The sequence below is a fragment of the Dendrobates tinctorius genome, unplaced genomic scaffold (assembly GCF_039654945.1).
Source record: "Dendrobates tinctorius isolate UK_male_01 unplaced genomic scaffold, ASM3965494v1 ptg000075l, whole genome shotgun sequence".
NCBI classification, from domain to species: Eukaryota; Metazoa; Chordata; class Amphibia; order Anura; family Dendrobatidae; genus Dendrobates; species Dendrobates tinctorius.
Genome location: NW_027361743.1, coordinates 15,002,167 through 15,290,524, shown reverse-complemented (window position 1 = coordinate 15,290,524; position 288,358 = coordinate 15,002,167). Strand labels below are relative to the sequence as shown.

General features: G+C 45.2%; 1 protein-coding gene and 1 long non-coding RNA gene across 3 annotated transcripts in view; one reads left to right on the top strand and one right to left on the bottom strand.

Annotated features, from left to right (window-relative positions):
• Positions 1-56,723: 56,723 nt before the first annotated feature.
• LOC141096608 (uncharacterized) lies at positions 56,724-254,237 on the top strand. Its single transcript, XR_012233720.1, has 4 exons — positions 56,724-57,108; positions 63,040-63,171; positions 174,382-174,491; positions 253,675-254,237. It is a non-coding gene; the product is annotated as an uncharacterized lncRNA (long non-coding RNA).
• Positions 254,238-275,392: 21,155 nt separating this feature from the next.
• Positions 275,393-288,358, bottom strand: part of GUCY1A2 (guanylate cyclase 1 soluble subunit alpha 2) — a 311,943-nt gene continuing 298,977 nt past the window's right edge. For both annotated transcript variants that reach the window (XM_073583022.1, XM_073583023.1), the window contains one exon: positions 275,393-281,929. In XM_073583022.1, coding sequence (XP_073439123.1) covers positions 281,722-281,929 — 208 coding nt within the window. In that variant the 3' untranslated portion in view covers positions 275,393-281,721. The remainder of the gene's footprint in view (positions 281,930-288,358) is intronic.

The following is a 288,358-nucleotide window of genomic DNA, read 5'->3' as shown; positions in this document are numbered from 1 at the left end:
ACTAGACCCCCCCAAGGAACTTATCTAGATATGTGGTGAGAACTTAGAACCCACAAAGGCTTCACAGTAGTTTATAACGTACAGTCGTACAATTAAAAAATCATATTTTTTCCACAAACATGATCTTTTAGTCCCCAATTTTTTTATTTTCCCAAGAGTAACAGGAAAAAGTGGACCCCAAAAGTTGTCTAATTTGTCCTGAGTATGCTGATACCCCATATGTGGGAGAAAACTACTGTATGGGCGCACGTCGGGGCTCGGAAGGGAAGTAGTGATGTTTTGGAATGCAGACTATGATGGAATAGTCTGCGGGTGTCATGTCGCGTTTGGAGAGCCTCTGATGTGCCTAAACTGTTGAAACCCCCCACAAGTGACCCCATTTTGGAAACTAGACCCTCCAAGGAACTTATCTAGATGTGTGGTGAGCACTTTGAACCCCCGAGTGCTTCACAGAAGCTTATAACGCCAGGGCGTGAAAATAAAAAGAATCATTTTTTTTCCACAAAAATTATATTTTTGCCCCCAATTTTTTATTTTCACAGAACGGGGGCACCACCGAAATATCTAAAGGGATCCAACCCTGGCCTATATAGCAATGTATCAATATAAAAGAAGAAAAAAGAAATAGGCCACAGACAGGGGATCACCCAAGGCAGGAAATAGCATAAAATTATACAAACTTTATTTGACATAGAAATGTAGCTGAAATTGGTAACTAGGGGTCACCATGAGCAGGGCACACACATAATATAGATAGTAAAAAGAAAATGTCAAATGAATCTGTGTTATCTAAGAGCAGCTTATCCATATGCATTACCTAAGTGTCAGGAATAGTAGAAACTGAAAGAAAAAGAGCGCAATAGGGTCTTACCCGAGAAACTGAGAATGTAAAGTAATTCGTTATACTCACCTTATGTAGGAGAGTATCAGACATAAAGGAACAAAGGTCAGCTTGCTGCACATCCAAATGACCACGCCGTGGCCATAAATCATCAGATTCAAAGAAAAGAACTTTTATGGATTAAGTGTGCGCTGCCAGACCATCACTCCTCACAAGTGGTGTGCTTTATACATTTATTCCCAACGCGTTTCAAAGTTAACAACTTCTTCCTCAGGGGATGACATATATAGCTATACATGTCATCCCCTGAGGAAGAAGTTGTTAACTTTGGAACGCGTTGGGAATAAATGTATAAAGCACACCACTTGTGAGGAGTGATGGTCTGGCAGCGCACACTTAATCCATAAAAGTTCTTTTCTTTGAATCAAGTGTCAGGAATGACAGGCCTAAATGGCCAGCCACCAGAATATAATAGACCAAGTCCAACAGCGGACATGAAACACTAGAAGCCCACAATGTGACTAATGGGTACATAAGGATAAATAATAAGGGCTAAAATAGCCACCTGCAAAAAAACAACACCACAGATTTGCAGTGGCCAGTGGAGTTATATGTGAACGAAGCCAATCGCCAGTTATCTAACTCTGATTGTTACCAGGTTCTCCCCTCAGATCCATCGTGTGCTTTTAAAGTGAAATTGGATAGTCTATTGGATTCGGCATTCACATGTAACATCATTAATAAATGCAAAAAAGAATTTATGACAAGCCACCATCCCAGAACAACGACCTTCTACATGCTCCCAAAGGTCCACAAACTGTACGGGCACCTCCAGGTAGGCCCATTGTGTCTGGGATTGGTGGCTTGTTGGAACATCCCTGTATTTATGTAGACTTTTTTCTACAGCCATTGGTTTCTTCCCTCAGGTCATATGTAAGGGATTCCACCTTCCTGATTCAACAGTTACCTGATCTTAACGTTCCTCCTGGCACCTGGCTCGTGACTCTAGATGTAGAGTCGCTCTACACGTGTATATGGCATGATCTGGGGATACAGGCTGTTTCCTTTTTTTTTGGACCAGAATACATTGGGTGATCGAAAACATGACTCATTTCTGCTGGATCTGTTATACTTCATATTGGACAAAAACCATATCATCTTCGATCGGGTCCACTACAGGCAAGTTACATGGGCACCGCTTACGCAAATTTTTTTTTGGGGTGGTGGGAGCTCACCAGGGTGTCCTGTCTAGAGTCATTTTCCATGCATGTCAGCAAATGGTACCGTTACATTGATGACATTTTGTTTCTCTGGACAGGCACCCTGGATGAGTGCCACCAATTTGTTGAGACATTAAACAACAATTCTCTAAATATTCGGCTTACCTCATATTTCTCACAAACGGAGGTCGAGTTTTTGGATTTGAAGCTCCGCCCCAATGGCACGTGCATTTTCTCTACCCTGTATCGCAAGCCCACGGCCACTAACAGCCTGTTACATTTTTCCAGCTTCCATCCCCAGCATCTCAGGAATGGCATTCCCAAGGGACAATTTTATCACGTGAAAAGAAACTGCAGCACGCAAGAGGACTTTTTGGCACATGCACAGGATTTGACTACCCGATTCAGGAACAGGGGTACCCTAAAAAGGTAATTTCACGAGCTTTCATGGCAGCAAGGGACGCTGATAGGGACAGTTTGCTTGAGTCACGGGTCAAGAGACCCCTGATCCACTTGGGGTCATCACCATGTATAACAATCAGTGGCAAGGCATCAGAGGGATTTTGTCCAGTCACTGGGGGATTCTCCTGAGCGAGCCCAGACTTAAACCCCACATTTCAGCACAACCTAGCCTGGTGGCAAGAAGGGCTAGAAATCTAAAAGATTGCTTGAGCCACAGCCATTTTAAAAGACCAGTCACCAGGCTGAACAGGGGCACACGACTGGTTGGCACCTTTCCTTGTGGAAATTGTAATATATGCCCATTTACGATTGGTACCAGTGTTTTCACTTTACCCTTTTTCCCATTTCAGATTACTACACGGAGTTATTTCAATTGTAAATCCCGCTATGTGGTGTACGCCTTGGTATGCCGTGTCAAAAAACATATGTTGGACAAACAACGCAGGAGCTAAGGAGGAGGATCCAACACCATTTTTCAAGTGTAACAACAGCAAAGAAGGATATGGACAAAGGCAAAACACCCACATCTGTGGCTTTACATTATCTGACTACGCACAATTTCCAATGGCGTGGCACTAAGATTATGGGACTTGAGTCTATCCAACCCGGACATCAGGTGCGGAGATATTACCTTGGAACTCCTCAGACGGGAATCCAAATGGATTTTTAATCTTAATAGCTTGGTCCCCTCTGGTCTGAATGAAGACCTACTTTTTACCGGGTTTTACAAACAGACATAATCCCACTCCTTGGGTTTTGGTTTCTGGTTAGAGATATTTTTCTTTGTCTTTTTTTTCTCCCCAGATACTGGTTACATATGTGTAGTGCATTTATTCGCTGGCTATTTTGGCCTTTGTGTTTTGGTGTTCATATAAACAGCATATCAACTCACATCTATGTATATGTATTTGTTTGTTGTTATTTCTGGCCTTCGTTCCAGGTGTCCATGTAAACAGCATACCAATTTCCTCTTTTCATAATTACTGTCCCTATTGCTCCATTCGGGGTTTCTTCATTTTCAATTTTTCTTTTTTTATTTTATTTTTTCATCTTATATGTGTTTCCTTCCCCCATTATTATCCTCATTATTCTGCTCCCTTCAAAATATAATTTTGGTATGGGGCTTTTTGAGTGTGGGGCGTTTCTATATACCCAGTATATTGCTTTTCATCACCCTTTTATGGACCTATAGCAGATCAGGGCTGCTCTTGTGGGGTATTTGCTATGCCTATTGATATACCTTCTTCTTTTTTATCAGTGTAATAAACACATTGATTGCCACAGGGCATTATCAAATCAGTCTTCTCCGTTTCTGCACCCATATGATAATCCGGGAAGGGGGTCTCTTCCACCATTGGTAATATTACTGCCAATTGGTCACCAAGGTGTGGATTTCTGAACAATTTTGTTTATGTTCTGTTCTATCTTTATCCTATGTGGGCTCTACATGTATTTATGTGTCCTGGCGCCATGGATTTTTTCATCCTTTCTCAGTACATCCCTCCATCCTCTGGGTTGCCTGTCCCTTTGAGTGCAGCTTTGATTGCAGCTATTATATGCTGTGAACTATCACTGTAAGGTATTCATATGACATGCGTCATCATTACAACAACATGTGTGATCTAGTTATGACTATCATGTGCTGGTGTTGGTCACCTAAATTCATTTCTATCCCTAAAACGCCTGGTGGTATGCGTCGCTATCACAATTAGAACCTACATGCGCCATTCCGACTTGTGCTTGTACCATACGCGAACAGACATGGTTAGAACTGTTTGTACGTTTGTTGCTATAACAACCATATGCATGATCTGATTTGAGCCGTTATAAGATGCAGTTGCATAGGTACTGTGTTTTGTGTCATTGGTTATGATCGGAATTATGTGTGTTATGCGTCATCTTAACTATATGCACTTTTTGACCTGAGCCGTCATTACACACAGTTGCACAGTTATTGCATTTGCATTATGCGCTATCAGCTAGGATTACTATGCTGAGTTCTTAGGCCTTCCAATCCATCCCCGATTGGGACCTGAGCTACAAGAGCATCGTTTAGCAGATATACTGTGCTTTCATTGATCTGCACACAGTTTTGGATATATGTCAACCGGTGCTGGCCTTTATGGACATGCGCACAGCACAATATATACATATTTCTTTATATTTTGTTATTTGATGTGGATAGAGTAATTTTACTTGTATACCCAGCTTTTAGGATTCCCCTCTTTGTATCTAGATTGACAGGAGAGTGGGGCTACTACGATACTGCTCGTGTTTACATCACGCTGTGCTACCTGTTTTGGCCTCTGGGGGCATGTGTGCGGTGGAATTACTACAATGGCACTGCTGCACATTATGCGCTTAATTCTCGGCGCTTGTGTATGGGGGGGCCTGTTCTGACTAAATACTAATCTATCCTAAGGTGTGTGTATAGGCGCCACTGTAGCACATATATTGGTTGTGGTCATAACCATTCATTTTTATCTCTAGTTCCTTTGCTCCCCATTCTGGCTCTGGTCGGTGGATGAGCAGAGGTTTCTGTAACCTTAGTAATGATCTGGTTTATTCTATGACATGCCTTTTACTCTCTTATTTGGTGGCACGTGCATCGGGGTACCAGCTACTACATTAAGGCCATGGGCACACGACGCATTTTTCCTGCGGATCCGCAGTGGATTTTATCGCGCAGAAGCGCTGCGGATCAGTACAATGTAAATCAATTAAAAAAAAAAAAATGCTGTGTAGACGCTGCGTTTTTTTCCGTGCGGTTTTTGTGCGGTACAAAAAAGGCAGTATGTCACTTCTTTTGTGCGGTTTTCCACCTGCTCCATTCTCCAAATCCGCAGGGGGAAAACCGCACAAAAACAGGAAGAAATCCTGCAGATTTCTACAAATCTGCGCGGAAAAATCCGCAGGAGGAAAATCCACGTGTGCACTTAGCCTAACGCAGCCTGTGTGTATTATGACGTGCCTTTTTCTGCTCTGCTTCTATTGCTTCTTGCCCGCCCACGCAGTGATGAGTTTCCTGCCTCTCAGACTCCAGCGCCGACACAGTGAGTTACCACAGCAACAGTGCTGTACACAATATGACGTACTTCTTGCAAGGTGACTGCCGGCGCCAGCGCATTGCTTATGGCTACTAGAGCCACTCACTTGGTGATGGATTTCTGGCTCTATAGATGCCGGCGCCTGCGCATTTGGCTGCAGCATGTTTGTGTTGGCTGCTGTATGTATGTCTGTGTTTGGACATCGCACGGCGTCGCTATGGGACACAAGTCGCCGCAATGAATCACAGGCTCTACATAATTACCTCAGGTGTACATGTTCCCCGCCTTCCCATGGTAATCAGCAGCGCTGCTGCATTACTTTACTAATTAAACAACCTATATATTGACATAGTTGACTGGCAGTAAGCACCCCTGACGAAGCCACTTAGGGTGGCGACACACGTCGGGTCTCTTTTCTACCTGGCTTTACTCCACATGGGGTCAGCACACAGTTAATGCAAATCTATGGTTTTATATTTTTGCAGGTGGCTATTTTAGCCCTTATTATTTATCCTTATGTACCCATTACCATTCGGTCACATTGTGGGCTTCTAGTGTTTCATGTCCGCTCTTGGACTTGATCTATTATTTTCTGGTGGCTGGCCATTTAGGCCTGTCATTCCTGACACTTAGGTAATGCATATGGATAAGCTGCTCTTAGATAACACAGATTCATTTGACATTTTCTTTTTACTATCTATATTATGTGTGTGCCCTGCTCATGGTGACCCCTAGTTACCAATTTCAGCTACGTGCTATTAGGCTTTGAACTATTTCTTGCAGGTATATTTGTGTGTGGGTCATTTTTATATTCTCTACACAGGTCATGCATTGACTATTTAAATGGTCCACACCTATCACATCTTGATATACTGTTTATATGGTTCTAGGGCTATCACACATATTGGTACTTTGTGGAGTATTTTTGCTGCAGGTGGTTGGCTCTATTATGAGTGATTTGTTTGTATGTCACCTGTGACTATTTTTAATGTTTTAAATGTTTTTTGCTTGTTTTTTCTATGTCAAATAAAGATTGTATAATTTTATGCTAATTCCTGCCTTGGGTGATCCCCTGTCTGTGGCCTATTTCCTTTTTCTTCCTTTATATTGATCAATTTTTTATTTTCCTAAGGGTAACAGGAGAAATTGGACCACAAAAGTTGTTTTGTAATTTGTCCTGAGTAGGCTGATACCCCATATGTGGGGGTAAACCACTGTTTGGGCGCATGGCAGAACTCAGAAGGGAAGGAGCACCATTTGACTTTTTCAACGCAGAATTGGCTGGAATTGAGATCAGACGCCATGTTGCGTTTGGAGAGCCCAAACATTGGAAACCCCCCAATTCTAACTCCAACCCTAACCCCAACACACCCCTAACCCTAATCTCAGCCCTAACCCTAGCCCTAACCCTAGCCCTAACCCTAACCCTAGCCCTACCCCTAGCCCTAACCCTAACCCTAACCCTAATGGGAAAATAGAAATAAATACATTTTTTTAATTTTATTATTTTTCTCTAACTAAGGGGGTGGTAAAGGGGTTTTGATTTACTATTTTTGGCGGGTTTTTATGCTTGGCAGCTGTCGCACACTAAAAGACGCTTTTTATTGTAAAAATAGTTTTGCATCACCACATTTTGAGAGCTATAATTTTTCCATATTTTGACCCACAGAGTCATGTGAGGTCTTATTTTTTGCGGGACGAGTTGACATTTTTATTGGTACCATTTTCGGGCATGTGACATTTTTTGATCGCTTTTTATTCTGATTTTTGGGACACAGAATGAACAAAAAACATCATTTCAAGAATTTCTTTTGGGGGATGCGTTTACACCGTTCCACGTGCGGTAAAATTGATAAAGCAGTTTTATTCTTCAGGTCAGTATGATTACAGCGATACCTCATTTTATGTCTTTTTTTATGTTTTGGCGCTTTTATGCACTGAAAACAATTTTAGATAAAAAATAATTATTTTTGCATCGCTTTGTTCTGCGAGCTATAATTTTTTTATTTTTTCGTTGATGACACTGTGTGGCAGCTCGTTATTTGTGGAACAAGATGACCTTTTCAGTGGTACCATGGTTATTTATATCCGTCTTTTTGATCACGTGTTATTACACTTTTTGTTCTGCGGTATGATAATAAAGCATTATTTTTTGCTTTGTTTTTTATTTTTTTTAAGGGGTTCGCTAAAGGGGTAACTAATAGGACAGTTTTATAGGGTGGGTCGTTATGGACAAGGCGTTACTAAATATGTGTACTTTTATTGTTTTGTTTTTTTTATTTCCAAAAAATTAATTTATTAGGGAATATATTTTTTATTAATTTATTTAACGATTTTCTATAAATTATTTTTACACTTTTTTTAACTTTATTATACTGTCCCAGGGGGAACATCGCTGACATGTGACAGATCGCTGATCTGTCACATCACAGATCGCTGTGACAGATCAGCGATCTGTCACAGGCACTGCTGGAGGCTTCCTCATGCCGGCGCTTTTGCAGGCATGAGGAAGCCGGCTCCCTTCTGGCCCCCGAAGGTCCCCGCCGCCATATTGAATCCGGGGACATGCAAGGAAGGAGGCCCCCAGAGCAGCGCTGCACATCGAGCTGCTCCGGAGGGCTCAGGGAAGCACGGAGGAAGCCCCCTCCCTGCCAATGCTTCCCTAAACCCCCAGTACACTGCGATCGTGTTTGATCGCAGTGTGCCAGGGGTTAACGTGTCGGGGGCGGTCCGTGACCTGACATAGTGTCAGGTGTCAGCTGTGATAATCAGCTGACACGCTGATTATCTAGCGCTGATCGCGCTAGACGTACTATCCCGTCCATGGGCATAGGGGCCTGGGTCCCATGGACGGGATAGTACGTCTCATGTCAGAAAGGGGTTAAAAAATTACATAGGGTTCCCCTATTTCTTGATAACCAGCCCAGATAAAGCAGATAGCTGTGGGCTCAGGTTATCAGGCTGGGAAGGTAGACCACAGCCACCCCCGAATTGACAATTTCACTAGATGTACTAATTCTGTGGACCTCTTCCAGATTGCCCTAGTACGGTAGCAATTGGGTAATAGTTTGTGGGGTTGATGTCAGCTTTGTAATGTCAGCTGGCACCCCTATTACTAACCCAGTAATAAAAAAAAATAAAATGCACATAGGAAAAAATTGTTTATTTTAATATAATACCCCCCACACCTTGTTCACCAATTTATTAAAAAGTACAGTAAAAAAACAAACAAACCATGAAGAATAGATCCAATGTAATACAGCGAATCAGAAGTAGTCCAATAATGGGAACCTGAAAGACATATAAAGACAGTTAAATAAAGAAAAACAAGAGAAACTCCCTCATTCACAATTTATTAAAATTGCCCCAGCTTCAAAATAATCCAATGTGAGTTCCCACAACATCCAGAGATTCAGAACGACCCTTCATAGGTTACTCCCAGTCATGTCTCATGAGTGATGACGTCATCAACTCAGTTCATCATCGCACGTGAGACACCACCTGGAGTAACCTATGAAGCGTCATTCTCAGAATCGCTGGATCTCTGCAACATGATTATGTGGTGCGAATAAGTCTACAAACGGCCCCCACCTCCACTATCTTTGTACTCTAATGAAGCGGTTTGACGGACTGAGCTCATAGGAAATTGTCATTTATTTCCTAGAAAACAATGCTGTGGTATTGCAGTGTATAGAATAAGTGATCACAAGTTCAAGTCCCCAATGAGAACTAAAAAATAAAACATTAATGTTTTTAAAAATATTTGTGAAAATTGTTAAACAAAATTTAAATCACCCGACTTTTCCCAGTTCCAAAATATAAAAAAGAATAAACATATTTCACTGAGTCTGTAAAAGTCCAATCTACGGAAATATAAAATGAATTAGATTGTATAATAATTATAAACACTTTGAAGAGAAAAATCATAATGACACTTTGGCATCTGTATTTTCGTCACTGCACCTCCCTAAAAAGATGCATTAAGAAGCTATGGAAATATTGTATCGTCCTCAAAATGGTATCAACAGAAAATGAAAAAAGTTACAGGTATGCGAAAAAGGTAACATGTATTAGTTTTTAGAAAAATCTGAATGTAAGAAATATAGACAAAACTCTACAAGTAAGATATTGCCATAATCATACTGACCTACAGAATCATGTCCCCAGGACTTTTTTTTTTACAAAATGTTTCATCCTAATTATTGTTACCAACAGCTTCCACTCTCTTATTACCATATAATGAATCTTTGATATAACTTATTCTGCCATCCTGATAGGGGCATTAGCTAATTAGTGATGGCTCAATACCAAAGTCTGAATTTACTCCCGCATGATTTGTGAGACTATTTCATCGTATTATGATCACACTCTGTGAAGACTGTTGCTACTGATTACTTTCTGCCAGCTCTCTCCACCTTCTTGCGCTTCTCCAGCAAACTGGGTGCAGTATCTTGATCATTGCTGTGTGCTGTGTGTTGCCTCTAGACCAGGGTTGTCCAACTTTTTGGCGTCTCTGGCCTACATTGGAAGAAGAGTTGTCTTGGGTCGCACATGAAAAACATAAGAACTAACAAAACTGTTGAGCGGGGAAAAAAAATTATGTGTATCATTTTTAGTGATAGGCAAAAAACCCCTCTTATAATAATCCTAATTACGCAGCAGCCAGTTTGGAGAGTCTTTTAGAATTTTCATGCAGGTCCCAAGAGTGTAATCACTAATATAAAAAAAGTACCTTTCTAGGTAATAAAACAGTACACGGAGGCTCGAGTATGCATTATATAGGATGCACTGAGGCTGGTGTGTACATCACATACAAGACAGACTACTGTGTACATCATATAGGGGACACTGAGACTGCTGTATATACATCACATAAGATACACTGAGACTGATGTGTATATGCATCACATAGAATACAGTATGACAACTGCTTATACATCACACAGGAAACACAGAGCCTGCTATATATACATCACATAGAGGACACTGAGACTGCTGTTTATACATCACAAAGGAGACCTTGAGCCTCTGCTGTATGCATCACATAGCAAACGCTGTGACTGCTATATACAGTGGGGAAAAAAAGTATTTAGTCAGTCAGCAATAGTGCAAGTTCCACCACTTAAAAAGATGAGAGGCGTCTGTAATTTACATCATAGGTAGACCTCAACTATGGGAGACAAACTGAGAAAAAAAAAATCCAGAAAATCACATTGTCTGTTTTTTTTTCATTTTATTTGCATATTATGGTGGAAAATAAGTATTTGGTCAGAAACAAAATTTCATCTCAATACTTTGTGATATATCCTTTGTTGGCAATGACAGAGGTCAAACGTTTTCTGTAAGTCTTCACAAGGTTGCCACACACTGTTGTTGGTATGTTGGCCCATTCCTCCATGCAGATCTCCTCTAGAGCAGTGATGTTTTTGGCTTTTCGTTTGGCAACACAGACTTTCAACTCCCTCCAAAGGTTTTCTATAGGGTTGAGATCTGGAGACTGGCTAGGCCACTCCAGGACCTTGAAATGCTTCTTACGAAGCCACTCCTTCGTTGCCCTGGCGGTGTGCTTTGGATCATTGTCATGTTGAAAGACCCAGCCACGTTTCATCTTCAATGCCCTTGCTGATGGAAGGAGGTTTGCACTCAAAATCTCACGATACATGGCCCCATTCATTCTTTCATGTACCCGGATCAGTCGTCCTGGCCCCTTTGCAGAGAAACAGCCCCAAAGCATGATGTTTCCACCACCATGCTTTACAGTAGGTATGGTGTTTGATGGATGCAACTCAGTATTCTTTTTCCTCCAAACACGACAAGTTGTGTTTCTACCAAACAGTTCCAGTTTGGTTTCATCAGACCATAGGACATTCTCCCAAAACTCCTCTGGATCATCCAAATGCTCTCTAGCAAACTTCAGACGGGCCCGGACATGTACAGGCTTAAGCAGTGGGACACGTCTGGCACTGCAGGATCTGAGTCCATGGTGGCGTAGTGTGTTACTTATGGTAGGCCTTGTTACATTGGTCCCAGCTCTCTGCAGTTCATTCACTAGGTCCCCCCGCATGGTTCTGGGATTTTTGCTCACCGTTCTTGTGATCATTCTGACCCCACGGGGTGGGATTTTGCGTGGAGCACCAGATCGAGGGAGATTATCAGTGGTCTTGTATGTCTTCCATTTTCTAATTATTGCTCCCACAGTTGATTTCTTCACTCCAAGCTGGTTGGCTATTGCAGATTCAGTCTTCCCAGCCTGGTGCAGGGCTACAATTTTGTTTCTGGTGTCCTTTGACAGCTCTTTGGTCTTCACCATAGTGGAGTTCGGAGTCAGACTGTTTGAGGGTGTGCACAGGTGTCTTTTTATACTGATAACAAGTTTAAACAGGTGCCATTACTACAGGTAATGAGTGGAGGAAAGAGGAGACTCTTAAAGAAGAAGTTACAGGTCTGTGAGAGCCAGAAATCTTGATTGCTTGTTTCTGACCAAATACTAATTTTCCACCATAATATGCAAATAAAATGAAAACAAAACAGACAATGTGATTTTCTGGATTTTTTTTTCTCAGTTTGTCTCTCATAGTTGAGGTCTACCTATGATGTAAATTACAGACGCCTCTCATCTTTTTAAGTGGTGGAACTTGCACTATTGCTGACTGACTAAATACTTTTTTCCCCACTGTATATATCACATAGGAGACACTGATACTGCTGTTTATATATCACATAGGAGACACTGACGATGCTGTAAATACAACACGTAAGGCACACTGACACTGCAGTATACATCACAAAGGAGACACTGAGACTCTGCTGTATACATCACGTAAAATACACTGAGGCTCTGCTGCTTATATATCACATAGGAGACACTGAGACTGCTGTATACATCACATAGGATACACTGAGAGTGCTGTATATACATAATTTAAGATACACTACGACTGTTGTATCTAAACTCATCTAAACCCTGGTGATGAGAGAAAATTACACACTATAGCCGCAGAGCTATAATAGTGTGATCGGGACAAGAGGACAAAGCTTGCTAACTCCACCCACAAAGAATTGCTTGTGTTGGCACTGGTTAGCATTAAAGTTAATCCAACTGTATTAGTGCACGCTCACAGTTCATCTCTGCACAAAAATAATGGGGTCAGCAGCAGGAAAAACTGGGCCAGCAGTCCACTATACAGTTAGCCACTGTAGCCCACTGAGAATATGTGTTGGACCACATTCATAGTTATCTTGTGCCACATGTGGGCCACAGGTTAGACACCTCTTCTGAAGAGCATGGACACACTTACTCCTGGTTTCATAAAAGACCAGTGTGCATCCAAATTAATATTCCCTAGTCAATCTCCAGCCAACCCAGGATACTGAATAGCCCTTTTCCCCAATTAGTCACTGACTGAGCAGTAAGGTTCTACACATTCCGACTTTGCTTTTTTTCTATGTCCTGTGGCAGTTGTGTGACCTGACTATTCTTGCTGATCCCTTGCAACATTCCCTTTCATCTAATTTAATACATCATTTTTAAACGTGAACTGGGGAAGATATTTCATGGTTAGATCAGAATGGTAGAAATTCCTGGATAAAAATACAGGGGCAGATTTATTAAGCAGAATGTGGCAGAATTCTGGCTCAATCTTTGCCAAACCTGTTTTGCGCACATATTCATTACATGATTTAGGCTGGTTTCACACTTGTGTTTTTTTGCGCTGTATTTTAGCTCTAAAAAACGCATGCGCTTTTTTTCCTATATTTTGCATGGGATGCACTTATGTGCGCACACACATGCGTTTGTATGCGTTTTTACGCGCATGCGTTTTTTTGTGGTGTGCGCTCGGGCACACAAAATGCATCCTGTTACATTTTTTGGGCGTCCGACTTGCCTCAAAAAAGCGCATGCGCGCGCAATGCGTTTTTTTACAGCAAGACACCAATTATAAGTCTATGGGTGCGCATATGTGCGAATTGGCATGCTCATGTATGCGTTTTTTTGCGCATGCATTTTTTTGTTGACCATTGGTTAGACAATGGAAATTAGGGGTTTGGGTTAGAGTTAGGGTTAGTTAAGGGGGTTTAGGGATAGGGTTTGGGTTAGGGTTAGTAGGGTTTGGTTAAGGGTTAGGGTTAGTATGGTTTGGTTAAGGGTTAGGGTCAGGGTCAGGGTTAGGGTTAGTATGGTTTGGTTAAGGGTTAGGGTTAGGGTATGGTTTGGTTAAGGGTTAGGGTTAGGGTTAGTAAAGTCATGGTTTGGGTTAGTGTGAGGGGCCAACTAATGTTGGAAAAAAATGCAAATGCGGTAAAAACGCACTAAAAACGCATACAAGCGCATAAAAACGCTGCGTTTTTTTCATGCATGCGCATAAAAATGCTTGAAAAAAACGCAGCATTTGTATGCGTTTTTTCCATGCGTTTTTTTGTGGGAAAAACGCGCTGCAAAAAAAAGCAAGTGTGAAAGTAGCCTTAGACACTTTCTCCATCTTCCTGTACAGAAGACTATGATCTAGTGGAAGCGGGCTGTGGTATATTGGAGAAGGGGGAGAAGCCTAAACTGTGCTGCAATGCACGCACATTTGGTGCAAATTTGGAAAGCAAATCATATAGTGAGAAATTTTAAGTCTTTGAAGGTTAAATTGCACTAACTAAAAGTTAGTAATTGTCATTAAATCAGTGTCTTAGCACATGGGTGTCGTAAAGAGATAAAGTTGTGGGTAGGTTGCAGAATGGCAGATAAAAAATTTCATTGTTCTATTTTCTTCAGAAAATTCATAAAACACCAACAAAAAAATATCCAGGTACAGTATATTCAATGACTCTTATGTTATAAATAACATATGTAACTATATATTCTATTTATTAAAGATGAACAAATCATTTTGAGGTTATTCAAATTTGCTCTGCATTTTGCAAAAATATTGGATTCACCAGAATCTGAATTATTGGGAAATTCACTTTGAACAAATCCAGTAAAATGGTCATTTTTCTTTATTATAGTGGGCTGGGAAGTTGTAAAAAATTATTCTATTGTCACCTCTTCATGGCCTCCACCATTCTGTCAAACACTGATCCTCTGATCGGCTCTTCTTAAATCTTTGGACTTCTATCTTTGTTCTTCTGTCTTTCTTGTGGGCAGATCTTCCCTTGTTTTGGCCCCGTCTGTCAATGATGTGTATCATGCTGCACAATATTACCAGGGACCTAGTGAATTGAAGATGCAGCCAAAATAAGAAAGAGGATAGAAGAGCCAGTTGGTGGGCTGAAAATCTCGGCTTATACACGAGTCTCTACGGTAAATGTGAAAAAAGTGCTTTTTCAGAGACATGGGACATCCAAGACACTGGTTTGAATTTAGGAGTTCCTCAAAACCTTCAACATATTCTGGAGATTTTTGTTTTCCTAAGAAGTTTTCACAGATCCACTTGAAGGTTTTCCAAGATCTCTCAATTCCTTATCATTTCCTTCAAACACATCATCTCTCATAAGCTTTCTGATCTGAGGACCAACAAATACCCCTTCCTTCAGTTTTGCTGTGAAATGCTGGAGAATTTCCGTGAAATGTGCTGGAACCCTTGTGCATTTGTCTTTGCCATGGCTTTTACAAAGTTTTTAATCAAACCCAACTTTATATGTAGTGGAGGAAGGAAGGTTTTTGTTGGAGCAACTAGAGGATTATGCTGAACATTGTCTCTACCTGGAGCATAGATGTTTCTCTGTCCCCAATCATGACAAACATAATGCTCTACTGTATTTCTACTGTCCCATAAACACAGGAAGCAACAATATTTTGTGAAACCTCCTTGCATTCCCATTAGCAGACCAATCACTTTAAAATCTCCACAGATATTCCATTGATGATGTTTATATTGTATAGCATCCAAAACAACTGACAGATCTTCATAACTTTCCTTTAGATGACATGAGTGAGCAATAGGGATTGATTGTCTCATATTTCCATTCTGAAGCAACACTGCTTTCAAATTTCTCTGGGATGAGTCAATAAACAATCGCCAATCTGCAACAAAATACTCTTGATTCAGTACTTCAAAGAGGCCATTCACATTGTTACAGTACACCATTGGTCCATCAGCTGTGAAAAATTGTGTTAAAGTGTTACTTCTGTTTCAGTAATAACACACTTTGACATCATCATGAAGAAGATTCTTCTGTTTCAAGCTAGATGTAAGAAGTTCAGCTTTATCTTTTGACAATGAAAGGTCTCTGATGAGACCATTTAATTCATGTTGAGTAAAGCTTTCTGGCTGCTCCGTCAGGTACATACTCATCTTGACTTGAGGTCTCCATGTCTTTGCCAGTAGCTTTGCTCCATAGTCTTCATATTCTACTTCATTTTCATCCAATCCAGACTGGCAAGGTACCATCATGTGGAACTGGCTGAATCGCAGATTCACGTTCTGGGTAATTAATCTTATGTTTGTTCTTTTTAGAAAAGCCCTTCAGTTTGACAAAACAAAAGTAGCAGTCATCACTGTGATTTTTGGGTTCTCTCCAAATTATAGGAGCAGCAAATGGCATAGCCACTTTCCTCATATTCAACCAGTCACGAAGACCATTTGAACAACTTGATCATATCACATGAGGGGCCCAGCTTTTGTCCTGATCACTAAGTGGACATTTAAAGTCCAGCTGGTACATCTTTTCAATATCATGAGTGATTGAACGTACTTGGCCTTTTGGTGTAAAAGAACCAAAAACATAACAGAATCTGTTCGGATGATTGATACACTGTCGGGGCATTTTTCTCCTTTAAATTAGATTAAACAGTAGAGTAAGTTCAGTTCAATGGTGGTGACAAACTTAAAAAAAAATGTGATGAGCCGACCGACTATATGTGGATATTTCCCCAGAGATGACAGAGGCAGCTTGTATTTAGAGCTGATGCTACTGGAGGTAATCTGGTAGATAACTATATACAGTTGTGAGGTAAACGGGTCAGCCTATTCCTTACAGATGAACATTTGCAAACAGGCAATTTCTCAATGTGATAATGGCTGCTTTCAGGTTCTCGCTCTGTGGAGACCCTCACTCAGTTACACCTCAGTGACTGAGCTGCTTTCTTCTTTCTGAGGCGACTTGCCCTCCCAGAAATGCAGTGAAAATCCTCTCAGAATGGCGGCTGTCCACTGCCTTCCCTTCTATCTCCCTGTGTTAGGGCTCAGATCCCTGTAGAGGCCTGTCTCCTGTCAGTCTCACATATCCTTGCTGCCATCACCATCCTTTTCTGACTGACTCAAATCTTAGCGCCTCATAACAGTTAGCTCCTCCCCATAACATGTGACTTTCCGAGAAGCAGTCATTGGGTGACTACACTGTCAATACTCCTTCCCATAAAACTCACTACAACCTTTCCTGATGTTTTCCCTGTAAGAAAATTCACAATTAAGTAAGACAAGCAAAGAAATGGGAATAACATAGGAAAAGCCACATACATTGAAAATGTAGAAATAACGTAATAACAAAAATACTTCTATCTCAGAAACGTTATGTGATAGAGCAAAACGAAGCATATTTTTTGGAATCAGCACCTCAAAGTCCATACAACAGACATATTACCTTAGCTGCTGATTTTTTTGTGTGTTGACCAGTGAATTAGCAAAATGTGATAAATAGGATTAAACTTTAGTCTGCTTTCACCACGGTACTAATACAATTGTCATGATTTTGGTAAATCTCGGTAAAAATATGCATTTCATATGTGATTGTAGCAAAGAAACTCAACACGGCCACAATATGGGAATCTTCATAGCACCTATTCAAATTGGTGGAGAAAGCTGATCAGGCACGACCACCTCTCTGTTCTTGACAGTGTGTGTCCTAGTGTTGACACTTGCATCTATCAGACATTTATAGCATATCCTACCTAGGATGGAAAATGGATTAATATTCTATTGATGAATTTTGCAATTGGGTAATTTTATGGGTCAATTGTATTTAAATTACACATGAAAGGATTGTTTCACAAGTAATTTGACAATTATATTTCCTTTTGCTTCAATGCTTCCCACACTACCATGTGGGTGTGACGCGAGTCATTGTTGAGATTAAACCCTTAAGTAATGGTTGATTTTTCATTTTTGCGCTTTTGTTCTTTCCTCCCCCTTATTCCAGAGCCATAGTTTTTTTTATATTTATTTCTATCCACAAAGCCATATGAGGGCTTGTTTTTTGCGGGATGAGTAGTACTTTTGAATGACACCATCCATTTTATCATATGATGTTCAGGAAAGTGGGAAAAAAATTCAAACTGTAACAAAAAAGCATAAAAAGCACAATTCTGCAATTTTTTTAAACGTATTTTATTGACGGCGTTCATTTTTACTGGAAATTTGACGTGGCAATATGATTCTTCAAGTTTGTCCAATTACGGCAATGCCAAACATGTTTTTTTATAAGTGGTGAAAAAAAAGAAATTTCTAAAGAAAAACGTTTTTGCCTGTGATACCGTTTTCCAAGAGCCGTAATGTTTTACATTTTGATATGGGGCTGTGTGAGCGCTTATTTTTTGCACCCCAAGATGATGTTTTTATTCATCTAATCTTGGGTTGGATGTGATGTTTTGATTGCCCTGTATTACATATTATTGCAATGATGTGGTGGCAAAAAAAAATGCAATTCTGGCGTTTTGATTTTTTTTTTAGCTGCGATTGGATTAATTTATTTTGTATTTTGATAGATTGGACATTTATGTATGCATCGATACCAAATATGTGTATTTTTTTTTGTTTTTTTATTCCCTCATTTTTAATGGGGAAAAGCTGGTGATTTGAACTTTTATATATATTTTTTCATATTTTTTTAAATATTTTTTTTCATTTTTCACTGTATTTGTTAGTCCACTTAAGGATCATCTAATCGCTTTTGTTAAACACAGCAGTGGTATAGTACTGCTATATATAGTGAAAACTACGATCTCCTATGAATGCCAGCTACAGGCTGGCTTTCACAGGAGAATTGTCATGTCGAGCATGGAGGTCTTTAGCAGACCCCAGGCTGTCATGGCAACTCATCGGCGTTAACAGCGCGTCCCCCTACAAATGCGCTGTTAAGGCCGCTGTCACCCATTGACGGACATATTATGTCATATGTCTTCGAGGGCTTTATGCCCCAAGTACCTGTTGAGACCTCTTGAGGTCAGTGGTGCCCAGCAAAAGCCCAAAGATTTGACCTGAGAAGAAGGAAGGGGTGCAGAATCAGCAGAACAAGTAAGTGGAGGGTCGAGGAGAGGTGGGTATTAGAATTTATGGCTTAACCACTTTCTGGCCTTCATAATGCGGCAAAATAGTAACCGGCTGGCCTCATTTTTCTGGATTTGAGAAGATCGAAATCTGAAAAGTTCAGATTTGTTAGGGAAATTAATTGCGAATTTGACTTGCTTAGTATTGAGTCTCCCATTTTTAATAATAAGTACATTTTTCTCATCGGTTATAATATTAATAGAGTTGATCGAAACGGGTCGAACAATTTCAAAAGTCGCCGACTTTTGGCAAAGTCGGGTTTCATGAAACGAAACCCGACCCTAGGATGAGGTCAGCCACGAGGTCGGCGACTTACGCGCCAAAGTCGCGTTTCAAAAGTTTGTTTAGCGCTCTTTTTCAGCCAATCAGGATCCACGGACACTGTGGGCAACGTGAAGACATAGGCAGGGGTCGCCACCATCTTTCAGAAGGGCATGCAAGTGATTGGCTTGCTTTGGTGGGTGTCACAGGGGTTATAAAAGGGCGTGCACGCCGACCGCCATCTTACTTCTGCCAATCTTAGCATAGGGAGAGGTTGCTGATTCTGTAGGGAGAGCGTTAGGCAGGGAAGAAGACAAAAAAACTGCTTCTGCTGCTAGTGATTTTGCCTGTGCAACACACCAGTCACTGTGTGTGCAGTGCAAGGGGAGGCTATATTGTGGTGGATCAGCGGTGTTGGTTGTTAGGCTGCCTTCTAAGGCTTCCTGACAGCTGCATTGCTGTTTCCCCACTGCTCTGCAAACTGCTTTTTTAAAAGCAATCCCAATTTTTTTTTGTCCTGCTAAGGTACTGAGCATGCATTTATTCACACCATACAGCGGTGTACGCTCCTCACACAGTACCGTGTAACGGCTGTTATCCAGCCACAGTGAAGCTATCTGTGCATCACTGTGGAAGGATAAGTGGAGGACTTGTTCCGTTCTTACAGACCTACACTCTAGGGAGATTCCTATTCTGCCCAATTCTACAATTCACTTTTTTCACACCTGTGCCATCGAGCCTGTGACATAGCGCTCTGATATTCAGTGGGCCTCACACAATCCAAAAGTGTCCAGTGTCCACAAGTGTCTGCAGAAATTCAAAATCTCCCTTATCCTGTAGTCACTTTTTTCACACCTGTTGCATAGAGCCTGTGACATAGCGCTCTGATATTCATTGGGCCTCACACAATCCAAAAGTGTCCAGTGTCCACAAGTGTCTGCAGAAATTCAAAATCTCCCTTATCCTGTAGTCACTTTTTTCACACCTGTGCCATCGAGCCTGTGACATAGCGCTGTGATATTCAGTGAGACTCACACAATCCAAGTGTCCAGTGTCCACAAGTGTCTGCAGAAATTTAAAATCTCCCTTATCCTGTAGTCACTTTTTTCATACCTGTGCCATCGAGCCTGTGACATAGCGCTGTGATATTCAGTGGGCTTCACACAATCCAAGTGTCCAGTGTCCACAAGTGTCTGCAGAAATTGAAAATCTCCCAAAAATTCAAAATCTCCCTTATCCTGTAGTCACTTTTTTCACACCTGTGCCATTGAGCCTGTGACATAGCACTGTGATATTCAGTGGGCCTCACACAATCCAAGTGTCCAGTGTCCACAAGTGTCTGCAGAAATTCAAAATCTCCCTTATCCTGTAGTCACTTTTTTCACACCTGTGCCATCGAGCCTGTGACGTAGCGCTGTGATATTCAGTGGGACTCACACAATCCAAGTGTCCAGTGTCCACAAGTGTCTGCAGAAATTCAAAATCTCCCTTATCCTGTAGTCACTTTTTTCACACCTGTGCCATCGAGCCTGTGACATAGCGCTGTGATATTCAGTGGGCCTCACACAATCCAAGTGTCCAGTGTCCACAAGAGTCTGCAGAAATTCAAAATCTCCCTTATCCTGTAGTCACTTTTTTCACACCTGTGCCATCGAGCCTGTGACATAGCACTGTGATATTCAGTGGGCCTCACACAATCCAAGTGTCCAGTGTCCACAAGTGTCTGCAGAAATTCAAAATCTCCCTTATCCTGTAGTCACTTTTTTCACACCTGTGCCATCGAGCCTGTGACATAGCACTGTGATATTCAGTGGGCCTCACACAATCCAAGTGTCCAGTGTCCACAAGTGTCTGCAGAAATTCAAAATCTCCCTTATCCTGTAGTCACTTTTTTCACACCTGTGCCATCGAGCCTGTGACATAGCACTGTGATATTGAGTGGGCCTCACACAATCCAAGTGTCCAGTGTCCACAAGTGTCTGCAGAAATTCAAAATCTCCCAGAAATTCACAATCTCCCTTATCCTGTAGTCACTTTTTTCACACCTGTGTCATCAAGCCTGTGACATAGCGCTGTGATATTCAGTGGGCCTCACACAATCCAAGTGTCCAGTGTCCACAAGTGTCTGCAGAAATTCAAAATCTCCCAGAAATTCAAAATCTCCCTTATCCTGTAGTCACTTTTTTCACACCTGTGCCATCGAGCCTGTGACATAGTGCTGTGATATTCAGTGGGCCTCACACAATCCAAGTGTCCAGTGTCCACAAGTGTCTGCAGAAATTCAAAATCTCCCTTATCCTGTAGTCACTTTTTTCACACCTGTGCCATCGAGCCTGACATAGCACTGTGATATTCAGTGGGCCTCACACAATCCAAGTGTCCAGTGTCCACAAGTGTCTGCAGAAATTCAAAATCTCCCAGAAATTCAAAATCTCCCTTATCCTGTAGTCACTTTTTTCACACCTGTGCCATCGAGCCTGTGACATAGTGCTGTGATATTCAGTGGGCCTCACACAATCCAAGTGTCCAGTGTCCACAAGTGTCTGCAGAAATTCAAAATCTCCCTTATCCTGTAGTCACTTTTTTCACACCTGTGCCATCGAGCCTGTGACATAGCACTGTGATATTCAGTGGGCCTCACACAATCCAAGTGTCCAGTGTCCACAAGTGTCTGCAGAAATTCAAAATCTCCCAGAAATTCAAAATCTCCCTTATCCTGTAGTCACTTTTTCACACCTGTGCCATCGAGCCTGTGACATAGCGCTGTGATATTCAGTGGGCCTCACACAATCCAAGTGTCCAGTGTCCACAAGTGTCTGCAGAAATTCAAAATCTCCCAGAAATTCAAAATCTCCCTTATCCTGTAGTCACTTTTTTCACACCTGTGCCATCGAGCCTGTGACATAGCACTGTGATATTCAGTGGGCCTCACACAATCCAAGTGTCCAGTGTCCACCAGTGTCTGTAGAAATTCAAAATCTCCCAGAAAATCAAAATCTCCCTTATCCTGTAGTCACTTTTTTCACACCTGTGCCATCGAGCCTGTGACATAGCGCTGTGATATTCAGTGGGCCTCACACAATCCAAGTGTCCAGTGTCCACAAGAGTCTGCAGAAATTCAAAATCTCCCTTATCCTGTAGTCACTTTTTTCACACCTGTGCCATCGAGCCTGTGACATAGCACTGTGATATTCAGTGGGCCTCACACAATCCAAGTGTCCAGTTTCCACAAGTGTCTGCAGAAATTCAAAATCTCCCTTATCCTGTAGTCACTTTTTTCACACCTGTGCCATCGAGCCTGTGACATAGCACTGTGATATTCAGTGGGCCTCACACAATCCAAGTGTCCAGTGTCCACAAGTGTCTGCAGAAATTCAAAATCTCCCAGAAATTCAAAATCTCCCTTATCCTGTAGTCACTTTTTCACACCTGTGCCATCGAGCCTGTGACATAGCGCTGTGATATTCAGTGGGCCTCACACAATCCAAGTGTCCAGTGTCCACAAGTGTCTGCAGAAATTCAAAATCTCCCAGAAATTCAAAATCTCCCTTATCCTGTAGTCACTTTTTTCACACCTGTGCCATCGAGCCTGTGACATAGCACTGTGATATTCAGTGGGCCTCACACAATCCAAGTGTCCAGTGTCCACAAGTGTCTGTAGAAATTCAAAATCTCCCAGAAACTCAAAATCTCCCTTATCCTGTAGTCACTTTTTTCACACCTGTGCCATCGAGCCTGTGACATAGCGCTGTGATATTCAGTGGGCCTCACACAATCCAAGTGTCCAGTGTCCACAAGAGTCTGCAGAAATTCAAAATCTCCCTTATCCTGTAGTCACTTTTTTCACACCTGTGCCATCGAGCCTGTGACATAGCGCTGTGATATTCAGTGGGCCTCACACAATCCAAGTGTCCAGTCTCCACAAGAGTCTGCAGAAATTCAAAATCTCCCTTATCCTGTAGTCACTTTTTTCACACCTGTGCCATCGAGCCTGTGACATAGCACTGTGATATTCAGTGGGCCTCACACAATCCAAGTGTCCAGTGTCCACAAGTGTCTGCAGAAATTCAAAATCTCCCAAAAATTCAAAATCTCCCTTATCCTGTAGTCACTTTTTTCACACCTGTGCCATCGAGCCTGTGACATAGTGCTGTGATATTCAGTGGGCCTCACACAATCCAAGTGTCCAGTGTCCACAAGTGTCTGTAGAATTTCAAAATCTCCCTTATCCTGTAGTCACTTTTTTCACACCTGTGCCATCGAGCCTGTGACATAGCACTGTGATATTCAGTGGGCCTCACACAATCCAAGTGTCCAGTGTCCACAAGTGTCTGCAGAAATTCAAAATCTCCCTTATCCTGTAGTCACTTTTTTCAGACCTGTGCCATCGAGCCTGTGACATAGCACTGTGATATTCAGTAGGCCTCACACAATCCAAGTGTCCAGTGTCCACAAGTGTCTGCAGAAATTCAAAATCTCCCAGAAATTCAAAATCTCCCTTATCCTGTAGTCACTTTTTTCACACCTGTGCCATCGAGCCTGTGACATAGTGCTGTGATATTCAGTGGGCCTCACACAATCCAAGTGTCCAGTGTCCACAAGTGTCTGCAGAAATTCAAAATCTCCCTTATCCTGTAGTCACTTTTTTCACACCTGTGCCATCGAGCCTGTGACATAGCACTGTGATATTCAGTGGGCCTCACACAATCCAAGTGTCCAGTGTCCACAAGTGTCTGCAGAAATTCAAAATCTCCCTTATCCTGTAGTCACTTTTTTCACACCTGTGCCATCGAGCCTGTGACATAGCACTGTGATATTCAGTGGGCCTCACACAATCCAAGTGTCCAGTGTCCACAAGTGTCTGCAGAAATTCAAAATCTCCCAGAAATTCAAAATCTCCCTTATCCTGTAGTCACTTTTTTCACACCTGTGCCATCGAGCCTGTGACATAGCGCTGTGATATTCAGTGGGCCTCACACAATCCAAGTGTCCAGTGTCCACAAGTGTCTGTAGAAATTCAAAATCTCCCTTATCCTGTAGGTACTTTTTTCACACCTGTGCCATCGAGCCTGTGACATAGCACTGTGATATTCAGTGGGCCTCACACAATCCAAGTGTCCAGTGTCCACAAGTGTCTGCAGAAATTCAAAATCTCCCTTATCCTGTAGTCACTTTTTTCACACCTGTGCCATCGAGCCTGTGACATAGCACTGTGATATTCAGTGGGCCTCACACAATCCAAGTGTCCAGTGTCCACAAGTGTCTGCAGAAATTCAAAATCTCCCAGAAATTCACAATCTCCCTTATCCTGTAGTCACTTTTTTCACACCTGTGCCATCGAGCCTGTGACATAGCGCTGTGATATTCAGTGGGCCTCACACAATCCAAGTATCCAGTGTCCACAAGTGTCTGCAGAAATTCAAAATCTCCCAGAAATTCAAAATCTCCCTTATCCTGTAGTCACTTTTTTCACACCTGTGCCATCGAGCCTGTGACATAGTGCTGTGATATTCAGTGGGCCTCACACAATCCAAGTGTCCAGTGTCCACAAGTGTCTGCAGAAATTCAAAATCTCCCTTATCCTGTAGTCACTTTTTTCACACCTGTGCCATCGAGCCTGTGACATAGCACTGTGATATTCAGTGGGCCTCACACAATCCAAGTGTCCAGTGTCCACAAGTGTCTGCAGAAATTCAAAATCTCCCTTATCCTGTAGTCACTTTTTTCACACCTGTGCCATCGAGCCTGTGACATAGCACTGTGATATTCAGTAGGCCTCACACAATCCAAGTGTCCAGTGTCCACAAGTGTCTGCAGAAATTCAAAATCTCCCAGAAATGCAAAATCTCCCTTATCCTGTAGTCACTTTTTTCACACCTGTGCCATCGAGCCTGTGACATAGTGCTGTGATATTCAGTGGGCCTCACACAATCCAAGTGTCCAGTGTCCACAAGTGTCTGCAGAAATTCAAAATCTCCCTTATCCTGTAGTCACTTTTTTCACACCTGTGCCATCGAGCCTGTGACATAGCACTGTGATATTCAGTGGGCCTCACACAATCCAAGTGTCCAGTGTCCACAAGTGTCTGCAGAAATTCAAAATCTCCCTTATCCTGTAGTCACTTTTTTCACACCTGTGCCATCGAGCCTGTGACATAGCACTGTGATATTCAGTGGGCCTCACACAATCCAAGTGTCCAGTGTCCACAAGTGTCTGCAGAAATTCAAAATCTCCTAGAAATTCAAAATCTCCCTTATCCTGTAGTCACTTTTTTCACACCTGTGCCATCGAGCCTGTGACATAGCGCTGTGATATTCAGTGGGCCTCACACAATCCAAGTGTCCAGTGTCCACAAGTGTCTGCAGAAAATCTAAATCTCCCCTGTCCTATAGACACCTTGTAACTTGTTTTACATTACTATATAGTTTGTAGGATTTTTTCTACATTTCTACCAAAAATGAGGAAGGCTGGTGGAAGAGGCCGTGGAATTGGGCGGGGGTTGGCAGCTGGTAATGATGATGTTGGTGGTGGATCTGATGGTAGTGGCAAAAGCAAAATAGGACCGAATGCAGGAGGTGTTGAGCCTGCGTCATCGTCTGGCTCCATAAGGCTTCGAAGGCTTAGTTTTCTAGGAGTTGGCAAACCGCTTTTAACGCCAGAGCATCAGGAAAAAGTTTTGTCTTACATTGCTGACTCAGCCTCCAGCTCTATCGCCTCCTCTTCTGAAGTTGTAAAAAGTAAAAGCACTGAGTCTTCATTGGAGGCTCATGTTCATGAACCACACCTTTCCTTGTGTCCTTCACCACAACCAAGATTGAAGGATGACGCAGGTCATACTACTGATTACTCCATGGAGCTGTTTTCACATACCATGCCTGGATTATCAAGTGAAATGGTGAATTACCCAGGCCAAGATGAATCTGACATGGAGTGCACTGATGCACAGCCGCTGATAGATGATTCTGCTGGTACATTCACTCAGAGCACTACATTGTCCTCGCAGTGTAAAGAGCCAGATTCTGACCCTGATGAGACTCAGGTGCCCCTTCCCGCACACTATACCACCATACACGGTGACACAGAGGAAGGTGCACATGACATTGAAGAGGAGGTGATGGATGACCCAGTTGTTGACCCAGATTGGCATCCATTGGGGAAGAGGGTGCTGCTTCCAATAGCTTAGATGAGGAGCATCCACAGCAGACATCAACATCGCAACAGCTGTTATCTGGCAGGCCCGGAGCACTCCAAAGACAGGTTCCAAAAATCAAAAGAGTTGCTGGACAGCTTGTCCAGAGGGTCAAAACATCACAGCGTGCTAGGCCGCAAAATGTCTGCCAAAGTAGGAAGAGTGCAGTGTGGCACTTTCTTGAACAAAATCCTCATGATCAGGCCAAGGTTATCTGTAAGAAGTGCGCAAAGACCTTTAGCCGAGGGAAAAATCTGAAAAATTTGAATACCAGTTGCATGCTTAGACATTTAACCAGCATGCACTTGCAAGCGTGGACACAACACCAAACCTCAAGTGCCACATGTGCAACTGATCACAAAGAAGGTAGTCAGCAACGCTACATTGTTTCCCCCACTGTAAGCCCACCGGTTAGCACAGCAGCAAATGTTGAGGTGTCGTTGCAAGGCCACAGCAGTCAGGGAATCCCACTGTTATATCAACGAAATACTGAATCTAGGCCATCAGAAAGAACACCAACTCCATCACCATCATCAACCCTCTCTCAGTCCGCCCTGTCCACCGCTACTTCTACCATATGCAGTCTCAAGTCCAGCTCACCCTCCCAGACACTATGAGTAGGTCAAGAAAGTACTCAGTCTCTCATCCGCGTACACTGGGTTTGAACGCCCACATTGCCAAACTAATCTCGTTTGAGATGATGCCCTATCGGTTGGTGGAAAGCGCAGCTTTCCGCGAACTCATGGCCTATGCAGTACCACGCTATGACCTACCCAGTCGCCACTTCTTCTCTCGCAAAGCCATCCCAGCCCTCCACCATCATGTGAAAGACCGCATTGTCCATGCACTCAAGCAGTCAGTGAGTGGAAAGGTGCACCTCACAACTGATGCATGGTCCAGTCGGCATGGCCAGGGCCGTTACGTGTCCATCACTGCGCACTGGGTTAATGTGGTGGATGCAGGGTCCACAGGGGACAGCGGTGGTGGGACAGTGCTGCCTAGCCCACGGTATAGGAAACAGTTGGCTGTAGGCGTTCCACCCTACTCCTCCTCCTCCTCCAGAAGCGAAAGCTCGTCCACAGAGCGCAGTCGTACGAGCACTCCATCTGCAGCTGCCACTGTTGCACACGAGGTGTCCCCCTATCGAGCAGCTAGTGGAAAGCATCAGCAGGCTGTGTTGCAGATGATGTGTTTGGGCGACAGGCACACCGCCGATGTGCTGGCCGAGTACTTGAAGCGACAAACTGAGTCATGGCTGGGCAGTGTACATCTTGAGGCAGGCAAGGTAGTTAGTGATAACGGCCGTAATTTTGTGGCAGCCATAGCCCTTTCAAAACTCAGCCACATACCTTGCTTGGCTCACACCTTGAACCTGGTGGTGCAGTGCTTCCTCAAAAATTATCCGGAGTTAACAGCCCTGCTCCATAAGGTGCGAAGACTGTGCGCGCACATCCGCCGGTCGCCTGTACACTCCGTTCGTATGCAGAAGCTGCAGCGATTGCTCCATCTTCCCAACCACTGCCTCATTATCGACATTGCAACAAGGTGGAACTCCACCCTGCACATGGTGGAGCGGCTGTGCGAGCAGAGGCAGGCCATAATGCATTTGTGGGAGGATACACGGCCAGGCACTTTGAGAGCAGACATGGAGTTGACAGGTGTGCAGTGGTCGAAGCTGAAATACCTCTGTAAAGTCCTTCAGTGTTTTGAGGAATGCACACGGCTGGTAAGCGCAGACGACGCCATCCTAAGCATGAGCATCACACTTATGCGTCTGCTCATGCAAACTTTGACGCACCTTAAGGAGCAGGCGTCTGCAGCCAATGTTGACGAGGAGGAAGAGGTGGAGGGAATCCTTGATGACATTCAGCCATTGTCTGCTCAGGGACCTCTCCTGGACGAGTTGGAGGAAGAAGAGGAGGAGGAGGATGATGATGGGGATGATTACTTAGGGGAGGAGGATGCATCTCGTGGGGCAAGTGAAAATGTTGGCGTGGCAAGGTCTGGTACAGGGTTTGTGCGTGACTGGAGGGATGTGGATTTGCCAGAAAGTGCTCCTCCAACCAGCACTCGCAGTGCATCATTGACACCGGGAACATTGGCCCACATGTCAGATTATGCCTTGCGGATCCTAAAAAGGGACCCCCGCATTGCCAAAATGATGAACGATGACGACTACTGGTTGGCCAGCAACCTGGATCCACGCTATAAAGGCAAATTACAAAACATCATGCCACAGGAGAACCTTGACCTAATATTGGCTAATAAACAAGCAACTCTGGTAAATCGGTTGCTTGAGGCATTCCCAGCACACAGCAGCGGTGATGGTTCTCACACGAGCCGTACAGGCCGGGGCAGCTTGGCAGAGGTGTTCATGGTGCACACAGCAGAAGTGGCGTTGGAGACAGGGGTTTCATGACAATGTTGTGGACTGATTTTTCAAGTACCGCTCACACAACTGGTAATACAGCATCGATGAAAAGTGACAGGAGACAGCAGTTGTCAACTATGGTTACAAACTACTTTTCCTCCCATATCGATGTTCTCCCACACAGGTCATTCCCCTTTGACTATTGGGCTGCTAAACTGGACACCTGGCCTGAATTGGCACAATATGCCTTACAGGAGCTCGCTTGCCCAGCTGCAAGTGTGCTATCGGAAAGAGTCTTCAGTGCAGCTGGATCAATCCTGACAGAAAAAAGGACCCGTCTGTCAACCCAAAATGTGGATGATCTAACCTTCATTAAAATGAACCATGCATGGGTTTCCAAGGATTTTGGCCCACCTTCCCCTTATGACACATAGGGTGACAGAAAAATGGCTTGCTTTGGTCCACCTCTTCCTGGGACTTGACCTATTTCGCCTTTTGCATCAGCTGAATGTCCAACATCAGCATATGCCACTTTCTAAAACTCCCTAACTGTGCTGCCTCCCCCCCCATGGCCGGGGTCACCACCTAGCGCACGACACCGTGCGAGTGCCGTTGCCCTGGACAGGTGGGTAGGCCGACTCTTGTGCGCGGGCACTGGCGCAGGGTCCCTCATAGTGCAATCAAGTGTCTCTGACGGTGGTGGTGCACACCCGCCGTCAGACACACCGCCGTACTATGAGGGGCCCAGTGCCAGTACCGACGCCCACGAGTGGGCCCCCCTTGCTTGGGCGGGGCCCCAGCATTTGCAATCTTTACCGCTCCCTGCTCCTCCGCTGTGTAGTCTGGGTCGTCAAATCCATACTGTGCCTGACACCGTCTGAGCCTGCCTCCTGATGTATAGACATATCTTTTGAATGTGTACGCTATCCATACATGTTATCCGGGGATACGGTACCCTTTCTCACCTTTGTGCAATCACTTGCAATCCATACTGGGCCTAACACTGTCTGAGCCTGCCTCCTGATGTATAGACATATCTTTTGAATGTGTACGCTATCCATACATGTTATCCGGGGATACGGTACCCTTTCTCACCTTTGTGCAATCACTTGCAAGCCATACTGGGCCTTACACCGTCTGAGCCTGCCTCCTGATGTATAGACATATCTTTTGAATGTGTACGCTATCCATACATGTTATCCGGGGATACGGTACCCTTTCTCACCTTTGTGCAATCACGTGTTACCCATACTGGGGGTGAGAACGGCTGGCGAGCTGTTAAGCAAGCTACAGCACCTGTGGTTTGCACACGTAAGTTTTTCATTTTTTTCAGGAATGACGGTTAGGCCTAATTCCGGAACTGCGGTTGAACTGCACTTACTGGGAAATCATCGTTTGCGAGTAATAATTGTAATCAGTGATCCCCATCACTAACGTTGTTCAGCGGGTTATCTGCACCTGTAAGCGACAAACACTGGCCTTTTCAGTGTAGCACACATGCAGCCACGGACATGTAAGGGCATGACACACCAGTTATTGGCCAATCTCATGTGCTAGAGCCTCACGTGTCCCTCTAGTAAGCCGGACTCGGACCGCGGGGCATGACGGAGTCTCGTTCGTTATAGGAATTAAGCTTGCAATGTGTGCATCTGTTCTGTAGCTGGCATGGTTGAGGTTGCCCGTGTTGAGTCAAATTACGCCGTAGGCTCCACTCCTGGTGGTGCCCTTCTGGACATTCCTTTAAGGTTCAGCTTTGCAACCATACTGCCCACGTAAAACAAACACTTTGCCTTCATGAACGCTGTTTGGAGGGTCATGACTCGTGGGAATAACGCCGCCCAATCAGTTAACCTGCTAGAGAGATCCTTCGTTGCTCCCAAGCATGACATCACACTCCCAAGGAGGAAGGTAATGCCACTGTGGCGACCGTACTCCTGGGGGCGACACAAGTGCACTGATGCCCAGCCACTGCTCGATGAATCTGCTGGTACATTGACCCAGACCACTACATTCCCCTCGCACGCTATCCGGCCTGAATCTGACCCTGATGAAACTCAGGTTACCCTTCCCATATCCAGTTCCATCTTACACGGTGACAAAGAGGAAGCTGCAGATGAAAGTGCAGGTTCGGCCCACCCGCCATCAGACACACCACCGTACTATCAGGGGCCCTGTGCCAGTGCCGTCGCCAACGAGTGGGCCCCCCCTGCTTGCTCAGGATCACAGCACTTGCAAGGTTGAAATACTGTGCAGTGAGATGGAAGATGGGGACGACGAGGAGTCCAGACTAGTACAGGGATTCCCTAGCGAGGAGACTTATTTGATTGTTTTCAATGTTGGGACAGCAATTTTTGGGGAGCACTATACTCTGGAGAATGATGGATGGGGCCCACCATACACTGGAACATTCCAAAGGTGGACATCAGACACTGGAGCAGCATATACAGGGCCCATTATACACTAGAGCATTAGAAATGGGGCCTATTATGTTTGGAGCATTATTTGGGCCCATAAGACAGTGGAGCTTCATCCATTGGGACCAACATATACTGTAGCATTATGTGGAGCTCATCATATACTGTTTCAAACATTATATGGGACCAATGATTCTGTATGGAGAAATAGATGGGCCTCGTCATGAGATGTAAAAAGTGAAGTATTTTTCATTGTACTATACCGCTATTTCTCTGCTGTATCGGAGCATGATGAGTTGTGGTATTATGTGTTAAAGGGGCGCTCTTTCGCCCAGGGCACATGAAAACCTGGAGCCAGCCCTACCCCCCCACAACTTTAGCCAAATAACCCCCATTTTTCAGTGCGTAACTTGTATTATGAAGTTAATTAAGGTTGACCAGCTTAAGTAAGAAGAATTGATGCTTTTGGCATTCAAATGAGCACTGTAGGTGTGTTTCCTGTCCTCCTCTCACTGTCGACTTTTATTCCCCATTGACTTACATTGGGTTTCGTGTTTCGGGACGACCCCGACTTTTCCCTATAATCGGCCGATCTTGCTCGACCCGACTTTTGGAAAAGTCGGGTTTCACGAAACGAAACTCGACCATAAAAAAACAAAAGTCGCTCAACTCTAAATATTAATATTATAAAGCAGTGATGTAATGATTCCCTAATGAAATTAAATACAGCGCATTTCTAAAGAAAAACTCATGATACTTGGTTTTCTATGGGAATGACAACTAAATATAGGTTGTCTTGGAAATCAACATACCGGTATCCATGGTGAAAATGTAAAAATATCAACACTGCCGCAGTAATCCGAAAAATCAGCAGTCTCATGGATCATCAAAGCTCTTATTCAACTGCTTCTCTGCTACCGCGCAAAAAAAAAAAAATCAGGAATATCTATTTTTACACCTTATTAACTTACGTTTTGCCCACTACATGAGTGAATGATCTTATAAAAATGAATTAATTTTTGTAAAACATAAAAGGAAATAAGGATCTTAACTGGCTCTTGATACTACATATTGTGTTCACAATAAAGTTATTCATATTAATATATCATTAAAGAAATAAAATAAAAGAAATATCTATTCTATTAAAAAAAATTACGTTTTTTTGTAGTTTTTGAAGTTTTTTAACCTTATATGTATTATGCAAAAGTTTTATGCAGGTGTGGAAAAATGAAAAAATGGTGCAAAGTAAGAATAATGTAATAATTTTTGCACATTTGCACAAGGAAAAACTAGGAGCAATGGGATGAAACTGAATGGGAGGAGACACAGATTAGATATTAGAAAAACTTTTTGACAGTTAGAGTGATCAATGAGTGGAACAGGCTGCCACGAGAAGTGGTGAGTTCTCCTTCAATGGAAGTCTTCAAACAGAGGCTGGACAGATATCTGTCTGGGATGATTTAGCGAATTCTGCTTTGAGCAGGGGGTTGGACCAGATGGCCCAGGAGGTCCCTTCCAACTCTACGATTCTATGATTCTATGATTCTATAAAGTGACATTTACACTGCAAAATAATTGTGAAAGAGCGTTGTTAAAAGTGCTTGTTTCACGATTATATTGCCATGTAAAGATGCTGCCGATCACCCGATGAACGAACAAAACGCTCATTGAGTTGATCATTTGAGCAGTACCAAAGATCATCATTCTCGTTGGTGCATCAGTCTCAATGGGCTTGGCCTCGCTCAATTTACTTACATCAAATTGTGGCCGGAAGTACGGAAACCACATACTCGCAGTCACGTGACCGCCGTTCCTGACGCTGACACTTGAGAATCCTCACAGCAAGCAGTGCATCATGTGAGGATTCACAAGTCTGCAGTATCATAGAGTGAATACATATAACACCAGACAATCCCTTTACCACTGCAGCCGATACTGGTAAACTGATTATCATTCTATCTAAACAGGCTGTCAATCACCCGATGCACAAGCAAAACATTTATTTGTTGGGTGAAATTAACTTTAAGCATACTGAAAGGGAGTCTGTAGCCCCTACTAAAATAATACCATGCGCATATAGTTTAGCGTAATAGTTGCTGAAAAAGCGACATTGAAAACATGTCTGTGCATCCTTGGCAAGGCCTAAGTCATGGTGCACCCTTGGGGAGCCTAAGCCATGGTGCATCCTTGGGGTGGCCTAAGATTCGGTGCACCTTCGGGGTAGCCTAAGACTTGGTGCACCCTTGGGGTGGCCTAAGACTCGGTGCACCCTCGATGTGGCCTAAGCCATGGTGCCCCATTATCACCTAACATTTGAAAATTAAAGAGAACCTACCACCAGTTTCTCCCCATATATAGTACGGCCAGCACATATAAGCCTCTGTTACAGCATTCTGATATACTGTATGTATGTACCCAATCCCATATGCTCCTCCAGTGTCAGGGCACAAGTGCAGAAATACATAGTTATTTTAGACAACACTTACTTTTTCTAAAGCACATCTGTCAATTATAACAAGGGAATGGCTTTAATATGCAAATTGGAGGGTGTAACGGTGCATCAAGTCATAGACCGCACAGAAGTGCCACCAATGAAATATTAAGTTAACTTAAAACTGTATTTGCCTAGGCTATGTCACCTATATAAATGTGTATGCAGATTTATTGGCATTTTGGGGGAGAAAGACTCCTATTACAGTATATATCATCGTTCTCAGCATCACATTGTTCTGTGTACACATGTACTGCTGTGAACAATGCTTTTCTATGTGTGTAACAAGGTGGCATGGGGTGGTAGTCATGACCGAGTCTCTTAAAGCAACAGTCCAGAAGCACCCCGGCCCCTTGCACATAGACAGGTGCAGCCCCAATCCTATAGCAGTTACCTTCTTTCCACGCTCACTGCAGCCACTGAGGGTGAGGATTCAGGAAGAACACGACAGTCACAGTTCTGCTCCAACAGGGAAAACTTTACTGTACATGAAATAATGCTTCCTGCTCTGTCCCTGCAGCTACTTGAAGCCAGTCAGTATCAGTGGCTCCCTCCAGAACTGGAGAGCCACAACAGTCTTTCTGATGATGGTCCCACGGTCCCGGGGTCTGTCTACACTGCCTGGCAGACTAGGGCAGAGGTCTGCAGCAGCTTTGTCCCATCATCTGGGGCAACATCTGCTCCTGGCTGTAGGAGTGACCTGCCACGGGCACGCCTGCCCTGGCACTGACTAGGAAACAGGAACTTCTGGTTCCTTTGAGGCTGCTGACCAAGCCTCCTCTGGATAACCACTTCTGTCCCTAATCTACACATAGGCACAGATAACATATTGCAGTGCACTATACAGACATGGAATTAAGGGAACTTCACACAGTAAACAGTAGTACCATAATAGACATATAGACATATTAATACATAACCAACTATTGGAGCGCCACAGAGGGACACATGTCTGACGTATAAGGAAGGAGGGAGCAACCAAGTGTCTCCACCACCTCCTTACATCCCTCCATCCTAAAATATGGTCGTCCTGTAACAAAGAGGTAAGATAATCCATAAAACATAAGAATACAACACAGTCCATAAAAACATTCTTGGTTTCTTAAAGGGGTCCGGCTGACATTGGTCCCTTTGCTCCGGGGGCCTATAAAACAGATACCCTGGCCCGATGGCAACTTAACACAGTTCTCATAGTCCTGACCCGGCTCATACCTCGGGTCCTCCTGATCATCTTCCCTCCCTCTCTCCTGTACACTGGATTTTGGCCATTGCAGCTGAAAGGAGGACATCAGTAAACTGCGTGCCGAATTTTGGCACATGTTTCACCGCTTTGATATCTCTTTAACAGTAAGAACATGGAAGAGGCCAGGAGCCATTTGGTGAGCTGCATTTCTTGCTACATTTTCACAGACTTACCAGTGAAAAAGCCAGACTTCAAATGCCAGAAATGCAAGCTTGTTTCCCTGTTGGAGGAAAAGTTGCAAAATTTAGAAGACAGGTTAGCTACATTGAAAATCATTAAATAGAATGAAGAGAGCGACCAGTCTTAAATAATAGCGATCTAAAAGTTTCATTCAGGCCCCATGGTCAAAATTCATATGCGAATAGGTGCATTTAAATGTATGTTAAGTTCATTTTCTGCATTCCCAATCGATATTCACCGGAGGGGGAGACATTTATCATTAAGTCAACCCATTCGTACAAATAATCTTTTATCACAGTATTTGCAAAGCATTAGACAGGAGTCAGAGAGCAGAAGGTACCGAATGAGTAGCTAGCTAAAGGGATGAACATCTTATTAGCAACTTTTTATATAGAAAAAAGAATGGACAGAAGGTATTTATGATCTTCGCGGTCTTTTCAGTCCATAATATGGTATAGTGTCAAGAAGAAGATCTGAATAGTCAGAAACCACACATTTCCGTATCTGTTGCCATAATTGTAAACAGTTCAAATATCATATTTTACTATACACAAGTTTATATTTATTTAAGTATTGACGGGTAGTACAGAAAGAAATCAGATATTGCCTTCCTCTATAGGACATATAGTCCTCATTAAGATCCATTATACTCTATAAATCTTATATAATGTTATGAGAAGGCTGTAAATGTAAACCCTTCATTACGGTAAGTCCTACGGGGCTACGTGAATTCAACCAAAAAATCCACTTTGCTTCTTCCTGTAGTAACAATTTGTCCAAGTCTCACTTCCTTTGTCCCAGCTTCACATGTCTTATTCCCCATATTTTTAGATCAAGAGGTCTTCCGTATGGTAGGTTCGCATATGGATAGAGACAGTGGAGTGTCCAATTTTGTATTTATAGAGCTTATGTGCTTTACCTACTTCTCCTTAGCTCTTGTATAGTATTGCCCACATACAGTTTTTTTACATGGGTACGTAATAATATACACCACCCCTTAGGTCTTACAATTTATGCTATCTCGGATTAAGCACTTTCTGCCATCATGTTTTTTAATGAATTCCTTCAATTTTGGTAAGTAACTACAAAAGCTGCATGCTCCACATGGGTAAGACCTCCACCTGTAAATTATCCAGCCAGATAACGTGTCTCTTATTTTTCTTATCACTAAAATGACTATGGATAAGATGGTTTCTTAAGTTCTTCCACCTCCTGTATGTAAGGGCCCCGACACACATAGCGATGCACCAGCGACCCCGACAACAATATGACCTTGTCAGGATCGCTGGTGTGTCGCTACATGGTCGCTGGTGAGCTGTCAAACAGGCATACTCACCAGCGATCAGGACAGCAACACGCGGGTAACAAGCGACACACGCTGCTTAGTTACCCGCAGTGTAAGTTAAGATACCAGCGCGCTGGTGCAGGGAGCTGGTAACCAAGGTAAACATCGGGTTTCTAAGCACCGCGCCACGCTTAGAAACCCGATGTTTATATCGGTTACCAGCTCCATGCACCAGCGCACTGGTATCTAACATACACATCGGGTATCTAAGCGCCGCGCGGCGCTTAGACACCCGATGTTTACCTTGGTTACCAGCTCCAGCTCGCTGATCGCTGGTCTCCCGCGATGCGTACTGGCCAGCGGGAGACCAGTGATCAAAAAAATGTCCGGGCCATTCAAGGACGATCAGCGATACCCGGCAGGGGGCCGGTCGCTGATCAGTGTCACACACAGCGATCTCGCTGGTGAGATCGCTGTTGCGTCACAAAACTTGTGACTCAGCAGCGATTTCACTAGTGAGATCGCTGTGTGTGACGGGGGCTTAACACTAGGGTGATGGGTGATTACCCATCGCACTTCCAATGTCAACATCAGCCTTTGGAATCAGCAAGTATCTCTTTATTTTCTTTTTCTTTATGGTCTTGTCCTCTGATTTAGCTTGCCTAAGGACTCATTTTCAGTTTTCTTTGGCCTTACTAAAGGCCCTCCATAGCACTTTTTTTGAGTATCCCCTTGACTTGAAGCATCCAAACAATATATTGCATTCCTGTCCGAAGCACTTCCTGGCTAGCTAAATTTCTGGTGGATGTATACTTAGGAGATCCAGTTCTTTATCTTAGGGGCTTACCTTGCTGGGTAAGGCCTCTTTCACACTTCAGTCTTTTGACATCAGTCAAAATCTTCCCTTTGTTGAAAAAAACGGATCCATTTTTTTTTGTGGAATCCGTTTTTTTCTCATAGACTTGCATTAGCGGTGTATTGCAACGGATGGTCATCTGTTGCATCCGTTATTTGACGGATCCGTCGGAATTTTAGCGTCCGCCGTCTGGAGTAGACAGACTTTCTAACGTATTTGTCACGCTCGCGCCTTGACTGAATGGCGCGAGCTGGGGGGGTTGTGGCCCCACTGTGCCACAAACCAGACTACCCTGGAAGGGGCGTGACTATGACAGCTACTTTGGTCTTCACTGGAGCCTCTGATGGTGAGGTCAGGCTTGTGCGGCAGGTTGCTGTCGGGTATCACTCCAGGGTGGTGTCTGGCTGTGGCTGATGATCCCACTCGGGGACAAGTCACTTGGACAGGTGTGACTAACAGGCAGGCTGAGACACTGGGCAAGCAGGCGTGGCTTAGAGACACAGGGCAAGCGGGTACGGCTTGGAGACACAGGGCAGGCGGGCACGGCTTGGAGACACAGGACAGGCGGGCACGGCTTGAAGACACAGGACAGGCGGGCATGGCTTGGAGACACAGGACAGGCGGGCATGGCTTGGAGACACAGGACAGGCGGGCATGGCTTGGAGACACAGGACAGGCGGGCACGGCTTGAGACACAGGACAGGCGGGCACGGCTTGAGACACAGGATAGGTGAGCATGGCTTGAGACACAGGACAGGCGGGCACGGCTTGAGACACAGGGCAGGCAGGCATGGCTTGAGACACAGGACAGGTGGGCACGGAATGAGAAGGGACAGGTAGGGACCTGTTCACACAGCAGGTGTAGGCAGGAGGGAGTGGTGTATGTTTGTGTGAACAGGAGTGTGGAGTAGGCGGAGCCGCAGGAGTGCGGAGTAGGCCGGGCTGCAAGGGAGCCGTGCAGGCAGAGTGGCTAGGGAGCCGTGCAGGCAGAGCGGCCAGGGAGCCATGCAGGCAGAGCGGCTAGAGAGCCTGCAGGCAGAGCGGCTAGGGAGCCATGCAGGCAGAGCGGCTAGGGAGCCATGCAGGCAGAGCGGCTAGGGAGCCGTGCAGGCAGAGCGGCTAGGGAGCCGTGCAGGCAGAGCGGCTAGGGAGCCGAGCAGGCAGAGCGGCTGGGGAGCTAAGCAGGCAGAGCGGCTGGGGAGCTAAGCAGGCAGAGCTGCAAGGGTGCAGATGCACAGACAGAGCTGAAAGGGTGCAGATGCACAGACTGAGCTGCAAGGGTGCAGATGCACAGACAGAGCTGCAAGGATGCAGATGCACAGACAGAGCTGCAAGGGTGCAGATGCACAGACAGAGCTGCAAGGGTGCAGATGAACAGACAGAGCTACAAGGGTGCAGATGCACAGACAGAGCTGAACGGGTGCAGATCCACAGACAGAGAGGACACAAGGAAAGACAGCAGGGAAGGAAGCCACAGACAAGGAGAAAGGGAGACTAAGGTAGGACAGAGTACAGACAAGGTACTGGAACCAAGACTCAAGGGCCAGGATATTCAGCCTCCTGGCAGGCAGACAAGGTACAAAGCAAGACAAGAAGTATTCCTCCAGAGAAGGAGGAAATACACAGGACAGGGCCTGGTTTCCTCAGCAGCAAGATACTAACTGAGATTAGACAGAGACACAGGGACAAAGACACAAGGACCAGGATATTCTGCCTCCTGGCAGGCGGACAGAGAAGTACTAGGCAAGGTACCAAGACACAGGAATATGCAATAAGAGCCTTCAGAGAAGGCAAGACATAGGACAGAGCCTGGCTAGCTCAGCAGCAAGGAGCTAACGGAGTTTAGACATTGCACAGGCCCAGGTTAGTGGGAGTGGTGAAACTAAATAGTCAAAGGCTCTAGGTGATTGGTCAGGGACAGATTAGACAGGTGCACCCTGACTGCATAAGAACCAGAGAGTTCTGGCGCCGCCCCCCTATACACACATAGCCAGACATGCAGGAGAGCAGAGGCACAGAGCACAGAGCACAGGACTGGCAACAGACAGAATTCACAGCATGACCTGGAGCAGTGAGTATCTTGATGTGCAGGGGATTGGAGGCCATGCAGTGACGCCAGCAGGGTTGTTAGTTTTTTTCTGCGTTGATTCCACTTTTTTACACTGAGCATGCCCGGAAGAATTACCATTCATTTAATTTAACCCCAAAAGCCATTCTGGAACCGAATTCTCTCTTTCTCTCTAGCTCTAGTGACCCGGATGTCGTCATGATGACATCGGGTCACCATGGCAACGATTGGGGCCACGAAAACTATGTAAAATTGAAAAAGTTACACATTTTTGTACATGGATTACAACAATTTGTATTATTTTTTGAAGTAAAAAAATTGTCCAAAATACCTCGATAACAACCCTCACATTGAGTTCACCTGAAAGTGATGATAATGCTATGATTTTACCATGACTTACACAAAGCCCTGTGCAGGGCCAATTTTAGGCAAAGTGGGGCCCTGGGCAAAAGTTTATAATGGGGCCCCAAATGCTGACATATTGCACATCACACAGAAACATTTCGCTTGTAGTTAAATGTGCTGAGTTCAGGACGCTAAACGAGTGTGATCAACAATATTGAAGTCATTCCACGCTTGTTTCCTGGCCTCTTTCCACCAGCTGAGGAAGAATGAATGGGAATAGAACAATCACTATTAGATCAATCTGTTACCCTACAGTATCATGTTATCAGCAGCATATCTGCAGTTTTCACCGGCGATGTGCTGCTGAGAACAATGTTTTTTGCTTCGGTATAAACAAGCCAATCTCTCGATGAATAGGCAGCATTTTGTTTGTTTGGTATAATACACCCCAGTCCTCCATATAGTATAATGTGCACCACAGTCCTCCATATTGTATAATGCACACCCCATAGTCTTCCATATAATATAATGTTCCCCATAGTCCTCCATATAGTATAATGTGCCCCATAGTCCACCATATAATATAATGTGCCCCATAGTCCTCCATATAGTATAATACACTCCCCATAGCCCTCCATATAGTATAATACACTCCCCATAGTGCTCCATATAGTATAATGCACTCCTCATAGTCCTCCATATAGTATAATGCACTCCTCATAGTCCTCCATATAGTATAATACACTCCCCATAGTCCTCCATATAGTATAATGCACTCCCCATAGTCCTCCATATTGTATAATACACTCCCCATAGTTCTTCATATAGTATAATACACTCTCCATAGTCCTCCATATAGTATAATGCAGTCCTCATAGTCCTCCACATAGTATAATACACTCCTCATAGTACTCCATATATTAAAATACACTTCTCAATCCACCATTTAGTATAATACACTCCTAATAGTCCGCCATATAGTATATTGCACCCCCTATAGTCCTACATGTAGTACAATTCACTTCCCATAGTATAATGCACCCTATAGTTCTTCATATAGTATAATGTATTCATAGTCCTCAATATATTATAATGCAGGTCCCATGTAGTACATACAGCATAATATAATGAACTCTGATAGAGTATAATGCAGCCATCCCATAGAGTATAATGCAGCCACACCACAGAATATAATGCAGCCACCCCGCAGAATATAATGTAGTCCCCTCGTAGATCATTGTTGTGAGTTCATTTTCCCCTTCACCATTGAGGTCTGATGAACTCCCTCTTCTGGTGAAGGAAGGTAGTGAGGCTGATTACAAAGCACCTGAGCAGAATGATGATGACTGGGTGACTGGAATTGCTGACTGGATATAAGGCAGCCGACGCCCTTCTGCCTTGCGGGTGATTTCTCTGAGGGATTCTTGGAGACCAGTCTGATTCCTGCTCCTCAAAAGCTAAGTTTTTCTGCTCTGCTTTTTGCATTTGTGTTTTGGTTTTGTTTTGCCTTGTTTTTCTGGATTTCTGCCTTTCCCTGCTGGGTGAGCTGAATTCCTTTTTGCTCTGTCTTCAGAAAATACCTGAGCACTGATATAGTCTTTTTGAAGCCTAGCTTCTTCAGGGCTTTTTTCCCTATCAGTCTGTTGGCTCTTGTTTTGAGAGGGTTTTGGCGGATTGCAGACAGCAGCTTTTCTTTCCTGTCCTATTTAGTCAGCTTGGGCCCCATCATTTGCTCAGCCTATCTTTCTATCTGTGTGAGTGTTTTTTCATCTTGCTTCACCGTCATTATATGTTGGGGGCTGCCTATTGCTTTGGGGTCTGCTCTGGGGCAGTTTAGATTTCCCTTTCTGTCTTTATGCTATGTAGTTCTCCGGCTGTGATCGAGGGGTCTAGGGCACCGTAGGAACCCCCCATGGCTACTGCTAGTTGTTGTTGTTAGGTTCAGGGGTCTGCAATCCGATAGCTGCCAACTTCTCTGGTTTTCTGGACTTAGCTAATATTTCTGTTTTTGCCTCCTACGGTGACTCATTCATAACAGATCATAATGCAGTCACCCAATATAGCATAATGCAGCCACCCCACATAATATAACATAGCCCCCTCATAGAGTATAATGTAGCCCCCATAGAATATAATGTAGCCCCCTCATAAAGTATAATGCAGCCCCCTCGTAGGGTATAATGCAGACCCCATAGAATATAATGTAGCCCCGTCATAGAGTACAATGCAGCCCCTACTATAGAATATAATGCAGCCCCACCATAGAATATAATGCAGCCCCTCTCATATAGTATAGTGCAGCCCCCATGGAATATAATGTAGCCCCCTCATAGAGTATAATGCAGGACCCCCATAGAATATAATGCAGCCCCATCATAGAATATTATGAATCCCTCATCATAAAGTATAATGCAGGCCCTCATAGAATATAATGTAGCCCTCTCACAGAGTATAATGCAGCCCTCTCCATAGAATACAATGCAGCCCCCTCATAGAATATCATGCAGCCCCCCTCATATAGCATAATGCAGCCACCCATACAATATAATGTAGCACCTCATATAGTATAATGCAGCCACGTTCCATAGAATATAATGTAGTCCCCTCATAGGGTATATTGAAGCTCCACCATAGAATATAATGTAGCCCCCCTCATAGGGTATAATGCAGCCCCTCATAGAATATAATGCAGCCCCCGTAGAATATAATGCAGCTCCCCTTATATTGTATATTGCCGCCCATCTCATATAGTATAATGCGGCCCCCATAGATTGTAATGTAGCCCCCTCATATCTAATACTAGCTGAAGAGCCCGGCGCTGCCCGGGCATAGTAACTAACTGTGGTTAGTTATAGCAAATTATAATTATCCTCCATCCCATAGTCCCGTGCCCAAATACCCATCACACATCCTCCATCCCATAGTCGAGTGCCCATATACCAATCATACATATCCTTCATCCCATAGTCGAGTGCTCATATACCCATCACACATCCTCCATCCCATAGTCCCATGCCCATATACCCATCACACATCCTCCATCCCATAGTCCCATGCCCATATACCCATCATACATATTCGCCATCCCATAGTCGAATGCCCATATACCCATCATACATATCTGCCATCCCATAGTGCCATGCCCATATACCCATCATACATATCCTCCATCCCATAGTCCAGTGCCCATATACCCATCACACATCCTCCAACCAATAGTCCCGTGCCCATATACCCGTCATACATATCGTCCATCCCATAGTCCCGTGCCCATATACCTGTCGTACATATCCTCCATCCCATAGTCCAGTGCCCATATACCCATCACACATCCTCCATCCCATAGTCAACCATTATGACATCATAATGAGCGGCGGGGCTTGCAACCTATGATGACATCAGCGTCGCCATGGCAACCATTGTGACATCATAATGAGGGGCGGGGCTTGATACGCACCCACTGTTTCCCCAGTATGTAGATAGGGGCATTATGACATCATAATGAGGGGCGGGGCTTGACGCACACACACTTTTTCCCCAGTATGTAGATAGGGGCAAAATTGTTTGGTGAATTGGAACACGCAGGGTTAAAATTTCACCTCACAACATAGCTTAGGACGCTCTCTGGTTCCAGACGTGTGATTCTGCCAAATTTTGTGGCTGTAGCTGTGACGGTGCGGATGCCAATCCCGGAAATACACACATACATACATACATACATACTGTGAGAATCATGTGGGAATAGTGGATGAGGGCAGGTATATCTCGCCCAGATACCTTTCCTATGTGGCCTAGTCTGGTCAGTATCTCACCTAGTGACTAATGAATAATGGGAGGCGGATATAAAAGGATGCCAGGTGGTTGTGTGAGTGTCTCAGCCTGGGAACACAGAGAGCCTGTCTGTGTGAGAGACACACACGTGAGTGAAAGCACTGCCCACTGCAACTGTGGTTTGGCTGGACGGGAGAAGCCCGCCAGTTGGTAGTTAGGTTGTACTTTGTTTAGTTAGTGCGGGACAGGCAAGGATTTGTTTTTTGTTTTTTTCTTTATGCATTGCTTTCACCTTTAATAAACCTGACCAAGTGTCAGATATACCCGGACCCCGGCTGTGCGCCTGAGTTTCATGCTGAACGCACGTGACCTTTGACCCCAGCAAAGGCGATCCCGGAGTGTTTTACGTTGGAAGCATGAGCCTGGAGGACGTGGTGAAAGCACTGGTACAGTCCACCGCTGTCCAGCAAGAAGCTAATCGGGTGATGATGGCCCAGCTGAAGGAGTTGGTGGACATGACAGCTACCGATCGTTCGCTTCTCCAGCAGGTGGCGCAGCGCCTGGCAAGCTTACCTGAGGTTAACTTGGAAGCAGAGTCAAGAGTGTTTCACGTGAGTCGGTACTGGCAGAAGATGACGACCGAAGATGACGTCGAGGCATACCTGACCACGTTTGAATGGACGGCGGTGCGAGAAAAATGGCCGAAGGCACGATGGGCCGGCTTGATTGCCCCGTTTCTTTCCGGGGAGGCCCAAAAGGCTTATTATGACTTAGAGCCTGAAGCTGCGCAGGACTTTGACAAACTGAAAGCTGAGATCTTGGCCCGGCTGGGAGTGATGACCGCTGTCCGTGCACAGAGAGTGCATCAATGGACTTATCAGCCAGATAAACCACCGCGGTCACAGATGTTCGACCTGATCCACGTGATGAAGAAGTGGCTACAACCCGAGGTGTTGACAGCGCCAGAGATAATCCGGAGAGTCGTCATGGACAAGTACCTGAGAGCTCTACCGCCAGCCCTGAGGAAGTGGGTAAGCCATGGAAATCCTACGACGGCAGATCAACTGGTGGATCTGGTTGAACGTTACTCCGTGGCGGAAGGACTCCGAGACGACGCTACCCCACTCGTTCTTCATCGTCTCCACGTGGAAACGGTAAGACTGTTCCAGGGAGTAGGGGAGAAGGAAAAATCCCTAAGACAGTGGGGGAGGAAAACGGGACTGCCTGCACTGCGAGGCTGAGAGTAACGAACTATGGTCTAAGCAAGGGGCCCGTTAGGTGTTTCCGCTGCCAAGAGATGGGACACATTGTTGCGAACTGTCCGCTCACTACTGAACCCATGCAGTGCGACGTCACAGACTCTAAAAACCGCATGTCTATGGTTGCACGGGTAGTGAGTGTGAATGCTGGTCAAAAGGATATGGAAAAACACTTGTGTGATTTAACTGTTGATGGAAAAAATGTGGTGGCACTGTTAGACTCGGGAAGTGTGGTGACTCTGGTGAAGGCCAGTCTGGTGTCAGCCCCGACTGGACCATCAGACAAATTTTCTGTAACGTGTGTGCATGGAGACACCTGTTCATACCTCACCATGGTCATATGCATTACGACTTCCTATGGGTCTGTGCAACATAAAGTGGGACTCGTCCCGGCGTTATTGCATGATGTTATCCTGGGCCGGGATTTTCCCCACTTCTGGCAATTGTGGGAGAATCAGTTGATACCCCAGGGTAATAGTGTACATGATTCTTCTCCCAGGGCGCGTGTGGGTCCCGAACCCCTGGAAGAGGTCTCCCCGGAAGACTCGGGGGAAGAGTCTGCTGGAAATGACCTGCAGTTCCCGTTTTCAGTCATGGCGGGTGATACGGAGGAGACCGGGGAAGAGGAGGAGGCCGTCAGCCGTCCACCTCCCCGTTTGCCGGATTTAGAAGTTCAGAAAGATGACTTCCAAAGCGAGCAAATAAAGGATCCTACCCTTTCTCAGGCTAGGACAAATGTAAAAGTGATAAATGGGGTACCCGTAGAACCTGGCTCTAGGCTGGCATATCCTTACATGGTTCTGGAGAATGATTTACTCTATCAGATAGAGAAAAAGGGGGAAGACACGGTGCAACTATTAGTCGTGCCAAAGCCCTAACGGCGGTAGTTGCTGTACCTGGCCCACGGACATGTGATGGGAGGTCACCAGAGACCAGAAAACCACCGAAAGGATATTACACTGTTTTGTTTGGCCAGGCATGCATCACGATATTCGTCTATATTGTGAGTCTTGTCCTGACTGCCAAGCCTCTGCACCTAAGCCCCGGTTCTGTAGCCCTTTGGTACCCCTACCTATTATTGAAGTCCCGTTTGAGAGGATTGGGATGGATTTAGTTGGGCCCCTTCCATGGTCTGCACGTGGACACCAACATATCCTGGTCATCTTGGATTATGCCACTCGTTACCCGGAGGCCATCCCTTTGCGTAACACGGCCACCAAGACGATTGCCAAGGAACTGGTGCATGTGCTTAGTCGGGTCGGTATACCAAAACAGATACTCACCGACCAGGGGACCCCCTTTATGTCCAGGGTAGTGAAGGAGCTCTGCCGATTGTTACAAATCGAACCGTTACGCACATCCGTGTATCACCCTCAAACAGACGGGTTGGTCGAACGGTTCAATAAAACTCTGAAGCAGATGCTGAGAAAGGTGATAGACAAGGACGGGAAGAACTGGGACTATTTACTTCCGTATTTGCTTTTTGCCATCAGGGAAGTACCCCAGTCTTCCACGGGATTCTCGCCTTTCGAGTTATTGTACGCCCGACGTCCTCGCGGACTGTTAGACGTTGCAAAAGAAACCTGGGAGGGTCAGGTCACTCCGTTTAAAACGGTGATAGATCACGTCACACAGATGCAGGGCCGTATTGCGGCTGTTATGCCTATCGTCAAAGAACACATGATGCAGGCTCAAGGAGCCCAAAAAAGAATCTATGATAGGGGTGCCAAGATCCGTACGTTTGCACTCGGAGATAGGGTGTTGATCCTGGTCCCCACGGTGGACAGTAAGTTCCTGGCAAAGTGGCAGGGCCCCTTTGAGATTAAGGAAAGAGTTGGTGAAGTAAACTACAAAGTATACCAGGCAGGTAAACGGAAACCTGAACAGATTTATCATGTAAATCTGATAAAACCCTGGAAAGATCGGTCTGCCTTGTCAGCGGAGCTGGCCCGTCCAGTCTTCTCGCATACCGTACCGGAGGTACGGGTTGCAGAGACTCTTTCGGAACGGCAAAAGACTGAGGTCAGGCAGTTTCTACTTCACAACCAAAAGTTTTTCTCAGAAAAACCCGGGCAGACTACGCTAATGAAACATGACATCATAACGGAACCTGGTGTCACAGTTCACGAGAAACCCTACAGAATTCCGGAAGCGCGCCGTGAAGCCGTTTCCCGAGAAGTGAAGGCAATGTTAGAGTTAGGAGTCATTGAGGAATCGCACAGTGCTTGGTCCAGCCCGATTGTGTTAATTCCTAAACTGGACGGCACCATCCGGTTCTGCAATGACTTCAGGAAACTGAATGCGGTCTCAAAATTTGTTGCCTACCCTATGCCCCGGGTCGACGAGTTAATAGATCGGTTAGGAAAAGCCCGGTATATTACGACCCTAGATCTAACAAAGGGGTATTGGCAGATCCCTCTGGCGGAGGCTGCCAGAGAAAAGACGGCATTTGCTACGCCGGAAGGTTTATTCCAGTATGTGTATATGCTGTTTGGACTGCACGGGGCACCGGCGACCTTCCAGAGACTGATGGATCGAGTCCTGAGGCCACGTAGGCAGTACGCTTCGGCCTATTTAGATGACATTGTCATTTACAGCTTGGACTGGGAGACTCATCTCCAGAAAGTACAAGCTGTGATTGACGACCTGTGGGAGGCAGGTCTAACCGCGAACCCCAAGAAATGTCATATCGGGCTAGAAGAAGCCCGGTATTTGGGGTATGTAATTGGGAAGGGTATTGTTAAACCCCAGCTCGATAAGATTCAGGCGGTTCAGGACTGGCCACAACCTGTCAACAAGAAGCAGGTGCAAGCCTTCCTGGGGATCGCCGGCTATTATCGCCGGTTCATACCCAATTTTGCAGCCATCGCTAACCTGATGGATCTTACCAAAGGGAAAGACTCCGTCATGATTAAATGGAATTTAGTGGCTGAAGAAGTCTTCCATAGCCTAAAACGGGCACTTTGCTCTCAACCCGTACTGGTGACTCCGGACTTGCGCAATGAGTTTGTGGTACAAACTCATGCCTCTGATACCGGTATCGGGGCTGTACTGTCACAAGCGAGGGACGGAGTGGAACACCCAGTCCTCTATCTCAGCAGGAAGCTGAATAAACATGAGCAAAAGTATGCGGTAGTGGAAAAAGAGTGCCTAGCCATTAAGTGGGCTCTAGAGGCCCTCAAATATTACCTGGTGGGCCGAAAGTTCAGGCTGATCACGGACCATGCCCCTCTCAAGTGGATGCACTTGAACAAGGAACAGAATAGCCAGGTGACCCGGTGGTTCCTTGCCCTGCAGGCCTACACTTTTACGGTGGAGCACCGCCCAGGGGTACAGATGGGGAATGCAGATGCCCTGTCCCGAGTGCACTGTTTGGCGGGTGTCATTGCTCGATCGGAGTGGTCTGAGCAGAGGGGGGGGATATGTGAGAATCATGTGGGAATAGTGGATGAGGGCAGGTATATCTCGCCCAGATACCTTTCCTATGTGGCCTAGTCTGGTCAGTATCTCACCTGGTGACTAATGAATAATGGGAGGCGGATATAAAAGGATGCCAGGTGGTTGTGTGAGTGTCTCAGCCTGGGAACACAGAGAGCCTGTCTGTGTGAGAGACACACACGTGAGTGAAAGCAGTGCCCACTGCAACTGTGGTTTGGCTGGACGGGAGAAGCCCGCCAGTTGGTAGTTAGGTTGTACTTTGTTTAGTTAGTGCCGGACAGGCAAGGATTTGTTTTATGTTTTTTTCTTTATGCATTGCTTTCACCTTTAATAAACCTGACCCAGTGTCAGTTATACCCGGACCCCGGCTGTGCGCCTGAGTTTCATGCTGAACGCACGTGACCTTTGACCCCAGCAAAGGCGATCCCGGAGTGTTTTATCACAATACATACACACTTTGAGCTTTATATATTAGATATAAAGCTCAAGTGTGTGTATGTGTGTATGTCCGGGATTGGCATCCGTACCATCGCAGCTACAGCTACAGCCACAAAATTTGGCACAGTCACACGTCTGGACCCCGAGAGTGTCCTAAACTATGTTGTGAGGCGAAATTTTAACCCCGCTCGTTCCAATTCACCAAACAATTTTGCCCCTATCTACATAATGGGGAAAAAGTGTGTGTGTATCAAGCCCCGCCTCTCATTATGATGTCATAATGGTTTACTATGGGATGGAGGATGTGTGATGGGTATATGGGCACGGGACTATGGGATGGAGGATGTGTGATGGGTATATGGGCACTGGACTATGGGATGGAGGATATGTATGACGGGTATATGTGCACGGGACTATGGGATGGCGGATATGTATGATGGGTATATGGGCATGGGACTATGGGATGGAGGATATGTATGATGGGTATATGGGCATGGGACTATGAGATGAAGGATGTGTGATGGGTATATGGGCACTCGACTATAGGATTGCGAATATGTATGATGGGTATATGGGCATGGGACTATGGGATGGAGGATGTGTGATGGATATATGGGCATGGGACTATGGGATGGAGGATGTGTGATGGGTATATGGGCACTCGACTATGGGATGGAGGATATGTATGATGGGTATATGGGCACAGGCCTATGGGATCGTGGATATGTATGATGGGTATATGGGCATGGGACTATGGGATGGAGGATAATTATAATTTTCTATAACTAACCACTGTTAGTTACTATGCCCGGGTAGCGCCGGGCTCTTCAGCTAGTAGTATAATAAAGCCTCCTCAGAGTATGATGCAGCCCCCTCATAGAATATAATCCAGCTCACCCCCATAGAATATAACGTAGCCCCCACCTTCCCCCATAGAATATAATCCAGCCCCACAGATCAGTGCTCAATCACTGATATATTTTAAAAAACACACAATTCTCACCTCTCCTCATTCCCCACGCTGCTCCAGGCTCTGCTCCGGTCTCAGCAGCTGCACTACCTGGGACACAGCGGGTGCTCGATGAAGTGATGTCATCGTGCACCTGCAGTGTCAAAGGCAGAGGGGAATGATGGGAGAGGGAGCATCATCTGACCCGCTCTCCTCCATCATAGCTTTCAATTGTATCGGCATCTATAATGCAGACACAGTTGATTGCGGCGGGGTTCAGCGCTAGCGCCGGGTGGACCCCCCTGACACACGGGCCTCATAGAGGACGTGGGGTGTGCCACTAATAGTGGCACACCACTGGCTGGGGGCTCCTGGGGGATCGGGGGCCCTAGGCAGCTGTCTAGACTGCATGTTGCTAACACTGGCCCTTGCCCTGTGTTGCTGTAAAGCTTTGGTTTTAGTATTACTTTTGAATAGCATGGTTGGCAAAAAGTTAAACACATACTTGCCAACAGTCACAATTTTGCAAGGACACCGTGGGACAGGCTGAAAAGGGGACAGGGCTTACGCAAGCCTTACATCAGAATGGAAGTTTTAGGGGTGTTCTAAAGAGTTTTGAAGGTGATGGTGAGTGTTTCTGCTAGTGAATATAACCATAAGGCATTTAAAGCACACTGCCACCATTGATTAGACATGGCACCACAGAAGGCGTAGGACACGCAAGCGCACTACTGCTTTTCGGCTTTGCCAGCAGTTGGTCAAAGCATACTGCGCATGCGCAAGATACCATTTCAAATCTGTACACGATCTCCGATATTCATGGTAAAGATTGCATACAGCAAGCTGAGGAGGGGTGGAGTAAGGGAACAGAGCCAACACCCATAGGACCGGACCGAACAGATTACCATACAGCGCGGGACAAATAAAAAAGGTTTTTATGGGTGATACATGGGGAGTCAGGGGGTTTCAGAAGTAGTTGTGGAATGCACAGCTGATACCGAATTATGTTTTTAGCTGGTAGGCAAAAAAAAGTGGTGACAAGTTCCCTTTAAAAAGGGAACTTGTCAGCTGTTTTGGCCGCTATAAGATGCAGCCACTGCCTTTCAGGGTTTATATACAGCATTCTATAATGCTGTAGATAAGCCCCTGAACCAACCTGCAAGTGAAGAAAAATGTTTTATTATACTCACCCGAGGGGGCGGTCCGGTGCGGTCCTGTCCAATGGGTGTTGTAGGTCTGGGTCCGGCGCCTCCCATCTTCTTGCAATGCTGCCCTCCTGCTTGGTTCATGGCTACCTGGCATCATGCTCCGGCACAGGCTTACTTATCTGCCCTGTTGAGAGCAGATCAAAATACTGCAGTGCACAGGGGCTGGACCTCTCTAGCCTTTCCCAGTGCCTGCTCACTGCAGTACTTTGCTCCTCAACAGGGCAGATAAGTACGCTTGCGCAGGAGCAAGATTCCGGGGATCCATGAAGCAAGCAGGAGGGCGGCATGGCAAGAAGATGGGAGGTGCCGGACCCAGACCTGCGACAACCATCGGACCGGACCGTCCCCTAGGTGAGCACAATAAAACTTATTTTTGTTATCTTTCAGGTCAGATCTGGGGCTTATCTAAGCTCTGAAAGGCAGTGGCCGCATCTTATAGTGGCCAAAACAGGTGACAGGTTCCCTTTTACACAGTCCCTTAGTATATAGTGTACTCACTTTTTATGTATAGCACAGTCCCTTAGTATATAGTGTACTAGCTTATTATGTATAGCGCCATCCCAAAAGTATATAGTGTATAACACCGTCCCTTAGTACATACCAGCCACTCTAGTTTTGTATAGTGCCGTCCCTTATTATATAGCTTCCTCTGCTGTTATGTACAGTGCTGTCTCTTACATAGTGTATTCTTGTTATTTTTGTTATTCACCGTGCCCTCTTTTATTACATAGTCCGCTCTCTTGTTAGATATAAAATGAGTGCTGATGGAGGAGCCGGTGACCATTATCTCCTCTATTAGAAAAGAAGCTTTCCCATGCTCCATCAGCATGGAGGGCTCTATATAATCCAATATGTAAGGGACAGTATTATACATAGCAAGAGAGGGCACTGTATAAGGGATGGCAACATACATAATAAAGGAGAGATGTATGTGTGTGCTGCTATATTTAAAAATAAATATAGATATATATATACAGTATATATATATATATATATATATATATTATATATATATATATATAGTGGTGTAGTGACCACTGTGTCCACTAGGGGGCGCTGTATGGATGTCCCAGGAGAGTGGATGAATGGCAAGATACTGAATGACCATTATGTATCTCAAGGTGGGTGGCCTTGAGATGGAGATTTATGTGTGTGTTAATCAGCAGTGATACTGCTGAGGTGCTTGTTCAATGTGTCAGGTACTAGCTTCCTACAAACCCACCCAGGGGGTGTGTTTAATAACGCTATTGTAAAGGGTATATGTGTGTGTGTGAAGGACCTGTGATGAGGTCATTGTCATGTGACACGGTGGGCGTGGCTATGGACCATATAATGTGGCCAGGGTAGGTCACATGAGGTGAATGCTGGGACCTGGTTGGTCCAGTGTGGAAGGTCCAGCTGAGATGGAGCTTCCTGGCTAACAGCCTGTAAAGTGGCTGTGGTGAATGGCTGCATGTGTCTGAGAGCTCCCAGGGGAGGGAATGAACGTCTGCAGTAAGCTGAAGCAGCCATGAGGAAACCCGAACGTGGGTGAGATAGCCGAGGCTAGAAAGCCTGTGTATGCATAACCTGTATGACTACAGAGTAATAGAGCTGAACTCTGTCACGGACGCTATGCCGTTAAGTGAACTTTATGTTGCTTGCTTTGGTTTATGCTGCTGAATAAACCACATGGAGTTATGGTTTTGTGGAAAACCCGTGCCGGATCTGATTTTTTTGTGGCTGCAAGCGAGTATCCCCTGTCATGGTCACGTGTCTCTGGACGCAGATGATACCGCAAGGCGAACCCATAACACACGTGACCCTGGATACACCGCCTCCAGTGGGGCGTATTTAAATAATAAAAACGTGCAGGTGGATACGCCGCCTCCACCTGGCGAATTTAGGTATTACACGTTATACATACAATAATCAAATAATAAAGGGGGAACCTGGGAAACTTTAACAATGGTGGGCCCTGCAATAGGGAAAAGGGAATTGGAGACCTCCTGAGCCCCCCTGAGCCAGTGTCCCTGCACTCCTAACGTTCCCTATGCCGGTTTCGCACCGGGCGCCGCACGCGTACCTCAACGCCCTAGCTCGCCCTGACCCTAAACCCACACTAGGGAATGGGTCGGTGCGGAGACTAATCCCACCACTGCACTAATAACACACATGAGGAAAGAGACAATACAGGGGAAACACCACTTAGCTTTGCTCTGTTGCGTGCGCTCCTAGCAACAGAGCCCTCCACCTGAGTGCATCTTCTCCTCCACCTGGATCCATCACCGTAACAGGATCCTTCACCTTAGTGCAGCCTTGGAGCAGGGTCCACCACCAGTTGCAGCTGCTTAGAACCAGAGTCCCAAGGATGAGTTCAGCTGCTGACACGAAGTCGAGCATGCTTGAGTCCAGCTCAGCGGCCAAGTCCCACATGGTGAGTGCCACTCTCCATAGTCGCCACTCCACCAGCCCATGCAGACACTTCCACTGACACCATCACTGCGACTCCACCACGCCATGCCAGCCCTTCGTCCAGACACCATAGCTGAAACACATCCCCCCTGGCTAAGCTGCGCAGGACTCCTCTCCAGCTCCATCCTTCATCCAGGCTGAGTGAACACAAACTCACAATATCACAGGCAGTGATTGCACACCTCTAGCACACCTTTATAGGGTGTAACACCTGATACATGATTAAGTGCACAAAACCTAAAGTGCAATATCAAAACCACCACCGGGGACAGTCAAGACACCTTGGAACTTTCCAAAGTAAAAAAAGTTCACCCAGTGATTTAAAACTGTCAGATCACTTCAGATCATGACATCCCCTACCCGAATAACAGCGCTACCTCACAATATATATATATGTAGCTTTGTCGCCATAAAAGGAGGGGGGCCCAGACACATTTCTTGCACAGTGGCCCCAAGCTCTCAGTGTCCGCCCCAGCTTCCATGAATGCTATTGTTTCATTAAATGTGAGTATATGTGTTTGTACTGTATTACTAAACTCATCTACTGCTGCTTTCTAAAGGATCCAGCACCGCTCTGCTCGTCTTCTCAGTGACGTCACCGCAGAATAGACTAGCTGGATCACTCTATGCATGTGCCGGAAGTCTCTTCTACAATTTAAGTCTATGGGGACTTGTTCTGAAACTCCATAGACTATAGACTTACACTGTAAAAGCCATTTCTATGTCAATCAGAGCACAGTGTGATCCTCCGAAGAGTCTGCAGAGGGTGACATCCCTGAGAGGAGAAGCAGAACGGCGATGGATCCTGTAGAGAGTGGCACTAGGTAAGTATATTAACTCACTCACCCTACACACCATACACATATACCCACATTTAATGAAAAAAAATATTTGTAGGAGGACTTCTTCAAGAAGGTGATCCAAAAATAAGACAGGACAGTTATATACAATACTTACCATGAGTCAAAACCCATTTTATGATGGCAAATACTAAAACCAACAATTGCCAATAAACATTTCAAAATATTCTAAACATTTTTAAAAGCAGTTGGCATCAGTCAACCCAAAATTAAAATTCCAAACTTACAGCAAAAGGGCATAAATAATATCAATGTAGAGGACAAACGTGCTCGTAATGGAGGTGTTTAATTATATTGATAAAAGTTTTAACAATCAGGTTTAATTACATTGTGAATGTAATGAGTTCTCTTTTTCATTTGGAGCCTGGAAAGCTTTGTTCCAGCTGTCAGCTTTTAATCATTTCTTGCTTTCTTCTCCACTTGAAATGTTTATCGTTTCCAAATTCTGATTTATTAATGCTGGCAAGATAATGTACTGGATTCAGTCAACACAAGTGGTGTACTCCAAAATATTATCTGCTCAATGAATATATATAAGGGATCTAGAATGCAAATGTATTGCAACAAACACAGCAGATTAACCAACAGAGACATGTCATTAATGGGCAATCACCACAAACTCTTCTGCAAGTCACTGTATACAGGAGGTAATGTAATTGGAAATATATACTTTACGATATTTCATGATTGCATCAATGGTACGGGACAATTATTTCAATTAGTTTACAAGTTTCAAGGAAGGCAAACCCTATAGTGAGACCGTTTGCTGTAAATAGGTGAAAATAGGGGGACCTACGAATTTCCCCCTAATTTCATTTAAATGGAAGGCACGGCACTGTTTAAGAATTGTGCCTCTGACTGAGGTGCCCCTCCCTAACGGTTGTCATGGCCATGAGAGTTGCCCACTCCCCCCACACTCATTAATATGTAAAAGGGGACGTTTCTATGGCTATTTGGGCCAATTATAATTAATTATTCCTCCCCCCTCCCCTTGTTCGGCGGGGGTATATAAAGCGATATCATACCCTTCTACCCCTCTTCACCCCTCTGTGAACGGGTCCCAGAGGTGCTTGTCGGTAGCACTGTCTGGAGGGAAGATGACAGACCCTCTGTTGGAGGCCCTGCGCCATAGGATAGAAAGGGAAGGTGAGCAATGGCTATCTGCTCTCGTCGCAGGACTCAGCGCTCACCCCCCCGGTATGTTGCATGAGCCTCTTGTGAATTCCCCGTTGGTCACTTACCTCAGCAGCCCACCCGCGGTTGCACCCCCGGCCCCGATGTTAAATATTCATTATTCAGCAGCGTCGGGTGCAGGGCAAAGGGGCCGGCGGTCTGCGCGGCGTTCCCGCCCTCCAATTCGTCTCAGAGAGAGCTCTCCTGTCGTGAGAGGACGGCGCCATAGCAGAAGAAAAGTCCCGCCCACGAAACTCCTGCTCTCTCATCAAGCATCTTTATTGAAGGGCAATACAAGGGAGCAAAAACATATATAAAAAATGAAGTACACATACAAGTGTCAGAGATAGCCAGGAACAAAATGAAAATCCTGTGTGACAGTATCAAAGGCAGCAGCGGGTAAATGTGATAAATAGTCACTTCATTGTGATAAAGGCATGATACAAAAATGATATGTATAAGAGATGGAAAAAGATCTCTCCAAAACACTCAAACAGCGTCACTTGAAGGAGTATAATACTCCTATATAGTAAGAGAAGGTATTTAACGGGGCAGTGTCTCTGCTTAAGCCACACCCCCTGAGGAAGCGGTATTACCGCGAAATGCGCATTGGGGTCGTTCCTGCACGGCAGTACACTCTCTGGCAGACATGATGGGTATGATTTGATTCCTATTACTTATATATTGGGCAAGTGTGCAATACTTTGATGGACGGTCCTCCTTCTCTTACTATATAGGAGTATTATACTCCCTCAAGTGACGTTGTTTGAGTGTTTTGGAGAGATCTTTTTCCATATCATTTTTGTATCATGCCTTTATCACAATGAAGTGACTATTTATCACATTTACCCGCTGCTGCCTTTGATACTGTCGCACAGGATTTTCATTTTGTTCCTGGCTATCTCTGACACTTGTATGTGTACTTCATTTTTTATATATGTTTTTGCTCCCTTGTATTGCCCTTCAATAAAGATGTCTATTCGCATGTAGCTTTGGACTCAGTTTCCTTTCCTTTTTTCCAGTTCTGCTTTGAGTCGCCCTACTTTTTACCCACTTGGGGTCTATGTGTGCACTGGCACAATATGAATGAATATGTCTTCAGAGGGTATTTGTTTTGTCTCTCATCAAGCAGCAGAACCTGCCACACAAGCCAGCGGCGGGAACCCGGCATCTGAGGCGCCACTATCACATCCTCCCCTCCCCTGTCAGCCGTCGCAGGTACATAGGAGCCCGATTATCACAGCAGGCAATACAGTTGCACAAGCAAGGGGCATAGACTGCAGTTCTGGGCCGGCGGTGGCTGATATGGGAGGGAGGAATAGTACACACTCATCAGGCTCCACTGAGGAGCCAATTGCACCATTAAGTGTCAAACAAATGAACACTTCGCCGGACATTTCACAACACAATATAACTCCTGCACAAGGTTTTATATATGCAGCAGGAGTCGTTCCTAATTATACTGCCCCTACACAAGCTTTTCAGCCCTTGGGGGATGTAACTCTATCTGCCCCCCCTCTATTTGACAGCTTGTCTCAGGCTCAATCATTACTTCATGCTGTTGCTAATTCTGCAGGTTCTTAACTGCCTCCTGCTGGTACTTCCATGGTTCCTGCTTCTGTTTCACATTCGCACAGAGGAAGGAGTGACAGGCGTAGGCGCCATAGGTCACGCTCCACTTCTTCTTCATCTGCGCACTCACGTCATAGCCACCGCACATCGTCCTGGCATAAGAGGCGTCATGCACACTCACGTAGGAGATCTAGGTCCCACAGATGTGATAAGTATCGGCCCTAGAGGAGCCGCTCGCCATCATCATCTTCTGAGGTGTCCAGCGGGTCTGTGAGCCCCGATCGAGAGTCCTTGTCCCATCAAAGCAGAAGGGAATCGAGAGCATCGTCAAGGGCTTACAGCCTGGTTGAGCCGGACGCACTTCTGGGGGCTTCAAGCCAGGGCCTCAATTCCTCCTCTGTATAACCTGGAGCCGGAGTTCCTCCACTTATGGGAGTCCCTCCTCCAGCTGCTGCGTTCGGTGAGTGTTTGCCATTAAGTGGTCAGTGTAATGATGTTTCTGCTTTATTGTCTTCCCTCAAAACAATTTTGGAAAAGGTACCTATGGCTGGTGTTTCTGCGAAGGACTCCAAACAGATGGACCCTTTCGCTAGCGCTTACAAAGATGACTTTTATTGTGGGGTTAGCGCCCATGGGTTGCATTTAGATGATGATACAAAAATCAAGATTTGGAAAAACGAATTTGTCGATATTTGGTCTTTAATTTCTGTTGATCAATATACTGTTGATAAAGAAAGGCATCCGTGAGAGAAGATATTTGACAGGATTAAACAAAAAGTGGCTAGAATGATAAACAATTGGTTACAAGCGTTTGCGGTCCTGGGTTGTGTTATGGATCAGAAACATCCTGATCGTTGTTCTGAATTGTTTATATACCAGGACATGATCTATAATTCTTATAAGGTACATGGGGGTACTGCTTGGTGGAGATACGACGAAGAGTTTAGGAGGTGTTTGGCTCTCCAGCCTGAAATAGGCTGGGGAGTAAAAGCAACGGACGTGTGGCTGCGCCTCTTGTTATCTCAGAAACAGTTTCCCTTTTCAGCACCGACTACTGGATACACAGCAACAGGTGTAGCAACCGGTGGCAGGCTGGGGCGGAGGGTAGCGTGCTGTGGAATTTAGGAGATGTGGCTGGTAGGCGGCGGAGGTGTGCTGTACTCACAGGAATGGGGGGGTGACCCGCTTCTTGACGTCGACAGGCAAAAGACAGAGGCAGGAAATGTATTCAACAGGGTTTGCTTTTATTGGCCGCCCTTACGACGACCAGCACCATATATGACAGATGGTTTACACTGTTTTACCACTGCAGACAGGCCCGGGCACCTTCACTTGTTCACTTTCTCCATCAGGCGTACTTCGTGGCTCTATCCACCGTGGCTGCCCTAGGCCAATCCACCACGGCGTTTCATCTTACAAAGTCCACCGTACACCAGGCCCTCACAGGCCGTCTCTTCCTGGGACCAATGTGCTGTAGGGTCACCCCCCCCGTGACCGTTTTCTACCGTCAGAAAGTCTCTGAGGGGTCTCTTCTGTGTGACAGACCCTGCTTCTTTGTGAGCTCCCCTGGCTGACTGAAGCTTCTAGAAGCTTACCTCAGTATTTATTCAGCCAGCCCAGGTAGCCCCGCCCACTGTCACCTGACAGTCACTTTTGCCCAATCAGAGTCACCTTGACCTCTGGCAGTTATGTAACCCTCATCTGACAGTTACCTAACCATTGCCGTCGGTGCTCTCTAGTGACCTCTGATGGCGGACTGCCGAATGACACCTACTGTCAATCACTCTGTCTCCTTTTACAGACAGAACCGTACCAGCTCAACCTCCCCACATTCTCCCTTCCTTTGACCATTGTCATCCTCGACAATTACGTCATGGGGATGAAAGTGGTGTCAATACCTGATATTGACATTGTCGTCACCTGAGTCACACATACCTTTGGTCACACAGACCTCCCTGCATCACACAAACTTTCCTGGTCACACAGACCTCCCTGCGTCACACAGACTACCAGTCACACAGACCTCTGTGTCACATAAACTTTTGGTCTCACAGACCTCCCTGTGTTAGTACCCAGTCTTCTGTTGTCTACTGGTCCTGTCGTCCTTTCAGCTTAACAACGTCGGGGTCAACCTATTCCACGTACCCGGGACCTGCTGAATACACATTTTTTTCTTTAAATAAATAACAATAACATTTCAACACTTCAAAGGCACCACACACTTCTCCACATTTGTTGCAAAACATTTTTTTTTAACACAAAAACACTTATTGAAGGACGACTGGAGTGCTCTCCCTTCCTTTAAGTAAACCACTTAAAACATTTTTTTTTTCAGGGCATCCCTGCTTCACCAGAGAATATACTCTCATGGGGACGCGGAACAGTCACCTACTAGTGCAACAGTACACTGCAGTCCCTGCAGTCCAAAACAGCTGTACTCCGGGCCACCTCCTGGCGGCCGACGTCTCGCCAAAACAGAGGAGGACTCCACAGCCGTGGAGTCTTCTGGGATGCCAAGATTACCTCTGGGTCCCGAGTGTCCCTGGTGCCCGAGACCCAGGAGTCCTCGTCCTTTTACGGAGGCTTGTACCCCTCAGGGTAAGCGATGACGGCTACCATGTAATAACCGCGGGGGCAATACTCCTTATAATAGGAGACTAGATCTCCTGGTTGAGGGAGCTGGCCATGCCTAATGGAGGCCACATTGACGTATACCTTGTAGCCGGTGTTGTCCATTATGAATCTGTAGCCTCTGCTAGTGTCCATATAGACTACCCGCCCGTATGATCGGGGAGCGGATATGCCAGTCTCTCCTTTTTCGTGCAGGAGCCCCCAGATCTCCCACTCTCTGGCTTTCTTCTCCTCAATGACCCCCGCTATCCAGGCGGAGGGTCCAGTATAGACCGCAGAGTCCGGTGGGCGGGTCGCGGTCAAGAGCGGGGACGAGGCAGAAGCAGCCGCAGGCTTTGATGTGATATGGGCCGCAGCCGGCTTTGTCAGCGACGTCGGCTAGGCCGCAGCTGGAACCAAGGCCTCCATGGGCTCCGTCACAACAACCACGGGTGGAGCCACAGATGAAACAGCGGCCGCACTTTCTGGTAAGGTGGACACTACAGCCGAAGATCCGGTTTTAGTAGGGGCCGGGAGCGTGGCCGATTCAGCAGCCGTCAGCTTGGCAGGGGACACACCGTCATCTGGAACAGCCGGCATCACAGTGCAAGGCGTCAGGCTGGGAGGCCGAGGGCCAGTGTCGGGACCCCGCGGTCTGTCCGATGCTGGGAGCGTAGAAATCAGGTTGGGCTGGAGTACTGCTGGCGGGACCATGGGCACGCTTACCTTCACAGCCGCCGCTGCTCCCTGCAGACTTTCCCATCGCTCCATCCTTAACCATTGGTCTTCAACCCCGCTGTCCTGCAGGGCCAGCCTCCAGGCCCGACAGCTCCGCAGGGAAGCTCCCTGGGCAGGTTTTCACATCTTGGCGCCACCACCAATCCTGGCATCCAATGCCCCGACAGCCACAAGGTCTCATGCCACCCGAGGTCCAGTAGCTGAATGGCGCCAGACAGCCACAGCAGGTCTCTCCACCCAGGCCACTCCCGTTCTTTAGGGGTGCGGCGGTAGACCTCTCCACCCATTTTCCAGGGTCCAACATGAGGGTGCAGCTCTCTTCCAACAAACACCACTCCTTCCAGGGGCGGATGCAATAAAGCCCCAAGTCATCCAGAATAAACAGCAGTGTCTGTGCCTTTTGCTTTGGGCACCAAATTACCACAGTCATTCTTAGCAGCCAGCAATCCACAGTCCAATCTTTTTCAAATTATAATGCACAGGGAACAAAAGCAAAGCAATTCTTCACCCCACACAGCTTGGGGCCTTTGCTCCTTGGTGGCAGGCCTGCCGCTGAAGATGTTGTATTGGCGGCGATGGATCCTGCCGACTACACCAAATGTAGCAACTGGTGGCAGGCTGGGGCGGAGGGTAGCGTGCTGTGGTATTTAGGAGATGTGGCTGGTAGGCGGCGGAGGTGTGCTGTACTCACAGGAATGGAGGCTGACCCGCTTCTTGACGTTGACAGGCAAGAGACAGAGGCAGGAAATGTATTCAACAGGGTTTGCTTTTATTGGCCGCCCTTACGACGACCAACACCATATATGACAGATGGTTAACACTGTTTTACCACTGCAGACAGGCCCGGGCACCTTCACTTGTTCACTTTCTCCATCAGGCGTACTTCGTGGCTCTATCCACCGTGGCTGCCCTAGGCCAATCCACCACGGTGTTTCACCTTACAAAGTCTACCGTACACCTTGCCCTCACAGGCAGTCTCTTCCTGTGACCAATGTGCTGTAGGGTCACCACCCGTGTCCGTTTTCTACCGTCAGAAAGTCTCTGAGGGGTCTCCTCTGTGTGACAGACCCTGCTTCATTGTGAACTACCCTGGCTGGCTGAAGCTTCTAGAAGCTTACCTCAGTATTTATTCAGCCAGTCCAGGTAGCCCCGCCCACTGTCACCTGACAGTCACTTTCGCCCAATCAGATTCACCTTGACCTCTGGCAGTTATGTAACCCTCATCTGACAGTTACATAACCATTGCCGTCGGTGCTCTCCAGTGACCTCTGATGGCGGACTGCCAAATGACACCTACTGTCAATCACTCTGTCTCCTTTTACAGATAGAACCGTACCAAGCTCAACCTCCTCACACAGGCACCAACCCAGTGGTCGTGCGTAGACCCAGAGCCTGTTGGCTGTTTAATGAGGGGCAGTGTAGATTTTATGGCTTGTGCAAATTCAAGCACAAGTGCTCTGCGTGTGGTGGGGCCCACCCCGCCGCAAGGTGCCCTCGCCCAACGGAAAAGTTACCATCTAAACCGCAACAATCCGATCGCAAGGACCCCGGTGAGTGTAATCGCGATGGATCCGTGGTTAAATTGGTACCATAAAAAAGATGCAGCTGGGCAAATACGTTTTGATTTCATGTATGGTTTTTTCACACCTTTCAAGCTGCAGCGTTCGATAACCTTTTCCAAAAATCTGAAATCTGCGGTTGAGCACCCCGAAATCCTCAGAGAAAAGATTGCAAAAGAAGTAGCTTTAGGTAGGATGGCTGGCCCCTTTTATTACACCCCCTTTTCCAAATTTCAGAGTCTCTCCACTGGGGGTAGTACCCAAAAAAGAACTGGTGCGTTTCGGCTGATTCACCACCTTTCCTATCCTAGAGGGAGTTCAGTTAATGATGGTATCTTGCTCGAGGATGCTTCGGTAACGTATGCATCATTTGACAGAGCGATCGCCGTGGTTCGGGAGGCGGGCCCCGGGGCCTGGTTAGCGAAGGCGGACATTGACTCTGCTTTTCGTTTACCAGTGCATCCTGATTGCTTTCATTTGTTAGGATGTCAGGTGAATGGTGAATTTTTCTTCGATATGTGTCTCCCCATGGGCTGTTCCATATCTTGCTACTATTTTGAGCTTTTTAGTTCCTTTCTGGATTGGGTGGTGAGGTATGACACAGAGTGCAGCGCCGTTACACACTACCTAGATGATTTTTTATTCGTAAGTCCCGAAAATTCTGATTTATGCCAGCGATTAATCGATAAATTTAAAACGATAGCCTTCAATTTCGGCATACCTTTGTCAGTGGGTAGAACGGTCAGCCCAGTTCAGAAACTGTCATTTCTGGGCATTGAAATTGATATGATTTTAATGGTTTTTCACCTACCGGCTGAAAAAATTCATAAAACTTTAAGTTTAATAGAAGGTGTGAGTTCAGTGCAAAAAATAACTTTGGTCAAGATGCAATCTTTATTAGGCTTATTAGTTTTTGCCAGCAGAGTCATGCCTGTCGGTAGAGTTTTCTCTCGAAGATTGTCGTTGTCAACTAAAGGGGTTTCTCTTCCTCATCATAGGCTGCGCATTACAAAGTCCATGCGCGCAGACCTGGAGGTGTGGAAATAATTTTTGCTAACATATAATTGTCACATATGTTTCATGCTTGTTGAAATTTCAAGTCAGGACTTACAGTTATTCACATATGTTGAGGAAATTGCCGGTTTCTTAGCATTTTTTTGGTGATCAATGGTGCAGAGATACGTGGCCAGCATCCTGGCCTTCACAAGGTATCTGTCAAGACCCCGTTTTCTGCTAACTCTTTCCCATCGTTACAGCTATGGAGCTTTGGTGAAGCGGCTTGGCCGATAGGAAAATCATCTTTTCAACTAAGCACCCCAAAACCGCATGTTGTATAAATTTCATGTCATCCACGTCTTTGAGTTTTGTGTCTTCTTCGCCGTTTGGCCTTGATATGTCTTAAATGCAATATTTGGCCTCGAGCGCAACATGTCATGGAATCAGATAACAATTCGACTAACGTTTTACCACATTTTGATTGGCAGGTTTTCAGGAACAGATTCCCCAATGCACAACTGGCGGGTTTGTCTTGCCCTCTTTCCCTTTGGGACGCGGTGGCGAACAGCTGATGCCCCCGGTCCGTGCTTCGGTCGTTCCTTCGACTTGGCAGTCCTATGGTAAGGCCTGGGTTGAGTGGTGCCTATTGATGGGTGGTCGGCCGGTACACATTTCTGACCAACACAGACTGGAGGTTACTATTGAATTTATTAGTCAGCTACGTATGAAGGGCATATCAGGTACTTCAGCACAACAACGTTTGTCTGGCCTAGCTTTTTATTTTTAGCTGTTGGGTTGGGTTGATGTGACAAAAAGCTTTATTATTAGACAGGCAATGAAGGGGTGGAAGCGGATTCATCCCAGTCATTAATGTAGGCGCCCAGTGTTCTTGGCTCTCCTTAGTCGTATTGTGGTTAATTCTGGTTCTATATGTAATTCTCAATTTGAATCGGCATTGTTGTCTGCTGCATTTGGTTTAGCCTTTTTTGGTGCGCTACGTATTAGCGAGCTTATCCCCCAATCAAAGAATAGTTTAAATGGAGGATTGTTATTTGAAGACATAGAGTTAGTAAAGGAGGCAATACACCTTCGCCTTTGTAAAACTAAAACAGATCCCACAGGGAGAGCTACATGGTTGCTGATATACCCGTCCGGGGGGCAAGTTTGTTCTGTTCAGCTAGTGAAGGCTTTCTTGGAAATTAGACGCAGCAAAAAAAATTTGTCGCATTTAGATGGTTCCCAATTAACAAGATATCAATTTCAAACATTGTTTAGTAAGTGTTTGTCGGCAGCAGGGGTAGAGGCCCGGATATATGGGACTCACTCTTTTCGGATTGGAGTGGTTGAAGTGGCAACCGAAGCAGCGAAAGCAGGCTTGTCGGATTCCGTTGTGCAAAGGATCGGCAGATGGCGCTCGGCGTGTTTTTCCAGGTATATTCGGCCAGAATCCTTAATTTAAACCCTTTTTTCCTTTGACCACAGGTACCGGTGATCCAACAGTGTGGCTGTTGTGTCACTATTACATATTTTGTGCAGGTCAGAGGGCAGAGTGTCGACCAGGAGGGAGGAACCTGGGTTTCCGGGGCCTGAATTTTTCCTGGAAGGGGATTAGAGGTTTGCAGTGGCTGCAAGTTTTTCCTGAAGTGGTGGACATTGCAAAAGAAGCCAAAGGACCGGCGGTTCTTGTACTATATGCTGGCGCCAATGACCTGTGCTCCTACAAGGTGGCAGAGTTAATAACAATGATGAGGTCAGATATTGCTCGTTTTCATGGCTTCTTTCAGGAGCTCATATTTGTTTGGTCAGAAATAGTTCCCAGGGCAGTCTGGCAAGGAGCCAGAGATGGCATGGCCGTAGAGCGCCCCAGGAGAACAATCAATGCCCAGATTTCAAAATGTGTTAGAGAGAGGCATGGTGTTGTGGTGAGACACAAACAACTTGAAGGTGACAACAGGTCTTTTCTGAGATCGGATGGTGTGCACCTAACTGATATAGGGCTAGACATATTCCTGTCAGGGCTTCACGATGGCATCGAACAGGCCTTATTGTTGATGGGTGGGGTCGGAGTCATGTGTGAGTGCACATGATCCTTCGTGGCGGGAATGAGAGAAAGGACACACGGGGGCTCGTCAGCTGACTTGCCTGTGAATAGACAGCAGGGCATTTGGCGACGAGCATGATTAATTAATTCATGTGCCTTTCTAAGTGGTTTTAAAACAAATTAACTGTTAAAGGAATTGCTTAAATAAAGCTGTGACCGACCTTCACCCATCAATTAAGTATACTGGTTTTATTGGTATATTTATGGGTTATGTGTGGGGGGGATCATGGTGGGTTTTTGTTGGGTCTCTGCAGTCTGGAAGGCACGGCACTGTTTAAGAGTTGTGCCTCTGACTGAGGTGCCCCTCCCTAACGGTTGTTATGGCCATGAGAGTTACCCACTCCCCCCACACTCATTAATATGTAAAAGGGGGCGTTTCTATGGATACAGTTGTGGCCAAAAGTATTGACACCCCCTGCAATTCTGTCAGATAATACTCAATTTCTTCCTGAAAATGATTGCAAACACAAGTTCTTTGGTATTATTGTCTTTATTTAATTTGTCTTAAATGAAAAAACACAAAAGAGAATGAAGCAAAAAGCAAAACATTGATCATTTCACACAAAACTCCAAAAATGGGCCAGACAAAAGTATTGGCACCCTCAGCCTAATACTTGGTTGCACAACCTTTAGCCAAAATAACTGCGACCAACCGCTTCCGGTAACCATCAATGAGTTTCTTACAATGCTCTGCTGGAATTTTAGACCATTCTTCTTTGGCAAACTGCTCCAGGTCCCTGATATTAAAAGGGTGCCTTCTCCAAACTGCCATTTTTAGATCTCTCCACAGGTGTTCTATGGGATTCTGGTCTGGACTCATTGCTGGCCACCTTAGAATTCTCCAGTGCTTTCTCTCAAACCATTTTCTAGTGCTTTTTGAAGTGTGTTTTGGGTCATTGTCCTGCTGGAAGACCCATGACCTCTGAGGGAGACCCAGCTTTCTCACACTGGACCCTACATTACGCTGCAAAATTTGTTGGTAGTCTTCAGACTTCATTATGCCATGCACACGGTCAAGCAGTCCAGTGCTAGAGGCAGCAAAGCAACCCCAAAACATCAGGGAACCTCCGCCATGTTTGACTGTAGGGACCGTGTTCTTTTCTTTAAATGCCTCTTTTTTTCTCCTGTAAACTCTATGTTGATGCCTTTGCCCAAAAAGCTCTACTTTTGTCTCATCTGACCAGAGAACATTCTTTCAAAACGTTTTAGGCTTTTTCAGGTAAGTTTTGGCAAACTCCAGCCTGGCTTTTTTATGTCTCGGGGTAAGAAGTGGGGTCTTCCTGGGTCTCCTACCATACAGTCCCTTTTCATTCAGACACCAACGGATAGTACGGGTTGACACTGTTGTACCCTCGGACTGCAGGGCAGCTTGAACTTGTTTGGATGTTAGTCGAGGTTCTTTATCCAACATCCGCACAATCTTGTGTTGAAATCTCTTGTCAATTTTTCTTTTCCGTCCACATCTAGGGAGGTTAGCCACAGTGCCATGGGCTTAAAACTTCTTGATGACACTGCGCACAGTAGACACAGGAACATTCAGGTCTTTGGACATGGACTTGTAGCCTTGAGATTACTCATGCTTCCTCACAATTTGGTTTCTCAAGTCCTCAGACAGTTCTTTGGTCTTCTTTCTTTTCTCCATGCTCAATGTGGTACACACAAGGACACAGGACAGAGGTTGAGTCAACTTTAATCCATGTCAACTGGCTGCAAGTGTGATTTAGTTATTGCCAACACCTGTTAGGTGCCACAGGTAAATTACAGGTGCTGTTAATTACACAAATTAGAGAAGCATCACATGATTTTTTGAACAGTGCCAATACTTTTGTCCACCCTCTTTTTTATGTTTGGTGTGGAATTATATCCAATTTGGCTTTAGGACAATTCTTTTTGTGCTTTTTCATTTAAGTAAAATTAAATGAAGATAATTTTACCAAAGAATTTGTGTTTGAAATCATTTTCAGGAAGAAAATGAGTATTATCTGACAGAATTGCAGGTGTGTCAATACTTTTGGCCACAACTGTATTTAGGCCAATTATAATTAATGAATTTTTCCTCCCCCCTCCCCTTGTTCGGTGGGGGTATATAAAATGATATCATACCCTCCTACCCCTCTTCCCCCCTCTGTGAACAGGTCCCGGAGGTGCTTGTCCCACACACCCTATTAATGCTTGTATTAAAATTTTTTTTGTTCATTCTAAATGCAAGTCACAGCGGGAATGAGAGAAAGGACACACGGGTGCGGCTCATCGGCTGACTTGCCTGTGAATAGACAGCAGGGCATTTGGCGACGAGCATGATTAATTAATTCATGTGCCTTTCTAAGCGATTTTAAAATAAGTTAACTGTTAAAGGAATTGCTTAAATAAAGCTGTGACCGACCTTCACTCATCAATTGAGTGTACTGGTTTTATTGGTATGTTTATGGGTTATGTGTGTGGGGGGGATCATGGTGGGTTTTTGTTGGGTCTCCTGTTATGAATGGGTCACCGAGGAGGAAAAAATAAACAACAAGCTAAGCCTCAGAAAACCAGAGAAGTTGGTAACTATGCAGATTGCAGATCCCTGAACTTAACCGCACAACTAGCAGCAGTCGTGGAGCGTTCCTACGATGGTCCTAGATGCCTCGTCACAACCGGAGAGCTACATAAGCCTAAAGCAGAAAAAGAGGAAAACTAACTGCCCCAGAGCAGACCCCAAAGGAAAGACAGCCCCCCACATGTATTGACGGTGAAACAAGATGAAATTACAAACAAAGGCAGGAAAATAGGCTGAGCAAACGATGGGGCCCGGCTAACTAAAAAGGACAGGAAAGGAAAGACACTGTCTGCAATCTGCCAAAAAAACCTACAAAAATATTGTCTAACACTTCTGATAGCAAAATTAACCCTGAAGTCACTAGACTTCTAAACCTATATCAGCACTCTGAAATATTCTGAGACAGAGCAAAAAAGAGGCCAATCTAATAAGGAACAAAAAGCAGATTGGCAAATACTGATTAATAGGAGTGGAAATTCAGCATAGCCCCAGCAGGGGCAAGCTGATTACACAAAAAACTGAATTGACCAACAAGCGCAAGTGTGAACATTAGCAAAAAAACAAACTTAACTTGAGACCAGGGCTGTGGAGTCGGAGTCGGAGTCGTGGAGTCGGAGTCGGAGTCGGAGCTCATTTTGGTGGAGTCGGAGTCGGAGTTGGAGTCGGTATAAAATGGACCGACTCCGACTCCTAAAATATATAATAAATTGGGCACAGTAGTTCAATGCAGGATGTGCTGAATATTTTTTCATAGGAGTTTGGGAAAGTTATGAAATGTCCTATAAATGGCTGTTCTATTCCTGATCTAAGGCTACATTCACACACAGCGTTTTTCCTGTGTTTTTTGAGGATACGTTTTTCAGCTGCAAAAGTTGATCATCTTTTTAAAAAACTGCATCACCTGAAAGGTTTTTGAGCTCATAGATAATGTTTTCAATAGCAAAAACAGATTAGAAATCTGCTCTATCTATCCATTTATCCATATCTGTCTATCCATATCGTATCTGTACCAAAAAGAATGAAAACCGGGTAGTACACCAATATATATTCTGTTCTATCTAAATATCTTGATTATTGGATCATAAAAATGATTAAATGTCTGAGGTTCACATTGTACTACAATAAATTTTTCACTTAAATATAAGCAATATGTGTGGGAGTCGGAGTCGGAGTCGTGGAGTCGGAGTCAGAGTTGGAGTCGGAGTCGGTGTAAGGGAAATTGAGGAGTCGGAGTCGCAGGTTTGGCTTACCGACTCCACAGCCCTGCTTGAGACGACTGGAAGAGAGCTCAAGTCCAGGACCTGAGAAGCAGACTGAATCACCAGCACCCGGATAGGGCGTCGGCTGTCTTATATCCAGTCTGATACTCCAGAGATCCAATCGTTATCTTCCTCATCAGGTGGCAGATCACTACCACTTAAACCAACAGCACTACCTCCTATCACCACCAGAGGGAGAACGGAAGGGGAACTCCCAACTGGTGGAGCAGAAAATGAGTTCATGACAGTCTCCGCAGTCTAATAGCAGTGCACTTTTATTTCCCCCTTTGCCACATCTAACTTGCTTTTTCCAAAGGAATAGTTCAAGTTCCGCCAGTCAGCCAAAAACACAGGACTGATGCACACGAGAGACCGTGGATGCTGCGCTGTGCAGCAGCATGCATGTCACAGACAGTATATAAATTCCAGCCCAAGGCAGGGAGGGACGTAAAATACTAGTTGGCAATAGTGTTATCACATGTAAAGGACAAATCATGGAGGAGATTCAGTGGCAACAGTAGAATAAAAAGAACTAAGTGGATTTGTGGTTATCATCAAGTTTACCCTGAGATCTTTGCCATTGAACTGGAAAATAATATTCCACTTGATATGTCATTATTATTTTTAAACCAAGTAACGTTTATTGAAGAGATCTAAAGTATCAGATACATTATGGATAATACAGCAAATTATCAAGTTTTGATGTCCAATAAATCATTATTACCATGAACAAATGTAAAAATATTTAGTACATACAGTAGCAGTCACAGTATTCACAAAAATACAGAGAACAGGACTAGAGTACCAGAAGACATCTCAGTGGGTTCCGCTCACAATCAGAAAATCACAGAAAATAAACTAAGTTACACAATACTCATGCTGCTTATTTCTGTTTAGTGAAACAAGTTGATAAAGTTGATGTTGAAGACCACATAGAATAACCACCACAGACGCCCTCCTCCCTCTCCCACCCTACATCCCCTGGGTAGGCAGTCAATCCACCATATTTTTTGAACTGTAAGACGCATTTTTTTCCCAAAAATTTTTTGGGAAAACAGGGGGTGCGTCTTATAGTTGGAATATACTGGACTTACAAATAGCAAGGTGGCAGCAGGAGTTGGGCAATTCTTCCTGTGGTCTGACGCTGCAGGGCGATAAACTCACTCCCATCCTGGTGTAACAGGTTCAGCAGCTTTGGCGGTGTTCGGTGGGGCGGGGGCTCCGGCGACATTTTGTGAAAGCCCAGAGCCCCCCACTCATCCGTTACCTCGATGCTGTGGCCTCCAGGAATATGGTCACCGGAGGCGGCACATGCACAGATTGAGATGTCAGCAATGACATCTCGTCTCCCGAGATCTTGTCTCGTTGCCGAAATCTCAAGCTGTGCTGCCTCTGGTGGCCATTTTCCAGGAGGCCACAGCATCGAGGAAATGGATGTGTGGGGGGCACCGGGCTTTCACAAAATATCGCCAGCACCAGCCTTGGGATGGGATTTCCCAGAGACCACTGCATCGCAGTAATGAATGTGCCGGGGCTCCGGGCTTTCACAAAATGTCGGCGGAGCCCCTGCCCACCGAGCACCGCCGAACCTGCAGCACCAGTCGGGGTTTTATCATCACCGGGCCACCAAACACCCCTCTGTGACTCCGCTCCACCAGCGCTGCTGTAGGGTAAGGAGAATTCAGGACTATAAGATGGACCCCCATTTGACGCATTAATTTTTTTCCCCATTTTCCTTCTGAAAATTTGGGGTGCGTCTTATGGTCTTGTGCATCTTAAAGTCTGTGCTCTGCACTGAGCAATTACTCCGGGGTAAATCTCTAAAATACGTGATTCAGATGGAACTCCCAGCGGAAGATTCCTTATGATGAGGCAGATGGAAGCACTGTGGAGGCCGTCTGGCCTATGATCCGGCAGTGTCCGTCTTTTTAGACATGGATAAAAGTGTGATTGACCACAGTTTTGTGCATTTCTGAAAAGAAGAACACTGCTGAACAGAGACTAGATGGAGTCCAGAGAAACTCTGCTACCTCTTTCTAGTGAATTGATCCCTCAGGGATTTCATTTAAATCACATCATTTGTAGATTTAGATGGAAACTCTGATATAAGTGCTCAGCTTTAAGTGCCAGATAAATGTGATCAAAAATGTTATGTAAAATGTTCCCAACAAAAGCTTCAACTCAATCCACAAAAAAGCACCCACTCAGGTCCGTCATCTGTTAATGGAAATATAGCGGGCTTTCATGTTACTGGTGCTACACTGGCTCTTGTAAAACGAAATGGCCTTTGTCCAACAAAAGAAATTCAGCATATTCCTCCCAAATTCAAATGCTCTCCTCCATTGTGAACTCCAGTGTGCCTAAACCAAATTTAGCATCCACATGTTTGCTATTTCTGCAATGATGACAGACCATCTAATTTACAGGTTTGTGCTTCAGAAGCACAAGCTGGACACTACAACATACTGGTCGCTACAAAGTACTGGTCACAACAACGTACTGGGCACTAGAACAGCAGCTTGTAATTTTCACTCAACAACATACAGTACTGCTTGTTTCTAGAAAACACCCATGGAGTCAAATCGTTACTACACCTATAAATTCCCAAAGGTGTATAATTTACAAAATGGGGTCACTTGAAGGGGGGTTCTGCTCTTCTAGCACTTAGAGGCTTTGTATATGGAGTTCGCAAACCATTCTAAGAAATTCTGCACTCCAGGAGGCAAATAGAGCTCCGTCCCTCCCGAGTCTCACCATATGGGGTATTTCTAAATTCAGCAGAAATTGTGGGACAAATTTTGGTACCAATTTTACCAATTTCCCAGTGTGAAAATGTAAAATCTGGGGCTTAAACAAAATTTTGGTGGTAAAAAATGTAATTCATTTTTTCTTCACTGCCCAATAGTATAAAATTCTGTAACACACTTGTGGCATCAAGATAAATACTGCACCCCTTGATGAAGTCACTGAGAGGTGTAGTTTGTAAAATGGGATATCTTATGGGGGGGTTCGGGGATTCAACTGTTCTGGCACCTCAGGGGCTCTGCCAATGTTACACGGCATCCTCAAACTAGTCCTGCAAAATCTGAACTCCAATATGACGCCTCTTGCCTTCACACTGTGCCTCAAAAGTAGTTTTCGATGAGTAGTATCAGCATACTCAGGATAAATTGCAAAACAATTTTTCTCCTGCTATCCTTGTGAAAATGAAAAAAAAATTGAGGCTAAAACAACATTTTTATGGGAAAATATTTATTTTTCAGTTTCACAGATGTTGTAAACGTTGTAAAATGTTATGCGGCACTTGTGGGTTCAAGGTGCTCTCCACACATCTAGAAAAATTTCTTGAGGGGTCTAGTTTCCAAACTGGGGTTATTTGTACTGGTTTTCCACTGTTTAAGCATATCAGGGGCTCTCAACCCGCAGACGACGTCATCAAAATGAGTTAATAAACGTCACTCCTTCCTTTCTAAGCCCTGCTGTGCGCCCAAACAGTAGTTTTACCTCATATAAGGGATGTCTGCGCACTCAGGAGAAATTGCACAACATGCTTTGGGGTTCATTTTCTCCTCCTTGTGAAAACAGAAAAATTGCGACTAAAAGAACATTTTTGTGGGAAAAATGTGATTTTTTTTTTTTAATTTCATGGCTCTACGTTATAAACTTCTGTGAAGCTCCTGGGGGTTAAAGGTGCTCAGCACACATCTAGATAAGTTTTCTGAGGGGTCTAGTTTCCAAAATGGTGTCACTTGTGGGAGGTTTCCACTATATAGGCACATCAAGTGCTCTCCGAATGTGGCATGGCATCCACTAATTATTCCAATGAATTTTGCTTTGAAAAAGTCAAATGGCTCTCTTTCCCTTCCAAGCCCTGCTGTGCACCCAAACAGCAACTTTACTTCACATATTAGTTATCGGCGTATTCAGGAGAAATTACACAACAAATTTTATGGTGCAATTTCTCCTGTTATGCTTCTGAAAATGCTAAATTTGGGGCTAAAATAACATTTTTGTGGTAAAAATTTGATTTTTTTTATTTTCATGGCTCAACGGTATAAACTTCTGTGAAGCACTGGGGTTCACAGTGCTCACCACACATCTAGTTTCCAAAATGGGGTCACTTATGGTGGGGTTCCACTGTTTAGGCACATCAAGAGCTCTCCAAATGTAACATGGCATCCGCTAATTATTACAGCAAATTTTACATTCAAAAACTGAAATGACGCTCCTACTCTTCTGAGCCCTGCCGTGCGCTCAAACAGTGGTTTTCCCTCACATATATAGGCATGCCTGGGAGAAATTGCACAACAAATTTTGGGGTCAATTTTTTCTGTTACCCTTGCAAAAATATAAAAATGTGGATATACAATAAAATTTTTGTGAAAAAATATTAAATGTTTATTTTTTCCTTCCACATTCCAAAAATTCCTGGGAAGCACCTGAAGGGGTGCAGTTTTTAGGATGGAGTCACTTTGGGATATTTTCTGTCACATAGACCCCTCAAAGTAACTTCACATTTAATATAGTCTCTAAAAATATGGTTTTGTACATTTGGTTGGAAAAATGAGAAATCACTGGGCAACTTTTAACCCTTATAGCTTCTTAACAAAAAAATTGTTTGAAAATTGTTTTGATGTAAAGTAGACATGTGGGAAATATTATTTATTAACTATTTTGTGTACAACTAAGGGGCGTGGCCTGAGCGGCATGTGAGGAAGACGTGTGCCCGCTGAGCTCCCGCATATACCTGATTAATTCAGCCGTTCCGTCCCCACAGCACGGCTAGTATAACCCCTGGAGGCTGCATCGGAGTCGGTAGACACCGCGGGGCACCGGAGATCGCTGCTTCACCCCGGGATATCGGGAAAGAGGTCAGAGAAGGGTGGCAGGAGAGGACGGAGCGGGGAGGCAAGATGGCGCCGCCGCCACAGCGCGCGCCTTAGAGGAGGCTGCAGAAGACAGCGCGGCTAGGAACAGGGCAGTGGCGGCCAGGCTGCAGCGCTTTGCCCGCACGGCCGAGGCAGAACAGGAGTCTCTCCAGGACTCTGATATGGACCAGGAGACTGTGGCAGAGGACATGAGCCCGGGAATGGGGGAGGAGGAGGAGGCTGCCCATGCCAGAGTGCAGGGGGGAAGGGAGCTGAGCCTAGCTGGAGTGATCTGGTGGAAAGAAATAAACAGCACCTCACAGCCTTGCAATTACAAGTTCCAGACGAGCCCACCAACAAAGATGTAACGCTGGCAGTGGTGCACTGTGGGACTGCAATCTCACATGTCCTGACGCAACTGGGCTTTCTGCAGGAGTCCATGCAGACTGTGCGACATGAACTGCACAGTGTTAGAGACAGAACAAGCCAGCTGGAAAAACGTATGGGTGCTGTGGAGAATTCGGCCTCTGACTCAGGACAGCATTGTACAGAGCTCAAGAAGGATATGGCAGCTGTCTGGGCTAAAACTGACAACCTTGAAAATAGATCCAGACGGAATAATGTTCGTATTGTGGGCATGCCAGAGCGCTGTGAGGGAAAGAATCCTACTGCCTTTATTGAAACATGGCTTAAAGAAACAGTAGGTGTGGACAATCTAACACACCTATATGCAGTGGAAAGAGCACATAGAGTCCCGACTCGGCCCCCCCTCCCTGGTCATCCACCAAGACCTGTGCTGGCTAAAATCCTCCATTACAGGGATAGAGACGTTATCCTTAGATACTCGAGAGAACACCCTGACCTTACAATAGAAGGATCCAGAGTCTCCTTTTACCCGGACTTTTCGCCGGAGGTGCAGAAGATGAGAGCGAAGTTCACAGACATCAAGAAGCGTCTGAGAGCCTGTGGCGTCAAGTACTCCATGTTTTTCCCGGCTAAATTGCGTGTTGAGGCCTGGAATAAAATCCACTTTTTTCTGGACCCCAGGGAAGCCGTGGACTGGTTGGACCTTAACGAGCGACAGTTGAGGAAGGAGAGGAAGGAGCAGGAATGTGGCTGATGGTTTCTTGACCTGCTCAGTTGTTAAGGAGTCTTGCGGTTGAAGTCTGCGGTCCTGATGCAATGGACTGCCTAAGAAGTTATATTTTTATTTATTCTTATATTACTCTGTTATATGCTGTTTTTTTTAAGAATTTGTGGTCCTTATGGGGCCTTAGTCTGAGTACGGATAAGGGAAAATGCAAAGTGCTGTGGGGTTATCTCCTGTCAAATGCGGGTAGTGAAAAGGAACTGAAGCGCCTGCTGAATGGGGTGGAAGGGTTCGACAGTACCCTTACTTGTTGCACCCTTGGTTCAGCCCAAGGAACTGTTGGAGGGTGTTCTTTGGGGGGAGGGGGGAGGGATTGGGTTCAAAATGTCCTTTGGCATACTTGTACATTTCAGTATTGGCTATGGTACGGCCGGGGGGGAGATGGTAGGCAATATGCTATGGTACAATAATGACTGATTTTAAGATACTTAGTTGGAATATCAGGGGGTTGAAGTCGCCGGTAAAACGACAGGCCATATTCTCCTTCATAACGGACCAGAAGCCAGCGGTTGTTTGTTTGCAGGAGACGCATCTCACACAGGAGACGCTGGGAATCCTGGATAAGAGATGGGTACAGGCGGGCTTTCACTCTACTCATTCCCAATACTCTAGGGGGGTTAGTATATTGATTCACTCCAGGACTCAATTTAAGTGCCACCGGGTGGTGGTGGACACAGAGGGGCAATTTGTCCTTTTATCTTGTACAATCTTTTCCACCCCACTGGTGTTGATATCTATATATATACCTCCGCCTTATAGCAGTAGAGTTATCTATAAAGTTCTTGCCATTCTGGGAGATTTTCCGGGGGTTCCGCATATGGTGGTGGGAGATTTTAATAATATTCTGGATTCACATTGGGACAGGGGTAGCCACGAACCTCTGAGGCTGGGAGGTAATCTTACGCCATTTGGGGTGCTCGTGCGGGAGATAGCTTTGACCGACTTGTGGAGATGCCGTAACCCTGGTGTCCGTCAATTCTCGTGCTTCTCTTCTACTCACTCCTCCCTGTCTCGCATCGATCTGGCCCTGGGTGATGATCTTATGCTGGGAAAAACTTTAGAGGTTAATATTTGGCGCGAACGGTATCTGATCATTCGCCTGTTTCAGTCATGCTTGGGGGGTGGGAACAGGAGGAATGATAGACCTCTCTGGCGCCTCAACCCGTTTTGGCTGCAGCTAATCGATAAGAATAACGGCTTTATCCCTGAGTTGCAGGAATATCTTAGTTTTAATAGAGGCTCGGCTTCTAGTGGGATCGTCTGGGAGGCCTTAAAGGCGTACTTAAGGGGAATGTACATACGAGAGATTTCTAAAATAAAGACCGCCTCCAGGGCAAAATCACAACTTGTATTCAGGGAACTGGAGGATGCGGAAAGGGCCCTTGCAACACAGAGCACACCTGACACTCGGAAGCGATTGGGGGAGGCGCAGTCAAAGGTGACCAAACAGACATTAGAGGCGGCGGCGCAAAAACGGCTGTTTCAATCGGAAAGTGTGGGGCATTTGCTTTCTGTCGTGACATCGGCACAGAGAGGGTCTGCGACTATAGCGGGTCTTCAGGATGTGAATGGGAGACTACTCACTGACGCACCGGGGATTTTAAAAATTCTAGAGACTTTTTATGCTGACTTATATTCCTCACATGCTAGGGCCCTGACAGAGGATGTTGTTGCCTTTTTGGAGGCTGCCAATCTCCCAAGGTTGACTCCTGAGGACAGACACTTTCTAGATAGACCTCTAAGTCTGGACGAGTTGGAGGAGGCTCTGGGAACCATGTCCAATGGTAAGGCACCTGGGGTAGATGGGTTGCCAGCTGAGGTATACAAACGGTATAGAACGGTGTTGCTCCCTGCTCTATTGACAGTGTTTAATGATAGTTTGGAACGGGGTGCTCTCCCACCGTCTATGCGAGAAGCTGTCATTGCCATGCTGTTGAAAAAGGATAAGGACTCAACTCTTCCCGCGTCGTATAGGCCCATCTCCCTGTTGACGCTAGACATTAAACTTTTAGCGAAGGTCCTGGCCATTCGTCTCTCAAAGGTAGTAGCTGTGTTAATACACCCCGATCAGACTATGTTTATGCCCAACAAATCGACGGCTATGAATATTAGGAGATTATATCTGAATATGCAGGTGAGGGCTGATAATGCCGGGAAGAGGGTGGTTCTGTCCCTAGACGCCGCTAAGGCATTTGATAGTGTGGAGTGGGACTATTTATGGGCGACGCTTCACTGTATGGGCTTTGGCCCGGGCTTTATTGGCTGGGTCAAGCTCCTGTACTCGGAGCCGAGTGCTCGGTTGAGGGCTAATGGTCAGTTGTCTAATCCTTTTTCACTTCATAGAGGAACAAGGCAGGGATGCCCTTTATCCCCGCTGCTGTTTGCTCTCGCGGTGGAGCCATTGGCCTCCAGGGTAAGATTGGATGCTGGCATAGAGGGATTCCGGTATGGGGAGCATGAGGAGAAGGTAGCACTATATGCGGATGACCTGTTGTTATTTTTAGCGGACGCGGACAGATCATTACAAAACACGATGACACTTCTTGGGGCATTTGGGGAGGTCTCGGGTCAGGTTATTAACTGGGAGAAGTCTGCGCTCCTCCCACTGGACTCAAGCTCCTGCAGTGTGGTAGGTGTGCCGGTTGCAACGTCCCTTCAATATTTGGGCATAAGAATATCCAATAAGCTGACAGACTATGAGAGCCTAAATCTTGTTCCGCTGTTGGACAGGATCAAACAGAAGGTTAAGGCCTGGGCAAAGTTACACCTCTCTGTTGTGGGAAGAGTGAATCTGTTGAAGATGGTAGTTATGCCGCAACTCTTATATGTCCTTCATAACTCCCCTGTCTGGCTTCCCCAGAACAGGTTTCATAAAATTAATATGATTTTTAGAGAGCTCATCTGGCTGAAACAAGGCGCGAGAATTAAACTTGAACACTTGCAAAAACCTAAAGATGAGGGGGGGCTTGCGTTGCCCAACCCATGGCTTTATTTTCTGTCTTCCCAATGCCAGCATGTAGCAGGAGGAATGGAGGGCGAGTTGGTGGATTTGGTGGGAGGTCAGAAGATCCTTCAAATCTTAGTGGGACGGGGATCACTGGTGTCGAGCCTGGAGTCGGGTAGATTTCGATCCCTTGCATTCAAGTTCCCTATGGTGCTTCTAATGGTTAGGGTATGGGATAAGCTGAGGCAGCTGAGAGGAATACGCGGTCTTACAAAGTACTCCCCCATATGGGACAATCAGCATTTGCCATGTATGAAAACGCTCAGAGGCTTTGCTCACTGGAGGCGGATTGGCATATGGTGGGTGTCGCAGCTGGTGGAGGGAGGGGTTTTTAAAACTTTCGAGCAATTGGGACGGGAATTTCCCCTCCAACGCTCTATGTTTTATCAATATTTGCAGCTGCGTCACGCGTATATGGTGCAGAGCAAAAAGTTGACCTAACCATACACCACGACGTCCTTATCCATAGGCTTGGTATGCAGGGGTCCACCAGGGGACTGATTTCAATGGTGTATGGTAGCTTACTTGGACAGGTCCTGTCAAGGCATCCTATTGGTGCACTGACAAAGTGGGAACAACAGCTGGGTACGATATCAGCGGAACAGTGGGACTCGATTCTACAGATGATTCCCAGATTATCTCTTAGTGAGCCTGGCCGCCTGTCTCAGCTATATATCCTCTATAGGACATACAGGTCTCCCGAATGGTTATTCAGTAGAGGGTTGCGATTGGATTCGAGATGCCCCAGGTGCACGATGGGCAATGCGGACATTTTACATATGATGTGGACATGCTCTTGCCTGCAAATATTCTGGATCGTGGTCCTTGGCCTTATACACTTGGTCATGGGACAGGATATTCCCAGGGACCCCACGATTTGTGTTTTGGGTTATGTTGATGAGGTGGGAGGGGATCAATACCTTAAAATTGCTGTGGCCAGAATGCTATTTGTGGCCCGAAAGCTGATAGCTTATCACTGGATTTCTGCCAAAATCCCCTCAAGAAAAGAATACATTAATAGGTTGAACCAAATATTATGTAGGGAAAAGTTTGTGTACCTTAGGAGGGGTGTGCCGCATATTTTCCGGAAAATATGGGAGGGATGGTTGAAGGTTCCCAGCCTGGCTGCCTCGAATCTCCTGGATTAATGGGTGGGCCCTGGAGGTGGTCTCCTGTCGGTTGTTACTCGCCATTTCTCGTATGATATGGTTGTGTGATGGAATTGGGTTTATTCGCTATGTACCAGTCCATATGCCATCGGACAAAGGGAGGGGGGTGTTATGGGGGAAGGGAATGTTTGACAACATGTTGTAAGTTGTACATGCCTGTCATTTCTAAAACTTTTAATAAAAACTATCTGATTAAAAAAAAAAAAACTATTTTGTGTGACATAACTTTCTGATTTAAGGACATAAAAATTAAACATTTGAAAAGTCATTTCACGTACATTTTGCCACTATCATGAAGTACAATATGTCACGAAAAAAAATCTCAGAATTAGTGGGATCCATTGAAGCATTCCAGAGTTATTACCAGATAAAGTAATACTTGTCAAAATTGTAAAATTTGGACTGGTCATGATCATGAAGGTGAAAACAGGCTTGGGGGTAAAGAGGTTAAAATCTGACCTTTACAGTATAATCTACTATATAATCGTCCAATTCTGTCTGTCTCTCTGTTTGTAACGGAAATCCCATGTCGCTGATTGGTCGCAGCCGGCCGGGCGCGACCAATCAGCGACAGGCGCAGTCCGGCTGCGAATTGATGCGGAATTCAAACGACGTACGCCACCGCTACCGTCGGGAGATCTGCAGCGCTAGCCAGTCATCCTCCGGCTGCAAAAGTATCCCAACCGGCGCTAGTGATCTCGCTCAGTGTGACATGCAGCAGCGACCAGGCCCCCGCTGTGAGATCGCCGATCGTGGTGGATCGTCCTGGACCATCTTTTGAACGTCGGTCTCTCACTGGCCAGCATGCATCGCTGTGTTTGACTGGGACAACGATGAATGACCTTAATACTACAGGTCTGAGAGACAGGGCCCCATCAACAATCGTATCATTCCGTATTGTTGCTGCGTCGCTGGTAAGATCTGACTGTTTGACTTCTCACAAGTGACCACGTAGCGACGCACCAGCGATCCCTACTAGGTCGTATCGTTGTCGGCATCTTCATAAATAAACTACATACTTATTCTAGAATACCCGATGAGTTAGAATCAGGCCACCATCTAGTAATACATAATGATCTGGATAAGATGTCAGATGGGCAAACACTTGGCAAATGAGGTTTTATGTTGATAAACGTAATACACCTAGGGTGGAGTAATCCTAATGCTGCATATACATTAAATGGGAGTATACTCGGGACTACAGAACAGGAGAAGGAATTGGGTATTCTGGTTACAAGTAAGCTGAGCAGCAGTACTCAATGTCAAGCAGCAGCTGCAAAAGCAAGCAAAATTTTAGGGTGTATAAAAGATAACCTCCCGACGTATTGTTACCCTTCTATAAATCACTGGTGAGGCTAAATGTACAATATGGGATCCAGTTTTGGGCTCCACATTTTAAAAAGAATTGTGGAAAGTTAGAGTCAGTTCAATGGCAGGCAACTAGATTATTACAAGAGATGGAAGGCCTCTCATATGATGAGAAGTTGGAAAAGTTCAACTTGTTTAGCTTAGAAGAAAGACACCTCAAAGGAGATCTAATTATATGTATAAATACGTGAGGATAATACAAAGGACTGGCACATAGTTTATTCCTTTCAAAGACGTTACAAAGGACCAAACACTATTTTAGTATTGGAAAAAAGGGCTGTTGTGGGTTATAAATAATCTAGCGATAAGAATGTATAACTGGTGGATAAAAGATGGCCTTGATGGACCTGCGTCTTTTTTCAAGCTATGCACACATATGTAAAATCCAGCTTCCAGCTTGGTATAAAAAGTTTTCTGGCTTGACAAATGTTTCATGACCGCTAACGCGCTTCGAACACCACGATGTGACGGAGCTATTGGCCATACAAACATACATGTGATATGTAAAGCTCCCAATCAATAAATTCTTATGAGCAGTTCACACCAATAGTTAAAAACACATGTTTAAAAGGAAAAGCAGACGGTGAGCATTTTCTTATATCAAAGAGATATAAAATCATCCCTTTGTTATATCTGGAAGATACAAATCATTAGCGCAATTATCAATGTATCACTAAATAGAATAATCAGTATTATAATGCCACCTGATAATAAATGACAGGTAAAGCGGTATTAAACTACACAAAAAGAAAGCAGGGAAAAGGAAAAAAAAATCACTTTGGGAAAAAAGCAGGAGAGAAATTAAGAAATAATAAAAAAAAAAGAAGGAACAAGACGGGATATGGGGAGGCGGGTATAAAAATTCTTCTTGGAAAATATACAGGTAAAATAAAGGAGAGCAAAAAAATGCAGAACAAATTTAAAAAAAATGCAAACAATAAAAAAAAAAAAATTCTCCCTCCCTCAGCTTTCTCTATGTGTACTGGAGTGGAGCAGAGCTAGTTGGGGACTACATCTAACTAGTCAGTTCTCTCACTATAATCCCCCCGTGAAATTTCTAAATGTTTACTGAAAAAATACACGGCTGTGATCCTGCAACCGAGATCCGATTCGTGCACCCGTGGTTCAGGCAGGAAGACTCTAATGACAGGTCCCTTTAAGAAGAATCTTCCCAGAACTAAAATTCCTTGTTGCCTGTCATCAGGCTGCTAGCACAGCAGACATTATATTATATTACATAAAGAATGTTATAATAATGACATTTCCTGCATCCCATAATTGGCTTAAATTGCGCTTCAGATTAATATGACACAGAACTATGTAAATTGTAATGATTTCAATTAAAACGGATGTCGGACGTGTAATGAGTCTATGAACTTTGCTTGTGTCATTATAAACTCGGGGAGCTTTATAATTCCAGTTAATTAATCTGTGGGTCTGTAATCTATGCAACAACACATGTGCAATGCAGCTGATCATTTCGGGGGGGGGGCGTGAAGAAGTGATGTCACAGTATAGATGTAAGTAGCTCTATAGAACTACAAGCCTCATCTGTGCATGGTGTTTATTAATTATATATTTCATAAATACAGACCGTCCCAAACCAAATCTACACCTGTGCCAAAAAGAATCGCTCCTTAATAATATGTCTGGATGAATGCCAAGATGGTTTTTGGTCACATTTTTCCATAATGCCTCAAACTGTTCTGTACTGGGTGCAGCAGTTAACTTATGATAGTCCCAGTTTTCTCTGCTGCAGATCTAGCTGAGTTCAGTTGTAGATCTATGTATAACCCCGCCCACACCACAGCTGCTAATCAGTGCTGTTGGTTGGCTGGACTAGGAGGCACCTGCCAAGTTGTCCTGTAGTGATGACCTCCTGTTGATAAAACACTGATTGTATTGAAATAGTCCAGAAAGTGACACATCCCTCGCTGCTCCTACATTATGGTGCTCTCAAATTACATGGTGACAGATTCCCTTTAAGGACAAGTATATGTCCAAAATATGTTGGATAGAATGCAGAGATTCTTTTGAATTTCAACATTTCCTAAATGCTGCTGAACTGAAACAGTGAAGACATTTTTACCTGTATCAGCTGGACTGTTTGCCTTTGTTTCTACTGTTTGCGCAAGTACGCGGCTTCCATGGATCCAAACTAAAGGCCCTGTTACATTTAGCGATACACCAGCAATCCCGACCATGATACAACACAGTCAGGATCGCTAATGCATCGCTAAATGGTCGCTAGTGAGCTGCCAAACAAGCAGATCTCACTGGCGATGCAGCAGCGGTCGGCGGTCGATACTTACCTGTCAGACGCGGCGATGATGACTTCTTCCGCCCGTGTCCATGGCTCGTTCGTCGGCGCCAGCAGGAAGCCGACGACGAGAAAACGGCCCAGGGCGTTCTCGCGCGATCACCGATAACCAGCTGGGAAGCCGGTCGGAGGTAAGTATCACATGTAGCGATATCGCTAGTGATATCGCTGCGGCGTCACAAAATCGGTGATGCTTTAGCGATATCGCTATGTGTAAAAGGCCCTTAAGCTTCTGCAATGGGTGATCTGGTTTTCCTTTGAACATTTCTTCAATGAAGCAAATTAACACCTATCTAAATGGCATAAGTACAGTGATAAAGATCTAAATCAACGGCCTCCCTTTAATTTACACTGTCTGTAGTGAACTAAGGGGAAGATCCAAATATATGAACTCATACAGCTGCCACTCAATGAATGCTGCAAACTACTCTATGTACTGAGCACCTCCTAGTGAAGACTTTGGAAAAGGCGTATTTTGTATTAAAATGAATAAATGTAAGTGTTACATAAATAAGAGCAGGCAGAATAAGTGCAACATGACATACAGATACATGTTGAGAATTCAGTCACTATCACTTTGTGATCATATCCAGTAGAAGAAGAGTGATTACAATTGAGTTAATCTCCTAAAATTTGAAATGGGATGATTCTCTTAGTTCACGGAAAAAGCAATTGATATTTGATTTGATGTAAATTATATCGTCCAGGAAATGATGAAAAAAAAAAAATACTCTCCTCTCCTTGGTCTTTCCCATGTTTCTTTTGGAGTAATGGCTTCTTCCTGGCAGAGTGGCCTTTCAGCTCATGCTGATACCGTACTCGTTTCACTGTGGATATTGACACAATCTTACCGGCTTCCACCATGATCTTCACAAGGTCTTTTGCTTTTTTCCTTGGGTTAATATGCACATGTCGGACCAAAGCTCGTTCATATCTGGGACACAGAACCCATCTCCTTCCTGAGCGGTATGATGGCTGGAGATTCCCATCTTGTTTGTACTTGCATATAATTGTTTGTACAGATGAACGAGGCACCTTCAGGTATCTTGAAATTGTACCCAAAGATGAGCCAGACTTGTGCAAGTCCACAATTCTCTTCCTGATATCTTGGCTGATTTCTTGAGACATTCCCATGATGCTACACAAAGAAGCAGGGTGTTTCAGGTGTGCATTAAAATACATCCACAGTTGTGTCTCGAATATCCTCAGATGTCAGAAACTTCCAAACACATGACATCATCATATGGGCAGTCCAGAATTGTTTAAAGGCATAGTAATCTTAGTGTATGTAGACTTTTAACAAAAATGCCTTAAAACATTCTCTCTCTCATTGTTCTGGCATTTGATGGGGCCACAGATGAGGCATCTTCTCTAACAGTCCCCACAGGTTTTAATAGGGACCTGTGGAAGACGTTAGAGATTTTGAAGGAGGTGGGCAACTGTAATCTGTATGCCACCGGGTTGATCACCTCTACAATCTTGTATGGGCCAATAAATTTGGGGCCCAACTTCATAGAGGGTATATTAAGTTTGATGTTACGGGTGGACAACCAGACTTTTTCCCCCACTGTCAATGCAGGAACCACCCCCCTCCTCCTGTCTGCAAAATGTTTGAACTTCTTCTGGGCTTTGGAGATGCTCCCCTGCACCTCCTTCCAGAGGGTTTTTAATTGTTGTACCATCCCCTCGGCACCAGGGCAATCCGAATGCATACGGAAAAATTCCCCAATCTGCGGCACAAACCCATAATTGACCTGAAAGGGAGACTTTCCGGTAGACTGATTAATCCGACAGTTGAATGCAAATTATGCCATGGGTAATACCTCACACCAGTCTTCCTGTCTTGGGGAGGCCAGGCATCTCAGAATCTGCTCCAATGACTGGTTGGTGCATTCAGTTTGTCCGTTGGATTCCGGGTTAAAGGCAGAGGAGAATGACAACGTGACACCCAACTTCATACAAAACGCTCTCCAAAACCTGGCCACAAATTGCACACCCCTGTCCGACACCACATTCACAGGCACTCCATGCAGTCGAACAATGTGCTGTATAAACAAGCGGGCCAAGGTTTCAGCAGATGGTAATGCAAGTAATGGTACAAAGTGGGCTTGCGTAGAAAATCTATCAACCACTACCCATACCACTGAGTTGCCCTTGGAAGGTGGAAGATTAGTGATAAAGTCCATGGACAGGTGTGTCCACGGTTTTTCCGGAATTGGCAAAGGCACCAATTCCCCCGAAGGCCGGACCTGAGAGCTTTTAGAGCACCCGCACACCCCACAAGTATTCAAAAACCTTTTTATATCAGTACCCATAGAGGGCCACCAAAAACCCCTAGCTACTGCCCCCCGGGTAGCTGCAATACCAGGGTGTGCACTTAACACAGAATCATGAAATTCTTGAAGGAGTGTGGGATGGAATTGTTCGGGTACAAACAATTTACCTGGGGGTTTATTCCTGGGAGCTTGTGCTTGTGCTTCCAGAATCTCTCTCTGTAACTCAGAGGAGATTTCAGCTACAACCACTCCCGGTTGAAGAATGGAGGAAGGAGGTTCTGGAGGGGACACAGAATCAAAACTTCGGGATAAGGCATCAGTCTTTACATTTTTAGACCCTCGTCGGAACGTGATGGTAAGATGAAATCGAGAAAAAAAAAGTGCCCACCGAGCCTGTCTGGGGGTCAATCTCTTAGCAGACTCAATATAGGCCAGGTTATTATGATCAGTAATGACCGTAATGGGATGAGCGGCCCCCTCCAAAAAATGCCTCCATTCTTCGAAGGCCAATTTAACTGCTAACAATTCCCTGTTACCGACATCATAGTTTCTCTCGGCCGAAGAGAACTTCTTAGAGAAAAATGCACAGGGTTTGAGGTTAGTCAGGGTAGAGGGGCCTTGCTACAATACTGCCCCCACCCCCACCTCCGAAGCGTCGACCTCGATGATAAAAGGTCTTGACGAATCGGGTTGTACCAACCCAGGGGCTGTAGTAAAATACTTCTTTAATGCCAGGAAGGAATTTTTTGCGGCCACGGACCAATTTTTTACATCTGCCCCTTTAAGAGTGAGGTCCGTCAAGGGTTTCATCACCTGCAGGAACCCTTTAATGAACTTCCTATAATAATTAGCGAAGCCCAGAAATCGCTGCAACCCCTTCAGGTCATGAGGCTGCACCCAATCTGTAATGGCCTGAACCTTCCCTGGATCCATGCGGAATCCCTCCCCGGATACAATTACACCCAGAAAAGATAGTTCTTGCATAAAAAATGAGCACTTCTCCAGCTTAGCATACAAATGGTTCTCCCGGAGTCTCATAAGAACCGTACGCAGATGGTGCAAGTGTGACTGACTGTCCTCAGAGTAAATCAAGATGTCATCCAGGTAAATGACTACGTAACGTCCAATTAAGTCAGAAAAAACCACATTAATAAAGTTCTGAAAAGCTGCAGGAGCGTTAGTGAGGCCGAAGGGCATAACCAGGTTTTCAAACAGCCCCTCAGTTGTCAGGAACGCTGTTTTCCATTCGTCCCCCTCCCGGATCCTTGTAAGGTTATAAGCCCCTCGTAGATTGAGCTTAGAAAACCATTTGGCCCCCGTGAGTTGATTGCATAGATCAGGAATTAACGGGAGAGGGTACGTGTTCTTAACAGTAATTTTGTTCAGTTCTCGAAAGTCGAGTCATGGTCGCAACCCACCATCATTTTTCTTTACAAAGAAAAACCCCGCTGCCACGGGTGAGACCAAGGGCCGAATATGCCCCTTGCAAAGGCTTTCTTTAATGTACTCTTTCATAGCTTGGCGCTCAGGCCTGGACAAATTAAACAAACGAGCCTTGGGTAATTTGGCTCCAGGTACTAAATCGATAGCACAATCATAGCCTCGCTTTCGGAAAATACATCTTTAAAGTCTCTCAGGTACTCCGGAATACCCTCCAGACCGACAGATGACACATATACAGATTTTATCGGATTGACAAAAGGAACCGGGTTACAACACAGATCAATATCATTACATCCCCATCGGGTGATCTCCCCCTTCACCCAATCAATAAGAGGATTGTGGCATTGCAACCAGGGCATTCCCAATACCAGTCCTGCAGGCAGATTATTCATAATGAAACAACGTAAATTTTCCACATGAGTGGAACCCACTTTCATAGAAAAAACTTCAGACATAAAACAAATTCAAATCCACAGCCACAATTTTAACAGGGTCTTTTAACCTGACTGTCCCTATCTTATTAAGAATCACAACTTGGGCATCAATCAGATTAATGGAGGAACCACAGTCGACAAAGGCGGTGGTCATAACAGGATCGCCAGCAAGTTCCAATTCAACCTGGAGCACCATTTTTATACGTGCGAAAAAATGTACCTGGGAGTCTGGACAACCTCCTCGATTGTTGCCCAGACTCAGTCGTTTCTCTGATGGTTTCTGTGAAGAAGGGCAGGAGTGGCAATTCCTTTTCCAATGTCCAGAGGCTCCACAGTAAAAGCATAGTAGGTTGTCTCTACGGTGCCTTCTCGCTTTCTCCTTAACCGAGACTGACCCAACCTCCATGGGCTCAGATACAGGTGCAGTGTCACACTATTTGGGGTACAAGGGAGACTCTTGTTGCATCATTCCTCTAGCACGGAGTCTTCGGTCCATACAGACCGCCTGCATCATGGCGTCCTCCAGGGTATCAGGAGGCGGATGAAATGCCAGAGCGTCCTGCAGACGGTCAGACAGGCCCCTGCGAAACAACCCTCTCAGGGCGGAGTCATTCCAGTATACTTCGGACGTCCAACATCTAAACTCTGAGCAGAACCATTCAGCAGAGTGCCTCCCCTGTGTCACACTCATCACCATATCCTCTGCCAGACGCACTCTAATCAGGCTCATCATAAATGTGCCCCAGAGCCTCAAACAACAAATTCACAGACATATGTTCAGGAGCAGAGGAAGAGCGAGAGAAAGCCCATGCCTGTGGAGGCCCTCGAAGTAGGGAAATGACGACCCCCACCCTCTGGAACTCATCTCCGGAGGAGCGGGGCCTTAGAGAAAAAAAAAGATTGCATCCTTCTCTTAAAGACCTGAACTCCTTTTTATCCCCAGAGAAAGGGTCTGGCAATTTGACCGGAGATTCGGGGGATGCTAATGACACATCTCTACCCCCAGAACTAGAAGCCCCTGCATCGACAGCCCCCTGCACAGTAACCACCAACTGTTGCTGGGTATGGGCCATCGTGCGCTGTTCCATATTGAGTTTATGGAACATTTGGGTCAGGTGCTTGACCTGATCAGCCAAAGCTTGTATGGGATCCATCCATGAGGATAACACACTTTTTTTTCCTTCAGAGAAAAAAAAAAAAGAACTGAAACGGTCAGCTATAATGTCAGAACGCTGCACTACACTCGCTCACTAAGCCAGTGCGCATGTCCTGAGTACAAAAAAACATGCTCAAAGATTCCTGTGGAGCAGGGCAGCGGCGGTGACAATGCATGCTTCAAACTATCAAGACCTGAAGCATGTGACTGCTGGGGGCATGGCCTAAGCTCCACAGAGTTAGGAGCTGCAGGGAAACTCCTAGAAAGGTAACTACGGGACAAGTTACCAAGGGGCATAGACGGGGCGGAAACCAGATCAAGCCGGGGTCAATGCACGAGATAGCAGGACAGTACCAAAGGGTTAGACAGAGCGGATAGTCAGGACATAGCAATAGATCAGAAAACCAGAACGGGCAATAGACGGTACAATAGGGGCAAAAGGTAGCGGAGTAACAATAGCCAAGCCAGGAGGTCAGAACCAGAGAAGACAATAGTACCTAAAACGTGAAACGGAGTTCAGAGTGAGGGGACAGGCCGGGTCATACACGGAATCAAACAAGCAATGCAGTACACGCACACCAGGGGGGTCGGTCAGACACACAACCAGAATAACAGTATAGCTGACAGAGAATGCTAGTCTGGAGTGAGTATAAATACCCCTCCCAGATCCAATGAGAGGCCGGCAAAAGTTAACCATGTGAGAACAGGACATTAACCATGTCCTAACCATGACACCTAATTGACCTAAAACCGGAAAAGCTTATTCTGATTTCATGTCAGATAATGAGAAAAACATGCATGTGTCTCTGTAAGAACACTGACAGCATTTCTTCTCAGTGCTATGGTGCCATGTAATCTACTGAGATGAGATGTACTCTGCAAATGAAATTGTCACATTGTTTGCATACTGAAGAGTATGCAGTTAGCAAATTCCCCAGAAATTCGCAGAGGAATTTGAGAACTCATGAGCAGCAGGAGCAATACTAGGCGACCTCACAGAGTTACTGGCTGAAGATTGGGCCACTAAGACCGACGAAGGAATCTTACCAAACTGTTTCCCAGTATATGTAAATTTAAAGCCTGGACTGGTGCTTTAAAAAGTTATAGGTTTTTTTGTAGATTAGTGGTCTACAGTAGTTAGTGTACTCCATCTTTTCATCCGTAGCTGCATTGCTATATGAGATTGCCTAAGCCTCCAATCCACAAGTGTGTTTGTGGACAGAGGAGAGAGAAAAGACAGTCAGGCTTTCTAAAGAAACTATTATTTCTTTCCCAGCTTTGGCCCTTCCAAGTCGGAATAACTCCTTATCACTAGAGATGAGCGAACGTGTTCAGAAAACGTTCACCAGTCTCAAATTCAGCATAAACGTAGCACATTCTGATTCGTGTTCTCTTTCATGAGCATTTTTATGTCGGCAAAATTCGGTCACAATTCGGTAAATCATTGCATTTTCACTAATGCTTTTGTTTTGACTTTGGCTAGGATAGTGGATAGTGGTGTTTTTTTTTTTCTTTAATCACTTAATATGTTTACATTCCGGCAGCCAATCAAGGCACATAAACCACAACAAATCAGAAGGCCACATTTCCTCTTAAAAATCGTTAGGTGTTACAGTGTTGTTCAGGCACACTATCTAACAAAATAAATAGTAATTGTTCATATTGTGACAGGTGACTGACAGCTGTGGGTCTAAGGTTGTGAAATAGCAGTTAACAAGAGGGGAAGAGTACACCCAACATGTGTAGGAAAAAGTGAGGTTGTGGTAGAAGGGAGAATAAGCTTGGTGTTTGACATGTATGTGAGTTAGGTGTTAATGTTAATGAAAGCTCAACTGAACAAACACCGTCTCATCCTATCCAAAGACCACTAACAATATCTGTTACTGGACGGGTTACTCAACTCCATTTCTGTTGCAGACACACAGCAGTATGACAGAAAGCACATGCTCCAATGAATGACAAGCTCTGCATCAAGTGTCCTCTCCTCCTCTCCCTCAACCTTAAGATCATACATAGTACAATGCTCAGAGGTGACCCACCAATCACCCTTGTTTCCCCCCGCATCACAAATTTCCAAACGCCCAACGGACTGTGGGGAACCACATATGGGACATTCTACAGAGCTGTTCATACATTCTATTCCATGGGCATCAGAGTCCTGCTGCAAAGATTCATAGAATCCTGAGGAGGAGAGCAACTGCACCGATGCCCCAAATTTTTTCATGTTGGATCCAGGGCCAGACGAAGTAGGGTCCGAGCAGAATCTAGACCCTCGTCACAAGACGTTAACCACCGGGGTGGAGGTGATTCTGATGAGACTCAAATATCAGAGGCACACACGGACTGTACTGTTGTATCAGGACAGGAAAGGGAGGAGGGGACTCTCAGGGTGAGGAGTGTGAGAACAGAGAGAATAATGATGAGGTTCTTGATCCCACTTTGTGTGAACCAAGAGGTACATACCTGAGTAACCAGCGGAGGAAGTGGAGGAGGAAGATGAGGAAGTTACATTGTGGCTTCCCACAGAGATACAAAGTGATGCAACCACAACAAGCACTGCATCCTCAGCCCCAACGCTGGCTGTGGCCAGCATCAGTCGCGAGTGTGCAGTTCGCAGGGGTGGCAAGGGTTGCCTAGCCTGAGCTTTTTTGAAACCAGAAAGGATGACCTAACTCACGTTATCTGCCAAAATGGCACAAAAAATTCAGTAGAAGCAAATATTACAATAATTTGACCACTACTTGCATGAACCGGCACTTGTGCTATCAACATGCCTTAGTGTGGAAATCTCACTGCATTAAAATGCAGACCACCAGCTGTCTCACCAACCACATCTGCTGCTTCTTCCTCCTCCATCAGTATGCCAAGTTTTCTCACACAGGTCTCTGGCCACAGAAACTCTACTTGTTTATCCCCTACAGTTGGGGTAAGTGACAGCCCATCAGCTGTTATGGAAGTGGACATGACTGCTGTTTCTGTGTCACCTAGCACAACACAGCTTTCTCAATCCATCATAACATCTCCGCCTGCACCTCATTCATATTCCAGCAGTTTGTCCTGTTCTCCGTACTCCATCCTCTCTCAGCACAGCAGCCAGCCCTCGGTCCTGCAGTTGTGATCACATAAAAGAATGTTTCCTCCTGCACATGCCAAAGCTAAGAGCTTAAACTCCACCATCTCCAATCTGTTGGCCACGGAAATGCTCCCTTTCCGCTTGGTGGATACAGATGGTTTCAGAAGGTTGATTTCCATTGCAGTCCCTCACTACCAGTTGCCCAGACGCCATTACTTTTCTACGAAAGCTGTGTACCCCACCACCAACACACCATGGATTTTGACCTCATGGAAGCAACTGACACCTGAGCACCTTCTTGCTGCACTATCTTCAACATGATGCACATACTATTAGAGTTATGAATAGCACTGACTACTGGGTTGCCACTCTGTTAGATCCATGGTACTAGAGTAAATTTAGCCAGATGCTTCCCTCCCTGGAAAGGGACGTGTACATGCTGTAGTATCGAAACATGCTTGTAGACAATCTTAAGAGTGGTTTTCCCCAAGACAGCAGTGAGGTAAACAAGGTGCATCGCAGATTTAGACGTCCAATCCAAGGAACATCAAGGTGTCATTGCTAAAACAGTAGCAGCAGCAGTGTAAGTGGCATAAGCAATTTATTTGAGTCATTACACATATTTTTTAGACCAGCCCATGCACCAGCTGAACGGAGTACAAGTCTGACACTTTGTGAACGACTGAATAGGATTGTGCAGGAGTATCTAGAGCTCAATATCAATGCCATCTGGGGGGGTGTTGGACCCTTTTGTATTTTGCTTTAAAAAAATGGAAGAGTGGCCTGTCACCTGTCATGCCTTGGAAGTTTTGTCATGCTTCTCAGAACTTGTCTTCAGCGTTGCTGGTGGTGTCCTGATGGATAAGTGCATCCAGCTGTCTCCTGAAAGTATACACCACTTAACTTTCATCAAAATGAGCAAGTCAAGGATCTCCAATAACTTTTGCACCCCAGTCACAGAATGGGCAGACTAGGTCGATGGTGTCGTTTTTAGACTGGTGAGATCTTTCCCCGGGGTTTGACTTGAACACCAACAACATGACAATAAAATACTGTAGAATAAAATAAGGGAGGGAGGGAGGGTGGGACAACGCAGACTCTGGGTCCCACAATTGCGAGGAGAGAGACAGGAAGAGGAAGAGACAAATTTACTGTATAAAGGGGGCACAAAGGGAGGAGAATACAGGGGAAGTTGGCCGTAAAGACACACAGGAAGGGAGGGTACTAACTATGCAAGGAACATTGGGACACAAAGCTTTAACTCCTTGTAAACGGTGCACACCAGTCAGAGTGCATTCAATAAATGATTGAAGTGCTCTTCAGATTGATGAGACCCACAAAAACCATGTCTTTCCCTGGGATGTCCCATGAATAAAACACAGAACGCATGTTTAACCAAACAATATCACATTTAATGGGTGAAGATCGGTCACAGGGATAGGGGCGTGCACACCACGTAAATATCAAAGATCACGGTAAGGCACCATTGTCCATAAAAACTGGTATGAATCGATATGCCCAGCTGGAATCCCGGCTTAAGTCCGACTTCATACATATCGAACTCCTTATAAAACAACAATTTGACCGCCAAGGAGGAGCAAAGTAATTTATACTGTGCTCCGACCACCACCCATTTGCTACAAGGCCTGCTCAATACCATCCTGAAGACAAGAGAGGAAGTTGTCCAAACCAATTTCCGCTAGATGAACACCATCAGGCAACATCACACCGAATTGTCTCCTTCCAACTGATGATACCTGATAACTACTCCGGCTTTAAAATGAATAAACCGGGACACGCGTGCATTCAGCATGTGTCTCAAACGCTCCACAGCTGCTGCATCCCTCGCACCTTGCCACGCAACGCGAGAAATGACCTCAGACCAGACCAGGGTTAGCTCCGAGAAGAAGCCATAGAATTTATCAATGTCCGAACGCATAATGGTGAGTAGTTTGGCTAAGTGGAAAGAGCAAAGATCATTTCCCCCGGTATGAACAATCAAAATAACGGGAGATGAAGCCGCCTGAGAAATTCATACAACTTCGGGAGAACCTGGGCCCAAGTCAATCCCCTGATTCCTCTCCAGAAAGCATCAATGTTGTGGAGACCAAAGGCCTTTTCCACCAGGCCGTCGCTCCACCCTCTGGGACGTCCAGAAAATGTAGGAATGCCCGAGAATCCACATGACTGGTTTCACACTTCCTGAAAAACAAAACCAAAGTTACTGGCGTAATAAATGCAGTCAAATATACTGAGCAAAACAAGAGGAAGCCATCTACCAATGCGCTGAATATTGGAGTTAGACAAACTGGCCTGGGCCAACTCTGTAGCCGCTCTGATCCTGAAAGAATAGGTGCCAAACTCACTAGAAGGAAGCCCCAGGTGATGTGAAGATTTACCAAACAGGGATTGAAAATGAATTATTGTCAGTGGGGAACCATCCTCATGAGAGAAAAAGGCATTACCAGATAGTCAAAGAGACAAATAATTGTGAACTAAACTCAAGAGACACATAAGACCGGGAAAAGAATCAAGAGACACCCAGGAACCCAACCCTGACAGGTCAGTTTTGGATTTACGAATACGAATCCGAAGACCCCCATCACAATAAGAGACATCGTCATGACAGAGGCCACCTAAAAAACACTTTGATGCAGGAACTAATTCACTGATATGTAAAACACCGAAAAAAGCAATGCCAAAAGCGGAAGACAAAAGAGCAGGCTTGAAAGGAAAGGTACAAATGACAGCGGTGGTGTTAACCAAACGCATAAGCAAATTAATATAAATAGGCCATCTGTTCTCCTTGCGAATGTGCCCCATTTTCCAACCCTTGATACCCTGACGAATAATAAAAAACTTGGTAATATCCGCCAAACCATATAACCGGAAATAAAAAGACAAACCAGATATACGGTTCTGAGCAACAACGCCCAAAACTTCCAGAGATCGAAGGTGAAGTAAATAATCAATGCTTACTTCAAAACGACTGTCCTGGGAAGAACAACTCGGTCTGTCGCCTACTAAAACTGTACCACTCCCTCCACGCCTTACCGTAAGAACGCCATGTAGACGGGGCAACCGAAGATCTCACCAGGTCCATTAAACATCCTCCACCACTTGCCACATAAGGGACGGGCATGGGTGACCCTCATGATCGGCCGTTGGTAGACATTCCCGAAATTTCTGCCAATCAAAACGAGAAAGAGTGTTAGCAATTACAATGTTAGCATCTGGAATGTGTCGAGCTTTAAACCAAATATTGCAAAAACCTGAGCAACTTGATGAGGGGGGAAGAAGAGGATTTAATTTATGCAGTGTACCACACTCATGTTATCCTTCCAAAAATAAATCCTCCTGTTCTTAAGAGAGGGACCCCATAAAGTAATAGCTGTAACAATGGGGAGCAAATCCAGCAAAGTGAGGTTTTTTTTACCCAGTCTGAGGAGATCCAGGACTCCGGCCAACGCTCCGCACACCATGGGTCACCGAAAATATCGCCAAAACCTGAAGACTCAGCAGCATCAGAAAAAAGGGAGAGGTCCTCGCTAGACGCCTCTGGGGAATGAAAACACATGTGACCACTGTAGGACAGGAGAAACTCTTTACAGACCAGCAAATCAGCTTGCAAAGGTGGTTTTATACGAATTTTGTGATGCAGAAGCTTGATACCTCTAGTTTACAGAGACAACCGTCTAGAAAAAAATCTTCCCATGGGCATTACGCGACATACGAAAGTGAGAAGTCCCAGCAATGACTGCATCCGCTGAAGAGTAACTTTACAACTTTACCTACCGAGAAAAAACCCTCAATCAATGACAGAAGCTTTGAAATCTTTTCAGAAGTGAGACGAAAAAACATTGCCGTAGAATCAATTTCTATCCCTAAAAAGGATAGGATGGAAGAAAGACCAAAAGTTTTCTCTTCAGATACAGGAACACTGAAACATACCATAAAAAAACGAAAAGTGTCCAACAAAGACTGGCAAGACCTTTGGACCCACAAGCAAAAACTTGTTGAGGTAATGGGTACCAGCCATAGAACCAGTCTCATATGTGACTACCCAGTCTAGAAATGTGCCAAATAATTCAAAATAATAACAAGAAATAGAGCAACCCATAGGCAAGCATGTGTCAGGATACAAACAGTCTACAAAACAACCCAAAGGTGATGACAGTCTGGATGAACTGGCAAAAGACAAAACGCAGACTCAATATCTGATATCGCCATTAAAGCCCCTGAGCCAGCATCCATGATCAATATAATGGCCCGGTCAAAGGAATCGTATGTCACCTATGCATCGCTGTCGGAAATCCCAACGTTTGCAGACGATCCCTTAGGATGAGAAAGATGTTGAATAAGCCTAAACTTGCCAGGCTCTTTCTTGGGAACAATTTCTAATGGAAAAATGCACAAATTGTAAAATGGTGGGATCGGGAATGGACCTTCCATCCTGCCTAGGGATACCTCTTTCTGAATCTTCTCTAAAAAAAATTAACGGAAAATTCCCATGCACATTTCAAGTTGTGGGGCTGTCTGGTGAAAGAAAAAGGGATGAAAAAAAACTGTAACTGAAACCAAAACGCAACTGAGCTCCTGCCTCCTTATTGGGGTAAAGGACGAGCCACAGCGCCATCGCGGTTACGCTCACTGGGGTCCCTAGGTTCTGGGTGGCTGTTAGGTTTTGTAGGCAATTTTGAGGAGGAGCAAGGGCATTTGATTGTGGCATGGGAACCCCCACAAGCTGAACACTCGTGTTTGTATTTGCATAACCTTAAAAAAAGGCAGTGTCTTTCATTAAGCAGCCAGCAGGAGCCAGGTCTGCGCACGGCCACTGACCCTGCTTCGGAGGTATGGGCAGAGGCCACTATGTGAAAGGGGGTTGAAACTTTTTTAGCCAGCATAAGATGAATCCATGTATCAGTGGCTTTAACTCCCCAACCCAAATGGGGTGGTAGAGCTGAACGCCTCCCAAATTCTTCATCATAGCGCCACCAAACACTACCCCCATGAGCCTTGCATGAATTATATATGGTGTCCATATAAATAAACAACTCAGAGCTACCCTCTGGGTGCTGATGGCCCATAGCACAACCCATAACAAACGACCTGTTACCAATTGTTAATAGTTTTAGCGACAGCGGGGTCTCATTGAAACTTCAATTGAAAGCTGTAAATGCTGGCCAAGGCCCTGATGCTTCATGCATGGCACATGGCTGACTGCTTCTGGGCCATTTTATAAGTTTCTACTGTGGGTCAATTGATCAGTCAACAACCTGTGTTACTTTCCTTACATTTTTCTACCAATAGTACTGTATGAAATTGATATTTGTGCCATCTGAGTGTAGCTAGCAAAAAATAATAGAATTTGGAGGTGCTGCATGAGGTATCAGTGCTTCCAGCAAAAAAAAGCTTACACTGCTCCCTTAACCGCCTGGTCCGCATTGAAACATCAATTCAAAGCTGTAAATGCTGGGCCAGACCCCGATGCTTCATGCATGGCTCATGACTGACTGCTCCTGTGCTATTTGCAAATTTCTACTGTGATTCAGTTGATGTCAATTTTCATGGTGTCTACCCATAATTTTAGCTGTTTAGAAAGTATTTTTGTCACCCCTTCACCCCTTAAGGTGTTGTGTATATGTTTGGTTTGGACTCCCATTGAATTTAATGGGGTTTGAGTATATTTAATGAACTGTTCGGTGAACGTATAAACATTCAGCGAATCAAACTGAACCGAACCTTTAAAGGTTGGCTCATCTCTACTCGTCACTGCATATCACACATACAGTTGTGGCCAAAAGTATTTACACCCCTGAAATTCTGTCAGATAATACTCAGTTTCTTCCTGAAAATGATTGCAAACACAAATTCTTTGGTATTATTATCTTCATTTAATTTGTCTTAAATGAAAAAACACAAAAAGAATTGTCCTAAAGCCAAATTGGATATAATTTCACACCAAACATAAAAAAGAGGGTGGACAAAAGTATTGGCACTGTTCGAAAAATCATGTGATGCATCTAATTTGTGTAATTAACAGCACCTGTAACTTACCTGTGGCACCTAACAGGTGTTGGCAATAACTAAATCACACTTGCAGCCAGTTGACATGGATTAAAGTTGACTCAACCTCTGTCCTGTGTCCTTGTGTGTACCACATTGAGCATGGAGAAAAGAAAGAAGACCAAAGAACTGTCTGAGTACTTGAGAAACCAAATTGTGAGGAAGCATGAGCAATCTCAAGGCTACAAGTCCATCTCCAAAGACCAGAATGTTCCTGTGTCTACCGTGCGCAGTGTCATCAAGAAGTTTAAAGCCCATGGCACTGTGGCTAACCTCCCTAGATGTGGACGGAAAAGAAAAATTGACAAGAGATTTCAACGCAAGATTGTGCGGATGTTGGATAAAGAACCTCGACTAACATCCAAACAAGTTCAAGCTGCCCTGCAGTCCGAGGGTACAAAAGTGTCAACGCATACTACCCGTCGGCGTCTGAATGAAAAGGGACTGTATGGTAGGAGACCCAGGAAGACCCCACTTCTTACCCCGAGACATAAAAAAGCCAGGCTGGAGTTTGACAAAACTTACCTGATAAAGCCTAAAACATTTTGGAAGAATGTTCTCTGGTCAGATGAGGCAAAAGTAGAGCTTTTTGGGCAAAGGCATCAACATAGAGTTTACAGGAGAAACAAAGAGGCATTCAAAGAAAAGAACACGGTCCCTACAGTCAAACATGGCGGAGGTTCCCTGATGTTCTGGGGTTGCTTTGCTGCCTCTGGCACTGAACTGCTTGACCGTGTGGATGGCATTATGAAGTCTGAAGACTACCAACAAATTTTGCAGCATAATGTAGGACCCAGTGTGAGAAAGCAGGGTTTCCCTTAGAGGTCATGGGTCTTCCAGCAGGACAATGACCCAAAACACACTTCAAAAAGCACTAGAAAATGGTTTGAGAGAAAGCTCTGGAGACTTCTAAGGTGGTCAGCAATGAGTCCAGACCTGAATCCCATAGAACACTTGTGGAGAGATCTAAAAATGGCAGTTTGGAGAAGGCACCCTTCAAATATCAGGGACCTGGAGCAGTTTGCCATAGAAGGATGGTCTAAAATTCCAGCAGAGCATTGTAAGAAACTCATTGATGGTTACCGGAAGCGGTTGGTCGCAGTTATTTTGGCTAAAGGTTGTGCAACCAAGTATTAGGCTGAGGGTGCCAATACTTTTGTCTGGCCCATTTTTGGAGTTTTGTGTGAAACGATTAATGTTTTGCTATTTGCTTCATTCTCTTTTGTGTTTTTTCATTTAAGACAAATTAAATGAAGATAATAATACCAAAGAATTTGTGTTTGCAATCATTTTCAGGAAGAAACTGAGTATTATCTGACAGAATAGCAGGGGTGTTAATACTTTTGGCCACAGCTGTAACTTTTCCACCATATCTACTTTACATCAGCACAATCTTTGAAATATTTTTTTTTTGTTAGGAAGTTACAAGGGTTAAATGTTGACCAGCAATTTCTCATTTTGCATCAAAATTAACAAAAAATTATTTTTTAGTGACCACATCACATTTAAAGTGACTTTGAGGGGTCTATATGACAAAACATACCAAAAAGTGACACTATTCTAAAAACTGCACCCCTCATGGAGCTCAAAACCACATTCAAGAAGTTTATTAACCCTTCAGGTGTTTCACAGGAACTAAAGAAATGTGGAAGGAAAAAATGAACATTTAACAATTTTTTCACAAAAATTTTACTTTAGACGCATATTTTTTATTTTAAGAAGGGCAACAGGGGAAAATGGACCCCAAAATGTATTATGCAATTTCTCCGGTGTTTGTCAATAGCCCATATGTGGTAGAAAACTACTGTTTGGGTGCACAGCAGGGCTTGGAAGGTAAGGACCGCTATTTGACTTTTCGAATGCAAAATTTGCTGGAATCATTGGTGGACGCCATGTCGCATTTGGAGAGCCCCTGATGTTCCTAAAGAGAGGAATTCCCCACAGGTAACCCCATTTTGGAAACCACCCTTCAATTACTTATCTAGATGTGTGTTGAGCACCTTGAACCCCCAAGTGCTTCACAGACGTTTATAACGTTGAGTCGTGAAAATAAAAAATCACACTTTTCCTACAAAATTTTTTTTTAGCCCCAATTTTTTTATTTTCACAATGGTAACAGGAGAAAATGTGCCATGCAATTTGTTGTGCAATTTCTGCTGAGTATGTTGATACCCAAATGTGGAAGGCAAGGTGCACCATTTGACTTTTTAAATGCAAAATTTGGTAGAATCATTAGCGGATGCCATGTCGAATTTGGAGAGCTTCTGATGTGCTTAAACAGCAGGAAACCCCAACAACTGATCCTTTTTTGTAAACTAAACCCCTCAAATAAGTTCTTTTAGCCCCATTTTTTTATTTTCACAAGGGTAACAGGAGAAAATGCACCATTCACCATAATGAGACAGTGGAGTTACTCTGGACTCCGTCTGACCTCTATTCAACATTGTCCTTCTTTTCAGAGCACCCAAAACTGTCACAGACCGTGCTTTTATGCACAACTAAAAAGAAGAATGCCGCTACATCTGCCTCATTATATGGAAACTTCCATCGCAAATTTTGTCTAAATCGCGTGTTTAAGAGATTTACACCGAAACCCGATGTAAAAGCTCAGCGTAGAGCGCAGGATAAATGTGCACTGAGCCATACTGCGATCTTTGGGAGGTAGAATGAAAAAATCAACACCAGATGAAGACTTTTATTTTTTTTTCCCCTTTTTTACCCTCCAGGAAAGGACTTCAACTTTCCCTGCCCTGATCTAATACTCTGCAATGTTTTTACATTGCAGGGCATTAGAAGAGTGCATCATAGGCAGGGATGAGGCATTTCAGCTCCTACTCTAATACCACAATCCCTGGTGACACCACAGCCATCTTTGCCTGGTGTCATCATGGACACTTTCTCCACAATGTGATCGCAATTGCCTTATGCCAAAGAGAGCCGACAGGGAGCCCCCTCTTTCTGCAATGCCCTTCGATGTCTCTGACACTCTTGACAAAGGCATCAGAGAGGTAACCTGCTGCAGGGTATCAGCTCTGATATAGAGCTGACACCTGCATTTGATTACGGCAGGGCTCAGCGTAAGCCCGAGCGATCGTCAGGAATTATATGTAGGCATCTACCATAGCATACCAAAACTTATACAAACAGTATGAAAGAAAACAAAAAGGATCACAGTGCATTCATAAGAAATTTCACCAGTGAACACGTAGTGGGGAACAACAGAGCTCTTATTAAAAAGAGTCTAGTGAATAATAGCAGGGTGTGCACCCACAAGGAGAAAGAAAAAAAGGGGGGCCAAAGGATATCGATAAAGAGTACTAAATGGCAGAGAATAGGAGAACACGCAGACACAGTCTACTATGTCTGGATGTCTGACTGCAGTAGGCGGACACTCCTGAAAATGATGCACTTCAGAGGGCAAGTTCGCTCTTTCTGCATCAATACAGTTCATGGCTCTGTCGGCGCCTGGACCCCATTTGTGGAGAATTTCAGACATATGCCTCTGTGTGGACACAAATGTGAAAGCACGCTAATGCTCACAGACCTGTAATTTCCTGGCTCCTTCTTCCCTTTTTTGAAGCTAGGGATACATTTGCCCTTCTCCAATCTTCTGGGACTTCTCCTGGTCTCCAGCAATTTCCAAAAATTCTGGCTAGTGGTTCTGCAATTTCCTCTGCTATCTCTTTCAGTACCCTAGGATGTAATTAATCTGAACCTGGAGATTTAAATTCATTTACATTAGCTAAGTGTTCCTTCACCATCTCTGTTTATGGATAGTGTGGATTCTTTTATTCCTTCAATACATAGTAACATAGTAACATAGTTATTAAGGTTGAAGGGAGACTTTAAGTCCATCTAGTTCAACCCATAACCTATCCTAACTTGCCCTAACATGTTGATCCAGAGGAAGGCAAAAAAAACCCATGTGGCAACAGTAAGCTTCACATTGGGGAAAAAAATTCCTTCCCAACTCCACATACGGCAATCAGACTAGCTCCCTGGATCAACGCAATATTAAGGAGACTAGTGGATATACCCTGTAATATTATACTTTTCAAGAAAGGCATCCAGTCCCTTCTTAAATTTTAGTAGTGAATCACTCATTACAACATCATATGGCAGAGAGTTCCATAGTCTCACTGCTCTTGCAGTAAAGAATCCGCGTCTGTGAGTATGCTTAAACCTTCTTTCCTCCAGACGTAGAGGATGCCCCCTTGTCCCCGTCACAGGTCTAAGAGTAAAAAGATCATTAGAAAGGTCTTTGTATTGTCCCCACATATATTTATACATGGTAATAAGATCACCCCTAAGCCTTCGATTCTCCAAACTAAATAACCCCAAGTGTAATAACCTGTCTTGGTATTGCAGACCCCCTAGTTCCCTAATAACCTTGGTCGCTCTTCTCTGCACCCGCTCCAGTTCAGCTATGTCTTTCTTATACACCGGAGACCAGAACTGTACACAGTATTCTAAGTGTGGTCGCACTAGTGACTTATATAGAGGTAAAATTATGTTCTCCTCATGAGCATCTATGCCTCTTTTAATGCATCCCATTATTTTATTTGCCTTTGCAGCAGCTGCTTGACTCTGGCCACTAAATGTGAGTTTGTCGTCCACCCATACACCCAGGTCTTTTTCAGTGACTGTTTTGCCCAGTGTTTTACAATTAAGCACATAATTATACAACTTGTTCATTCTACCCAAGTGCATGACCTTACATTTATCCCCATTAAAGCTCATTTGCCATTTATCAGCCCAAGCTTCTAGTTTACATAAATCCTCCTGTAATATAAAATTGTCCTCCTCTGTATTAATTACCCTGCAGAGTTTAGTGTCATCTGCAAATATTGAAATTCTACTCTCTATGCCCCCTACAAGGTCAATAATAAATATGTTAAAAAGAAGCGGGCCCAAAACTGACCCCTGTGGTACCCCACTGCTAACCGTGACCCAGTCCGAGTGTGCTCCATTAATAACCACCCTTTGTTTCCTATCCCTGAGCCAGCTCTTAACCCACCTACACATATTTTCCCCTATCCCCATTGTTCTCATTTTATGTATCAACCTTTTGTGTGGCACCGTATCAAAAGCTTTTGAAAAGTCCATGTACACCACGTCCACTGCATTCCCTTGGTCCAGTCCGGAACTTACCTCTTCTTAAAAGCTTATCAGATTAGTCTGACAGGAACGGTCTCTTGTAAACCCATGTTGATATTGGGTCATAAGGTTATTCTTCTCCAGATACTCCAGTATAGTATCTCTTAGAAAACCCTCCAGGATTTTACCCACAGTTGAGGTTAAACGTACTGGCCTATAATTTCCAAGTTCAGTTTTTGTCCCCTTTTTGAATATTGGCACCACATTTGCTATACGCCAGTCCTGTGGTACAGACCCTGTTATTATGGAATCTTTAAAGATTAAAAATAGTGGTCTATCTATGACTGTGCTTAATTCCTGCAGTACTCGGGGGTGTATCCCATCCGGGCCCGGGGATTTGTCAATTTTAGTGATTTGTAGACGCCGCCGTACTTCCTGCTGGGTTAAGCAGGTGACATTTAATGGAGAATTTTTATCCCTGATCATGTTATCCGTCATGGGATTTTCATGTGTAAATACTGTTGAAAAAAAGTCATTTAGCATATTGGCTTTTTCCTCATCCTCATCCACCATTTCACCCAGACTATTTTTAAGGGGACCAACACTATCATTTTTTAGCTTCTTACTATTTATGTAGTTAAAGAATATTTTGGGATTATTTTTACTTTCTCTGGCAATGAGTCTCTCTGTCTCAATCTTTGCTGTCTTGATTTGCTTTTTACAGAATTTATTTAATCTTCTGTATTTATTTAATGCCTCATCACTACCTACTTGCTTTAATTCTCTAAATGCTTTATTTTTATCTCTTATTGCGCCCCTTACAGCTCTATTTAGCCATAGTGGTTTCCTCCTATTTCTCGCATGTTTATTCCCATACGGTATATATTGTGCACAGGTCCTATTCAGGATGCTAATAAGTGTGTCCCATTTTCTTTGTGTATTTTTATGTCTCAGGATATCGTCCCAGTTAATTGCACCAAGATCATCTCTCATCCGTTGGAAATTTGCCTTCCTGAAGTTTAGTGTCCTTGTAACCCCTCTACTACACATCTTATTAAAGGATACATGAAAACTTATTAATTTGTGATCACTATTACCCAAGTGACCCTCAACCCTTACATTTGATATGCGGTCTGGCCTGTTGGTTAATATTAGGTCTAGCAGTGCCCCCCCTCTTGTTGGGTCCTGAACCAGTTGTGAAAGCTAATTGTCTCTCAATGGCACCGTGAAGATCAGTTGATGTTGTATTTGCTTTCTTAGAGAACACAGAAGCAAAATAGGAATTTAAAAGTCCGGCCTTACATCATTTTTGACCATTTCATCCTGTAAAAATCCTATAGCATATTTGACTTTTCTTTTGCTTTTGACAGACCCCAAAATTTTTTATTACTTTTGGTCTCCCTTGCAAGCCTCATTTCATTACTGGCTTTAGCTCTTCTAATGCTTGCACTGCATTGCCTGTGTTCTCACAGGTCTTCCTCCTCTTGTAATCCAAAATTCAAGGATAGCATGATTGCTGCCTCCTAAACTCCCAGCCACCTTTACTTCCTCAACTATTTCCTCTTTGTTGGTAAGAATTTGGTGCAAGATGGCAGTTTGTTCTCTCTTCTATCTTTTGAAAGATAAAGTTGTCAGGGAGAGAATATAAGAATTTCCTGAACCCATTACTTTTGTCTGAGATTCCCAACAAATATCTGGATAGTTAAAATTTCCCATAATCACAATGTAATGCTTTTTTGAGAATAAAGATATCTGACATAAAAAGAGTTCATTCATACCTTCAGTTTCTCCTTGTGGCCAATAGTAAACACCTGCAAGTGTATTTTCTTTTTCTCTACTTGTATTATTATTACCCAAACAGTTTCTTCAGATCTACCATTCTCTTAAGATTGGATCTCAGTGGAGATATACACTTTCCTAACATACAATACAACACTTCCTCCTCTCTTATTAATCCTGTTTCTTATAAATAAGTTGTATCCTTCAAGGTTTGTATTCCAATCATGTGTATCATCACACCAAGTTTTAGTGGTGCCTGTGACATCATATCTCTCTTCTTGTGTTAGCAGCTCCGATGCTCCTTGTTTATTTCCCATGCTCTGTGCATTTGTATAGACACATTTTAGTTTGTAGTCAGTTTGTTTTGCTCCTCTATTTTCATTCAGAGCTTTTTGTCTTTGTTCTTTATTTTCACTACTAACAGCAGGGTTTTCAAAAGAATTCTACATCATGAAGCAACGCAATCCAAATGTTAAACATTTTATTACAAATCTCAGAAAGAAAGTAGAATATTTATTATCATTCTACCTCTGTATAAGCTCTGGATAAAAAACATGTGACCAAGTTCATGCAAAAACTCAGAAACAAGTGGATATAGTCTGTCACTCACATGCCGGCAAGCAGGGGCATCAAAAGTATCTGCCACCAGGGAGGGGAGGTGCTACCCTGGCACTGAGTACTGATTGATCCAGGTGGGAAACCATCAGCCAAGATGAGCAGAGTGTCTAGTGCGAGGGCAGCAGCGCCCCCTAGAATATAAGAAATTATAAAATAAGACTCTGCCTTCTTCACAATGCACAGACTGAAAGACTGATGAAGCACTGTACCACTCACCTGCAGAAGATATGATAACCAGAAAAATACTAAGATCCAATCTCCTCCCCCACCCAATTCTGCACATGAGGACTCTTGCTGAGGATGTAGAAACCAGTGTATTTCAGCCATCGTGGCTCCTACATGCCTCTCTAGAGAAATGTCTGCCATGTTGGCTTGTCATTAGGCTTTTGGCCACTTGCAGTCAGCTTCCACAGATACAACTGGGTCAGGCTGTACAGCTCCTCTAAGGCATAGAACTTGTGCATTGGTAGCCACATGATATGGGGGGTGAACCGGCGGACTTGGATGCACAGGAGGTCAGTCGTCAGATTCTGGGAAGTACCGTAAGTGCAGGACCCCGCGCTGGATGTTCACCATGCACTTCAACATTCGTGGAAGGAAATAAAGCTCATAGGTGAAGTGCTGCAATTTCGAGAGGAGACATTACTATGTCACACTGAGTGACCTGATGAAGACCCCAGATCTAAGAGGGGCACACACTGCGCCTCTGTCATCTCATGTGCACTGCTGTCAGCCACCACCATGACCAACTGAGGGGCACTGACCTAGGAGAAGGACACACCCTGCTCAACCATCATCTCGCGTGCGCTGCCTCTAGCCACCACCATCACCCGCAGAGGGGCCCAGACCTAGGAGAAGGGACACACCCTACTGCATCATCATCTCATGTGTGCTGCTTCCAGCCACTACCGTCACCCACTGAGGGGCCCAGACCTAGGAGAAGGGACGCACCATGCGCCACCATCATGTACGCTGCCGCCTGAGTCTTTCATTCTGAGGTGCAAGATTCCCCTCATCTCATTCCAGGAATTTCCTACTCATCACGGGAACTAGCAAAGTGGTCAGGTAATAACATGTTATATTTGTAATGCAAACCATGCTCTTTTACTAAATAGATAGTAATAGTCAGATAGTAGCCTGCAGCGTAAATAATGGATGTTTTCTTTCATTGTCAGTCGTGGATGCATCTTTACAAGCACAAAAGCACCACAGAAGAGGTCCAGTAGAGACATCTATATCAATAGGACCAAGTTATGATAAGGAAAACTTCCATGCTTTACAGTGCAGGCAGCATTCTGGAAACATTATGCCTGGTATAAACAAGGTTCCCTCTAGAAAAGACAATATAAGTAGTTTTGGTTCCAAATTTTTCGTCCTTGAGACTCCTTTTTGAGTCAGAGTAGTCTACTCTGGAGGACCCTCTCTGGAGGAATAGTACAGAAATGTGCATGTAATGTGTGATAGGACGGGACTCCTGGGCTGAGCCCAGCACTCACCAGACTGCGCCAACCTGTCTTTGGACGTGTTGCAGTGAATCTGTTCCACATGGTTACAGACAGATGTTAGGCTAGTTTCACACTTGCTTTTTTTTGCAGCGCGTTTTTCCCGCAAAAAAACGCTTTGAAAAAACGCATACAAAAGCATACAACTGCTGCATTTTTTTCAAGCATTTTTATGAGCATGCATGAAAAAAACGCAGCGTTTTTATGCATTTGTATGCGTTTTTAGTGCATTTTTACCGCGTTTGCATTTTTTCCAAACATTAGGTGGCCCCTCACACTAACCCAAACCATGACTTTACTAACCCTAACCCTGACCCTAACCCTAACCCTAACCCTGACCCTAACCCTAACCCTTAACCAAACCATACCCTAACCCTAACCCTGACCCTAACCCTAACCCTAACCCTTAACCAAACCATACCCTGATCCTAACCCTAACCTTGACCCTGACCCTAACCCTAACCCTAACCCTGACCCTAACCCTAACCCTTAACCAAACCATACCCTGATCCTAACCCTGACCCTAACCCTAACCCTAACCCTGACCCTAACCCTAACCCTAACCCTAACCCTAACCCTAACCCTGACCCTAACCCTAACCCTAACCCTGACCCTAACCCTAACCCTAACCAAACCATACCCTGATCCTAACCATAACCTTGACCCTGACCCTAACCCTAACCCTAACCCTAACCCTTAACCAAACCATACCCTGATCCTAACCCTAACCCTGACCCTGACCCTAACCCTAACCCTTAACCAAACCATACCCTGATCCTAACCCTAACCCTGACCCTGACCCTAACCCTAACCCTAACCCTAAACCCCCTTAACTAACCCTAACTCTAACCCAAACCCCTAAATTCCATTGTCTAAACTAATGGTAAAAAAAAAACGCATGTGCAAAAAAACGCATACATAAGCATGCCAATGCGCACATATGCTCACCATAGACTTATAATGGGTGTCTTGCTGTAAAAAAACGCATTGCGCGCGCATGCGTTTTTTTGAGGCAAGTCGGACGCCCAAAAAATGCAACAGGTTGCATTTTGTGCGCCCGAGCGCATACCGCAAAAAAACCCATGCGCGGAAAAACGCGTACAAACGCATGTGTATGCGCACATAAGCGCATCCCATGCAAAGTATAGGAAAAAAACCGCATGCGCTATTTAGCGCTAAAATACCGCGAAAAAAAACGCAAATGTGAAACCAGCCTTAGCCTTATGTACAATTGCTCCAGTTCACAGATGGAGAGGCTTCATTCTGCGGAAGGAGAAAAATAAAATATGAAACCAGGATCTTGAGATCTGGTCTCTCATCCTGCACAGTACGCAGGACAGTAGCTTCATCCCCTCCTCCCATTCTATTATTTATCTGAACCTCTTAGGGTATGCTGGAAGTTGTTGTTCTGCATCAGTAGAAATTGTAAGATTAGCTCAATGAGGTTTTCCAAAAATGTCACTATAACTTGCTAATAGATGGGAATCCAACCTATGCCACCTCTTCAACGATTCTTAGAATGGGGCTATGCAAGCCTTAAAGCACCACTCCAGCTTTCTTGTTTTTTTATCAGCACTGGAGTGGTGCTTCTAATCTAAGGTGCCCCACCATAGTCTTAGGCCGGGGTCACACTTGCGAAAAATTCGCATGAGTCTCGCGTCTCAATAACCGGCACTGACATCGGTACTCGAACCGGAGTGTGCGGCTGCATGTATTTCTATGAAACCTTTGTTTGCAATTACAGACGTCAGACTTTTCCTGTAATTCTTGACCAAGTTTGCAGGGATTTTGGCCCACTCCTCCATATAGATCTTCTCCAAATCTTTCAGGTTTTGGGCCTGTTGCTGGACATCATTGTGTTTCAGCTCCCTCCAAAGATTTTCTATTGGGTTCAGGTCTGGAGACTGGCTAGGCCACACCGGGACCTTGAAATGCATCTTATGAAACCACTTCTTAGTTGCCCTGGCTGTGTGTTTTGTGTCATTGTCGTGCTGGAAGATCCAGCCACGACCCATCTTCAAGGATCTTACTGAAGGAAGGAGGTTGTTGGCCAAAATTTCACGATACATGCCCCCATCCATCCTCACTGCAATACGGTAATTCATTCTGTCCCCTTTGCAGAAAAGCACCCCCAAAGTATGATGTTTCCCCTACCATGCTTCACAGTTGGGACAATGTTCTTGGGATTTAACTCATCCTTCTTCCTAAAACACAGCGAATGGAGTTGATACCAAAAAATTATATTTTGGCCTCATCTGACCACATGACCTTCTCTCATGCCTCCTCTGGATCATCCAGATGGTTAATGACGAACTTCAAATGGGCCTGAACATGTGCTGGAGTGAGCAGAGGAACCTTTGCGTATCCAGCAGGATTTTAATCCATGACGGCGTAGTGTGTTACTAACAGTAATGTTTGAGACTGTAGATCCAGCTCTCCTCAGGTCATTGACCAGGTCTTACCCTGTTATTCTGGGCTGATTCCTGGCCTTTCTTAGTATCATCCTTACTCCACGAGGCGATATCTTGCATGAAGTCCCAGACCGAAGAAGATTGATAGTCATCTTGTTTCGTCGATTTTCTAGTAACTCTACCAACAGTTGTTGACTTCTCCCCAAGTTGCTTGCCTATTGTCTTGTAGCCAATCCCAGCTTTGTGCAGGTCTACAATTTTGTCCTTGGTGTCCTTAGAAAGCTCTTTGGTATTGGCTATGGTGAAGAGGTTGGAGTGTGATTGATTGAGTGTGTGTACAGGTGTCTTTTATACAGCTTGGCCCTCATCCTAAATCCCATTCTGGTATAATGACCTGGTCCCCATCCTGAACCTCATTCTGGTATAATGACTCCCATCCTGGACCCTATTGTGGTATAATTACCCCCATCTGGGACCCTATTCTGATATAATGACCCCCATCCTGGATACAATTCTGGTTTAATGACGCCCATCCTTGATCCCTTCCCTGTATGAAGATCCCCATCCTTGGCCCCTTCCTGACATAATGTCCATTCTGTTTTCCAAAATATATGAAAAACAATAAACTCTTCTTATTACCTTCCTCTGCTCCCACGATGTGCGACATCCTCTTCTGTTGCTGGAAGCTAACTTCACTGCCATATGCCACTCATTACCAGCACACCAAAAGTCAGCTGCTGGCCTCTGATTGGTTGGCGTCATTTATGGCAGTACAGGGAGCTGGCGGGTCTATGCATTACAATACTTTTGAGCTGAATGTGCGTCTGAGAATGGACAATGGATGCATAAACAAAAGAAATATGGAGGGATCATATAGAGGGCTCAACACTAGATTACAGTCAAATCCCTGTTGATCTCTCCTTTGATTATCTGGAGATTTTGTTGGGTTTTCCTGACAAAACTTCCTTCCCTTGACTGTCAGGCAGGTTAGAGTTAGAATGGCAATGTTCAGAGCTTGGGTCCAACTCGTTGGCCTATGTCTTTGTGGTAGCTAAAGGAAAGTTTAGTGTTCTGCCCAGCAATGAGTGAGTTAATGGATAAATTAATCTATAATCAAAGAAGGCCTGTGAGCTGTAAGGGTTGCGAGCTGCATTACTGGTACCTTGAGCCAAATCCTCCTTCCTGTAATCCTTGACTTTTAATTTATCTTGCATTCATGTTCATACAGTGGGGGAAATAAGATTTTGATCCCTTGCTGATTTTGTTTGCACCCTGACAAAGACATGAACAGTCTATAATTTTAAGATTAGGTTAATTTTAACATTGAGAGATAGAATATCAAAAATAAAATCCAGAAAATCACATTGCCTAATTTATATAAATTTATTTGCATTTTGCAGTGATAAATAAATATTTGATCCCTCTGGCAAACAAGACTTAATACTTGGTGGCAAAACCCCTATGGGCAAGCACAGCAGTCAGACATTTTTTGTAGTTGATGATGAGGTTTGCACACATGTCAGGAGGAATTTTGGTTCACTCCTCTTTGTAGATCATCTCTAAACCATTAAGATTTTGAGGCCGTCGCTTGGCAACTCAGAGTTTCAAATCCATCCATAAGTTTCTATGGGATTAAGGTCTGGAGACTGGCTAGGCCACTCCATGACCTTAATGTGCTTCTTTTAGAGCCACTCCTTTATTGCCTTGGCTGTATATTTTGGGTCATTGTCTTGCTGGAAGACACAGCCATGACCCATTTTTAATGTCCTGGCGAAGGGGAGGAGGTTGTCTCTCAGGATTTTATGGTACATGGCTCCATCCATTCTCCCATTGATGCAGTGAAGTAGTCCTGTACCCTTAGCAGAGAAACACCTCCAAAACATAATGTTTCCACCTCCATGTTTGACAGTGGGGACGGTGTTCTTTGGGTCATAGGCAGCATTTCTCTTCATCCAAACTCGGCGAGTTGAGTTAATACCAAAGAATTCAATTTTTGTCTCATCTGACCACAGCACCTTCTCCCAATCACTCACAGAATCATCCTGATATTCATTGGCAAGCTTCAGATGGGCCTACACATGTGCTTTCTTGAGCATGGGGACCTTACAGGCACTGCAGGATTTTAAAGCTTTACAGCGTAATGTGTTACCAATGGTTTTCTTGGTGACTGTGGTCCCAGCTGCCTTGAGATCATTAACAAGTTCCCCCATGTAGTTTTAGGCTGATCTCTCACCTTTCTCAAGATTATTATTATTATTATTTATTTATTTATATAGTGCCATTAATTCCATGGTGCTGTACATGAGAAGGGGTTGCATACAAAATTATAGATATCGTTTACAGTGAACAAATTTACAATGACAGACTGGTACAGAGGGGAGAGGACCCTGTCCTTGCGGACTTACATTCTATGGGATAATGGGGAAGAGACAGAAGGTCAGGGGTGCAGCACCTCTGGTGGTGGTGAGGCGGCAGCTCGGGTGGTAGTGAGGCGGCAGAATGGTTATTGCAGGCTGTAAATTTTCCTAAAGAGATGGGTTTTCAGGTTCTGTCTCAAGGATCCGAGGATGGTGGATAATCGGATGTGTTGAGACATGGAATTCCAGAGGATGGGGGATATTCGGGAGAAATCTTGGAGGCGGTTGTGTGAGGAATGAATAAGTGTGGAGGAGAGTAGGAGGTCTTGGGAGGTTCGAAGATTATGTGAGGGAAGATATTGGGAGATTAGCTCAGAGATATGTGGATGGGACAGGTTGTGGATGGCTTTGTAGGTCAGTGTTAGTAGTTTGAACTGGATTTGTTGGTGAATTGGGAGCCAGTTGAGGGATTTGCAGAGGGGAGAAACAGGGGAGTAGCGAGGAGAGAGGTGGATTAGTTAGGCAGCAGAGTTGAGGACAGACTGGAATGGTGCAAGATAGTTGAAGGGGAGGCCACAGAGGAGGGTCTTGCAGTAATCAAGGTGGGAGATGATGAGGGCATGCACAAGAGTTTCAGTAGATTGAGGGCTGAGGAAGGGATGGATTCTGGAAATATTTTTGAGTTGGAGGCGACCGGAAGTGGCAAGAGTTTGGATGTGTGGTTTGAACGACAGGGAAGAGTCGAGAGTTACTCTGAGGCATCAGATTTCAGGTATGTGAGAGAGCGTGATGCCATTTACCATAATAGATATATCGGGTAGGGAAGATACACGAGATGGAAGAAAGATGATGAGTTCGGTTTTGTCTACATTGAGTTTTAGGATGCGAGAGGTGAAGGAGGAGGATATGGCTGGTAGACACTCTGGGATTCGGGACAACAGAGAGGTGACATCTGGGCCAGAGAGGTAGATCTGAGTGTCGTCCGCATACAGGTGGTACTGGAAGTCATGGGACTTTATGAGTTGTCCTAGGCCAAGGGTATAGATGGAAAAAAGTAGGGGCCCCAGGACAGAGCCTTGAGGGACTCCAACAGAGAGAGGGCAGGATGAGGAGGTAGTGTGGGAGTGGGAAACGCTAAATGTGTGGTCGGAAAGGTAAGAGGCAATTCAGGACAGGGCAAGGTCTTTGATGCCAAGGGAAGAAAGAATCTGTAGCAGTAGGCAGTGGTTGACTGTATCGAAGGCAGAGGACAGGTCGAGAAGGAGGAGGATGAAGAACTAGCTTTGGCTGCGAGCAAGTCATTAGTAATTTTGGTCAGGGCACTTTCGGTGGAATAGTGGGGGCAAAAGCCAGATTGGAGGTTGTCAAGGAGAGAGTTAGATGAGAGATGGGAGGAAAGTTGAGCATGGACATGGTGCTCAAGGAGTTTGGAACCAAACGGAAGCAGTGACATGGGATGATAGCTGGGCATAGCAGTTGGGTCAAAGTTTGCATTTTTTGAGGATGGGTGTGATGATAGCATGTTTGAAGGCAGAGGGGAAGGTACCAGAATATAGCGATAGGTTGAAGAGATGAGTTAGGGCTGGATTGAGCGTGTTAGTAAGGTTGGGGAGCAGGTGGGAAGGAATGGGGTCAAGTGCACAGGTGGTGAGGTGTGATTTTGAAAGAAGATGAGTAAGCGCTCCTAAAGTTAAGTTGGAGAGGGAGGTTATTAGGGAAGGGCAGAGGTCTGGTATATGGAGTGGATAGGGTGGTGGAACAGTAAAGGTTTGCCTTGTTTGGTCGATCTTATTTTTGAAGTAGGTGGCAAAGTCCTCGGCAAAGATGAGGGGAGTTGGAGGTGGCAGTGGTGAGTGGAGGAGAGAGTTGAATGTAGTGAACAGTTGTTTTGGGTTGTAGGATAAAGAAGATACAAGGTTTGTGAAATTGGTCTGTTTAGCAGAGGTGAGGGTTAATTTGAAGGCAAGTGTAGCTTGTTTGAAAGCAGTGAAGTCGTCTGGCAGGTGTGTTTTCTTCCAACTCCACTCCGTGACTCTAGATGATTGTCGAAATTTTTTGATGAGATTCTTGTGCCAGGGATGGTTATTGATTTGTCGCACTTTACCAGGATAGCCCACAAGGTGAGATTTTGCATGGTGCCCCAGATCGATGTTGATTGACAGTCATTTTGTATTTCTTCCATTTTCTTACTATTGCACCAACAGTGGTCTCCTTCTCACTCAGCACCTTACATATGGTTTTGAAGCCCATTCCAGCTTTGTGCAGGTCTATGATCTTGTCCCTGACATTCTTAGTAAGCTCTTTGGTCTTGCCCATGTTGTAAGTTTTAAAGTCTGGCTGATTAACTGAGTCTGTGGACAGGAGTCCTTTATAAAGGTGACTATGTAAGAAAGCTGTCTTTAATGCAGGTAATGCGTTGATTAGGAGCGTCTAACTGGCCTGTAGGAGCCAGAACTCTTAATGGTTGGTAGGGGATCAAATACTTATTTCTCACTGCAAAATGCAAATAACTTTATATAATTTATACAATGTGATTTTCTGGATTTTATTTTTGATGTTCTATCTCTCAGTGTTAAAATTAACCTATCGTTAAAATTATAGACTGTTCATGTCTTTGTCAGTGGGTAAACTTTCAAAATCAGCAAGGGATCAAATTCTTATTTCCATAATAGCTCTTTTATTAGAAGATGGAGTAAGTCAAATGATATCTAGTGGTGGTTGTCTAGACATTATATTACACATTTGTTGGTGATTATTATTTCTCCTGAGGAAGTTATGCGGAACGCGCGTTGGCGTGGGGGAGTGGGGACTCTAAGCTACACCAACTAACTATGCATGTAAATGCCTCATATCAGCGTTGTTTCTATAAGTGGGACAGCCTGCTTTACTTATTTATCCCCATATCAACATGGCATTGAATACAAATCTTAACAGTTTAGTGCGACTTATAATTTGCTAACTGGTCTGTTTAATATCATCATTGTCTCCATGTGAAAGCAGGACCTTGCCTTTACGTAGTTGCTATTTTTTTATATGTATACTTTTAATAATAAATATTCTTTGGGCTATAATCACTCGGTATTTGGGCTTTGGTTGTTATTCCTGTGTGTTGAGTTGTTGAGTAATATACATAAGAGAAACATTTGTTGATTTTTTACTGGACCTTTGGGGCTCCATGTTGAAAATTCCTCTGGTGGTCAGTGCAGCCCAAGGGTGCCAGAGGCGTGAACATCAACATTTTTTATTTTTCCTGATTTTTCCTTTTTTTTTTTCTGCCTGAAATAATTTGTAGAATCTGGGAAAAAGTTTACAGCAATCACCTGAGAAGGCATTCCTATAATAGAGTAATTGATAGAAAAGCTGTTACTAATGGGATTAGCTACATAGGTGGGTCAGATAAATAATAAGCCACTTACAATTTGGGACTCTCCATCATGATATCCGACATTTTCCGAGTATTTATAAAAGAGATTTAATGATCCCATTAATCTCTTTTTGCACAGTAGAGGTATCAGCTGTCAGCCGTGAACAGCTGCTATTCGACTGCTACTGTTCAATCATGGTCCTGTATACTGAGCATACTCTTCATAATACAGCACATGGTGGATATGGCAGCAAGACGGACAGAACTGTATTCATGGCTGCTCATAAGTAATTATCGGGACAATGGTTAATAGGGTTACACCCAGCGAATCCATCAAAAGTGACTGCCATAAAGGACAACGCCAAGCAGAGGAAATATATTACAGTAATGCTTTATTAAATTTATTTTATGACATTGAAGTGTGTTTAGGGCCATTTGTCTTACTACAATAGTATTCTAGTATAGTTCTTACCCTGCAGTGATCATCCTGCCATGAGTCTAACAATGGAACTGACAATGATACCAGGCCATGCGGAACAGTCAGTTAGAATTAAAGGCGATCTGTTCCAAATTTTTATTTTGCTGATACAAAAAGTTATAAATGTAATTTTTAAAAAAAAATCTAAAGAAATGTGTTAATTCTTACTGGAATGGTACATTCATTAAAGGAACTGACTTGGACTTGAAGGATAGATTTTTCCGAAACGCGTGTCGGGGCGCATTTGTACTACACCGCTACTGCCAGTTACACCTTCCAGGTATGTTTATTTGATTAGTATGATCTTATCTTTATGGCTAATATGTGGTTGATTGTTATATATTGATACTACTGTGTAACCTGTTGTTGTGATATGGGTTGGGTATAAAATATATTTATATTTATTCAATTTTACCTGGTCAAATCTATTATATTTTACCTGGTGTCTAAAACCATATTTTGATTATATATGTGTGCCACTAATTATATTATTTACAATTTTGCATTTTTAGTATTATTAGGCTATTTAACCATTGAGTGGTGCTATTTGCTATATATCTGTATGGTTTTAGTGGTGGTGTGTGTTTTTAACTATTATTTTTTGTTAAATTTATACACAATCTCTTTTATGTTGCTAATTAATGGTGTATAATTTACTAAAGGCATTTTAACTATATTACGCTATTGTCTGTATATTGACTTTTAAGCCTGCCCTTCAGTTTTGCTTCCTGCATCCTTAGTGGTTTTCTTTCCTTTTTGCTGCCTGGCACTGCAGTGTATCTGCCCTTCACTAATGGAAGATGCAATCATGCATCAAAACTATCATTCAAAGGCTGTGTGCAATATAAAGCCAGTGTGTGAGGGCTGTGTGTGATATATGGCCAGTGTGTGAGGGCTGTGTGTGATATATGGCCAGTGTGTGAGGGCTGTGTGTGATATGCGGCCAGTGTGTGGGGGCTGTGTGTGATATGCGGCCAGTGTGTGACGGCTGTGTGTGATATATGGCCAGTGTGTGAGGGCTGTGTGCGATATATGACCAGTGTGTGAGGGCTGTGTGCGATATATGACCAGTGTTTGAGGGCTGTGTGCGATATATGGCCAGTGTGTGAGGGCTGTGTGTGATATGCGGCCAGTGTGTGGGGGCTGTGTGTGATATGCGGCCAGTGTGTGGGGGCTGTGTGTGATATGTGGTCAGTGTGTGGGGGCTGTGTGTGATATGCGGTCAGTGTGTGAGGGCTGTGTGTGATATATGGCCAGTGTGTGAGGGCTGTGTGTGATATATGAAAGAGAAAGAGAATTGGAGGGATCCAATGGCTGGATATCCTTAAAGACAAAAATGTCCAGGAAGGATGGGAAATCTTGAAAAATGAAATTCTCAAAGCACAGTTGTTAACAATTCCGAAAAGAGGGAAGAATAGGAAGCATTTAAGGAAACCAGGATGGATGAACACAGAACTTAAGCACATGCTAAAAAGGAAGAAAAAAATGTTTATAAAATGGAAAGAGGGAGGCATATCTAAAGAAGAATATAATGCTGTCTGCAGAACCTGCAGGGCACAATTCAGATTATCTAAAGCTGAAAATGAACTGAGGCTTGCAAGAGATGTCAAAAGCAATAATAAAGGATTTTGGGGATATGTCAAAAGTAAAAGAAAAGTCAAAGATGCTATAGGATTTTTACAGGATGAAAATGATGAAATGGTAAGACAGGATGTTGAGAAGGCTGAACTTTTAAATTCCTATTTTGCATCTGTTTTCTCTCAGAAAGGAAATGCAACATCAACTGTTATTCACTGTCCTATTATGGGAATAGAAGAATCCAGGATATCTATAAACAGAAAGATAGTGAGGAAACACTTAGCTAACCTAAATGAATTCAAGTCTCCAGGTCCAGATGAATTACACCCCAGAGTACTGAAGGAGATAGCAGAAGAAATTTTTGAACCCCTCTCCATAATCTTTGAAAATTCTTGGAGAACAAGAGAAGTGCCAGAAGACTGGAGAAGAGCAAATGTTGTTCCTATCTTCAAAAAGGGGAAGAAGGTGGACCCAGGCAACTATAGGCCGGTGAGTCTGACTTCTATACCAGGAAAGATCTTTGAACAAATTATTAAACAACATGTATGTCAATACCTGGATAAGAATGAAGTGATTAAACAGAGTCAGCATGGGTTTCTAACTAATAAGTCATGTCAGACTAACTTAATTTCCTTCTATGACGGTATCACTGATTGGGTGGATCAAGGAAATGCTGTAGATATAGTATATCTTGACTTCAGCAAAGCATTTGACAAAGTCTCTCATACAATCCTTATTGAAAAAATGACTAAGTATGGAATGGACAAGGCAACTGTTAGGTGGATTCATAACTGGCTTAGTGATCGGACCCAAAGAGTGGTCGTAAATGGCTGCACATCCAGTTGGAAGAATGTCTCAAGTGGGGTACCACAGGGCTCTGTCCTGGGCCCTGTATTGTCCAACATCTTTATCAACGATTTAGATGAAGGAATTGAGGGTAAACTGATTAAATTTGCTGATGACACAAAGCTAGGAGGGATAGCTAATACTAGAGAAGAGAGAGAGAGGATTCAAAAAGATTTAAATAAACTGGAGAAGTGGGCAGCAACTAACAGAATGGTTTTTAACAGGGAGAAATGCAAAGTACTACATCTGGGCAATAAAAATGAAAAAAGCATATATAGAATGGGAGGAATAGGGCTAAGTGACAGCACATGTGAAAAAGACTTGGGTATACTAATAGATCACAGACTGAATATGAGTCAACAGTGTGATGCAGCAGCAAAAAAGGCAAATGCAATTCTAGGATGTATTAACAGAAGCATACAGTCTAGATCACGTGAAGTCATTATTTCCCTCTACTCCTCTTTGGTCAGACCTCATCTGGAATATTGTGTCCAGTTTTGGGCACCACATTTTAAAAAAGACATCAACAAACTGGAGCAAGTTCAGAAAAGAGCGACCAGAATGGTGACCGGTCTGCAAACCCTGTCTTATGAGGAAAGGTTGCAGGATTTGGGAATGTTTCGTTTGCAAAAGAGAAGACTGAGAGGAGACTTAATAGCTGTCTACAAATATCTAAAGGGCTGTCACATTGTAGAAGGATCAACTTTATTCTCATTTGCACAAGGAAAGACTAGAAGCAATGGGATGAAACTGAATGGGAAGAGACACAGATTAGATATTAGAAAAAACTTTTTGACAGTTAGAGTGATCAATGAGTGGAACAGGCTGCCACGAGAAGTGGTGAGTTCTCCTTCAATGGAAGTCTTCAAACAGAGGCTAGACAGACATCTGACTGGGATGATTTAGCGAATCCTGCTTTGAGCAGGGGGTTGGACCAGATGGCCCAGGAGGTCCCTTCCAACTCTACGATTCTATGATTCTATGATTCTATGATTCTATGACCAGTGTGTGAGGGCTGTGTGCGATATATGACCAGTGTGTGAGGGCTGTGTGTGATATATGGCCAGTGTGTGAGGGCTGTGTGTGATATATGGCCAGTGTGTGAGGGCTGTGTGTGATATGCGGCCAGTGTGTGAGGGCTGTGTGCGATATATGGCCAGTGTGTGAGGGCTGTGTGTGATATATGACCAGTGTGTGAGGGCTGTGTGCGATATAGAACCAGTGTGTGAGGGCTGTGTGTGATATACGACCAGTGTGTGAGGGCTGTGTGTGATATATGGCCAGTGTGTGAGGGATGTGTGTGATATATGGCCAGTGTGTGAGGGCTGTGTGTGATATATGACCAGTGTATGAGGGCTGTGTGTGATATATGGCCAGTGTGTGAGGGCTGCGTGTGATATATGACCAGTGTGTGAGGGCTGTGTATGATATGCGGCCAGTGTGTGAGTGCTGTGTGCGCTGTATGACCAGTGTTTGAGAACTGTGTACAATATATGACCAGTGTGAGAGGGCTGTGGGTGATCTGCGGCCAGTGAGTCAGGGCTGTGGGTGATATATGGCCAGTGTGTGAGGGCTGTGTGTGATACAAGGCCAGTGTGTGAGGGCTGTGTGTGATATAAGGCCAGTGTGTGAGGGCTGTGTGTGATATATGGCCAGTGTGTGAGGGATGTGTGTGATATATGACCAGTGTGTGAGGGATGTGTGTGATATATGACCAGTGTATGAGGGCTGTGTGTGATATATGGCCAGTGTGTGAGGGATGTGTGTGATATATGGCCAGTGTGTGAGGGCTGTGTGTGATATACGACCAGTGTGTGAGGGCTGTGTGTGATATATGGCCAGTGTGTGAGGGATGTGTGTGATATATGGCCAGTGTGTGAGGGCTGTGTGTGATATATGACCAGTGTATGAGGGCTGTGTGTGATATATGGCCAGTGTGTGAGGGCTGCGTGTGATATATGACCAGTGTGTGAGGGCTGTGTATGATATGCGGCCAGTGTGTGAGGGCTGTGTATGATATGCGGCCAGTGTATGAGGGCTGTGGGTGATATATGGCCAGTGTGTGAGGGCTGTGTGTGATATAAGGCCAGTGTGTGAGGGCTGTGTGTGATATAAGGCCAGTGTGTGAGGGCTGTGGGTGATCTGCGGCCAGTGTGTGAGGGCTGTGTGTGATATATGACCAGTGTGTGAGAACTGTGTGCGATATATGGCCAGTGTGTGAGGGCTGTGTGTGATATATGACCAGTTTGTGAGGGCTGTGTGTGATATGCGGCCAGTGTGTGAGGGCTGTGTGTGATATTCGACCAGTGTGTGAGGACTGTGTGTGATATATGGCCAGTGTTTGAGAACTGTGTACAATATATGACCAGTGTGTGAGGGCTGTGTGTGATATAAGGCCAGTGTGTGAGGGCTGTGTGCGATATATGGCCAGTGTGTGAGGGCTGTGTGTGATATATGACCAGTGTGTGAGGGCTGTGTGCGATATTCGACCAGTGTGTGAGGGCTGTGTGTGATATATGACCAGTGTGTGAGGGCTGTGTGCGATCTGCGACCAGTGAGTCAGGGCTGTGAGTGATATATGGCCAGTGTGTGAGGGCTGTGTGTGATATAAGGCCAGTGTGTGAGGGCTCTGTGTGATATGTGGCCAGTGTGTGAGGGCTGTGTGCGATATATGGCCAGTGTGTGAGGGCTGTGTGTGATATATGGCCAGTGTGTGAGGGCTGTGTGCGATATATGGCCAGTGTGTGAGGGCTGTGTGCGATATATGGCCAGTGTGTGAGGGCTGTGTGCGATATTCGACCAGTGTGTGAGGGCTGTGTGTGATATATGACCAGTGTGTGAGGGCTGTGTGCGATCTGCGGCCAGTGAGTCAGGGCTGTGAGTGATATATGGCCAGTGTGTGAGGGCTCTGTGTGATATGCGGCCAGTGTGTGAGGGCTGTGTGCGATATATGGCCAGTGTGTGAGGGCTGTGTGCGATATATGGCCAGTGTGTGAGGGCTGTGTGTGATATATGACCAGTGTGTGAGGGCTGTGTGCGATATTCGACCAGTGTGTGAGGGCTGTGTGTGATATATGACCAGTGTGTGAGGGCTGTGTGCGATCTGCGACCAGTGAGTCAGGGCTGTGAGTGATATATGGCCAGTGTGTGAGGGCTGTGTGTGATATAAGGCCAGTGTGTGAGGGCTCTGTGTGATATGTGGCCAGTGTGTGAGGGCTGTGTGCGATATATGGCCAGTGTGTGAGGGCTGTGTGCGATATATGGCCAGTGTGTGAGGGCTGTGTGCGATATATGGCCAGTGTGTGAGGGCTGTGTGCGATATATGACCAGTGTGTGAGGGCTGTGTGCGATATTCGACCAGTGTGTGAGGGCTGTGTGTGATATATGACCAGTGTGTGAGGGCTGTGTGCGATCTGCGGCCAGTGAGTCAGGGCTGTGAGTGATATATGGCCAGTGTGTGAGGGCTCTGTGTGATATGCGGCCAGTGTGTGAGGGCTGTGTGCGATATATGGCCAGTGTGTGAGGGCTGTGTGCGATATATGGCCAGTGTGTGAGGGCTGTGTGTGATATATGACCAGTGTGTGAGGGCTGTGTGCGATATTCGACCAGTGTGTGAGGGCTGTGTGTGATATATGACCAGTGTGTGAGGGCTGTGTGCGATCTGCGGCCAGTGAGTCAGGGCTGTGAGTGATATATGGCCAGTGTGTGAGGGCTGTGTGCGATATTCGACCAGTGTGTGAGGGCTGTGTGTGATATATGACCAGTGTTTGAGAACTGTGTACAGTCATGGCCAAAAGTTTTGAGAATGACACAAATATATTTTCACATGATCTGCTGCCCTCTGGTTTTTATGTGTGTTTGTCAGATGTCTTTATCACATACAGAAATATAATTGCAATCATATTATGAGTAACAAAAGGTTATATTGACAGTTAGAATGAGTTAATGCAGCAAGTCAATATTTGCAGTGTTGACCCTTCTTCTTCAGGACCTCAGCAATTCTCCCTGGCATGCTCTCAATCAACTTCTTGATCAAATCCTGACTGATAGCAGTCCATTCTTGCAAAATCAATGCTTTTATTTTGTCTGAATTTGAAGGTTTTTGTTTGTCCACCCGTCTCTTGATGATTGACCACAAGTTCTCAATGGGATTAAGATCTGGGGAGTTTCCAGGCCATGGTCCCAAAATCTCTATGTTTTGTTCCCTGAGCCATTTAGTTATCACCTCTGCTTTATGGCAAGGTGCTCCATCATGTTGAAAAAGGCATTGTTGATCGCCAAACTGCTCTTGGACGGTTGGGAGAAGTTGCTCTCGGAGGACATTCTGGTACCATTCTTTATTCATGGCTGTGTTTTTAGGCAAGACTGAGAGAGAGCCCATTCCCTTGGCTGAGAAGCAACCCCACACATGAATGGATTCAGGATGCTTGACAGGTGGCATGAGACAAGACTGGTGGTAGTGCTCACCTCGTCTTCTCCGAATAAGCCATTTTCCAGATGTCCCAAACAATGGAAAAGGGGATTCATCAGAGAAAATGACTTTACCCCAGTCCTCAGCAGTCCACTCCCTGTACCTCTTGTAGAAAATCAGTCTGTCCATGATGTTTTTTCTGGAGAGAAGTGGCTTCTTTGCTGCCCTCCTTGAGACCAGGCCTTGCTCCAAGTGTCTCCGCCTCACAGTGCGTGCAGATGCACTCACACCTGCCTGCAGATGCACTCACACCTGCCTGCTGCCATTCCTGAGCAAGCTCTGCACTGCTGGTAGCCCGATCCCGCAGCTGAAACACTTTTAAGAGACGGTCCTGGCGCTTGCTGGTCTTTCTTGGGCGCCCTGGAGCCTTTTTGGCAACAAGGGAACCTCTCTCCTTGAAGTTCTTGATGATGCGATAGATTGTTGAATGAGGTGCAATCTTTCTAGCTGCGATACTCTTCCCTGTTAGGCCATTTTTGTGCAGTGCAATGATGACTGCACGTGTTTCTTTAGAGATAACCATGGTTAACAGAAGAGAAACAATGATGCCAAGCACCAGCCTCCTTTTAAAGTGTCCACTGGTGTCATTCTTACTTAATCATGACAGATTGATCTCCAGCCCTGTCCTCATCAACACCCACACCTGTGTTAATGGAGCAATCACTGAAACGATGTTAGCTGGTCCTTTTAAGGCAGGGCTGCAATGATGTTGAAATGTGTTTTGGGGGATAAAGTTCATTTTCTAGGCAAATATTGACTTTGCAAGTAATTGCTGTTAAGTTGATCACTCTTTATAACATTCTGGAGAATATGCAAATTGCCATTAGAAAAAATGAAGCAGTAGACTTTGTAAAAATTAATATTTGTGTCATTCTCAAAACTTTTGGCCATGACTGTACAATATATGACCAGTGTGTGAGGGCTGTGTGTGATCTGCGGCCAGCGAGTCAGGGCTGTGGGTGATATATGGCCAGTGTGTGAGGGCTGTGTGTGATATAAGGCCAGTGTGTGAGGGCTGTGTGTGATATAAGGCCAGTGTGTGAGGGCTGTGTGTGATATATGGACAGTGTGTGAGGGCTGTGTGTGATCTGCGGCCAGTGAGTCAGGGCTGTGGGTGATATATGGCCAGTGTGTGAGGGCTGTGTGTGATATAAGGCCAGTGTGTGAGGGCTGTGTATGATATAAGGCCAGTATGTGAGGGCTGTGTGTGATATATGACCAGTGTGTGAGGGCTGCGTGTGATATGCCGCCAGTGTGTGAGGGCTGTGTGTGATATATGACCAGTGTGTAAGGGCTGCGTGTGATATGCGGCCAGTGTGTGAGGTCTGTGTGTGATATATGACCAGTGTGTGAGGGCTGTGTGCGATATCGACCAGTGTGTGAGGGCTGTGTGTGATATATGGCCAGTGTGTGAGGGCTGTCTGTGATATATGGCCAGTGTGTGAGGGCTGTGTGCGATAATCGACCAGTGTGTGAGGTCTGTGTGTGATATATGGCCTGTGTTCAAGAACTGTGTGCAATATATGACCAGTGTGTGAGGGCTGTGTGTGATATAAGGCCAGTGTGTGAGGGCTGTCTGTGATATATGGACAGTGTGTGAGGGCTGTGTGTCATATACGACCAGTGTGTCAGGGCTGTGGGTGATATATGGCTAGTGTGTGAGGGCTGTGTGTGATATATGACCAGTTTGTGAGGGCTGTGTGTGATATGCGGCCAGTGTGTGAGGGCTGTGTGCGATATTCGACCAGTGTGTGAGGACTGTGTGTGATATATGGCCAGTGTTTGAGAACTGTGTTCAATATATGACCAATGTGTGAGGGCTGTGTGTGATCTGCGGCCAGTGAGTCAGGGCTGTGTGTGATATAAGGCCAGTGTGTGAGGGCTGTGTGTAATATAAGGCCAGTGTGTGAGGGCTGTGTGTGATATAAGGCCAGTGTGTGAGGGCTGTGTGTGATATAAGGCCAGTGTGTGAGGGCTGTGTGTGATATATGACCAGTGTGTGAGGGCTGTGTGTGATATATGGCCAGTGTGTGAGGGCTGTGTGTGATATGCGGCCAGTGTGTGAGGGCTGTGTGTGATATATGGCCAGTGTGTGAGGGCTGTGTGTGATATATGGCCAGTGTGTGAGGGCTGTGTGTGACATATGTCCAGTGTGTGAGGGCTGTGTGCGATATTCGACCAGTGTGTGAGGGCTGTGTGTGATATATAGCCAGTGTGTGAGGGCTGTGTGTGATAAGGGGCCAATGTGTGAGGGCTGTGTGCGATAATCGACCAGTGTGTGAGGTCTGTGTGTGATATATGGCCTGTGTTCGAAAACTGTGTGCAATATATGACCAGTGTGTGAAGGCTGTCTGTGATATATGGACAGTGTGGGAGGGCTGTGTGTCATATACGACCAGTGTGTCAGGGCTGTGGGTGATATATGGCTAGTGTGTGAGGGCTGTGTGTGATATATGGACAGTGTGTGAGGGCTGTGTGCGATATATGACCAGTTTGTGAGGGCTGTGTGTGATATGCGGCCAGTGTGTGAGGGCTGTGTGCGATATTCGACCAGTGTGTGAGGACTGTGTGTGATATATGGCCAGTGTTTGAGAACTGTGTTCAATATATGACCAATGTGTGAGGGCTGTGTGTGATCTGCGGCCAGTGTGTGAGGGCTGTTTGTGATATATGGCCAGTGTGTGAGGGCTGTGTGTGATATAAGGCCAGTGTGTGAGGGCTGTGTGTGATATAAGGCCAGTGTGTGAGGGCTGTGTGTGATATAAGGCCAGTGTGTGAGGGCTGTGTGTGATATATGACCAGTGTGTGAGGGCTGTGTGTGATATGCGGCCAGTGTGTGAGGGCTGTGTGTGATATATGGCCAGTGTGTGAGGGCTGTGTGTGACATATGACCAGTGTGTGAGGGCTGTGTGCGATATTCGACCAGTGTGTGAGGGCTGTGTGCGATAATCGACCAGTGTGTGAGGTCTGTGTGTGATATATGGCCTGTGTTCGAGAACTGTGTGCAATATATGACCAGTGTGTGAGGGCTGTGTGTGATATATGGACAGTGTGCGAGGGCTGTGTGTCATATACGACCAGTTTGTCAGGGCAGGTGGTGATATATAGCCAGTGTGTGAGGGCTGTGTGATATATGGACAGTGTGTGAGGGCTGTTTGCGATATTCGACCAGTGTGTGAGGGCTGTGTGTGATATATGGCCAGTGTGTGAGGGCTGTGTGTGATATATGGACAGTGTGTGAGGGCTGTGTGTGATATACGACGAGTGAGTCAGGGCTGTGGGTGATATATGGCCAGTGTGTGAGGGCTGTGTGTGATATAAGGCCAGTGTATGAGGGCTGTGTGTGATATATGGACAGTGTGTGAGGGCTGTGTGTGATATACGACCAGTGTGTCAGGGCTGTGGGTGATACATGGCCAGTGTGTGAGGGCTGTATGTGATATATGGACAGTGTGTGAGGGCTGTGTGCGATATACGACCAGTATGTGAGGGCTGTGTGCGATATTCGACCAGTGTGTGAGGACTGTGTGTGATATATGGCCAGTGTGTGAGGGCTGTGTGTGATATACGACCAGTATGTGAGGGATGTGTGTGATATATGTGTAGGAGGGTGGACTGACCTATGGACCTGTCTGATGAAGAAGGAAAATGTAAAAGGTGATGTGTACAATGCTTTATTCTGACTTGAATGTATATGTGTGGGACAACAGTTAGAATTAGTAAAAGATGGTGTAGTACCGGGTTTTGGCCACTAGATGGACACATAGAGTAGTGAGAAAAGGACTTAACAGCAGCTTTAGGCTAGGGAAACGCAGAGTCATGGTGGGCGGCGTTACGGGACTGGGAAGGGGATTTCCAGAGTAAGGAAATAAAAGGAAGGAGAGTCCCAGGGGCAGGGCAGACACCCAGGAGGAGACAGAAGGGAGAAGAGCTCAGGAGAAGATGGAGGGAGAGCTCAGGAAAGACAGAGGAGAAAGACGGCTACTCGGAGGTGGGTGGCCCTGAAAGGACGGCTGCATTGCGAAGGACGCTGGAAAAAGGAAGCCTGGGGTACCGGACGGCTGGACACCGAAGAGCTAGTAAGTGTCGCAGTGGGCAGACTCGGTCAGGGGAAATGCTGTTGCCGTGGGCTTAACGGCAGCCACAGTGGAAGAACCCAGGGGTCCTTGCCAAACAGGAGTAGGAGGAGGTGACAGGTACCCGGGCCTAGGAGCAGAAGCGGTCGTGTTTGCTGTGGATGTCAAGAGGACACCCAATAAAGTTGGACCTGATTGAACGTGTTTCTGCATCTGTCGACAGTCAGTTCCACAGCCGAAAGGGACCACCCCCCAGTCAGCACATGTACTACATATGGACAGTGTGTGAGGGCTGTGTGTGATATATGACCAGTGAGTGTAAGGCTGTGGGTTATATATGGCCAGTGTGTGAGGGCTGTGTGTGATACACAACCAGTGTGTGAGGGCTGTGTGTGATACACAACCAGTGTGTGAGGGCTGTGTGTGATATTTGACCAGTGTGTGAGAACTGTGTGTGATATATGGTCAGTGTGTGAGGACTGTGTGTGATATTCGACCAGTGTGTGAGGGCTGTGTGTGATATATGGACAGTGTATGAGGGCTGTGTGTGACATTCGACAAGTGTGTGAGGGCTGTGTGTGATGTATGACCAGTGAGTGAGGGCTGTGGGTGATATATGGCCAGTGTGTGAGGGCTGTGTGTGATACACAACCAGTGTGTGAGTGCTGTGTGCGATATTCGACCAGTGTGTGAGAACTGTGTGTGATATATGGCCAGTGTGTGAGGGCTGTGTGTGATATACGACCAGTGTGTGAGGGCTGTGTGTGATATATGGCCAGTGTGTGAGGGCTGTGTGTGATATACGACCAGTATGTGAGGGATGTGTGTGATATATGTGTAGGAGGGTGGACTGACCTATGGACCTGTCTGATGAAGAAGGAAAATGTAAAAGGTGATGTGTGCAACGCTTTATTCTGACTTGAATGTATAGGTGTGGGACAACAGTTAGAATTAGTAAAAGATGGTGTAGTACCGGGTTTTGGCCACTAGATGGACACATAGAGTAGTGAGAAAAGGACTTAACAGCAGCTTTAGGCTAGGGAAACGCAGAGTCATGGTGGGCGGCGTTACGGGACTGGGAAGGGGATTTCCAGAGTAAGGAAATAAAAGGAAGGAGAGTCCCAGGGGCAGGGCAGACACCCAGGAGGAGACAGAATGGAGAAGAGCTCAGGAGAAGACGGAGGGAGAGCTCAGGAAAGACAGAGGAGAGAGACGGATACTCGGAGGTGGGTGGTCCTGAAAGGACAGCTGCATTGAAAAGGACGCTGGACAAAGGAAGCCTGGGGTACCGGACGGCTGGACACCGAAGGGCTAGTAAGTGTCGCAGTGGGCAGACTCGGTCAGGGGAAACGCTATGGCCGTGGGCCTAACAGCAGCCACAGTGGAAGAACCCAGGGGTCCTTGCCAAACAGGAGTAGGAGGAGGTGACAGGTACCCGGGCCTAGGAGCAGAAGCTGTCGTGTTTGCTGTGGGTATCAAGAGGACACCCAATAAAGTTGGACCTGATTGAACGTGTTTTTGCATCTGTCGACAGTATGTTCCACAGCCGAAAGGGACCACCCCCCCAGTCAGCACACGTACTACAAATGGACAGTGTGTAAGGGCTGTGTGTGATATATGACCAGTGAGTGAGGGCTGTGGGTGATATATGGCCAGTGTGTGAGGGCTGTGTGTGATACACAATCAGTGTGTGAGGGCTGTGTGCGATATTTGACCAGTGTGTGAGAACTGTGTGTGATATATGGTCAGTGTGTGAGTGCTGTGTGTGACATTCGACAAGTGTGTGAGGGCTGTGTGTGATATATGAGCAGTGAGTGAGGGCTGTGGGTGATATATGGCCATTGTGCGAGGGCTGTGTATGATACACAACCAGTGTGTGAGGGCTGTGTGTGATACACAACCAGTGTGTGAGGGCTGTGTGCGATATCCGACCAGTGTGTGAGGGCTGTGGGTGATATATGGCCAGTGTATGAGGGCTGTGTGTGACATTCGACCAGTGTGTGAGGGCTGTGTGCGATATCCCACCAGTGTGTGAGGGCTGTGTGTGATATGCGGCCAGTGTATGAGGGCTGTGTGTGACATTCGACGAGTGTGTGAGGGCTGTGTGTGATATATGGACAGTGTGTGAGGGCTGTGTGTGATATACCACCAGTATGTGAGGGCGGTGTGTGATATTTGGACAGTGTGTGAGAGTTGTGTGTGATATACCACCAGTATAGGAGGGCTGTGTGTGATATACCACCAGTGTGTGAGGGCTGTGTGTGATATACCACCAGTATAGGAGGGCTGTGTGTGATATACCACCAGTGTGTGAGGGCTGTGTGCGATATTTGACCAGTGTGTGAGGGCTGTGTGTGATGTATGGACAGTGTATGAGAGCTGTGTGTGACATTCGACAAGTGTGTGAGAGCTGTGTGTGATATATGGTCAGTGTGTGAGGGCTGTGTGTGATATTCGACCAGTGTGTGAGGGCTGTGTGTGATGTATGGACAGTGTATGAGAGCTGTGTGTGACATTCGACAAGTGTGTGAGAGCTGTGTGTGATATATGGTCAGTGTGTGAGGGCTGTGTGTGATATTCGACCAGTGTGTGAGGGCTGTGTGTGATGTATAGACAGTGTATGAGAGCTGTGTGTGACATTCAACAAGTGTGTGAGAGCTGTGTGTGATATATGGTCAGTGTGTGAGGGCTGTGTGTGACATTCGACAAGTGTGTGAGGGCTGTGTGTGATATATGACCAGTGAGTGAGTGCTGTGTGTGATACACAACCAGTGTGTGAGGGCTGTGTACGATATCCGACCAGTGTGTGAGGGCTGTGGGTGATATATGGCCAGTGTATGAGGGCTGTGTGTGACATTCGACCAGTGTGTGAGGGCTGTGTGCGATATCCGACCGGTGTGTGAGGGCTGTGTGCGATATCCGACCAGTGTATGAGGGCTGTGTGTGACATTCGACGAGTGTGTGAGGGCTGTGTGATATATGGACAGTGTGTGAGGGCTGTGTGTGATATACCACCAGTGTGTGAGTGCTGTGTGTGATATTTGGACAGTGTGTGAGGGCTGTGTGCGATATAATGCCAGTGTGTGAGGGCTGTGTGTGATATACCACCAGTGTGTTAGGGCTGTGTGTGATATGTGGCCAGTGTATGAGGGCTGTGTGTGACATTCGACGAGTGTGTGAGGGCTGTGTGTGATATATGGACAGTGTGTGAGGGCTGTGTGTGATATACCACCAGTATGTGAGGGCGGTGTGTGATATTTGGACAGTGTGTGAGAGTTGTGTGTGATATACCACCAGTGTAGGAGGGCTGTGTGTGATATACCACCAGTGTGTAAGGGCTGTGTGCGATATTTGACCAGTGTGTGAGGGCTGTGTGTGATGTATGGACAGTGTATGAGAGCTGTGTGTGACATTCGACAAGTGTGTGAGAGCTGTGTGTGATATATGGTCAGTGTGTGAGGGCTGTGTGTGATATTCGACCAGTGTGTGAGGGCTGTGTGTGATGTATGGACAGTGTATGAGAGCTGTGTGTGACATTCGACAAGTGTGTGAGGGCTGTGTGTGATATATGACCAGTGAGTGAGGGCTGTGTGTGATACACAACTAGTGTGTGAGAGCTGTGTACGATATCCGACCAGTGTGTGAGGGCTGTGGGTGATATATGGCCAGTGTATGAGGGCTGTGTGTGACATTCGACCAGTGTGTGAGGGCTGTGTGCGATATCCGACCAGTGTATGAGGGCTGTGTGCGATATCCGACCAGTGTGTGAGGGCTGTGTGTGACATTCGACGAGTGTGTGAGGGCTGTGTGTGATATAAGGCCAGTGTGTGAGGGCTGTGTGTGATATACAGCCAGTGTGTGAGAGTTGTGTGCGATATGTGGCCAGTGTGTGAGGGCCGTGAGGTAAATGGCCAATGTGTGAGGGCTGTGTGCGATATAAAGCCAGTGTGTGAGGGCCGTGAGGTACTGTATATGGCCAATGTGTGAGGGCTGTGTGTAATATATGGCCAGTGTGTGTGTAAGACCTCTTTCACACTTCAGTTTTTTGCATCAGTCAAAATCCGCCAAAAGGACGGATGCTGGATCCGTTTTAGAACTGATGACAACGGATGCCACCCATCCGTTTTTTTGACGGATCCGACAAATGAAGAATTTTAAGGAATCGCAGCCTGGAAAAGGAGAGAGAGAGGGAGAGAGAGAGAGAGAGAGAGAGAGAGAGAGAGAGAGGTGGAGCCACTGCAGGAGCAGGACACTGTAAAGATGAGCTCCTGATCAAATCCAAGTTTTATACCTTATAATGAGAAGATTGGAGGACATACCCCAGAAATTCACAGACATGATGACATACTAAGCACACCGGAAAAAGATTTTAAGGATTTTAAGCCAAGACAAGAAAAATCAGGATACAAGATACAAGGATAAAAAGCAGGAACAGCTCAGCCACTGGAAATCAAGAAAGCAGAAAACCACCAATGCTCAGTGCATCCCCAAGGTAAGGGCTTCACGCCAATACACTGCTAAGAGAACAATAGACTGTATATTAAGCATTAGAAAATATTGGAAAATATAAAAGACTTGAAACAATATAGGAATTGCACTGTAAGCATGGAGAGAGACATGGAGCCAGGACCCAGCAGGGGGCCTGACACATTAGTGATAAGCTTCCCTGAGAATGCTAGATCCAAGGCAGCCAGTAAGGCAATAAAACTGGCCAACATCATAAAAACTCCAGAGACAGTACTAATAGACGTTAATGAACAGTGAGAAAAAAACAAATGTGTTATTCTACTCAGGGCACCATGAAGCCTGGGACCAGACTCTCAGAAACCATTACAAGAATGTCAAAACACGGGGCATTAGCAGGGGCAAACAAATTAGAGTACAGGATGAGGAGGACCCCGAGACTTTTAATCTCTCCATAAACATTTATAATAATGGAACTATCATGGTGCAAGGAACAAAACAAAAACTGGAGGAATTTTTACAACAATTCAGTCACATTAGGACCCAGGTACAAACCTTGAGAAGAGGCATAACCATTCCATCTCAGATTACAGCAGACAGGGTCCCAAGCTGTGCACCCACCACATCTACATCACAACCCCCCATGGATATTCTCAGAGACTGCCTGTCCAGATTAGAAAGTGAGTTTACTCAATTCAAAGAGGATTTACAAAGAAGCCAAGGTGAGAAAAATGCAAATGAACAACTGAAGGACGAACTATTGAGGTTGAAAATAGACTTGTGTGAAATGCAAATGTCACTTAAAAAACTGCAGGAAGAAAACTCAACTCTCAAAGAAGAAATATCCCTGCTAAAATCATCAAATCTGCAACAAAACATGGACATAGCACCTCAAAGTATAATGAACACCCCAAAACCCACGCATGCAGCAACTACCCCGATGCCTGACATATCACAGACCGGCGACAGCCCCGACCAGACCGAAACAACCTCAGCAATAAAAATACAGCAGACTCCCATACAGCAAACCAGAGCAACCAACAATCCTACAGAGGAAAACTGTACCCTCATTCCCTGCAACAAAAATACAGCCCCAACACCACAGCAGTCAAAGACAACCATCACCCAAGGACCAAATGATGCACAAACAGCAAATGACCCAAATAGAACACCGATCCCCGATGTCGTCCTAATAATAGACTCTAATGGAAAATACCTGGACACTAAGAGACTGTTCCCAGGGGCACAAGTCACAAAAATCCGCTGTTCAACAAGCCAACAAGCAGAGAAGGTGATCAGTAATCCATACTTCACAGAGCCCACACACCTCATACTACACACCAGCACAAACGATATCCAACAAGAGACAGTCACTCAGGACCTAACAAAACTCGCAATAACAGCCCAGCAAAAATTCCCCAGAACCAAAATAATCCTGTCTGCCCTGCTTCCAAGGAAAGAAATAAACCAAGAGGTAATCCAGCAAATCAACGCAGAGCTGGCTGCCAGTATCGCCTCAACACCAAATATACAGCTGGCAAGCCACCCCAGAATAACGCTCCATCACCTATACGACGACAAACACCTCAATAAACAAGGGGTCAGCAATCTAGCAAAAGAGCTAAAGGACATGGTTCTAAACAGACCTCCGAGACTACAAGCAAGACGCCCACCAAACAGATGGCAAACCACAGCGATCCCTGGAGAGAATCCACAGAGAGGGCAAAGGAGACAACATGCCCCACAATGGCAACGCACAGCGATCCCCAATGAGAGTCCACAGACAGGGCACAGGAGACAACATGCCCCACAATGGCAACACAGAGCAACAGAGAACAGTAACATGGCTGAAATAAGGACATTGCTCAGCACTAGAGTTGAGCGACTTTTGGTTTTTTAGGGTCGCGTTTCGTTTCGTGAAACCCGACTTTTCCAAAAGTCAGGTCGAGCAAGATCGTCCGATTATAGGGAAAAGTCGGGGTCGTCCCGAAACACGAAACCCAATGTAAGTCAATGGGGAATAAAAGTCGGCAGTGAGAGGAGGACAGGAAACACACCAACAGTGCCCATTTGAATGCCAAAAGCATCAATTCTTCTTACTTAAGCTTGTCAACCTTAATTAACTTCATAATACAAGTTACGCACTGAAAAATGGGGGTTATTTGGCTACAGACTGTGGGGAGGGAGGGCTGGCTCCAGGTTTTCATGTGCCCTGGGCGAAAGAGCGCCCCTTTAACACATACCACAACTCATCATGCTCCGATACGGCAGAGAAATAGCGGTATAGTACAATGAAAAATACCTCACTTTTTACATCTCATGACGAGGCCCATCTATTTCTCCATACAGAATCATTGGTCCCATATAATGTTTGAAACAGTATATGATGAGCTCCACATAATGCTACAGTATATGTTGGTCCCCATGGATGAAGCTCCACTGTCTTATGGGCCCAAATAATGCTCCAAACATAATGGGCCCCATTTCTAATGCTCTAGTGTATAATGGGCCCTGTAAATGCTGCTCCAGTGTCTGATGTCCACCTTTGGAATGTTCTAGTGTATGGTGGGCCCCATCTATCATTCTCCAGAGTATAGTGCTCCCCAAAAATTGCTGTCCCAACATTGAAAACAATCAAATAAGTCTCCTCGCTAGGGAATCCCTGTACTTGTCTGGACTCCTCGTCGTCCCCATCTTCCATCTCACTGCACAGTATTTCAACTTTGCAAGTGCTGTGATCCTGAGCAAGCAGGGGGGGCCCACTCGTTGGCGACGGCACTGGCACAGGGCCCCTGATAGTATGGTGGTGTGTCTGATGGCGGGTGGGCCGAACCTGCACTTTCATCTGCAGCTTCCTCTTTGTCACCGTGTAAGATGGAACTGTATATGGGAAGGGTAACCTGAGTTTCATCAGGGTCAGATTCAGGTCGTGTAGCGTGCGAGGGGAATGTAGTGGTCTGGGTCAATGTACCAGCAGATTCATCGAGCAGTGGCTGGGCATCAGTGCACTTGTGTCGCCCCCAGGAGTACGGTCGCCACAGTGGCATTACCTTCTTCCTAGGGAGTGTGATGTCATGCTTGGGAGCAACGAAGGATCTCTCTAGCAGGTTAACTGATTGGGCGGCGTTATTCCCACGAGTCATGACCCTCCAAACAGCGTTCATGAAGGCAAAGTGTTTGTTTTACGTGGGCAGTATGGTTGCAAAGCTGAACCTTAAAGGAATGTCCAGAAGGGCACCACCAGGAGTGGAGCCTACGGTTAAATTCGACTCCACCTGGGAAACCTCAACCATGCCAGCTACAGAACAGATGCACACATTGCAAGCTTAATTCCGTTAACGAACGAGACTCCGTCATGCCCCGCGGTCCGAGTCCGGCTTACTAGAGGGACACGTGAGACTCTGGCACATGAGATTGGCCAATAACTGGTGTGTCATGCCCTTACATGTCCGTGGCTGCATGTGCGCTACACTGAAAAGGCCAGCGTTTGTCGCTTACAGGTGCAGATAACCCGCTGAACAACGTTAGTGATGGGGATCACTGATTACAATTATTACCCGCGAACAATGATTTCCCAGTAAGTGCAGGTCAACCGCAGTTCCGGAATTAGGCCTAACCGTCATTCCTGAAAAAATGAAAAACTTACGTGTGCAAACCACAGGTGCTGTAGCTTGCTTAACAGCTCGCCAGTCGTTCTCACGCCCAGTATGGATTACACGTGATTGCACAAAGGTGAGAAAGGGTACCGTATCCCCGGATAACATGTATGGATAGCGTACACATTCAAAATATATGTCTCAGGAGGCAGGCTCAGACGGTGTTAGGCCCAGTATGGATTGCACGTGATTGCACAAAGGTTAGAAAGGGTACCGTATCCCCAGATAACAAGTATGGATAGCGTACACATTCAAAATATATGTCTCAGGAGGCAGGCTCAGACGGTGTTAGGCCCAGTATGGATTGCACGTGATTGCACAAAGGTTAGAAAGGGTACCGTATCCCCAGATAACAATTATGGATAGCGTACACATTCAAAATATATGTCTCAGGAGGCAGGCTCAGACGGTGTTAGGCCCAGTATGGATTGCACGTGATTGCACAAAGGTTAGAAAGGGTACCGTATCCCCGGATAACATGTATGGATAGCGTACACATTCAAAATATATGTCTCAGGAGGCAGGCTCAGACGGTGTTAGGCCCAGTATGGATTGCACATGATTGCACAAAGGTTAGAAAGGGTACCGTATCCCCGGATAACATGTATGGATAGCGTACACATTCAAAATATATGTCTCAGGAGGCAGGCTCAGACGGTGTTAGGCCCAGTATGGATTGCACGTGATTGCACAAAGGTTAGAAAGGGTACCGTATCCCCAGATAACATGTATGGATAGCGTACACATTCAAAATATATGTCTCAGGAGGCAGGCTCAGACGGTGTTAGGCCCAGTATGGATTGCACGTGATTGCACAAAGGTTAGAAAGGGTACCGTATCCCCAGATAACATGTATGGATAGCGTACACATTCAAAATATATGTCTCAGGAGGCAGGCTCAGACGGTGTTAGGCCCAGTATGGATTGCACGTGATTGCACAAAGGTTAGAAAGGGTACCGTATCCCCGGATAACATGTATGGATAGCGTACACATTCAAAATATATGTCTCAGGAGGCAGGCTCAGACGGTGTTAGGCCCAGTATGGATTGCACGTGATTGCACAAAGGTTAGAAAGGGTACCGTATCCCCGGATAACATGTATGGATAGCGTACACATTCAAAATATATGTCTCAGGAGGCAGGCTCAGACGGTGTTAGGCCCAGTATGGATTGCACGTGATTGCACAAAGGTTAGAAAGGGTACCGTATCCCCAGATAACATGTATGGATAGCGTACACATTCAAAATATATGTCTCAGGAGGCAGGCTCAGACGGTGTTAGGCCCAGTATGGATTGCACGTGATTGCACAAAGGTTAGAAAGGGTACCGTATCCCCGGATAACATGTATGGATAGCGTACACATTCAAAATATATGTCTCAGGAGGCAGGCTCAGACGGTGTTAGGCCCAGTATGGATTGCACGTGATTGCACAAAGGTTAGAAAGGGTACCGTATCCCCAGATAACATGTATGGATAGCGTACACATTCAAAATATATGTCTCAGGAGGCAGGCTCAGACGGTGTTAGGCCCAGTATGGATTGCACGTGATTGCACAAAGGTTAGAAAGGGTACCGTATCCCTGGATAACATGTATGGATAGCGTACACATTCAAAATATATGTCTCAGGAGGCAGGCTCAGACGGTGTTAGGCCCAGTATGGATTGCACAAAGGTTAGAAAGGGTACCGTATCCCCGGATAACATGTATGGATAGCGTACACATTCAAAATATATGTCTCAGGAGGCAGGCTCAGACGGTGTTAGGCCCAGTATGGATTGCACGTGATTGCACAAAGGTTAGAAAGGGTACCGTATCCCCAGATAACATGTATGGATAGCGTACACATTCAAAATATATGTCTCAGGAGGCAGGCTCAGACGGTGTTAGGCCCAGTATGGATTGCACGTGATTGCACAAAGGTTAGAAAGGGTACCGTATCCCCGGATAACATGTATGGATAGCGTACACATTCAAAATATATGTCTCAGGAGGCAGGCTCAGACGGTGTTAGGCCCAGTATGGATTGCACATGATTGCACAAAGGTTAGAAAGGGTACCGTTTCCCCGGATAACATGTATGGATAGCGTACACATTCAAAATATATGTCTATACATCAGGAGGCAGGCTCAGACGGTGTCAGGCACAGTATGGATTTGACGGCCCAGATTACACAGCGGAGGAGCAGGGAGAGGTAAAGATTGCAAATGCTGGGGCCCTGCCCAAGCGAGGGGGGCCCACTCGTGGGCGTCGGTACTGGCACTGGGCCCCTCATAGTACAGCGGTGTGTCTGACGGCGGGTGTGCACCACCACCGTCAGAGACACTTGATTGCACTATGAGGGACCCTGTGCCAGTGCCCGCGCCCAAGAGTCGGCCTACCCACCTGTCCAGGGCAACGGCACTCGCACGGTGTCGTGCGCTAGGTGGTGACCCCGGCCATGGGGGGGGAGGCAGCACAGTTAGGGAGTTTTAGAAAGTGGCATATGTTGATGTTGGACATTCAGCTGATGCAAAAGGCGAAATAGGTGAAGTACCAGGAAGAGGTGGACCAAAGCAAGCCATTTTTCTGTCACCCTATGTGTCATCAGGGGAAGGTGGGACAAAATCCTTGGAAACCCATGCGTGGTTCATTTTAATGAAGGTTAGATCATCCACATTTTGGGTTGACAGACGGGTCCTTTTTTCTGTCAGGATTGATCCAGCTGCACTGAAGACTCTTTCCGATAGCACACTTGCAGCTGGGCAAGCGAGCTCCTGTAAGGCATATTGGGCCAATTCAGGCCAGGTGTCCAGTTTAGCGGCCCAATAGTCAAAGGGGAATGACCTGTGTGGGAGAACATCGATATGGGAGGAAAAGTAGTTTGTAACCATAGTTGACAACTGCTGTCTCCTGTCATTTTCCATCGATGCAGTATTACCAGTTGTGTGAGCGGTATTTGAAAAATCAGTCCACAACATTGTCATGAAACCCCTGTCTCCAACGCCACTTCTGCTGTGTGCACCACGAACACCTCTGCCAAGCTGCCCCCGGCCCGTACGGCTCGTGTGAGAACCATCACCGCTGCTGTGTGCTGGGAATGCCTCAAGCAACCGATTTACCAGAGTTGCTTGTTTATTAGCCAATATTAGGTCAAGGTTCTCCTGTGGCACGATGTTTTGTAATTTGCCTTTATAGCGTGGATCCAGGATGCTGGCCAACCAGTAGTCGTCATCGTTCATCATTTTGGCAATGCGGGGGTCCCTTTTTAGGATCCGCAAGGCATAATCTGACATGTGGGCCAATGTTCCCGGTGTCAATGATGCACTGCGAGTGCTGGGTGGAGGAGCACTTTCTGGCAAATCCACATCCCTCCAGTCACGCACAAACCCTGTACCAGACCTTGCCACGCCAACATTTTCACTTGCCCCACGAGATGCATCCTCCTCCCCTAAGTAATCATCCCCATCATTATCCTCCTCCTCCTCTTCTTCCTCCACCTCGTCCAGGAGAGGTCCCTGAGCAGACAATGGCTGAATGTCATCAAGGATTCCCTCCTACTCTTCCTCCTCAATAAAAATTGGCTGCAGACGCCTGCTCCTTAAGGTGCATCAAAGTTTGCATGAGCAGACGCATAAGTGGGATGCTCATGCTTAGGATGGCGTCGTCTGCGCTTACCAGCCGTGTGCATTCCTCAAAACACTGAAGGACTTTACAAAGGTCTTTCAGCTTCGACCACTGCACACCTGTCAACTCCATGTCTGCTCTCAAAGTGCCTGGCCGTGTATCCTCCCACAAATGCATTATGGCCTGCCTCTGCTCGCACAGCCGCTCCACCATGTGCAGGGTGGAGTTCCACCTTGTTGCAATGTCGATAATGAGGCGGTGGTTGGGAAGGTGGAGCAATCGCTGCAGCTTCTGCATACGAACGGAGTGTACAGGCGACCGGCGGATGTGCGCACAGTCTTCGCACCTTCTGGAGCAGGGCTGTTAACTCCGGATAATTTTTGAGGAAGCACTGCACCACCAGGTTCAAGGTGTGAGCCAAGCAAGGTATGTGGCTGAGTTTTGAAAGGGCTATGGCTGCCACAAAATTACGGCCGTTATCACTAACTACCTTGCCTGCCTCAAGATGTACACTGCCCAGCCATGACTCAGTTTGTCGCTGAAAGTACTCGGCCAGCACCTCGGCGGTGTGTCTGTCGCCCAAACACATCATCTGCAACACAGCCTGCTGACGCTTTCCACTAGCTGCTCGATAGGGGGACACATCATGTGCAACAGTGGCAGCTGCAGATGGAGTGCTCGTACGACTGCGCTCTGTGGACGAGCTTTCGCTTCTGGAGGAGGAGGAGGAGGAGGAGGGTCGAACGCCTACAGCCAACTGTTTCCTATACCGTGGGCTAGGCAGCACTGTCCCACCACCGCTGTCCCCTGTGGACCCTGCATCCACCACATTAACCCAGTGCGCAGTGATGGACACGTAACGGCCCTGGCCATGCCGACTGGACCATGCATCAGTTATGAGGTGCACCTTTCCGCTCACTGACTGCTTGAGTGCATGGACAATGCGGTCTTTCACATGATGGTGGAGGGCTGGGATGGCTTTGCGAGAGAATAAGTGGCGACTGGGTAGGTCATAGCGTGGTACTGCATAGGCCATGAGTTCGCGGAAAGCTGTGCTTTCCACCAACCGAAAGGGCATCATCTCAAACGAGATTAGTTTGGCAATGTGGGTGTTCAAACCCAGTGTACGCGGATGAGAGACTGAGTACTTTCTTGACCTACTCATAGTGTCTGGGAGGGTGAGCTGGACTTGAGAGCTGCATATGGCGGAAGTAGCGGTGGACAGGGCGGACTGAGAGAGGGTTGATGATGGTGATGGAGTTGGTGTTCTTTCTGATGGCCTAGAATCAGTCTTTCGTTGATATAACAGTGGGATTCCCTGACAGCTGTGGTCTTGCAACGACACCTCAACATTTGCTGCTGTGCTAACCGGTGGGCTTACAGTGGGGGAAACAATGTAGCGTTGCTGACTACCTTCGTTGTGATCAGTTGCATATGTGGCACTTGAGGTTTGGTGTTGTGTCCACGCTTGCAAGTGCATGCTGGTTAAATGTCTAATCATGCAACTGGTATTCAAATTTTTCAGATTTTTCCCTCGGCTAAAGGTCTTTGCGCACTTCTTACAGATAACCTTGGCCTGATCATGAGGATTTTGGTAAAAAAAGTGCCACACTGCACTCTTCCTACTTTGGCAGACATTTTGCGGCCTAGCACGCTGTGATCTTTTGACCCTCTGGACAAGCTGTCCAGCAACTCTTTTGATGTTTGGAACCTGTCTTTGGAGTGCTCCGGGCCTGCCAGATAACAGCTGTTGCGATGTCGATGTCTGCTGTGGATGCTCCTCATCTGAGCTATTGGAAGCAGCACCCTCTTCCCCCAATGGATGCCAATCTTGGTCAACAACTGGGTCATCCATCACCTCCTCTTCTATGTCATGTGCACTTTCCTCTGTGTCACCGTGTATGGTGGTATAGTGTGCGGGAAGGGGCACCTGAGTCTCATCAGGGTCAGAATCTGGCTCTGTACACTGTGAGGACAATGTCGTGCTCTGAGTGAATGTACCAGCAGAATCATCCATCAGCGGCTGTGCATCAGTGCACTCCATGTCAGATTCATCTTGGCCTGGGTAATTCACCATTTGACTTGATAATCCAGGCATGGTATGTGAAAACAGCTCCATGGAGTAATCAGTAGTATGGCCTGCGTCATCCTTCAATCTTGGTTGGGGTGAAGGACACAAGGAAAGGTGTGGTTCATGAACATGAGCCTCCAATGACGACTCAGTGCTTTTACTTTTTACAACTGAAGAAGTGGAGGCGATAGAGCTGGAGACTGAGTCAGCAATGTAAGACAAAACTTTTTCCTGATGCTCTGGCTTTAAAAGTGGTTTGCCAACTCCTAGAAAACTAAGCATTCGAGGCCTTATGTAGCCAGATGATGACGCAGGGTCAGCACCTCCTGCATTCGGTCCTATTTTGCTCTTGCCACTACCATCAGATCCACCACCAACGCCATCATTACCAGCTGCCAACCCCCGCCCAATTCCACGGCCTCTTCCACCAGCCTTCCTCATTTTTGGTAGAAATGTAGACAAAATCCAACAAACTATATAGTAATGTAAAAGAAGGTACAAGGTGTCTATAGGACAGGGGAGATTTTGAATTTCTGCAGACACTGGACACTTTTGGATTGTGTGAGGCCCACTGATATCTGAGCGCTATGTGACAGGCTCGATGGCACAGCTGTGACCAAAGTGACTAGAGGATAAGGGAGATTTTGAATCTCTGCACACGCTTTTGGACACTGGACACTTTTGGATTGTGTGAGGCCCACTGATATCTGAGCGCTATGTGACAGGCTCGATGGCACAGCTGTGACCAAAGTGACTATAGGATAAGGGAGATTTTGAATCTCTGCACACACTTTTGGACACTGGACACTTTTGGATTGTGTGAGGCCCACTGATATCTGAGCGCTATGTGACAGGCTCGATGGCACAGCTGTGACCAAAGTGACTAGAGGATAAGGGAGATTTTGAATCTCTGCACACACTTTTGGACACTGGATGGACACTTTTGGATTGTGTGAGGCCCACTGATATCTGAGCGCTATGTGACAGGCTCGATGGCACAGCTGTGACCAAAGTGACTAGAGGATAAGGGAGATTTTGAATCTCTGCACACACTTTTGGACACTGGATGGACACTTTTGGATTGTGTGAGGCCACTGATATCTGAGCGCTATGTGACAGGCTCGATGGCACAGCTGTGACCAAAGTGACTAGAGCATAAGGGAGATTTTGAATCTCTGCACACACTTTTGGACACTGGATGGACACTTTTGGATTGTGTGAGGTCCACTGATATCTGAGCGCTATGTGACAGGCTCGATGGCACAGCTGTGACCAAAGTGACTAGAGCATAAGGGAGATTTTGAATCTCTGCACACACTTTTGGACACTGGATGGACACTTTTGGATTGTGTGAGGTCCACTGATATCTGAGCGCTATGTGACAGGCTCGATGGCACAGCTGTGACCAAAGTGACTAGAGGATAAGGGAGATTTTGAATCTCTGCACACACTTTTGGACACTGGACACTTTTGGATTGTGTGAGGCCCAATGAATATCTGAGCGCTATGTGACAGGCTTGATGGCACAGCTGTGACAAAAGTGACTAGAGGATAAGGGAGATTAGATTGCTTTTAAAAAAGCAGTTTGCGGAGCAGTGGGTAAACAGCAATGCAGGAATGTCAGGAAGCCTTAGAAGGCAGCCCAACAACCAACACCACTGATACACCACTATATAGCCTCCCCTTGCACTGCACACACAGTGACTGGTGTGTTGTGCAGGCCAAATTGCTAGCAGCAGAAGCAGTTTTTTTTTCTTCTCAGCAGGACAAAAAAAAAAATTGGGATTGCTTTTAAAAAAGCAGTTTGCGGAGCAGTGGGTAAACAGCAATGCAGGAATGTCAGGAAGCCTTAGAAGGCAGCCCAACAACCAACACCACTGATACACCACTATATAGCCTCCCCTTGCGCTGCACACACAGTGACTGGTGTGTTGTGCAGGCCAAATCGCTAGCAGCAGAAACAGTTTTTTTGTCTTCTTCCCTGCCTAACGCTCTCCCTACAGAATCAGCAGCAACCTCTCCCTATACTAAGATCGGCAGAAGTAAGATGGCGGTCGGCGTGCACGCCCTTTTATACCCCCTGTGACGCCCACCAAAGCAAGCCAATCACTAGCATGCCCTTCTGAAAGATGGTGGTGACCCGTGCCTATGTCATCACGTTGCCCACAGTGTCCGTGGATCCTGATTGGCTGAAAAAGAGCGCAAAACAAACTTTTGAAACTCGACTTTGGCGCGTAAGTCGCCGACCTCGTGGCCGACCTCATCCTAGGGTCGGGTTTCGTTTCATGAAACCCGACTTTGCCAAAAGTCGGCGACTTTTGAATTTTTTCGACCCGTTTCGCTCAACTCTACTCAGCACACTATGCAGCCAACTCATGGGACACCCTTAAAATATGCCACCCAAACCCACCACAAAAACGTGCTACGTCCTATGAAAATCTTTCTTCATTATAAGGTATATCAACCAAATATGACATCCATAGTTATCAGCAGCTGGAACATTCAAGGACTGAATGCCTCAGGCTTTGGGTCCAAGACAAATGACCCAGACTTCAAGCAAAAGCTAAAGAACATTGACATCCCGATCCTTCTGGAGACATGGGCCCGGGCAGAGGAGGAATCCCTGACACCCATGGGATACAGGGAATTTTCTCTCTCTGCCCAGAAAAACAAGAACATCAAACAGGGCCGTTGTTCAGGGGGCATACTAATATGGTACAAGGAGGAAATCAAAGAGCACATCAAGGCAGTAAAAAGAGGAGAAAGCCATATCTGGATGAGGATAAGCAGCGCAATCCTCACCTCTCAGCAGGACATTTACCTCTGCGCAGCCTACATCCCTCCATCAGAATCCCCATACTATAAGCCGGACATCTATGAGGTCATACAGAGAGAGGCAGCCCAATTCCAGTCCATGGGCAGAGTGCTCCTCTGCGGAGACCTCAATGCCAGGATGGGTACAGAGAAGGACTACATGTCACCTGACGGAAACACATATGTAATGGGAGATGGATCCTTCTACAATGACTCAGTACAGACCGCAAGAAACAGCTATGACAGAGTGGTGAATAAAAGCGGCAGAACCTTGCTGGACCTGTGCCGGAGCTTGGGGCTGTTTATAGTGAACGGACGCATCAGGGGGGACTCACTAGGGAGATTTACACTAAACTCCCACTTGGGCAGCAGTGTGGTGGATTACGCAATAACGGACATAGACCCAGCAAACATAAATGCCTTCATAGTCACCCCTGAAACCCACCTGTCAGACCACAACCAGACACTGCTGTACATGAGATCCACGGACAAACAACCCATAGAAAAGCCACACCTGACCAGTCTACACAACCTGCCACCATCCTACAAGTGGCCCAAACAGTTATCCACTGAATACACCAACATGACTAACAGAACCGAGATCCAAGAGCTACTTGTAAATTTCAACACAAGTAGTTACGCATCAAACCAGCAAGGGGTCAACGGGGCAGTGAATGACTTTAACAACATCCTATACACCATGGCAGAGCTAGCAGGCATCAGAAGAACCAACCCCAAGAAACCAACAAATAAATCAAGGCCAAAAATGGTTTGACAAAGAATGTAAGTCACTACGCAACTCCCTAAGGGTAGCCTCAAACCAAAAGCACAGAGATCCAAACAACAGGGACCTAAGAGCGGCCCATGACATCCTACAGAGGCAATACAAACGCACTCTCAGGGAGAAAAAACAGAGGCATATCTGCCAAGAACTACAGAAGCTTGAGGACTCCCTCCAGGACAACTCATTCTGGGAGACCTGGAATCATATCGGCACAAAGCCCAAGTAGAGCACCCTCCACATCCAAAATGGCAACATCTGGCACAGCTACTTCAAAGGCCTCTACAAGAACATACCAGAAGAAGACCTAACCCCAGAACAGAAGCACCTAACCACTAAACTCAGAGACATGGAGGAGACAATCAAAGACTTCCAAAATCCTCTGGACATACCAATCAGTGTGCTGGAAATAAAAGACAGTATCAAATTTATGAAATGCAAGAAGGCCGCGGGCAGTGACGGCATCCTGCCAGAGATGATCAATTTCAGTTCCCCAGATATACATGCAGCACTGGCAAAACTATTCACCCACATCCTGAGTGCTGGCTACTTCCCAAAAAGCTGGAATCAAGGTCTCATAACGCCCATCTACAAGAATAGAGACAGATATGATCCAGCAAACTACAGAGGAATATGTGTTAACAGCATTCTGGGAAAACTATTTAACAGCATTATTAACAAAAGGATCATCACCTTCCTCACCCAGCGGGACACCCTCAGCAGAAGCCAAGCTGGGTTCATGCCAAACCATCGCACCACGGATCACATCTACACCCTGCAAAGCCTCATCAAGACCCACATCCATAGGAAAAAACAGGGGAAAATATTTGCTTGTTTTGTGGACTTCAAGAAAGCCTTTGACTCAGTGTGGCACCCAGGTCTGTTCCTGAAACTCCTGGAGAGCGGAATAGGTGGCAGAACCTACGACGTCATCAAGAGCTCATACACTGAGAATCGGTGCAGCGTGAAGTTGAATGGAAAGAGGACGGCCTTCTTCCGGCAGTGTCGTGGGGTAAGACAGGGCTGCGGCCTGAGCCCAACTCTATTTAACATCTACATAAATGGACTGGCAGTGGCCCTGGAATCCTCCTCTGCCCCAGGTCTCAGCCTGCACGACGAGAGGTGAAGATCCTGCTGTATGCAGATGACCTCCTGCTGCTTTCCCCAACTGAGAGAGGCCTCCAAGACAACTTGGCTGTGCTGGAAACATTCAGCACCACATGGGCGCTGCCCATCAACCAAAAGAAGACCAAAGTCATGGTATTTCAAAAGAGGAGTTCTAAAGAAACCTCCACTTCCTCCCTCTCACTAAATGGTGCCACGCTAGAGAAGACAAGCAGCTATACCTACCTCGGTCTGGAGCTAAGCCAAACCGGGAGCCTCAAGCAAGCAGCAGAGACCCTGAAAGGGAAAGCATGCAGAACCTTCTATGCCATCAGAAGACAAATGTACCACCTCAAACCACCGGTGAGAGTCTGGCTCAAGATATTCGACAGCGTCATCACACCTATACTGCTATATGGCAGCGAGGTATGGGGTCCAGCAACCTATCCAGACCAGAAAAAGTGGGATTCCAGCCCAACCGAAGTCTTCCATCTGGAGTTCTGCAAATATCTCCTCCAGGTACATCGCAGCACCTCAAACATAGCCTGTCGGGCAGAGCTGGGCCGATTCCCCTTATGGCTCACTATACACAAGAGGGCGCTATCACACCAGGCGCATATACAGAACAGCAACCCCAGCTCCTACCATCATAAAGCCCTGCTGAGCCAGAGCCAAGAGCAAGCCAGGAACCTCGGCAGCCAGCTCAACCAAAGTCAGCAACACACCCTAACTAAAGCCCAAATAAAAGAGATCTCAGAGAGCTGCAAGATGCAATACATAGAGGGTTGGAAGAGTGAATTGGAGAACTCCCAGAAACTCACCATCTACCGGTCACTGCGGAGGGACTACACACTGGCTCCATACCTGGAAAGGCTACACCACCCCAAAGACAGGCAGACCCTGAGTATATACAGATTAAGCGCCCACAACCTAGAGGTGGAAACAGGGCGGCACCGACAGACATACAAGCCACGAGAGAACAGACTGTGCCAGCACTGCCAGCAGGGGGCTCTGGAAGATGAGGTGCATTTCCTGCTGCACTGCAACAAATACTCAGCAGTGAGGGACTCCCACTTCCAGAAACTTACCACCCATACCCCAGACTTACCATCCATGGACGAGGAGAGGAAACTCTGCATCCTACTGGGGGAAGAAGAATCAATGGTGGAGGTCGCCGCCCAATATGTCACCACATGTCATAAGATGAGAGGAACTAAAGACCTCCAAATGGACAATCACTCCCCAAATTTTGCCCCCAACACCCCATCCCCACTACCCTAATCCACTCCCCTGCCACACTTCTTTTCTTGCTTTGGCAACACTAATTGTATTTTGGTCCTGCCAATAAAGCCTATTTGAATGAGAGAGAGAGAGAATTTTTTTTTTTTGTCCGGCACCAAGAAAGAATTTCGGGTTAAATGAGTGTCTGGAGGATCCGCCAGAGGAAAAAACGTTGCAAGCTCCGTTTTCAAATCTTTGAGGATGGTGATGGACAGCAACTTTTGGTGGATCCTCAAAAAAACGGATGCAACGGACAGCAATCCATCACAATCCGCCATTAATGGAAGTCAATGGGGAAAAAAACGGATCCTCAAAAGAAAATTGAGGATCCGTTTTTTTTCAAAACCTGGCGGATTGTGACTGATTGCAAAAAACGGAAGTGTGAAAGAGGCCTAAGGAGGTGGTGGCGGACCCTCACTTGCCTCCTCTCCTCTGGACACTGTTCACATATTACATGCAGTAACTCGTTCATTAATGTTTTACTATTGTGTATGCTGTAGTGTAAATGTATTTGTCATGTATTGTGCATAGGCTTAGGCCCCTTTCACACATCAGTTTTTTGCCATCAGTCACAATCCGTAGTATTTTTAAAAAACGGATCTGGCGACTGATACCGCTGGATGCGTTTATTTCTCATAGACTTGCATTAGCGACGGATTGCAACCGATGGCCGCACGTTTCGCCCATCGTTCGACGGATCCGTCGGAAATTCTTTGTAGGTCGGACGGAGACAACGGACATTGGAACGTTTTTTGTCTACATCGAAAAATCGGACAGTGACAGTGTCCGATTTTTGCTGGAATGGAAGCCTATGGGCAAGTGATCTGTCGCTGTCCAACAAATGACGGAATCCAGCGATGGATTCGTTTTTTTAAATGCGCATGCGCCAACACTGTGTGCCAGTATGGTGTGTGAGGGCTATGCGTGTGTGCGTGTGTGTGGGGGGTCTGTGCGGGGGTCTGCGGGGCTATATAATAATAAATTTTATTTCTATAGCACCGACATATTCCGCAGCACTTTACATTTCAGAGAGGACTTGTACAGACAATAGACATTACAGCATAACAATAATCACATAGATCATAACAAACACCAAGAGGAATGAGGGCCCTGCTCGCAAGCTTACAATCTATGAGGAAAAAAAGGGAGACACGAAAGGTGGATGGTAACAGTTGCCCTGATTGTATGGACCAGTCATAATGTTAAGTGTGTATCAGTACAGACGCAGAGGGCTAATGGATGCATAAAGCATGTGGGAACATGGTGCGGGGAACCTGGTTATGGTAAAAACTTTTGGCTGTGCCACATAGGGATAGATTAGGTTAATGTGTTGAGGCGGTAAGCCAGTCTGAATAAATGAGTTTTCAGGGCACGCTTAAAATTGTGAGGATTGGGGACTAATCATATTGACCTGGGAAGTGCATTCCAAAGAATTGGCGCAGCACGTGTATAGTCTTGGAGACGGGAGTGGGAGGTTCTGATTGTTGAGGATGCTAACCTCAGGTCATCAGCAGAACGGAGGGCGCGGGTTGGATGGTATACTGAAACAAGAGACGAGATGTAGGGCTATGCGGGGGTCTGTGCGGGGGTCTGCATGTGTGTATGTGTTTGTGTATGCAGGCATCGTCCAATGGGACTCTGAGTCCCATCGGGCTATGCCTGCTTCAGTGACAGTGATTGAGTGACACATCAACCAATGATGGGACAGTAGATATAGATATATCCATATATCTATGGACATATCCATAGATATATTCATAGATATATCTGTGGTACTCGCAGGTACGCAGGATGCAGTGACGAGACGGAGTAAGCTTAAAGTCAATCTTTATATACGGGTTGTATGGATAACTGGTAAGCTGACTATAGTTTTCCTCACAGGGGTTTAAACAATAATACACACAAGTAACACGATATCAACTACCCGGCCAGAGCCGGTTACTATATGGCCGCGGTACGGCCAGCTATGAGTCCTGGAACTATAACTAGCTAACAACAGAGTGTCACTTATCCTTCTCTGCTGTCCTGCAGAGTTGTTTTCCGGGAGGTGTCCGTTCGGCGTCTCAGCCGCTGGGCCCAGCCAACGAGGAGCTGTTGCAAGCTCCCAGAGTTCCTACGCCCAGGTGTAGAGGGGGCGCAACAGGCCTCAGGAGAGTTCCTTAGCGTTGGGCCCCCTTGCATAGGTGAGATGGTGGTAGCCGCGGTCCTGAACGTATAGGCCGCAGCCGTGGGACGGAGTGGGGCAGTGGCGGCCGCGGGTGGCAGCGGCCAAGCCGCCACTGCGGGCTGGAGTCAGGCAGTGGTGGCTGTGGGTGGCAGCGGGCAGGCCACAGCCACAGGCTGGAGTTGGGCAGTGACGGCCGCAGGTGGCAGCGGACAGGCCGCAGCCGCAGGCTGGAGTCGGGCAGTGGCGGTCACGTGTGGCAGCGGGCCAGCCGCAGCCACAGGCTGGAGTTGGGCAGTGACGGCCGCGGGTGGCAGCGGGCAGGCGGCAGCCGCAGGCTGGAGTCGGGAATTGGCGGCCGCGGGTGGCAACGGGCAAGCTGCAGCCGCGGGCTGGAGTCGGGCAGTGGCGGCCGTGGGTAGTAGCGGGCAGGCCGCAGCTGCAAGCTGGAGTCGGGCTACGGCGGTCGCGGGTCTCTCCGTCTGGCGCGCAACCGCGGGCTGGAGTTTGGCAGTGGTGGCTGCGGGTGGCAGCGGGCAAGCTGCAGCCGCGGACTGGAGTCTGGGCAGTGGAAGATGCGGGTGGCAGCGGGCAGGCCGCAGCCGCAGGCTGGAGTCAGGCAGTGACGGTCGCGGGTGGCAGCAGGCAAGCCGCGGGATGGAATCGGGCTACGGCGGTCGCGAGTCTCTCCATCTGGTGCACAGCCGCGGGTGTCAGGTCTGTGTCACTCCCTCGCGCTGCTCGGTGCCGTCCTCTCCTTGGATCAGGTCAGCCCCCGTCCTGACTCTCTGCATGACGCTGACTCCCTCTAGTTCTCCAGCGCGACCTAGGTTCCTGCTTCCTGCTCCTTCTCTCTCCGTCGAGCGCCCCCTGCTGGTTCCCTGTGCTTCTTTTATAACCGCCCCGCCCACACACTTTCCAGAAGAGTCTCTGGTGCATCCTCTAATCTCGTCCTCAGGAAACAAACCCCTAGGAAACTTAATGACAGTTCCCCTGGTTCCGGCCCGGTTACACAGCAGGGGCTCTCTCTCCTACATATCCATAGATATATCTATAGATATATTCATAGGTATATCTATGTGCACCATGTTGCAAATTATTATGCAAATGATATTTTTCTCTGATTTTCCTAAATGGTCGGTGCAAATGACAGTCAGTCTAATAAAAGTCATCACCCGTTAGAGTATACATCGAATTTTATTGAATAAACCTCCCAATGATAACAGTATACAGTAATCTCCAAAATGAATACAAACTCAAAAGGCACTGTTCCAAATTATTAGGCATAGTAGAATTTCTAAACATTTGATATGTTTTAAAGAACTGAAAATGCTCATTTGTGGAATTTGCAGCATTAGGAGATCACATTCACTGAACAAAAAAGCTATTTAACACCAAAACATCCTAACAGGCCAAGTTACATGTTAATATAGGAACCCTTCTTTGATATCACCTTCACAATTCTTGTATCCATTGAACTTGTGACTTTTTGGAGAGTTTCTTCTTGTATTTCTTTGCATGAAGTCAGAATAGCCTCCAAGAGCTGCTGTTTTGATGTGAACTGCCTCCCACCCTCAGAGATCTTTTGCTTGATGATACTCCAAAGGTTCTCTATAGGGTTGAGGTCAGGGGAAGATGTTGGCCACACCATGAGTTTATCTCCTTTTATGCCCATAGCAGCCAATGACTCAGAGCTAGAGTTGAGCGAAACGGGTTGGTCATATTCAAAAGTCGCAGACTTTCGCTGAAGTCGGATTTAATGAAACAAAACCCTACCATAGCGTGAGGTCGGCCACGAGGTCGGCGACCAGAGCGCCAAAGTCGCGTTTCAAAAGATGCTTCCAGCACCTTTTTCAGCCAATGATGGAAGACACGCACTGTGGGCAACGCGATGACATGGGCATCGGTCACCACCATCTTTGAGAAGGGCATGCAAGTGATTGGCTGGCTTTGTGTGGCGTCACAGGGGCTATAAAAGGGCGTGAACGCCAACTGCCATCTTACTTATGCCGATCTTAGCATAGGGAGAGCTGCTGCTGCTGCTGATTCTGTAGGTAGAGCGTTAGGCAGGGAAGAAGAACCAAAAAACTGCTTCTGCTGTTAGCGATTTCCACTTACAACACAACACTTTGTGTGCAGTGACAGGGGAGGCATCAGCTCTGTTGGTTATTAGGCTGCCTTATAAGGCTCCCTGATAGCTGCATTGCTGTTTGCACACTGCTGTGCAAACTGCTTTTTTAAAAGCAAAAATACGTTTCTTCCTCTTTTCTGCACAGTTACCAAGGGTTCATTTTTCCACCCTTTTGTATGTGCACTGTGCAGCAGTCCTGCTTATTAGGCTGCCTGCATCCATACTTGGACTGAGAGCATCATTGTCAGCGTCCTCAAATCTCTAGTTAGATCCAAATTCTCACCAATTCTGTAGACACCCTCCACCTTGTCATACACCATCCAATTTCAGCCTGTTACATTGAGGTGTAATCTCTACTGGGCCAGAGACGATAGTTCAGCGTCCTCAAATCTATAGTGAGATTCAAATTCTCACCAATACTAGATACACCTTCTACCTTGTTTTACAGTACCATATAGCTGGTGGTATTTTGGGTACATTTTCACAAAAATGAGCAAGTATGGTGGAAGACGCCATGGAAGTGGGCGGGGGTTGCCAGCTGGTCCCGATGGTGGTGGTGTTGCATCTGTTGGTAGTGTCAAAAGCATAATAGCACCTAAGGCAGGAGGTGTTGAGCCTGCATCATCGTCTGGCTGTACAAGGCCTCGAAGGCTCTCTTTTCTGGGAGTAGGTAAACCACTTTTAAAGCCGGAGCTTCAGGAACAAGTTTTGGCTTACATTGCTGACACAGCCTCCAGCTCTCTTGCCTCCTCTTCTGAAGTTTCAAAAAATAAAAGCACTGAGTCGTCATTGGAAGCTCCTGGTCTCAAAATGTCTTCCATAGTAGGAAGAGTGCAGTATGGCACTTTTTTGAACAAAATCCTAATGATCAGGCAAAAGTTATCTGTAAAAAGTGCGCAAAGACCTTTAGCCGAGGGAAAAATCTGAGAAATTTGAATACCAGTTGCATGCTTAGACATTTAACCACCATGCACTTGCAAGCGTGGACGGACTACCAAACCTCGTGTACCACATGTGCACCTGCTCCAAATGAAGGTAGTCAGCAACGCTACATCGCTTCCCCCACTATAAGCCCACTGGTTAGCACACAACCAGCAGCAAATGTCGAGGTGTCGTCACAAGGGCAAAGCAGTCATGGAATCACAATGTTATTGCTACGAAAGACTGAATCTAGGTCATCAGCAACACCACCAACACCATCACCAACCGTCTCTCAGTCCGCCATGTTCACCGCTAGTTCCACCATATGCCGCTCTCAAATCCAGCTCACCCTACCAGAGACTCCAAGTAGGACAAGAAAGTACTCATCCTCTCATCCGCATACACTGGCTTTGAACATCCACATTGCCAAACTAATCTCGTTAGAGATGATGCCCTACCGGTTGGTTGAAAGCAAAGCTTTCCACGAGCTCATGGCCTACGCAGTAGCACGCTATGACATACCCAGTCAGCACTTCTTTTCATGAAAAGCCATCCCAGCCCTCCATGTGCATGTGAAAGACAGCATTGTCCATGCACTCAAGCAATCAGTGAGTGGAAAGGTGCACCTCACAACAGATGCATGGTCCAGTAGGCATGGCCAGGGCCGTTACGTGTCCATCACTGTGCACTGGGTTAATGTGGTGGATGCAGGGTCCACAGGGGACAGCGGCGGTGGGACAGTGCTGCCTAGCCACGGTATAGGAAACAGTTGGCTGTAGGCGTTCGACCCTCCTCCTCCTCCTCCAGAAGCGAAATGTAAGGACTTGGACTGCATATCGGTTCTCTGAAATCCTTGCCTTATGTCTGTCGCTCAGTTTCTGCTTCACCCTTAGTTTAGTTCATTTTTGTCCTCATCCAAGATGGAGTCACTAGCCTCACGGGGGCCATCTTATTTCCTGTGTTGATCTTTCCTGTTCCTGTCTGCTCTGTAAATAAGGATGCTCTGTATGATTATTCATTGCTTGAGTATACTTGTTTTTGGACTTGTTATCAAACTGGAAGGACTGCTAACCAGCTCGTCTCTTCGTTACCTTGGGATACCCCGCTTAGAATCATAGAATCATAGAATCGTAGAGTTGGAAGGGACCTCCTGGGCCATCTGGTCCAACCCCCTGCTCAAAGCAGGATTCGCTAAATCATCCCAGTCAGATGTCTGTCCAGCCTCTGTTTGAAGACTTCCATTGAAGGAGAACTCACCACTTCTCGTGGCAGCCTGTTCCACTCATTGATCACTCTAACTGTCAAAAAGTTTTTTCTAATATCTAATCTGTGTCTCTTCCCATTCAGTTTCATCCCATTGCTTCTAGTCTTTCCTTGTGCAAATGAGAATAAAGTTGATCCTTCTACAAAGTGACAGCCCTTTAGATATTTGTAGACAGCTATTAAGTCTCCTCTCAGTCTTCTCTTTTGCAAACTAAACATTCCCAAATCCTGCAACCTTTCCTCATAAGACAGGGTTTGCAGACCGGTCACCATTCTGGTCGCTCTTTTCTGAACTTGCTCCAGTTTGTTGATGTCTTTTTTAAAATGTGGTGCCCAAACTGGACACAATATTCCAGATGAGGTCTGACCAAAGAGGAGTAGAGGGAAATAATGACTTCACGTGATCTAGACTGTATGCTTCTGTTAATACATCCTAGAATTGCATTTGCCTTTTTTGCTGCTGCATCACACTGTTGACTCATATTCAGTCTGTGATCTATTAGTATACCCAAGTCTTTTTCACATGTGCTGTCACTTAGCCCTATTCCTCCCATTCTATATATGCTTTTTTCATTTTTATTGCCCAGATGTAGTACTTTGCATTTCTCCCTGTTAAAAACCATTCTGTTAGTTGCTGCCCACTTCTCCAGTTTATTTAAATCTTTTTGAATCCTCTCTCTCTCTCTTCTCTAGTATTAGCTATCCCTCCTAGCTTTGTGTCATCAGCAAATTTAATCAGTTTACCCTCAATTCCTTCATCTAAATCGTTGATAAAGATGTTGAACAATACAGGGCCCAGGACAGAGCCCTGTGGTACCCCACTTGAGACATTCTTCCAACTGGATGTGCAGCCATTTACGACCACTCTTTGGGTCCGATCACTAAGCCAGTTATGAATCCACCTAACAGCTGCCTTGTCCATTCCATACTTAGTCATTTTTTCAATAAGGATTGTATGAGAGACTTTGTCAAATGCTTTGCTGAAGTCAAGATATACTATATCTACAGCATTTCCTTGATCCACCCAATCAGTGATACCGTCATAGAAGGAAATTAAGTTAGTCTGACATGACTTATTAGTTAGAAACCCATGCTGACTCTGTTTAATCACTTCATTCTTATCCAGGTATCGACATACATGTTGTTTAATAATTTGTTCAAAGATCTTTCCTGGTATAGAAGTCAGACTCACCGGCCTATAGTTGCCTGGGTCCACCTTCTTCCCCTTTTTGAAGATAGGAACAACATTTGCTCTTCTCCAGTCTTCTGGCACTTCTCCTGTTCTCCAAGAATTTTCAAAGATTATGGAGAGGGGTTCAAAAATTTCTTCTGCTATCTCCTTCAGTACTCTGGGGTGTAATTCATCTGGACCTGGAGACTTGAATTCATTTAGGTTAGCTAAGTGTTTCCTCACTATCTTTCTGTTTATAGATATCCTGGATTCTTCTATTCCCTTAATAGGACAGTGAATAACAGTTGATGTTGCATTTCCTTTCTGAGAGAAAACAGATGCAAAATAGGAATTTAAAAGTTCAGCCTTCTCAACATCCTGTCTTACCATTTCATCATTTTCATCCTGTAAAAATCCTATAGCATCTTTGACTTTTCTTTTACTTTTGACATATCCCCAAAATCCTTTATTATTGCTTTTGACATCTCTTGCAAGCCTCAGTTCATTTTCAGCTTTAGATAATCTGATTTGTGCCCTGCAGGTTCTGCAGACAGCATTATATTCTTCTTTAGATATGCCTCCCTCTTTCCATTTTATAAACATTTTTTTCTTCCTTTTTAGCATGTGCTTAAGTTCTGTGTTCATCCATCCTGGTTTCCTTAAATGCTTCCTATTCTTCCCTCTTTTCGGAATTGTTAACAACTGTGCTTTGAGAATTTCATTTTTCAAGATTTCCCATCCTTCCTGGACATTTTTGTCTTTAAGGATATCCAGCCATTGGATCCCTCCAATTCTCTTTCTGAATCCCTTAAAATCTGCCTTTCTGAAATCTAACCTTGACGTCTGAGTCTTCACAGGTCTTCCACCTCTAGTTATCCAAAATTCTAAAATAGCATGGTCGCTACCTCCTAGGGTCCCAGCCACTTTTACCTCCTCAACCATTTCCTCCCTGTTTATAAGGATTAGATCCAAGGTAGCAGTTCCCCTTGTTTTCTCCCTTACCTTTTGGAAGATAAAGTTGTCAGCAAGAGAGGATAAGAATTTCCTTGACCTGTTAGTTTTGCCTGAGAGAGATTCCCAACAAATGTCTGGATAGTTGAAATCTCCCATGACAACTATGTCATATTTTTTGGAGAACTTGGCCATCTGATGCATAAAGAGTTCATCTATATCTTCGGCTTGCACAGGCGGCCTGTAGTAAATGCCTACAATGGTGTCCTTTCCATTGTTCTGTCCTTGTATTCTTACCCAAACAGTTTCCACTGAACTCCCAGTCTCTGAAGCTTCAATCTCTGTGCAGATATACGCGTTTCGAACATACAATGCGACACCCCCTCCTCGTTTATCAAGTCTGTTTCTTGCAAATAAGTTGTATCCTTCTAGTCTTGTATTCCAATCATGTGTATTGTCCCACCAAGTTTCAGTGATTCCAATTACATCATATTTCTTTTCCTGTGTTAGTAGTTCCAATTCTCCTTGTTTGTTGCCCATGCTTTGTGCATTAGTATAGAAACATTTTAGTTTGTGATTGGTTTCTCTTTCTCCAATATTTTTATTAATTAGATTCTTTCGTCTTTGTTCTTCCTTTCCACTTCTAATAGCAGAGTTCTCAATAGCATTTGTCAGGTGTATGGCTTTTTCTGGTCTTTTGCTTCCCTTCCCATGTTGTTCTAGTTTAAAGCTCTCCTTACAAGTGTAGCAAGGCGACTTCCAAATACATGCTTTCCAGTCTTCGTAAGGTGCACCCCATCTCTAGCAAGTAGTCCATCGTATAAGTAGTTCACTCCGTGATCCAGAAATCCAAATCGTTGCTGACGGCACCATCGACGTAGCCAGTTGTTCACCAGCAGAATCTTATTCCACCTCCTTGTTCCATGGCCATCCACTGGGAGGATGGAAGAGAAGACCACCGCTTGCCTTTGAATCTCTGTTTCATTGTAACGACTTGTTTCTTTGGATCAGCTCTGCACCCACCTCCACTTCAAGACTGTTTTTTGCTAGCAGACCTGGTCTTCTCTCTAGGTCTCTGGACCTGGCAACTTGATCTTCATACGTCTCCACGGTCTGTACGTTTGCTCACTGCATTATTATCTTCATCTGCTTGTACCCTGCTGTGTCTTATCTGTAAACCTGCTTGATTCTGATAAATACTACGGAACTGAAAACCTATGAGCTCAGGCCTCTTTTCTGATCCACGTCACCGACCTCCATTGCACGGAGTATATAAAGTTATAACACGAAAGCTCGCCCACAGAGCGCAGTCGCACGAGCACTCCACCCGCAGCTGCCAGTGTTGCACACGAGGTGTCCCATTATCGAACAGCTAGTGGTAGGCGTCAGCAGGCTGTGTTGAAGATGATGTGTTTGGGCGACAACAGAAACACCGCGGAGGTACTGGCCGACTACTTGCAGCGACAAACTGAGTCATGGCTGGGCAGTCTACATCTTGAGGCAGGCAAGGTAGTTAGTGATAACGGCCAGAATTTTGTGGCAGCCATAGCCCTTTCAAAACTCAGACACATACCTTGCCTGGCTCACACCTTGAACCTGCAGTGCTTCCTCAATAATTATCCGGAGTTATCACCCCTGCTCCATAAGGTGCGAAGACTGTGCTCGCACATCCGCCGGTCGCCCGTACACTCCAGTCATATGCAGAATCTGCAGTGATTGCTCCACCTTCCCAAGCACCACCTTATTATCGACGTTGCAACAAGGTGGAACTCCACCCTGCACATGGTTCAGAGGCTGTGCGAACAGAGGGAGGCTGTAATTCATTTGTGGGTGGATACACGGGCAGGCAGTTTGCAGGCAGACATGGAGTTGTCTGGTGTGCAGTGGTCGAAGCTGAAAGACCTCTGTAAAGTCCTATAGTGTTTTGAGGAATGCACACGGCTGGTAAGCGCAGACAACGCCATCATAAGCATGAGCATCCCACTTATGCGTCTGCTTATGCAAACTTTGACGCACATTAAGGAGCAGGCGTCTGCAGCCGAGGCGGAAGAGGAGGAGGGAAGCCTTGATGACAGTCAGCCATTGTCTACTCAGGGAAGTCTTGTGGAGGAAGAAGAGGAAGAGGAGGAGGAGGAGGAGGATGATGGGGATGATTATTTTGGGGAGGAGGATGCTTCTCAGGGGGCAAGAAAAAATGTTGGTGTGGCAAGGTCAGGTACAGGGTTTGTGCGTGATTGGAGGGATGTGGATTTGCCAGAAAGTGCTCCTCCACCCAGCACACACAGTGCATCATTGACACCTGGAACATTGGCCCACATGTCTGATTATGCCTTGCAGATCCTAAAAAGGGACCCCCCCGCATTGCCAAAATGATGAACGATGACGACTACTGGTTGGCCAGCATCCTGGATCCACACTATAAAGGCAAATTCCAAAACATCATGCCACAGGAGAACCTAGAGCTAATATTGGCTAACAAACAAGCAAACCTGGTAAACCGTTTGAGGCATACCCAGCACACAGCGGCGGTGACGTTTTTCCAACAAGCGTAGGGGGCAACATGAAACAGGTGTTTGTGGTGCACACAGCCAAAATGGCATTGGACACAGGGGTTTCATGACCATGCTGTGGACTGATTTTTCAAGTACTGCTCACACGACTGGTAATACTGCATCGATCGAAAGTGACAGGAGACAGCAGTTGTCAACTATGGTAAAAAACTACTTCTCCCATATCGATGTTCTCTCTCACCGGTCATTCCCCTTTGACTATTGGGCCAGTAAACTTGACACCTGGCCTGACCTGGCACAATATGCCTTACAGGAGCTCGCTTGCCCTACTGCTAGTGTGGTATCTGAACGAGTCTTCAGTGCTGCTGGATCAATCCTGACAGAAAAAAAGGACCCGTCTGTCGACCCAAAATGTTGATGATCTAACCTTCATTAAAATGAACCATGCATGGGTTTCAAAGGATTTTGTCCCACCCTCCCTTGCTGACACGTAGGTTGCCAGAAAAATGGCTTGCTTTTGTCCTCCTCTTCAGCGGACTTCTCCAATTACTCCATTTGCAGCTGCTGAATGTCCAACATCAACATATGCCAATTTTTCCACCTCTCTAACTGGGCTGCCTCCCCCCACAGGGCCGGGGTCACCACCTGGCGCACGCACCCGTGCGAGTGCCGTTGCCCTGGACAGCCGGCACTGGCACAAGGTTCCTCATAGCACAATCAAGTGTCTCTGATGGTGGGGGTGGGGTGCACACCCGCCGTCAGACACACCATCGTACTATGAGGGGCCCTGTGCCAGTGCCGTCGCCAACGAGTGGGCCTCCCCTGCTTGCTCGGGATCACAGCACTTGCAAAGTTGAAATACCTCTCCCTGCTCCACCGCCGTGACGTCTTCCGCATTTCCTGACAGTGACATTCTGGTCAGAGAGCGCGATGACATCACGTCTGTACGCCCTCTGCCTAAACAGTCCAAGTGCAGTGAGATGGAAGATGGGAACGATGAGGAGTCCAGACTAGTACAGGAATTCCCTAGCGAGGAGACTTATTTAATTGTTTTCAATGTTGGGACAGCTATTTTTCGAGAGCACTATACTCTGGAGAATGATATATGAGGCCCACCATACACTAGAGCATTCCAAAGGTTGACATCAGACACTGGAGCAGCATTTACAGGGCCCATTATGCACTGGAGCATTAGAAATGGGGCCCATTATATATGGAGCATTATTTGGGCCCATAACACAGTGGAGCTTCATCCATATACTGTAGCATTATGTGGAGCTCATCATATACTGTTTCAAACATTATATGGGACCAATGATTCTGCATGAAGAAATATATGGGCCTCATTACTCTGTATAGCGTGCTATGCGGTGGCCATAATACTGTATGGAGTAATATACTGTCTGTTTTTGGAGCTATTGGAGAATTTAAAATGGATATCAGTCATGAGATGTAAGAAGTGAAGTATTTTTCATTGTACTATACCGCTATTTCTCTGCCGTATCAGAGGATCATGAATTGTGGCATTTGTTAAAGGAGCCCACTGACACTCTTTGGCTCTGGGCCCACGAAAATCTGGAGCCAGCCCTACCTCCCACAACTTTAGCCAAATAACCCCCGGTTTTCAATGCCTAACTATTATTATAAAGTAAATTAAGGTTGACAAGCTTAAGTAATAAGAATTAATGTTTTTGGCATTAAAATAGGCACTGTAGGTGTGTTTCCTGTCCTCCACTCCCTGCCGACTTTTCTTCCCCATTGACTTGCATTGGGTTTCGTGTTTCAATCGGCCTTCGACTTTTTCACGGTAATCGGGCCGATTTCGTTCGACCCGACTTTTGAGAAAGTCGGGTTTCATGAAACCCGACTCGACCCGAAAAAAGGCAAAGTCGCTCATCTCTACGCAGAGGTATTCTTTGCAGCATGAGATGGTGCATTGTCATGCATGAAGATGATTTTGCTCCTGAAGGCACATTTCTGCTTTTTATACCATGGAAGAAAGTTGTCAGGCAAAAATTCTATATACTTTGCAGAGGTCATTTTCACACCTTCAGGAACCTTAAAGGGCCCTACCAGCGGTTTCCCCATGATTCCGGCCCAAAACATGACTCCTCCACCCCCTTGCTGACGTTGCAGCCTTGTTGGGACATGGTGGCCATCCACCAACCATTCACTACTCCATCCATCTGGACCATCCAGGGTTGCTCGACACTCTTCAGTAGACAAGACTGTTTGAAAATTAGTCTTCATGCTTGTCTGGGCCCACTGCAACCGTTTCTGCTTGTGAGCACTGTTTAGGGGTGGCCAATTAGTAGGTTTGTGCCCCACAGCAAGCCTTGGAAGGATCCTACACCTTGAGGTTCGAGGGGCTCCGGAGGCACATGCAGCTTCTAGCTTCTAATATCTGCGTACAGCACAGTTCCTGTGTTAGAGTGTGGACAGGGAGGTGTGGGAAAAAGAGCTGGAGATTGGAGCTATAGCAGAGCTCATCTCCAGGCTTAAGCACCAGAGACCGGACGCCTGAGTCCGAGGCTGTGTGGATGTTAAAGGTCCCACAGCAGAAACCGGAGAACAAGAGGTTGCAGATCCTCTGTTCCCAACTGAGACTCGACGACACAGTAGCAACGTGTGAGCCAGAGACGCCATTAAAGGCGGTTCATGAAGGAGGCAAAACAAATACGATTGAAAATGTAGGTTACGTATAGTGCTGCTTACCCATGATGGGAAGGACAGAATGAGCCCACCAACGCTGCCCTAACACATCCCCTTGAGAATGCTACATGCGAAAGGCGCATCGGGGCAGAGTTGGTGGGCTCATTTTACCTCAGTATTTGTAAGTCAAAACCAGGAGTAGGAGAAAAATGCAGAAGGACAGAATGAGTCCACCAACGCTGCCCTAACACATCACCTTGAGAAAGCTACACATGAAACGCGCGTCGGGGCAGAGTTGGTGGGCTCATTTTACCTCAGTATTTGTAAGTCAAAACCAGGAGTAGGTGAAAAATGCAGAAGTGATAAATTGTTTCTTTTATACTTTTCCTCTTATTGCTACACTTCTGATTATAAATACTAAGGTGAAATACTGACCAAATACTGACCATATGAATGTGGTCTTAGACCTCGTTCCCAATTGTTTATAAAAAATCAGTCCCATACTCATCCAGGAGAGTGGGACGATTTTTTTCTCACTTGTCATGCATATGCTGTCCATATACAATCAGTTTTTTTGCTCACTATCTATTAATCTTTTACAGGACCATTTACAGTTTCCTATGCTACAGAATTGTAATGTATCCGACAAAATCACATGCCATACCGATAGTCGGTATGGCATGTGATTTTTTTTCTCACACCCATCCGATATCGGAGTGAAATCAGTTTATTTCTTCAGCCCGATTTCAGCTGAGGAAAAATCGCAGATGACCACTGCCTCATTGTATAACATTGGTGCTAGTGCAATGCAATTTTATTATCGCAATGCACTTTGCATATTTAGACGCAAGTGTGAGTGAGGCCTTATAAAAAGAGAAAAAAAACCCTTTTTTTAACTCTACTGAATTTTTTAACCACCAAAAAAAAATGTAAAAAGGAAAATATACAAGTTTGTTATCGTTGTAACTATAGTAACCAGAAGACTTAAGTCATCATAAAAACAAAACCCAATAAAACAATAGAGAAATTGTTGGCTTTTTCTCCCACCATTTCACCCAACTTGGAAATTTTTTCAATTTTTCAGTAAATAATATGGTAGACTGAATTGTATCATTCAAAACTAAAACTCGTCCTGCAAAAAGTAGCCCTCACATGTTACATGACTATGTTACCAGAAAAATAATAATGCTATGGCACTTGGAAGTAGGGGAGGAAAGATGCAAGTGCAAAATTGAAAAATCGCCCAGTCCATTAGAGGGGTTATGGGAAATAAAGGCTTCAATGTGAAAGAGAATATTAGATTTTAACATTTCATTTATATTTTTTGTTTATCTGCATAGCAAAATTGTGCGTGACTTCTCATTGTAAACCTTGATTCATCTATTTACTCTCTACTTGAATTAATCAGGTAAATTTGAAGTGGCTCTATTACAGAAGGATTGAAGAGAGATGAATACCGTCTAAACATATTTGGAGGATACACATCAAAACTAAATTTTATCCTCTACGAGAGGCTCTTAGTAAGATTTTATCAGAGGAACTGGGAAATTATTATTTTTTTAATCAGAAATTCAATTATTTATTACAATGGTTGCGGATACTTGGCGGAGATGCTATAAATCTTCCATAGAGATTGGAGAAGTTAATAGCTGAAGTTGTAGAGATGTTTGTTGGAGAATCTAATGACTTGTGTGAGTCAATTTAGTTACAGTTGAAGTGCCGACAACCATTGTTTAACCCTTTCTTAGTATGGCCAATTTTTATTTGGGCTTTTTTTTATATTTTTCCTCCCTTTTTTCAAGAGTCTTTTCATTTTTTTTTTTTTGCGGGCGTTGTTGTTGGCATTTTAACCCCTTTCTGACGTTAGATGTACTACTCCGGGCCAATTTGACCATGGACGGAATAGTACATCATCGCAATCGACCATGAACACAGGGAATGCGTGGCCGGGTGTCAGCTGATTCTCACAGCTGACACCTGGCACTTGGTGCCGGGAGCGGTCACAGACCGTTCCCAGCACTTTAGCCCCTGAAATGCTGCGATCGAACACAATTACAGCTTTGTGGGAGCAGGTAGAGGGCTGACAGCCCCTCTGAATTTGGATCGAAGACCCCGTGGCATCCCAATCGCTGCAATGGAAACCCGATGTCGTCATGACACATCAGTACCTCAAGGATGGGCACCAAAAAAGAAACGTTACAGTAAGCGCTGTTCCCCGGCATCGGGTGTTGAACACGGCTCTCGTCATTCTCCTCTGCTCTGCCGGCGATCGGCGCGAGCAGGGGAGAATGATGAGAGTTACATTAAACCCCTTAATGACCGCCGATACGCCTTTTAACGTTGTCAGATAAGGGCACTTAAACCACAGCGGAGCTTTTTAACAGCACTGAGGTTTAAGGTTATAGCGCCCCCCCAGCGTCGGAATTTCTCTGGGGTCTCGGCTGCCGGGGGTAGCCTAGACCCAAGAGAACATGATTCTGATCGGTTTTTACCAACCCCAGTGCTGTGATCGCCGTTATTAACAGTATTACTGCGATCGCAAAGACAAAAGTCCGATTTTCCATTTAACACCTTACTGACATCAGACATACTATTATGCCGATGTTGGTATCCCCTGCTTTGATGTGGGCTCCGGTTTTGAGCCCACATCTTTTCTGGAACTTGTCAGCTGTTTTGAACAGCTAACATGTGCCCACAAATGTCATGGGTGGAATCGCGATCCACCCGTGACTATTAACTAGTTAAATGCCGCTGTCAAACACTCACCGGTGACCCATGTCACGTGGATATCTTCTGGTGGGCCATGCTATTGGAACCTGTGGTGGTTTTAGTATATACACCAAGGTCCCCAAACTCTGGTTAACACCTGGATGGTAATGGATTCCATAGCTGTGGTGGCCACTACATTTACCAGGTCTATTACTGCACATCTGCCTTCAATCGAATAGAAATGGGAGGAGTGAATCAATGATGGGAGTTCTTCTTCACTTTTTTTTATGTTGCTGCATTCTTCCGTCAAATATCTCTGGGCCATTTTGGCATTGTCGTTCTCTCCCGCTATTGCCGCAGCTTTTTGACTATTCCTGGTGCATTCTGGGAAGAGTCAAGAGTCGCTGCGGACCTGAAGATCTTTGGGTGTAGCTGAATCAAGCTGCTTGAAGGAAATCGTCAAACCAGGAATTAAATCTTTACGGTGATTCAACAGAAATTAGTTTTGTTCATCATGGAGGAGATTAACCATATGGTGTGCTACAAAGAATGATGTATGTTTGCAGACTTACCTAATGAAAATGAAAAGTTTATGTGCCAGAAATGCAAGCTTGTGACTCAGAAGAAAAGGTGCAAAGTCTTCTGGAGAGAATATAAAACCTGAAGCTCATCAAATAAGATGAGGATTTCCTTGACAGAGCAGAAGAATCTCTTCAGTATGTTGCAAGAGAAGAACTTTTTAGCGTTCCTGCTGAAGCTAATGACAGAGTAGAAATAACTATTCAAAATGTTTGAAGAGAAGTACCTTTCAATGTACCTGCAGAAAAAGAGAAATGAAAGCATGTGGGTGAGGAGATAGGAGGATGAGGAGGCAGTCAGCACCCATACTGCAGAAGAACTGCTACCAGGCTGCCTCGCAGGACAACTATAAACTATCAAATAAGTTCTTTGCCCACAAAGAACACTACAGTAAGAAAGCAGAAGAGTCTTGAAGGGAGAAAATGAATAGCTGTGGTGAAGAAGAAAAGGAGAGTGGTTGTCAAGTGGGATTCCCTACTGAGAGGAACAGAAGCCGCTATCTGCTGACCAGAAGTTATTTCAGGAGAAGTGTGCTGCTTTCCATGTACCCAAATTAAAGATGTGTCTGATACAGAGTAAAGACTCTTCAGTGCTACTGACGACTACACATGTCTAGTAATACAGTTACGAACAAATGGCACAGCAAAAAAGGACCTGGAAATTATGTGAAGAGTAGAGTTGAGCGACTTTTGCTTTTTTAGGGTCGCGATTCGTTTCGTGAAACCCGACTTTTCCAAAAGTCGGGTCGAGCAAGATCGTCCGATTATAGGGAAAAGTCGGGGTCGTCCCGAAACACGAAACCCAATGTAAGTCAATGGGGAATAAAAGTCGGCAGTGAGAGGAGGACAGGAAACACACCTACAGTGCCCATTTGAATGCCAAAAGCATCAATTCTTCTTACTTAAGCTTGTCAACCTTAATTAACTTCATAATACAAGTTACGCACTGGCTAAATTTGTGGGGGGGGAGGGCTGGCTGCAGGTTTTCATGTGCCCTGGGCGAAAGAGCGCCCCTTTAACACATACCACAACTCATCATGCTCCGATATGGCAGAGAAATAGCGGTATAGTACAATGAAAAATACCTCACTTTTTACATCTCATGACGAGGCCCATCTATTTCTCCATACAAAATCATTGGTCCCATATAATGTTTGAAACAGTATATGATGAGCTCCACATAATGCTACAGTATATGTTGGTCCCCATGGATGAAGCTCCACTGTCTTATGGGCCCAAATAATGCTCCAAACATAATGGGCCCCATTTCTAATGCTCTAGTGTATAATGGGCCCTGTAAATGCTGCTCCAGTGTCTGATGTCCACCTTTGGAATGTTCCAGTGTATGGTGGGCCCCATCTATCATTCTCCAGAGTATAGTGCTCCCCAAAAATTGCTGTCCCAACATAGAAAACAATCAAATAAGTCTCCTCGCTAGGGAATCCCTGTACTTGTCTGGACAGGTGCTGTAGCTTGCTTAACAGCTCGCCAGCCGTTCTCACGCCCAGTATGGATTGCACGTGATTGCACAAAGGTTAGAAAGGGTACCGTATCCCTGGATAACATGTATGGATAGCGTACACATTCAAAATATATGTCTATACAGCATGAGGCAGGCTCAGACGGTGTTAGGCCCAGTATGGATTGCACGTCATTGCACAAAGGTTAGAAGGGGTACCGTATCCCCGGATAACATGTATGGATAGCGTACACATTCAAAATATATGTCTATACAGCATGAGGCAGGCTCAGACGGTGTTAGGCCCAGTATGGATTGCACGTCATTGCACAAAGGTTAGAAGGGGTACCGTATCCCCGGATAACATGTATGGATAGCGTACACATTCAAAATATATGTCTATACAGCATGAGGCAGGCTCAGACGGTGTTAGGCCCAGTATGGATTGCACGTCATTGCACAAAGGTTAGAAAGGGTACCGTATCCCCGGATAACATGTATGGATAGCGTACACATTCAAAATATATGTCTATACAGCATGAGGCAGGCTCAGACGGTGTTAGGCCCAGTATGGATTGCACGTCATTGCACAAAGGTTAGAAGGGGTACCGTATCCCCGGATAACATGTATGGATAGCGTACACATTCAAAATATATGTCTATACAGCATGAGGCAGGCTCAGACGGTGATAGGCCCAGTATGGATTGCACGTCATTGCACAAAGGTTAGAAGGGGTACCGTATCCCCGGATAACATATATGGATAGCGTACACATTCAAAATATATGTCTATACAGCATGAGGCAGGCTCAGACGGTGTTAGGCCCAGTATGGATTTCACATGATTGCACAAAGGTTAGAAAGGGTACCGTATCCCTGGATAACATGTATGGATAGCGTACACATTCAAAATATATGTCTACACAGCATGAGGCAGGCTCAGACGGTGTTAGGCCCAGTATGGATTGCACGTCATTGCACAAAGGTTAGAAAGGGTACTGTATCCCTGGATAACATGTATGGATAGCGTACACATTCAAAATATATGTCTATACAGCATGAGGCAGGCTCAGACGGTGTTAGGCCCAGTATGGATTGCACGTCATTGCACAAAGGTTAGAAGGGGTACCGTATCCCCGGATAACATGTATGGATAGCGTACACATTCAAAATATATGTCTATACAGCATGAGGCAGGCTCAGACGGTGTTAGGCCCTGTATGGATTGCACGTCATTGCACAAAGGTTAGAAGGGGTACCGTATCCCCGGATAACATGTATGGATAGCGTACACATTCAAAATATATGTCTATACAGCATGAGGCAGGCTCAGACGGTGTTAGGCCCAGTATGGATTGCACGTCATTGCACAAAGGTTAGAAGGGGTACCGTATCCCCGGATAACATGTATGGATAGCGTACACATTCAAAATAAATGTCTATACAGCATGAGGCAGGCTCAGACGGTGTTAGGCCCAGTATGGATTGCACGTCATTGCACAAAGGTTAGAAAGGGTACCGTATCCCTGGATAACATGTATGGATAGCGTACACATTCAAAATATATGTCTATACAGCATGAGGCAGGCTCAGACGGTGTTAGGCCCAGTATGGATTGCACGTTATTGCACAAAGGTTAGAAGGGGTACCGTATCCCCGGATAACATGTATGGATAGCGTACACATTCAAAATATATGTCTATACAGCATGAGGCAGGCTCAGACGGTGTTAGGCCCAGTATGGATTGCACGTCATTGCACAAAGTTTAGAAGGGGTAACGTATCCCCGGATAACATGTATGGATAGCGTACACATTCAAAATATATGTCTATACATCAGGAGGCAGGCTCAGACGGTGTCAGGCACAGTATGGATTTGACGGCCCAGATTACACAGTGGAGGAGCGGGGAGAGGTAAAGATTGCAAATGCTGGGGCCCTGGCCAAGCAAGGGGGGCCCACTCGTGGGCGTCGGTACTGGCACTGGGCCCCTCATAGTACAGCGGTGTGTCTGACGGCGGGTGTGCACCACCACCGTCAGAGACACTTGATTGCACTATGAGGTACCCTGTGCCAGTGCCCGCGCCCAAGAGTCGGCCTACCCACCTGTCCAGGGCAACGGCACTCGCACGGTGTCGTGCGCTAGGTGGTGACCCCGGCCATGGGGGGGGGGAGGCAGCACAGTTAGGGAGTTTTAGAAAGTGGCATATGTTGATGTTGGACATTCAACTGATGCAAAAGGCGAAATAGGTGAAGTACCAGGAGGAGGTGGACCAAAGCAAGCCATTTTTCTGTCACCCTATGTGTCATCAGGGGAAGGTGGGACAAAATCCTTGGAAACCCATGCGTGGTTCATTTTAATGAAGGTTAGATCATCCACATTTTGGGTTGACAGACGGGTCCTTTTTTCTGTCAGGATTGATCCAGCTGCAGTGAAGACTCTTTCCGATAGCACACTTGCAGCTGGGCAAGCGAGCTCCTGTAAGGCATATTGGGCCAATTCAGGCCAGGTGTCCAGTTTAGCGGCCCAATAGTCAAAGGGGAATGACCTGTGTGGGAGAACATCGATATGGGAGGAAAAGTAGTTTGTAACCATAGTTGACAACTGCTGTCTCCTGTCACTTTCCATCGATGCAGTATTACCAGTTGTGTGAGCGGTATTTGAAAAATCAGTCCACAACATTGTCATGAAACCCCTGTCTCCAACGCCACTTCTGCTGTGTGCACCACGAACACCTCTGCCAAGCTGCCCCCGGCCCGTACGGCTCGTGTGAGAACCATCACCGCTGCTGTGTGCTGGGAATGCCTCAAGCAACCGATTTACCAGAGTTGCTTGTTTATTAGCCAATATTAGGTCAAGGTTCTCCTGTGGCATGATGTTTTGTAATTTGCCTTTATAGCGTGGATCCAGGATGCTGGCCAACCAGTAGTCGTCATCGTTCATCATTTTGGCAATGCGGGGGTCCCTTTTTAGGATCCGCAAGGCATAATCTGACATGTGGGCCAATGTTCCCGGTGTGAATGATGCACTGCGAGTGCTGGGTGGAGGAGCACTTTCTGGCAAATCCACATCCCTCCAGTCACGCACAAACCCTGTACCAGACCTTGCCACGCCAACATTTTCACTTGCCCCACGAGATGCATCCTCCTCCCCTAAGTAATCATCCCCATCATCCTCCTCCTCCTCTTCTTCCTCCACCTCGTCCAGGAGAGGTCCCTGAGCAGACAATGGCTGAATGTCATCAAGGATTCCCTCCTCCTCTTCCTCCTCATCAACATTGGCTGCAGGCGCCTGCTCCTTAAGGTGTGTCAAAGTTTGCATGAGCAGATGCATAAGTGGAATGCTCATGCTTAGGATGGCGTCGTCTGCGCTTACCAGCCGTGTGCATTCCACAAAACACTGAAGGACTTTACAAAGGTCTTTCAGCTTCGACCACTGCACGCCTGTCAACTCCATGTCTGCTCTCAAAGTGCCTGGCCGTGTATCCGCCCACAAATGCATTATGGCCTGCCTCTGCTCGCACAGCCGCTCCACCATGTGCAGGGTGGAGTTCCACCTTGTTGCAATGTCGATAATGAGGCGGTGGTTGGGAAGGTGGAGCAATCGCTGCAGCTTCTGCATACGAACGGAGTGTACAGGCGACCGGCGGATGTGCGCGCACAGTCTTCGCACCTTCTGGAGCAGGGCTGTTAACTCCGGATAATTTTTGAGGAAGCACTGCACCACCAGGTTCAAGGTGTGAGCCAAGCAAGGTATGTGGCTGAGTTTTGAAAGGGCTATGGCTGCCACAAAATTACGGCCGTTATCACTAACCACCTTGCCTGCCTCAAGATGTACACTGCCCAGCCATGACTCAGTTTGTCGCTTCAAGTACTCGGCCAGCACCTCGGCGGTGTGTCTGTCGCCCAAACACATCATCTGCAACACAGCCTGCTGTCGCTTTCCACTAGCTGCTCGATAGGGGGACACATCGTGTGCAACAGTGGCAGCTGCAGATGGAGTGCTCGTACGACTGCGCTCTGTGGACGAGCTGTCGCTTCTGGAGGAGGAGGAGGAGGAGGAGGGTCGAACGCCTACAGCCCACTGTTTCCTAGACCGTGGGCTAGGCAGCACTGTCCCACCACCGCTGTCCCCTGTGGACCCTGCATCCACCACATTAACCCAGTGCGCAGTGATGGACACGTAACGGCCCTGGCCATGCCGACTGGACCATGCATCAGTTGTGAGGTGCACCTTTCCGCTCACTGACTGCTTGAGTGCATGGACAATGCGGTCTTTCACATGATGGTGGAGGGCTGGGATGGCTTTGCGAGAGAAGAAGTGGCGACTGGGTAGGTCATAGCGTGGTACTGCATAGGCCATGAGTTCGCGGAAAGCTGTGCTTTCCACCAACCGAAAGGGCATCATCTCAAACAAGATTAGTTTGGCAATGTGGATGTTCAAAGCCAGTGTATGCGGATGAGAGGATGAGTACTTTCTTGTCCTACTTAGAGTCTCTGGTAGGGTGAGCTGGATTTGAGAGCGGCATATGGTGGAACTAGCGGTGGACATGGCGGACTGAGAGACGGTTGGTGATGGTGTTGGTGGTGTTGCTGATGACCTAGATTCAGTCTTTCGTAGCAATAACATTGTGATTCCATGACTGCTGTGGCCTTGCAACGACACCTCAACATTTGCTGCTGTGCTAACCGGTGTGCTTACAGTGGGGGAAACAATGTAGCGTTGCTGACTACCTTCGTTGTGATCAGTTGCACATGTGGCACTTGAGGTTTGGTGTTGTGTCCACGCTTGCAAGTGCATGCTGGTTAAATGTCTAAGCATGTAACTGGTATTCAAATTTTTCAGATTTTTCCCTCGGCTAAAGGTCTTTGCGCACTTCTTACAGATAACCTTGGCCTGATCATGAGGATTTTGTTCAAAAAACTGCCACACTGCACTCTTCCTACTTTGGCAGACATTTTGCGGCCTAGCACGCTGTGATCTTTTGACCCTCTGGACAAGCTGTCCAGCAACTCTTTTGATGTTTGGAACCTGTCTTTGGAGTGCTCCGGGCCTGCCAGATAACAGCTGTTGCGATGTCGATGTCTGCTGTGGATGCTCCTCATCTGAGCTATTGGAAGCAGCACCCTCTTCCCCCAATGGATGCCAATCTGGGTCAACAACTGGGTCATCCATCACCTCCTCTTCTATGTCATGTGCACCTTTCTCTGTGTCACCGTGTATGGTGGTATAGTGTGCGGGAAGGGGCACCTGAGTCTCATCAGGGTCAAAATCTGGCTCTGTACACTGCGAGGACAATGTAGTACTCTGAGTGAATGTACCAGCAGAATCATCCATCAGCGGCTGTGCATCAGTGCACTCCATGTCAGATTCATCTTGGCCTGGGTAATTCACCATTTGACTTGATAATCCAGGCATGGTATGTGAAAACAGCTCCATGGAGTAATCAGTAGTATGGCCTGCGTCATCCTTCAATCTTGGTTGGGGTGAAGGACACAAGGAAAGGTGTGGTTCATGAACATGAGCCTCCAATGACGACTCAGTGCTTTTACTTTTTACAACTGAAGAAGAGGAGGCGATAGAGCTGGAGGCTGAGTCAGCAATGTAAGACAAAACTTTTTCCTGATGCTCTGCCTTTAAAAGCGGTTTGCCAACTCCTAGAAAACTAAGCGTTCGAGGCCTTATGTAGACAGACGATGACGCAGGGTCAGCACCTCCTGCATTTGGTCCTATTTTGCTCTTGCCACTACCATCAGATCCACCACCAACACCATCATTACCAGCTGCCAACCCCCGCCCAATTCCACGGCCTCTTCCACCAGCCTTTCTCATTTTTGGTAGAAATGTAGACAAAATCCAACAAACTATATAGTAATGTAAAACAAGGTACAAGGTGTCTATAGGACAGGGGAGTTTTAGAATTTCTGCACACACTTGTGGACAGTGGACACTTGTGGACTGTGTGCGGCCCACTGATATCTGAGCGCTATGTGACACGCTCGATGGCACAGCTGCCTGTGACCAAAGTGACGAGAGGATAATGGAGATTTTGAATCTCTGCGTACACTTGTGGACAGTGGACACTTGTGGATTGTGTGCGGCCCACTGATATCTGAGCGCTATGTGACACGCTCGATGGCACAGCTGCCTGTGACCAAAGTGACGAGAGGATAATGGAGATTTTGAATCTCTGCGTACACTTTTGGACACTGGACACTTGTGGATTGTGTGCGGCCCACTGATATCTGAGCGCTATGTGACACGCTCGATGGCACAGCTGCCTGTGACCAAAGTGACGAGAGGATAATGGAGATTTTGAATCTCTGCGTACACTTTTGGACACTGGACACTTGTGGATTGTGTGCGGCCCACTGATATCTGAGCGCTATGTGACACGCTCGATGGCACAGCTGCCTGTGACCAAAGTGACGAGAGGATAATGGAGATTTTGAATCTCTGCGTACACTTGTGGACAGTGGACACTTGTGGATTGTGTGCGGCCCACTGATATCTGAGCGCTATGTGACACGCTCGATGGCACAGCTGCCTGTGACCAAAGTGACGAGAGGATAATGGAGATTTTGAATCTCTGCGTACACTTGTGGACAGTGGACACTTGTGGATTGTGTGCGGCCCACTGATATCTGAGCGCTATGTGACACGCTCGATGGCACAGCTGCCTGTGACCAAAGTGACGAGAGGATAATGGAGATTTTGAATCTCTGCGTACACGTTTGGACACTGGACACTTGTGGATTGTGTGCGGCCCACTGATATCTGAGCGCTATGTGACACGCTCGATGGCACAGCTGCCTGTGACCAAAGTGACGAGAGGATAATGGAGATTTTGAATCTCTGCATACACTTGTGGACAGTGGACACTTGTGGATTGTGTGCGGCCCACTGATATCTGAGCGCTATGTGACACGCTCGATGGCACAGCTGCCTGTGACCAAAGTGACGAGAGGATAATGGAGATTTTGAATCTCTGCGTACACTTGTGGACAGTGGACACTTGTGGATTGTGTGCGGCCCACTGATATCTGAGCGCTATGTGACACGCTCAATGGCACAGCTGCCTGTGACCAAAGTGACGAGAGGATAATGGAGATTTTGAATCTCTGCGTACACTTTTGGACACCGGACACTTGTGGATTGTGTGCGGCCCACTGATATCTGAGCGCTATGTGACACGCTCGATGGCACAGCTGCCTGTGACCAAAGTGACGAGAGGATAATGGAGATTTTGAATCTCTGCGTACACTTTTGGACACTGGACACTTGTGGATTGTGTGCGGCCCACTGATATCTGAGCGCTATGTGACACGCTCGATGGCACAGCTGCCTGTGACCAAAGTGACGAGAGGATAAGGGAGATTGGATTGCTTTTAAAAAAGCAGTTTGCGGAGCAGTGGGTAAACAGCAATGCCAGCGTGTCAGGAAGCCTTAGAAGGCAGCCCAACAACCAACACCACTGATACACCACAATATAGCCTCCCCTTGCACTGCACACACAGTGACTTGTGTGTTGTGCAGGCCAAATCGCTAGCAGCAGAAGCAGTTTTTTTGTCTTCTTCCCTGCCTAACGCTCTCCCTACAGAATCAGCAGCAACCTCTCCCTATACTAAGATTGGCAGAAGTAAGATGGCGGTCGGCGTGCACGCCCTTTTATACCCCCTGTGACGCCCACCAAAGCAAGCCAATCACTTGCATGCCCTTCTGAAAGATGGTGGTGACCCGTGCCTATGTCATCACGTTGCCCACAGTGTCCGTGGATCCTGATTGGCTGAAAAAGAGCGCAAAACAAACTTTTGAAACGCGACTTTGGCGCGTAAGTCGCCGACCTCGTGGCCGACCTCATCCTAGGGTCGGGTTTCGTTTCATGAAACCCGACTTTGCTAAAAGTCGGCGACTTTTGAATTTTTTCGACCCGTTTCGCTCAACTCTAGTGAAGAGACTTTGAAGACCTAGACAGGAAAGTGAAGGAACTGAGAGCACAGGTCGTCTTCTCATCCATCCTCCCAGTGGATGCACATGGACCAGGGAGATTGAACAGAATTCTACACGTGTGTAAATGTCATCCAGGGCCGTCGACATGACCGAGGACACCGAGGTACCTGAGCCCTGGCCTCCCTTCACAGACACACTACTTTCTCTTGTAGTTCACTTGCCTCTAAATTCTGGGAGCTTAAAGGGGTACAACCTTCAACCCCTTACATTCTCCCTTCCTTTTACCATAGTCACCCCTGACAATTTTAACAACAAAAAATAAAACTTTACTGTATTACAGCAAATACTCCACACAGGGAGAAAACATATATATATATATATACTTTAGCTCAACCTGAGCCGTATCATTAGGCGTCTGTTCAGACAGTTCACAGGCGGTGTCCATTAAGTCACCAAATTACCCTCCTTGTTGTGTCTGTAGCACCTGAGGGTGTTCCCCCTTCCTTTGAGGGAGCACCAACTTCAGCCGGTATTTACAAGAAGGTACGTGGTGATAGTCCGACCATGGGTACCAGCTTTCGACAAATTCAGTCCTGTAGTAACATCCGGTAGTTTACTCTCATTTTCAAAATCTTCAACCCACACTCCTCAGGTCACAATTTTCACAATTGAATCATCATCAGCATTTTCTTCTTTCTCTTCTTCTGAGGTTCCTCCACAGTGAAAGGTGTCAGCATCCTGCTGACTACGCCAATTGTGAAGGTCGGCCAGGGCCGTAGTCATGGCCGAAGACACCGGTGCACCTGAGCACTGGCCTGAGGCTTCCCTTCACAGGCACACTACATTTCTCTTATAGTTCACTTGCCTCTACATTCCTGGCGCTGATGAGGTCCACCCTCCTTTTCATGGTGTCGCCTTTGGCCTTGGATGAATGATCAGAGACACAGCCGAAGTATATTTCAAAATACAAAACTTTACCCTCAGAACTTCGCAGTACATCCAGATCCAGTATAGCATTTACAGCAGTATTCACATCACACAACACTTCTTCCTCCCTTCCTTACTTGCTCTGTTACATGGCTCGAGATCAGGTCGTACCATTCTGTACGTTTCCTCTGTATTCTCCCTGTGCAGCCTGGCTCCCTTTGAGAGTTCCCCCAGCCATTTCGCCCTGACCATGAGGGCGTCTGCCCATGCTAGAAACTGCCACATGATGAGTAAACCGCCCGTCTGCCCTGCCGCGTACTCCAATGTAGTTTATTTTCTAGAAACGTCTGTAGCTATAACTATGCTACTTGCACTTCAGGTGTAACTTTACTGATCCTTGCTCTGGCTGTAGTGATGCTGCTCCCCATGTTCTGGATGACTGGGCTCTCACTTTTAGATAAAATTGTGGGTTATCTAACTTGCCCGGGTCAGGGGTCACCCACGCTTTATGGGCGTCCTCGCCCTCACTGTCCCTAACCAGGAAGCTCCTTTCCCTTAAACTAAGTGACCCCTCCTATATTAACTATTTACATTCTCACTATACCCCCTACTGTCCTATATACACCTCAGTGCCCCATTAACAATATTACATTAAATAACCTGGTATACACATACTAGACACAGCATAATAACAAAATTATGTAACAACGAAATATACATGTATATATACATACATTAGCAACATTCCCTGGTGAAAATAAAAAATTGAGGCTAAAATAACAATTTTGTGAAAAAAATGTGTTTTTTAATTTTCACAGCTTTACATTATAAAATTCTGTGAATCCACTGAGGTTTCAAGGTGCTCACCACAAATCTAGATAAAGTCTTTGAGGGTTCTAGTTTCCAAAATGGGGTCATTTGTGGGGGGTTTCTACTGTTTAGGCACCTCAGGGGCTCTCCAAACGCAACATGGCATCGGCTACTGATTCAAGCCAATTTTGTATTCCAAAAGTTAAGTGGAGCTCCTTCCCTTCCAAGCACTGCCGTGTGCCCAAACAATAGTTTTCCTCCACATATGTGGTATTGGCGTACTCAGGAGAAATCGTACAACAAATTTTATGGTAGATTTTCTACTGTTACCCTTGTGAAAATGGAAAATATGGCTCTAAAGTAACATTTTTGTGGGAAAAAGTTAAATGTTCATTTTTTTCTTCCAAATAGCATTAATTCTTGTGAAGCACCTGAAGGGTTAATAAACTTACTGAATGTGGTTTTGAGCACCTTGAGAGGTGCAGTTTTTAGAATTGTGTCAAATTTGGGTATTTTATGTCATATGGGTCCCTCAAAGTCACTTCAAATGTGATGTGGTCCCTAAAAAAAATGGTTTTGTAAATTTTATGGAAAAATGAGAAATTGCTGATCAACTTTTAACCCCTATAACTTTATAACAAAAAAATTATGTTTCAAAAATTGTGATGATGTAAAGTAGACATGTGGGAAATGTTATTTATTAACTATTTTGTGTGACATCTCTCTGGTTTAAGGGCATAAAGATTAAAAGTTTGAAGATTGTGACATTTTCAAAAGTTTCACCAAGTTTCCAATATTTTCAGAAATAAATGCAAGACGTATTGAACAAATTTTACCACTACTATGAAGTACAATATGTCACAAGAAAACAATCAGTGGGATGTGTTGAAGCATTGCAGAGTTATAACCTCATAAAGTGACAGTGGTCAGAATGATAAAAATTGGCCATGTCACGAAGTCAAAAACAGGCTGTGGCGGGAAAGGTTTAAGAGAGGCAAAGAGTCTAGATCACGTGAAGTAATTATCCCTCTCTTCTCCTCCTTGGTCAGGCCTCATCTGGAATACTGTGTCCAGGACTGGGCACCACATTTGAAAAAAGACATTGAAAAACTAGAGCAACTTCAGAGAAGAGCTACCGGGATGGTTAGCGAACTGCAAGGTATGTCCTATGAGGAACGGTTAAAGGATCTAGGAATGTTTGCAGGGGTGTGAAAAAGTGTTTGCCCCTTCCTGATTTCTTATTTTTTGCATGTTTTGTTACGCTTAAATGTTTCCAATCACCAAACAAATTTTAAATATTAGACAAAGACAACACCAGTGAACACAAAATGCAGTTATTAAATGAAAGTCTTTATTATTAAGGGAAAAAGAAATCCAAACCTTCAAGGCCCTATATGAAAAAGTGAAGTAGATATGCCTCTATCTTTCCATTTGATAAACATTTCTTTCTTCTTTTTTAATATGTGTTTAAGATCTGTGTTCATCCATCTGTGTTTCCTTAAATGCTTCCTATTCTTCCATCTTCCATCTTTTAGGGATTGTTAATGATTGTGCTTTGAGAATCTCATTTTTAAAAATTTCCTATCCTACCTGGACATTTCTGACCTTAAGGACATTCTGCCACTGGATCCCTCGTATCCTCTTTCTGAGTCCCTTAAATTCTGCTTTTCTGAAATCCAACCTTGAAGTCTGACTCTTCACAGGTCTTCCTTCTCTGTTTATCTACAGTAAATTTCTATGATAGCATGAGCACTGTCTCCTAGTGTCCCAGCCACCCTACCTCCTCAACTATTTCCTCCCTGTTTGTAAGGAATAGATCCATGGTGGTATGGTACTTTTACCTGAGAATGATTCCCAACAAATGTCTGTATAGTTGAAATCTCCCATCATATTTTTGTTGATAACTTGTCCATCTGATGCATAAAGAGTTCATCCACACCTTCTGCTTGCCCAGGTGGCCTATAGTAAACACCTACAATGGTGTCCTTTCCGTTGTTCTCTACTTGTATTCTTACCCAGTTTCCAAAGAACTCCCAGTCTGTGAAGCTTCAATCTCTGTGGATATATACGCTTTTTCAACATATAATGCAACACATCCTCCCTGTTTATTAAGTCTTTTCTTGCAAAGAAGTTGTATCCTTCTAGCCTTGTATTCAAGTCATGTGTATTGTCCTACCAAATTTCAGTGATGCCAATCTTGGTTGTTTCCTCAAAGTTTTGGAGAACCTCACAGATGTCAGACATCCATGCCCACTTTTTAGTTGTTACGTGTGGACACTGACCGGAATAGCGATGGGCATGTGGTAGCTGGTATTCAGCTACTGCCCTCTGCTGCTCACAAAGCCTTGCCAACATATGCAATGTGGAGTTCCAATGTGTGGTCACATTGCACATAAGTAAGGCTAGTTTCACACTAGCTTATTTTCCACGCAGCGCTCGGCGCCGCTAAGCCCCGCCCCCTGCTGGCTCCCTGCCCGCCCCATCCGGTCATCGACGCCTACTATCGCACACGGCTGCATGCGATCTGCGCACCCTATCTTTAGCATAGGGTGCGCAGACCATACGCTGGCCGTGCGCTAGTAGGATTTTAGCGTGCGCTGCGCACTTTTGAAGGTGCGCCGAGCGCGCCAAAATGCAACATGGTGCGTTCGGCGCACACCGGCGCACCTTCAAAAGTGCGCAGTGCACGCTAAAATCCTACTAGCACACGGTCTGCGTACGGTTTGCGCACCCTATGCTAAAGATAGGGTGCGCAGATCGCATGCAGCCATGTGCGATAGTAGGCGGCGATGACCGGATGGGGCGGGCAGAGAGCCGGCAGGGGGCGGGGTTTAGCGGCGCCGAGCGCTGCGTGGAAAATAAGCTAGTGTGAAACTAGCCTAAGCCCGAAAGGGCAGGGTCCTCTCCCCTCTGTATCAGTCTGTGATTGTAAGTTTGTTTACTGTAAGTGATATCTGTAATTTGTATGTAACCCCATCTCTTGTACAGCACCATGGAATCAATGGCGCTATGTAAATAAATAATAATAATAAATAATTACATTCAAATATTTAAAAAAGTCAGTCAGTGTCTCCTTGGGCGCCTTTCCAAATGAAAATCATGTAATCAATGAACCGTCTGTGAAAGTGAACATATGCAGCAAGGCAGAAAAAAAATCAATTTTTATGTATAAGCTCCTCTTCAAATGCCCCTATGTATAACTTTGCATAAACTGGTGCGCATTTTGCACCCGTTACAGTCCCATTACACTGCAAATAAAATTCCCTCTCAAAAATAAAATAATTATGTTCCAGGACGTATTTCAAAGATTCGATATGGGGACTAGATTTTAGTGAACATTTTGTTAGTCAAGAAATTTAACCCTACTTATCAAAGAAGAAAAAATTCAAACAAACCACACATTTTAAAATAATGGATGTGAATAGTTTTTTGGATTTTAGCAGTTACCTTTTTAAAAAATGGAAGACAGACATGCCATTCATTCAGATAATGCGCATGAGGAACAATTGTTTTTGGGGGCTCAGATTTATAAAATAGGTGGTAGATTACAGGAAAAGGGCTATCCTAAACAGATCATAGAAGGGGCAATAAAAAAGCCCAAAAAATAGGTAAGTGCATCAGTACTAAGATGAATAAAGAATAAAACTTAGGGTTTGAAAGAAAATATGATTTGATTTTTTTTCACTAGAGTAAATACAGCAATAATGCCAGACAAATGCAAAATATATTTAACCCCCTAAGTGACCACCAATACGTCTTTTTACTGACCTGCGTTATAAGAGACTAGCATCCAGGACTAGCATCCAGGATGCAATCCTGTAGCTGTCAGCTGTACAATATAGCTAACAACTTGCTGCATCAGACATGATGAGTGTTGGCACTAACTATAGCCATTTAACCCTTTAAATTCTGCTGTCAATAATGACTACAGCATCTAGATGGTTAACAGAGTGTGGGGGCTCCCTCTTGTTGGTGCTGATGTAAGGCAGACAGAAGGGAAATGTTATTTATTAATGGTTTTCTGTGGTATGACTATCTGGATTAAAGAAATAATCATTCAAAGTATGAAAATTGCTATTTTTTTTAAATTTTTGTAAAATTTCTGATACTTTTAGAAATAAAAGCAAAACATATTGACCTAAATGTACTATTATCATAAAGTACCATGTGTCACGAAAAAAGCAATATTCAAATCAATGGGATATGTTGAAGCATTTCAGAGTTATTGCCACATAAAGGGACACTGGTCAGATTTAAAAAATTTGGCCCGGTCACTAAGGAGTTAAGAACCATTGTGGGATCCTGTACAACGATCCATACTTGGTGAAGGCTTTAAGTAGCACTCCAACTATGGTTTGTAGGAGAATAAAACAATGAGCAAAATCATAGCCCCCCTCCTATCGAAATTTAAAGAAAAAGATAATCCAATAATGGTACTAAAAATAATTGGTTAAATGTAAAAGGGATTTATAAATGTGGGAAAGAAAATTGTGATACATGTGAAGTGATCACACATAGACAAAACATACACACGTGGTCAAAATTGTTGGTACACCTTGTGCAATGACAGAAAAATCCACAATGGTCAAAGAAATAACTTGAATCTGACAAAAGTAATAATAAATATAAACTCCGTGAAAATGAACAAATGAAAGTCAGACGTTGCTTTTCTACCATGCTTCCAAAGAATTGAAAAAAAAATAAAACTCATAAAATAGGCCTGGACAGAAATGATGGTACCCCTGAAAATAATGTGACAAAAGGGACATGTTAAATCAAGGTGTGTCCACTAATTAGCATCACAGGTGTCTACAATCTTGGAATCAGTGAGTGGCCTGTATAGAGGGCTACAGAGACTCACTGTGCTGTTTGGGGACATGGTGTCAGGGCCGGTTTTAGACAAAGTGGGGCCCTAGGCAAAAGTTTAAAGTGAGGCCCCAAATGCTAACATTGTAAAATCATACATTTAGGTTACATTACATGAACAGTTGGCAGAGGAGCCTGAAGCCAGTGCCCCCATATTCAGGGGCCTTATATCGGCCGACAGGTCTGCCACTATTAGCATTACACAGGAGAGTTGCTAGGGTCAGAAAAGATTGGGGGGCCCAAGCCCCAAAGACAAAGAATTGTCCCCCAACCCCCTCTTATTTTTTTTTTTAACACTGCAAATAACACAGCAGGGCTCCCAACCATCCTGGATCCAGTGGGATAGTCCCGATTTTGACACTCCCGCTGTGGGATTGTAGTTTTCCCGCACTGCAAATCAGCTGCCATGCCCACCTGTCATTTCAAAAGGGACTGTGTACCGATCGCCATACAATTCCCTCTATGCACACAGCACACTCCAGAACAGAAGCCCTTCCCGGCTCACGTGACCAGTCACACGACTGTGACCTCATCCTACGTAACAACAGAGATAGCAGTGATAACTCTCTGAGAACAGATAATATAGTAGATGTCAACTGCAGTCCTATGTAACACCACAGATAGTCTTACTCTGAAATGCTATGGCTATGTTCACATGCATTTTTTTCAGTAGCCAAAACCTGTTCTATTGGCAGTGAAAATGTTGCGTTCAAAACACCTGTTTTTCAGCTTGTTTTCTGGTGTTCTTTACACTTTTTTAAAGTGAGGATGTTTGCTTTGTCTACAGTATGTTTAAGGCCACGTTCACACGTTGAGTATTCGGTCAGTATTTCACATCACTATGTGCAAGCCAAAACCAGGAGGGTGAGAAATCCAGAAGTGGTGACGTGTTTCTACTATACTTTTCCCTGATTGTTCCACTGCTGTTTCTGCATTACAAATACTGATGTGAAATACTGACCAAATACTGAACGTGTGAACGACACTTAATAGTTTAATTCACCAAAACCACCTAAAAAATTGCAGCGAAAAATGCCGTTGTAATATCTGCAGCTTTCTTTTTTTCTTATTTATATTCTTTCATTGCTTTCTACGGGTGAAAACAAAAAGAAAGTAGTGACACGCTGCAGATTTAAAAAACGCTACATTTCTGAAATTCAGTCAGAAAAAAAACAAGCGCATGCAGCAGAGTTCGGAAATCTCATATGTTTTGCTGGCACTTTAAAAAGCAGCTTTTGGCCACATTCATAGGCAGAATTTCTGCAGCTTTTTCTTCTGCAAATCAGAAGTTTACAGCATTTTACAGCACAAGCAAAAACTGAGATTTTCAGAAAACTCCAGAATACCCTTTCATTTTCTCCTGACTGAATTTCACAACTGCAGCGTGTTTTATATCCGCAGCGTGCCACTTCTTTCAGCAATTTTTTTCAACCGTAGAAAGCAATGAAAAAGTTTTAGAAAAGCTGCAAATGTCGCAACGTTTTTTTTCGCTGTGTTTTTGGTGAATAAAACGAACTTTATTAAACATGTACTGTGGAGAACATGAATACTATACAAAAAAAACATCAAAAGCTCTAAGTGTATGTGTCCACAGTCAGTAAACTCTGGATGCTGCGTACATCCGCAGCATCCAACCCGCAGCGGCCAGATGTTACAGCACAGTGGAGGGGATGATCAGATGTGGAATCACCTGCGTAAGATGGCAGCACTTTAGACGGACCACATGTCCGCTGCGTCCAAAGTGCTGCCATTTCCAGATCGTCTGCACATACCCTAAAAAATGGGTGTTTTGAAAGCAGTGTTTTTACTGACGAGAGAGCCGGCTTTGGCAGCAAAAAAATGCACCAAAAACTCTGATTCCTATGTGCACCTGTACTATATATGTGTATGGTTTACCCTTATTATTTCACATGGGAATTCATTTATTTCTATATCATAAATCCCCTGACTCAGCAGACAATATCCCTGTCATCCAGACGGTAGTGACAGGAGGTTGCCCTGTCACATTACAAGCAGTGATTAGTGACTGTGGTCAGAGCTGATGCTGATCGCTGCTGTATGTGGCTGTGGATCCTGATCTTACAGCAATCAGCACAGAGCTCTGGGACCACAGTGAGTAAATCCCTGTACTCTGACCTGTTATTGCTGCTCTATACCAGGTTCTGTGGCTTCACTTAGGCATATCCATTCTCAGGACAGTGCTAGGAGCTGCCATGATAAGGACTCAGGAGGAGACATACAGAGAGCTGCAGGCATGTCCTGCACTGTCACTGTGCTGTAATCAGCCCCTCCCCCTCACTCTCAACTTTTAACCTAACTGCAGGGAGAAAGAGACGGGGGGGCACAAGGGGCTTTGCGAGAGACACTCCAAGACTTCAGAGCAATGCACAGCATTATTCACTGCTGGGTACTCGATAAATGGGCTGCAGATGCAGGGGGCCCCCATTGTAGGTGGGGGCCCCAGGCATCTGCCTGGTCTGCCTGTCCCAAATGCCCTGCATGGTGTGTATCACACTCAACATGGATCAGAGAAAGCGAAGGAAAGAGTTGTCTCAGGAGATTAGAAAGAAAATTATAGACAAACATGTTAAAGGTAAAAATTATAAGACCATCTCCAAGCAGCTTGATGTTCCTGTGACTACAGTTGCACATATTATTCAGAAATTTAAGCTCCATGGGACTGTAGCCAACCTTACTGGACGTGGCCGCAGGAGGAAAATTAATGACAAATCAAAGAGACGGATAATAGGAATGGTAACAAAAGAGCCCAGAAAAACTTCTAAACAGATTAAAGGTGACGTTCAAGCTCAAGGAACATCAGTGTCAGATTGCATCACCCATCATTGTATGAGCCAAATTGAACTTCATGGGAGACGACCAAGGAGGACACCAGTGTTGAAAAAAAAATCATAAAAAAGCCAGACTGGAATTTGCCAAACTACATGTTGACAAGCCAAAAACCTTCTGGGAGAATGTCGTATGGACAGATAAGACAAAAATGGAACTTTTTGGCAAGGCACATCAGCCCTATGTTCACCGATGGAAAAATGAAGCATATCAAGAAAAGAACACTGTCCCTACTATGAAACATGGGGGAGGCTCTGTTATGTTCTGGGGCTGCTTTGCTGCATCTGGCACAGGGTGTCTAGAATTTGTGCAGGTACAAAGAAATCTCAAGACTATCAAGGGGTCCCAGAGAGAAATGTTCTGCCCAGTGTCAGAAAGCTTGGTCTCAGTCTCAGGTCATGGGTCTTGCAACAGGTTAATGACCCAAAACACACAGCTAAAATCATCCAAGAATGGCTAAGAGGAAAACATTGGACTATTCTGAAGTGGCCTTCTATGAGCCCTGACCGAAATCCTATTGCGAACCTTTGGAAAGAGCTGAAACATGCCGTCTGGAAAAGGCAATCTTCAAACACGAGACAACTGCAGCAGTTAGCTCTTAAGCAGTGGGCCAAAATACCAGTCGAGAGGTGCAGAAGTCTCATTGACAGTTACAGGAATCGCTTGATTGCAGTGATTGCCTCAAAAGGTTGTGCAACAAATTAAGTTAAGGTTACCATCATTTCTGCCAGGCCTATTTCATGAGCTTTTGAGTTGTATTTTTTTTTTAAATTTTGTGGAAGCATGGATGAAAAGTAATGTCTGACTTTCATTTGTTCATTTTCATAGATTTTTGATTTATTAATACTTTTGTCAAATTCAAGTTATTTCTTTGACCATTGTGGGTTTTTCTATCATTAAACGAGGGGTACCAACAATTTTGACCACCTGTGTAGCAAAGAGCAACATTACAGAGGATTGTTTTCAAATCCAACAGTTTTTAAATTTTGGGAGCGATTTTGTTATTTATGTACTGGAGTGCCCTTGTGGACTCCAGTATGTGGAAGAACAACGATCCTAAGAGACAGGATTAACAAACATAGATTTAACACCAAACATAAAGTTAAAAAGCATACTGTATCTAATAATTGTTCGGTAACGCATGGAGATGATTTCAGTTGTCTGAAAGTAATACCTATAGAACAGGTCCTGAATTCCCTCTGCAGAATCAAGGATCTATGCAGGAGGGAGATGTTCTGGATTTTCTGCCTGAATTGTTTGAAACCTAAAGAGCGTTAAGTATCTCAGCAGGAAAAAATGTTCAGTGGTTATGTTATTTAATCATAGGCCAATTTTTTTTCTTTAAAGATTTAAAAAAAAAAAGAAAACTTTTTTTGAAAAGTTTTTTTTAAAACATCTTTTTTATATTTTTATGTATAATTGTTATTCTTTTTATTTTGAATAGCATATATACCGTAGATGATTTAAAAGATGAGAATATAGTCTAAACAGAATGAAGATACGTGATTTCCTGTGAGGGACGCCTCCGGAAGTCGTGTGCTGTAGTTTATAAAGCAGTTAGAAAGTGATTTGTCAATCCTGATGAAGGGGAAAGCTGTATATTTGGCTCTTTTTGTTTACTTTTTATTGTGTTGTAAAAGTCTTTTTATCAATTAAATTGGCAATCGGCAATCGCTCTGTATATGGTTTATCTTCCACTTCATTGTTCTATAAGTATGGAGGAGAGACTGACCTGGAAGGAAGGGGGGATAGGAATCTTCCTCCCCCTACAAAGTAAGTGGGGCTTTAACTCTTCAACCCCCCACCTCCCCATGTGGACCTAGATGCCCTTCGGCTGGCGCCCCTTTTTTTGTCTATTTTTTCAGCTGTCTTACAATATGGCAACTGATTAGGATATCTGGATTTGGTAGTAGCAGGCTGATTGAGCTGTAACAAAGTTGTCCACATTCAAGATATCTGTCTAGTGTATGTGTTTTGTTTGTTGGTTTTTCTTCCCCTCCTCCCTCCTCAGAAACGCTCCTTTTCAGCCTTTTTTTTCTTGCTTTTTTTACTTCTATGTTTTGGAAGCCCTTGCACATAATGCATACACTTTACTAGCCTAGGAGTCCCACTGCTTCCAAATGGGGGGGAAAAAAAACCTGAGGTCCTCCTCTACATGTATTCCAGGGTTTATTGAAATCCCTCTTTTCAATTTTTGATAGGCTTTGTATTTACGGCACAGGCTTCACCAGTATACGAGTCCCACTCCTTACAAATGGGAAAAAATGTCAGTAATCTCATGCACACGATTTCTTATTACTTTTTTTCCTAACTGAAATGGAAAACAGCTGCACTTTTTAAATAAGGAGTCGGTCAATTCTTTCAGAGTTTATGCAACGTTTTTTTCACCATTGAAAGCAAAGAGAAAATGCAAAAATGCTGCAAAAACGCTATGTGTGACATAGCCTAAGGAGTGGAAGAGGCTTTTTTTCATTTCTCTATTTTTTTATTTGCCATATGTATCTCATTATACTCATGTTATTTCCTAACATCTTTTCCTGTAAAATGCATTTTATCGTCGGTTTGGTATGTTTTATTGTCAACCTGTCCAAATAGCATAATACTCTGACTGCATTGTTCCCAACAAAGACTTAGGAGTCAGAGATGCGTCTAAGCATTTTCCTCCTGCTGTTAATATTCCTTTTCAGCTCTGTTTCCATCCACTTCAGCGATTTTCCTGCCTTCTCCAAACATCCTGGGAGGGTCCAAAAGAATTAATGCTTGAGTTTTCCATTGACTTCCATTATGCTCGTTACTCGAATTGAGCACACAATCATCTGAGCATTTTAGTGATCTCCCATCACTAGCAAACAGTCTATGTATTGACTCAGAGATTGGTTTTGCCCAGGTTATAGGGCTAGGAGGAAAATGAAACTTCACTAGAAGGTAAATTAACTATGTCTCGCTTTGACAACCTGCTGATTACGTGCGCTCCCTTTCAGTGGGGCTCCAGTTTACATATTCCTGTGAATTTCAAATGCTTTAGAATTTTTTTTTATGTTTGGAGAGGACGTGTGCTGGCTAACCTGTTCACAATATTTATAATATATTGGCAGTTCACAATTCCACTCCGGTAGCTAAGACAACATTACAGGTGTCACATGAAATATATATTTTCATTTCATAAACCAGTGTTCTATTTTTACTACTAGTTCGTTTTTTCGCCTATTTTTCCTTTGTTCGCTTTTTTAGGATCCACAAATTTGCACACTTTACAATGTTTTCAGACCACCACTTTTTCTCTACTCCTTTACTATACACTATAACAGTCCTACTTCTCCGAAAGACAATTTTTGGGTTTTCAGATTGAGTTTTTCCAAAATAAAGTCACTTTGAGTTTCCTCTAATGCTTTTGAAGAATGTTTCTCACTTTTCCTCCATCCTCTTCAGGCTTTTTCCCGCAAACTCTCTTATTTGCGACATGTCCTTTATAGCTGTTAGATTTAATCCTTCATACATTGAAGCATTGAAAGTTCCAACAGGTGCTACACAGCTGTTCTTCATTACCCGGCTTTACATATATGTAAATTTAGCAAAATGTTCTGTCCACAAATGACGAGGATGAACAGCACCAAAGGCGACTTTAATGTATCAGAATTGCTTTTCTTTGGTTGAGGTTTTCCATCTTATACTCATTTTGATGAGAGAATAAAGAAAGTAATTGGACTTTATAAAAATTTAAATAGCATTAAAAATGTAATTGCAGGTTTAGACAAATTGTGATGTACTGTGTAATTATCAAAGACAAATTATCCTGGCAATATGAAATATGCAAGAGCAATTCTTTCATTAAATTTTTTTAAGGAAAAAAAAATTAAAAAGATCAGCAAGTCACAATGTGGTCTCAAATGTGCGGTAAGTTTAATGCGCTTTTCTTCTCTTTACATACTGTATATGCAATTAAGCCCGAAACAATTTGGGGTTACCCTTGGATTTTCATATGATAATATCATAATTGCGATTTTCCTCCAGTTTAAAAATGTTCTTGTTGTCTTTTCAAAGAGTTAAAAAAGTCTAAAGCATGTTGTAAATTTTATGAAAACCCCTAAAGAAAAACAAAATCCATAATTTCTAGTAACCGTATGTCCAAAATCACCAAGTTTTACTGTAAATTTTTCACTCTTTGTTTCATTGCAGCCATGTGGTAAATTTAAAAAGTTCATTTTTTCTCATTAATGTACACTCTGCCCCCCATCTTGACTGAAAAAAAGCATAAATGTTGAATTTTTTGCAAATTTATTGAAAAAGAAAAACTGAAATATCACATGGTCATAAGTATTCAAACCCTTTACTCAGACACTCATATTTAAGTCACATGCTGTCCATTTCCTTGTGATCCTTCTTGAGATGGTTCTACTCCTTCATTGGAGTCCAGCTGTGTTTAATTGAACTGATAGGACTTGTTTTGGAAAGGTACCCACTTGTCTATATAAGACCTCACAGTTCACAGTGCATGTCAGACTAAATGAGAATCATGTGGTCAAAGGAACGGGCCAAGAAGCTCAGAGACAGAATTGTAGCAAGGCACAGATCTGGCCAAGTTCCCAAAAGAATTTCTACAGTACTAGGGTTCCTAAGAGCACAGTGGCCTCCATAATCTTTAAATGGAAAAAGTATGGGAAAACCATAAGTCTTCCTAGACCTTGCCGTCCAGCCAAACTGAGCAATAGTGTGAGAAGAACCTTGGTGAGAGAGGTAAAGAAGAACCCCAAGATCACTGTGGCTGAGCTCCAGAGATGGAGTAGGGAGATAGGAGAAAGTTCCACAAAGTCAACTATCACTGCAGCCCTCCACCAATCGGGCATTTATGGCAGAGTGGCCCGACGGACGCCTCTCCTCAGTTCAAAAATATGCAAAACACAAGCCGCGGAGACACCATCACATGTTTCTCAACGCAAGCAATCACTAGCCAGGTCTTTCCCCGGGAAGGAAAAACCACAGGAAGGGCAGTCTCCAATGAAGGAAACCACCTATGCCAAAACATGGTATCCATCCACAGACAGCTGTTTCGAGGTATTGCCCCTCATCAGTGTGGAGTAGGAAACTGGCCAGTAGGAGCAATGCCTAGTAAAAGTTGTTTCCATGTTTGTGGATGGATACCATGATTTGGCATAGGTGGTTTCCTTCATTGGAGACTGCCCTTCCCGTGGTTGTTCCTTCCCTGGGAAAGACCTGGCTAGTCATTGCTTGCGTTGAGAAACATGTGATGGTGTCTCCGTGGCTTGTGTTTTGCATATTTTTACATATTTCCCATAAGGGATGGGGGAATTGCTCTAGAATCACTGTGTTGAGAAACATGTGATGGTGTCTCCGCAGTGTTGGATGTTGATCTCCATGAGTTCATTCATCCTCATTTTTCACAGTCTTTTACTAGGCATTGCTCCTACTGGCCAGTTTCCTACTCCACACTGATGAGGGGCAATACCCCAAAATAGCTGTCTGTGGATGGATACCATGTTTTGGCATAGGTGGTTTCCTTCATTGGAGACTGCCCTTCCCGTGGTTGTTCCTTCCCGGGGAAAGACCTGGCTAGTTATTGCTTGCGTTGAGAAACATGTGATGGTGTCTCCGTGGCTTGTGTTTTGCATATTTTTACATATTTCCCATAAGGGATGGGGGCATTGCTCTAGAATCACTGCGTTGAGAAACATGTGATGGTGTCTCCGCAGTGTTGGATGTTGATCTTCATGAATTCATTCATCCTCATTTTTCTCCTCAGTGCAAAACATATGAAAGCCTGCATAGAGTTTGTAAAAAAAAACACATGAAGGACTCACAGTCTATGAGAAATAAGATTTTCTAGTCTGATGAGACGAAGATAGACCTTTTTGGTGATAATTCTAAGTATTATGTGTGGAGAAAACCAGGCACTAGAGTTGAGCGAAACAGGTCTGTCAGATTAAAAAATCACCGACTTTTGCCAAAGTCGGGTTTCGCCGGTCGAAACCAGACCCTAGCGTGAGGTCGGCCATGAGGTCGCCGATCAGCGCGCCAAAGTCACGTTTCAAATGATGCTTTCAGCGCCTTTTCTCACCCAATGATGGAGGACGCACACTGTGGGATACGCGATGACTAGAGTTGAGCGAAACGGGTCGAAAAAATTGAAAAGACGCCGCCTTTCGCCAAAGTCGGGTTTCATGAAGCGAAACCCGACCTTAGCGTGAGGTCGGCCACGAGGTCGGCGACTTTAGCGCCAAAGTCACGTTTCAAAAGATGCTTGAGCGCCCTTTTTGCAGCCAATCAGGAAGAACGGACACTGTAGGCAACGTGATGACATAGGCAGCGGTCACCACCATCTTGGAGAAGGGCATGCAAGTGATTGGCTTGCTTTGTGGGGCGTCACAAGGGGTATAAAAGGGCAGGGAAGCCGACCACCATGTTACTCATGCTGATCTCAGAATAGGGAGAGCTGTTGCTGATTCTGTAGGGAGAGTGTTAGGCAGGGAAGAAGACACCAAAAACTGCTTCTGCTGCTAGCGATTTTGCCTGTACAACACACCAGTCACTGTGCAGTGCAAGGGGAGGCTATATTTTGGTGCATCAGCTCTGTTGGTTATTAGGCTGCCTTTTAAGGCTACCTGGTAGCTGCATTGCTCTGTGCCCACTGCTGAGCAGACTGCTTTTTTCAAAGCAATCCAGATTTTATTGTTTTGTCCTTGTGAGTTACTGAGCGTTAATTTTTCACACACCGTACAGCGGTGTACGCTCCTCTCTCAGTACCGTGTAACGGCTGTTATCATGGCCAAAGTGAAGCTATCTGTGTGTGACTCTGTAAGGATAAGTCGAGGAGTTGTTCCGTTCTTACAGACCTCCAACATATAGTTTTGTGTTATGAATAAGTCACCGTAGGAGGCAAAAACAGAAATACTAGCTATGTCCAGAAAACCAGAGAAGCTGGCAGCTATCGGATTGCAGACCCCTGAACCTATCAACAACAACTATCAGTAGCTGTGGGGGGTTCCTACGGTGCCCTAGACCCCCTTCATCACAGCCGGAGAACTACATAGCCTAAAGACAGAAAGGGAAATCTAAACTGCCCCAGAGCAGACCTCAAAGCAATAGGCAGCCCCCAACATATAATGACGGTGAAGCAAGATGAAAAAACACTCACACAGATAGAAAGATAGGCTGAGCAAATGATGGGGCCCAAGCTAACTAAATAGGACAGGATAGAAAAGCTGCTGTCTGCGATCCGCCAAAACCCTATCAAAAACAAGAGCCAACAGACTGATAGGGAAAAAGGCCCTGAAGACGCTAGGCTTCAAAAAGACTATATCAGTACTCAGGTATATTTTAAAGACAGAGCAAAAAGGAATTCAGCTCACCCCAGCAGGGAATGGCAGAAATCCAGAAAAACAATGAAAACAAAACCAAAACACAAATGCAAAAAGCAGAGCAGAAAACTTAGCTTTTGAGGAGCAGGAATCAGACTGGTCTCCAAGAATCCCTCAGAAAAATCACCCGCAAGGCAGAAGGGCATCGGCTGCCTTATATCCAGTCAGTAATTCCAGTCACCCAGTCATCATCATTCAGGTCAGGTGCCTGGTAATCAGCCTCACTACCTTCCTTCACCAGAAGAGGGAGTTCATCAGACCTCAATGGTGAAGGGGAAAATGAACTCACAAAAGTACCTCCCCCTTGAGGAGGGGTCACCGAACCCTCATCCACGCCACCAGGGCGATCAGGGTGAGCCCGATGAAAGGCACGCACCAATCTTTTGGCATGAATATCAGAGGCAGAGACCCAGGAATTATCTTCCTGACCATAACCCTTCCATTTAACCAAATACTGGAGTCTCCGTCTAGCCAGACGGGAATCCAGTATTTTCTCTACCTCATATTCCATGTTACCTTCAACCAATACAGGGTCCGGAGGTGCCACCCCAGGAACAACTGGTTCAACAAACCTCTTCAACAAGGACTTATGAAACACATTATGGATTTTAAATGTGACAGGAAGAGCCAAACGAAAAGAGACCGGATTAATAATCTCCAAAATCTTGTAAGGTCCAATAAATATAGGCTTAAACTTAGGAGAAGCCACCTTCATAGCGATATTTTTTGATGATAACCACACCATATCACCAACCTTAAATTGGGGACCAATGGTCCTATGTCGGTTGGAAAACCGCTGGGCCTTTTCCTGGGAGAGAGATAACTTATCCACCACTTGGTCCCAGATCTGGTGCATTCTCTCCACCACAGTGTCAACACCTGGGCAGGCAGAAGGCTCCACCTGCCCTGAAGAAAATCGAGGATGAAACCCAAAGTTACAAAAAAAAGGTGACATCAAAGTGGCAGAACTAGCTCTATTATTTAAAGCAAATTCGGTCAAGGGCAAAAATGAAACCCAATCATCCTGATCAGCGGAAATAAAACATCTCAAATACGACTCCAAGGTCTGGTTTGTTCTCTCCATCTGCCCATTGGTCTGAGGGTGAAAAGCAGAGGAGAAGGACAACTGAATTCCCAGCTTGGAACAGAACGTCCTCCAAAATCTAGACACAAACTGAACTCCTCTGTCAGATACAATGTTCTCAGGAATCCCGTGCAAGCGAAGCACCTGTTGCAAAAACAGGGGCACCAACTCAGAGGAAGATGGCAACTTAGGGAGTGGTACAAGATGAACCATCTTAGAGAACCTATCACTAGGGATGGGCGAATCCTGAAATACTCGGAATCGCTAGACTCTAACGAGTCCGACTCGGAAACTCGCTATTCGTTGCAAGTCTAGCGAGTCCAATGTTAATGAATGGGGATGCGAGTATTGCAGGGATTCCTGTGCTGCCTTTTTTTTACTCTTTACTCTCGCAAGTGGCCCCTAGCTTAGCGATTTAGAATTCATCCCTAAAGCACAGAAAATCGTTTCTACATCACGCTAGAAGCTAAACAGGAAGTCGCCTGTGCTAACTGATTTACTGCACAGGCTGATCTGATATTCTGCACACACAGGCAGATCTGATCTGCACACACAGGGCGATCTGATCTGCACACACAGGGCGATCTGATCTGCACACACAGGCCCACCAAAGATGTGTAGCAGACATGATACAGAGAGGCTGATCGGCCTGGTTGAAGAGTGGCCCCAGCTGTGGCAGCCCACCCACCCTGGCTATGGTGATGAAAGACAGCGAAATATGGCTTGGAGGTTCATCGCCAGAAGTATGTTCCCGTCATTTGATCACGCTGGAGAAGATGGGCAGGCAAACATGGGTAAGAGTTATGTGATGTAATTTCTTCTATTTTCTTTTACTGTACCCTTTTTTGGATTAGGAGAGAGTGAGATTTCTTGTGTCACCATTGGCGTCTGTGACGCACTGAAACCGTGGTACCCAGCACCGGGCCGGGGTCTGCTTCACTGGGGGATGTGATGTGACCCGTGCTGTAGTCTCAGGGGATGCACAGTGCAAAGGGGATAACTACAGGGGACTGTAATAGGAGGACAATCAAGGCTAGTGATGCGTATTGGCACAGCAGGAAGGTAACGTGCGTGCTATTAGCTGGTAGCAGAGAAGCCCTGCACTCTCCCTGAAAAAATTGTTTAGTGCGCAAAGGCAGTCACCTAGGTGGACTGTGGTGCTGTCTGCGTCACCGCTCTGGGGTGAAGTGCGTGCTGTAACTTAGCAGAGAAGCAACGCACTCTCCCTGAAAAAATTGTTTAGTGCACACAAGCAGGCAGCGTGCGTGCTATTAGCTGGTGGGATAGATAGCAGCAACGCACTGGTCTGCCACAGAAACAATAACGCTGCAGGGGTAAATATGACCCCAATAATATCTGGTGGAAAAAAAAAGAAAATTTGCTCAGCTATGCTTCTGATTTCAGCTCTGATGGAAGCTGAGTGAGTAAGCTAAGCTCTGAGGATGGTGCTGTATGCACTGTAAGGCTGCTCCTGCCTTTCTCCCTGCCTACAGTCCTCTACAGTACTCCTCCGTCCTGGTAGTTCTGAAAAGAACTTTTGTGTTATATGTGAGGAATCTTGAGGTCCTACACTGACTAACAGTCCCTAGATCTGCTCTATGTCTCCAACTCGCCCTGCACTAGCTCAGATCGTCACAGGAATGTGCCCAAAATGGCGGGGGCAGGGTTTACATACAGCCTTGCCTGTGATACATGACATAGGCATCACGATGGACAGCAGCCAATCATAGTAGTGCTCTTCACAGTTTTCTCACCTAACAAACTAGGCTGTCTCTGAAAATTAACATATTCTGTATTCTGCGAGTCCCGAATACAGTATATAGGAGTCCTAGACTCGCTAAGACTCGCTGCTGACAGCGGGACACAAAATCGCTAAGAAACTAGGATTGCTTGTATTAAACTCTGAAAAAACTAGGATTGCCATTGATTTGCATTGGACTCGTTACTGTGCGAGTAATCGCTTGGAAACTCGCAGAGTACCGACTCCTGCGAGTCCCCTACTACTCGCAGAGTAACGAGTCCTAACGAGTAGATTCGCCCATCCCTACCTATCACAAATCACCCAAATAACAGTCATTCTCTGAGAGACAGGCATATCAGAGATTAAATCCATTGAAATATGGGTCCATGGCCTCCTGGGGACCGGCAAAGGCATCAACAACCCACTAGAGCGAGAACAAGGTTTAGACCGGGAGCAAGTCCCACAGGACTGCACAAAATTCCTGACATCACGAGACAAGGCAGGCCACCAAAAAGACTGACTCACCAGATCTCTAGTACCAAAAATACCTGGATGACCAGCCAATGCAGAGCAATGAACTTCAGACATCACTCTCTTCTTCCACTGGTCAGGAACATACAATTTTCCACTGGGACAACGCTCAGGTTTGTCCTCCTGGAACTCTTCCAGAACAGGTCTCAAATCGGGCGAGATGGCAGAAAGAACTACCCCTTCGCCTAAGATGGTAGCAGGCTTGGTCACCACAGGAGAATCAGCAAAGAAGCTCCTAGAGAGGGCGTCTGCCTTGACATTCTTAGTGCCAGGAAGAAAAGAGACCACAAAATTAAAACGTGTAAAAAACAAGGCCCACCTAGCCTGTCTAGGGTTCAAGCCTTTGGCTGACTCTAGGTAAATCAAATTCTTGTGGTCAGTGAGGACCACGACTTGATGTTTAGCTCCCTCCAACCAATGTCTCCACTCCTCAAATGCCCATTTCATGGCTAACAGTTCCCGAATCCCCACATCATAGTTAAGTTCAGATGGAGAGAATTTTCGGGAAAAGAAAGCACAGGGATTCATTTTAGATGTTACAGGATCCTTTTGGACAAAACGGCTCCTGCACCAATCTCAGAAGCGTCCACCTCTACCTGGAATGGGAGTGAGACATCAGGTTGCCGCAAAACCGCGGCAGAAGTGAATCTTCACTTCAGCTCCTGAAAGGAAGAAACAGCCTCCGGAGACCAATTCAACACATCAGCACCCTTCTTAGTCAGATCAGTCAATGGCTTGGCAATACTAGAAAATTTAGCTATAAATTTCCGATAAAAATTAGCAAAACCCAAAAACTTCTGGAGGGCCTTCAAAGAAGTGGGCTGAACCCAATCATAAATGGCCTGTACCTTGGCCGGGTCCATTTCAATAGTTGACGGAGACAAAATAAATCCCAAAAATGAAATCCTCTGTACCCCAAAAAGGCATTTCGATCCTTTGACATACAGGGAATTCTCCCTCAAGATCCGGAACACAGTCCGAATATGTTCCACATGAGAATCCCAATCCTTGGAGAAGATCAAAATATCATCCAGATAGATAATCAAAAATTTATCCACAAAGTCTCGGAAAATGTCGTTCATGAAGCACTGGAAGACAGAAGGGGCATTAGTGAGCCCAAAAGGCATCATCAGGTACTCAAAATGTCCCTCCGGAGTATTAAACGCCGTCTTCCATTCATCCCCATGCTTAATGCGGATAAGATTATACGCCCCCTGAGGTCAAGCTTGGTAAACCAGCAAGCACCTTTAACTCTGGAGAATAGATCAGAAATCAGGGGTAACGGATACTGATATTTAATAGTAATTTTGTAGAGGGCACGATAATCAATGCAAGGCCTTAATGAACCATCCTTTTTGGCCACGAAAATAAAACCGGCACCTAAGGGTGAAGAGGATGGTCTAATATGACCCTTCTCCAACGCCTCCTTAATATAGGATCGCATAGCCTCGTGCTCGGGTACAGATAAATTGAAGAGCCGACCCTTGGGAAATTTACACCCCGGGCTCAGTTCAATTGCACAGTCATAACTCCTATGAGGAGGCAAAGACGCAGATTCATTCTCACTAAATACATCATAAAAGTCCGCCAAATAGTCAGGAACATCATGCGACTGAGGAGAGGTGGAAAAAACCGGAGCCTCACTAAGGGCACACCGACAACCCCAACTCACCACAGACACAGATTTCCAATCCAAAACTGGATTATGAATTTGCATCCAGGGAAACCCCAGAACAATGGTATCATGCAAATTATGCAACACCAAAAATCTGCAATTTTCTTGATGGTCTGGGGCGACCCGCATTACCACCTGGGTCCAAAACTGAGGTTTATTTTTCGCCAAAGGAGTAGCATCAATCCCCCTCAAAGGGATAGGCATCCGCAGAGGTGTCATCAGAAATCCACAATGTTTAGCAAAATCCAAGTCCATTAGGTTCAGGGCTGCTCCCGAATCCACAAAAGCCTTGGCGGAAAATGTGGACAGGGAGCAGAGCAGAGTAATTGCCAGAAGAAACTTAGGTTGAACACCACCCACAGAAAACGTGTGTGCAAAACGTTTCTCTCGTTTAGGACAGACAGAAATAATATGCAAATTAAATAGAAAATGGTAGCACACCAAATATGAAATATGTGAAATACGAATAGCAAAATGGCTTTAGTAATACATTTCATAGTGGCTTTTGTAAGGCATATCAAATATGAAATAAGTGAAACATGAATAGCATAATGGCTTTTGTAATCTAGAAAAACATATGAGATACGTAGCACAAAATTTGGCCAAAAGATGTGAGCCCATTCACCAACGACAATGTGATCTCAGATTTAACGGGTCCCTATACTGACTGCCTGGTGTGAACTGACCTCTGGCTAGTAACATGATAAAGCCTGTATATATAGGACGATAGGAACCAAACATGTGATTGAATGCGATTAAAATCACCACTTAATGAAGGGCGGAGTGCTCAGTCAGAAAACCAGTATACAAGTAATAGAAAAAACTGACGGCACATCTAGAACTAGTCTGAATAGGTGCATACCAAAAGGCAACTTACATATTAAATAGAAAATGGTAGCACACCAAATATGAAATATGTGAAATACGAATAGCAAAATGGCTTTAGTAATACATTTCATAGTGGCTTTTGTAAGGCATATCAAATATGAAATAAGTGAAACATGAATAGCATAATGGCTTTTGTAATCTAGAAAAACATATGAGATACTTAGCACAAAATTTGGCCAAAAGATGTGAGCCCATTCACCAACGACAAGGTGATCTCAGATTAAATGGGTCCCTATACTGACTGCCTGGTGTGAACTGACCTCTGGCTAGTAACATGATAAAGCCTGTATATATAGGACGATAGGAACCAAACATGTGATTGAATGCGATTAAAATCACCACTTGATGAAGGGCGGAGTGCTCAGTCAGAAAACCAGTATACAAGTAAAAGAAAAAACTGACGGCACATCTAAATAGAAAATGGTAGCACACCAAATATGAAATATGTGAAATACGAATAGCAAAATGGCTTTAGTAATACATTTCATAGTGACTCAGCACTCCGCTTTATCATGTTACTAGCCAAAGGTCCGTTCACACCAGGCAGTCAGTATAGGGACCCATTCAATCTGAGATCACCTTGTCATTGGTGAATGGGCTCACATCTTTTGGCCAAATTTTGTGCTAAGTATCTCATATGTTTTTCTAGATTACAAAAGCCATTATGCTATTCATGTTTCACTTATTTCATATTTGATATGCCTTATAAAAGCCACTATGAAATGTATTACTAAAGCCATTTTGCTATTCGTATTTCACATATTTCATATTTGGTGTGCTACCATTTTCTATTTAATATGTAAGTTGCCTTTTGGTATGCAGCTATTCAGACTAGTTCTAGATGTACCGTCAGTTTTTTCTATTACTAGAAATAATATGCGAGGCATCTCCACAAAAAAACACAGCTTATTACGCCTTCTGAACTCCTGACGTTGCTCCCTGGACAAAACTCTATCACATTGCATAGGTTCAGACACTTGTTCAACCGGTGGCAACACTTCTCGTGCAGTCCTGCGTTCACGTAAACGCCGATCAACCTGAATGGCTAATGACATAGAATCGTCCAGACCAGAGGGAACAGGAAATCCCACCATAGTATCTTTTACGGTTTTTGACAAACCCTTCCGAAAGAGAGCTGCCAAGGCATTATCATTCCAGGTAGTAAGGACCGCCCACTTTCGGAATTTTTGACAGTACAATTCTGCAGAATCTCGACCCTGGCTCAATGCCAACAGGGTCTTTTCAGCCTGATCAATAGCATTAGGTTCGTCATACAACAACCCCAAGGCTTGAAAAAATGCGTTCACATTAGTCAGAATAGGATCATCTGGTTTCAAAGAAAACGCCCAATCCTGGGGATCGCCACGCAGCAAAGAGATGACAATTTTAACCTGCTGCGCGGAGCTCCCTGACGAGTTAGGCTTCAAGGCAAAAAATAATTTACAATTATTTTTGAAATTCAAAAATTTAGACCGATCCCCAAAAAACAGATCAGGAGTAAGGATCTTTGGTTCAGCAGCATGTGAATGAGCAAGGTAGGCGGAAATTCCCCGCACTTCTGCAGCGAGCTGCTCCACACGATCAGACAATTGCTTTATCTCCATTGAGAGAAAAAAAATTCCCCCTACGGCCTCAGAGATATAGAGGAAAAAATATACACACTTTTTTTTTTTTTACAACTCTTTCCTGCTATTGAGTACCCTAGGATCTGCGGTATGGCGGGTGATTCTGTTATGAATGAGTCACCGTAGGAGGCAAAAACAGAAATACTAGCTATGTCCAGAAAACCAGAGAAGCTGGCAGCTATCGGATTGCAGACCCCTGAACCTATCAACAACAACTATCAGTAGCCGTGGGGGGTTCCTACGGTGCCCTCGACCCCTCGATCACAGCCGGAGAACTACATAGCCTAAAGACAGAAAGGGAAATCTAAACTGCCCCAGAGCAGACCTCAAAGCAATAGGCAGCCCCCAACATATAATGATGGTGAAGCAAGATGAAAAAACACTCACACAGATAGAAAGATAGGCTGAGCAAATGATGGGGCCCAAGCTAACTAAATAGGACAGGATAGAAAAGCTGCTGTCTGCGATCCACCAAAAACCTATCAAAAACAAGAGCCAACAGACTGATAGGGAAAAAGGCCCTGAAGACGCTAGGCTTCAAAAAGATTATATCAGTACTCAGGTATATTCTAAAGACAGAGCAAAAAGGAATTCAGCTCACCCCAGCAGGGAATGGCAGAAATCCAGAAAAACAATGAAAACAAAACCAAAACACAAATGCAAAAAGCAGAGCAGAAAACTTAGCTTTTGAGGAGCAGGAATCAGACTGGTCTCCAAGAATCCCTCAGAGAAATCACCCGCAAGACAGAAGGGCGTCGGCTGCCTTATATCCAGTCAGTAATTCCAGTCACCCAGTCATCATCATTCAGGTCAGGTGCCTGGTATTCAGCCTCACTACCATCCTTCACCAGAAGAGGGAGTTCATCAGACCTCAATGGTGAAGGGGAAAATGAACTCACAACAGTTTTGTCTGGTTTTTAAACAGTTTAGTATATTTGCTGTTTGATTAAATTCAAAACTATAGAGAGACAGCGTGTGTCAGTCCGTATACTAAAACACGGAGCTTGACAATTTTACATACACTGGACAGCGGTGTACGTGCACGCTCCTCTCTTAGTACCGTGTAACGGCTGTTATCACGGCCACAGTGAAGCTATCTGTGTGTGACTCTGTAAGGATAAGTCGAGGAGTTGTTCCGTTCTTGCAGACCTACGCTGTAGGGAGATTCCAGTTCTGCCCAATTCTATATACACCTTGTAGTTTGTCATACACTAGGCAATTTCTGCCGGTCACATTGCGGTGTTAAATAAACAGGGCCTGACTGAATCCCACAGTGTCCTGAATTGTAGAGACATTCCAATTCTCCACAGTCCTCTATACACCCTTCTAACAGCATAGAGAATCTGCCTGTCATATTGCGGTGTTAAATAAACAGGGCCTGACTGAATCCCACAGAGTCCTGAAGTGTAGAGACATTCCAATTCTCCACAGTCCGCTATACACCCTTCTAACAGCATAGAGAATCTGCCTGTCATATTGCGGTGTTAAATAAACAGGGCCTGACTGAATCCCACAGTGTCCTGAAGTGTAGAGACATTCCAATTCTACACAGTCCTCTATACACCCTTCTAACAGCATAGAGAATCTGCCTGTCATATTGCGGTGTTAAATAAACAGGGCCTGACTGAATCTCACAGTGTCGTGAAGTTTAGAGACATTCCAATTCTCCACAGTCCTCTATACACCTTTCTAACAGCATAGAGAATCTGCCTGTCATATTGCGGTGTTAAATAAACAGGGCCTGAATGAATCCCACAGTGTCCTCAAGTGTAGAGACATTGAAATTCTACACAGTCCTCTATACACCCTTCTAACAGCATAGAGAATCTGCCTGTCATATTGCAGTGTTAAATAAACAGGGCCTAACTGAATCCCACTGTGTCCTGAAGTGTAGAGGCATTCCAATTCTCCACAGTCCTCTATACACCCTTCTAACAGCATAGAGAATCTGCCTGTCATATTGCGGTGTTAAATAAACAGGGACTGACTGAATCCCACAGTGTCCTGAAGTGTAGAGACATTCAAATTCTACACAGTCCTCTATACACCCTTCCAACAGCATAGAGATTCTGCCTGTCATATTGCAGTGTTAAATAAACAGGGCCTGACTGAATCCCACTGTGTCCTGAAGTGTAGAGTAGAGTTGAGCGACTTTTGGTTTCTTAGGGTCGAGTTTCGTTTCGTGAAACCCGACTTTTCCAAAAGTCGGGTCGAGCAAGATCGTCCGATTATAGGGAAAAGTCGGGGTCGTCCCGAAACACGAAACCCAATGTAAGTCAATGGGGAATAAAAGTCGGCAGTGAGAGGAGGACAGGAAACACACCTACAGTGCCCATTTGAATGCCAAAAGCATCAATTCTTCTTACTTAAGCTTGTCAACCTTAATTAACTTCATAATACAAGTTACGCACTGAAAAATGGGGGTTATTTGGCTAAAGTTGTGGGGGGGAGGGCTGGCTCCAGGTTTTCATGTGCCCTGGGCGAAAGAGCGCCCCTTTAACACATACCACAACTCATCATGCTCCGATACGGCAGAGAAATAGCGGTATAGTACAATGAAAAATACCTCACTTTTTACAGCTCATGACGAGGCCCATCTATTTCTCCATACAGAATCATTGGTCCCATATAATGTTTGAAACAGTATATGATGAGCTCCACATAATGCTACAGTATATGTTGGTCCCCATGGATGAAGCTCCACTGTCTTATGGGCCCAAATAATGCTCCAAACATAATGGGCCCCATTTCTAATGCTCTAGTGTATAATGGGCCCTGTAAATGCTGCTCCAGTGTCTGATGTCCACCTTTGGAATGTTCCAGTGTATGGTGGGCCCCATCTATCATTCTCCAGAGTATAGTGCTCCCCAAAAATTGCTGTCCCAACATTGAAAACAATCAAATAAGTCTCCTCGCTAGGGAATCCCTGTACTTGTCTGGACTCCTCGTCGTCCCCATCTTCCATCTCACTGCACAGTATTTCAACTTTGCAAGTGCTGTGATCCTGAGCAAGCAGGGGGGGCCCACTCGTTGGCGACGGCACTGGCACAGGGTTCCTGATAGTACGGTGGTGTGTCTGATGGCGGGTGGGCCGAACCTGCACTTTCATCTGCAGCTTCCTCTTTGTCACCGTGTAAGATGGAACTGTATATGGGAAGGGTAACCCGAGTTTCATCAGGGTCAGATTCAGGTCGTGTAGCGTGCGAGGGGAATGTAGTGGTCTGGGTCAATGTACCAGCAGATTCATCGAGCAGTGGCTGGGCATCAGTGCACTTGTGTCGCCCCCAGGAGTACGGTCGCCACAGTGGCATTACCTTCTTCCTAGGGAGTGTGATGTCATGCTTGGGAGCAACGAACGATCTCTCTAGCAGGTTAACTGATTGGGCGGCGTTATTCCCACGAGTCATGACCCTCCAAAACAGCGTTCATGAAGGCAAAGTGTTTGTTCTACGTGGGCAGTATGGTTGCAAAGCTGAACCTTAAAGGAATGTCCAGAAGGGCACCACCAGAAGTGGAACCTACGGTTAAATTCGACTCCACCTGGGAAACCTCAACCATGCCAGCTACAGAACAGATGCACACATTGCAAGCTTAATTCCGTTAACGAACGAGACTCCGTCATGCCCTGCGGTCCGAGTCCGGCTTACTAGAGGGACACGTGAGGCTCTGGCACATGAGATTGGCCAATAACTGGTGTGTCATGCCCTTACATGTCCGTGGCTGCATGTGCGCTACACTGAAAAGGCCAGCGTTTGTCGCTTACAGGTGCAGATAACCCGCTGAACAACGTTAGTGATGGGGATCACTGATTACAATTATTACCCGCGAACAATGATTTCCCAGTAAGTGCAGGTCAACCGCAGTTCCGGAATTAGGCCTAACCGTCATTCCTGAAAAAATGAAAAACTTACGTGTGCAAACCACAGGTGCTATAGCTTGCTTAACAGCTCGCCAGCCGTTCTCACGCCCAGTATGGATTACACGTGATTGCACAAAGGTTAGAAAGGGTACCGTATCCCCGGATAACATGTATGGATAGCGTACACATTCAAAATATATGTCTATACATCAGGAGGCAGGCTCAGACGGTGTTAGGCCCAGTATGGATTGCACGTGATTGCACAAAGGTTAGAAAGGGTACCGTATCCCCGGATAACATGTATGGATAGCGTACACATTCAAAATATATGTCTATACATCAGGAGGCAGGCTCAGACGGTGTTAGGCCCAGTATGGATTGCACAAAGGTTAGAAAGGGTACCGTATCCCCGGATAACATGTATGGATAGCGTACACATTCAAAATATATGTCTATACATCAGGAGGCAGGCTCAGACGGTGTTAGGCCCAGTATGGATTGCACGTGATTGCACAAAGGTTAGAAAGGGTACCGTATCCCCAGATAACATGTATGGATAGCATACACATTCAAAATATATGTCTATACATCAGGAGGCAGGCTCAGACGGTGTTAGGCCCAGTATGGATTGCACGTGATTGCACAAAGGTTAGAAAGGGTACCGTATCCCCAGATAACATGTATGGATAGCGTACACATTCAAAATATATGTCTATACATCAGGAGGCAGGCTCAGACGGTGTCAGGCACAGTATGGATTTGACGGCCCAGACTACACAGCGGAGGAGCAGGGAGAGGTAAAGATTGCAAATGCTGGGGCCCTGCCCAAGCAAGGGGGGCCCACTCGTGGGCGTCAGTACTGGCACTGGGCCCCTCATAGTACGGCGGTGTGTCTGACGGCGGGTGTGCACCACCACCGTCAGAGACACTTGATTGCACTATGAAGGACCCTGTGCCAGTGCCCGCGCCCAAGAGTCGGCCTACCCACCTGTCCAGGGCAACGGCACTCGCACGGTGTCGTGCGCTAGGTGGTGACCCATGGGGGGGAGGCAGCACAGTTAGGGAGTTTTAGAAAGTGGCATATGTTGATGTTGGACATTCAGCTGATGCAAAAGGTGAAATAGGTCAAGTCCCAGGAAGAGGTGGACCAAAGCAAGCCATTTTTCTGTCACCCTATGTGTCATCAGGGGAAGGTGGGACAAAATCCTTGGAAACCCATGCGTGGTTCATTTTAATGAAGGTTAGATCATCCACATTTTGGGTTGACAGACGGGTCCTTTTTTCTGTCAGGATTGATCCAGCTGCACTGAAGACTCTTTCCGATAGCACACTTGCAGCTGGGCAAGCGAGCTCCTATAAGGCATATTGTGCCAATTCAGGCCAGGTGTCCAGTTTAGCGGCCCAATAGTCAAAGGGGAATGACCTGTGTGGGAGAACATCGATATGGGAGGAAAAGTAGTTTGTAACCATAGTTGACAACTGCTGTCTCCTGTCACTTTCCATCGATGCAGTATTACCAGTTGTGTGAGCGGTACTTGAAAAATCAGTCCACAACATTGTCATGAAACCCCTGTCTCCAACGCCACTTCTGCTGTGTGCACCACGAACACCTCTGCCAAGCTGCCCCCGGCCCGTACGGCTCGTGTGAGAACCATCACCGCTGCTGTGTGCTGGGAATGCCTCAAGCAACCGATTTACCAGAGTTGCTTGTTTATTAGCCAATATTAGGTCAAGGTTCTCCTGTGGCATGATGTTTTGTAATTTGCCTTTATAGCGTGGATCCAGGATGCTGGCCAACCAGTAGTCGTCATCGTTCATCATTTTGGCAATGCGGGGGTCCCTTTTTAGGATCTGCAAGGCATAATCTGACATGTGGGCCAATGTTCCCGGTGTCAATGATGCACTGCGAGTGCTGGTTGGAGGAGCACTTTCTGGCAAATCCACATCCCTCCAGTCACGCACAAACCCTGTACCAGACCTTGCCACGCCAACATTTTCACTTGCCCCACGAGATGCATCCTCCTCCCCTAAGTAATCATCCCCATCATCCTCCTCCTCCTCCTCTTCTTCCTCCACCTCGTCCAGGAGAGGTCCCTGAGCAGACAATGGCTGAATGTCATCAAGGATTCCCTCCTCCTCTTCCTCCTCATGAACATTGGCTGCAGAAGCCTGCTCCTTAAGGTGCGTCAAAGTTTGCATGAGCAGACGCATAAGTGGGATGCTCATGCTTAGGATGGCGTCGTCTGCACTTACCAGCCGTGTGCATTCCTCAAAACACTGAAGGACTTCACAGAGGTCTTTCAGCTTTGACCACTGCACACCGGTCAACTCCATGTCTGCTCTCAAAGTGCCTGGCCGTGTATCCTCCCACAAATGTATTATGGCCTGCCTCTGCTCGCACAGCCACTCCACCATGTGCAGGGTGGAGTTCCACCTTGTTGCAATGTCGATAATGAGGCGGTGGTTGGGAAGGTGGAGCAATCGCTGCAGCTTCTACATACGAACGGAGTGTACAGGCGACCGGCGGATGTGCGCGCACAGTCTTTGCACCTTCTGGAGCAGGGCTGTTAACTCCGGATAATTTTTGAGGAAGCACTGCACCACCAGGTTCAAGGTGTGAGCCAAGCAAGGTATGTGGCTGAGTTTTGAAAGGGCTATGGCTGCCACAAAATTACGCCCGTTATCACTAACTACCTTGCCTGCCTCAAGATGTACACTGCCCAGCCATGACTCAGTTTGTCGCTGAAAGTACTCGGCCAGCACCTCGGCAGTGTGTCTGTCGCCCAAACACATCATCTGCAACACTGCCTGCTGACGCTTTCCACTAGCTGCTCGATAGGGGGACACCTCGTGTGCAACAGTGGCAGCTGCAGATGGAGTGCTCGTACGACTGCGCTCTGTGGACGAGCTTTCGCTTCTGGAGGAGGAGGAGGATCGAACGCCTACAGCCAACTGTTTCCTATACCGTGGGCTAGGCAGCACTGTCCCACCACCGCTGTCCCCTGTGGACCCTGCATCCACCACATTAACCCAGTGCGCAGTGATGGACACGTAACGGCCCTGGCCATGCCGACTGGACCATGCATCAGTTGTGAGGTGCACCTTTCCGCTCACTGACTGCTTGAGTGCATGGACAATGCGGTCTTTCACATGATGGTGGAGGGCTGGGATGGCTTTGCGAGAGAAGAAGTGGCGACTGGGTAGGTCATAGCGTGGTACTGCATAGGCCATGAGTTCGCGGAAAGCTGCGCTTTCCACCAACCGAAAGGGCATCATCTCAAACGAGATTAGTTTGGCAATGTGGGCGTTCAAACCCAGTGTACGCGGATGAGAGACTGAGTACTTTCTTGACCTACTCATAGTGTCTGGGAGGGTGAGCTGGACTTGAGAGCTGCATATGGTGGAAGTAGCGGTGGACAGGGCGGACTGAGAGAGGGTTGATGATGGTGATGGAGTTGGTGTTCTTTCTGATGGCCTAGAATCAGTTTTCGTTGATATAACAGTGGGATTCCCTGACTGCTGTGGCCTTGCAACGACACCTCAACATTTGCTGCTGTGCTAACCGGTGGGCTTACAGTGGGGGAAACAATGTAGTGTTGCTGACTACCTTCGTTGTGATCAGTTGCACATGAGGTTTGGTGTTGTGTCCACGCTTGCAAGTGCATGGTGGTTAAATGTCTAAGCATGCAACTGGTATTCAAATTTTTCAGATTTTTCCCTCGGCTAAAGGTCTTTGCGCACTTCTTACAGATAACCTTGGCCTGATCATTAGGATTTTGTTCAAAAAAGTGCCACACTGCACTCTTTCTACTATGGAAGACATTTTGCGTCCTTGCACGCTGTGCTATTTTGACCGTCTGGCCAAGCAGTCCAGCAACTTTTCGGCTTTTTGTAACCCGTTTTTGGACTGCTCCGTGCCTGCCAGATAACAGCTGTTGCGATGTCGATGCCTGCGGCGGATGCTCCTCCTCCTCTTCTGAGCTATTGGCAGCGTCACCCTCTTCCCCCAAAGGATGCCAATCTGGGTCAACACCTGGGTCATCCATCACCTCCTCTTCAATGTCATGTGCACCTTCCTCTGTGTCACCGTGTATGGTGGTATAGTGTGTGGGAAGGGGCACCTGAGTCTCATCAGGGTCACAATCTGGCTCTGTACACTGCGAGGACAATGTAGTGCTCTGAGTGAATGTACCAGCAGAATCATCCATCAGCGGCTGTGCATCAGTGCACTCCATGTCAGATTCATCTTGGCCTGGGTAATTCACCATTTCACTTGATAATCCAGGCATGGTATGTGAAAACAGCTCCATGGAGTAATCAGTAGTATGGCCTGCGTCATCCTTCAATCTTGGTTGGGGTGAAGGACACAAGGAAAGGTGTGGTTCATGAACATGAGCCTCCAATGACAACTCAGTGCTTTTACTTTTTACAACTGAAGAAGAGGAGGCGATAGAGCTGGAGGCTGAGTCAGCAATGTAAGACAAAACTTTTTCCTGATGCTCTGGCTTTAAAAGCGGTTTGCCAACTCCTAGAAAACTAAGCCTTCGAAGCCTTATGGAGCCAGACGATGACGCAGGCTCAACACCTCCTGCATTCGGTCCTATTTTGCTCTTGCCACTACCATCAGATCCACCACCAACACCATCATTACCAGCTGCCAACCCCCGCCCAATTCCACGGCCTCTTCCACCTGCCTTCCTCATTTTTGGTAAAAATGTAGACAAAATCCAACAAACTATATAGTAATGTAAAACAAGGTACAAGGTGTCTATAGGACAGGGGAGATTTTGAATTTCTGCTCACACTAGTGGACACTGGACACTTTTGGATTGTGTGAGGCCCAATGAATATCTGAGCGCTATGTGACAGGCTCGATGGCACAGCTGTGACCAAAGTGACTAGAGGATAAGGGAGATTTTGAATTTCAGCAGACACTTGTGGACACTGGACACGTTTGGATTGTGTGAGGCCCAATGAATATCTGAGCGCTATGTGACAGGCTCAATGGCACAGCTGTGACAAAAGTGACGAGAGGATAAGGGAGATTTTGAATTTCTGCAGACACTTGTGGACACTGGACACTTTTGGATTGTGTGAGGCCCACTGATATCTGAGCGCTATGTCACAGGCTCGATGGCACAGCTGTGACAAAAGTGACTAGAGGATAAGGGAGATTTTGAATTTCAGCAGACACTTGTGGACACTGGACACTTTTGGATTGTGTGAGGCCCACTGATATCTGAGCGCTATGTCACAGGCTCGATGGCACAGCTGTGACAAAACTGACTAGAGGATAAGGGAGATTTTGAATTTCAGCAGACACTTTTGGACACTGGACACTTTTGGATTGTGTGAGGCCCAATGAATATCTGAGCGCTATGTGACAGGCTCGATGGCACAGCTGTGACCAAAGTGACTAGAGAATAAGTGAGATTTTGAATTTCAGCAGACACTTGTGGACACTGGACACTTTTGGATTGTGTGAGGCCCAATGAATATCTGAGCGCTATGTGACAGGCGCGATGGCACAGCTGTGACAAAAGTGACGAGAGGATAAGGGAGATTTTGAATTTCTGCAGACACTTGTGGACACTGTACACTTTTGGATTGTGTGAGGCCCACTGATATCTGAGCGCTATGTCACAGGCTCGATGGCACAGCTGTGACAAAAGTGACTAGAGGATAAGGGAGATTTTGAATTTCAGCAGACACTTGTGGACACTGGACACTTTTGGATTGTGTGAGGCCCAATGAATATCTGAGCGCTATGTGACAGGCTCGATGGCACAGCTGTGACAAAAGTGACGAGAGGATAAGGGAGATTTTGAATTTCTGCAGACACTTGTGGACACTGGACACTTTTGGATTGTGTGAGGCCCACTGATATCTGAGCGCTATGTCACAGGCTCGATGGCACAGCTGTGACAAAAGTGACGAGAGGATAAGGGAGATTTTGAATTTCTGCAGACACTTGTGGACACTGGACACTTATGGATTGTGTGAGGCCCACTGAATATCTGAGCACTCTGTCACAGGCTCGATGGCACAGCTGTGACCAAAGTGACTAGAGGATAAGGGAGATTTTGAATTTCTGCACACACTTGTGGACACTGGACACTTATGGATTGTGTGAGGCCCACTGAATATCACAGCGCTATGTCACAGGCAGAAATTGGCTAGTGTATCACAAACTACAAGGTGTATGTAGAATTGGGCAGAATAGGAATCTCCCTAGAGTACAGGTCTGTAAGAACGGAACATGTGCTCGTTTTATTCTCACAGAGTGACACACTGATAGCTTCACTGTGGCTGTGATAACAGCCGTTACACGGTACTGTGTGAGGAGCGTGCACCGCTGTATGGTGTGAAAAAATGCACCTCAGCAGGACAAAAAAAAAAAAAAATTGGGATTGCTTTTAAAAAAGCAGTTTGCGGAGCAGTGGGTAAACAGCAATGCAGGAATGTCAGGAAGCCTTAGAAGGCAGCCCAACAACCAACACCACTGATACACCACTATATAGCCTCCCCTTGCACTGCACACACAGTGACTGGTGTGTTGTACAGGCAAAATCGCTAGCAGCAGAAGCAGTTTTTGGTGTCTTCTTCCCTGCCTAACGCTCTCCCTACAAAATCATCATCAGCAGCAGCTCTCTCTATTCTGAGATCAGCATGAGTAACATGGCGGTCGGCGTGCACGCCCTTTTATACCCCCTGTGACGCCCCCCCAAAGCAAGCCAATCACTTGCATGCCCTTCTGAAAGATGGTGGTGACCCGTGCCTATGTCATCACGTTGCCCACAGTGTCCGTGGATCCTGATTGGCTGAAAAAGAGCGCAAAACAAACTTTTGAAATGCGACTTTGGCGCGTAAGTCGCCGACCTCGTGGCAGACCTCATCCTAGGGTCGGGTTTCGTTTCGTGAAACCCGACTTTGCGAAAAGTCGGCGACTTTTGAAATTTTTCGACCCGTTTCGCTCAACTCTAGTGTAGAGGCATTCCAATTCTCCACAGTCCTCTATACACCTTTCTAACAGTATAGAGAATCTGCCTGTCATATTGCGGTGTTAAATAAACAGGGCCTGACTGAATCCCACAGTGTCCTGAAGTGTAGAGACATTCCAATTCTCCCCAGTACTATATACATCTTGTACCTTATTTTACAGTACCAGAGAGTTGGTGTAAATTTGGGTAAATTTTTCCAAAAAATGAGAAAGTGTGGTGGAAGAGTCCGTGGAAGTGGGCGGGGGTTGGCAGCTGGTAATTATGGTGTTGGTGGTGGATCTGCTGGTAGTGGCAAAAGCAAAATAGCACCTAATACTGGAGGTGTTGAGGCTGCGTCATCGTCTGGCTCCACAAGGCCTCGAAGGCTCGCTTTTCTGGGAGTAGGTAAACCGCTTCTAAAGCCGGAGCTCCAAGAACAAGTTTTGGTTTACATTGCTAACTCAGCCTCCAGCTCTATCGCCTCCTCTTCTGAAGTTTTAAAAAATAAAAGCACTGAGTCATCATTGGAGGCTCATGGTCATGAACCACACCTTTCCTTGTGTCCTTCACCCCTACCAAAATTCAAGGATGCGGTAGGCCACACTACAGATTACTCCATGGAGCTCTTTTCACATACCATGCCTGGGTTATCAAGTCAAATCGTGAATTACCCAGGCTAAGATGAATCTGACATGGAGTGCACTGATGCACAGCCACTGCTAGATTTATCTGCTGGTACATTCAGTCAGAGCACTACATTGTCCTCGCAGTGTACTGAGCCTGAATCTGACCCTGAAGAAACTCAGTTGCCCCCTCCCGCATACTATACCACCATACACGGTGACACAGAGGAAGGTGCACATGACATTGAAGAGGAGGTGATGGATGACCCAGTTGTTGACCCAGATTGGCATCCATTGGGGGTAGAGTGTGCCGCTGCCAATAGCTCAGAAGAGGAGGAGGAGCATCCGCAGCGGGCATCGACATCGCAACAGTTGTTATCTGGCAGGCCCGGAGCAGTCCAAAAACGGGTTACAAAAACCCCAAAAATTGCAGGACAGCTTGGCCAGTCGGTCAAAAAAGCACAGTGTGCAAGGCCTCAAACTGTCTTCCCTAGTAGGAAGAGTGCAGTGTGGCACTTTTTTGAACAAAATCCTAATGATCAGGCAAAGGTAATCTGTAAGAAGTGCGCAAAGACCTTTAGCCGAGGGAAAAATCTGAGAAATTTGAATACCAGTTGCATGCTAAGACATTTAACCACCATGGACTTGCAAGCGTGGATGGACTACCAAAACTCACGTACCACATGTGCTACTGCTCCCAAAGAAGGTAGTCAGCAACGCTACATTGTTTCCCCCATTGTAAGCCCACCGGTTAGCACAGCAGCAAATGTTGAGGTGTCTTTGCAAGGCCAAAGCTGTCAGGGAATCACAATGTTATCTCAAAGAAAGACTGAATCTAGGCCATCAGAAAGAACACCAACTCCATCACCATCATCATCCCTCTCTCAGTCCGCCATGTCCACCGCTACTTCCACCATATCCAGCTCTCAAGTCCAGCTCACCCTACCAGAGACTATGAGTATGACAAAAAAGTACTCATCCTCTCATCCGCGTACACTGGCTTTGAACACCCACATTGCCAAACTAATCTCGTTAGAGATGATGCCCTATCGGTTGGTTGAAAGCGCAGCTTTCCGTGAAGTAATGGCCTACGCAGTTCCACGCTATGAACTACCCAGTCGCCACTTCTTTTCTCGCAAAGCCATCCCAGCCCTCCACCTTCATGTGAAAGACCGCATTGTCCATGCGATCAAGCAGTCAGTGAGTGGAAAGGTGCACCTCACAACTGATGCATGGTCCAGTAGGCATGGCAAGGGTCGTTACGTGTCCATCACTGCGCACTGGGTTAATGTGGTGGATGCAGGGTCCACAGAGGACAGTGGTAGTGGCACAGTGCTGCCTAGCCCACGGTATAGGAAACAGTTGGCTGTAGGCGTTCGACCCTCCTCCTCCTCCTCCAGAAGCGAAAGCTGGTCCACAGAGCGCAGTCGCACGAGCACTGCATCCGCAGTTGACAGTGTTGCAAACGAGGTGTCCCCCTATCGATCAGCTAGTGGAAAGCGTCAGCAGGCTGTGTTGCAGATGATGTGTTTGGGCGACAGACACACCGCAGAGGTACTGGCCGACTACTTTCAGTGACAAACTCAGTCATGGCTGGGCAGTCTACATCTTGAGGCAGGCAAGGTAGTTAGTGATAACGGCCGGAATTTTGTGGCAGCCATAGCCCTTTCAAAACTCAGACACATACCTTGCTTCGCTCACACCTTGAACCTGGTGGTGCAGTGCTTCCTCAATAATTATCCGGATTTAACAGGCCTGCTCCTTAAGGTTCGAAGACTGTGCTCGCACATCCGCTGGTCGCCGGTACACTCCAGTCGTATGCAGAAGCTGCAGCGATTGCTCCTCCTTCCCAAGCACCGCCTAATTATCGACGTTGCAACAAGGTGGAACTCCACCCTGCACATGGTTGAGCGGCCGTGCGAACAAAGGCAGGCCATAATGCATTTGTGGGAGGATACACGGGCAGGCACTTTGAGGGCAGACATGGAGTTGACAGGTGTGCAGTGGTCGTAACTGAAAGACCTGTGTAAAGTCCTTCAGTGTTTTGAGGAATGCACACGGCTGGTAAGCGCAGACGAAGCCATCATAAGCATGAGCATCCCACTTATGCGTCTGCTTATGTAAACTTTGATGCACATTAAGGAGCAGGCATCTGCAGCCAAGGTTGATGAGGAGGAAGAGGAGGAGGGAAGCCTTGATGACAGTCAGCCATTGTCTGGTCAAGGAACTGTCGTGGACGAGGTGGAGGAAGAAGAGGAAGAGGAGGAGGATGATGATGGGGATGATTATTTAGGGGAGGAGGATGCTTCTCGTGGGGCAAGAGAAAATGTTGGCTTTGCAAGGTCTGGTACAGGGTTTGTGCGTGACTGGAGGGATGTGGATTTGCCAGAAAGTGCTCCTCCACCCAGCACTCGCAGTGCATCATTGACACCGGGAACATTGGCCCACATGTAAGATTATGCCTTGCAGATCGTAAAAAGGGACCCCTGCATTGCCAAAATGATGAACGATGATGACTACTGGTTGGCCAGCATCCCGGATCCACGCTATAAAGGCAAATTCCAAAACATCATGCCACAGGAGAACCTTGACCTAATATTGGCTAACAAACAAGCTACTCTGGTAAACCGGTTGGTTGAGGCATTCCCAGCACACAGCAGCGGTGATGGTTCTCACACGAGCCTTAGGGGGCGGGGGCAACTTGGAAGCGGTGTTGGTGGTGGACACATCAGAAGTGGCGTTGGAGACAGGGGTTTCATGACCATGTTGTGGACTGATTTTTCAAGTACCGCTCACACAACTGGTAATACTGCATCGATTGAAAATGACAGGAGACAGCACTTGTCAAGTATGGTTACAAACTACTTTTCCTCCCATATCGATGTTCTCCCTCACAGGTCATTCCCATTTGACTATTTGGCAGCTAAACTGGACACCTTGCCTGAATTGGCACAATATGCCTTACAGGAGCTCGCATGCCCAGCTGCAAGTGTGCTATCGGAGTCTTCAGTGCTGCTGGATCAATACTGACAGAAAAAAGGATCCGTCTGTCGACCCAAAATGTGGATGATCTAACCTTCTTTAAAATGAACCATGCATGGGTTTCCAAGGATTTTGTCCCACCTGATGACACATAGGTTGCCAGAAAAATTGATTTCTTTGGTCCGCCTGTTCCTGGGACTTGACCAATTTCGCCTTTAGCAGCAGGTGAATGTCCCACATCAACATATGGCATTTTGTAAACCTCCCTAACTGGGCAGCCTCCTCCCCCCAATGACTGGGGTCACCACCGAGCGCACGCAACCGTGCAAGTGCCATTGCCCCGGACAGGTGGGTGGGCCGACTCGTGGGCGTGGGCACTGGCACAGGGTCCCTCATAGTGCAATCAAGTGTCTCTGACGGTGGTGGTGCACACCTGCCGCCAGACACACCGCCCTACTATGAGGGGCCCAGTGCCAGTGCCGACGCCCACGAGTGGGCCCCCCTTGCTTGGGCAGGGCCCCAGCATTTGCAATGTTTACCTCTCCCTGCTCCTCCTCTTTGTAGTCTGGGCTGTCAAATCCATCACTGGGACTGGCACTTCAAATTTGGTGAACTGATAGAAGATGATGGTTAAGATGTAGCTATGCCCTGTCCCGCTGGCCGGGATCCAGCTTCAGATGATCAATGGCTTCCATTTCTTATGGACGTCGACTCACAATGAGATGCAGTGGTGGTTTCTCATCAGCTTTAACAGTTTTCCTACCCACAGACATGTGACATTTCAGCGCACATTTTTAAACGTGCCCTCCCTCTCATGCCAATCCAATTGAATCGCCTACGGCCTGTGGCTTCTGTGTTTTGCACTCCAAAGTTACATGACAGATCATGATAGGCAGTGAGCACCATGTTTACATCTCTCCCTGTGATCAAAATTGGATGGATATGAGTAACGGCGTTTTTGCTGTGTCCACACACTAATTAATTGAGGGTCAGCATCGCCTCTGAGAATTGTGATGGAATTCGTTCCCGTGAATAGTAATTCGTAGATTTCTGCAATCGCTAGACTTTAGGTAAATAATTGTATGCATTTAATTTCCTATTGCAGAGAGTCTGGGCTGTCTTACTGAGACAGAAATATAAATGAAGATTTAAAAATACCACCAAAAGTGTATGATGGTGTACGCTTGAAATACATTTCCTTTTTTCTAGTTTTTAGATTGTTGTGTAATCCATGCAGAGAACACGGAGATTTTAAGTGGTTAAACTATGCTCTATATACCTGCTATCCAGTGATAATGTACCCTATCTCAACTTTGTACAATCTGGTCTAATCCATACTGGGCCTGAGACTGTCTGAGCCTGCCTCCTGATCGATACACATAGGTTTTTAATGTGTAAACTATGCAACATATATATACGTGTTATCCGGTGAAACTGTACCCTTTATCAACTTTCTCGAATCTTGTAGAATCCATACTGGGCCTGAGAACGGCTGCAGAGCTGTTAAGCAAGCTACAGCACCTGTGGTTTGGGCACATAATGTTTAGCATTTTTTCTGGAATGGCGGTTAGGCCGAAATCAGGAATTGCTGTTGACCTGAACGTACTGGGAAATCATCGTTCACGGCGAATTATTGGAATCCCAGATCCCCATCACTAACGGTGTTCAGCGGGTTATTTGCACCTGTAAGCGACAAAAGATGGTCCTTTCAGTGTAGCGCGCATGTAGCCCCGGACATGGAAGGCCATGATAGCCCTGTTATTGCTCAATCGCGCATGCCAGAGCCTCGCGTATCCCTCTAGTAAGCTTTACGCGTACCGCAGGGGCATGCCGGAATCTCGTTCGTTAACGGAATAAAGCTGACAAATCGCTAGCACAACTACAAACGGACATACCACACCACACACAATCGACAAAGATTTCAATGTGTCCATTTTTTTTGAGGTGGCATGGTTGTGGTTTCCCGGGTGGAGTCCAATTAAGCCGCAGGCTCCACTCCTGGTGGTGTCCTTTTGGACATTCCTTTAAGGTTCAGCTTTGCAATCATACTGCCCCCGGAAAGCAAACACTTTGGCTTCATGGACGCTGTTTGGAGGTTCATGGGAATAACGCCGCCCGATCGCCAGTTGCCATAATTTATTGGTGGGAAGTACGACGGTATATGATCGTGATCGTTTTCAGATTTTGGTTTTTACATTTTTAGACCAGACTTTCTTGACTTCATAAGGACATGACAAGCCTAGATCTGTGTCTCCTCCACCTCCTCCTTTTACTCCTCCACCTCTTTTGTAAATGTAGTTGCCCATTTCCATATGTTATTTTTGGCTTCTGAGCATTTTGTCGGCGTTGGAACACCTTTTAAGGTGTTTTCTAATTGTTTTCTATGTGTTAGTAAGTGTTTGTGTTTGCCTGCCATTGTTTTCAGTGTGGTTCGACGAACATTTGACGAACTTGCCTCATGTGCGACGAACCAAAACACTAGCGGGGTGGCTCAACAATACTCTTGATATATAGACATACATTGTTAATGTTTAAACTATGCCAGATATACCTGCTATCTGATGATACTGTACACTTTGTCTACTTTTTATATTCTTGTCTAATCCATACTGAGCCTGGGAGTGTCTCTGTGTGACTGATGGAATATATATGGAGATTGACAATTATCCTTTGACTGAATAGAGCTGTATGCTTCTGATACAGTACCATATATGTGATGTTATTTTGTGTCTATTTTGTGCTAAATTTGGAAGTTTGGTGGAAGAGGCCGCGGATGTGGGCGTGGGGGGGCCAGCTGGTGCTGATGGTGGTGGTGCATCTGCTGGTAGTGGCAAAAGCACAATAGCAGCTAAGGCAGGAGGTGTTGAGCCTGCGTCATGGTGAGTCTACGGAACGCCTGGAAGGCTACCTTTTCTGGGAGTAGGTTAACCGTTTTAAAAGCCGGAGCATGAGGAACTGGTTTGGGCTTACATTGCCGAAACAGACTCCAGCAAATATGCCCTCCTCTTCTGAAGTTTCAAAAAATGCAAGCACTGAGTCGTCAAGTGCTGGCTCCTGGTCAGGAAGAACCCCTTTCCTTGTCTCTTGCACGCCCACCCAAAGTGAATGATGCAGCAGGCCACACTTCACATTAGTCCATGTAGCTCTTTCTATCATACCATGCATGGGTTATCAAGTCAAATCGTGAATCTCCCAGTCCAAAATGAATCTGACATGGAGTGTGGGTGGCCAGGCAGGACAGTGGGGTTAATCGGTACCGGGACGGTGTCTCCCTGGGATGTGTCACAGTGGTGGTGACTAGTGTTGAGCATTCCGATACAGCAAGTATCGGCCGATACCCGATACTTGCGGTATCGGAATTCCGATACCGACTTCCGATATTTTTTCAATATCGGAAGTCGGCATCGGAATCGGAAGTTCAAAGTTGATTGACAGCCTGACGTCATCATGATGCGCGGTGTGTGCGCATCATGATGCGCCGTCATTTCGGGCCTTCCGGGGGTCTCTGCCGGCCTGCCGGGGGGGCTGTGTGGACTGCCCGGGATCTGTACCGGCCTGCCGGGGGGCTGTGCCGGCCTGCCGGTGGTCTGTGCACCCTGTGGGGGTCTGTACCGGCCTGCCGGGGGGCTGTGCCGGCCTGCCGGGGGGCTGTGCACCCTGTGGGGTCTGTACCGGCCTGCCGGGGGGCTGTGCCGGCCTGCCGGGGGGCTGTGCTGATGTCCGGGGGTCTGTGCAAGCATCGTCTGATGGGACTACAAGTCCCATCTGGCGATGCCTGCTACCATGACAGTGATTGACACATTAGCCAATGATGGGACAGTAGTAGTCCCATCATCCGGCTAATGTGTTAAATGTTAAAAAAAAAAAATAAAAATACTACATACATACTACATGCATGCTACATACATACTACATGCTACATACATACTACATGCTACATACATACCACATACATACTACATACATACTACATGCATGCTACATGCTACATACATACTACATGCCTGCTACATACATACTACATGCATGCTACATACATACTACATACATACTACATATATACTACATGCATGCTACATACATACTACATACATACTACATATATACTACATGCATGCTACATACATACTACATGCTACATACATACTACATATATACTACATGCATGCTACATACATACTACATGCTACATACATACTACATATATACTACATGCATGCTACATACATACTACATGCTACATACATACTACATGCATGCTACATACATACTACATACATACTACATACCACATATATACTACATACATACTACATACAATACATTCATACAATACATACATAGACATACAGTACATATAACATAGAGTAACATACTTACCAATACTTGTCACATTGTTCCCCGAAGCCATTGTCTTTTACGGAATAAATATTAACATAACAAACCACAAAAATACTCACCCACGATCCGAAGCAGTCCACGAGTGTGTCCCACGACGATCTTGGGTAGAGAACTGCAGCATCAGCTGTTGCTGCCGTTCTCTACGGGCTGCAGGAATCCAATGATGGAAGGTAGGTATCCTTCCGCACTGTATTCCTCCGCCACTTAAAAAAAAAAAAGTCCCTAGTCTCACTTTATGCCATTGCTGTGTGGGAAATTCCCACGCAGCAATGGCATAAAGTGAGACTAGGGACTTTTTTTTTTTTTAAGTGGCGGAGGAATACAGTGCGGAAGGATACCTACCTTCCGTCATTGGATTCCTGCAGCCCGTAGAGAACGACAGCAACAGCTGATGCTGCAGTTCTCTACCCAAGATCGTCGTGGGACACACTCGTGGACTGCTTCGGATTGTGGGTGAGTATTTTTGTGGTTTGTTATGTTAATATTTATTCCGTAAAAGACAATGGCTTCGGGGAACAATGTGACAAGTATTGGTAAGTATGTTACTCTATGTTATATGTACTGTATGTCTATGTATGTATTGTATGAATGTATTGTATGTAGTATGTATGTAGTATATATGTGGTATGTATGTAGCATGTAGTATGTATGTAGCATGCATGTAGTATGTATGTAGTATATGTAGTATGTATGTAGCATGTAGTATGTATGTAGCATGCATGTAGTATATATGTAGTATGTATGTAGCATGTAGTATGTATGTAGCATGCATGTAGTATATATGTAGTATGTATGTAGCATGTAGTATGTATGTAGCATGCATGTAGTATATATGTAGTATGTATGTAGCATGTAGTATGTATGTAGCATGCATGTAGTATGTATGTAGTATATATGTAGTATGTATGTAGCATGTAGTATGTATGTAGCATATATGTAGTATATATGTAGCATGTAGTATGTATGTAGTATGTATGTGGTATGTATGTGGCATGTAGTATGTATGTAGCATGCATGTAGTATATATGTAGTATGTATGTAGCATGTAGTATGTATGTAGCATGCATGTAGTATGTATGTAGTATATATGTAGTATGTATGTAGCATGTAGTATGTATGTAGCATATATGTAGTATATATGTAGCATGTAGTATGTATGTAGTATATATGTAGTATGTATGTAGCATGTAGTATGTATGTAGCATGCATGTAGTATATATGTAGTATGTATGTAGCATGTAGTATGTATGTAGCATGCATGTAGTATGTATGTAGTATATATGTAGTATGTATGTAGCATGTAGTATGTATGTAGCATATATGTAGTATATATGTAGCATGTAGTATGTATGTAGTATGTATGTAGTATGTATGTGGCATGTAGTATGTATGTAGTATATATGTAGTATGTATGTAGCATGTAGTATATATGTAGTATGCATGTTGCATGTAGTATATATGTAGTATGTATGTTGCATGTAGTATATATGTAGTATGCATGTTGCATGCATGTAGTATATATGTAGTATGTATGTAGCATGTAGTATGTATGTAGCATATATGTAGTATATATGTAGCATGTAGTATGTATGTAGTATGTATGTGGTATGTATGTGGCATGTAGTATGTATGTAGCATGCATGTAGTATATATGTAGTATGTATGTAGCATGTAGTATGTATGTAGCATGCATGTAGTATGTATGTAGTATATATGTAGTATGTATGTAGCATGTAGTATGTATGTAGCATATATGTAGTATATATGTAGCATGTAGTATGTATGTAGTATATATGTAGTATGTATGTAGCATGTAGTATGTATGTAGCATGCATGTAGTATATATGTAGTATGTATGTAGCATGTAGTATGTATGTAGCATGCATGTAGTATGTATGTAGTATATATGTAGTATGTATGTAGCATGTAGTATGTATGTAGCATATATGTAGTATATATGTAGCATGTAGTATGTATGTAGTATGTATGTGGTATGTATGTGGCATGTAGTATGTATGTAGTATATATGTAGTATGTATGTAGCATGTAGTATATATGTAGTATGCATGTTGCATGTAGTATATATGTAGTATGTATGTTGCATGTAGTATGTATGTAGCATGCATGTAGTATGTATGTAGTATATATGTAGTATGTATGTAGCATGTAGTATGTATGTAGCATATATGTAGTATATATGTAGCATGTAGTATGTATGTAGTATGTATGTGGTATGTATGTGGCATGTAGTATGTATGTAGCATGCATGTAGTATATATGTAGTATGTATGTAGCATGTAGTATGTATGTAGCATGCATGTAGTATGTATGTAGTATATATGTAGTATGTATGTAGCATGTAGTATGTATGTAGCATATATGTAGTATATATGTAGCATGTAGTATGTATGTAGTATATATGTAGTATGTATGTAGCATGTAGTATGTATGTAGCATGCATGTAGTATATATGTAGTATGTATGTAGCATGTAGTATGTATGTAGCATGCATGTAGTATGTATGTAGTATATATGTAGTATGTATGTAGCATGTAGTATGTATGTAGCATATATGTAGTATATATGTAGCATGTAGTATGTATGTAGTATGTATGTGGTATGTATGTGGCATGTAGTATGTATGTAGTATATATGTAGTATGTATGTAGCATGTAGTATATATGTAGTATGCATGTTGCATGTAGTATATATGTAGTATGTATGTTGCATGTAGTATATATGTAGTATGCATGTTGCATGCATGTAGTATATATGTAGTATGTATGTAGTATGTATGTAGTATGAATGTAGCATGTATGTAGCATGTAATTTTTTTTTTTTTTTTTTTTTTTACATTCAACACATTAGCCGGATGATGGGACTACTACTGTCCCATCATTGGCTAATGTGTCAATCACTGTCATGGTAGCAGGCATCGCCCGATGGGACTTGTAGTCCCATCGGACGATGCCTGCACAGACCCCCGAAGCCTGCACAGCCCCCCGGCAGGCCGGCACAGCCCCCCGGAGCCTGCACAGCCCCCCGGCAGGCCGGCACAGCCCACCGGCAGGCCGGCACAGCCCACCGGCAGGCCGGCACAGACCACCGGAGCCTGCACAGACCCCCTGGCAGGCCGGCACAGCCCCCCGAAAGGCCCGTACAGACCCCAGAGAGGCTGTACAGGGGAAAAACAGGATTTTTCTTATTCCGATACCGGAAGTCCCATAGACTTGAATGGGACTTCCGGTATCGGAATCGGCGATACCGATACTTTTTTTTAAAGATCGGCCGATCCATTCCGATCCGATACTTTGAAGTATCGGACGGTATCGCTCAACTCTAGTGGTGACCCGTTCCGTGGCCCTGGGCGTCCATGCAAAGGGGTGAATTACGTTTATAGGTGAATGATACGTGACGCCACCTGTGGTTTCTGAGTAGATTGACCAGCGCTGCAGTGGCGCTTCTCTGGGACAGAAGTTGTGGTGCAGCTAAGATGTGCACCTCACAACTGATGCATGGTCCAGTAGGCATGGCCAGGGCTGTTACATGTCCATCACTGCGCACTGGGTTAATGTGGTGGATGCAAGCTCCACAAGGGACAGCGGTGGTGGAATAGTGCTGCCTAACCCACGGTATAGGAAACAGTTGCCTGTAGGTTTTCGACCCTCCTCCTCCTCCTCCTCCATGAGCGAAAGTTCATCCACAGAGCGCAGTCGCACGAGCACTCCATCCGCAGCTGGAAGTGTTGCACTCGAGGTGTCCCACTATCGAACAGCTAGTGGTAAGCATCAGCAGGCTGTGTTAAAGATGATGTCTTTGGGCGACAACAGACACACTGCGGAGGTACTGGCTGACTACTTGCAGCGACAAACTGAGTCATGGCTGGGCAGTCTACATCTTGAGGCAGGCAAGGTAGTCAGTGATAACGGCCGTAATTTTGTGGCAGCCATAGCCCGTGAAAAACTCACGTACATACCTTGCCTGGCTCACACTTTGAACCTGGCAGTTCATTGCTTTCTTAATAATTATCCGAAGTTAACATCCCTGCTCCATAAGGTGCGAAGACTGTGCTCGCACATCGGTCGCTCGACCGTACACTCCAGTCGTATGCAGAAGCTGCAGCGATTGCTCCACCTCCCCAAGCACCACCTAATCATAGACGTTGCAACAAGGTGGAACTCCACCCTGCACATGGTTGAGAGGCTGTGCGAACAGAAGCAGGCTGTAATGCATTTGTGGGAGGATACACGGGCAGGCAGTTTGAGGGAAGACATGGAATTGTCGGGTGAGCAATGGTCAAAACTGAAAGACCTCTGTAAAGTCCTTCAGTGTTTTGAGGAATGCACACGGCTGGTAAGCGCAGACGACACCATCATAAGCATGAGCATCCCACTTATGCATCTGCTCATGCAAAGTTTGACGCACATTAAGGATCAGGCGTCTGCAGCGGAGGAGGAGGAGGGAAGCCTTGATGACAGTCAGCTATTGTCTGGTCAAGGAACTGTCCTGTACGAGGTGGAGGAAGAAAAGGAAGAGGAGGAGGATGAGGATGAGGGGGATGATTATTTTGGGCAGGAGGATGTTTCTCAGGGGGCAAGAGAAAATGTTGGCGTTCCAAGGTCAGGGACAGTGATTGTGCGTGACTGTAGGGATGTGGATTTGCCAGAAACTGCTCCTCCACCCACCACGGGCAGTGCATCATTGACACCTGGAACATTGACCCACATGTGCGATTATGCCTTGCGGATCCTAAAAAGGGGCCCCCGAATTGCCAAAATGATGAAGGATGACGACCACTGGCTGGCCAGCATCCTTGATCCACACTGCAAAGGCAAATTACACAACATCATGCCACAGGAGAACCTAGAGATAATATTGGCTAACAAACAAGCAACTCTGATAAACCGTTTGTTTGAGGCTTTTCCAGCACACAGCAGCGTTGCTGGTTCTCCCACGAGCCATAGTGGTCACAATGGAAGAGGTGTTCGTGGTGCACACAGCAGAAGTGGCGTTGGAGACAGGGGTTTAATAACCATGTTGTGGAATGATTCGTCAAGTACCGCTCACACGACTGCTAATACTGCATCGATTAAAAGTGACAAGATGCAGCAGTTGTCAACTATGGTTACAAACTACTTTTCCTCCCATATCGATGTTCTCCCTCACAAGTCATTCCCCTTTGACTATTGGGCCTCTAAACTGGACACCTGGCCTGAATTGGCACAATATACCTTACAGGAGCTCGCTTGCCCTGCTGCTAGTGTGTTATTTGAAAGAGTCTTCAGTGCTGCTGGATCAATCCTGACAGAAAAAAGGACCCGTCTGTCAATCCAAAATGTTGATAATCTAACCTTCATTAAAATGTACCATGCATGGGTTTGAAAGGATTTTGTCCCACCTTCCCCTGATGACACATAGGGTACCAGAAAAGTGCCTCGGTTTTTTCCTCCTCTTCCTCGGAGTAGCCCAATTACGCTCTTTGCAGCAGCTGAATGTCCAACCTACACATCGACATATGCCAATTTTTAAACCTCCCAACTGGGCTGCCCACCACTCCCCCAACAGCTGGGGTCAAGACCTGGTGCACCAGGGCAAGTGCCGTTGCTCGGAACATGTGGATGGGCCCACTGATGTCCGACGGCAACGGCACTGGGCCCCTCATAGTACAATACAGTGTCTCAGACGGTGGGAGGGCCCACTCGCCGTCAGACACACCAGCGTACTATGAGGGGCCCTGTGCCAGTACCGTCGACCACGATTGTGCCCCCCTGCTTGGTCATGGCCACAGCACTTGCAATTTGCAATACTTACCTCTCCCTGCTCTACCTCTGTGTAGTCTGGGCAGTTAAATCCTTCACAGGGACGGCCACTAGAAATTTGATGTATTGATCAATGATGGTTAAGATGTAGCTATGGCCTGTCCTGCTGGCCTCTACCTTCAGATGATCAATGGCTACCATTTGAATTGGACGTCATCTTACAAGCAGATGCAGTGGTGGTTTATGATCATCTGTCACAGTTGTGATAGTCACAGACGTGTGACATTCCTGCCACCATTTTTCAAAGTCTCCTCTCATGCCAATCCAATAGAATCACCTACGGCTTGTGGCTTCTGTCTTTTGCACTTCAAAATGACCAGACACATCATGATAGGCAGTGAGGACCATGGGTACATCTCTCCCTGTGATCACAATTTGATGGAGACGAGTAACGGTGATGTGATCCACGCTACTGCGATAAAGCAATCCTTTCTTCACAAAGAACCTTTTTCACTTTCTCCACAGACACAGTAATTGAGGGTCTGCATCGTCTCTGCAACATCTACCGGGAGGTTTTCCCGCGATGAGTAATTCCAAAATTTCTGCTAACACTCGACTTTGCGTCTATACTTGTATCCATGTAGTTTCCAGTAGCGGAGATTCTTGACTGGCTTACTGAGATTGAAATATATATGAAGATTTAAAAGTACCACAACACTGTATACTAGAGTTGAGCGAAACGGGTCGAAAAAATTCAAAAGTCGCCGACTTTTGGCAAAGTCGGGTTTCATGAAACGAAACCCGACCCTAGGATGAGGTCGGCCACGAGGTCGGCGACTTACGCGCCAAAGTCGCGTTTCAAAAGTTTGTTTTGCGCTCTTTTTCAGCCAATCAGGATCCACGGACACTGTGGGCAACGTGATGACATAGGCACGGGTCACCACCATCTTTCAGAAGGGCATGCAAGTGATTGGCTTGCTTTGGTGGGCGTCACAGGGGGTATAAAAGGGCGTGCACGCCGACCGCCATCTTACTTCTGCCGATCTTAGTATAGGGAGAGGTTGCTGCTGATTCTGTAGGGAGAGAGTTAGGCAGGGAAGAAGACAAAAAAACTGCTTCTGCTGCTAGCGATTTGGCCTGCACAACACACCAGTCACTGTGTGTGCAGTGCAAGGGGAGGCTATATAGTGGTGTATCAGTGGTGTTGGTTGTTGGGCTGCCTTCTAAGGCTTCCTGACATTCCTGCATTGCTGTTTACCCACTGCTCTGCAAACTGCTTTTTAAAAAGCAATCCCAATTTTTTTTTTTGTCCTGCTGAGAAGAAAAAAAAACTGCTTCTGCTGCTAGCAATTTGGCCTGCACAACACACCAGTCACTGTGTGTGCAGTGCAAGGGGAGGCTCTATAGTGGTGTATCAGTGGTGTTGGTTGTTGGGCTGCCTTCTAAGGCTTCCTGACATTCCTGCATTGCTGTTTACCCACTGCTCCGCAAACTGCTTTTTTAAAAGCAATCCAATCTCCCTTATCCTCTAGTCACTTTTGTCACAGCTGTGCCATCGAGCCTGTCATATAGCGCTCAGATATTCATTGGGCCTCACACAATCCAAAAGTGTCCAGTGTCCTAAAGTGTGTGCAGAGATTCAAAATCTCCCTTATCCTCTAGTCACTTTGGTCACAGCTGTGCCATCGAGCCTGTCACATAGCGCTCAGATATCAGTGGGCCTCACACAATCCAAAAGTGTCCAGTGTCCAAAAGTGTGTGTAGAGATTCAAAATCTCCCTTATCCTCTAGTCACTTTGGTCACAGCTGTGCCATCGAGCCTGTCACATAGCGCTCAGATATCAGTGGGCCTCACACAATCCAAAAGTGTCCAGTGTCCAAAAGTGTGTGCAGAGATTCAAAATCTCCCTTATCCTCTAGTCACTTTGGTCACAGCTGTGCCATCGAGCCTGTCACATAGCGCTCAGATATCAGTGGGCCTCACACAATCCAAAAGTGTCCAGTGTCCAAAAGTGTGTGCAGAGATTCAAAATCTCCCTTATCCTCTAGTCACTTTGGTCACAGCTGTGCCATCGAGCCTGTCACATAGCGCTCAGATATCAGTGGGCCTCACACAATCCAAAAGTGTCCAGTGTCCACAAGTGTCTGCAGAAATTCAAAATCTCCCCTGTCCTATAGACACCTTGTACCTTGTTTTACATTACTATATAGTTTGTTGGATTTTGTCTACATTTTTACCAAAAATGAGGAAGGCTGGTGGAAGAGGCCGTGGAATTGGGCGGGGGTAGGCAGCTGGTAATGATGGTGTTGGTGGTGGATCTGATGGTAGTGGCAAGAGCAAAATAGGACCGAATGCAGGAGGTGCTGACCCTGCGTCATCGTCTGGCTACATAAGGCCTCGAACGCTTAGTTTTCTAGGAGTTGGCAAACCGCTTTTAAAGCCAGAGCATCAGGAAAAAGTTTTGTCTTACATTGCTGACTCAGCCTCCAGTTCTATCGCCTCCTCTTCTTCAGTTGTAAAAAGTAAAAGCACTGAGTCGTCATTGGAGGCTCATGTTCATGAACCACACCTTTCCTTGTATCCTTCACCCCAACCAAGATTGAAGGATGACGCAGGCCATACTACTGATTACTACATGGAGCTGTTTTCACATACCATGCCTGGATTATCAAGTGAAATGGTGAATTACCCAGGCCAAGATGAATCTGACATGGAGTGCACTGATGCACAGCCGCTGATGGATGATTCTGCTGGTACATTCACTCAGAGCACTACATTGTCCTCGCAGTGTACAGAGCCAGATTCTGACCCTGATGAGACTCCGGTGCCCCTTCCCGCACACTATACCACCATACACGGTGACACAGAGGAAGGTGCACATGACATAGAAGAGGAGGTGATGGATGACCCAGTTGTTGACCCAGATTGGCATCCATTGGGGGAAGAGGGTGCTGCTTACAATAGCTCAGATGAGGAGCATCCACAGCAGACATCGACATCGCAACAGCTGTTATCTGGCAGGCCCGGAGCACTCCAAAGACAGGTTCCAAACATCAAAAGAGTTGCTGGACAGCTTGTCCAGAGGGTCAAAAGATCACAGCGTGCTAGGCCGCAAAATGTCTGCCAAAGTAGGAAGAGTGCAGTGTGGCACTTTTTGGACCAAAATCCTCATGATCAGGCCAAGGTTATCTGTAAGAAGTGCGCAAAGACCTTTAGCCGAGGGAAAAATCTGAAAAATTTGAATACCAGTTGCATGCTTAGACATTTAACCAGCATGCACTTGCAAGAGTGGACACAACACCAAACCTCAAGTGCCACATGTGCAACTGATCACAACGAAGGTAGTCAGCAACGCTACATTGTTTCCCCCACTGTAAGCCCACCGGTTAGCACAGCAGCAAATGTTGAGGTGTCGTTGCAAGACCACAGCAGTCAGGGAATCCCACTGTTATATCAACGAAAGACTGATTCTAGGCCATCAGAAAGAACACCAACTCCATCACCATCATCAACCCTCTCTCAGTCCGCCCTGTCCACCGCTACTTCCACCATATGCAGCTCTCAAGTCCAGCTCACCCTCCCAGACACTATGAGTAGGTCAAGAAAGTACTCAGTCTCTCATCCGCGTACACTGGGATTGAACGCCCACATTGCCAAACTAATCTCGTTTGAGATGATGCCCTTTCGGTTGGTGGAAAGCACAGCTTTCCGCGAACTCATGGCCTATGCAGTACCACGCTATGACCTACCCAGTCGCCACTTCTTCTCTCGCAAAGCCATCCCAGCCCTCCACCATCATGTGAAAGACCGCATTGTCCATGCACTCAAGCAGTCAGTGAGCGGAAAGGTGCACCTCACAACTGATGCATGGTCCAGTCGGCATGGCCAGGGCCGTTACGTGTCCATCACTGCGCACTGGGTTAATGTGGTGGATGCAGGGTCCACAGGGGACAGCGGTGGTGGGACAGTGCTGCCTAGCCCACGGTATAGGAAACAGTTGGCTGTAGGCGTTCGACCCTCCTCCTCCTCCTCCTCCAGAAGCGAAAGCTCGTCCACAGAGCGCAGTCGTACGAGCACTCCATCTGCAGCTGCCACTGTTGCACACGATGTGTCCCCCTATCGAGCAGCTAGTGGAAAGCGTCAGCAGGCTGTGTTGCAGATGATGTGTTTGGGCGACAGACACACCGCCGAGGTGCTGGCCGAGTACTTGAAGCGACAAACTGAGTCATGGCTGGGCAGTGTACATCTTGAGGCAGGCAAGGTAGTTAGTGATAACGGCCGTAATTTTGTGGCAGCCATAACCCTTTCAAAACTCAGCCACATACCTTGCTTGGCTCACACCTTGAACCTGGTGGTGCAGTGCTTCCTCAAAAATTATCCGGAGTTAACAGCCCTGCTCCAGGCCGGTCGCCTGTACACTCCGTTCGTATGCAGAAGCTGCAGCGATTGCTCCACCTTCCCAACCACCGCCTCATTATCGACATTGCAACAAGGTGGAACTCCACCCTGCACATGGTGGAGCGGCTGTGCGAGCAGAGGCAGGCCATAATGCATTTGTGGGAGGATACACGGCCAGGCACTTTGAGAGCAGACATGGAGTTGACAGGCGTGCAGTGGTCGAAGCTGAAAGACCTTTGTAAAGTCCTTCAGTGTTTTGAGGAATGCACACGGCTGGTAAGCGCAGACGACGCCATCCTAAGCATGAGCATCCCACTTATGCGTCTGCTCATGCAAACTTTGACGCACCTTAAGGAGCAGGCGTCTGCAGCCAATGTTGATGAGGAGGAAGAGGAGGAGGGAATCCTTGATGACATTCAGCCATTGTCTGCTCAGGGACCTCTCCTGGACGAGGTGGAGGAAGAAGAGGAGGAGGAGGAGGAGGATGATGATGGGGATGATTACTTAGGGGAGGAGGATGCATCTCGTGGGGCAAGTGAAAATGTTGTCGTGGCAAGGTCTGGTACAGGGTTTGTGCGTGACTGGAGGGATGTGGATTTGCCAGAAAGTGCTCCTCCACCCAGCACTCGCAGTGCATCATTGACACCGGGAACATTGGCCCACATGTCAGATTATGCCTTGCGGATCCTAAAAAGGGACCCCCGCATTGCCGAAATGATGAACGATGACGACTACTGGTTGGCCAGCATCCTGGATCCACGCTATAAAGGCAAATTACAAAACATCATGCCACAGGAGAACCTTGACAATGTTGTGGACTGATTTTTCAAATACCGCTCACACAACTGGTAATACTGCATCGATGGAAAGTGACAGGAGACAGCAGTTGTCAACTATGGTTACAAACTACTTTTCCTACCATATCGATGTTCTCCCACACAGGTCATTCCCCTTTGACTATTGGGCCGCTAAACTGGACACCTGGCCTGAATTGGCCCAATATGCCTTACAGGAGCTCGCTTGCCCAGCTGCAAGTGTGCTATCGGAAAGAGTCTTCAGTGCAGCTGGATCAATCCTGACAGAAAAAAGGACCCGTCTGTCAACCCAAAATGTTGATGATCTAACCTTCATTAAAATGAACCACGCATGGGTTTGCAAGGATTTTGTCCCACCTTCCCCTGATGACACATAGGGTGACAGAAAAATGGCTTGCTTTGGTCCACCTCTTCCTGGTACTTCACCTATTTCGCCTTTTGCATCAGCTGAATGTCCAACATAAACATATGCCACTTTCTAAAACTCCCTAACTGTGCTGCCTCCCCCCCATGGCCGAGGTCACCACCTAGCGCACGACACCGTGCGAGTGCCGTTGCACTGGACAGGTGGGTAGGCCGACTCTTGGGTGCGGGCACTGGCACAGGGTCCCTCATAGTGCAATCAAGTGTCTCTGACGGTGGTGGTGCACACCCGCCGTCAGACACACCGCTGTACTATGAGGGGCCCAGTGCCAGTACCGACGCCCACGAGTGGGCCCCCCTTGCTTGGGCAGGGCCCCAGCATTTGCAATCTTTACCTCTCCCTGCTCCTCCGCTGTGTAATCTGGGCCGTCAAATCCATACTGTGCCTGACACCGTCTGAGCCTGCCTCCTGATGTATAGACATAATGTGACGTCTGCCTGCGGTCTGGACTGCAGCCAGACAGCACCCCGAGAAACACTGATACCCTTTACCCCTATACAGGGATCTGGATTTATAGCAGAGCCCAGGAGGCACTGTCTGAATAGGAGCAATGACCAGAGCAGGACGGTCGCCAGAAAGGTGTTCCAATACAGGACACAGAGGCAATGATATCCGAGACTAAACCAGTCAGGCAGCAACGGTACAAAAACAGTAGACAGTAGCAGAGTCAGATTCCAGGCCGAAGCCAGAGTCATAAACCAGGAGAGTCGCAGAGGTACAGAATCGTTAGGCAGAAGCAGAGTCAGAATCCAGGCCAAAGTCAGAGTCATAAACCAGGAGAGTCGCAGAGGTACAGAATCGTTAGGCAGAAGCAGAGTCAGAAGTCCAGGCAAAAGTCAGAGTCAGTCAACAGCAATTCACACAGTAACACGCAGGGGAACCAAGAATATATCCGGCGGCTTGCAAGCCCAGTCCAAAGGTATTTGAGGGATCAGGTCATCCCTCACAGGCTCCCGGGCTGATGATGTCATCAGGACCGCCCCCAGGACCAGACCTGATGACGATGCACCAACCCCTTCATGACTGACAGAGGAGCGGAGTCTGTGTCCACTAGACGCCTGCGCAGAAGCCCTTTCACTGTTGCCGCCATTACTCGGGCGCGAGCCACGGCGCCTCACAGTGGCTGAGGGCGGAACAGCAGGCCCTGAATTCGACGATGACATGTCAGTCCGGCGCCTCCTGGTAGCCGAGGCCTGGACAGCAGGCCCCGAGCCCGAGGGCGGCGTGACAGTCCGTCTCCTCCTAGTGGCTGAGGGCGGAACAGCAGGCCCCGAATCTGACGGTGACGTGACAGTACCCCCCTCTCCAGGAGGGGCCTCCGGACCCTCAAAACCCGGTTTGTCAGGGTGAAGAAGATGAAATCTCCTAATTAATGCCTTGGCATGGACGTTCCCCGCAGGAACCCAGGACCTTTCTTCTGGGCCGTAGCCCTTTCAGTGTACCAGATACTGTACTGAGCCCCTCACAAGGCGGGAGTCAAGGATACCCTGGACTTCATACTCCAGAGCTCCCCCGACCGAAACAGGAGGAGGAGGGGACTGAACAGGGTGAATGGGAGAACGATAAGGTTTGAGGAGAGACCTGTGGAATACGTTAGGCAATTTGAATGACTGTGGAAGTTTTAAGCGGAAGGCTACTGGGTTAACCACCTCGATAATTTCGTATGGGCCGATGAACCTGGGACCTAGTTTGGCGGACGGTACCTTAAGCTTGATATTTTTTGTAGAGAGCCAAACCTTGTCGCCAACTCCCAGGTGCGGCCCCTTAGATCGTCGTCTATTTGCAGCCGAAGCCTGTCTAACCTGAGCCCCTTTCAAATTTGAATTAACCTCAGACCAAATCGTTTTTAGCCGATGTATATTTTGCTCCTCCCCAGGGAGCTCCGACATCATGGCCGAAAACGACCCAAAGCGCGGATGTAGTCCAAGGTTACAAAAGAAAGGGGTAGTTTTAATGGAGTCTTGATATCGATTATTGAGGGCGAACTCAGCCAATGGCAGATGTTCCACCCAATCGGTCTGATGTCCTGACACATAACAGCGGAGGTATTGTTCCAGAGCTTGGTTAGTACGCTCAGTTTGACCATTAGTTTCGGGATGGTATGCCGAAGAAAAGGACAACTCCACACCAATGCGTCTACAGAATGCCCTCCAGAACTTCGAGACAAACTGGGTACCCCTGTCGGACACAATATTTGCCGGAACGCCGTGCAGACGTACAATGTGCAGGATAAACAACTTACTTAAAGTCTCAGAGTTAGGCAACCCAGACAGGGGAATAAAATGGCCCTGCTTGCTGAACCTGTCTACCACCACCCAGATACAAGTTTTCCCATCTGATGGCGGCAGGTCTGTAATGAAATCCATGGAGATGTGGGTCCATGGACTCTCAAGGGTGGGCAAGGACTGAAGCCAGCCGGCAGGGCGACTATGGAGGGACTTGGCGCGGGCACAGACTTCACACGCTGAAACATAGTCCTTACAGTCCTTGACCACCGTCGGCCACCAAAAGTTCCTAGTTACCAACCTGGTGGTATTATTGAGACCCGGATGGCCTGCCAGGACAGAGTCGTGCGATTCTTTTAGAACCTGCAGACGAAGGTTAGCCGGAACGAACAATTTTTTGGGGGGCGTAGTGTCAGGAACTTGCTCTGAAGACCTACGGATCTCCTCCAGAAGGTCCAAAGACACTGCCGACACGACGATTCCATTAGCCAATATTGGGACTGGTTCACAGTCCTCAGTCTGTGTGGGGCAGAAACTGCGAGAGAGGGCATCTGCCCTCACATTTTTAGTCCCGGGGCGGAAGGTGATTATAAAATCAAACCTGGAGAAAAACAAGGCCCACCTAGCCTGCCTGGGATTTAGTCTTTTAGCTGACTCTAGGTAGGTTAGGTTTTTGTGGTCTGTAATAACAGTGACCTTGTGTTTGGCACCTTCGAGGAAGTGGCGCCATTCCTCGAAGGCCCATTTGATCGCCAGTAATTCCCGATTACCGACGTCATAGTTTCCCTCCGTGGCAGAGAATTTGCGGGAGAAAAATGCACATGGGCGAAGCTGAGTGAGGGATGCAGTGCCTTGCGAGAGCACTGCTCCCACTCCGACTTCGGAGGCATCTACTTCAACAATAAAGGGGTGGTCCAAGTTTGGTTGAATCAACACCGGGTTGGCCACGAAGCACTCCTTTAGTGTAGAAAAAGCTCGGGTTGCCTCAGGATTCCAATTAGTCATGTCCGCCCCTTTTCGGGTAAGGTCCGTGAGTGGCTTGGCAATCTCAGAGAAACCCCTGATAAACTTGCGGTAATAATTCGCAAATCCCAAAAACCGCTGCAGCGCTTTCAGCGATTTGGGTTGCACCCAATCCTTAATGGGTTGAATCTTGGCAGGGTCCATGCGAAACCCCTTGCCTGAGACCATGTATCCTAAGAACTGTACCTCTTCAGCAAAAAAAAACACATTTTTCTAATTTCGCATACAAGGAGTTTTTTCGCAGTCTCTGCAATACCGAACGGACGTGTTGAGCATGTGTCACAGGGTCAGCCGAATAAATCAAAATGTCATCCAGATACACGACGACATACACCCCACAAATGTCCCTGAAAATGTCATTGACAAAGTGTTGAAATACAGCAGGTGCGTTACTGAGTCCGAACGGCATTACAAGGTACTCAAAGTGACCAAGAGGTGTATTAAAGGCCGTTTTCCATTCGTCACCGCTTCTTATGCGGACCAGATTATATGCCCCCCGGAGGTCAAGTTTAGTAAACCAGCGGGCTCCCAGTAGCTGATTAAACAGATCAGGAATGAGTGGGAGCGAGTACTGATTTTTTACAGTAATTGCGTTCAGCTCACGATAATCGATGCATGGTCTGAGTCCACCATCTTTTTTTTCTACAAAGAAAAACCCAGCTCCTACAGGTGAGGTGGAAGGTCTAATAAAGCCTTTACGTAGGCTGTCTGCTATGTAGTCATTCATGGCTACACGCTCCGGACCAGAGAGGTTGAATATTCTCCCCTTAGGGAGACGGGCACCAGGGACCAAGTCTATAGGACAGTCGTACTCTCTATGAGGAGGTAGTTTCTCAGACTCCACTATGGAGAAGACATCTTCATAATCTCCGAATGCATATGGAATGGAGGGGTTTTTAATTTTAACTTGGTTCACTGACAGTGACATACAGTTACTCTGACACCGTGGACTCCAGCGCACGATATCACCTATGCGCCAGTCAATAACTGGATTATGCTGGTGCAACCATGGCATGCCTAACACAACTGGATCTGATAAATTGTGTATAACAAAAAATGACATTTGTTCGTTATGTAATGTCCCCACTGACATAGAAATTTCATCAGTAATGAATTCCACGCCTCCCTGGTCTATAGATGTACCATTAATAGTAATAGTCTGAATAGGCACTTTAAGCTTTAGCAGAGGTACACCCAGACTCTTAGCAAATAAAAAATCTATAAGGTTGCCGGCAGCACCACAATCCACATAAGCCTTCACACACAGACGTTTCTTAGCAAAAGAAAGGGAAACTGGTAACAACAGTTTGGCCGCTTTTGCGGGCAATACCTGACCCCCAGCGCTGTCCAGGGGGCGATGCTCCAGGAATGTGGATTTCCAACAGCCAGCATTTTCTTTGAAGCTTCCAGGCTGCAGCATGCTTGAGCCTGAGAGTGACCTTCCAGGCTGTGCAATGTAACAGGTGTTTGGGCCAGGAATCAGCTCAGTCAGGAGGAAGAAAAAAAAAAGGTAAGGAAAACTGCTTTTATATGTGTTAAGTATAGACACAAGAGCAGTTTTATTTTTTTGGGCCGGATATAATGTGACGTCTGCCTGCGGTCTGGACTGCAGCCAGACAGCACCCCGAGAAACACTGATACCCTTTACCCCTATACAGGGATCTGGATTTATAGCAGAGCCCAGGAGGCACTGTCTGAATAGGAGCAATGACCAGAGCAGGACGGTCGCCAGAAAGGTGTTCCAATACAGGACACAGAGGCAATGATATCCGAGACTAAACCAGTCAGGCAGCAACGGTACAAAAACAGTAGACAGTAGCAGAGTCAGATTCCAGGCCGAAGCCAGAGTCATAAACCAGGAGAGTCGCAGAGGTACAGAATCGTTAGGCAGAAGCAGAGTCAGAATCCAGGCCAAAGTCAGAGTCATAAACCAGGAGAGTCGCAGAGGTACAGAATCGTTAGGCAGAAGCAGAGTCAGAAGTCCAGGCAAAAGTCAGAGTCAGTCAACAGCAATTCACACAGTAACACGCAGGGGAACCAAGAATATATCCGGCGGCTTGCAAGCCCAGTCCAAAGGTATTTGAGGGATCAGGTCATCCCTCACAGGCTCCCGGGCTGATGATGTCATCAGGACCGCCCCCAGGACCAGACCTGATGACGATGCACCAACCCCTTCATGACTGACAGAGGAGCGGAGTCTGTGTCCACTAGACGCCTGCGCAGAAGCCCTTTCACTGTTGCCGCCATTACTCGGGCGCGAGCCACGACGCCTCACAGTGGCTGAGGGCGGAACAGCAGGCCCTGAATTCGACGATGACATGTCAGTCCGGCGCCTCCTGGTAGCCGAGGCCTGGACAGCAGGCCCCGAGCCCGAGGGCCGCGTGACAGTCCGTCGCCTCCTAGTGGCTGAGGGCGGAACAGCAGGCCCCGAGTCTGACGGTGACGTGACACATATATTTTGAATGTGTACGCTATCCATACATGTTATCCGGGGAAAAGGTACCCTTTCTAACCTTTGTGCAATCACGTGCAATCCATACTGGGCCTAACACCGTCTGAGCCTGCCTCCTGAGACATATATTTTGAATGTGTACGCTATCCATACATGTTATCTGGGGATACGGTACCCTTTCTAACCTTTGTGCAATCACGTGCAATCCATACTGGGCCTAACACCGTCTGAGCCTGCCTCCTGAGACATATATTTTGAATGTGTACGCTATCCATACATGTTATCTGGGGATACGGTACCCTTTCTAACCTTTGTGCAATCACGTGCAATCCATACTGGGCCTAACACCGTCTGAGCCTGCCTCCTGAGACATATATTTTGAATGTGTGCGCTATCCATACATGTTATCTGGGGATACGGTACCCTTTCTAACCTTTGTGCAATCACGTGCAATCCATACTGGGCCTAACACCGTCTGAGCCTGCCTCCTGAGACATATATTTTGAATGTGTACGCTATCCATACATGTTATCTGGGGATACGGTACCCTTTCTAACCTTTGTGCAATCATGTGCAATCCATACTGGGCCTAACACCGTCTGAGCCTGCCTCCTGAGACATATATTTTGAATGTGTACGCTATCCATACATGTTATCTGGGGATACGGTACCCTTTCTAACCTTTGTGCAGTCACGTGCAATCCATACTGGGCCTAACACCGTCTGAGCCTGCCTCCTGAGACATATATTTTGAATGTGTACGCTATCCATACATGTTATCTGGGGATACGGTACCCTTTCTAACCTTTGTGCAATCACGTGCAATCCATACTGGGCCTAACACCGTCTGAGCCTGCCTCCTGAGACATATATTTTGAATGTGTACGCTATCCATACATGTTATCTGGGGATACGGTACCCTTTCTAACCTTTGTGCAATCACGTGCAATCCATACTGGGCCTAACACCGTCTGAGCCTGCCTCCTGAGACATATATTTTGAATGTGTACGCTATCCATACATGTTATCTGGGGATACGGTACCCTTTCTAACCTTTGTGCAATCACGTGCAATCCATACTGGGCCTAACACCGTCTGAGCCTGCCTCCTGAGACATATATTTTGAATGTGTACGCTATCCATACATGTTATCTGGGGATACGGTACCCTTTCTAACCTTTGTGCAATCACGTGCAATCCATACTGGGCCTAACACCGTCTGAGCCTGCCTCCTGAGACATATATTTTGAATGTGTACGCTATCCATACATGTTATCTGGGGATACGGTACCCTTTCTAACCTTTGTGCAGTCACGTGCAATCCATACTGGGCCTAACACCGTCTGAGCCTGCCTCCTGAGACATATATTTTGAATGTGTACGCTATCCATACATGTTATCTGGGGATACGGTACCCTTTCTAACCTTTGTGCAATCACGTGCAATCCATACTGGGCCTAACACCGTCTGAGCCTGCCTCCTGAGACATATATTTTGAATGTGTACGCTATCCATACATGTTATCTGGGGATACGGTACCCTTTCTAACCTTTGTGCAATCACGTGCAATCCATACTGGGCCTAACACCGTCTGAGCCTGCCTCCTGAGACATATATTTTGAATGTGTACGCTATCCATACATGTTATCTGGGGATACGGTACCCTTTCTAACCTTTGTGCAATCACGTGCAATCCATACTGGGCCTAACACCGTCTGAGCCTGCCTCCTGAGACATATATTTTGAATGTGTACGCTATCCATACATGTTATCCGGGGATACGGTACCCTTTCTAACCTTTGTGCAATCACGTGCAATCCATACTGGGCCTAACACCGTCTGAGCCTGCCTCCTGAGACATATATTTTGAATGTGTACGCTATCCATACATGTTATCTGGGGATACGGTACCCTTTCTAACCTTTGTGCAATCACGTGCAATCCATACTGGGCCTAACACCGTCTGAGCCTGCCTCCTGAGACATATATTTTGAATGTGTACGCTATCCATACATGTTATCTGGGGATACGGTACCCTTTCTAACCTTTGTGCAATCACGTGCAATCCGTACTGGGCCTAACACCGTCTGAGCCTGCCTCCTGATGTATAGACATATATTTTGAATGTGTACACTATCCATATATGTTATCTGGGGATACGGTACCCTTTCTCACCTTTGTGCAATCACGTGCAATCCATACTGGGCCTAACACCGTCTGAGAATGATAGATGGGGCCCACCATACACTGGAACATTCCAAAGGTGGACATCAGACACTGGAGCAGCATTTACAGGGCCCATTATACACTAGAGCATTAGAAATGGGGCCCATTATGTTTGGAGCATTATTTGGGCCCATAAGACAGTAGAGCTTCATCCATGGGGACCAACATATACTGTAGCATTATGTGGAGCTCATCATATACTGTTTCAAACATTATATGGGACCAATGATTTTGTATGGAGAAATAGATGGGCCTCGTCATGAGATGTAAAAAGTGAGGTATTTTTCATTATACTATACCGCTATTTCTCTGCCGTATCGGAGCATGATGAGTTGTGGTATGTGTTAAAGGGGCGCTCTTTCGCCCAGGGCACATGAAAACCTGGAGCCAGCCCTCCCCCCCCACAGTCTGTAGCCAAATAACCCCCATTTTTCAGTGCGTAACTTGTATTATGAAGTTAATTAAGGTTGACAAGCTTAAGTAAGAAGAATTGATGCTTTTGGCATTCAAATGGGCACTGTTGGTGTGTTTCCTGTCCTCCTCTCACTGCCGTCTTTTATTCCTCATTGACTTACATTGGGTTTCGTGTTTCGGGACGACCCCGACTTTTCCCTATAATCGGACGATCTTGCTCGACCCGACTTTTGGAAAAGTCGGGTTTCACGAAACGAAACGCGACCCTAAAAAACCAAAAGTCGCTCAACTCTACTTATAACTTCTTAACAAAAAAAAATTTTGGTTCCAAAATTGTGCTGATGTAAAGTAAACATGTGGGAAATGTTAGTTATCAAGTTTTTTGTGCGCCGTATCTCTGTGATTTAAGGGCATAAAAATTCAAAGTTGGAAAATTGCGAAATTTTCAAAATTTTCGCCAAATTTCCGTTTTTCTCACAAATAAACGCAAGTTATTTGAATGAAATTTTACCAATAACATGAAGTACAATATGTCACGAGAAAACAATGTCAGAATCACCGGGATCCATGGAAGTGTTCCAGAGTTATGACCTCATAAAGGTACAGTGGTCAGAATTGTAAAAATTGGCCCGGTCATGAACGTGCAAACCACCCTTGGGGGTGAAGGGGTTAAGCTGCCTTTTAAGGCTACCTGATAGCTGCATTGCTGTGTGCACACTGCTGTTTAAACTGCTTTTTTCAAAGCACTCCAACTTTTATTATTTTGTTGTGGTCAGTTACCGAGCGTTCATTTTTTCACACACCGTATAGCGGTGTACGCTCCTCACACACTACCGTGTACCGGCTGGTATCAGGGACAAATACAAGCTATCTGTGTGTGACTCTGGAAAAACAAACAGAGGAGATTTTCCATTTTTCCAGACCTACACCGTATAGAGCTGTCCGCTTTTCAAACAGTTTCGTATATCTGCTGTTTGATCACAGTCCAAACTATACAGAGACAGCGTGTGTCACTCCATATAAAAATAGACGGAGATTTACAATTTTCCATACAGACACCGTATAGCGGTGTACGCTCCTCACACACTATCGTGTACCGGCTGGTATCATGGACAAATACAAGCCAGTGGCGGATTAAGTGGACTATGGGCCCGGGGCTGTTCATAAAACCTGGGCCCCTGTACCCCCCTTCCCACCTGAGCGCTGCGGTCCCCGTGCGGGAATTGACAGCCGTACGGACCACAGCACTTGGTTTGCTGCGGGTCCATACGGAAAACCCGCCACCATTCCACCACGTGTGGACATGGCCTAAAAAGACGTTGCACATAAGCTGTAGGCCTACGGCCAATACGCACAAAATCGCCCAACGTGATCCTGGCCATAGGGGATCCACTTTAATGTCCCCACTTTAATTTGAAGTCCCCTTACTTCATCCATTGCAGTCCCCTATCACCCACTCACTTCATCTGCAGTGCCGCTTCATCATTTGCAGCCCCTTATCCCCCCTTCCATTTTATCATGTGCAGTCCCCTTCCCCCCAACTTCATATGCAGCCCCACTCCCCCATCATCATGTGCAGTTAATTTTACCCCCACATCATGTGCAGTCCCCCTTACCCCCAATTCATCATGTGCAGTCCCCCTTACCCCCAATTCATCATGTGCAGTCCCCCTCACCCCCAATTCATCATGTGCAGTCCCTCTTACCCCCAATTCATCATGTTCAGTCCCACTTACCCCCAATTCATCATGTGCAGTCCCACTTACCCCTTAATTCATCATGTGCAGTCCCACTTACCCCCCTTCATCATGTGCAGTCCCACTCATCCCCCCTTCATCCTGTGAAGCCCCCACTCACCCCCTTCATCCTGTACAACCCCAGTCACCCCCCCTTCATCATATACAGCCCCCAGTCACCCCCCTTCATCATATACAGCCCCCAGTCACCCCCCTTCATCATATACAGGCCCCAGTCACCCCCCCTTCATCATATACAGCCCCCAGTCACCCCCCTTCATCATATACAGCCCCCAGTCACCCCCCTTCATCATATACAGGCCCCAGTCACCCCCCCTTCATCATATACAGGCCCCAGTCACCCCCCCTTCATCATATACAGGCCCCAGTCACCCCCCTTCATCATATACAGCCCCCAGTCACCCCCCTTCATCATGTACAGCCCCCAGTCACCCCCTTCATCATATACAGGCCCCAGTCACCCCCCCTTCATCATATACAGCCCCCAGTCACCCCCCTTCATCATATACAGCCCCCAGTCACCCCCCTTCATCATATACAGCCCCCAGTCACCCCCCTTCATCATATACAGCCCCCAGTCACCCCCCTTCATCATATACAGCCCCCAGTCACCCCCCCTTCATCATATACAGGCCCCAGTCACCCCCCTTCATCATATACAGGCCCCAGTCACCCCCCCTTCATCATATACAGGCCCCAGTCACCCCCCCTTCATCATATACAGGCCCCAGTCACCCCCCTTCATCATATACAGCCCCCAGTCACCCCCCTTCATCATATACAGGCCCCAGTCACCCCCCCTTCATCATATACAGCCCCCAGTCACCCCCTTCATCATATACAGCCCCCAGTCACCCCCCCTTCATCATATACAGCCCCCAGTCACCCCCCCTTCATCATGTACAGGCCCCAGTCACCCCCCCTTCAATGTGTACAGCCCCCACTCACCCCCTCCCCCATTTAATTCATTTTATAAATAAAAAAAAATAAAAAAAGTTCCCCATACTTACCTCACAGCCGGCTCGCTCCCCAGCAGCGCCTCTGCTTTCAGCATCCTCCGGGACATGTCGGCGCGTGCACGATGACGTCATCGCGCACGCCCGACATCTGACCCGGAAGTACAGCCGGAGCTGAGCAGCCGTCAAGGTGACGGCCGTGCACAACTCCCGGCCCCTCATAGAATGTGACGCGGGCGGCTGTCTGCTGCCGGCGGCGTCACAGCACAGGGCACGGCCGGCCCTGTACAGGTGCTGGGGGAGCGGTCCGGGGGGCATTTGCCTCTCTGCCACCCGGCCCAGCCCGCCCCTGCCCCTGCGCCCCCAAAAAACCTTGGGCCCGGGGCGACCGCCCCATCCGCCCCTATTAAGATCCGCCATTGATACAAGCTATCTATGTGTGACTCTGGAAAAACAAACAGAGGAGATTTTCCATTTTTCCAGACCTACACCGTATAGAGCTGTCCACTTTTCAAACAGTTTCATATATCTGATGTTTGATCACGGTCAAAACTATACAGAGACAGCGTGTGTCACTCAGTATAAAAATAGACAGAGATTTAAAATTTTCCATACAGACACCATATAGAGCTGTCCGATTCTCAAACAGTATTGTATATCTGCCGTTCGCATTACGGTCACATCTATACAGAGTCAGGGTGTGTGTGTGACACTCCGTAAATACATATATGGAGATTGTTAATTACACAAAAAAAGGATACAGCTGTATACTTCTGATACAGTACCGCATATCTGCTTGCTGGATTATGGTCAAATACATACTGGGAGAGCGTCTGTGACTAACAAAATATATACGTAGATTTTTTTTAATACACCTTACACAGCTGGACACTCCTCATACAGTACCATCTCTCTGCTGGTATTTTTGGTATATTTTCCCAAACATGAGGAAGTATGGGGTGTGAGAATCATGTGGGAATAGTGGATGAGGGCAGGTATATCTCGCCCAGATTCCTTTCCTATGTGGCCTAGTCTGGTCAGTATCGCACCTGCTTGCTAATGAATAATGGGAGGTGGATATAAAAGGATGCCAGGTGGTTGTGTGAGTGTCTCAGCCTGGGAACACAGAGAGCCTGTCTGTGTGAGAGACACATGTGAGTGGAAGCAGTGCCCACTGCAACTGTGGTTTGGCTGGACGGGAGAAGCCCGCCAGTTGGTAGTTAGGTTGTCCATTGTTTAGTTAGTGCCGGACAGGCAAGGATTTGTTTTGTTTTATTTCCTTTTGCATTGCTTTCACCGTTAATAAACCTGACCCAGGGTCAGTTATACACGAATGCCAGCTCTGCGCCTGAGTTTCATGCTGAACGCACGTGACCTTTGACCCCAGCAAAGGCGATCCCGTCATCTCTGGAATATATGTCTATTCATTGGCTTTTATTTCAAAACAGGAATCACAAGCTGAAGAGGAGCTCCCAGAAGAAGAAGGAAGGGGTGGACAGACACCTGGAGTGGGCTCACAATTGGTAAGTTTTTTGCATCAAACGCAGAAACACAACATCACACTACACACAACACATAGAAAACAATGTAGCGCAGACATCACACAGCAAACTCATATGCCTACATCCAAACACATAATTTTTTTTCTTTTCTTTTCTAGTCTTCCCAATCTGGTGCTCGGCCAAGAGGTCCTCGCAGTGCCTCCCAGGGTTGTCAGCGACAGCAATGCAGCGGTCTCCAGCGTGTAAGTATAATATTTTTGCTTTGTTTTGTTGTCAACTTTTTATTTCATTTATTAAAGTGTGGTGCCTAATTTTGGCATTTTTCTCTTTTTCTTTAACAGCCTTCACTGCGTGCTCCCGACTCTGACGTTGAGGAGTGGGGGATTGACGTGGACCTCCTCATCGATCTGGTCAGAGAAAGGGAGCCGCTATGGAATATGGGTGACCGCCGCCATGCTGATGTGATAGTTACCTGACGGCTCTGGGAGGAAATCTGTTCGCTCCTTGTGGACCGCTGGGAGGACCTCGATGCTCGGGCCCAGATTCAAGAGCGTAAGTATATACAGTACCGGTTGCTTGATGTAAACCACTGTTTCCCGAACTCCAGTCCTCGTGGTCCCCATGGATCATGTGTTCAGGATTTCTATTTACTATGGAAATCCTGAAAACATGACCCCCGGGGACCACAAGGACTGGAGTTTGGGAAACACTGATGTTGTATACTAACCACTTGTGCTTTCTCATTTCAGGGGAGAGAATTGTGCAGCGGTGGCGGTCTGTGAGGGATCGTTTCAAGAAGGAGTTCAATAAAGAGATGCGGGCCCCGAGTGGATCTGGAGGACACAGGAGCAAGTACAAGTACGCACGAGCCCTGTCGTTCCTCCGGGATACAATGGTCACTAGAAGGTAAATATTACACACCACATGTAAAAAAAATGTTTACATGTCAATTTTTTTTTTCAGCCTGGGCCATGCCATGTCACTATATTAATTGTTTTTTTTTCTCTTTATTCCACAGCACAGTGACCAGCACTCGGGAGCCAGCACGGTTGGACCCTTCTGAGGCGATCCCTGAGGAGACCGGCACCGAGGGACACTTCGACCGCCCCGGTACATCTGCACCTTCCCAGCCTTCCCACACATTTGACCCATCTGTCCCATCCACCAGCGCAGGAGCATCATGGCCGACTACATTACATGGAGCTGCTGGTGAGGAGATCGCTTTCCTTTTACCCCACCCTTCTGCCCCTGCCACCTCTAGTACACCTGCTGGTACTGGGCGGCAGCGGCAGAGGGGTCAGGAAAAGACTTATGCGCCAGAGTTCTTGCATCTGAATGCATCTTTCCAGAACTGTCTAAAAGTTTTGTCAGAGCAAATCTCCGCAGGCTTTCAGCAGCTCAACTCCAGCATTCTGGAGTTAAAGACACTTCTGGAAACCATGCATTCAGAAGCAAGATCTTCGCCAAACCACACCTTTTTCAGGTCTGTTGTGGAGCGCATGGAAACGCTATCTCCTAGCCAGCAGATGCATGTAATGCATTCGTGCCACGGTGCTCTACTGCAAGTTACCTCCCCACCTCTTCCTCCCACCACAGTAGTTCCTCCACCTGCTCCCCCTCCAGCCACTGTCCCTCCTCCCCCTCCTATTACATACCAGCCACCTCCCCAGTACCAGCAACCTCCCCAGTACCAGCAACCTCCCCAGTACCAGCCATCTCCCCACTTCCAAACTCCTTCCCCGTACCAAACTCCTTCCCCATACCACTTTCCATCCACATCATCTGCTCCTACAGTCCCTGCCCAACCCTCCATTCCACCACCCACCACCTGTTCTGCCTCCCACATGTCCACCCATTCTCTAGCTTTTTCCACACCTTCACCTCTAACTGTTCCTTCCCCACCACGATCCCAGTCCTCTCTCCACACTCCCAGTGTCGAAGTGTCCCGCAGCCCCTCCAGCAGTATTTCCACCCCACAATACACAAACTTGTAATGTTGTGTTCAATAAAAATGACCAATTTTATGGTTTCAAAGCTTTATTTAAAAAGTTTATTGAAATTTCAAAACAGTTTACTCCAAAAAAAAATTTTTCAATAAAAGTTTAATTATTGTTTTACACTGGTTGTCTCTCATTTATTTCTGCGGCGAAATATGGTAAAAAAAAAAAAGGTTAAATAACAGGGTATTTAAAAGGTAAAAAGGTATTCAAAACCAGGTATATAACTGTGGGTAAAAGGTAAATAAATTTTACCTTTTTGCCACAGTTGTGTTCCTGGTTGTGTTTGAAGCAAAGTATTTCACTGAAAAAGTTGTGTATCTTGTTGCTGATTTCCTAACAATGTACACAACTTTTGTTAAAAGGTGAAATACTTTGCATAAAACACAACCAGGTACACATCTGTGGCCTAAAGGTAAAAATATTTAAACCATGACAAGATAGCCAACTTTGGTTGGCAAAGGTATATACTGTTGGTACAGAAGGTACACAAGTTTGGTTAGGGCACAAATCTTTCACACTCTGTCATCCTGCCAGTGTATTCTGCCTTGAGGTGACATAAAGTATTGTGCAAAATTGTCCCTCATTACTGAAACCGTCACAGAACTTCTAGTGGTAATGTTCTGGTAATCTTGCAAGGTGGTTTCTTCAGAGGTGTCCTCAATGGAAATGGGTTCCTTGCAGATGACAAAATTGTGGAGTACCACGCAAGCTTTGATCACCTCGTCCACAGTTTCTGTCTTGAGGTTGATCGCAGTCAATAGGACACGCCATTTGGCTGTCAGAATACCAAAGGAGCATTCCACCATTCTTCTTGCTCTTGTTAGGCGGTAATTAAAAATGTGTTTTGTTCTTGACAATCCTCTGCTACCGTAGGGTTTCAAAAGGTGTTCTGACAGCTGGAAGGCTTCATCCCCTACACAGACAAAAGGCATAGGTGGACCAGATGTTTGCGGCAGTGGTCTAGGGGATGGGAACTGGAAGGTGTTTCCATACAGTTTACGCCCCATGGCAGACAGTTTGAAAACTTGAGAGTCATTGGAGCGGCCATAGGCCCCAATATCAGCAGCAATAAATTTGTATTCCGTGTCAGCGATGGCCATGAGGACAATGGAAAAATATTTCTTGTAATTGAAATAGTCCGATCCCGATCCTGCTGGCTTTACAATGCGGATATGTTTCCCGTCCACAGCGCCCAAGCAGTTCGGAAACTGACATATCTGTAGAAACTTTTCAGAAATTTCAATCCACCTCTCTGTTGTGGGCTCTGTTAAAAAACTCTTCAGCTAAGGAGTCCCACAGTGCACGGCATGTGTGCTTCACTATTCCAGATATGGTGGAAATCCTGAGTCTGTACTGGAAATGCAGTGACAAAAGGGATTCTCCAGTTGCAAGAAATCTGTGGGGAATTAAAAAACAATAAATTATTTAAAAATAACAGCATTACATACCAAAAGTCAGCTATAACACTTGGAGATACAAACTACCACCAACAAGATTGCAGTGAAAGTGTGCTCTGATGCGAGCATATCCAATAAATGTGGCTTACCTTAAAGTCACCATCAGACGCTCTGCAGGTGAAACGGAGAAGCGGCAATAGGTGTCAGCTTTTCTTATGAGGTGTGCAATGCGCTCCACCAAGTAATCAAAATTCTCCATTTTCATCCGAACATATCCAAAAAATTTCTCCGGGTTCCGTCTAAGGTCCATGCAGAGTGTAGAATAGACCCCACGCGTCATTCTCTTGGCTGTGATGGGGTGGATCCACAAACGTCGTCTACGATGTGCTGCTGTCTCGCTCTCTCCTTCTCCAGAACAATCACCCTCAAACGATTCGCCTCCGCTGTAAAATCCGCCAAATCCTTCAAAATATTTCCAATGACAACATCCATCTTCGCCAGTCACTTGCTCTTCTCTCCAACCTGCACTTTCTCCTCTACAACCTGTCAAAGAAGGGCTGTAGGAACACGTTAAATATAGTTTTTCAGTAGCCAATCCCGTTGGGAAGCCCCCAAGGGGCGTTTTTAAAAACCGGATCCGGCATAATCCGTCGCAAAACGGATAGAAAACCGGATGAGACGGATCCGGTTTTGGCTGTCATGCGCAAAACGGATCCGGCAGTAAACCAGATCCGTCACATCCGGTTTTACATAACATTTGCCGGATTCGGCGCTCCGGCACGACGCCGGATCGCGCCTGATGGCGAAAACCTGATGTGTGAAAGTAGCCTTAGCACAGCGTGCAAGGCCAGAAAATGTATACCATAGTAGGAAGAGTGCAGTGTGGCACTTCTTTGTCCAAAATCCTACTGATGAGGCAAAGGTTACATGTAAGAAGTGCAGAAGGACATCTAGAGATAATATTGGCTAACAAACAAGCAACTCTGGTAAACTGTTTGTTTGAGGCTTTCCCAGCACACAGCAGTGGTGCTGGTGCTCCCACGAGCCGTAGTGGGCCCAATGGAAGAGGTGTTTGTGGTGCACACAGCCGAAGTGGCGTAGGAGACAGGGGTTTCATGACCATGTTGTGGACTGATTTCTCAAGTACCGCTCACACGACTGGTAATACTGCATCGATTGCAAGTGACAGGAGACAGCAGTTGTCAACTATGGTTAAAAACTACTTCTCCTCCCATATCGATGTTCTCCCTCACAGGTCATTCCCCTTTGACTATTGGGCCTGTAAACTGGACACCTGGCCTGAATTGGCACAATATGCCTTACAGGAGCTTGCTTGCCCTGCTGGTAGTGTGCTGTCTGAAAGAGTCTTCAGTGCTGCTGGATCAATCCTGACAGAAAAAAGGACCCGTCTGTCGACCCAAAATGTTGATGATCTAACCTTCATTAAAATTAACCATGCATGGGTTTGAAAAGATTTTGTCCCATCTTCCCCAGATGACACATAGGTTGCCATAAAAATGACGTGCTTTTGTCCTCCTCTTACTCGTACTTCTCTAATTCCTCCATTTGCAGCTGCTGAATGTCCAGCCTACACATCGACATATGCCATTTTTTCAACCTCCCTAACTGGTCTGCCCCTACCCACCCAGGGCCAGGGTCACCACCTGGCACACCCGGGCAAGTGCAGTTGCCCTGAACAGGTGGGTTGGCCCACTCTTGGGCGACGGCACTGCCACAGGGCCCCTCATAGTACAATAAAGTGTCTCTGATGGTCCACGGTCCACTCGCCGTTAGACACACTGGCATACTATGAGGGGCCCTGTGCCAGTACCGGCGCCAACGAGTGGGCCCCCCCCTGCTTGCTCAGGGCCCCAGCACTTCCAATACTTTCCTCTCCCTGCTCCACCACTGTGTAGTTTGGGCAGTTACATCCTTCACAGGGATGGCCACTACAAATTTGGTAAACTGATCGATGATGGTTAAGACGTAACTATGGCCTGTCCTGCTGGGCTCTACCTTCAGATGATCAATGGCTACCATTTGTAATGGACGTTGACTCACAAGCGGATGCAGTGGTGCTTTATGATCAGCTTTCAAAGTTTTCCTAGTCACAGACGTGTGACCAATCCAATTGAATCGCCTACGGCCTGTGGCTTCTGTCTTTTGCACTCCAAAGTGAGCAGACAGATCATGATAGGCAGTGAGGACCATGTCTAAATCTCTCCCTGGGATCACAATTTGATGGAGACGAGTAACGTGATGGGATCCACGCTACTGCGATACAGCAACCCTTTGTTCACAAAGAACCGTTTTCGCTGTCTTCACAGACAAAGTAATTGAGAGTCAGCATCGCCTCTGCGAATTCTCCCGGGAGGTTTTCCCATGATTAGTAATTACCAAATTTCGGCAATCATTCGACTTTCCGTCTGTACTTGTATCCATCTAGTTTCCTGTAGCAGGGAGTCTGGACTGGCTTACTGAGACTGAAATCTATACGAAGATTTAAAAGCACACCAACACTGTATACTGGTGTACGCTTCAAATACATTTCCCTTTTTCTACTTTTTATATTCTGGTGTAATCCATAATGAGCATGTGATAGTTTGTGTCTGACTCTGGTAAAATATAAGGAGATTAAAAATGACCCCAACACTGTATACAGCTGTACACTTCTGATCCATTACCCTTTTACTGCTTTTTATATTCTTGTGTAATCCATACTGAGCCTGTGAGTGTCTTTGTCTGACTCTGGAAATATAGACGGAGATTTACATTTACCCCTAGACTGGATACACCTGGTATCTGATGATACAGTATCTTTTTTCTACATTTTAGATTAAGGTTACATCCATACTGACTGAGTGAGGGTCTGAGGGTAACTCCTGAAATACAGTATATACGGAGTGTGTTTAAAAGCCCTCACCGTCGCCCGCCATTTTTCTTCTGCCCATCTTTACAGTAGGGAGAGGTTGCTGATGCTTTTTATCATTAGGGAGACAGTTAGGCCTGTAAACAGAAGTTCTTATGTGCTTGTGCTGAACGCAATTGTTGTGTACAGTTAGTGTGTAGTGACAAGGGAAGGATTTTCTTGTGTGCAGCAGCGCTAGTTATTAGGCTGCCTGCCAGTGACGGAGAATTTTCTTGTGTGCAGCAGCGCTGATTATTAGTCTCCCTTAGAGCAGTATTGCTGTGTGTACACTGCTGTGCAGACTGCTTTTTACACAGCACTAATACTTTTATTCTTTTCTTATGCACAGTGACGAACGTTCATTATTTCCCACACCGTATAGAGCTGTATGCTCCTCACACACTACCGTGTACCGGCTGGTATCACGGAGAAATACATGCTTAATATCTGTATGTGACTCCGGAAATATATATGGATATTTACATTTTAACTTATACTATATACACCTGGTATCTGCTGATACAGTACCTTTGTTCTAAATTTTTTATTACGGTATAATCCATGCTGAGTGAGCGTGTGTGGTTTACTCCTTCAATATATACTGAGATAAACATTTTACCCTATAGTATATACACCTCCTATCTTATGACACAGTACTTTTGTTCGACATTTTGTATTACTGTCAAATCCATATTGAGTGAGCGTCTAAGGGTGACTACGGAAATATATACGGAGATTTAAATTGTACCCTATAATACAGTATATATACTTGCTATTTTGTTATCCAGTACATTTTTCATACATTTTGTATTATGGTCAAATCCAGACTGAGTGAGCGTCTGAGGGTGACTCAGGAAATATATACCGAGATTTAAAATTATCCCAACACTGTACAGTATACAGCTGTACGCTTCTGCTACAGTACCCTTTTTTGCTACTTAGATTCTGGTGTAATTGAGACTGTGAATGCCTGTCTGTTACTCCAGAAATATATTTGTAGATTTATGATTACCCCAACACTGTATATAGCTGTACGCTTGTGAGACAGTACCCTGTTATGAATGGGTCACCGAGGAGGAAAACAAGACCAAGCCAAGTCACAGAAAACCAGAGAGTTTGGTAACTATGCGGATTGCAGACCCCTGATCCTAACCACACAACTAACAGCAGCCATGGAGCGCACCTACGATGATTCTAGATGCCTCGTCACAGCCGGAGGACTAAAAAGGCCTAAAGCAAGAAAAGGGGAAATCTAAAACTGCCCCAGAGCAGACCCCAAAGGAATAGACAGCCCCCACACATGTATTGACGGTGAGACAAGATGAAAACACGAACACAGGTCGGAAAAAAGGCTGAGCAAACGATGGCCCCCACTTTAGCTAGAAAGGACAGGAAAGGAAAGATGCTGTCTACAATCATGCCAAAAACCCTGCAAAAATGTCCAACACTTCCGATAGCAAAAAATACCCTGAAGTCACTAGACTTCTCCCACTATATCAGCACTCAGCACACAGCATATTCTGATAACAGAGCAAAAAGAGGCCAATCTAATAAGGGACAAAAAGCAAACTGGCACATACAGTGAAATAAGAGTGGAAATTCAGCACAGCCCCAGGCGAGGGTGGCTGACCACACGAAAAACTGAATAGACCAAACCAAATCAAATGTGAACATTAGCAAAGACAACTTAGCTTGAGAAGGCAGGAACTGAGCTGGAAGCTAAGACCTCAGGAGGCAGGAAAAAATCACCAACATGGGACTATGGAGTCAGCTGTCTTAAATCCAGTCTGAGACTCCAGATGTCCAATCCTCTTCCTCATTATCAGGTGGCAGTTCTCTGTTAATTAGATCAGCTTCACTTCCTCCTGCCACCACCACCAGAGGGAGCCCGGATAGAGAACTCACAACTCCTTTGTCAGCACAACCAGCTCACTCACCAGAAACCAGAGGCAGACCAGAAAATGAGTTCACAACAGTACCCATTTACTGCTTTTTATATTCTGATCTAATCAATACTGAGCCTGTGAGAGTCTGTTTCTAACTCTGGAAATATATACAGAGATTTACAATGACCCCTATATTGTATACAGCTGTACGCTTCTTATCCATTACCCTTTTACTGCTTTTTATATTGTGGTCTAATCCATACTGACCCCGATAGCGTCTGTGTCTGCCTCCTGAAACATATATGGAGATTTACAATATTTTAACTATACTATATATACCTGCTATCTGGATGATACAGTACCCTTTTTCACCTTTTTATTTTCTTGTGTAATCGATACTGAGCCTGTGAGCGTCTGTGTCTGCCTCCTGAAATATATATGGAGATTTACAATATTTTCACTAGACTATATATACCTGCTATCAGAATGATACAGTACCCTTTTTAATCTTTTTATATTCTTGCGTAATCCATACTGAGCCTGAGAGCATCTGTGTCTGCCTCCTGAAATACATACAGAGATTTTTTCTATTTTCACTATACTATAGATACCTGGTATTTGTTGATACAGTACCCTTTGTGCCAGAAAGTCCTCCTCCAACCACCACTGTAAGTGCATCATTGACACCAGGAACATTGGACTACATGTGTGATTATTTCTTGCGGATCTTCTTTTTATATTATGGTGTGATCCATACTGAGCCTGTAAGAGTCTGTGTTACTCCTGAAATATATATGTAGATTTAAAAATTACCCCAACACTGTATACAGCTGTTTGCTTCTGATCCATTACCCTTTTACTGCTTTTTATATTGTGGTCTAATCCATATTGCGCCTGAGAGCGTCTGTGTCTGCCTCCTGAAATATATACGGACATTTACAATGTTTAAACTATACTATATATACCTGGCATCTGGTGATACTGTACTGTTTTTCAACTTTTTATATTCTTGTCTATTCCATACTGGGCCTGAGAGTGTCTGTGTCTGCCTCCTGAAATATATACGGAGATTTAAAATGTTTAAACTATACTATATGTTGTGAGTTCATTTTTTCCTTCACCAGTGAGGTCTGATGAACTCTCTTCTGGCGAAGGAAGGTAGTGAGGCTGATTGCCAAACAGCTGAGCGGGTGGATGATGACTGAGTCACAGGAACTGATGACTGGATATAAGGCAGCCGACACCCTGCTACTTTGCTGGTGATTTTCCTGCTGGATTCTTGGAGACCAGTCTGATTTCTGCTTCTCAAAGCTAAGTTTTGCTCTTGCTTTTTGTACACTTTAGTTCTGGTTTTGTTTGCCTTGTTTTTTTGGAGTTCAGCCATCCCCGGCCGGGGGTGAGCTGAATTCCATTTTTGTCTCTGATCTGTTGATCTCTGGCTCTGTCTTCAGAATATACCTGAGTGTTGATATAGTCTTTTTGAAGCCTAGCGTCTTCAGGGCCTGTTTTTCCTATCAGTCTGTTGGTGCATTTTTGGATAGGGTTTTTGCGGATTGCAGACAGCAGCTTTTCTATCCTGTCCTATTTAGTTAGCTTGGGCCCCATCATTTGCTCAACCTATCTTTCTATTTGTGTTAGTGTTTTTCATCTTGCTTCACAGTCATTATATGTTGGGGGCTGCCTATTGCTTTGGGGTCTGCTCTGGGGCAGTTTAGAATTCCCCTTTCTGTCTTTAGGCTAATTTAGTTCTCCGGCTGTGATCGAGGGGTCTAGGGCACCGTAGGAACCCCCCACGGCTACTGCTAGTTGTTGTGGATAGTTTCAGGGGTCTGCAATCCGATAGCTGCCAACTTCTCTGGTTTTCTGGACTTAGCTATTATTTTTGTTTTTTCCTCCTTCGGTGACTCATCCATAACAACTATATATACTTGGTATGTGGTGTTACTGTACCCTTTTTCAACTTTCTATATTCTTGTCAAATCCATACTGGGTCTGAGAGCATCTATGTCTGCCTCCTGAAATAAATACAGGGTTTTAGAATGTTTAAACTATACTATATATACCTTGTATATGGTGATACTGTACCCTTTTTCAACTTTTTATATTATTGTCTAATCCATACTGGGCCTGAGAGCGTCTGTGTCTGCCTCCTGAAATATATACGGACATTTACAATGTTTTAACTATACTATATATACCTGGTATCTGGTGATACTGTACCCTTTTTCAACTTTTTATATTCTTGTCTAATCCATACTGGGCCTGAGAGCGTCTGTGTCTGCCTCCTGAAATATATACAGGGATTTAGAATGTTTAAACTATACTATATATACCTTGTATCTGGTGATACTGTTCCCTTTTTCAACTTTTTATATTATTGTCTAATCCATACTGAGCCTGTCAGCGTCTGTGTCTGACTCAAGAAATATATATGGAGATTTACAGTTATCCCTAGACTGTATACAGCTGTACGCTTCTGATACCATACCATATATCTGCTGGTATTTTGGGTCCATTTTCACAAAAATTAGGAAGTATAGTGGAAGAGGCCACGGAGGTAGGCGTGGGGGGCCAGCTGGTACTGATGGTGGTGGTGATGCATCTGCTGGTAGTGCAAAAGCACAATGTTGTGAATTCGCTTTCTGGCCTCCCTCTGGTGGTTACTGGAGGTAATGGAGCTGATCTGACTAACAGAGGCTTGCCACCTGATAATGAGGACGATGATTGGAGATCTGGGGCTTCAGATTGGGATATAAGACAGCTGACTCCCTCTAATCCTGCTGGTGATTTTCTTCTTGCCTCCTGAGGTCTGATGTTTCCAGCTCAGTCCCTGCATGTTCAGTTAAGTGTTCATTTGCTATTCTGTTTGCATTTGATCTGGTTTGTCTATCTCAGTTTTGTGTGGGTCAGCCAGCTCCTGCTGGGGCTGTGCTGAATCACCATCCATATGTTACTGCTTGTGACAGTTTGCTTTTGTCCCTTATTAGATTGGCCTCTTTTTGCTCTGCTTTCAGAATATACCAGAGTGCTGATACAGTGGGCGAAGTCGTGCAACTTCAGTGTTTTTTGCATCAGACGTGTTGGACTTTTTGCAAGGTTTTTTTTGCATGATTGCAGACAGCGTCTTTCCTTTCCTGTCTTGGCTAGTCAGTGTGGGCCCCATCATTTGCTCAGTCTACTTTCCTGCCTGCGTTTGTGTTTTCATCTTGTCTCACCGACAATATATGTTTGGGGGCTATCTATTCCTTTGGGGTCTGCGCTGGGGCAGTTTAGATTTCTCCTTTCTTGCTTTAGGTTTAGTTAGCTCTCTGGCTGTGCTGAGGTATCTAGGATCATTGTAGGTACGCTGCACGGCTACTTCTAGTTGTGTGGATAGAATCAGGGGTCTGCATTCCGCTTAGTTACCAACCTCTCTGGTTTTCTGTGGCTTACCTTTGCTTGCTCTCCTCAGTGATCCAATCATAACACACAATATCAGCTAAGGCAGGAGGTGTTTAGCCTGTGTTATGGTCTGGCTACGGAAGGCCTGGAAGGCTCCCTTTTTCTGGGAGTAGGTAAACCGCTTTTAAAGCCGGAGCATCAGGAACTGGTTTTGGCTTACATTGCCGAAACAGCCTCCAGCTCTTTCGCCTCCTCTTCTGAAGTTTCAAAAAATGTAAGCACTGAGTCATCAGTGCAGGCTTTTGGTCAGGAACAACACCTTTCCTTATGTCCTTCACCCCCACCAAAAGTGAAGGATGGGGCAGCCCACACTTCAGATTAATCCATGGAGCTCTTATCACATACGATGACTGAGTTATCAAGTCAAATCCTGAATTCCCCAGTCCAACATGAATCAGAGATGGAGTGCACTGATGCACAGCCACTTCTAGATGATTCTACTGGTACATTCACCCCCAGCACTACATTCCCTCACACTGTACTGACCCAGAATCTAACCCAGATGAAACTCAGGTGCCCCCTTCCCGTATACTATACCACCTTACATGGTGACACAGAGGAAGGTGGAGATGAAAGTGCCGGTCCCTGAGCAGGTGGGGGGGCCTACTCGTGGGCGACGGCACTGGCACAGGGCCCCTCATAGTCCGCAAAAGTGTCTCTGCCGGTGGGAGGGCCAACTCGCCGTCAGACACACTGGTGTACTATGAGGGGCCCTGTGCCAGTGGCGTCGCCCACGAGTGGGCCCCCCTGCTTGGTCAGGGCCACAGCACTTGCAATACTTACCTCTCCCTGCTCCACCGCGGTGACGTCTTCCGCGTTTCCTGACAGTGACATTCAGGTCAGAGAGCACGATGACATCATATCTGTACACCCTCTGCCTAAACAGTCCAAGTGCAGAGTGATGGAAGTTGGTGACGCTGAGGAGTCCAGAGTAGAGCAGTGCCCATCGAGGAGAGGTATTTAATTTTTTTAAAGGTTGGGAGCAATTTTTGGGGAGCACTATACACTGGAGAATGATATATGGGCCCATCATACACTGGAGCATCATCCATTTGGCCCATCATATACTGGAGCATTCCAAATGGTGGACATCAGACAGTGGAGCAGCATCTATGGGGCCCATTATACACTGGAGCATTGTAATTTGGGCAGGTTATATATGGAGCATTATTTGGGCCCATAAGACACTGGAGCATCATCCATGGGACCCATCATATACTGGAGTATTCTAAATGGGGAAGATCAGACACTGGAGCAGCATCTATGGGGCCCATTATATCCTGGAGCATTAGAAATGGGGCCCATTATATATGGAGCATTATTTGGGCCCATAAGACACTGGAGCATCATCCATGGGGCCCATCATATACTGGAGCATTCTAAATGGGGCAGATGAGACACTGGAGTAGCATCTATGGGGACCATTATATACTGGAGCATTAGAAATGGGGCCCATTATATATGGAGCATTATTTGGGCCCATAAAACATTGGAGCATCATCCATGGGGTCCATCATATACTGGAACATTCTAAATGGGGCAGATCAGACACTGGAGCAGCATCTATGGGGTCCATTATACACTGGAGAATTAGAAATGGGGCCAATTATATATGGAGCATTATTTGGGCCCATAACACAGGAGCATCATCCATGGGGACCATCATATATTGTAGCATTATGTGGAGCTCATCATATACTGTACGAAACATATGGAACATTATATGGGACCAATTATACTGTATGGAGAAATATATGGGCCTCATTATTCTGTATGGCGCACTATGTGGCGGCAATAATACTGTATGGAGTAATATATTGTCTGGTTTTTGAGCTATTGTAGAATTTAAAATAGATATCAGTCATGTCATGTAAGAAGTGAAGTATTTTTCATTGCACTATACCTATATTTCTGTGCTGTATCGGAGCACCATGAATTGTGGTATGTGTTAAAGGAGCGCACTGATACTCTTTGGCCCGGGGCACACGAAAACCTGGAGCCAGCCCTACCCCCCCACAACTTTAGCCAAATAACCCCCAGTTTTCAATGCGTAACTATTATTATAAAGTAAATTAAGGTTGACAAGCTTAAGTAATAAGAATTGATGTTGTTGGCATTAAAATGGGCACTGTAGGTGTCGGATTTCTGTCACTGCACAGCGAGAATCCCGAGCCTTACTTCCAGCGGTCTCCCATTCCTCTCCAGCTGCAGAGGAGGTTGCTCAGCAAACTCGTCAGTCCAGGCGCTCTGCCCAGACCAGCTCCATGGGTTTGCTTGCTGCTGACACCTCTGGCGCAGCTATGACAATACATGCTGCTCAGCAGTGAGATTCTAAGTGCCCATGTCGGGCCACTGAGCATGCCCGTGGAGTGATCTCCCATTGGAGATCGAAGGTCACGTGCTCAGGTCCTGCTCCTGTTTGGATTGGCCCATCCGAGAAGCCAGGAAGGTCCCGGACGCTCACGGCTATAAAAGGTTCGCATGGCCGCTCGGCCATGCGCTAGGATAAGACTGTATTTACAGACTATGTGAGTGATGTATGCACGCATGAATGTCTCTGGTGAATGACTCATTAAGAAACCCCTACCCTTGGTACGCATGTGTTGCGCAGCCTAGCCTGCTAGCGCCCAGGCTTAGGCATAGGTAGGACAGAGGTTGAGTCAGGCATCAGTCTTCACCAGGGACTCGGCACGCCTCAGTGCACGTGCTCCATAGCCAGCGTCTATAGCGGCGTTCACGGCAGCGACGCCGCGTGTTCAGTGGGCCTAGACGTACTCTAACCCCGTGTCCTTGGGGTAGAGTTCTGTGGCCGTACACTGTGCGCTCTTTTGGCCAGGCTCTGTGAGCTTAACAGGCTCCGGCATCTACGTTCAGCGGTTGTGCGGCTCTGTGCATTAACAGAGTTTGCCCCTGTTCACATTAGGTGACGTAACCCACGTGTGACTGGTTTCACACTGCTTAATTCTTCTGCCATTACTTAGCAGCAGTGTACCACCTCTGCACGGTGGACCCCGGGCTGCGAACGCACATACTATTATTTTATAATTTGGTGCATTCCGCCAGCCCTAACAGTAGGTGTGTTTCCTGTCCTCCACTCACTGCTGACTTTGCTTCCCCATTGACTTGTATTGGGTTTCGTGTTTCAGTTGGACCTCCGACTTTTCCCTATAGTCGGCCGATTTCGTTCGACTTGACTTTTGAGAAAGTCGGGTTTCATGAAACCCGACTCAACCCTAAAATAGGCAAAGTCACTCATCTCTAATCATAAGAACTGTTTTTTCAGTTCCAGGGTCATTGCAAAGAAGACCAGATTAATTCCAAGGACTGTTGTACCTTGAAGAAGATGAAGTTCAAGATCAACTCAAGTTCAAGTTTCTTTGTAGGTACCACACAAATTTGACAATGGTTTATAAAGATATTCCCATTATTATTGTACAGTTACTAGTCCTTTATTTCCTTTTTTCTTAATCTGTGTTTACCCATATGTTGATTTCTTTGATGTAAAATTCTGGTTTTTAACAATTTTTATTATTGCTTATGCTCCATACAGACATTCTGTGCATGTTACATATACTGTATGTATTTGTTGACATTATGTAAATACTTTATTTGATGTTATACACAGCCACTATTGGAATATATTTTGGCTTGTGTTGTTTATGTGCTGATAATCTTAAAAAAGGCCTCTTATGGCTGAAACATTGAAATTTGTTTCTGCTTACACCGGTTGGACTCAATAAAACATTACATGTAGCATAATCACCTTTCTCATTTGTATGCCACAATATTTTCTGATTAAAAATTATTTTTGGATACCTTAAAGAGGTTGTTCACTACTCAGGTAACACCCCCCCTCAATCACAATGTTGCCACCAAATAAAATAAGAGCAGCTATACTCAACTGTGATGTGAGCACTGTTCCAGCGGTGTCGGCACTTGCTCTCCCAACAATGTCAAGGGAGCTCTGCGGCTCCAAGTAGTGGACAACCTATTTCAGAGATGTGTGCATACTGTGGCCATAATTGGGAAACTTTTATATTTTCGATATTGCTATTAAGTCAATTTTCCTGTAAACATGGTGGTAGGGTTTGGGATTGCTGGTTTGATTTAGTTAGAATTTTTCACATAATTTGTTGAAAGCAAGCACAAAACAGATGATTTGATTGCAGAGAATTCCCAGAGTCAGGGAAGAGTTAGTTTTAATTCTGTGGCTCAGTGAAGCGAACCGGAGCGCGTGATGTGTATTTATGTAGACTCAATAAACAATATAGAGAAGAATGCCAGTATTAAGCCATGGGTATTCTGGGCAACAGGCTTCTGGCCTCTCTAAGCTTTATTTCACTGCTGGGGGGCACTTTACACATAATTTATAACACAGAATTCCATAGTATCAAAAATCTGAGAAAAATCAATTTTTTTAATTGAAATGAATCTGTTTTATCTGTTACTTATATAATGGCAATATTGCAGCTTTGCCCGTTATTCAGTAAATTCCTTTTATTATTTGAATGGCCATAAGCGTTGGGGCCTCAAGACAGAAGTTACTCACTCTGGTATTGATGAGGCTTGTGATTGAGGAGCTTTATTCATGAAGAGGAACAATTCTCTTCATGAATCAGGGGCGTTTGAAAAGTGGTTTTTCGCTTCCGTGCACCGAGCCACAAAGCTTACTCCAGGCAGGGATTGGCGTAAGATTCCTGATGTTAGGTACAGCACAGCTCATCAAAAATTAGTTGAGCTGTGGTGTCATACCCCACACCAGAAGTCGCAAGATTTTTGCACAACCCTGCATTACACAAAAATGTTGTGACGTTTCAAAGCAATTTACATGAGAATTCTGTCATAAACATTTTGTTGAATCAGGGCCTTGGTCTTTTCAAATGCTGAAGCTGCAAAAGAGGCCAATTCCAAGAAGGGATGGAAATACATGTAGGCATTCAGTGAGGGTGAAGTTCCTTCGCCAAAGAAATAAAGATGATTATATGCTAATTTGGTTGGAACATATTTACATGTACTATGGGAAGACTTGTAACCAGATTTCTATGAATGCTCCAACATATTGAAATTGCTCTTTAAAGGGAATCTGTCACCGGATGTTGGAGGCCTATGTAAATGGCCTGGGTCCGGTCCGATGGGCGGTGTTTCTTATTTTTTCTTCACCCCATCCATGGCCCCCATCCGCGATCTTCTCCGGTATTAGAGTACTTCTTCTCCATAGTTCACGCGTGCGCAAAGCAATCTTGCTTCGCGCAGTATGCTTTGCCCAACTGCGGGAAAAGCCGATAATCATTACTGCACATGCGCCGGTACACTATGTCCCGGAAGTATTTCGCTGTGTTCCGGGACATAGTTTACCGGCGCATGCGCGGTAATGATTATCGGCTTTGCCCGCCGTTGGGCAAAGCATACTGCGCGTGCGCGAAGCAAGATTGCTTTGCGCACGTGTGAACTATGGAGAAGAACTACTGTAATACCGGAGAAGATCGCGGACGGGGCCACGGATGGGGTGGAGAAAAAGGAAGAAACACCGCCCATCGGACCAGACCCAGGCCATTTACATAGGCCTCCAACATCCGGTGACAGATTCCCTTTAAGATAATGTGGTCTTCCACGTGTCATGATAACTCTATTAAAAATTAATGCTTTGGGGGTTTTTTTGCAAAACAAAATAATCCTTGGTTTAATTTTTTTTTTTAAGACAGGCTATATTGTGCTATTCTGGGAATATTTTCTTACTATGCATTTTAGTGAAATCAAAAAGCAAAGCACCTTCAGCTAGGTAGATATATAGAGACATAAATCAGTCCCCAAAGCAAAATCTTGTACAGCCAAGGAAAGGAACTAAAGCTCAGAGTTCGTAGGAGGGGCCCACAGAAGATTCTGGATTTGAAGAGTTTATGTGGAAGAATAGGCCAAAATCACACCTGAGCAATGCATGCGACTAGTTTATCCACACAGGAGGCATCTTGAAGCTGTCATCACCAACAAAGTCTTGTGTACAAAGTATTATAAATAAATTTCAGCAAGCGTGTTCAGTACTTATTTCCCGTGTCATTTCTCATTGCTACACATAAATTAATTTATGGACATCTCCTGTTTGATTTATTTGCTTGTGTGGATTGGATGGTTGTTGAGAATTTCAAGTCAATGGCACCTATAGAAATATATTTGCAATGTCCTTTTTTTGGGACGCCTAATCTTTTGCTTCTAGCAACTAAGATTTTATAATTAGGTCCAATTTTTTGTGTTGTGTTTGTAAAATGAATGTTTTTCAAAACAGGAAATCATGTTATTGTCATTTTTAATTGAATATTCTTCCACCCAGAGAGCTTTCAAAGCACCTATTTTCGAGTTTTTTTCAAAATTAGGATCATAAGCTGAAATTATTATTTAAAATCACAGTTCTGTGATCACAAAGTTATTAGAACTATTGTTTATACTTGAAGGAAGGTATATAATGCAATGGCATTGATGTACATTTACCAAGGCCAGAGTTATATTCAAGTGAAATTGCCGTCCCATTTTTGGGACATTGGCAGAATCTATTTTCAATGTTTTTTTTACATGGAAATTTTTGTTTGATTCACTAGTTTTTATACATCACCCTAAATCATTTTCAACTGATATGGCAGGCAGAGGTCTTTTAGTTTCGTTTCTTCCTTCTTACCAGATAGTCTGGAAATCCCTCACCCCTCTTCCCCAGTACCTTTCTGACTATATATGCTTTGTGAAACCTGATATCTCAGCTGTACTGGAGACACTCAGGAGAACAGACCCTGTAACTTGCTGGCTTGTCAGACATTGTTTACCAACACATCACAGTATATAAGGTTGGTATTTTATGTTTTTATTCATCACAATTGTTTATTTAGCTTGTTTTATGAATGGATAGTGAAATGTGAAATATATTTATATATATATTTAAAATAATAATATATTTTTTTATCTATAGTTTTCTAAATGTTACTATACTAATTTTTGTTTTTGTTGTATCAGCAGTAAGAACATGGCATATCAATATAAAAAAGGACTTACTGTTGATGAAATACTAGGTTATCTTGAGGAATTAGATGACCAAGAAGAGGAAGTATCTGATGTTGAAGTAGTGATTGTGCCCCCTGACCCTGATGAGGCAACTGATGAGGAAGATTTTCAGGAAAATGAGCTTCTTGCTCATGAATTGAATGATGTAGCAGAAACTTTGGAGGTATTGCACACTTCAACAGAAATTGAAGAGGCTCATGAGGTGGCATCAACTGAGAATTTACCATCCACCTCAGCAGGAACTTCAAGTACCAGTAGCAGAAAACGACCAAGGAATCAAACTTCAAAACCAGTTGTGAGCAAGAAAAAAAAATGCAACAGAAATATTACAATGTGCAGCAACTCCAAAATGGAAAAAATGTCAACCAACATATGAAAGCAGTGCGGACCAGGATACGTCCGAAATAAGCAACATTTGTGACCTTTTAGAAAATAAAAATGAAGTTGAAGTATTTGAAGAGTTTTTTTCCCATGACGTTATGGATATTATTTTGACCCAAAGCATGCTATATGCAAACCAAAAAAATAAACCCTCCTTTTCCATCAGCGAGGACGAATTACAAGTTTTCTTAGGCATATTATTACTGTCTGGATATCATTATCTCCCCCAAGAGGACATGTACTGGGAACAAGCTCAAGATGTGGGAGTTCCATTGGTGTACAAAGCAATGTCAAAGAACCGTTTTAGGGAAATTAAAAAATATATACACCTAAATGACAATTCTAAAATTGACAAGTCTGACAAGATGTACAAAGTTATCTTATTCTTTGAAGTACTGGGAAAGGAACTTTCCTTAGATGAAATGATGGTCCGCTACTATGGCAAACACCCTACAAAAATGTACATGCGAAGTAAGCCAATAACATTCGGCTACAAAATATGGTGTCTGTGCAGTTCCAATGGCTACCTCTACAAATTTGTGCCATACTGTGGTAAGTCTGACAAAGAGGAAGGCCCGTTAGGCTTGAGAGTAATTTCACAACTTACAAATGTAATTCCTAATTCCCAGTCATTCAGTTACAAGTTATTTTTTGACAATTTCTTTACAAGTATTGATGCTCTGGTGATGCTGAAAAACAAAAACATCAAAGCTACTGTCACTATGAGAGAAAATCGCACAAAACAGTGTCCTCTTATGCCAAGCAAGGAGATTGAAAAACAAAAGGATTTTGTGATTACCGGTTTGATAAAGCAAATAACATTCTTGTGGTGAAATGGAAGGATAATAAGGTTGTCACGTTTGGCACGAACTTCAGCACAATAGAGCCTTTGTCAGCAGCTCGTAGGTACTCTCAAAAACAGAAAAAACATGTCCAAATCTCAATGCCGATGATGGTTCAGGAATATAATTCCCACATGGGGGGAGTTGATTTATTGGACAAACAAATCTCCCTATACCATGTGAGAATCTGTTCCAAAAAGTGGTGGTGGCCCCTTTTCACTCAAATCATAGACATTGCCATTGTCAACACCTGGAGGGCATTTCAAAATGCAAATCCAGAAGAAAGTGTGCCACTGCTAAGTGTAAGGAGGAGGATTGCATTGGCCTATCTAAGCAAAAGCACACAATCAACCCCAAAGCGATGTGGACGTCAACGGAGTAAACTATTAGGTGGCCGAGTTAGTGATGACGCCAGATTTGATCCTGGTAATCATTTGATAGAGCCAATTGCTACACAAAGAAGGTGTGCTTTATGTAAGAAAAAAACAACCAGAATTTGCAAACGGTGTGATGTTCCCCTTCATGCTAAGTGTTTTGCTGTATTCCATTCCCCTAACTGAATTATTTGGAGAATTTTGTAATATAATATTTTGGAAAAAAGTGCATAAACATATTGTTTGCATAATAGTTTGTAAGCAAAAAATGCAAAAAAATAAAGTTGAATAAGTTCTATCTTTTCTGAGTTTTTGCTATCACTTTCTGCCAATGTCCCAAAATTAGGACGCCCTTTTCTGAAAAATCTGTACTTGTAAAAATTTGGCAAATTATGTTTCTGATTCATTAGGACCCAAATCATTAAAAATTTGTCATTAAAAAAAAAATGAAAATTGCTAATTTGGCAGGTAATGAGTTAAAAATTTGGTAGTGTGTCCAATACTTATTTCACCCACTGTAAGTCCTGCAATGGGATAAAGAAACAAATTAAACAGCTGAGTCAAAAACATTAGGCTTTGTCATTTTTATGGAGTATCTAATATCACATTTCTAATAGTGGCAAAAGTAGGTGAACCTTTCCTTTCAGTACCTGTTGTGACTTCTTTGTGCTGCAATGTCTGCATCTAAATACTTCTGGCAATTATTTATGAAACCAGCACATCAGCTTACAGAAATTTTATCTCATTTTTCACTACTAAAGATGAGCGGATTCATTTGTGGAAGTTCAAGTTGAATTTCCTGAAATCTGCAGCTCCATGCGAATTAGAACATTTTTACATACGATTTAAAAACCTCCCCAAAAATAAAAAATGTTCTCGCCACCATTTCTTACACTGCTGAAGCATCAATAAGATGGCTATTATCATTTTGCATGGTTGCGCTGGCTTCCCCTTAATGCCCTGCAGCTGTGACATTAGCTGATTATCATATCAGAGTCACTTTTCATTCTTCTGTCTTTCTCTATCTCCTTCTCTCTTCTCCTCTCTCTTCTGTCTCTCTTCTTTACAGTATTGAGATTTTCAAAAATTTATTTTCCTGAAAAAAAATTTTTGGGAAAAAATATCTGCAAAACTAGCAAATTTGAATTTCAAGTAATGATTTGAGCTCTACTCCCTTCAAAACAGCTTCACCTCTGCTGTGTTAGTGGATTTTCTCTCATGAACTGATCACTTCAGGTCCTTCAACAACATTTCCATAATATTAAGGTCAGAACTTTGACTCTAAAACTTGATTCTTCTTTAGGCATTCTTTTGTAAAATGACTTTTGCTGCTTTTGGTAGTTGTCTTGCTGCATGACCCATGTTCTCTTCAGACTCAACTCATGCCCAGATTGTTTGACATTTTCCTTTAGAATTTGCTGATAAAATTCAGAATTAATTGTTCCATCAGGAATGGCAAACGGTCCTGCCCCTGATGCAGAAAACAAACTCAAACCACACAGATATGAAGTTTTAATACTGCAATGCAGTGTTTTTCTCTCTCCAAACATAACATTTCTCATTTAAATAAGATTAAAATAAAGGTTTTTTTATCTGGTTTCAACATATTGTTCAAATAGCCATTGATGTTCATTGTCCTCTTGATTGTGGAGTCATGAATTTTAACATTAACTAATGTGAGAGAGGCCTTTAGTTGCTTAAAACTTACCTTGGGTTCTTTAAAGATGGTTTTGTTCACTTTTCCTGCCTAAGGATCAGCAACAAAAATTCTCCTAGGTACTCAGAAATCTTCATTCTTTGTGGCATTATAGACTTCCACAAACGTGTTGTAAACATCAACCTTTCATATATCCCTGTTCATAAAATAAAACAGGTCACCAACTCAAACCTGATTGTTATCCCATTGATTGAAAACACCAGATTCTAATTTTATATTCAAATTATCTGATTGTCCTAAATTGTCACATTTTTTTGCCACTCATAGAAATGATATTGAATTATTTTCTTCAATAAAAAAAGTGTCAAGTATAATTTTTACTAATTTGTTTGGTTCTCTTTATCTTCTTTTAGGACTTCTGTGAAAATTTGATGTAGTTTTAGGTCAATTTTAGGAACATTCTGAGGCGTTCATAAACTTTAAAGTACCACCGTATGTGTACCAAAGGCGGCTTCAATTTGTTGAAGGGGTTGAGGGCAGGAAGACCATGATTTTTCTACATGGTTTTAAGTGCAGATATGCTTTAGCACAAGTGTGTCGAATTTGGACGATAACACGATATTGGCTGCCCTGCCGTATGACCAAAATGAGTTGAATGGTTTTTATTTTTACAATGCGTTTCAAGCCTGGACTAGCAACTTTTTCAAGTGGAAAAACCAATTTCATCATTTTTCTTCCATTAGCACAAATGTGAACGTATAGGCACCGTTCTGTCACTCGGTTAGAGCAGATTAACACACTGTATCTTAGTATGGAGCGAACATAATGTGTACAACATACTGGGCTACATGTGGTGTTTTCGGCTCACTGATTTATTCATAAATGACGCCATAGTTTCCATAGTAACATTGAATGGCATTACTTGTCTTCGATTATAAATTACTTGAAACGAGCCTGAAGGCTAAAACTTCTTTTTTGCAGGTAATGTATCCTTGAATGTTTCACTTTAACTTCTAAGGATTAATGTTCTCACAATGTTCCTCACCTCAACTGGAAAAACTACAGCAGAAATATCCCTATCTGTTTTTTTTTTCTATTTCTGCTAATGTAATCTTTTTTTATTTTCTGCTATGGATTCATTAACCTCATATTCAGGAATTCAGCAGGCGGGATGCTAAATTTAGCTCCAGAAAATTGATATTTAATTGACTGCTGTCTGAAAATCAGCATGACCAGCTGTAAACCAGCCGTAAGCATTGATCTAATAATGATTATAAGCAAATGTCACATGCTGCCAATATGGGCTACTGGAAAAACCAATAGAAGGCTCAGGGTCAACCAGTAAACCTGAGGTCATCCACTGGTGGGGCAGATGTGACATTGGATTTAACAACCAGCAGCGTCTTATAAAATATTAGTATATGTTTCTCTTTTCGATGCCTGATGATACCATTAACTAAGTGCATAAATTATCATATCCTCCACAGTGATGTTTATGTTGGATAGTTGAATTCATGTTGATTTTACATTAGCGCATGCTGCGTCCTTTCATCATTACTTTTGCATAAGATACAGCATTTATTATCATGTCCACTTAATAATGTTAAAAAGAAGTAAAACATTTTTTTTAATTAATAATTGATCAACTTTTGCAAAGTTATAAATCGTTATATTACTTTTCTTTCTTCAAGTAGTGAGGTATGGCATAAAAAACCCACAGAGCACCGTATCAGTGCCTTAGGTATCACCTTTCCCAAGTCGTGCAGCACTCTTCAGATAGGATAGGGTCCCTCATCATAGGGATACCCTTCCAAATATATATATAAAAATGTTTTTGAATCCCCAAATATTTCATTATGGTTCTGAAACTTTGAACCCTAATATCTCTATATACTCCCATTTCCATGAACCCACTTTGACTGGTGGATGAAACGGTGGCATTGTTCACATATATATTCCCCTGTTTTTGATTAAACAATAAAAGTTAGGTTTTATTATCCTACAAATATTATTCCTTGCTACTATCTGCCTTATTAGTAGGATCATCCTTGCTGGTTAGTACTTTCTTCACTCCCAACCATATGCTGGTTTATCTTCACAGCTCATGCTTTTAACCCCTATATGAAAGAGCCAATTTGGTACTTAATCGGTGCTATATAATAACCCGGTCAGAAGGAGCACAAAGAGAAGGGATGGTGGATTTAAAATCTTCTTTTATTGCATAGACCACAACGCGTTTCGACAGAATCATCTGTCTTCCTCAGGTGACACCGAAACTACCTTCCTCTCTTGAGGTACCCGGCTGGAGCTGCACTGTTCCCCCCTAACCACGCACGGCTGGCGCTCCTTTATGACCGTCAACAACATTATCTGAATTTGGTAATTGATGACCAAGCCAATTTTTACAATTCTGACCACTGTCAATTTATGAGGTTATAGCTCCGGAACACTTCAATGTATCCCACTGATTCTGAGACTATTTTTTGTGACATATTGTAATTCATGTTAGTGGTAAAATGTATTCAATATAACTTGTGTTTATTTATGAAAAAAATGGACATTTTGCAAAATTGTTGAAAATTTTGCAATTTTCAAACTTTTAATTTTTGTGACTTTAAATCAGAGAGTCATATCACACAAAATAGTTAATAAATAACATTTTCCACATGTCTACTTTACATAAGCACATTCTTGGAAACATATTTTTTGGGGGGTTAGGATGTTGTAAGGGTTAAAAGTTAACCAGCAATTTCTAATTTTTCCAACAAAATTTCCCAAACCATTTTTTAGGGATCACCTCACATTTGAAGTGAGTTTGGGGGGTCAATATAACAGTAAATACCCAAAAGTGACACCATTATAAAAACTGCACGCCTGAAGGTGCGCAAACCTACATTCAAGAAGTTTATTAACCCTTCAGGTGCTTCACGAGAACTAAAGCCAGAAAAAAATGAACATTTTACTTTTTTCTTAAAAAATTTACTTTGGAACCAATTTTTTTTATTTTCACAAGGGTATCAGGAGAAAATGAACCACAAAATTTGTTGTGCAATTTTTCTTGAGTACACCAATACCCTGTATGTGGGGGAAAGCCACTCTTTGGGCGCATGGCAGGGCTCAGAAGTGAGGGAGCACCGTTTGACTTTGTGAACACAAAATTGGCTGGAATCAATGGTGGCGCCATGTCGCGTTTGGAGACCCTGTGATGTACCTAAACAGTGGAACCCCCCCAATTCTAACTCCAACCCTAACCCCAACACACCCCTAACCCTATTCCCAACCCTAGCCCTAACCCCAACACAGCCCTAACCCTAATTCCAACCATAACCATAACCCTAACCACAAAGCTAACCCTAACACACCCCTAATCCTAATCCCAACCATGACCACAACCCTAACCCTAGCCAACCCTAACTTTAGCCCAATCCTAACTTTAGCCAAACCCTAACTTTAGCCCAACACTAACAATAGCCCCAATCCTAACTTTAGCCCAACCCTAACTTTAGCCCAATCCTAACCCTAGCCCCAAGCCTAACTTTAGCCCAACCCTAACCCTAGCCCCAACCTGAACCCTAGCCCAACCCTAACCCTAACTTTAGCCCAACCCTAACTTTAGCCCAACTCTAACCCTAATGGAAAAATGGAAATAAATATACTTTTTTATTTTATTATTTTTACCTAATTAAGGGGGTGATAAAGGGGGGTTTGATTTATCTCAGCAGGCGCAATGTGCATGCACCTGCCTTTTTCTTCCCGGAAGAAGGCGCCGGCGGCCGAGTGGACTTCACAGGGTTGCAGAGACAGCGGAGGTAACAGGGGGATCTGGGAACCCTATTTCTCTCTCCTCTGATGTGCGATCACATCAGAGGAGAGAGAAATTGAATGGGAAATCTGATTTTTTTTTGCGGTTCCGTTAATAACGGCAATTGCAACACTGGGGTCGGTAAAAACCGACCCGAATCATGTTCTCTGGGGTCTCAGCTACCTCCGGGAGCTTTGTCCCTGGAGAAATTCCAACTCTGTGGGTGCTATACACTTATATCTCAGGCGTATCGGCGGTTGTTAAGAGGTTAAGAAGCTGATTTCAACAGCTGCTTCAGAATGAATATGTTCTCAGTCACAGTATATACAATATATGGAAATGGGCAAAACGAGAGTCATCTCACTGAATCTGCTGCACTTGTAGAAACAATATGAAACTACCGCTCAGAGACACCCAGGTCAGGTATGAAGTCAGTATGCATTATACAGTATGCAGAAAAAAGCCGAATCCTTCAGTGATGAAGAAACTTCACATTTCTTGATTCCTTTTAAAAATAATAATCACAGGAAACCACAAATAATCCAGAAAAATGCTAAACTCGTCTCAGCATTGAGCTTTAATCATAGTGAGTTAACAATGTTAAAAGATGCTTTTTTAATTTAATAATTGATCAACCTTTGTAAAGTTACACATTTTTGTATTACTTTACTTTCTTCACTCCCTCCCAACCACTATATGCTGGTTTATCAGTCCAACTCATCCTTTTTAGAGGCTGCTGTCAGCAGTTGCTCCAGCATGAATCCGTTGTCTGACACAGTTTCCAAACACTCTCCCTGTGTGAACATTGAGGAAGGTGGCAGAGAAGCAAAACAGTGTCTGAGTAAGGATTTTTATTTGAGCTAAATTTCGAATCTGTTTATAAATGAGCATGAACTCAGCAGATAAATCAGCACTTTGAAAAAGAAAGAAGCAAAATAAGATAATGGAGTATTTTACAAAGATTAAGAACCAGTGGCATAACAACAAAGTTATGGGCCCCGGTGCGAACTTTCCAATGGGCCCCCGTACCCCGGGCTGCCACTAGGAGTTTCGGGGCCCTATACTAGAAAAATATTTGGGGGCACCTTGAGACCAGTCCAGGCTCCATCCCTCGAACTGTCCACAGCCCCACCGCTCCCATAACTCCACCCCCACATAGAGAATGAAAGGAGCGGAGGACAAGTGTCTGACTTGCTACACCATAGAATATAATGTCACCCCCATATTATATAACAGAGCCTCCCCCATAGAATATAATGTACCCCCCATGGTATATAACACAGCCGCCTAGTATATAGCACAGCACCACATGGTATACAGCACAGCACCGCATGGTACACAGCCCCCCATCGTATACAGCACAGCACCCCCTCATGGTATACAGCACTTCATGGTACATGGTATACAGCCCCTCATGGTATACAGCACAGCACCCCCATGGTATACAGTACCGCATGGTATACAGCACAGCACCCCCATGGTATACAGCACTGCATGGTATACAGCACCTCCCTATGGTATACAGCAAAGCACCCCCTTGGTATACAGCACAGCACCCCCCATGGTATACACCCCCCATGGTATACACCTCCCCATGGTATACAGCACAGCCCCCCTCATGGTATACAGCACCATGATATACAGCACAGCACCCCCCATGGTATACAGCCCCCCCAGATTGGCCCCACTGTCCTGGCTGTACTCTCTGTTGCATAAAAAAACTCTTCTCACCTTCTCATGCCTGCACTGCTCCCAGCTCCTGTCTCCTGCTCTGCCTGGTACACAGTATGTGCGCGATGACATCATCGCGCACCCACTGTCTCAGAGGCAGAGCGGGGAATGATGGGAGAGGGATTGTCAGCTGACGCTTTCTCCTCCATCATTGCTTTGAACTGTGCCGGCATCATAGACGCCGATATAGTTTGATGCGGTGGCAGGGGGAGTCGGCGCTGACATGGTGCATCTCTGACCCCCCCTTCTGCCCAGCCTGCCCCCGCTGGGGCCTGATGTGGGCCCCCTCTGCTCATAGGGGCTCCATATGCCAGTCAGGGCATTAATATCCTGACTGGCGGCCCTGGGGCCCGGGCCCCTAAGCACTCAGGGGCCCCGTCACAGCTGCAACCCCTGTGACCGGGGATGTTACGCCCCTGTTCAGAACTTTGCAATGACTGATCTATTTCCCCATTTCTGACCAAGCACATTTTGGGGTTTTATCATATATGTATTTTTTAATGTTCTTATTCACATTTTTAAATAATTTTTGCCTCTTTTTTTTTGAGATTCTCTGGCCTAATTTATATGTTAGTTTTATATTCCCTTATTTTTTTGCGGATATTGTAGGAAACTGAAGTCACATAGAAAATATTCTTCTACTTTTTTACATTTTTTTTATGACCACAAAGGACTGCTAAAAAACATTTTACGTTATTTTCCACTTTCCATAGAAATAATTTTTAAGTAATGGACATTTTTTTTTACAGGACACGACTAAAGATTATTGGTGGGATTAAAAAACCTTTCAGGGATATTTGAACATATTAATACATTATTTTTTATTGCTGATTTTCCCTGAAACTTGGGTTGGGATATTAACATCTTTCTCCTAGGACACAGCAGCTCTTGCTCACTCTCTATACCAAGCGATCACATGATCAGTGGATCCTGAAGAGGAAGCACTGTCAGTGCTCCCTAATCTGTATATGAGCACTTTTTCATCTTTATGTAAACAGCAATCAGGAAGGAAAGCATGACAATTCATGTTTACCTTCTTTGTAAATTAAGCTTGTAACCTTGGTAAATGCCAAGGAATCTACTGATTTTCAGTACTAAACGTTTATCTTAAAAACCCATGCATGTGTCCATCTTCACCTTTCAAGTTGGATTAAAATATTACCACAGAAGAAACTCCATCATTTTCTTTAACTAGAGAAACTCATCAGGACAGTCCCTTCTAGCAGATGTTATTCGCCATCGCAACAGAACAACTATCTGACAAACTATTTGACAAATTTGACATCTTAATCTATTTGGTAACTTCCAAGAAGCATGAAAGGTAGTGTCTCAGTGGTTAACAAATTGCGGAGAGATGAAAACCTTGCCATGTTTCTTTAGCTTGGACAAATAATGGAGATATTTCTCCATTGATATTTCAAGGCAAGTGGGTAAAAAAATGATACACATGAGAAACAAGTGTAATGAAGCGTGTAACAATCGCAATTGTAGAGGATGTGATATTTCCTGTAGTGCTGGTTGCACTGCTGGTGCTATTTTCTACTGGATGTCCTACCTAAAATGCATATCTAGTTGAAAATTATTTTGGTGCAGAGAGCCACTGGCTACCTGTCTCGTAATACCGTAAGGAGGAAGACCAGGTTGCGGGTACCTGTACCGAGCCGGGTCCGGAACTGTTGAGGCTGTCTCCCTTGTTGCCCGGGGAAAGAATAAGGAGCTGGACCAACCTCATGAACCGGGTAGGAGGAGCCTGATAAAAGCAAAAGCGCGCGCAGCAGGCGGCAGTTTGGCGCGAACTAGTAGCAGCGCACAGCCGGGTGAACAACGTGCTCCGTCCCCTGACTACCGGCGCTGCGACTGGCTGCGTTGGTTGGTCCCCACTGTCTCCAGCGGGACCGCTGAGGAGAAAGGTACCCTGTGCTCAGTAACCACGAGTACTGCACATGAGCAGAAGAGAGAAGGCAGGGTACCGGACCGAATCTTGAGGTCTTACATGTCAGTGACTTCGCTCTCATTCCTGTTTTGACACTGGGACTGCTGAGGCTGCAAGTTTTTATGGACTAAGGACTCAGCAGAATGTACTGGAGACCTACAAGAAAATGGACCATCGTTTAAAGGACCCCATCTGAGGACATCTCCTCAGATGCTGCCGATGCTACAACCCCTGTGGGATCTTCTTCCACAAGCTTCACACAACAGTCAGTCGGAATTTGGGCCCATTCCTCCTGACAAAACTGGTGTAACTGATTCAGTTTTGTAGGTTGCCTTGCTCGCACTGGCCTTTTCAGCTTTGCCCACCAGTTTTCATAGGATTGAGATCAGGGCTTTGTGATGGCCGCTCCAAAACATTGACTTTGTTACCCTTAAGCCACTTTGTTATCATTTTGTCAGTATGCTTCGGGTCATTGTCCATTTGAAAGACCCATTTCCGGCCAAGCTTTAACTTCCTGGCTGGTGTCTTGAGGTCTTGCTTCAGTATTTCCACATAGTGTTCTTTTGTCATGATGCCATCTATTTTGTGAAGTGCATCAGTCCCTCCTGCAGTAAAACAATCCTACAAAATGATGCTGCCACCCCCGTGTTTCACAGTTGGAATGGTATTCTTAGCTTCCAACCTTCTCCGTTTTTCCTACAAACGTAACAATGGTCATTAAGCCCAAAAAGTGCAATTTTAGCTTCATCAGACCACAGGACGTCTCCAAAAATTAAGGTCAGTGTTCGTGTGTGCATTTTCAAACATTAATCTGGCCTTTTTATGTTTCTTTTGGAGTAATGGCTTCTTCCTAGCATAGTGGCCTTTCAGCCCATGATGATACAGTACTGGTTTCACTGTGGATATTGACACAATCTTACCTGCTTCCACTATCATCTTCACAAGGTCTTTTGCTTTTGTCCTTGAGTTGATATGCACATGGCAGACCAAATCATGTTCGTCTCTGGGACACAGAATCCGTCTCCTTCCTGAGTGGTATGATGGCTGTACATTGCCAGCTTGTTTGTACTTGCATGTAATTGTTTGTACAGATGAACGAGGCTCTTTCAGGTATCTTGAAATTGTACCTAAGGATGAGCCAGACTTTTACAAGTTCACAATTTTCTTTCTGATCTCTTGGCTGATTTCTTTCAACTTTCCCATGATGCTAGACAAAGAAGCAGTGTGTTTCAGGTGCGCATTAAAATACATCCACAGGTGTGTCTCTAATTAACTCAGATGTTGCCAAAAACATTCTCTCTCTCATTATTCTGGCATTTGGAAAATATTAATAATTATGATAATCCTAATCTGATTTCATGTCAGATATTGAGAAAAACATGTACATATGTCTTTTTATATAGTGTATGTAAACTTCTGGTTTCTACTGTATATGAAGGCCAGAACTGGAGATCTTATCAGTGGATAAACCAGAACTGGGCACATTATAAGTTCTAAGGATCCAGAATTGGGGGACATTATATGTGTATGGTAGCCTTAATGAGGGACATATTTAGAATTATGGGGTATTATTATTTTATGGGTCCACAATGGGGGAAATAATTACATAAGAATAATGTTTCCTATTATATCTCTATATCATAAAAATGTATGGGGTAAAAAATAATTTACAACTGTAATGTAGTATAAAAGGTTGGCATTATTACTGTTTGGAGGCAGAAAAGCTGATTGTCACCACTTACCATTGGGGATGGCACATTACTGATCTATTTGGGCACAAAGACAGACATTACTACTGTATGTAGGTCCACAGAGGAGTCTTACTATTAAGCTAGGATTTCAAAAGGGAACATAGCATGAGTACTGTATGGACACCCACGTTGGAATATTTGAACTGTGAGAGGGTCACAAATTGGGACATCACTACTGTAATATGTTTTATTTTTGTTGATACGGTTACCATGGGGGAGCTATTGTTACTGTGTAGATCACCAGGGTAGCATTAAGTTGCTTTTTTCATCATCCAGCACAGTGTAGAAGTTTGAGGGTAAAGTGGAAATGGGACCTAGAAGCGACTAGCTATAGATATTTGTGTCTTATTCTTCATTTAGTCCAGGCTGGAAGAAGTCTCATTTGTCTATGCAGGATGGAGAAGAAAATGGATGGCTTCATTGGTTAAGTGCTATATTATGTATATATGGAATTTAGGAACGTTGGAAATGAAATATTGCTATAGGAAAATTTGCAGTAAAAAGAAGGTACTTAGCCAATGTATATGTGCCCAACTGCAACGTCAATGCATACCTTATAGTTGGGTCCCTGTCCTGATAAGACACCTCTCTTGGACTAAAAACCCTACAATATATGGGACAGGAAGGAACCAGCTAGTTAAAACCTTCTGAATCTGTTGGAATTGGGCATGGGAATTTTACACGACAAACATATCTCTTTATAGGTTTTGGCAATACCTCTTGGGTCCTTGCACCCGAGCAACATGCTGGTACAGGTTGGTGGCACTTGTCCAAATTTTCCTTTGAGGTCCATAGGACTCTATTTATGCTGCTGCCCTAAAATTTGAATATATTATAATTTACTTATAAGCTAAATAATAATTAAGAACATCTCATTCTTAACATTGGATTCAAAGTAACTCGATGGAGACGTAGGCTCCACCCCAATTACCCTGTATTGTAAAATCTGGAGACTCATCTAAGTTTGGGAGTACACGTTTCTAACAATCTGCACTATTATAGTAAAATAAATGTGGACTGAATTCTTTAACTGAAAGGGTGGCCCTACTTAGTCACTTTGTTTAGACAGATTCCCTTTCAATGACTTGTTCACCCGTGAATAAAATGTAAAAAAAATATAGTAAGATAAAATATAGTAAGATCCCACCATGGACAACATCTGCAAGGAGTTTGTGTGCTCTCCCCGTGTTTGTGTGGGTTTCCTCCGGGTTCTCCGGTTTCTTCCCATACTCTATAGACCATACTGATAGGGAATTTATATGGTGAGCCCCAATGGGAACAGTGATGACAATATCTGTAAAGTGCTGTGGGATATGATGGCGCTATATAAGAGAGTAAAATAAATAAATAAAATGATACTGATCCCCCCCACATCTTATACATCAATGCATGTGTGTCCCTTCCCCCTCAATCACTATACTTCCCGTTCTGGCTATAATGTGTCACCTGCTGACAGTGATTAGCTGCAGTGGTTATCTGTCCTTTCAGAACTGATTCAAACAGCTATGTAAAGGGGGTTTTACACTAAGCAATATCGCTAGCAATATCGCTAAAACGTCACTGGTTTTGTGACGTTATAGCGATATTGCTAGCGATATCGCTATGTGTGATACTTACCAACGACCGGCTCCCCCGCTGTCCATCGCTGATCGCGCGAGAATGTCCGGCTCCATTTCTCGTCGGGCGCTTCCTGCTGAGACTTCCTGCTGTGACGTCCAGCGACGCGTGGAGGCGGGCGGGAGGACGCAGGATCGCTGTGTGTGAATGGTAAGTATCGTGCGCTGCGTCGCTGCTGCATCGCTGTGAGATCTTTCTGTATGAAAGCTCACTAGCGATCATTTAGCGATGCACCAGCGATTCTGACCGGGTCGGATCGCTGGTTGGATCGCTGGTGCATCGCTAAATGTAAAAGGGCCTTAACTGAGGCAGTCATTCACTGACAGTGAGTTGCTGCAGTGGTTATATGTCCATCTGGATAGTACTGAAAATGCAGAAACCATTGGTGGAATCCTGTTAGTTTCAGAAGAGGAGAAGCAAAATTAATATCATTTATGTTAATAATTTTTAATCATAATTGATGGCATTTTTTAAAAAAAAATCTTTATCCGGTTAAAATAAAGTCAGGCATTTCCACTTCAAATTTTTCCACCTTCTCCAACCTGACAGTCCATGAAAATTGAACCACGCTCAGGTGTCTTCCAAGTGTGGCCCAAAGTGTTTACAGACACATTGACTTGCATTGCCAATTTTGATCCGACCCTCAGCTCAAAATCGGACATGTCTCCACGATTTTTCATAGACCTCTCGGTCCGCATAAAATCACGTGAATGGCCCCATAGATTGACATCGGTGACTGACAGATTCTCAGTAATGTCATGAGCCCAAATTACATGTTTTTAAGTAAAAAAAAAATTCCCCTTAGTGTATATGTGTATATAAAATAACGGCACCAGCGATAGAAGTAAGTTATGAACCATATATCTTCAGCTTTTATTTAGGTAAGCAAATGGTTACATTCATAGATATAAGATATAGATATCTTAGTGCATGTTAGGAAAGACAAGACTGTAGATTTCGGATCAAAAATAAGTCATTAGTGTGTTGAGATTTTTTTTGGTCACCTCTTGGCAAATATTGTTTTTATTTTTTATTTCATCTGTGGTGAACTGAACGGATGATGTCAGTCTGAATAAGAGGAGCGTCAGAACTAACGTCGCCTAGGGGAAAAAAAATCGTACATATTATCAACCGTACATCGTCGACAGCCTTAAAGTGCCTATATAGATGTCACTGTATATACAGTCATGGAATAAATAAGATGGTCGGACTCATGGGACATACAAAGACCCGAAAATAAAGCCGTACCGTTACATAAGAAACAGGATAATTAACAAATAATAACACTTATAGATTATTTCCGTGTAGCCAGCTGCTATGACAATATCTTACCATGCAATTGTCGTATTTCTCGTTAAACATACATTTGTAGATATATATATATTTATATTCTATATATAACTAGAAAAGATAGAAGACGAACCGTGTACACGACATACACAAAGTTATCCAAAGGGATGAAGAAACGTGATCTCTAGTGATGGAGGAGGGGCAGGTCATGAGATCCACTTTACATTAGGCTGTATAAAAGGTTAATTACAGGATATACAGTATGATATACATGAGTGTCCTCTGTGTTTTGGGGGTGTTTTGCTTTGAAAGGAACCTGTTAGGCTAGTTTCACACTAGCGTATGGTCGAGCTGCGGAGGGATGCAGACTTCCTCCGTGAAGCTCCGCACCTCCTCCCATCAGCTCTGCCTACAACGGCATGCGTAACCTATCTTTAGCATTGGGTTCGCAGACCGTGCTGATGTATGCAGATGCCTCCGCATGCGTCATCTAGACGGTGCGGCGACCTGCGCCGAACGCAACGAGTTGCATTTTGGTGCATTCGCCGTCGTCAAGATGCATGCGGAGGAATCCGCATGCATCGGCACGGCCTGCGTACCCAATGCTAAAGATAGGGTATGCACGCCTCATGTCGACGTAGGCAGAGCTAACGGGTGGAGGTGCGGCAGTGGGCGGAGCTTCACTGGAGGAAGTCCGCAGCGCAGCTATACACTAGTGTGAAACTAGCCTTAGGTGGTTTTATCCCCAAGTTCACCACTATGGTACCATTTGAACTGACAATGTGTATAGCCATACTCCTATATGCTAAATGTGATACAGACAAGTACTGGAAATCACTGAAGAGTCATGTAGGCGGAGACAATATTGGGAAGACACTCAGTCCTACTGCCAAACCCCACCCTCTTCATATCTGTAGTGTGCATGCGACAGAACTATCAAAAAGGGTTTTTTGCTAGGCCTGTACATTGATTAAGGGTATGTGCACACGACAAAAAAATTCCTCAAAAAATGAATATATGCACTGCAATGTAAAAATGACTTGCTGTACACATGCTCAGTCTTTTGGGGCTTCTTTTATCCGCTTCAGGCTTCGGAAGCCGTCAAGTGGCTAAAACAAGTGACTGCTCCATTCTTCTGGCAGCTTCTGCTCGGACACCGTCATGTCGACAGTGCTGCTGCCAATTACTGATCTCAGCGGCTCTGCTGAGTCTATGGCTAGAGCCACTGAGGTCACTGATTAGCTGCAGCACTGTTGACGTAACATTAGCGCTGCAGACAAAAACAGACACCAGGAACAGCACTGGACTCATGAAGGGTGAGTAACCCTTACTATATTCCAGATGGGAGTACAAGGTATCACTGTGTTAGGCAAGCATTGGGCTGTCTGGTGGTGATGTAGATCAGTTAAGATTGTCAGTAAAGCCAGGAGTTGGAATGGAGCCGGAATCCAGACCGCCTGACTTCTTCCTAAAATTAGCACCGCCCTGATGACTCTCTTATAATGATTTGCATACAACATTCCATTTGTAGAAAGTGATTTCAGAGATTCGGCTTCATCAAATTTAGAATACATTGGAAATTTTTCTGGTTCATGAAATTAATGGCATGACAGCAGTAGGGGTGCAAAAATTATCCAACAGGTTCAATTTAAAATGAAGCCAAAGCTTTTGTTGCTCTTCTTTTGTCTTACATTAAAATGAATCAAGAAAAAACAAGGATAGCACCGCTGTTACCGTGTACTCCTGAATGGTGCGCGGTGTGCAGGAAGCTGACAACTGGTAGACTCGGGTGCTTGACCTGGAACTAGACGATACTCAGAATCCACAAAAGAGAAAAGGTAGCACTCATCGATGTTAAAGAAACTAAATCACATGTCGGGCCGGGGGAGTAACATAAGGAGTGCAGAAAGGTCAGCCTTTCTGCACTCCTTATGTCACTCCCCCGGCCCGACATGTGATTTATATGTCAATAAATGGATGAAGTTTCTTCAACTCGATGAGTGCTACTTTTTCTCTTTTGTGGATTCTTACATTAAAATGAATATCCTAATTCAGATGTAGCAAAGGTTATCACTGCTCATAGCACACCGTTTTGATCAATTGTCTCACTTAGGAAGAATAAGGTAACATTGGACGGACCAGTTGACCAATGCTATTTTAGGTGTTGATCAACACTTAATCCCAATGCGACAGGATACCAAGATGATACAAGATAACGTTTGCTAGACCTCTATGTCTTTATACTGTTTTTTTGATAATAGAGCTCCAAATCCCATATATAGTTATAGAAGGATAGGGAAAATGAAGGGAGGTCAGCTCACCAGTCTCGGTTACGATCCATAATCCTCCTGTGCACGGAGTCACCTTGATCAAGGGTGTTGACTGAAACAGAATAAAGGATGGAATCTCCAGCGCTGGACTTCAGTTAAAAATTAATCATTTATTGTAAATTCTTAAAATGGAACAGAAAAAAGTATGGATAAGGACATACAGGCAGATGGGGTCTCTGGTGGTCTCCAGAGACCACCAGAGACCCCATCTGCCTGTATGTCCTTATCCATACTTTTTTTCTGTTCCATTTTAAGAATTTACAATAAATGATTAATTTTTAACTGAAGTCCAGCACTGGAGATTCCATCCTTTATTCTAAATCCCATATATAGATCTAGTATTTAATCAACCACCAATTGTGTAAGTTCTCCCAGGTCTGTGAGAGCCAGAAATCTTGCAAGTTTTTAGGTGACCAGATACTTATTTTCCACCATAATTTGCAAAATAAATCTTGCCAAATCAGGCAAGGTGATTTTCTGAATTTGTTTTCTCATTTTGACTCTCATAGTTGTGGTCTACCTATGATGTCAATTACAGGCCTCTCTCATCTTTTGAAGTGGGAGAACTTGCACAATTGATGGCTGACTAAACGCTTTTTTCCTCACTGTAATGTACAATTCAGAATTCTAGCAGTCACCACTAGAGGGAGCCAAATGTAGACTCAGTTATTATTCAGTACACTGTATAATCAGTATGCAGTAAGCTCTAGAGGCAGTATATGTGGACAGAATGTTATCATATAACACTACATCTAAGCAGGGTATTTGGAACTGTGTATGAGCAAAGTTCCAAAATGATGATACATTATATTGAGAAACGATTATGACAAATAAGTAAATCAGTTTATATTTAACAAATAACATGTCGTCTGGTGTGAAAATTCACATGAACGGAGCGAGATATCATATTGCATAAATAATAAAGCCCTGAAGGGTAAATGACCAATTCACCTGTGTTCTATATATATGTCTATAATGAATTGTTTAGCAGATCATTCCCGCTAGTAAAGTATTTGCCTTGGTTAAATGAGTGATCCAAATGAAGTAAATTGGACAATTTACTTCATTTGGATTCTCCACACGCTGATACAGTGGGTCCGTGCTCCAGGCATTACCAAGATGCAGAAACGGTGAGCTGGAAATCTTTTCCTGTTAAATGAGTGATACATGGAAATGAATAGTTTAGATATAATGTGGAATGTGGTACCTGCACCTTGTATATAAGAGGTCACATACATGGAACTCACAAGTGACATTCATATGCACACTGTACAAATCCATGTAGTGCCATCTTATGAGGTCCTCTACCCCCAACTTCAACCCAACGTCCACCTTGAGACTAGGAAACTTACTTGGGTTTTCTGGGACTTTAACATTGGTGTCCAATCCTTAGGATAAGTCAACAATGTCGGATCAGTGGGGTTGTGACAACCGGCACCACCGTCAATTGTCTACTCCTAGTGTCGGCTGGAAATGCTTGGTTATGGAGTCGCACAGCACAGTTCCGCCAATGGAATAAGTATTCAAATTAATAGGAGGCTAATATGTAGTACCCAACCATGGCTACTATTAGTAGCAGTTCCATAACTTAGCAGTTCCGGCCAACACTGTAAACAGCTGATTGGCAGGAGATGCGCCCACACTGATCAGACGTTGATGACCTATCCTAAGGCAAGGCCATCAATGTTAATGTCTCAAAAAGATCCCTTTAAGATATGTTTTTTGGTGTAAATAGTTGTAAATATCCATGTATGAACAGGTTGTCACAATGCTCAGCACATATAGATGCAAGAAAGAATAAAATAAAACAGGCACCAAACAAAGGTGAAAGAGAAGAATATGGACGCTGCTGTGGAGCCATTCACTTTGACTATGCTTGTTAATTTATATTGGGGTTTTAAGAAAACTTGGACTCTTTGATTCTTTACTATCAAGTAGGGATGAGCAAATTTGCCTAAACTCAGCTTTGTAGTTCGCTCAAATTTTTGCAAGGAGATTTGATCTGCATTGAAAATATTCAATGTACATGGAATTTTCTTTTTTATGTTCGGGGATGTCTCAAGACCCCAGTTCATAGTAGGGAACATTCAATTTGTGGAGAATAATTCAGCTGAGAATCAAATTTGTAGGTAAAATTAGCACGATTTGGCGAAATCATATTTTGATAGATCTGCTCATCTTAGCAGTAACTACTACTACTGAGAACCAAGTATCCCCTTTTACTGTTCAGTCTCGCCAGAACTGGACTTTATAGAAGAATTGCAGCCAAAAAGTGGTATCCTAATGAGTGTCTGCAGGCAATAGTGAAGCATGGTGGAGGGTCCTTCCAAGTTTGGGGCTGTAAATAGATGTGAGGATTTGGTCAGAATTAATCGTGTCTGCAATGCTAAAAAAATACAGTCAGATCATGCAATTTTGTAGAAAAAAAGTAAATACAAGTGTGTCACCCAAAATCATCATAGATGTAAGCTCTTGCGAGTGGGGCCTTTACTCCTGTTGTTTGCACTGGGGAACTGTGTGTAACACTGTAATGATTGATATCATTTTCTGCAGAATATGTTAGTGCTATATAAATAAAATTATCATTATTAATTCTCACCTCTCCGCTCACATGCTCTTCTTTGCCCCAACCCACCAGCCAGTCTTCCACTTCATCTGGCATCTTCTTTGGGACTTTGTTGGGACTTTCGATGCCAAATAGACCTCTGGCGTCATGAAGCGCATATTGACGTCTTGACGTGCATCACCTGAGGAACTCACTGGGCCTCAGGCAACACACATAGTGACGTTTGAGGTCGAGTCGGTGACAGAAGAGACTGAAATCAGCTTAAGGCCGGGGTCACACTTGCGAGTGTGATGCGAGAAACTCAAGCGAGTCTCTTGCATAAATACCTGACGCTGCTGCCGGCAATTAGGACTATAGTGTGCGGCTGCATAGAAGTACAAGCAGCTGCACACTACAGTCCTGAGTGCCGGCAGCAGCGTCAGGTATTGATGCGCGAGTTTATTGCATTGTACTCGCAAGTCTGACCCTGACCTAGGAGAACATTTCACAGTAGACAAAAGAAGAAGCCAGACAGAGCAGAGGACTGGATAGTGGGCTGAGGTGACAGGTGAGCAGCAAGATATTTATTTTATGTCTCGGAAGATGTGAGAACATAATTAGGAACATTAGATTTCATTGAATAAGTTCAGTGCCGGGACTGAAGACTGGTGAGGTGAGTATTCATATAAAAAAAAATTTGGATTCAGGAGAGTGTGAATTGTTTTGAAACATTTGAGGCAAATCTTACTTACCCCGAACAAATTCGCTCATCTCTATCAAGGTGACTATTTGTAAACTAATGCTTAAAGGGAACCTGTCACTCGATTAATCAGGCAGCATGAATCAGATCCTGGCCGCACAACTTTAGACAGGTATCTTCTTCTCTGAAGTGGTCTGACGTTTCAGAGAAAATATAGGTTGAAGTTGAAGTTTCAGCCGAGGACCATAGTTGGAGAAGAGGCTGGTCCAGTATGGCCTCAGGCTACTCCCTGCACTCCTCTAGTTGATTGACAAGTATCTCCCATAAGGAAAGACTTGTCAATCACCTGGAGCAGTGCAGGGACTAGTCTCGCCTCTTCATAATGTCTCCAGCCCAGGTGCAGACAAGTCATAGGTGCAACCGGTCAGAAGCCCAAGAGGTAAAGGGACCCATTTCTATCTCCAGAGGAGCTGAAATTGTACATTATGATTGGCCATCAATCTATATTTTCTCGGAGCATTTCAGAGAAAAACAAAAACATCCTCTGATTCATCCTGCCTGTGGTTTGGGTAGCGGTGTGAATGATGTACCATGACCGTAGCATGAGATGAGTGTGCTGACCTTGTGAGAGACAGTGACCGATTCATGCATGATAGCTTACATTTGATGAGGTAGCATGGGGAAGTAGATCTCAATATATTTTTCTTTTTAAGAACCTTGTCAATCAAAATCCCCTTAGACTTTATGCTGTCTTTATATTTTTTTCCCCATGGATCCATAAATCAAGAGATACACTATAAGTCAATATCAAATGTCACTTTGACTACTAACACTTAATGGAAGGCTGCAAGTTAACGAGCTCGTCTAAAATTGTAAAAACGTTTCGTATCGGAATCCTTATATACACCGATGGATTTATGAAAGGTTAAATATTTCATTAGAAATGGTCAGAAAATGTTTCTTATAGAACAGCATTTAGAAAGTACATTCAGATGCTATGGTGGTCGGTTATCTCCTTACCGTCTTTACTCGTGTGATGTCGCATGTCGACGTGAACATAAGAGAAATTATACGCCCCCTCCCCCAAGACATGCTATTAAAAATCTTGCTTCAGTACATGAAAATAAATGCAATCGAAAAGCAAAACTCCACATCGAAAACTAAGACGTGGTTCCAACGGGTCATGAAAACGTAGTATTGCTGAAAACTATGAGATTCATGAATTCTTTTTGCGCTACTTGCAGAGCCGTAGTCAGATGTAGCAGAACGTAATTTGTGATATGACAGAACCTTTGATTTCACAAAGTATTGGAAGAAAAAACTTTTGATTTAGGCTAAGTTCACACTGGGCGTTTTTTGCTGCTTTTTATGCTAATTTTCAGATGCCTTTTACAGTACCAGAAAAGCCTATGAGATTTCAGAAATCTCATGCACACACATTGTTTTTTTTTGCGCTTTGTATGGTTTTTTGGATGTCAAGCATGTCACTTCCTTCAGCATTTTTTCAGTGTTTTTTTCACCCATTGACTTGAGTGAAAAACTGCACCAAAAATGCAGGTATCAGGTCTTGCAGCGTTTTTTGTGCCAAAACCTGATTCTGTGGAATAGGAATTTTTTTTTCAACACTAAAATATTATCAGCATGCTCAAGAGACAAATCTAGCATGCCAAAACCGCACAAAAATGCATCAAAAACGTTGCGAAAAAACAAAGAACGCATGCTTTTTCCTGCAGCTTCTTTCCTGCCAAAAGATCAGGTTTTGCTGCAGAAAAAAAAATGCTGAAAAAACACCAAGTGTGAACTTATCACATATCTTCTTTATTTCGCCGTTCCGCAATATGATGGCTGTCACATGTCCCCTTAATAGGTGATTTTGCTGAAATCATGGCTAGCCAGGTATTTTTGATGCAGGGAAAATGCAGTATTGCATGCTGACCAAGAATGGTCCTTTATATGATACAAGGAAGGCTTGCTCAGTGGCTGTGTATTTGAGCAGGGTATTTGGAACTTTTTGAGAAGTTTTCCAAAAGTATCGAAACAACTAAGTAAAGCTGGTCTACTGAACGTTGGGTAAATGTTACATTTTTTTCTTCCCCACCCATCCTTCTCGTCTTCAATGGTTGTTTTTTTTTTGCTTTTACACTTCTAGTTTGGGACCATAAAGTCACCTAATGAAACTAAATCGGAAAAGAAAAAGCACATTAGACACTTGTAGCCAATAAGGTGGGGATCAAGTTCAACAAAAAAGACCCCCAAAACGGAGCTCGGATCCTATTAATCAGAGCATAATTTGGATTTATTAAGGCTCAAAATTGGACACTGACTTGGCACCTTAAAATTAATCTCTCACTGGGTTTTTGCCAACTCATCTGACAGCAGCATCCTGTAGAGACAGACAATGATTTTAAGTGATGTGTCACCTACTGGGCTACTTGCTGTAGTTTTGACAAAATCACAGTTTTATCAGCTAGGTAGCCTTTTATATTCATGAGCTCTATATAAGCCCACCCCCATCACTGATTGACAGCTTTCTGCCTATGCAGAGTGTACACAGAAAGCTGCCAATCAGTGGTGTGGGTGGGGTTATACAGAGCTCAGCATTCGAGAGCAGCTAAAGCTACAGCAGATTAAACAGTGATGTTATCAAAACTAGAGCAAGCAGGCTCAGTAAGCGACACATCGCTGGAATCAGGGTCTCTTTTACTACATTATGCTGCTCTCAAATGAGTTAGGAAAAAACCTGATGACAGATTCCCTTTAAAGGAACCAGAACCATAACAAATTTACATCTGCTACATCAGAATATTGGCCATGATTCCATAGTATTATTCCAAATGGAAAAAATTAGGATTGGTATATACAGGTCACCTTACAATTAACAATTGCACGCCACTGTGGAGTTTGGCCATGAAGTTTCGACTAGGTACATAGCTGCCATTCACATTGTGAATGTCTACAAGCAGATGGCTAAACCATGTGTACAAACACTGGAGGAAACAGAACCGAAAATGGAAAGTCTATCAGTAGAATATATGAAAAGCTTGAACATTTTGTAGACTCCTAGATCGGATATTTTGGGGTGAGATGGTTTATTGTTCAAATGGAAACACCAGGGAAGGAATTTGGGCTTCTACCCTCCATGCTGGGTTCCCGACACCCGTGACTCACCACCAAAATAGTTAATTATTGCCTGGCTTGATGCAGAGTTCTCACTGTTTTGTTCTTTTCAGTTAATGGCACAGTAGATGCTCTACACTTCTGTCTTGACCCATTTAAGGGTTTGTGCTTTTTTATTTTTTTCTTTCTTAAATAGTCTTTGATCTGTAGAAGGTTTCATACGCTCGTTTCCCTAAGGTACATAGTGCCGATGTTGTACGAAACTTTTCTCATTCTGACAGTTGTTAAAGGATGCTTTGGCTGTTTCGGGCCTTTATCCATCTCCAAGAAATAACAGATCCCAAGAATTTCCTTTGGAAAGTTTTCTGGAAGCTCCTCACGTGACCGAGGAATGAATTGAAAAGATTCTTCTCCATTCAAAAGCCTGCAGAGAGAAGAGCGCACAAGATTACGGTTCAGATTGTGGTTGGAAAACACATTTGTAATTGTAGACCGTTCTATTTTTCCGATGTGAGTTGCACATAGACTTAACGGTGGCTTGTGGAAGTATTCACCCCCTTGGCTTTTTACCTATTTTGTTACATTACAACCTGTGTTTAGATATTTTTGTAATCCGATTTGTGTGTGGTGTATCAGCACTAAATAGTCTAAGTTGGTGAAGTGAGATAAAATAAAGGTAAAGATTCAAGTAACTAAACATTGTCATGTGCATATGTAGTCACCATTTTTGAGATGTAGCCCCTAAAAAATTCTGGTGCAAGTAATTACCTTCATAACTCACATGCTTAGTGAAAGGAAGTCCACCTGTGTGCAAGTGTCACATGTCTGTCACTATATGCACACCTTTTCTGAAACACCACTAACCAAACGACACCATGAAGACCAAGGAGATCTCCAAATAAGTCAGGGACAAAGTTGTTCAGAAGTACAAGTCAGGATTGGGTTATAAAAAAAATATCCCAATCTCATTTGATTCCCCGGAGCAGCATCAAATCCATTATCATCAAATGGAAAGAACATGATACCACAACAGACCTGTCATGAGAGATCTGACCACCAAAACTTTCAGCCTGGGGAAGGAGGCCTTAATCAGCGAGGAAGCACAGAGACCAAAGATAACCTTGAAAGAGCTGCAAAGTTCCCAAGAAGAGACTGGAGTAGCTGTCCATACGACCACAATAAGCCATACATTCCATAGAGGTGGCCTTTATGGAAGACTGGACAGAAAAAAGCCTTTACTTACAAAAATTGTAAGTCTCATTTTGAGTTTGCCAAAAGACATGTGGGAGACTCCCCAAATGTACGAAAAAGTAGGTGCTGTGGTTAAATGAGACCAAAATTGAATTTTTTCGCCAAGGTAAACGCTATGTATAAGTTCAAACCAATATGGCTCTTCAGCACAAGAACACCATCCCCACAATGAAACTTGGTGGCAGCTTCATGCTGTGAGGAAGTTTTTTGGCAGCAGAGACAGGGAAAGTGGTCAGAGTCGAGGGGAAGATGGATGGTGTGAAATACAGGAATATACCAGGATACAGTCAGTGATTTGAGACTGGTACGAAGGTTCATTTTCCAACAAGACAATGACCCAAAGCATACTGCTAAAGCAGCACTTTAAGGGGGAAACTGTAAATGTTTTAGAGTGACCTAGTCAAAGACCAGACTTTAATCAACCTGAGAATCTCTTATCAGTCTTATCTGTTCACCAGAGGAAACCATCTAACTTGAAGGAGCTGGAGCAGTTTTTCCTTGAGGAATGAGCAAAAATCTCAGTGGCAAGATGTGGAAAGCTCAGAGACTTATCCAAAGCAGCTGTAATTGCCACCAAAGGAGGCTTTACAAATTACTGACTTTAGAGGGTGAATAGTTATGCACACTGAGGTTTTCATTAATTTTGTCCTATTTGCTTCACAAAAAAAGAAAATGTTCACAATTATAGGCATGTTCTTTACATGAACTGATGCAAATCTTCAAAAAACAAACACACTAAAAACAGTGAAATTCCAGATTGTGAGGTAGCAAAACAAAAAAAATGCCAAGGGAGTGAATACTTTTGCAAGCCACTGTACGCTTAGAGCCTGTTTTGTTATTGCGTTTGCACCTTTCTTTGTCTAGTTTTTGGTGTTTTACACCCTTTTTTCATTTGTGCCTAATTCTTTTAATTGGCACCTTTTGTAAAGTCACCTTTTTATAAATTCGCCAGTTTTATTTTAATTTTTTTAGCTTGCCATTGTGGGCAGGATTCGGGCTTTCCAGAAGTTTTTACCAGATTTACCATTTGCTACTTATGAAAAACTTTGAGCAAAATGTACTCCAGTCCCCAACCCCAGGAGTTATTTTATATATGACTGACATTTTTTGCACATTTTTTGCAGCATTTGGCAAAATATGCACCTTTCTGAGCTAAAAAGTGGCAAAAAAGGTTAATGACAAAAATGAAAATGATTTTTGACTATGAACAAAATTCATGAACTGGGTGAGCCATTTTGATGAACTACCATAGGCACAAAAGCAAAAGTCAACTAACACAACGCAACAAAAACAAAAGTAACTTAAAAAAACATGCTTAATCGGGGCCACAGTATTTCAGGGTATACAGGTTACAAATCAAAATATTTTGTATTAAAATACATTTCCCATTAAGCTCTCAAAATCTATCCAATCCTATGCATGTTTACATCTTACAAACTGGAGCACTACAATATGGATCTCCAATTTCTTCTTAATGGAAATGTAGGAGTTAATTTTATGATCCTTGGTGGGGCGTGCAGTATTGTCCAACGGTTACTTACCTTTCTAAGCTGTAAAATTGTCCTAGCTCAGCTGTGATCCTTACACTGACCAAGGCAATCAGGTTTACCTTAACACTAACCCCTACACTGCCCATGCAAATATAGATACTAGGATTAATCCCCATAATGTACTAGACCATCAGGGATGTAACCAATAACCTTCACTGTGCTATTGATGGCTGTTATTTAATGCGATTTGTCTGGATGCTATATGGTCCTGTATATTTGGCTGCTTTATTGTCCAGGCATTGCGAAGTTATGAATTCCTGTAAGATACTTCAATACTTTATTTTGCTTCCAGTGAACAGGGTGAGCTCTGCTGAATGGAGCCACACCCACCAAACCTGCAAGCCACACCCATTCATGTTGCGGCCACACCCATTCATCAGTTTCCAGAGCCTGGAACTGAGGGAGACTCTGAGGGGACATCACAGAAAGCCAGGAGATTCTCAGCCAGGGCCGCCATCTGGGCATTACTGCCCTGACTGGCTTATGGGGCCTGGTGGGCAGAGGGGGCCCGCATCAGGCCCCATCTCATCTGCTCACTGGGCCCCTACTGGCAGGCTAAACCGGGCCTTTAGTGGTGCTGTGGTGTGGCAGTTGACCACTATTGACATGCGGGCCCGCCAGCCCGCACGTCTATAGTTAACAGCCACCAGACAATCGGAGACTGGCAGCTGACATCAGCCAAAGCACGCACGTCGCCGGCGTCTGATGTCATTGGCAGTCGCCGGCGAGTGCACGCTTCAGCTGCGTGGAGGGAGCTTCACCGCAGGAGCGCGGCCAGGTAAAAAGAACTTGCTTTTTTGTTTTTTTTTATTGAAAGCGGCAATCCGGGGGGCCCAGGGCAGACTGCGAGACATGATGGGGCAGAATGCAAGACATGATGGGGGCAGAATGCGAGACATGATAGGGGCAGAATGCAAAACATGGGGGCAGATTGCGAGACATGATGGGGCAGAATGAGAAACATGATGGGGCGGAATGAGAGACATGATGTGGGCAGAATGCATGACATGATGGGGGCAGAATGCAAGACATGATGGGGCAGAATGCGTGACATGATGGGAGCAGAATGCGTGACATGATGGGGGCAGAATGCAAGACTTGGGGGCAGAATGCAGACATGGGGCAGAATGCAAGACATGATGGTGGCAGAATGCAGACATGGGGCAGAATGCAGGACATGATGGGGCAGAATGAGAAACATGATGGGGCAGAATGAGAGACATGATGTGGGCAGAATGCATGACATGATGGGGGCAGAATGCAAGACATGATGGGGCAGAATGTGTGACATGATGGGGGCAGAATGCGTGACATGATGGGAGCAGAATGTGTGACATGATGGGGGCAGAATGCAAGACTTGGGGGCACAATGCAGACATGGGGCAGAATGCAAGACATGATGGTGGCAGAATGCAGACATGGGGCAGAATGCAGACATGGGGCAGAATGCAAGACATGATGGGGCAGAATGCAAGATATAATGGGGGCAGAATGCAGACATGATGGGGGCAGAATGCAAGACATGTGGCCAGAATGGACATGGGGCATAATGTGAGACATGGGGCCAGAATGGACATGGGGCAGAATGCGAGACACGGGGCAGAATGCGAGACATGGGGCAGAATGTGACAGTGAGACACAGGAGGGGGCAGACTGTGACAGTGCGATACATTAGGGGCAGAATGTGAGACACAGGAGGGGACAGGATGGGAGACACATGGTGCAGGATCATGGGGCAGGATGAATACGATGTAGACAGATGGGACAGGATTGGGAGATCATATGGGGGCAGAATGGATACTCATGAGGGCAGGATGAAAGAAAATATGGCTGGATCCAGGAATGAGACACATGGGGGCCAGGATGGGGGATATTATTACCATTGGGGCTATTTAATGGATATTATTACTGCAGTGATGTATTTACTTTATTTTTTTTGAGAATATTGTTTTAAATGGGGGAAGGTCCTGCTACTGTGCAGAGCGACACTATGTCGCCTTTTTTTCTTCATCTCGTGTATTGTAGAAGTTGCGAAAAAATTAAGTAATGTGTTCTGCAAGTGGAGCGCTAGATAATGGTGTTATTTCCTGCAGAGATGAGCCCTGGCTGGAAGACGTGATGGCGGTCTTTGCTGGAAGAAAGATGAAAAGCGAAGCTGAAGGACTTCACCTAGAGGCAGCACTGGTGAGTCACTGTATTACCTGTACACTGACACTATACACTATATACAGAGTGCCTTTGTACAATGTCACCAGTGATCACTGTATTACCTGTGCACTGACACTATACAATATATACAGAGTTCCTATGTACAATGTCACCAGTGATCACTGTATTACCTGTACACTGGCACTATATACAGAGGTCCCGTCAGGGGCGCCCACTTTATGCAGTGCCTTCTTCAGGAGACATCCACTGTGTGCAGCGCCCTCTTCAGGGGCGTCTACTGTATGCAGTGCCTTCTTCAGGGGGCATCCACTTTGTGCAGCACCCTCTTCAGGGACGTCCATTGTGTGTAGCACCCTCTTCAGGGACGTCCAATGTGTGCAACGCCCTTTTCAGGGGCGTCCACTGTGTGCAGCACCCTCTTCAGGGGCATCCACTGTGTGCAGCGCCCTCTTCAGGGGCATCCACTGTGTGCAGCGCCCTCATCAGGGGCATCCACTGTATGCAGTGCCTTCTTCAGGGGCATCCACTGTGTGCGGCACCCTCTTCAGGGGCATCCACTGTGTGCAGCACCCTCTTCAGGGGCATCCAATGTGTGCAACACCCTTTTCAGGGGTGTCCACTGTATGCAGTGCCTTCTTCAGGGTACATTCCACTGTGTGCAGCACCCTCTTCAGGGACGTCCATTGTGTGTAGCACCCTCTTCAGGGATGTCCAATGTGTGCAACACCCTTTTCAGGGGCATCCACTGTGTGCAGCACCCTCTTCAGGGGCATCCACTATGTGCAACGCCCTCTTCAGAGGCGTCCACTGTGTGCAGCACCCTCTTCAGGGACGTCCACTGTGTGCAGTGCCCTCTTCAGGGATGTCTACTGTGTGCAGCGCCCTCTTCAGGGGCATCCACTGTATGCAGTGCCTTCTTCAGGGGGCATCCACTGTGTGCAGCACCCTCTTCAGGGACATCCACTGTGTGCAGCGCCCTCTTCAGGGGCATACACTGTGTGCAGTGCCCTCTTCAGGGGCATCCACTGTATGCAGTGCCTTCTTTAGGGAATTCCACTGTGTGCAGCACCCTCTTCAGGGGCGTCCACTGTGTGCAGCACCCTCTTCAGGGGCGTCCACTGTGTGCAGCACCCTCTACAGGGGCTTCAACTGTATGCACTGCCTCCTTCAGGGGCATCCACTGTATGCAGTGCCTTCTTCAAGGTATTCCACTGTGTGCAGCACCCTCTTCAGGGGCGTCCACTGTGTGCAGCACCCTCTTCAGGGGCGTCCACTGTGTGCAGCACCCTCTACAGGGGCTTCAACTGTATGCACTGCCTCCTTCAGGGGCATCCACTGTGTGCAGCACCCTCTTCAGGGGCATCCACTGTGTGCAGCACCATCTACAGGGGCGTCAACTATGTGCAGCACCCTCTTCAGGGGCGTCACTGTTTGCAGCACCCTTTTCAGGGATGTCCACTGAGTGCAGCTCCCTTTTCAGGGGCGTCCACTGTGTGCAGCACCCTTTCAAGGGGCGTCCACTGTATGCAGCGTCCTTTTCAGGTCACCCACAATTTTTTAATTAAATCCAGGTTTAGGCTCTGGCTGGGTTATTCCAAAACCAGTATCTTTATCTGGAATAACCATTGTTTGTTGATTCGGAGGAACACTTATTGACTTGTTGCCACCTCACCTCACTTATTACACATATTGTTTTGCAGGAGAAATAGTAGGAAAAAGTTGTTGTTAGGCTAGTTTCACACTAGCGTTTTTTTGCGCTGCGCCTTGTGCGTATACCAAACGCATGCAAAAAACATCATGCTTTTTGCATGTGTTTGCTGTTTTTTTGCGCATGCGATTTAACCAGTTTTTCACCATGTTAACTCAGAAAACGCATGCGATTT